At 56.2% G+C, this 212,695-nt stretch overlaps 4 protein-coding genes, 2 long non-coding RNA genes and 1 other non-coding gene across 17 annotated transcripts; 5 read left to right on the top strand and 2 right to left on the bottom strand.

Annotated features, from left to right (window-relative positions):
* The first annotated feature begins 12,281 nt into the window (after window positions 1-12,281).
* On the top strand, window positions 12,282-100,764 carry AP2A2 (adaptor related protein complex 2 subunit alpha 2). Of its 5 annotated transcripts, none has more exons than XM_055260026.2 (22): window positions 12,282-12,534; window positions 47,707-47,775; window positions 58,125-58,267; window positions 60,094-60,287; window positions 65,247-65,376; window positions 68,859-68,960; window positions 72,401-72,509; window positions 73,195-73,342; window positions 74,537-74,705; window positions 76,674-76,811; window positions 80,207-80,389; window positions 80,990-81,087; window positions 81,458-81,689; window positions 81,776-81,949; window positions 89,063-89,229; window positions 92,379-92,461; window positions 95,213-95,302; window positions 96,697-96,820; window positions 97,842-97,958; window positions 98,071-98,140; window positions 98,322-98,456; window positions 99,073-100,764. In XM_055260026.2, the coding sequence occupies exons 1-22, from the start codon at window positions 12,468-12,470 to the stop codon at window positions 99,148-99,150; spliced, it is 2,820 nt and encodes a 939-aa protein (XP_055116001.2). In that variant the 5' UTR covers window positions 12,282-12,467; the 3' UTR covers window positions 99,151-100,764. The 5 variants fall into 5 exon arrangements, with proteins under 5 accessions (XP_055116001.2, XP_055116000.2, XP_055116002.2 ...); XM_055260025.2 differs by having other exon boundaries at window positions 73,192-73,342; XM_055260027.2 differs by having other exon boundaries at window positions 73,192-73,342; window positions 95,213-95,303; window positions 96,698-96,820; window positions 98,322-98,520.
* Window positions 36,100-36,203, top strand: LOC129471727 (U6 spliceosomal RNA). The gene has a single exon (XR_008653696.1). It is a non-coding gene; the product is annotated as a U6 spliceosomal RNA (small nuclear RNA).
* A 1,211-nt stretch (window positions 100,765-101,975) lies between the features above and the next one.
* On the bottom strand, window positions 101,976-136,489 carry MUC6 (mucin 6, oligomeric mucus/gel-forming). 2 transcript variants are annotated; one of them, XM_063630840.1, is made up of 37 exons: window positions 136,165-136,489; window positions 132,748-132,810; window positions 131,548-131,788; window positions 131,342-131,468; window positions 130,912-131,002; window positions 130,618-130,727; window positions 130,246-130,453; window positions 129,805-129,927; window positions 129,168-129,288; window positions 128,901-129,039; window positions 128,719-128,823; window positions 128,562-128,634; window positions 128,319-128,456; window positions 127,899-128,060; window positions 127,637-127,731; window positions 127,357-127,489; window positions 126,940-127,189; window positions 126,814-126,866; window positions 126,614-126,723; window positions 126,000-126,151; window positions 125,672-125,813; window positions 125,477-125,587; window positions 124,855-125,040; window positions 124,517-124,756; window positions 123,620-123,776; window positions 123,188-123,331; window positions 121,206-121,268; window positions 120,675-120,725; window positions 120,075-120,242; window positions 119,260-119,481; window positions 118,528-118,755; window positions 113,563-114,474; window positions 109,605-110,184; window positions 105,644-106,055; window positions 104,257-105,136; window positions 102,430-102,532; window positions 101,976-102,153 (listed from the first exon to the last, which is right to left on the bottom strand). In XM_063630840.1, the coding sequence occupies exons 1-37, from the start codon at window positions 136,214-136,216 to the stop codon at window positions 101,976-101,978; spliced, it is 7,323 nt and encodes a 2,440-aa protein (XP_063486910.1). In that variant the 5' UTR covers window positions 136,217-136,489. The 2 variants fall into 2 exon arrangements, with proteins under 2 accessions (XP_063486910.1, XP_063486909.1); XM_063630839.1 differs by lacking the exons at window positions 120,075-120,242; window positions 120,675-120,725; window positions 121,206-121,268; ... (24 more) ...; window positions 132,748-132,810; window positions 136,165-136,489 and having other exon boundaries at window positions 102,070-102,532; window positions 104,257-119,361.
* On the top strand, window positions 136,490-148,700 carry LOC129471405 (uncharacterized). Of its 4 annotated transcripts, none has more exons than XM_063630850.1 (6): window positions 136,490-137,886; window positions 139,687-139,885; window positions 140,638-140,714; window positions 142,803-142,907; window positions 143,672-143,842; window positions 148,356-148,700. In XM_063630850.1, the coding sequence occupies exons 2-6, from the start codon at window positions 139,786-139,788 to the stop codon at window positions 148,572-148,574; spliced, it is 672 nt and encodes a 223-aa protein (XP_063486920.1). In that variant the 5' UTR covers window positions 136,490-137,886; window positions 139,687-139,785; the 3' UTR covers window positions 148,575-148,700. The 4 variants fall into 4 exon arrangements, 3 of the variants coding, with proteins under 3 accessions (XP_063486920.1, XP_063486919.1, XP_063486921.1); XM_063630849.1 differs by having other exon boundaries at window positions 140,638-142,087; XR_008653578.2 differs by adding an exon at window positions 144,414-144,533 and having other exon boundaries at window positions 139,687-142,907.
* A 2,823-nt stretch (window positions 148,701-151,523) lies between these two features.
* Window positions 151,524-156,775, top strand: LOC129471153 (uncharacterized). Its single transcript, XR_008653500.2, has 2 exons — window positions 151,524-155,772; window positions 155,934-156,775. It is a non-coding gene; the product is annotated as an uncharacterized lncRNA (long non-coding RNA).
* Window positions 156,776-161,885: 5,110 nt separating this feature from the next.
* Window positions 161,886-175,136, bottom strand: LOC134735528 (uncharacterized). 3 transcript variants are annotated; one of them, XR_010118694.1, is made up of 7 exons: window positions 173,826-174,122; window positions 173,004-173,309; window positions 169,873-169,908; window positions 164,001-164,075; window positions 163,860-163,913; window positions 163,186-163,362; window positions 161,886-162,944 (listed from the first exon to the last, which is right to left on the bottom strand). It is a non-coding gene; the product is annotated as an uncharacterized lncRNA (long non-coding RNA). The 3 variants fall into 3 exon arrangements; XR_010118696.1 differs by lacking the exons at window positions 173,004-173,309; window positions 173,826-174,122 and adding an exon at window positions 175,070-175,136; XR_010118695.1 differs by lacking the exons at window positions 169,873-169,908; window positions 173,004-173,309 and having other exon boundaries at window positions 173,963-174,122.
* A 1,536-nt stretch (window positions 175,137-176,672) lies between these two features.
* On the top strand, window positions 176,673-212,112 carry MUC2 (mucin 2, oligomeric mucus/gel-forming). The gene is made up of 49 exons (XM_055259281.2): window positions 176,673-176,748; window positions 177,422-177,692; window positions 179,195-179,309; window positions 179,692-179,782; window positions 179,862-179,971; window positions 180,051-180,261; window positions 180,703-180,828; window positions 181,326-181,443; window positions 181,521-181,659; window positions 181,918-182,028; window positions 182,118-182,187; window positions 182,466-182,603; window positions 182,694-182,858; window positions 183,332-183,423; window positions 183,632-183,758; window positions 184,108-184,363; window positions 184,597-184,649; window positions 184,956-185,056; window positions 185,454-185,605; window positions 185,940-186,078; window positions 187,003-187,113; window positions 187,195-187,374; window positions 187,529-187,768; window positions 188,549-188,705; window positions 188,987-189,118; window positions 189,805-189,952; window positions 191,182-191,225; window positions 191,625-191,834; window positions 192,321-192,338; window positions 192,924-201,482; window positions 202,137-202,334; window positions 202,586-202,809; window positions 203,120-203,294; window positions 203,781-204,028; window positions 204,636-204,819; window positions 205,154-205,382; window positions 206,122-206,300; window positions 206,692-206,761; window positions 206,899-206,999; window positions 207,152-207,183; window positions 208,861-209,038; window positions 209,336-209,440; window positions 209,690-209,730; window positions 209,859-209,981; window positions 210,233-210,331; window positions 210,964-211,092; window positions 211,330-211,369; window positions 211,583-211,709; window positions 211,818-212,112. The coding sequence occupies exons 1-49, from the start codon at window positions 176,673-176,675 to the stop codon at window positions 212,035-212,037; spliced, it is 15,162 nt and encodes a 5,053-aa protein (XP_055115256.2). The 3' UTR covers window positions 212,038-212,112.
* Window positions 212,113-212,695: the final 583 nt, after the last annotated feature.

Raw genomic sequence — 212,695 nt, 5'->3', positions numbered from 1 at the left:
CCAGCACTTTGGGAGGCCAAGGCAGGTGGATCACGAGGTCAGGAGATCAAGACCATCCTGGCTAACACGGTGAAACCCCGTCTCTACTAAAAATACAAAAAATTAGCCGGGCGTGGTGGCGGGCGCCTGTAGTCCCAGCTACTTGGGAGGCTGAGGCAGGAGAATGGCGTGAACCCAGGAGGCAGAGCTTGCGGTGAGCCAAGCCACTGCACTCCAGCCTGGGTGACAGAGTGAGACTCTGCCTCAAAAAAAAAAAAAAAAAAAAGAAAACTGACTTCTTTAGGTGGGCACCCATCTTTTAGCCTCAGGAAGATGTTGAATGAAACATACCAAGATTTAAGAGAATCAGTACCAAAGTGTTAGCATTCCTGTATTAAGTGAAACTTGAACACAGTTCGTATTTTATGTTTTTGGAACATCTAAGATAACTTGCAGTTCACCACATTTAAAATTTGAATCTGTTAAGTTGTATGAGTTTTTAGCCAGGTGCAGTGGCTGACCCCTGTAATCTCAATGCTTTGGGAGGCCAAGGCAGGAAAATCGCCCCTCCCCACCCCCCCAAAAAAAGTATTACAATGAAACAGGGTGTCACTCTGTCACCCAGGCTGGAGTGCAGTGGATCATGGTTCACTGCAGCCTCTACTTCCTGGGCTTAAGCAAATCTCCTGCGTCAGCCTCCCCAAATGCTGGGATCATAGACATGAGCCACTTCACCAGGCCAATGCATGAGTTACTGAAGCACCTGAGATTCTGTTATCAATTCAGACAACCTAAAGCATGCAAAAAGGAGTGAAAAGAGGCTTCATTTATAAATTGTTTGAAATGTTGAAAATTGCTTAATTGAGTTTATAGATGGGACCGAATATTAGGCAGAAGCCCCTTTTAAAGTGACTGCAAGGCCAGGCGCGGTGGCTCATGCCTGTAATCCCAGCAGTTTGAGAGGCTAAGGTGGACGGATTGCCTGAGCTCAGGAGTTCGAGACCAGCCTGAGCAACATGGTGAAACCCCATCTCTACTAAAATACAAAAAAGTAGCTGGGCTTGGTGATATGCACCTATAGTCCCAGCTACTTGGAAGGCTGAGGCGTGAGAATTGCTTGAACCGGGGAGGTGGAGATTGCAGTGAGCCGAGACTGAGCCACTGCACTCCAGCCTGGGCAACAGAGTGAGACTCTGTTAAAAAAAAAAAAAAAAAAAAAAAAAAGGCCAGGCACAGTGGCACACGCCTGTAATCCCAGCACTTTGGGAGGCTGATCACTTGAGCCCAGGACATCAAGGCTGCAGTGAGCTGTGCTTGCACTGCTGCACTCCAGCCTGGGCGACAGATAGGACCCTGTATCAAAAAAAAAAAAATCACTCACACCTGGTTGTTGGAGGTGCCTGGTGGCTGTGGGGCCTTTGGGGCTGGGTTTGTGTCTTGCCCGGGCTGGCCAGTGCTCCCGGGTGGGGTCGCAGCGGCTCTGGGCGACTCCTCATTTGCAGAGTCAGCACAGGCAGGGCCCTTCCCGAAAGTGGCAGCCTCATGACTCTGTCCTGTTCTAACTAGGAGACCTTGGCCTAGGTCACCCAGAGGGCAGGACCTGGGCCACTATTGCTGACCACGTCCTGTCACTCCTAGGCCTTGAAACATTCCAGTTTAGAGGCCGGAAGCCCAGGAAGAGAGGGACACACACCAGCACTCCCTGCTGCCTACCCTCCCCACCTGGGGATGGAGACATCCTCTCTGGTTGCTGGGATAAGCAAATCCAGGGCAAGCAGGAGGGGGAAGTGGCACACTCACGCCCAGCGGAAGCTTCGGGATGCAGTGCCAGAGCCAGCACAGCAGATCTCTGTCTGTGTTCCACGTGTGGGCCCCCGCTGGCCCGGCCGGCCCTGGCCAGTGACAGTTGCGTGTAGGTGTCTGGTTGGCTGCCGGGCTGATGCTGAGCCCCGAGGCGGGCATGTGTGGTGGCACGTGGCCCTAGCTTTGTGTATTTGCCCTTTGCAAAGGGCTGTGTGTGTCACGGCACCATTTTGGGTTTCATACTTCTCACTGTCACACAGCCAACTTAAAGTACTGCAAGCTGGCCGGGTGTGGCGGCTCACGTTTAGGGAGGCTGGGATGGGCAGAATGCTTGAACCTCAGGAGTTTGACAGTTTGACACCAGCCTGGACAACATGGTGAAACTTCATCTCTACAAAAACATTTATAAATTAGTGAGTCCTAGTGGCGCGTATCTATAGTCCCAGCTCCTGGGGAGGCTGTGTGGGAGGGTCATCTGAGCCCAGGGAGGTGGAGGCTGCAGGGAGCTGTGATCACACCACTGCACTCCCGCCCAGGTGACAGAACCAGACCCTGTCTCAAAAAAAAAAAAAATTTAGGCCGGGCGCGGTGGCTCACGCCTGTAATCCCAGCACTTTGGGAGGCTGAGGCTGGTGGATCACGAGGTCAGGAGATGGAGACCATCCTGGCTAACATGGTGAAACCCCATCTCTACTAAAAATACAAAAAATTAGCTGGGCGTCGTGGCAGGTGCCTGTAGTCCCAGCTACTGGGGAGGCTGAGCCAGGAGAATGGCGTGACCCAGGGAGGTAGAGCTTGCAGTGAGCCAAGATCGCGCCACTGCACTCCAGCCTGGGCAACAGAGCGAGACTTCATTTCAAAAAAAAAAAAAATCTGAAAGCAAAGGGGAGGGGCCGGCTGCCTGGCCTTGATGAGGTCAAGAGGTAGTATTTCTCCGTGGTGATGGGTTGAATGGCAGCCCCCGAAAGCTTCTCTGAGTCCTTGCTCCCGTACCCATGAATGCAACCGTGCAACCACATCTAGAAATAGGATCTCAGCCGGGCGCAGCGGCTCATGCCTGTAATCCCAGCACTTTGGGAGGCTGAGGTGAGTGAATCACCTGAGGCCAGGAGTTGGAGACCAAGCCTGGCCAACACGGTGAGAACCCATCTCTACTAAAAATACAAAAATTAGCCTGGCATGGTGGCGTGCACCTGTAGTTCCAGCTACTCCAGAGGCTGAGGCAGGAGAATCCCTTGAACTTGGGAGGTGGAAGCTGCAGTGGGCTGAGATCGCGACACGGCACTCCAGCCCAGGAGGCAGAGTGAGACTCTTGTCTCAAACAACAACAACAACAGCAAATAGAAATAGGGTCTCTGCAGAGGTAACTAGGGTGAGGATCTTGGGATGAGATCATTCTGGATATAGGGTGGGCCCTAAATCCAATGACAGGTGTCCTTGTAAGAAGAGAAGGGAGGTCGGGCACAGTGGCTCATGCCTGTAATCCCAGCACTTTGGGAGGCTGAGGCAGGTGGGTCACTTGAGGTCAGGAGTTCAAGACTGGCCTGGCTAATATGGCGAAACCCCATCTCTACTAAAAATACAAAAATTAGCTGGGTGTGGTGGCACACGCTTGTAGTCCTAGCTACTCAGGAGGCTGAGGCAGGAGAATCGCTTGAACTCGGGAGGCAGAGGTTGCAGTGAGCCAAGGTCTCACCACTGCACTCCAGCCTGGGCAACAGAGTGAGACTGTCTCAAAAAAAAAAAAAAGGGAACAGAAGGGAGAGGCAGCACTGAGGCAAATGCAAGGGGTAGACATCGGGGTGGGGCCTCCAGAAGGAACCAACCCCACTGACACCTGCTCCTGCCTTTCAAACGGCGAGGCCAGAATGCGTTTCTGTTGAGTTGCAGCCTCTGGTTTGTGGCCATTTTTCAGAGAGTCCTAGGAAGCTCATGTGGCCATGTGGAAAGCCTGCAGTGATAATTTTAGTCAGTATGCTTTATTTCCTTTTTTTTTTTGGAGTCTCACTCTGTCGCCTAGGCTGGAATGCAGTGGCACCATCTCGGCTCACTGCAACCTCCACCTCCTGGGTTCAAGCAATTCTCCTGCCTAAGCCTCCCGAGTAGCTGGGATTACAGGCACCCGCCACCATGCCTGGCTAATTTTTGTATTTTTAGTAGAGACAGGGTTTCACCATGTTGGCCAGGCTGGTCTTGAACTCCTGACCTCAGGTGCTCTGCCCACTTCAGCCTCCCAAAGTGCTGGGATTACAGGTGTCAGCCACTGTGCCAGGCTTATTTTCTAACTCTCTTTTTCTCAGATCAACCTTAAAATTGATGAATATTTCACCAGCTCACCTGGCTGGGCCCACAGAGAAGCCTGGGCTGAGGGCCAGGTGGGTGGGTGCTGGCCCGGAGGGAAGTGCTTGCTGCAGAACCCCTTGGCCAGGGAGCCCCTCGGATGCTGGGAAGCTGACTGTGGGCAGGGCTGGTCTGGCCTCAGCTGGTCTGGCCAGTAGAACTGGGGGGCATTGCTCCATGGGGGTCTGAGGGAGCCCAGAGGCTGTAGACTCCTGCTCTGGGGCTAACAGGAGGCCGGGAGTAGCAGCATCTGTGGGTGGGGGAACAAAGGATTTTCATGGCACCTCCCCATCCCTCCCCCAGCTGGTGTCACCTGCTGTATGGCTCCTGTGTGGCTTTGGGCATTTGGGGAGGTGGGGGAGCATTTACTGATGACTGATGGTGCCTGTGGGAATGGACTTGGTGGTACTGATGATGAGACACAGGACAGAACGGGGGACGTCCTGATATGCCCTAGAGCCCCAGAGGCTTCATGACGCCCCCGACGTTGTCCTTGGGGTGCCCCTTACACACTGAGGCCTGGTGATCGTTAGGTGTTCGTTAGGATCTAGGTTTGTCTGGGTGTGGCAGAGCCGCTAGCCACGCTGTTCCAGACAGAGTGCCAGCCATCAAACTGTGTTCCGAGGAGGGGGTGGAAAGGCAGGCAGGAATTCAACATCCTGCCCCAAATAGGCACACGTCACCTCTGTTACGGGGTGAATTTTGTTTCCTAAAAACGCATATATTAAGTCCTAACCCCAGTGCCTCAGGATGTGACCTAATTTGGAGGATTGTGGCAGATGTAATTAGTTCAGATGAGGTCAGTAGGGTGGGCACTAATCCAATAGGACTGGTGTCCTTTTTAGAAGAGGAGATTATGGCCTTACGCGGTGGCTCGCACCTGTCATCCCAGCGCTTTGGGAGGCAGAGGCAGGTGGATCACTTGAGGTCGGGAGTTCGAGACCGGCCTGACCAACATGGAGAAACCCCATCTCTACTAAAAATACAAAAATCATCCAGGCCAGGCACAGTGGCTCACGCCTGTAATCCCAGCACTTTGGGAGGCTGAGGCGGGCAGATCACTTGAGGCCAGGAGTTCGAGACAAGCCTGGACAACACAGTGAAACCACAGCTCTACTAAAAGATAAAAAAAAAAATTAGCTGGATATGGTGGCACATGCCTGTAATCCCAGCTACTCAGGAGGCTGAGGCTGGAGAATCGCTTGAACCCGAGAGGCAGAGGTTACAGTGAGCTGACATCACGCCATTGTCCTCCAGCCTGGGGGATAAGAGCAAAACTTCATCTCAAAAAAAAAAAAAAAAACAGGAGATGAGGACACAGAGGAGTACCTAGGGACAACCCTGTGCAGCCAGGGAAAAGATGGCACCCATAAAGCCAAGGAGAGAGGCCTCAGGAAGAGCATGCCCGGTGGACATCTCCATCTTGGACTTCCAGCCTCCAGGACTGTGGGAAGACAAATTTCTGTTGTTCCAGCTGCCCAGGCTATGGTACATTGCAGGGCAGGCCCAGATACAATCTCCCTGCACGTTCTGCTGTCACCAGGCAATGCCTAGCTGCAAAGGAGGCTGGGAAATGTAGTCTTGATTCTGGGTGGCCACATGCCCACCAAGTCAGGAGATCAGCTACTGTAGAAGGAGGGGAGATTCAGTGGCAGGGGTGGACTCGCAGTATCTGCCGTCGGCACACATGCAGGTCTGCAGGGCACACAGCGTACATGCTGCTTCCTGCTCATTGGGTAGCCAGTGAACCATGTGACAACCAAGTCCCCGGGAATTAAACCAGCAGAGAGCTCTCGCTCAGCTCTGCAGGGAGGTAACAAAGGTGTCCTGCCATCCCTGTTAGGCGGAAGCAATCAGCAGTGCTGACACTCTGTGTATATTTGGAGTGCCAGAGGCTGTGGGTTTTTTCCTTGTTTCTTTTTCTTTCTTTCTTTTTTTTTTTTTTTTTTTGAGACAGAGTCTCACTCATGTCACTGAGGCTGGAGTGCGGTGGTGTGATTTTGGCTCACTGCAACCTCCACCTCCAGGGTTCAAGCAATTCTTGTGCCTCAGCCTACCCAGTAGCTGGGATTACAAGTGCCCGCCACCATGCCTGGCTAATTTTCGTATTTTTAGTAGACACGGGGTTTCACCATGCTGGCCAGGCTGGTCTCAAACTCCTGACCTCAAGTGATCCACCTGCCTTGGCCTCCCAAAGGGCTGGGATCACAGGCATCAGCCACCACGCCTGGGTTTTTTCTTAGTTTACATTCTTTCACTCTTCCTTTTAACGTTAGAATTCCCAGAGCTGGGCCGAGCGCAGTGGTTCACACCTGTAATCCCAGCACTTTGGGAGGCCAAGGCATGGGCCTGGGCTGATGGGATTTGCTGTCGTGGGAGAAATGGCCAGGACAGTGGCTTTTCTTAGCATCGTCCATGAGTGAGGCCACAGAGGTTCGTGACAGTCCCCCAGCCCCACTTTGCTGCCAGGCTGGCTGGGCAGGGGATCAGAATGGGCGTGTGCTGTACATCCACACCGTGTGGTTGGCGTGTGACAGTGTGGAAGTCCAGCGCACGCGAGTCAGGCTGGCAAAATGGATCACACCTCAGAACAGCCTCGTGTGCTCTTAAAAACCGCAGCACTCAGGCTATATACCCTGGCCTGTCCCATCAGACCCTCTGAGGGTGTCACTAGTTGTCAGCTGCTCCACTGATCTACCCCTTGGGTTGGGAAGGGGGCTCCCAGGATTTCCATGTTGCCTTCCAGTTACAGTAGGTAGCCAGTCAGATGTGAGCGGGGTGGGAGAGGGCTCCCCCGCTCCCCACCCCCCAACCAGGAAAGTCAGTCGACCATCAGGTGATGGTCAGAGAGCTGTTTTTTTTTTTTTTTTTTTTGAGACGGAGTCTCGCTCTGTCGCCCAGGCTGGAGTGCAGTGGCGCGATCTCGGCTCACTGCAAGCTCCGCCTCCCGGGTTCACTCCATTCTCCTGCCTCAGCCTCCCGAGTAGCTAGGACTATAGGCGCCTGCCAGCATGCCCAGCTAATTTTTTGTATTTTTAGTAGAGACGGGGTTTCACCATGTTGGCCAGGCTGGTCTGGAACTCCTGACCTCATGATCCACCTGCCTCGGCCTCCCAAAGTGCTGGGATTACAGGTGTGAGCCACTGCGCCCAGCTTTTTTTTTTTTTTTTTTTTTTTTTTTGGCAGAGTCTTGCTCTGTTGCCCAGGCTGGAGTGCAATGGCAGGATCTTGGCTCACTGCAACCTCCAGTTCCCAGGTTCAAGCGATTCTTCTACCTCAGCTTCCCTAGTAGCTGGGACTACAGGTGCCCGCCACCATGCCCAGCTAATTTTTTATATTTTTAGTAGAGACAGGGTTTCACTATGTTGGCCAGGTTGGTCTTGAACTCCCTGCCTCAAGTGATCCACCCGCCTCCGCCTCCTAAGGGAGGGGATCACAGGCATGAGCCACTGCGCCTGGCCTGAAATTTTCTTGACCATATTTTTCTTTTTTTTGAGACGAAGTCTCGCTCTGTCACCAGGCTGGAGTTCCGTGACGTGGTCTCTGCTCACTGCAACCTCTGCCTCCTGGGTTCAAGTGATTCTCCTGCCTCAGCCTCCCGAGTAGCTGGGACTACAGGCACGTGCCACCACGCCTGGCTAATTTTTGTATTTTTAGTAGAGACAGGGTTTCACCATGTTGGCCAGGATGGTCTTGATCTCTTGACCTCATGATCCCCTGATCCCCCCGCCTTGGCCTCCCAAAGTGCTGGGATTAGAGGCATGAGCCACCGTGCCTGGCCTTGACCACACATCTTCTGCAGGAGCTTAGGAGGCTGCCCCTCTGTTGGCCCGAGGGTCCCCTGAGCAGGTAACCCATACTAGGGGCTGCTTGGGACAGACCTCGATGATGTCATCACCCTGTCGCCTAGCGGGGTGTCTGGCCTCCTTGGCCTTGGTCACCCCGAGCTGCCCTTCTCCTTTGAGAGCAGGGGGCCTGCTGATTTGGCTGCACCCCCACAGTCTCAGAGGACGGCCCTGAGAGCCTGTGAAGGTGCTGGCCCTGTGCAAGTTACACATCTCCAAGCCTTTGGCAGGAAGGATCTCCTTAGGAGAGGCTGGGCAGGTTCAGTCCCTGAGTCCTCTGAGCCCCTTTCTCTGCATTATGTCCAGGGATTTCTGTCATTGTAACCATGTTTTAGGGGCTGCCCTGCATGTAGCTTCCAGGAATTTGGCCCAGCAGCAGCCAGAGGGACCCTGGGCTGCCAGGCTGGCTCAGTTGATCCAGACACCGTGGGTGCCGCAAAGGACCCAGCTGTTGTCCGGGGCTTCTGTCTCAAAAGCCATCCTACAAGTGTTCTGCGGGGTTTTATTGACCGAAACTCAGCTTCCCGCCGTTCACAGGTGCCCAGTCATCCCCCTCTGGTGCGATTGTGGGTGTGGATGTGTTGGGGCCTGACTCTCTCAGGATCAAGGGCTGAGCTGGGCGGGGACTCTTGGGAAGTGGGGCTTGGGGTCCCAGGTTATCGAATGTACCCCATGCCAGTTCTCTGGGCCCCGCACAGCACTCCAGCTCTCCCGCCAGACATCTGGGGAGGCTGCACCTCCCACCCTCGTGGCTGCTTTGCTGCTGTCTGGGCCCAGCTGTGAATGGCTTTGCATTCCCCCGGCTTTGCAGTGGTGAGAAAGATGTGCGGTCATGGCGGCTCCCACCCGCCCCATGATGAGCACTCAGGAGCCTAAGCTCATCCTCTCCTTCTTCAGGTGGGCTGGCTATACCTGAAGCACCCGCGCACCACAGAGTTCCAGAATGCACCCCTCATGCCTCCCACCCTTCCATGGCAGGGGACAGTCAGTTCCCACAGCCTTCCCTGAGCATGTCACTCCTGGGGACTGCAGGTGCTCAGATGATCACAGGGGGGCCACAGGGTCTGAGCATGCCACCTCATTGTCCCTGAACTCCCGTGAGTGCACAGGGACCAGCTGTACATGGAACACGCTGCCAGACCCTCTTCTGAAAGGGTCATTGTCTGCGACTTAGGCCAGAGATGATGAGAAGGAAACTGGGTCATTTGTAAAACAGACAGGTTCAGGTCTGGGTAGGACCCAGGGCATGGCCAGCTAACGCTGCAGGGGCTGTCTGTTGGGGAACCCCACTGCAGTGAGACAGCACCTCCACACCACAGCTCCAGGCCCCGGCCCGTTTTCCCTTCATGATGCCCACGTCGGGCTTGCATCTGTGGATTCCGGCTTCCCCACGGCTGTGGATGAAGGAAAGCAACTCGTCCCCACCTCTGCCCTTGGGAATAGTACTGTGAGCTTGCATGGCTAAAGTATGACAAACGTTCAAATAACTTAAGAAATGGCTGAGCGCGGTGGCTCACGCCTGTAATCCCAGCACTTTGGGAGGCCGAGGAGGGCGGACCACATGGTCAGGAGATTGAGACCATCCTGGCCAACATGGTGAAACTCCATCTCTGCTAAAAATACAAAAAATTAGCTGGGCATGATGGCGCATGCCTGTAATCCCAGCTACTGAGAAGGCTGAGGCAGGAGAATCGCTTGAATCCGGGAGGTGGAGGTTGCAGTGAACCGCTGAGATCACGCCATTGCACTCCAGCCTGGGCGACAGAGCAAGACTCCATCTCGAGGAAAAAAAAAAAAAAAAGAAACCAAGGCTGGGCACAGTGGCTTGTAATCTCAGCACTTTGGGAAGCCAAGGCAGGAGGATTGCTTGAGCCCAGGAGTTCAAGACCAGCCTGGGCAACATAGTGAGACTCCATCTCCACAAAAATCAGAAGCTTAGCCAGGTGTGGTGGCGTGCACCTGCAGTCTCAGCACTTTGGGAGCCAAGGCAGGAGGATGGTTTGAGCCCAGAAGGTCGAGGCTGTAGTGATTCATGATTGTACCACTGCACTCCAGCCTGGGAGACAAACAGAGAGACCCTGTCTCTAAAATTAGACATAAATAAATAAATAAATAGGCCAGGCATAGTGGCTTGCACCTGTAATCCCAGCACTTTGGGAGACACAGGCAGGTGGAATACTGGGATTACAGGAGTTCAAGACCGGCCTGGGCACCATGGTGAAATGCCATCACTACAAAAAATAAAATAAAGAAAAAGAAAATTAAAAAAGAAACTGTTTCCTAGGACTGCACACTCCCGAAGCTGGCCTCTCCCTAGCCGAGGAGTGGCAGTGTTCAGGGAGGCCCACACGGACTCAGACCCAGGGCTGGGACTGGAGTGAATAATCTGGAGGGCTTGCGTGTCTGCAAGGGCAACGACGCTGGAAGGAGGTGGGGAGTCTTTTGCACGGCTGCGTGTTGGGCCCTCTGGGACCCCTCAACACTCTTGTGTGGACGGGAGGACATCTGTGGGAATTCCAGAGTTGGCACTGAGGAGGAGTCTTCCGAGTGGGTGGAGGGGGACGCCTGCCAGGCCCAAGCCCTCCTGTGGGCAGCCCCTGCAGCTCCCCCATTGCCCTGCTCTGTGAGTGGCTGCTGGCAGGGGGGCACAGTGGTCTGCTTGTCTCGGTCTTCTGCACTGCCACTGCCAATGGGAGCTTGGATTAGGCATGCCAGCCTCCTGACGCCCAGAGCCCACGCTCTGCCCACGTGTGTTAGTGGACGGTTCTCGTGACTGCTGGGACTGTCCCGGAGAGCAGCCCGGGACCCTTCACATGGCACAAGACGCTCTTTTGTCCAGAATGGCCTTTATTTGTTGTCAGGGACAGGGGAGGGAAGCTTCTTGGTGGAAGGGAGAGGCTGAAGAATGAACAGCCCCGGGACCACTTTCTCTGCCAGGAGGTGGCAATGGCAGGGCATGGGGACTCCGGAGGGGTGTACCCTCCTCCAGGAAGCCCTCTGCTGGGTTGGCTCCGTGCCTCCGTCTTGGAAAGTGATGAACTTGGTTGCCTTATGACGACTGGGGTCTGTCACAGATCTTGGTTTTCCCCAGGAGTTCTGGAGGCCCAGAGCCTGGGTGCGGCACCCGGTTCATTGGGGAGGGGCATGGGTCCTGCCCCCTCCTCCTGGCTGGACTCCACCAGGGCTAAGCTCTCATCTGGGGCTGCAGAAGTGAGCCCGGGTGGGGACAAAGTCCTGGCTGGTGGGTCTGGGCCAGTTCCAGGTACAGGGTCCAGATCCCCCCACTCCAGCAGGAGGGAGCTTCCTCTTCAAAGCCATCTGGCTCTGGGAAGGACAGTGAGGCAGGGCCATCTGCTTCCACACTCCCTGGGGTCTCTTCCTGGCCAAGGCCCGGAGCTGTGCAGCCTGGCCCAGCGGGTCCTCCCTCCCGCTGTGTCCACAGGGGTGGGCCTAGGCCTCCAGCTTGCAGCGGTGCAGAGGGCTGGGGAGCAGAGTGGGCCCTGGCAACAGTGGCAAAAAGTTCTGGCGCCACCGAGGGACTGGATTCCGCAGTGGGCTGCAGCCACCGGCCACTGTCACTGGGGTGGGGTGGGAGGTTGTTTCTCTGCAGGCCCGGGTGATGTGGAGGGGGCACCTGGGCTGCCACACAGACTCTGGGCTGGGTCGGGCACGGGGCCTGCCTCACCCCCAGCTCGGGGACGGCAAGAGATGTGGCCCTGGCCGCTCAGGGCGGCAGGAGGGGCGGGCCAGCCCCACAGTCTCAGGATACGGGGCTGGGGGAGGGTTTCCTCGCCAAAGGCCGTCCCACGGCTGTGACCCCTTTGCCTGGAGCCCCGGCTTCCTCCCGGCGCCGCCTTCCCGCCCCGGCCCACACCGAACAAACAAGGCCCTGGCCGCGGAGCCGCCCCGCTGCCCAGCGCTCACAGGTCGTTTATTCCAAGTAAGAAAAAGGAGACCTGCTCGCGGCAATCTAGCGGGGCCGACGCCCAGGGCGAGGCTGCACGTGTGTGCCTGCGTGGCCGTCTCTTTTGCGGTGACCACCAACAACGAGAGGCGGCCCGCTGCACACGCGAGTTCCCCTCGGACCCACGCCCTTCCCGTGGGGGACGCGGGCGGCATCGCCAGCCTGGCGCGGCCCCGGGACACGAACCCGTGGCTTCAGCGGCTCCGTCCCTGGTGTCCGCCTGCAGGGGGCGCCCCCGCGCCTGCCTCGACCGGCTCGCCCCCGTGCCGCGGACGCGCGCGCGCTGCCTCACGCGACACCCGCTCCGGCCTCCGTCCGTCGCCGCTCGCGTGCGTGCGCGTGCGTGCTGGTGCGGGCGTCGTGCGCGCGCGCGCACGGCGGCCCAGAAAGCGGCGCTGGGACCCTGAGGCGGCGGTGGTTAGGCGGCTCCCTGGCGGCTCCTCCGCGGCGGTGACGGCGACCGCACTGCCAGCTTCCCGCTCCCCGCGCTCCTCCGCCCGGGCCCGCCAGCCGAGGCCGCTCCCGAGCGTCGGAAGATGCCGGCCGTGTCCAAGGGGGACGGGATGCGGGGCCTGGCGGTCTTCATCTCGGATATCCGCAACTGTGAGTGGCGGGGGCGGCGCGGGGCCGGGGCCGGGGCCGCAGGCGGAGACGGGGTCTGGGAGGGGAGGCCCGGGGCGGGGCCTCGAGGCGGGGCCGGGGGTCTGGGGGTGCAGGCTGGGATGCGGGCGGGGCCCGGGGCCTGAGGGTACGGGCGGCGCTCGGCGTCTTGGGGTACCGGGTCTGGGGGTGGGGGCCAGGGTGCGGGGTGGGGGTCCAGGGTTTGCGGGTGCGGGCGGCGCTCAGAGTCTTGGGGTATCGGGTATGGGGATGCGGGCCAGGATGCAGAGCGCGGGGCCCTGGGTCTGCGGGTGCGGGGTGGGGGGTCCAGGGTCTAGGGGTGCGGAGTCTAGGGGTTTAGGGCACGACCGTTCATCCACATCTCCACTCCCGTTTGCTGGTCCGTGCGGGGGGCTGCGGCACCGCTAAGGGGGTTCCGGGCCAAGACGCCCCTCCCCAGCATGATGTCACCTCGGTCTTTCTAGTACTGGAGGGTTTAACCCAGCGTTTTCCAAAACGGCGTGGATTTTAGCTTTGGGAGCAGAAATCTGGAAATCGGTGTCTTCCCAGGAAACAGCTTTGTAACCTGGGTTCTGGCGGCTTATTATCCCCTGATTAGATCTCACCCACGACGATTAAAATGACTCATTCCCGGAGGGAATCTGGACACGAGCAGTCGGGGTGTGGGATGGCCTCGCTGCCTGCTGCTCCAATGACAGACCTCGTTCTCAGCCCCATGCCTGTCCCCTCGGGGTGGGAAAAATCCACACCAAACCGTTAAACAAGCCAGGAAGGCTTGGCCTGTTAGAAGGATGTGCAGGGTGGCTGGATGGGTGCACCGGTCCACCAATTAATTTGACTTTGGTGTGCAGTACCTCCTCTTGGCTTTCAGAGGCCGTACCCTTATTTAATTTGAGGGAGAAACAAAGCCAGTTTCCTGTCTGGTGTGTTGATTTTTTTTTCTTGTTATCCAGCAAATAGTTGACTTCATGATTTTTGTTTTTCTTTTTTTTGAGACAGGGTCTTGCTCTGGCGCACAGGCTGGAGCGCAGTAGTTCCATCGCAGCGCACTCAACCTCCCAGCTCAAGCGATCCTACCACCTCAGCGTCCGGAGTCACTGGGACTGCAAGCATGTACCACCACCCTGCCTGGCTGATTTTCATGTTTTTTATAGAGATAGGGGGTCTCGCCATGTTGCCTAGGCTGGTCTCGAACTCCTGAGCCCAAGTGATCCACCTGTCTTGGCCTCCCAAAGTGCTGGGGTTACTGGTGTGAGCCACGGCACCCTCATAATTTTTAATGTATATTTTGAGGGATTTTTGTGATCTTCCCTTTGAATTCTCGTCTCCTTAGACTGGGTGGAGGATCAGGAGGATTGTGGTTCTCCCACACTCTGTGGAAGGGTGGAGGACCATCTAACCCTTCCCCTACTCTGCAAAAAAAAAAAAAAAAAAAAAAAAGCATAGAGCTGGGTGCGGTGGCTCACACCTATAGTTCCAGCACTTTGGGAGGCTGAGGCAGGTGGGTCTTTTGAGCCCAGAAGTTTGAGACCAGCCTGGGCAATGTGGTAACACCCTGTCTCTACAAAAAAATATGAAAATTAGCTGGGCATATTGGTGTACACATCTATAGTCCCAGCTACTTGGGAGGCTGAGAGAGGAGGATCACTTGAGCCCAGGAGGTCAAGGCTGCAGTGAACTGAGATCGCGCCATACTCCAGCCTGGGTGACAGAGTGAGACCTTTCTCAAAAAAAAAAAAAAAAAAGGCTTAGAAACACCCTCAGATCAGCACTTTTACGAGTAGCATTTTTTCTCTTCCTTTGTTACATAATGAGACCAACATGCATTTTGTAAAACTAAGTGCGTGTATTATTTGTTAAGGGGACCCCTGGGACAAAGGCTGAGCACCCTTAAATGAGCTATGATGTCTGTCCTTCCATTTTTGAAGAAAATTGCGTTAGGCAGGGCAATGAGATTGAAAGCCATTTCCTCAGACAGCAAGTCACCCACTTGTTAGATATGTTGTCTGTGCCAGGGCCTGCGTTTGACAGGATGGCGCCTACCACAGTGAGCGCGCGGTACAGCCGTCCTCCCTTGTTAGATACATGGTTTGTGCCAGGGCCTGCGTTTGACAGGATGGCACCTACCACAGTGAGTGCAGTATAGCCATCCTCCCTTATTTGTGGTTTCACCTTCTGAGGTTTCAGTTACCTCTGGTCAACTGTGATCTGAAAATAGGTGAGCATAGTACAATAAGATATATAAAGAGACCACATTCATATAACTTTTATTACAGTATATCATTACAGTTCTCTTTTATTACTGGCTGCTGTTAATCTCTTACTGTGCCTAATCTGTAAGTTAGACTTTTTCATAGGTATGTGTGGGAAAAAAGCAGCTTGTATAGGATTTAGTATTATCTGAAGTTTCAGGCACCCACTGAGTGCCTTGGAACGTATACCTGTGGATATGGGGAAACTGCTGTGCTCTATAAAATACTTGACTGTATAGACCAGACTTTCTCCAACTCAGCAGAGCTGACATTTGGGGCTGGATCACCCTTTGTTGTGGGGGACTGTTCTGTGCCTTGTAGGATGTTTATAGCAGTACCAGATGTCTCAGTCGTGATAAGGAACAATGTCTCCAGGCATTGACAAATGTGCCCTTAGGGCAAAGTTGCCCTCAATCAAGAACCACTAGTATATCCCATTGAATAAAACAGCCCCTCCCCTGAAGGAGCTAGTAGAAGAAGGGGTGCTTAGTCTTAGCTGGGGGAGCCAGGTCTCTTTAATACGGCCCCTTTCTTGGAATCCTCTTTCCCTCGTTGCTGTTGGATGGCCTCTCATCAGCTGCAGCGCTCACCATTCTCCTTCTGGGCAGTGTCTTCAGCTTGTGGTGCTGTTTTTCACCCGTGTGGCTCCATCTCCCCCACTGCCCTCTAGGGTGGGCTCCACAAGGTGTGCACCCTGTCTTGCTCATCACATCATTCCTGCTGTTCTCCTCATGGCGAGCGTCTGGCACACGAGGTGCACCCAGTGAGTGGACAGATAAGCGAGCCAGAGAAGACCTCACAAGGAAGGTGATTCTTGGGCAATTCAGGCGGAAGACCAAGGTATTTGAGGAACAGCAAATAATTAATGTATATACGTATTGAGTTAATGAATGTTGGCTGGTGCCCGGGGTTGGGATTGGAGAGCTAGCCAGGGTTTGAGCTGATCTGAACTTGACCTCCATGTCACAGGCAGAGGGGTCTCCACTTCCCCTTTCCCTGGCCAGCTCTGATTTTGTGTGCTGTTTTCCTGTCGTGAGGGTGAATGATAGGAGTAGTTGGGCCCTGTGGAAAGAGGACTCTGAGCTGACAGCCAAGGCTCTTGACCTTGACTCTGCCTCTTAGCAGCTGCATGAGTGGAGGCCACTGGCCATGGAGCCTCAGTTTCCACGGCGGACAGTTGAAGGGCTGGATTTTCAGCTGAAATATCATTAAAGCTGCATGAGTGGAGGCCACTAGCCATGGAGCCTCAGTTTCCTCAGCTGACACTTGAAGGGGCGGATTTTGAGCTGAAATGTCATTAAAGCCTGTTTCAGCTCCAAATTTGCGTCTTTCTGACTAGTTTCTTAAGTTTTCCTCCTTTAGCCTGGGCAATATAGTGAGACCCCTATCTTTACAAAAGAGAAAAAAGAGTTAGCCAGGCATGGTGGCACGCACCTGTGGTCCCAGTTACTCAGTGGGCTGAGGTGAGAGCATTGTCTGAGCCCTGGAGGTTGAGGCTGCAGTGAACTAGGATTGCGCCACTGCACTCCAGCCTGGGCAGCCTGAGCGACAGATCGAGACCCTGCCTCAAAAAAAAGTTTTTCCCCTTGAAGACCGTGGTGCCAGCCGGGTGCGGTGGCTCATGCTTGTAATCCCAGCACTTTGGGAGGCTGAGGTGGGTGGATCACCTGAGGTCAGGAGTTCAAGACCAGCCTAGCCAACATAGTGAAACCCTGTTTCCACAAAAATACAAACGTTAGCTGGGTGTGGTGGCATGCTCCTGTAGTCCCAGCTACTCCGGAGGCTGAGGCGGAAGAATTGCTTGAACCCAGGAGGCAGAGCTTGCAGTGAGCTGAGATTGTGCCATTGCACTCCGGCCTGGGTGACAGAGCAAGACTCTGTCTCAAAAAAAAAAAAAAAAAAAGCCCTGTGCCAAGTATCTGAGGTAGTGGACAGGGAGCATGTGGACACTAGGATGCTCTATTTTCACTTCAAGTAACCCACTCCCAGCAGACTGGCTTGGGGCTTTACCCCTCTTAGCATAGGCAGCAATGAATATGCTCCAGGATTTGAAAAGGTGCCTCGTGTCAAGCTCTGCCCCTCAAAGTTGTAGCTTTTGTGGCTCAGGTAGTGAACTAACTTAATGTCTCCTAAAATTAACTTCATCTTTTCTGATTGACGTCAACCCAGCGCCCACTGCATTTGGTCAGTATGAGTTCAGTCTGTGAGAGTTAATAAACTTTCTTTTTTTTTTAAATTGGCATTAAAAAATTCTAGTCCTTTTATTTAGTCCCAGTTTTAGAATTTTTTTTTTTTTTTTTTGAGACGTAGTTGTGCTCTGTCGCCGAGGCTGGAGTGCAGTGGTGCTATCTCGGCTCACTGCAAGCTCTGCCTCCCGGGTTCACGCCATTCTCCTGCCTCAGCCTCTCCGAGTAGCTGGGACTACAGGCGCCCGCCACCACGCCCGGCTAATTTTTTTGTATTTTTAGTAGAGACGGGGTTTCACCGTGGTCTCGATCTCCTGACCTCGTGATCCGCCCGCCTCGGCCTCCCAAAGTGCTGGGATTACAAGCGTGAGCCACTGCGCCCGGCCAGTTCACACCATTCTTCTGCCTCAGCCTCCCGAGTAGCTGGGACTACAGGCACATGCCGCCATGCCCAGCTAATTTTTTGTATTTTTAGTAGAGACGGGGTTTCACCATGTTAGCCAGGATGGTCTCGATCTCCTGACCTTGTGATCCGCCGGTCTCGGCCTCCCAAAGTGCTGGGATTACAGGTGTGAGCCACTGCGCCTGGCGCCCTAGCTTTCTTAATGTGGACATTTTGCATAACTACAGGACATATTCAACACCAGGAAACAGACACTAGTAGACACCACCAGGTGTATTCAGATTTCATTAGATTGACATGCACGTGTGTGTTTGTGGTTCTATGCAGTTTTAGCACCTGTAGCTTTGTGTAACCGGTTCCCTACCTCAGTCAAGATACAGAACTATACATCATCACAAAGCTACCCCTTATAGCCATACTCCTGAAACTAATCTGTTCTCCATCTCTGTAATTTTGTGGTCTCAAGGATGTCATATAAATGGAATCACATCATATGTGATCCTTTGAGATTGGCTTTTTTTTCCCTCAGTACAGTCCCATCGAGGTCCATTCAGGCTGGTGCATTGATTGGCATTGTATTTGAGCAAAAGATACCAAGAAAACAAAATAACTGCTGAAATTGGGAAAACAAGACAATAGTTATTTGCTATTTGTTCAGTTATTTTGGAACTTTCGTTTGTTTTTACACAAATGACATATCTGCAGAGGAGAATCGTATCTAACTTAGTGAATGCATGTCTTTGTGCATTGCTGTTGACATGCCAACACTAGAATATTGTTGGAGAGACACAGCACTGCTGAAAATGTTGTCAGGCTCTGAGAATTGACTGCAAAACAATCAGGACTGCGAGGAAAGGGAAGAAGTGATAAGTCCTTTTGAGACCGGTCAGTTTGCCAGGAAAACAACTTCAGGCAGGAAATGACCGTTTTTATTTCTCTACGTGTGATGCTGGTGTGGTGCAAATGCTTGGAGGCATTTTCTTTAATCCCCCCAGGTCCTCACATGAAGGGGAAACAGATGGAGAGATGTTATTAGCAAGATGGCAAAAATGAATTTCCATTGTCTTGAAGAAAGTGATGCAGTTTTGCTGCAGGTTTCACGATAAATTAGAATAATTATCAGTGCCCTGCTCATTGTGGTTGGCATAAAACTTGGTCCCTTCCATTTCTTGTTTTTTTTTTTTTTTTTTTTGAGACAGAGTCTCGCTCTGTCGCCCAGGCTGGAGTGCAGCGGTGTGATCTTGGGTCACTGCAACTCTGCCTCCTGGATTCAAGTCATTCTTGTGCGTCAGCCTCCCAAGAAGCTGGGACTCCGCCACCACCACGCCCGGCTAATTTTTTGTATTTTTTAGTAGAGACGGGGTTTCATTGTGTTAGCTAGGATGATCTCGATCTCCTGACCTCGTGAGCCACCACGCCTGGCCAGGTTCAAGTGATTCTTGTGCCTCAGTCTCCCGAGTAGCTGGGATTACAGGTGTCTGCCACCACGCCTAGCTAATTTTTGTGGAGACGTGATTTCACCAAGTTGGTCAGGCTGGTCTTGAACTCTTGGCCTCAAGTGATCCGCCTGCCTCAGCCTCCCAAAGTGCTGGAATTACAGGCGTGAGCCACTGTGCCTGGCCATTTCTGTTAACTTTCTTGAAATTTGATACCCTTTGAATTGTGTTTCAGCGGGACTAAAGTTAAAAAAAATTGTATTTGTTCATGAAATTCCAGTTATGGAGTCATAAATTAGATATGGAGAAACTGAATGCTAAATTTTAAACTCTGCTTAAACTTCAGTATAAAAATTAAACATAAAGTTGTAGTGGTTTTCGTGCATAGGAGTGAAGATCAGAATCAGAATTGGTCAGTCTGCTTTTGTATTTCTTAAATAACCTTCACAGTTAAAAGCTCATTTTGTCATTTTGACTGTACATTCCTAAAAAGTGCTGACTTTTAGAAAAGAATGCTCTTCTTGCATGTCTTCTTTTGCATGCTTCTGCATAATTTGTGTTCCTTAGAAACCAGTGTAGGAAATGTGTCATGGTGGCTATGGAGAGGAGGAAGGAAGTCTTTGCTCAGGTTGAATTTTTCTTGCCAAGGTTGGTGGTCACTGCTTCTGGGACACCCTGGTTCTCTTCGCAGTGTTTTCCATCTGGCTCCTCTGAAGGTCAGGATCACTTTCTTTTATGACAAGTTGAAGTGTCCTGGTGGTGAATATATTTTGTGCCAGATACTTACTATTCTCTTTCCTCTTAAAATGAACTGTTACGTTTGGTAACAATCTGTGTCAGGATTTTGTAGTGAAAGAGTTCCTGGAAAGACTGTCATTGAAGGATTAAATGGCATTTCCTTGGCTCTTAAAAAAATCAAATAGGCTGGGTGCTGTGGCTCACGCCTGTAATCCCAGCACTTCGGGAGTCCGAGGCAGGTGGATCACCTGAGGTCGGGAGTTCGAGACCAGCCTGACCAACATGGAAAAACATGTCTCTACTAAAAATACAAAATTAGCCAGGTGTGGTGGCACGTGCCTGTAATCCCAGCTACTTGGGAGGCTGAGGCAGGAGAATCGCTTGAATCTGGGAGGCGGAGGTTGCAGTGAGCCAAGATTGCGCCACTGCACTATAGCCAGGGCGACAAAGTAAGACTCCATCTCAAAAACAAAAAACAAACAAACAAAAAACCCCAGAAATGAACAGTTTTTACCAGGCCACATGATGTCTCAGACTTAGATTATAAAACCACATTTGCTGATTCTGGCAGCATGTTCCTTCTTCAGAACCTTCTGACTTTAGCTTGAACGTTGAGCTGGTTGAAACGTCTTGAAAAGCAGTATGTGCAGTTTTGTCGCAAGAGAATTTCTGGGTGGGTGGGATAGGTTGAGTTTGGTGTTCCCATGTAGAAGTGGAGGCTGAAGCTGTGTGGTAAGATGAGCTCTGTGCTTGGGACAGGGCTGCAAGGGTCTGGCCAAGACACGCAGAAGTAACATGTGAGTAGAAAGCAGCCCTGTTTTAAATAGTGCCCTGGAGACTTGAATTGGGAAGAGGACCAAGAAGAGTGTGAGGCAGTGAGATGCCCAGCACCAGGGTGGGAGAGGCGAGTTCCAGTGACTGGTGGGCACTCAGGAGCGGGGATGACCCGAGAGACACAGGGAGCTTGGAACCACGCTTCTGCATTCAGACATCACTTTCTGCCAGCTTTGCACGCTTTTTCCTGAAATATTGTTGGCAGAGGGGAACTTGTACCTTCTGTTCAGTTGATTCCTGATTTTAAACGTTTGTTGCCTTTTGGAGCCTGCATTTACCTGGTGATCGGAGTGTGGGAATGGTTGGGGGTATCAAGGCTTCTGCAGGCTGGGAAGGTGGCAGGAGCACAGGGTGCAGGGGTGGCCTGAGGGGCTGGTGGGCACTGCGGGATTTTAGGAGGGGTGCTGTGCCCACAGCTGCCTTGTGTCCCCGAGGCTAGGGAAGTGCTGACTCCCGTGCTAGGTTCTTTCTGCCCCATGTAGCTCCCTCAGCGCCCCTACCCCGATACCTCAGGAAACTCCAGGTCGAAACTCCAGGTCGAGTGGCAGACCTCCTGCTGGGTGCGTTCTTAGGAACAACACTTCTAGCCGGGGGTTTGGGTCAGATCCTGATTCTGCTTTCCTTTGTTTTCCACTTTTAAATTTTTTATATTTATATTTATTTTTAAAATTTAGAGACAGGGTCTCACTATGTTGCCCAGGATGGTCTTGAACTCTGTGGCTCAAGTGATCCTCCCCTATCAGCCTCCCAGAGTGCTGAGATTTATAGGCGTGAGCCACTGCGCCCAGCCCTTCCCACCTTTTCAAATTGTAGCCGTGTTGAGAGCCTGGAGTCTTCATCTTTGCCTGAAATTCAGACTCCGAGCTGTGATGGTTTTGCGTTCATCTCTGTGCTTGGCTTCAAGACACTCCCCATTTACCCTTCTTCTCACCCATCCTAAGCTTTGGTGTCTGTCTACGGGTTTGCTTAGAAGTGTAGAGACCAGCAGCCAACATTGGGTGCCTGGCTTTTGTTTTGCGTTGTGGGGTGTTTTTCTTACCTTTAAAATCCCTCTGATGGCAGCACAAGGGTGTCATGAGGATTAGTTATTTAGCGTATCTAAAGAACTTTGAGCTCCTCAGGGCAGGCGGCACTGTATTAGGATTTATGTTTTGCTTTTTCTGTGGACCGCCTTCGTGTTTCATGTAATGTAGCTGAAATAGCAAGTATGTGTTTCTTTTCTTTTTTTTTTTTTGGAGATGGAGTCTCATTCTCTCACCCAGGCTGGAGTGCAGTGGCGTGATCTTGGTTAACTGCAGCCTCTGTCTCCTGGGTTCAAGCGATTCTCCTGCCTCAGCCTCCGGAGTAGCTGGGATTACAGGAGCACACCACCATGCCCAGCTAATTTTTGTATTTTTAGTAGAGATGGGGTTTCATCATGTTGGCCAGGCTGGTCTCGAACTCCTGACCTCAAGTGATCTGCCTGCCTTGGTCTCCCAAAATGCTAGGATTACAGGCGTGAGCCACCGCGCCAGGCCTTTTTTTTTTTTTTTTGAGACGGAGTCTCGCTGTGTCGCCCAGGCTGGAGTGCAATGGCATGATCTTGGCTCACTGCAACCTCTGCCTCCTGGGTTCAAGCAATTCTCCTGGCTCAGCCTCCCTAGTAGATGGGAGTACAAGTGTGCACCACCATGGCCAGCTAATTTTTGTATTTTAGTAGAGATGGGGTTTCATCATGTTGGCCAGGCTGTTCTCGAATTCCTGACCTCAAGCAATCCACCTGCCTCGGCCTCCCAAAGTCCTGGGATTACAGGCGTGAGCTGCTACGAAGGAGTCTCCCTCTGTCCTCCCAGGCTGCAGTGCAGTGGCATGATCTCGGCTCACTGACACTTTCATCTCCTGGGTTCAAGTGATTCTCCTGCCTCAGCCTCCTGAGTAGCTAGGATTACATGTGTGTGCCTCCATGCCCGGCTAATTTTTGTTTTTTTAGTAGAGATGGGGTTTCACCACTTTTTTTTTTTTTTTTTTTTTTGAGACTGAGTCTTGCTCTGTTGCCAGGCTAGAGTGCAGTGGTGCGATCTCTGCTCACTGCAACCTCTGCCTCCCGGGTTCAAGCGGTTCTCCTGCCTCAGCCTGAGCAGCTCGGACTACAGGTGCGCGCACCACCATGCCCGGCTAATTTTTGTATTTTTTTTAGTAGAGACGGACTTTCGCCATGTTGACCAGAATGGTCTTGATCTCTTGACCTCGTGATCCGCTAGCCTCGGCCTCCCAAAATGCTGGGATTACAGGCGTGAGCCACTGCGCCCGGCTGGGGTTTCACCATTTTGGCCAGGCTATTCTCAAACTCCTGACCTCAAGCAATCCACCCACCTCGGCCTCTCAAAGTCCTGGGATTACAGGCATGAGCCACTGTGCCCGGCCAGTTTTGAATTTTTAGTAGAGATGGAGTTTTGCCATGTTGGCCAGGCTGGTCTTGAACTCCTGACCTCAGGTGATGCGCCTGCCTTGGGCCCCCAAAGTGTTGAGATTACAGGTGTGAGCCACCGTGCCTGGCCAGTTTTTTTTTTTTTTTTTTTAGATAGAGTCTCGCTGTGTTGCCCAGGCTAGAGTGCAGTGGGGCAATCTTGGCTTACTGCAACCTCCGCCTTGCGGATTCAAACAATTCTCTGTCTCAGCGTCCCGAGCAGCTGGGATTGCAGGCACTCGGCTAATTTTTTGTATTTTTAGTAGAGACAGGGTTTCACCATCTCGGCCAGGCTGGTCTTGAATTCCCGGCCTCGTGATCCACCCACCTCGGCCTCCCAAAGTGCTGGGAATTACAGGTGTGAGCCACTGTGCCCGGTCTATTCCTTTTTTTTTTTTTTTCCAGGCGGAGTCTTGCTCTGTCTCCCAGGCTGGAGTGCAATGGCGCTATCTCGGCTCACTGCAAGCTCTGCCTCCTGGGTTCACGCCATTCTCCTGCCTCAGCCTCCCGAGTAGCTGGGGCTAGAGGTGCCCGCCACCACACCTGGCTAATTTTTTTTTTGTATTTTTTTTTTTTTTTTTTTTTTTGAGACGGAGTCTCTCTCTGTTGCCCAGGCTGGAGTGCAGTGGCGCAATCTTGGCTCACTGCAAGCTCCGCCTCCCGGGTTCACGCCATTCTCCTGCCTCAGCCTCCCGAGTAGCTGGGACTACAGGTGCCCGCCACCATGCCCGGCTAATTTTTTGTATTTTTAGTAGAGGTGGGGTTTCACTGTGTTAGCCAGGATAGTCTCCATCTCCTGACCTCGCGATCCACCTGCTTCGGCCTCCCAAAGTGCTGGGATTACAGACATGAGCCACCGTGCCCGGCCTTTTTTTGTATTTTTAGTAGAGACGGGGTTTCACTGTGTTAGCCAGGATGGTCTCTATCTCCTGACATCATGATCTGCCTGCCTCAGCCTCCCAAAGTGTTAGGAGTACAGGCGTGAGCCACCACTCCCGGCCTTTTTTTTTTTTTCCTTTTTTTAAGAGATAGGGTCTTGCTGTTGCCCAGGCTGGAGTGCAGTGGTGTGATCATAGCTCACTGCAGCTTCGACCTCCTGAACTCAAGCAGTCCTCCCACCTCAGCCTCTTGAGTAGCTGGGACTACAGGACATGCCACCACACCTGGCTAATTTTTTAAATAAATAAATAAGTTAGTTAGTTATTGACAGGGTCTCATTCGCATTTGCCCAGGCTGGAGTGCAATGGTGCGATCATAGCTTACTTCAGCCTTGACTTCCTGGGCTCAGGTGATCCTCTTGCCTCAGCTTCTTGAGTGGCTGGGACCACAGCCACACCTGGCTAATTTTTAAAAAACTTTTTTGTAGAAATGGGGTCTTGCTTTGTAGCCCAGGCTGATAACGAACTCCTAGGCTTGAGCGATCCACCTGCTTCAGCCTCCCAAAGTGCTAGAATTACAGGTGTGAGCCACCACGCCTGGCCTGGTTTATCATTAGATGCTTGACATTGTGAATTTCACCTTCTTGGAACAGAATATTTTTGTGTTTCTTTTCATATTCTTGAGCTTGGTTCTGGGAGGAAGCTAAGTTCTTTGGGAACAGTGTGATTCCTACAAGGCTTCACCACCGCAGCCTGTAGTCTGGGGCTAGTTTTATCTCACTCGAGGCAGTGTCTTCTCTGAATGCTTCTTGAGGCTGTTGTTTGATGTTGTTTTTCCTCCGGCTGCTGGGCCTGTGCTGCGACAGGGGCTCTTCTCTCCCCTTTCCTGAGACTCTTCCCTCTGCTCCAGGGAGTTTCCTTTGTTTCTATTTAATGTGTTTATATTTGTTTGTTTATTGAGATGGAGTCTCTGTCGCCCGGGCTGGAGTGCAGTGGCGTGATCTCAGCTCACTGCAACCTCTGCCTCTGGGTTCAAGTGATTCTCCTGCCTCAGCCTCCGAAGTAGCTGGGATTACAGGCGCCTGCCACTATGCCTGCCTAATTTTTGGATGTTTAGTAGAGACGGGGTTTCACTATGTTGGCCAGGCTGGTCTCGAACTCCCGACCTTAGGTGATCCGCCCACCTTGGCCTCCCAAAGTGCTGGGATTACAGGTGTGCGCCACCGTGCCCGGCCTATTGTTATTTACCATTGACCATGGCGCAACACCATTGTCAGTCTCCAGAAAGAGGTCTTCATTGCAGTGAGCGCCTGTCAGATCTCTGCTGTCTTCTCAAAGCACACTTTGAACGGTATCTTTTAAAAGTTCACTTCTGGGGCCAGGCAAGGTGGTTCATGCCTGTAATTCCAGCACTTTGGGAGGCTGAGGTGGGAGGATCTCTTGAGCCTAGGAGGTTGAGGCTGCAGTGAGCCATGTTTGTGCCATTGCGCAGCCTGGGCGACAGGATGAGACCCTGTCTCAAAACACCACCACCAAATTCGCATTAGTCTACAGCTGGGCAAAACCATCTAACACAAACCCTGTGTATAAAAAAGTATTGAATGTCTCATGTAATTTATTGAATACTGTACTGAAAGTGGAAAACAAGGTGATTGGGCACTTGACGTACGATTTCTACTGAATGCGTATTGCTTTCGTGCCATTGTAAAGTCAAAAAAATCGTTAAGTTGCACCATCACAGATTGGAGACTGTCTATACTTATTTACAGATAAAGAAACTGTGGCATAGAGAGGTTGTAAGTTAGCCTAAGTCACGGAGCTCCCGAGAGGCAGAGCTAGAGTTTGAACTGTGTCAGTTTGCCCCTGAGATGCCTGCCTGCCACCTTTCTGCCTCTGTTTGCCTTGAGCACCAGGCAGCCAGGTTATGCTTCTGCCTGGAGGGAGCAGTCTCATTTAAAAACAAGAAACAAAACGCGTGCTTATTGGTCTGTCTTTCCTGTGACTTCCCTGTGCCCCTTTGCATTTGATAAGTCACTGGGGTGTCTCTTTATGATGGTGACAGACCGTCTGTTGGGGCCTCTCACCTGAGTCGCCTGTGTGCTGGCTGGTGCTGCACGAAGGCCCGCCTTTCCTTACAGATGCTCCCTGTGGCTTCTCCCATGGCCTGAAGTCCCCACCAAACCACTATACAATACTGAGGTTTTAAAGCTTTTGAAATTATTTTTATCCTGTTAACCCCTTGTAGTTTATTTTCTTGTGAGATGGGTCTCCATCATTCCTCGCATTGATTACCAAATATGTTCCAGAACATTTATGAGGTGATGCTTTTTTCTTCTTGCGATGCATCGTCACTGTATTCTCAAATGTATGTTTTTTGTTGTTGTTGTTGTTGTTTTTTTGAGACGGAGTCTCACTCTGTCGCCCAGGCTGGAGTGCAGTGGCGTGATCTCGGCTCACTGCAACCTCCGCCTCACAGGTTCACGCCATTCTCCTGCCTCAGCCTCACGAGTAGCTGGGACTACAGGCACCCGCCACCACGCCCGGCTAATTTTTGGTATTTTTAGTAGAGACGGGGTTTCACCATGTTAACCAGGATGGTCTCCATCTCCTGACCTCGTGATCTGTCTGCCTTGGCCTCCTGAAGTGCTGGGATTACAGGCGTGAGACACTGCGCCCAGCCCAAATGTTTGTCTGTTTTTACAGGCTCCTTCTGTGCTTTCTAGTCTGTTCTATGAAAATGTTGATATGTTTATTTTTACTTATTAGGAAGTAACTGGGCAGGTCTTCCCAATAGCATTCGTTCTTGTGACTTTCTTTTCTAGGCTTGTCCTTACTTAAATGTTTTAAAAGATTAAAAAAGTTAAAGAATGTAGTTTAAGGCCAGGTGCGGTGGCTCACGCCTGTAATCCTAGCACTTTGGGAGGCTGAGGCGGGTGGATCACGAGGTCAGGAGTTTGAGACCAGCCTGGCCAATATGAAACCTTGTCTCTACTAAAAATATAAAAATTCCCTGAGTGTGGTGGCGGGCACCTCTAATCCCAACTACTGGGGAGGCTGAGGCAGCAGAATTGCTCGAACCTGGGAGGTGGAGGTTGCAGTGAGCCGAGATCGCACCATTGCACTCCAGCCTGGCGACAGAGCAAGACTCTGTCTCAAAAAGAAAAAAAAAGAATATAGTTTAAGAAGTTAATTATAAAACACTGCCCCTGCCTTGCCCACATTTCTAAATCTGAGTCAATTATTTTCATTTTGTAGCTGTTTCTTCTTTAAAATTTAAGAATGATTGCTTGTTAAGTCTGAATTGCGTGTTCCTACTGTTTATGGGTGTTCTTTCCCCCATTTAGTCATTACTTATTGACTTTTTTTGAGATGGGGTTTCGCTCTGTTGCCCAGGCTGGAGTATAGTGGTGGGATCTTGGGTCACTGCAACCTCTGCCTCTCAGGTTCAAGTGATTCTCCTGCCTCAGCCTCCCGAGTAGCTGGGCTTACAGGAGCCTGCCACCACTCCCGGCTAATTTTTTGTATTTTTAGTAGAGACGGGGTTTCACCACGTTGACCAGGCTGGTCTTGAACCCCTGACCTCAACTGATCTGCCCTCCTCGGCCTCCCAAAGTGCTGGGGTTACAGGCGTGAGCCATCGTGCCTGGCCTATTTATTGATGCCTTACTGTAGAAGATGAGTCTTTTAACTCTTACTCAAGTTCCTCTTCTCCTGTACTTGCATATGTGTAATATTTTACCTGATTGTCTGTTTAATGTCTGAAAATAATGTTCTCAGCCAAGAATAACAGTTTAACTTTTGGTTCAGTTTTTAATTTTTTTAAGAGTTAACAATTGCCTTTCATTTTGCTTACTTTTTTTTTTTTTTTTTTTTGAGACAGAGTCTCACTCTGTCACGCAGGCCGTAGTGCAGTGGCGTGATTTTAGCTCACCGTAACCTCTGCCTGCCGGGTTCAAGCGATTCTCCTGCCTCAGCCTCCTGAGTAGCTGGAACTACAGGCGTGTGCCACCTGCCCGGTTAATTTTTGTGTTTTTTTGTAGAGACAGGGTTTCGCTATGTTGGCCAGGCTGGTCCTGAACTCCTGACCTTAAGTGATCCGCCCGCCTCGGCTTCCCAAAGTGCTGGGATTACAGCCGTGAGCCACTGCGCTGGCCAGTGTCTGAAATTTTAAGGCGATGTGCCCAAGTGTGGCATTTGGTGGCCTTATTCAATCTGGAAACTCATGTCTTTTGGGCTAGTGGAAAATATTCTTGTTGTATTTTGTTGCTAACCTCTTCTGTTTCATTTCACTTTCTCTTTTCTCAGTACTTCTCTATGATAGTTGAAATTGTACCTCCTGGTGTAGATTTTCCTGCCTTTCTGTCTTTCGTGTTGTTTCCACGACTCTCAAGTTTGTCCTCTAGCCCTTGTTTTGCATTTTTAATTTCTGCTGTCAGTTTTATAGCTTGAGAGCTTTCTTATGGCCCAAGTGCCCTTTTTATCGTGGCGTCTGTTTCTTCAAGCTGTATTTTATCTCGTCTGTGTAAAGGTGTTTCCTTTGGCGTTTCCTTCTGTGCATTGTCTCATTGCTTTGAATGCCTTTTGTGTAGGTTTGTTTGGTCTCTGGCCCATGCTGTGAGGTTCTGAGATCTCACTTTGTGCTTGGTGGCCGGTGATGTCCACCCATGGTGCCTGCCAACCTGAAGGGCTTTGGCAGGGGCCTTCGCTGCAGGGTGAGGTCTGAGGGGGGCTGAATGCTAGTTCAGTTCTTCCAGAGGACTCTCTACTCTCTTCTCTTGCTTGGTGAGCAGGTGGGCGTTGTGAGCCCGGCTGCCATCATTCTGGGATGGGGCATCTCACCCCTCGGGGAGCCTGTTACTGTGCTGTGCTGCTCTCACAGGGCCCCTTGCTCCACACTTCATGGACTTCGGAGCTTCTGTGTTCTCACTTTTCCAGCTTGTCTTTTTCTGAGATGGGGGCCGAGGGGCCTGCCTGGCTGCAGGGTTTCATGGCAGGATCTGCTGCTCCCTGTATAGACTTGAAGCCCACCCTCCTGACATCGGTCTCCTGAGGTTCCTTCATCCCCAAGCCTTTTCGGGTTCTCTGTTCGAGACGGTTTGCTTCTTACTTGTCTTCCCTCCTGCAGGTAGCTGGGGTGCAGCTTGCTCTCCTTGGCTGAGTTACTGCTTGACCATTGCTTGGCAGTGTCCAGGATTGTGATAACTCTATTGTCCTTGATGACTGATTGTTTCTACACACATGCCTCGGCCCCCATTTATGACTTCTGATATATTGTTGATTTGTCACTGCCTGAGATAAGGCCTTAGGGAGGAATAATTTGACTTTATGTAATTTTTATTTTTTTTAGGGATGGGGTCTTACTATGTTGCCCAGGCTGGTCCTGAACTCCTGGCCTCAAGTGATTGTCTTGCCTCAGCCTCCCAAAGTGCTGGGGTTACAGGCGTGAGCCACTGTGTCTGGCTGCTTTCTTACTTTTTTTTTTTTGAGATGGAGTCTCACTCTGTTGCCCAGGGTGGAGTGCAGTGGCGTGATCTTGGCTCACTGCAATCTCTGCCTCCCGGGTCCAAGCAGTTCTCCCACCTCAGTCTCCCAAGTAGCTGGGACTACAGGTGTGCACCACCACGCCTGGCTAATTTTTGTATTTTTAGTAGACATGGGATTTTGCCACGTGGCTAGGCTGGCATTGAACTCCTGACCTCAAGTGATCTGCCAGCCTTGCCCTCCCAAAGTGGTGGGATTACAAGCATGAACCACCATGCCCGGCGTCTCATGCTTAAATGAAGTAATAATACCTGACCTTTTATTTTTTATTTATTTTTGAGATGGAGTCTCGCTCTGTCGCCCAGGCTGGAGTACAGTAGCGTGATCTCAGCTCACTGCAACCTACGCCTCCCGGGTTCACGCCATTCTCCTGCCTCAGCCTCCTGGGTAGCTGGGACTACAGGCGCCCACCACCAAGCCTGGCAAATTTTTTGTATTTTTAGTAGAGAGGGGCGTTTCACCCTGTTAGCCAGGATGGTCTCGATCTCCTTACCTCGTGATCTGCCTGCCTCAGCCTCCTGAAGTGCTGGGATTACAGGCGTGAGCCACCGCGCTCAGCAGTATCTGACCTTTTAGTAAATCAAATTTAGGCAGGTGGTTCTGAGAGCTTGTGTGGCATATATCTCAGTGGAATTTTAAATAGAATGGTGACTCGGCATTTATTCCTTATCTGAAGTAAGCAAGTAGGAAGGACCTTGTTCCCCATTCAAGGGAATGAACAGTGTGGTATGTACTTTGCAAACCTACGTATGGGATTAGTCTGTAGTGCTCTGAAACCCAGAAATCAAAAGGAAAGGCGTGGGGCCTTTGACCGACTGACCTTTGTTTCTTGCTAGTAATAGAGTATAGTAAATGGAAATTTATCTCAGTAGTTCAGTCAGTAGATTCTGTTATTGATAATGATGGGTCAGTCCAGGGGAGTTTGGATACTTGACTTTTCCAAAGAGATCTGTTTAAACTCTGAACTGAAATGTTTTTTCTCATGTGTTTTTTGATGGCTTTAAAAAATAATTTCAGCCTTTATTTTAGATTCCGGGGGTACACGTGCAGGTTTGTTATGTGGGCATATTGTGTGACGCCAAGGCAGTTTATCATGGTGGATGATAAAGAGAGACTCCCTTAGGTCGGGTGTTCCTGAAAGACCTCTCTGTGGAAGTGACATTTCAGCTGGGTCCTGAAGCTGCCTGGGACCAGCATTGTCACAGCCTGGAGGGGAGAAGGGCCTGAGGTGGTAGAGAGCCAGTTGTATTTCAGGACCTGAGAGGCTGTACTGTCGGAACTCAGTGAGTGAGGAGAGGAGCTGACGTAAGCCGGATTGCTGGGGGAGGCTAGAATGTGCTGGGCCTTGAAGGCTCCGGCATGAGTCTGATTTTATCCTAGGTGCCTTGTAGGAAGCTGCCAAAGGAAAGCGAGTGAGTGACAGGTCTGATGTAATTATGTGAGAATATTACGCTGTAGCAGGACAAGCCACAGACAAAACCCCTCAGACACCGAGTTAAAGAAGGAAGGGTTTTATTTGGCCGGGAGCTTTGGCAAGTCAAATCTTCAACAGCCGAGCTCCCCAAGTGAGCAATTCCTGTCCCTCTTGAGGGCTCACAACTCTAAGGGGGTCTGCGTGAGAGGGTCGTGATTGATTGAGCAAGCAGGGGGTACGTGACTGGGGGCTGCATGCACCGGTAATTAGAACGGAACAGGACAGGACAGGGATTTTCACAATGTCTGGAATCTATAAATAACATAACTGATTAGGTCAGGGGTTGATCTTTAACTACCAGGCCCAGGGTGTGGCACCGGGCTGTCTGCTTGTGGATTTCATTTCTGCCTTTTAGTTTTTACTTCTTCTTTCTTTGGAGGCAGAAATTGGGCATAAGACAATGTGAGGGGTGGTCTCCTCCCTTAATGCCAGCTTCTCTGTGGAAAGTAGGTTGGAGGTAAGTGGAAGGTGAAAGCTGCGAAGAGTCCGACCAGAGATGCAGGTGGCAGCGGAGATGGCGAGAACAGGGGAGTCCGACCAGAGATGCAGGTGGCAGCGGAGATGGCGAGAACAGGGGAGTCCCAACTGGAGATGCAGGTGGCAGCGGAGATGGCGAGAACAGGGGAGTCCGACCAGAGATGCAGGTGGCAGCGGAGATGGCGAGAACAGGGGAGTCCCAACTGGAGATGCAGGTGGCAGCGGAGATGGCGAGAACAGGGGAGTCCGACCGGAGATGCAGGTGGCAGCGGAGATGGCGAGAACAGGGGAGTCCGACCAGAGATGCAGGTGGCAGCGGAGATGGCGAGAACAGGGGAGTCCGACCGGAGATGCAGGTGGCAGCGGAGATGGCGAGAACAGGGGAGTCCGACCGGAGATGCAGGTGGCAGCGGAGATGGCGAGAACAGGGGAGTCCCAACTGGAGATGCAGGTGGCAGCGGAGATGGCGAGAACAGGGGAGTCCCAACTGGAGATGCAGGTGGCAGCGGAGATGGCGAGAACAGGGGAGTCCCAACTGGAGATGCAGGTGGCAGCGGAGATGGCGAGAATAGAGCACTCGTTTGGAGGAAAAGCGGACAGGTTGACAGGATGGATGTGATGGGGGCCCCGAAGGAGAGGATGCTGTAGAGATTGACGTGGCACCTCTGGTGATCCCGTCGCTCAGGAAATGCTTGTTGTTTTCCAGCTCTGTTGCTCAGAAGCTCTTGGGACAGTTTTTGGTGCATTATGAGCACTCAGAGATGTGGTGCTATTGCTGGATACCTGCTGTCTGCAGGGCATTTATTCTTACCAGGTATTTATTGAGAGCCTGCTACAATGCCAGGCACTTCCCAGGATACTGGGACTATGGCAGGGAAAAAACAACTCCGTGTTCACGTGGAGCTTGCATTCTAGTGGATAGAGATTGAAAAGAAAAACAGAGTTCAGTGGGATGTTAGAAGATGATAAACACAACAGAAATATCATTGTAGTGGATCGAGATAAAAAATAAAAACAAAATTTAGTGAGATGTTAGAAGATGATAAACACAACAGAGAGATATTAAGGAGGGAAGGTGATTGGGTAAATGAGGGTATAGGTGTTCAATTTTAGGTAGAATGATCAGGGCCGGCCCTTCTGTAAAGGCAGCAGTTGAGCAAGGACCTGGAGCTAGTGAGGCAGTGGCCACGTAGAAGTTAGGGGGGAGGGCGTCTTGGCAGAGGGAGTGGTAAGTGCAGAGGCTTTTGTGGGGGAGGATGACTGCTGCACGGAAGAAACAGCAGGAGGCGCATGTGGCTTTAGGACAGCAATCCTGGGCGGAAAGGCAGTAGGGGGTTAGGTTGGGGGGAATAAAGATGGGGGACAGGTGGAGTAGGGCCTTTCCTAGAGCTTTATAAAGACTGTGGCATTTACTAGAATGCTAAACACTGACTATCCTTGAGTAGCTCAGGCCTTTGTCATGCAGAGTGGTGAATGATGGGAGGGGTGAACAGCTTAGGAGAGGTCAGGCATGGAATGCAGGGGTGACGCTTGGCTCAGGTCTTGCTAGGCTGACTGGATGTGGGGGATGGTCTGGAAAAGGTGGGCAATCCCGTGTGCCACGCTGCAGAGAGGCATGAGCAGCAGCAGGACACATGTGATACATTGAGGGTGACTCCTAGCATGGGTAGGGCCTAGTGGGGCACGGGAATGTGGCTGGAGACCAAGGCGGGAGAGACAGGCCAAAACCAGATGGTAGGGACCTCCTGTCTAGGATGTGGCCTGTTTAAGTATTTTAAGCAGGGGAATGACACTCAATTTTTAAAAATTTTTTTGGGATGGAATCTCTCTCGTCACCCAGGGTGGAGTGCAGTGGTATGATCTCAGCTCACTGCAACCTCCACCTCCTGGGTTCAAGTGATTCTCCTGCCTCAGCCTCTTGAGTAGCTGGGACTATGAGTGCCTGCCACCACGCCTGGCTAATTTTTGTATTTTTAGTAGAGATGGGGTTTCACCATGTTGGGCAGGCTGGTCTTGAATGCCTGACCTCAGGTGATCGGCCCGCCTCGGCCTCTCAGAGTGCTGGGATTACAGGCATGAGCTAATGCACCCAGCCTCAATTTCTGTTTCACTAGTAGAATAGTCATTTTGAGGCCAGGCATGGTGGCTCAGGTCTGTAATCCCAGCACTTTGGGAGGCCAAAACTGGAGGATCACTTGAGTTCAGGAGTTCAAGACCAGTGTGGGCAACTTAGTGAGACCTTATCTCTACAAAAAATTAGAACAGAAAAGGAAAAGAATGGTCATTTTGGATATAGAGGATGGGTTTTAGGTGAGGCTTAGAGGCAGGAAAGCCAGTTAGGAAAAGATAGATTGCTTTGGTCCAGAGGAGATGGCGAGGATCTGGAGTGGAAAGGTAGGAGTGACATATGGAGGTTTAGAAAACAGAATCAACAGAGGCATGCATGCTGAACATTCGTTATTCGTGACAGCTTTGAGTCTGCATCAGAAATGCCGCTTAGCCGGAATGGTGGAGTGAGGCCTCTGTAATCCAATCCTCCATAAAAGCAGCGAAAACACTGGCAAAAATGGTCAAAATCAACTGTCAGAACGCAAAATTAACCGAAGGTTGCGACACTCTGAGGAGCATTTATCTGTGAACAACTGTGGAACCTCTAACTCAGCCTCCTCCCATTCTCTTCTCCCCAGCTCTCTGGTAACCATGGAAACCAGCTGCCTTATAACCATGGTAGCTGGGAAAGCCAGCAGCCTAGCAGCCACTGGAGGGGACACATCAAGGCTGGAGCTCCTCAGCAAGGCCTGGCTGCAGAGCTTGTCACTCTCGGACCTGTCCCACTTACTGAGCTTGCCATCGTATGAGCTAGCTCAGTGGGAAAACCCTGTTTCTGAAAGAGAGACTGTCAGTTGAGAATTCTGTGTCCAGCAAAACCGTCCTTTGAAAATAGAGAAATTGGCTGGGTGTGGTGGCTCACGCCTGTAATCCCAGCACTTTGGGAGGCCAAGGTGGGTGGATCATCTGAGGTCGGGAGTTCGAGACCAGCCTGGCCAACATGGTGAAACCCCGTCTCTGCTAAAAATACAAAAATTAGCCAGGCGTGTTGGCACACGCCTGTAATTCCAGCTACTCAGGAGGCTGAGTCATGAGAATCGCTTGAACCTGGGAGGCGGAGGTTGCAGTGAGCCAAGATTGTGCCACTGCATTCCAGCCTGGGTGAACAGAGCAAGATCCTGTCTCAAAAAAAAAAAAGAAATTAAGATATTTCCAGGTAGACAATAAACAGAGGACATTTGTTGCTTTAGCCAACCTCCCTTATAATACGTACTGAAAGGAATGCCTCAGGCTGGAATGAAAGGACACTAGGTGGTAGAATACGTGAGGAAATAAAGAACAACGGTGAAGACAGCTACATATGTAAAGTTAAAAGACAATGTAAGTGGACTTTTGTAACTTTTAGTCTCCTGTCTTTTTTTCTTTTTTTTTTGAGACAGAGTCTCCCTCTGTCGCCAAGGCTGGAGTGCAGCGGCTCTGATCTCGGCTCACTGCAGCCCCCACCTTCCGGACTCAGGTGATTCTCCTGCCTTAGCCTTTTGAGTAGCTGGGATTACAGGCTCCCGCCACCAGGCCCAGCTAATTTTTGTATTTTTAGTAGAGACAGGGTTTTGCCATGTTGCTCAGGCTGGTCTTGAATTCCTGACCTCAGGTAATCCACCTGTCTTGGCTTCCCAAAGAGCTGAGATTACAGGCATGAGCCATCACGCTTGGCCCCTATCTGCCTTAAAAGACAGCTGTACAAAGTAATAATTATAAAGCTGTTTTGATAGGCTTATAACATATAAAGGTGTAATTTGTATGACAATTATAGCACAAAAGAGAAGTGAGGGAAGAGCTTTATTGGAGCAACATTTCTCTGTACTATTAGAATTAGGTTTGTATTAATCAAAACTGGATTGTTTTAAGTTAAGGTGCTAATTGGATGGGCACGGTGGCTCACACCTGTAATCCCAGAGCTTTGGGAGGCCAAGGTGGGCGGATCACTTGAGGTCGGGAGTTTGAGACCAGCCTGGTCAACATGGCAAAACCCCGTCTCTACTAAAAATACAAAAATTAGTTGGGCATGGTGGCGTACTTGGATATAGGCCAGATGTAGTGGCTCATGCCACCTGTAATCCCAGCACTTTGGGAGACCAAGGTGGGAGGATTTCTTAAAGCCAGGAGTTAGAGAGCCTGGGCAACAAAGTGAGACCCCGTTTCTACAAAAAAAAAAAAAAATTAGCCAGGCCCAGAGGTATGTCCTTGTAGTCCCAGTTACTTGGGAGACTGAGACAGGAGGATTGTTTAGCCTGGGAGTTTGAGGCGCAATGAACTATGATCACGCCACTGCACTCCAGCCTGGGTGACAGAGCAAGACATTGTCTCTTAAAAAATAACTTGGAGATAAATGCAAATAAAAACACAGCATTCCAAAAATTATACACTGCAGTGAGAGCAGGGCTTGGGGGAAATTTATAACTGTAAATACCTACATTAAAAAACATCTCAAATCATTAACCTATGTTTCACCTTAAGACACCAGAAAAAGCACAAACAAAACCTAAAACAAGAAGGAAGAAAATAACAAAGATGAGAACAAAGATTGGTTATTTGAAAAGATCATCAAAATTGACAAACTTCGTGAGACTGACTGAGATAAAAAGAAGACTCAGATTGCTAAAAGCAAGAATGAGAAGGAAGATTATTATTCACCTTACAGAAATAAAAAGGATTATAAGAGAATTCCATGAATAATTGTGTAACAAAATATTAGATAACTTAGTTGAAATGGACAAATTCCTAGAAAGTCGTGACCGAAGCTAACTCAAGAAGAAATAGAAAATCTGAATAGTTGCTCACTTTGGCAGCACATATACTAAAATTGGAACAATACAGAGATTAGCATGGGCCTTGTGTGAGAATGACACACAAATTTGTGAAGCATTCCATAAAAGAAAACCCGAATAGACTTATAATAAGTAAATAGATTGAATTAATAATTTAAAAACTTGTCATGGCTGGGTGCAGTGGCTCATGCCTGTGATCCCAGCACTTTGGGAGGCTGAGGTACTCGGATCACTTGAGGTCAGGAGTTCTAGACCAGTCTGGCCAATTTGGTGAAACCCCGTCTCTACGAAAAATACAAAAATTACCCGGGTGTGGTGGTGCACACTTGTAATCCCAGCTACTTGGGAGGCTGAGGCAGGAGAATCTCTTGAACTCAGGAGGTGGAGGTTGCAGTGAGCCGAGATCGCACCATTGCATTCAAACCTGGGCAACAAGAGCGAAACTCCATCTCAAAGGAAAACCCAAAAACTGAAAAACAAAAAAAATCTTGTCACAAGAATAAGCTCTAGGCCAGGTGGCTTCTCTAGAAAAGTCACACTTATTGAGCTTGTCATTATTTGAGTTCTACCAAACACTTAAAGAATTAATACCAGTCCTGGCTGGGTGCAGTGGCTTATGCCTATAATCCCAGCACTTTGGGAGGCTGAGGTGGGTGATCATTTGAGGTCAGGAGTTCAAGACCAGCCTGGCCAACATCTCTACTAAAAATGCAAAAATTAGATCTGAGTGTGGTGGCATGCACCTGTAGTCTCAGCCACTTGGGAGGCTGAGGCAGGAGAATTGCTTGAAACCGAGAGGCAGAGGTTGCAGTGAGCCGAGATCACATCACTGCACTCCAGCCTGGGCGACAGAGCGAGACTCTGTCTCAAGAAAAGAATTAATACCAGTCCTTTACAAACTCTTTGGAAAAATAGGAGGGAATACTTAACTCATTCTATAAGGCCAGTATTATGCTGATATCAAAACTAGACAAAGACATGACAAGAAAGGAAAATTACGGGCCATTATAATAAGTATAGAAACAAGAATCTTCAACCAAATTCTAGCCATTGAATCTAGCAACAACATGTAAAAATGATTATACAGGCTGGGCGTAGTGGCTCACACCTGTAATCCCAGCACTTTGGGAGGCCGAGGCGGGTGGATCATGAAGTCAGGAGATGGAGACCAGCCTGGCCAACATGGTGAAACCCGGTCTCTACTAAAAATACAAAAATTAGCCGGGTGTGGTGGCATGTGCCTGTAGTCCCAGCTACCCAAGAGGCTGAGGCAGGAGAAGCTTTTGAACCCGGGAGGCGGTGTTTGCAGTGAGCTGAGATCACGCCACTGCACTCCAGCCTGGGCGACAGAGAGAGACTGTCTCAAAAAGAAAAAAAAAAAAGGTTTATACACCAGATTCAAGTGAGAATTGTCCCAGGAATGCAAGGTTGGTTTAACATCTGAAAATCAATCAATGTAATACTTCATATTAATACCATAAATGACAAAAAAATACCTGGTCATCTCCATAGATGCAAAAAAGAACAGGATTGGAGGATTCACATGCTGATTCCAAAACTTAATACACAAATGATTAAGACAGTATAGTACTAGTATAAGGACAGATACATAGATACTGAGATAATGAGAGTACAGAAGTAAACCTTTACATTTTTGGTGAATTGATTTTCAGCAGGAGCGCCAAGACAATTCAGTGGTGGGGGAAAAGAATAGTCTTTTAAACAAATGGTGCTGGGATGACTGGATCTCCATGTAAAAGTATGTAAATGGACTCCTACCTTACACTATGCACAAGAAATAACTCCATGGATCGTAAACCCAACTGTGAGAGCTAAAACTATGAGACTCCTATCAAAAAAACATAGGAGCAAGTTTTTGTGACTTTGGAATATGTTTTTTTTTTTTTTTTTTTTTTTGACATAGTTTCGCTCTGTCACCAGGCTGGAGTGCAGTGGCATGATCTTGTTTCACTGCAACCTCCGCCTCCCAGGTTCAAGTGATTCTCCTGCCTCAGCCTCCTGAGTAGCTGGGGCCACAGGCCTGTACCACCATGCCCAGCTAATTTTTGTGTTTTTTGTAAAGATAGGGTTTTGCCGTGTTGGCCAAACCCCATTCACTTGCCTCGGCTTCCCAAAGTGCTGGGATTACAGGTGTGAGCCACTGTGCCTGGTCTGGAATATGATTTCCTAGGTGACAACAAATATGCAAATGACAAAAAAAAAGTTAATTTGGACTTCATAATGTGTGCTACAAAATACTATTTAGAAGGTGAAATGGCAACCTGAGAATGAGAGAAAATATTTGAAAACCGTGTACCTGATAAAGGGCTTGTTATCTAGAATATATAAAAAACTTCATGAAGACAACTAAAAAATTGATGAAGTGTTAGAGGCCGCGGGTGTGGTGGCCATACCTGTAATCCTAGCATTTTGGGAGGCTGACGTAGGTGGATCCCCCGAGGTCAGGAGTTCAAGACCAGCCTAGCCAACGTGGTGAAACCCCGTCTGTACTAAAATACAAAAATTAACTGGCTGTGGCGGTGTGCACCTGTAATCCCAGCTTCTTGGGAGGCTGAGGCAAAAGGATCACTTGAACCTGGGAAGCGGATGTTGCAGTGAGCCGAGGTCATGTCACTGTACTCCACCCTGGGCGACAGAGTGAGACTGCATCTCAAAAAAAAAAAAAAAAATTGATGAACTATTAAAATATACATTTCTTCCAAATAGATTTACCAATGTTCAATAAGCATAGAAAAGCTATCAGAAAAATGCATATCAAAATCACAGTGAGATACTGCATCACACTTACCCAGATGGCTGTAATAAAAAAGATGAGGCCAGGCACTCCCAGCTGTAATTTCAGCACTTTGGGAGGCCGAGGTGGGTGGATCACCTGAGGTCAGGAGTTTGAGACCAGCCTGACCAATATGGTGAAACCCCACCTCTACTAAAAATACAAAAATTGGCCGGGCGCGGTGGCTCACGCTTGTAATCCCAGCACTTTGGGAGGCCGAGGCGGGCGGATCACGAGGTCAGGAGATCGAGACCACGGTGAAACCCCGTCTCTACTAAAAATACAAAAAAATTAGCCGGGCGTGGTGGCGGGCGCCTGTAGTCCCAGCTACTCGGAGAGGCTGAGGCAGGAGAATGGCGTGAACCCGGGAGGCGGAGCTTGCAGTGAGCCGAGATTGCGCCACTGCACTCCAGCCTGGGTGACAGAGCGAGACTCCATCTCAAAAAAAAAATAAAAATAAAAATAAAAATACAAAAATTAGCTGGGCGTAGTGGTAGGCGCCTCTAATTCCAGCTACTTGGGAGGCTGAGGCAGGAGAATTGCTTGAACCCGGGAGGTGGAAGTTGCAGTGAGCTGAGATCAAACCACTGCACTCCAGCCTGGGCAACAGGGTGAGACTCAGTCTCAAAAAAAAAAAAAAAAGAGAGAACATGTGAGGTTATCCTTGCTGATGGGTACAGTAGCTTCTCGTGGCTGGACCAGTGCTTTGCTCCTTATTTCACACTTCTCCTCACAGCTCTTTCATTGATGGCACACCCATTTGAAGAAGAGAAACCGAGGCAGATTGCGGTTAAGTTAATAGCCCAGAGTCACGTAGCTAGTAAAACATGGAGTGACATTCCAGTCCAGGCCTGATTTCAGAGTTTGCTTGGCTGACTGCTGTGCTAACCACCTTAATAGTAATTTTAGCAATTATAGCTTCCTTCAAAAATTCTTGGGCTTGGTCAGTTTTGGGCTTTTGGGTTACTCGGCGGAATCACTTTATTTCTTTGAGACAGAGTCTCACCTAGGCTGGAGTACAGTGATGCTATCCTGGTTCACTGGAGTGTTGACTTCCTGGGCTCAGGTGATCCCCCCACCTCAGCCTCCCTGGTAGCTGGGACCACAGGCATGCACCACCACACCTGTCTAATTTTTTAAAACTTATTTATAGAGACCGGGTCTCCCTCTGTTGCCTAGGCTGGTCTTGAGCTCCTGGGCTCAAACAGCTGTCCCACTTCGGCCTCCCAAGGTGCTGGGATTATAGGTGTGAGCCACTGTGCCCAGTCTGAAATCGCTTTATATACAGACTAAAACTCTGTAGACCAAGTTTTGTTGCACATTGCAAGGACAGAAGATTTTGGTAGTTTGGTATTTTATGATCATCTGTCATGGGCTCCTTTACTATTTGTTGGGAACTTGGGCTGTTCCCAGAATACTAATCCTCTCTGTTGATTAGTTCAGCCTGTAAACAAGAAATCATTAACCAGCATGCTGTTCCTGAAGAATGACCAGGGACAATAATTGTAAGAATTCAAGAGCTTTTATCCAAGCCTGCCCCTATAGAGTATTTTCTTTGCTACTTCATGGAGTGCAAATTGTAACTTGCTTTTGCCGGTAGCTGTGGCGTGTCCAGGTTACTCATTAGCCCCCAGAGCTCCTGAGTTCACTGTGAGAATTCCCTGATGTAAGTACAGTACCCTTAGTGCTGATGGGCTGGCTGCAGTTCAGACAGGAACAGTGCAGGATGACTATGGCCAGTGTCTCTTTAACAAAGATCAGACTGTGTGTGGGGCTGGGCTTGTTGCTGTGGGTCAGTTACTCTTGCTCATGCTTTACCCTTTCAGAATTCAGCTCCTCCCCCCTTCTCCTCAAGCTAATTTATCTAAAAAGATAAGATTTTTTGCTAGATCTGTTCCTGGCAAGGTGGGGTGGTTGAAGTCCTCCTGTGAGGCCCTCTGCCTTATGGAGATCAGTGCAGTGTCAGTGGCACGAATTGGCGCCTGGCCAGGAACATGCTCTGCTCCTTTACAGGAGAGCCCCTGACAGGCACTGGAGTGCTCAGATTGTTAACCTGTGTCCATCACAACTGCAGGGGTGCTACGTTGATCATGCAGCTTCTACTAGAGCGTTTTTGGTAAACTTAGGACGTGGTGGTTGACTTGAATGTGTCAGTCTTGCCTGCAGGTCATCATCTGTCATCTCAGCCATGGTTGTGCCGGATTGTCTTTCTTGTTTTTGAGACAGGCTCTCTCTCTGTCACCCAGTTGCCCAGGCTGGAGTGCAGTGGTGTGATCTTGGCTCACTGCAACCTCTGCCTCTCGGGTTCAGGGAATTCTTCCACTTCAGCTTTCCCAGTAGCTGGGATTACAGGCTCACGCCACCATGCCCAGCTAATTTTTGTGTTTTTACTGGAGACGGGATTTCACCAGGGACGGGATTTCACCATGTTGCCCAGGCTGGTCTCAAACTCCTGACTTCAAGTGATCCACCCGCCTCAGTCTCCCAAAGTGCTGGGATTATAGGCGTGAACCACTGCGCCTAGCCTGATGGCGTATTTTTATGTGAAATTAGTCTTCCTGAACTGTCAGAGGAGGCATGGTCTGGGTGGCTTTTCTACCATAAGAGCCCCCCCCTCCATTGTCTTCACACAGTGGCCTGCCTGGCAGCTGCAGTTGGAAGTCCCTGGCTCCTTCCTGGCTCCATCTGCCTGCTGTCCCTGCACCTCCCGTTTTCCCTACTTTTGCGTTGTCTGTGCTCAGTAGGGATGCTGTGTCAGGTCACTCCATCCCTGGTTCTTGCATTATGCTTAGCCCTCTGTGGATACTGGGGCTGCTGGGGCTCTCCTGTCCTCAGGTCTGGCTGAGATGTGACACTACTCTTCTCTCTACCTTCTCTCTCTCTTTTTTTTTTTTTTTTTTTTTTTGAGACGGAGTCTCGCTCTGTTGCCCAGGCTGGAGTGCAATGGTGCGATCTTGGCTCACTGCAACCTCCGCCTCCTGGGTTCAAGCGATTCTCCTGCCTCAGCTTCCTGAGTAGCTGGGATTGCAGGCGCCTGCCACCATACCTGGCTGATTTTTGTATTTTTAGTAGAGACAGAGTTTCACCATGCTGGCCAGGCTGGTTTTGAACTCCCGACCTCAGGTGATCCGCCCACCTCAGCCTCCCAAAGTGCAGGCGTGAGCCACCGCGCCTGGCCTCTCTACCTTCTCTTGCACAGACATGATGCCGTGAGGTTGTGTGGCCCTTGGTGGCTTTCCTTTTGAGGGAGCTGGAGCTCACAGGCACAACAGAATGAGTCAGAGGCTGCGCTTGGATTCCCACCTCGCTTGGATTCCCACCTCATGTGCTGGCCCCAAAGTTCACTCTTGTCACCACCCTCCATGCTTCTCCCCCTCCTCAGGGGCTGGCCTGCCCTCGTTTTAAAGTGTGTGTGTATGTGTGTATGTGTATATTTGTATTTATGCGTGTGTGTGTACATGTGTGTATTTGTGTGTGTATATGTGTATTTGTGTTTATGTGTGTGTATGTATATGTGTATATATGTTGTATTTGTGTTCATATTTGTGTATATATGTTGTATTTGTGTTTGTGTACGTGTGTATTTGTGTATCTGTATTTGTATTTATGTGTGTTTGTAAATGTGTGTATATGTATATTTGTGTGTGGCGTGTACATTTGTGTATTTGTGTGTATTTGGTTTGTGTGTTTGTACGTGTATTTGTATATATGTGTATTTGTGTTTGTATAAATTGTATTCATGTGTGTTTGTAAATATGTGCACGTATGTATTTGATGTGTACGTGTGTGTATTTGTGTGTGTGTGTGTGTGTGTGTTGAAAATTGGGCAAGTGAAAGCAAGCTGCGGATAGGAAGGTGGAACTTGTCTCTGTTTCTATCCCCCAGAGGAGGGGGGTTAACTGCCTGTTTCTCCTGGTGGTTACCTCTGTAACTCTACATTATGTGCTGTTCGTTTTAGTTTGTGGTTTCACAGCCTTACATAAAATCTGTAGATTCCGCTTAGGAAAGTTGATTTAGCTCGTGTAGTAGTATTTCCTCTTTCTCCTGCCCCTAGGTTTTCATTATTTCTGCTTTAGATCTGAGCTCTGTTGATGCTGGACAACATAAGTTCCCCCTCAGAGTGGTTTCTTTCCCTGGTGTTTGGGTGGGTAAAGTAGAGGGCACAAGCCAGGGAGAGAGCGCAAGGTCCCCTGTTGCAGACTTAATAGCACAGATCTGTGTACACCTTTGTGAGAAGCACACATGTACACACACAGTGAGTGGCGCACACACACGTACACACACAGTAGCGTGCACACGTAGGCACACACACACTGGCACACCGCACTCCGTGCCGAGTGCCTCACCCATGCGCAGTCCCAGCCGTGTGAAGCTGCCTGCAGGCTTTGTGTGGCAGAAGCTCCCAAGACACTGTTTTCGTGACTCTTTCAGCCAAGTCCAAAAAACCTGCCATCCTAGGGGGCATCAGGCTGCCAGCATCCTCCTGTACCTGCTGCCCTGCTTTCTTGTGGAGCCGTCCGCTGGTCAGCCATCATACAGAGAGGAGTGGGGATGCTGAGACGCTGGGCAGCCTGCCCAGGGGTCACTGCTGTGAGCAGCTTTCAGAGCTGGGAAGAGAGACTGACTGGGACAGGAGGTTTGGGTGTGTCTGTGTCTTGTTAAAGGTCCCCTGAGGGCAGAAGCTGTTGTGTTCCCAGCACCTGGGGCAGTGCTTGGGTTGGGGAGCCCCCACATAGGCACTTGATTTTCCTGTTCTGACCACCTGTCCATCTGGAGTTTTCTAGGGTAGGACTGGCTCAAAGGACTGTTTGTTCAGTTCAGGAAACATTCAACCTTATTTATTAGCCAATGTGTAGTAAAAGACAAAAGATGTTCTGGAGGAGGGAGTTTGTCCTGTGGGGGAGGCAAGATCAGTTTTGGAAGCAGCAGTGGTGGAGTTAGGCCCTGTGACTGCGTAGGGCAGGGGTGAGCTCTTTGTCCTCTGATCTGTGTGCACCAGGCCTGGCGGGGCCGCTTGTGTCGTGTTCTGATGTGGATGGTTTGCTGCAGAGGCCTTTTACTTCAGCTGGAGATCCTTAAACCAAAGACTCAGTTGAGAAGGTTTTTTAAATAGTCAGCTTTATTATTGCTTTAAAAAGTGACTTAGGGCCAGGGTGCAGTGGCTCACACCTGTAATCCCAGCATTTTAGGAGGCCGAGGTGAGAGGATTGCTTGAGCTCAGGAGATCGAGACCAGCCCAAATACCATAGTGAGAACTTGTCTCTATTTTTTCTTTTTTCTTTTTTCTTTTTTTTTTTTTTGAGACGGAGTCTCTCTCTGTCGCCCAGGCTAGAGTGCAGTGGCGCGATCTCGGCTCACTGCAAGCTCCGCCTCCCGGGTTCACACTATTCTCCTGCCCCAGCCTCCCCAGTAGCTGGGACTACAGGTGCCCGCCACTGTGCCCGGCTAATTTTTTGTATTTTTAGTAGAGACAGGGTTTCACCATGTTAACCAGGATGGTCTTGATCTCCTGACCTTGTGATCCGCCTGCCTCGGCCTCTCAAAGTGTTGGGATTATAGGCATGAGCCACCGTGCCTGGCCTTATTTTTTTTTTTCTTTTCGGGGACGGAATCTTGCTCTGTCACCTTGGCTCACTGCAGCCTTCGCCTCCTGGGTTCAAGTGATTCTACTGTCTCAGCCTCCCAAGTAGCTGGGATTACAGGCATGCCACCATGCCTGGCTAATTTTTGTATTTTTAGTAGAGACGGGGTTTCACCACGTTGGCCAGGCTGGTCTCAAACTCCTGAACTCAGGCGATCCACCTGCCTCTGATGAGGCACCACCATGCCTGGCCATATTTTTAATTTTTTAAAAAATAAAAAAATAAGAATAAAAAGTGACTTAAATGTACACAAACTTGTTTTTGCACACAACTCACCTTACCCTGTGTGATGAATAATTGTATTTTGATAGTACTTGTTAAACGTGTATCCCTATTAATATCACTTGTACTCTTTAAGCCTCAGTTTTCACGGCTGGTCCAGGTAGAGTTAAACTACACATGGTCTCATCTCTCTCCCATGCCGGGCTTGTGACATGCATGCAAGTGTTTGTTGAGCGAGGGCCATTTAGCAGTAGATTTAGCGTGTACTGAAAGTTTGATTGTCACACGTCTAATGTGCATTTTCTCTCTTTTGTACAATGGAGAATTCCCACATTTCATGGGTGTGAGCTGTAAAGACTTGAAGGTAGTATTCCTCTGCTGTCCCACTACAACACAGAAGACTTCTGTGACCCCAGAATATGTGGGGGTTTCTTCCCATCAGCAAACAAGCTATCAGTTCTGCAGCAGGCACCAGCGGGGTGTCCTCCAGCTCGATTCTGACACCATCTACCTGGAGGTAGTGTCAGATCCCGCAGGGCAGTCCCAGGGCTACCCCCTACTTCTCATGTTAGCCTCGAGCCTCAGGTTGTGACCTGTGCTCCTGCATGACAGACTGTGAATGGACATCTCACGACCCCCTCTTTGGATTCAATTAGTTTGCTAGAGAGGCTCACAGAACTCAGGGAAACACATTTATTTGATCACAAAGGCTAGTACAAAGGGTGCAGGTGACGTGATGCGTAGGGCATGGTACTGGGGCATGGCCTCTCCATGTCCCTCCAGGGATCCCCATGTGTTCAGTTATCCAGACATTCCCCAAACCGTGTCCTCCTGGGCCTTTTGTGCAGACTTCATTGGATAGGCATGATTGACAGCCGTGTACAAATGGGACTGGACCAAAAGGGTGTGATCTAAACCCAGCAGGGCCTGTCTGTGCAGATTCTTCCCGGTCTCTCTGTGTGGCATTCCTTCCCCCGGGGAGTGGGGCAGGGCCCCTTCTGAAATGGGGGTCTTGTGACCCACAGTCAGACAAGGTAGGTCAGAGAATTTATGGCCACCTCCAAGACAGAAAGGCGGGGGGTGGTTAGAGTCCCTTGTTAGTCTTATGGTCTGCCTTGGGGAAAAAATAACAAGAGCTATGAGAGTTATGAGCCAGGAACTGTGGATGAAAACCAGTATGTATGTGTAATATCACAATTGGATGTTATGCAAGTGGACTTGTCAGATTTTGTAGGAAACCCTTGTGTGCCTACAAACAACTGTTTGCCCTGCAGCGCAGACCTACTCCCTGTATCGTAATCCCTCTTAGCTTCATCTGCTTTCCTTATACAGCACATAGTGATTAAATAGGTGTGCGACTGCTTGATCAGTAACGGTCTTCTGCCAGACTGTGTCTTCCATGAGGGTAACAGAGACCATGTCTGTTTTTGCTCATCCTTGTGCCTTGGTGCCCAGCACAATGTGTGGACAGTTGTAGGTGCTCAGTGGATATTTATGGAACAAATGCATCAGTCTGTCTTGAAGGTTCCTCTAGCTGTGGACCGAGTTGCCTCCGTGGCTCCACTCCAGTTCATATGCTGAAGCCCCAACCCCAGTGTGACTGGATTTGGAGATAGGGCTTTCAGGAGGCAGTTAAGGTTAAATGAAGTCATAGAGGTGGGGTCCTAATCCTGTAGGATTGGCGGCCTTATAAGAGGAAGAGAGAGTGTGCTCGCTTCATAAGCATGCATGAAAGAAAGGCCACGTCAGCACATAGAAGGTGGCTGTCTGCAAGCCAGGAAGAGAGCCCTCACCAGAAACCACCCTGCTGGCGTGTTGATCACAGACTTCCAGCCTCCAGGACTGTGAGAAGATAAACTGTTTCAGCCACCCAGTCTGGGGTGTTTTGTCATGGCAGCCAGAGCAGACTAAGGGACCTGTAGCCCTGACATTCCATCATTTTATGACTATGAATAATTACAAATCCTGGGCATTGCTTTGAAATAAGAGATATGAAATTGAAATGTGTCAATTCAGATATTTTGATTGCCATTGGGGATGGATAAGCCAAAAAGAAAGACTATTTTAAATGACTAGATTTTACAACAGATAGGTCGTAATGTCTATCAACGGATAGACTGAATAGATCAGTCTTTTCTGCTTTGGACAGAAGCTAGCCTTTGGGCCTGTTGGTGGGAGCACTCCTAATATTATTAATGATATTAGTACCTAACCGTATTTGCTGAGGACTTCTCTTGTAGGAGTGCTAATCCCATCATGAGGGCCCACCTCATGACCTCATCTAAACCCAGTCACCTTCCAAAGGTTCCATCTTCAGATACCATGACATTGGGGTTAGGACTTCAACATGCGAATTTTGGGGGGACAGAAAAATTCAGTCCATATGGCAGGGGAGGCAGGCTGATTTCAACGGGCACATCTGAGCTGAGTCTTGAAGGATGCGTGTTGCAGAGGCTCCATCTGTTTTGTGACTGCAGTTGATCGAGGAAGAAACTGTGGAGGTGAATTTATAAAAGAAAACTGGAAGCCTATAGTAGTAAAACTGTGTGCTTTTGGCAGTGGAAGTTGATTTTAGGAGTGAACCTCTGTGTTATTAGCGGATGATGATTTATCATGGCAGACATCCAGCAGGTATTTGAGTTCTGAGCTTGGTAAAGAGGTAGAGTTAGAAATGGTGCTGTGGAGGGGTGCGCAGCGGCTGGCCTGGGCGGTTCAGGACTTGCTCCTTTGCTTTCCTGACCCAGGCACTCCCCTTCCCCTAGGCTCAGTCCTGGCCCCGGCCCTGCTGCAGCCCCTTCTTGCCGGCTCTGGGTTGGAGGCAGGTGTCTACTTCGGCTTTTCTCCTGCCTTGAAACGGGGCCTCATCCCATTCATGAGTTCTGAGTGTCAGTCTTATCAGAGAAATGGTGTTTCTTTAGAAATCAATTAAAATAAAAATGCCTTTTTGTTCTTAGGTAAAAGTAAAGAAGCAGAAATAAAAAGGATAAACAAGGAACTGGCAAATATCAGATCAAAATTTAAAGGTAAGTATGTTTAACCTTTTCCATGAAATGTCCTGTTGTAAATTTTCTGTAGTAAGAACCCAATCTTTTAATACTGTCTTCTTTTCTCCCACACTAAAGTGAAGTTCTCAGTTTGTACAGTTTCTATCAGGGCTCTGTCAGAATTAGGAAATGGCATGTGTGGAGCTGGTTAGGTGGGGCGGCCCCTCCTGGTGTCCGGTCTTTTCCTGGAGCTGGAACAGCACTGGTCCAGTGCGCGGCTGCATGTCACAGTATTAGCCACCAGGCCGGTGTGCTGGGGGTTCAGAGGACAAACACCAAGTACGGGAAGTGCTCTGTGCAAGGCGTCACCGAACGCCTCCTGCTGATGGTCAACAAGGACCTGACCCGCTCTTGGTGGACTGCCTCTCTCTGAGCCAGTGTGTGGGCTGAGTGCCTTCCCTGAACATCCTTACTTTGAAGAATTGTGAAGTACAGATTTAGTTTTCAGCCCTTAGGACATTTTTGAAACCCCAGTTAATCCTTCAAGCCTTAATTTTTCAGTTAATGTTTACAGATTTGCGACCTGGCTCACCTTCCTGAGCATACCTTAGCCACAGTGTAGCTGAAATTGCCCAGGCACAATGAGTCAGGGAGAGGGCTGAGCCTGAGCCCTGTGGAACTGGAGGGACAGGCAGAACACAGCTTGGGGACTCCTGGAGTTTCATGGGATGGGTGCTTTTGAGGGCTTGAGAATGGATATCTGGTAGTTTCTTTTTCTGTTTTTTTTTTTTTTTTTTTTTTTTTTGAGATGGAGTCTTGCTCTGTTGCCCAATGTGGAGTGCAGTGGCACGATCTTGGCTCACCGCAACCTCTGCCTTCCAGGTTCAAGCGGTTCTCCTGCCTCAGCCTCCCGAGTAGCTGGGATTACAGGTGTGTGCCACCACATGCCTGTAATTTTATTTAGTAGAGACGAGATTTCTCCATGTTGGCCAGGCTGGTCTCAAACTCCCAGCCTCAAGTGATCTGCCTGCCTCGGCCTCCCAAAGTGCTGGGATTACAGGCGTGAGCCACTGTGCCTGGCCTGGATGATTTTTGTATTTTTAGTAGAGACGGGGTTTCTCCATGTTGGTCAGGCTGGTCTTGAACTCCTGACCTCAAGTGATCCACCTGCCTCTGCCTCCCAAAGCGCTGGGATTACAGGCGTGAGCCACTGTACCCCGCACGGCTGGTTTTTGTATTTTTAGTAGAGACGAGGTTTCTCCATGTTGGTCAGGCTGGTCTCAGACTCCCGACCTCAGGTGATCCGCCTGCTTTGGCCTCCCAGAGTGCTGGGATTACAGGCATGAGCCACCGCGCCCGGTGTGCACCTTTGTTCTCAACTGTAGAATGGGGAAACCAGTGATCTCAAGTTGGGTTCTCCAGGATGTGAACTCTGAAATGGGCTGTGTACAGAAGGGTTATTCAGAGTGACACTAGTGAAAAGTAAAGGGCAGAAGCAGATGGAGATGTGGGTCTGACACAGTCGCCACCACCTGCCCATCAGGGAACTCGGGGGCCCAGATTACTGGCCGGACGCGGTGGCACTGGGTTGGAAGGGCTGCGCCCTGGCACCCTCTTGCTCAGCCGTGGCTCTCAACCTGGGGGAGCCTGACCCTGACAAAGCCAGCCTTACTCTTGGCGTCACTGGGCCTTCACTGAACGGGATCTGCGTCTGCTGTGCTCATTGTGAGGAAATGAGGAAATACATAGAAATTGCTTGAAAAGAAACCAGCACCCAGCCAGTGTGAATCCATTTTGTTATTGTGAAAAGAGTTCGTGGCCTTCAGAATGGTAAAGATTAAATTTGAATGGAAGATTTTTATAGGTTTCAGAATAATAATCTAATTTGTTGAGGTGTAACTTTAAAGACTTTGTTAGGCTGTTAAATTTACAAACTCTGACCAGGTGTGGTGGCTCACGCCTATAATCCCAGCACTTTGGGAGGCTGAGGCGAGTGGATCACTTGAGGTCAGGAGTTTGAAACCAGCCTGACCAACATGGTAAAACCCCATCTCTATTAAAAAATACAAAAAAATTTAGCCGGGCATGGTGGCACATGCCTGTAAACCCAGCTACTCGGGAGGCTGAGGCAGGAGAATTGCTCTAATGTGGGAGGTGGAGGTTGCAGTGAGCTGAGATCGTGCCATTGTACTCCAGCCTGGGTGACGAGCAAAACTCCATCTCAAAAAAAAAAAGTGGGGGCCAGGCATGGTGGCTCACGCCTATAATCCCAGCACTTTGGGAGGCCGAGGTGGGCGGATCGCTTGAGGTCGGGAGTTCGAGACCAGCCTGGCCAACATGGTGAAACCCCATCTTTACTAAAAATAGAAAAATTAGCTGGGTGTGGTGGCGCATGCCTATAGTCCCAGCTACTTGGGAGGCTGAGGCAGGAGAATCTCTTGAACTGGGAAGGTGGTGGTTGCAGTGAGCCGAGATCTCGCCATTGCACTCCAGCCTGGGAGAAACAGCAAGACTCCATCTCAAAAAAAAAAACTTTTTAAAATAAACTCTGTATAAATGTTTTGGGACTAAAGGAGACTTCATGCCTGTCTGGCTGTCCTAGATAGGGAAGGTGGCCCTTCCTACACAGTGATCTGTTGGCTTTTGTTGAGCGCGCACGTACCCTGGGTGGCGGCAGCAGACACAGAAGAAAATCTACTCCTTGTCCGTAAGAAATGTGCTGCCTGAGGCCTGCCCTGCCAGCTGTGGGTAGATGAGATGCCTTAGAGCTGTGCTGTCCAATTTAGAAATAGCGTATCAGTCACACTCATAGGTCTAAATGTTCTGGCAGCCTCATTGTAAAAAAGTAAAAAGGAGCAAATGAAATTAATAATATATTTTATTTAGTTCAGTATATCTAAAATTTCGTTGTAATCAATTGAAAAAAAAAATTGGCCAGGACGGTGGCTCACGCCTGTAATCCCAGCCCCTTGGGGAGGCCGAGGTGGCTGGATCACTTGAGGTCAGGAGTTTGAGACCAGCCTGACCAACATGGCGAAACCCCGTATCTATTAAAAATACAAGAATTAGCTGGGCATGGTGGCGGGCGCCTGTAATCCCAGCTACTTGGGAGGCTGAGGCAGGAGAATCGCTTGAACCTAGGAGGTAGAGGTTGCAGTGAGCCGAGATCGTGCCGGTGCACTCCAGCCTGGGCAACAGAGTGAGACTCTGTCTCAGAAAAAAAAAAAAAAAAACTACAAAAACCAAGATACTGAGTTATTTATTTATTTTTTATTGTAAGATACTTCTGAAGTATTTCTTTTTTATTTTATTTATTTTTATTTTATTTTATTATTATACTTTAGGTTTTAGGGTACATGTGCACAATGTGCAGGTTTGTTACATATGTATCCATGTGCCATGTTGGTTTGCTGCACCCATTAACTCGTCATTTAGCATTAGGTATATCTCCTAATGCTGTCCCTCCCCCCTCCCGATACTGAGTTATTTTATACCAGGTCTTTGAAGTCTAGTGTGTGTGTGTCACACTTAAGAGTGAGTCTAACTTTGGACTGGCTGTTTCACTTGCTCACTGACTGCATGTGGCATGAGGCTGCTGTGTGAGCACTGCTGATTTAGACCAACCCTTCTGCTGAAAACAATTGATCGATTGATTGATCTATTGATTTACTGAGACAAGATCTTGCTCTGTTGACCAGGCTGCCCAGTGCAATCACAGCTCACTGCAGCCTCAACCCCCGGGGCTCAAGCCATCCTTCCACCTCAGCCTCCCAAGTAACTGGGACCACAGGCACGCACCACCACGCCCGGCTAACATTTAAAAAAAGTTTTGTAGAGATGGGGTCTTGCCATGTTATCTAGGCTGGTTTCAAATTTATGGGCTCAAGTGATCGGTCTGCCTTGACCTCCCAAAGTGCTGGGATTATAGGCATGAGCCACTGCGCCTGGCCCCTAGGAGTGTGGGTCCACTCATGGGTGGAGGTGGGAGGCTGTTAAACACCTGAAGTGCATAGAGTGGCCCCCACAACAGAGGCCTTGGCCAGGGTGTCAGTGGTGCCAGGGCTGAGGAGCCTTGTCTAGAGGGATGATAGTCAAAGACTGGAGACCCACTTCCACTGTGAACTGAAGGCCTCACCCAGAGGGAATACCCGTAGGGCAGAGGGAACTGTCAGCGAGCCAGCCCTCTTCCAGACTTGCCGCTGGGTGTCTTGACATGGGGGTGCTCTATACAACCTCAAAATGTTGGGAAAGTTACAACCAGGGAAAGAATTGATATCCAACAAAAATGCCTTTTAAGAATGAAGCTAAAAAATACCTGCTGAAGACAGAAATGGAAAGAATTTCCTACCAGAAGGCCTGTGTTAAAGGAAATTCCAATGGAAATAATCCCAGATGGAAGTGTGGAGATGGAAAGCACGGAACGGGCAGGAAATTCCAAATGAAATAATCCCAGATGGAAGCGTGGAGATGGAAAGCACGGAACGAGTGGGAAATTCCAAAGGAAATAATCCCAGATGGAAGCGTGGACATGGAAAGCGAACGAGTGGGAAATTCCAAAGGAAATAATCCCAGATGGAAGCATGGAGATGGAAAGCATGGAACAAGTGGGAAATTCCAGTGGAGATAATCCCAGATGGAAATGTGGAGATGGAAAGCATGAAACGGGCAGGAAATTCCAGTGGAAATAATCCCAGATGGAAGCATGGAGATGGAAAGCATGGAACAAGTGGGAAATTCCGGTGGAAATAATCCCAGATGGAAATGTGGAGATGGAAAGCATGGAACGGGCAGGAAATTCCAGTGGAAATAATCCCAGATGGAAGCATGGAGATGGAAAGCATGGAACGAGTGGGAAATTCCGGTGGAAATAATCCCAGATGGAAATGTGGAGATGGAAAGCACGGAACGGGCGGGAAATTCCAGTGGAAATAATCCCAGATGGAAGCATGGAGATGGAAAGCATGGAACGAGTGGGAAATTCCGGTGGAAATAATCCCAGATGGAAATGTGGAGATGGAAAGCACGGAACGGGCGGGAAATTCCAGTGGAAATAATCCCAGATGGAAGCGTGGAGATGGAAAGCATGGAACGGGCAGGAAATTCCGGTGGAAATAATCCCAGATGGAAGGGTAGAGATGGAAAGCTCGGAACGAGTGGGAAATTCCAGTGGAAATAATCCCAGATGGAAGCGTGGAGATGGAAAGCATGGAACGGGCAGGAAATTCCGGTGGAAATAATCCCAGATGGAAGGGTAGAGATGGAAAGCTCGGAACGAGTGGGAAATTCCAGTGGAAATAATCCCAGATGGAAGCGTGGAGATGGAAAGCATGGAACGGGCAGGAAATTCTGGTGGAAATAATCCCAGATGGAAGGGTAGAGATGGAAAGCTCGGAACAAGTGGGAAATTCCAGTGGAAATAATCCCAGATGGAAGCGTGGAGATGGAAAGCACGGAACGGGTGGGAAATTCCAAAGGAAATAATCCCAGATGGAAGCGTGGAGATGGAAAGCATGGAACGGGCAGGACAGCAGGAGATGTGTAGGTCACGTCAGTGCATTGTGTCTGGTGGTCATGTCTGTCTGTGGAGTTTCTTCAGTTGTGCAGTGAACTTCAAAGAGTTGAATCCATACTTGTTTGCCATCAAGGAAACTGTAGGCCCAAATGGCTTCCCTGTGATCTTTATCCTTTAGTGAGGGTTGTTAGGTGTGACCATCTGATGTGTGGCCTAAGGTGTGTGGACAGAGGTGTTCATGTCAGTCCTAACCTCAGCTTTAAGGGAGTCTCCCCTCTGGGCTCTTCCTACCTCTGCTATGGTAAGAACGTGCTTTGGGTGGCATGGGCCTGGAGCAGAGCCATGCACAGCAGGCCTGTCCAGATCTGACGGTGTCTTGATGGCGGCCCCGGCTGACCTGCAGACGCATGGGCAAGAAATCAGTGCTTATGTGCACCTGCCATGCTTGCGGGAGCCCAGGGGAGTTACTGGGATGTTCACGGGTGTGCCTTCCATCTTTAAGCCTTTAGAAAACAGCTGTTGTGTTCTCATACTCTACAGAGACATGGTAGTTTCTTTCTTTCTTTTTTAAAGAGACAGGGTCTTGTTCTGTTGCCCAGGCTGGAGTGCTGTGGCATGATCCTAACTCACTGCAGCCTTGACTTCCTGGGCTCCGGTGATCCTCCTGCTTCCACCTCCCGAGTGGCTAGGACTACAGGTGTGCACCACCACGCCCAGCAAATTTTAAAACTTGTTGTAGAGATGGGGTCTCGCTGTTTCCCAGGCTGATCACGAATTCATGGCCTCAAGTGAACTCACCCACCTCAAGTGAATCCTCCCAAAAATGGTGGGAATACAGGCATAAGCCACTGCACCTGGCTGGTAATTTCTTATTATTGATCAGCTCCAGGAGTTTCCCAGGTTGTACACATTAATTTGCTAAATAGGCCGGGCGCGGTGGCTCATGCCTATAATCCTAGCACTTTGGGAGGCCAAGGCAGGCAGATCACTTAAGCTCAGGAGTTCAAGACCAGCCTGGGCAACATGGTGAAACCCTAAAAATCTCTACTAAAAGTACAAAAAATTAGCCATGTGTGGTTGCACATGCCTGTGGTCTCAGCTACTTGGGAGGCTGAGGTGGGAGGATCACTTGAGCCTAGGAGGTTGAGGCTGCAGTGAGCCATGGTCATGCCACTGCACTCCAGCCTGGGTGGCAGAGCGAGACCTTGTCTCCAGATAAAACACTTTATTTTTTCTTTCACTTGGGCAGCCTGTTTTTCATTTTGCCGTTTGCTTGATTATTAATTCATTGATGTAAAAGGCAAAAATTGATTGAGCAACTGCCTTGTGCCACACACTGTTGTTGGGGCCGGTGTGTGTTGGTGAGGAAGTGGAAGGAGTCCCCACCCTTCCCCCGAGGGTGTGAGCCTCATGTAGGCTGTGGGGGTTGGAGAGTGTGGAGCCAGCAGTACCTCTGGCTGGTGACCAGATGGCTGCCGACCAGTCAGGGCACTGTCCCTCTTCCCAACTTTCAGGTCAAGAGAAAGCCTGGAGCCTCTGGTTCCTGACTCACTCTCCAGTTTATCTTATTCTACTTGATATTTTGTTATAAAAAAAATACCAGGCTGGGCGTGGTGGCTCACGCCTGTAATCCCAGCACTTTAGGAGGCAGAGATGGGCAGATCACGAGGTCAGGAGTTTGAGACTAGCCTGGCCAACATGGTGAAACCCCGTCTCTACTAAAAATACAAAAATTAGCCCGGTGTGGTGGCACACGCCTATAATCCCAGCTACTCGGGAGGCAGAGAGGCATGAGAATCGCTTGAACCTGGGAGGTGGAGGTTGCAGTGAGCCAAGATTGCACCACTGCACTCCAGCCTGGGCAACAGAGCAAGACTGTCTGGGAAAAACAAAACAAAACAAAACAAAACAAAACAAAAACAAGCAGATTTCAGTCATTCTGAGGTAGACATTTTGTCACATTTTATCGTCTGATGAGTCAGTGAAAGATGGTGCTCATAAACCTGTGTTGTGACCTTACATTGCCTCAGACACGTGATGCTCCTTGGGTGCTGTGCTGTTTCATTTTATTATTTTATTTTATTTATTTTTTTTGAGATGGAGTCTCGCTCTGTCACCCAGGCTGGAGTGCAGTGGCGCGATCTCGGCTCACTGCAACCTCTGTCTCCCAGGTTCACGCCATTCTCCTTCCTCAGCCTCCCGAGTAGCTGGGACTACAGGCGCCCGCTACCACGCCTGGCTTATTTTTGTGTTTTTAGTAGAGACGGGGTTTCACTGTGTTAGCCAGGATGGTCTTGATCTCCTGACCTCGTGATCCGCCCGCCTCGGCCTCCCAAAGTGCTGGGATTACAGGCGTGAGCCACCGCGCCCGGCCCTGTTTCATTTTTATAATAACCTGCTGAGAAAGCTGGGCTCAGAGAGGTTAAGGAATATGTCTGTGACCACAAGACAAGCAAGTGGCTGCATCTTTCAGACTGGAGCCCAAACTTAATCGTGATCCTTTTATGGTTTAGGATGAGGTTTCCCAGCCATTCTCTCCTCTGATCTGCACAAACCAAGGAGACAGGTATTACTGTTATCCTCCGCCTTTTATAGCTCAGAATATTAAAGTTCAACTCAACATTTTGAAATTACTAGAATAAAAAAGTAATTCTAGCCCAGTACTGAAGCTAGCATTTTGAAGACTGTATCAGTCTAGGTCCTTTCAGGAGCGATAAACTTCACAGTGGCACCTGCCAGGGGAGCTGGCGGGCTCACCTGCCACCTGCCCCACCGAGATGGGTGAGGGTGTGGAGCGAGCATTGCTGCTTGTTTCCCGTGGCCCTGGGTTAGGCCAGGAATCCACATGCTGCCACATGAGCAGCGAGACTGAGCACTGTGGCTTTCTCCTCGCGCTGGCGACTTCCGCTGCCCCTCACGATGCTTACGCAACAGGGGTGGTGTGCCCAGGGGAGTGCTCTGTGACATCCCTGGGAGGCCCAGAGGTGATCCTGCATCACCCTCACTGTCCAGTGGGCTCAGCTTCTAAAGGTAGGCCTAAGTTTCCCAGCACCCGGGAGCTCTAGAGCAGCTCTTCGTCTGGGGTCCCGCAGGAGCAGAGGCTGGTCGGCTCCTCTCGGAGAGAGCCTGTCTCTGTCTCCATCCCTGTCTCTGTCTCCGTCCCCATCCCCGTCCCACAAAACTCAGCCCAGTTGGGCCGTTGGTCCTCTCCCCTGTCAGTTATTTTTTCCTTTGAGAGGTGCTCTGAGTAACAGGGAAGTCTCCAGAGGGAGGAGGAGGTCAAGCAGTATTTTTGGCTGTGGTTGTCCAAGGCGGCTTCCAGCGGGTGATGGAATCTGGGCTGGGTAGGAGACACGGTGCTGGGGCTTCCCACTGGAGGATCTCTGCTGCGCAGCCCGTGCTCAGCTGTGTGTGCCCTCCTGCACAAACAGGGCACGGAGAACGTGTCTGCTGGGACCCCTTGGGCACAGCAAGCAGATAACTGGGTCGAGGCTGGGGGAGGGAGGAACCAGGTCGGGTCTGCTTTTATTTATATCATCTGGTCTTTTAAATTATGTTACTTTGCCGCTGACAAGGAGGGGGGTTTCTCATGAGCTCCTCAGAGTGCAGCATCCGGCTGACTGGCCGACTGGTGATGCACCGTTCCCCAGGAAATGTGGCCGGTCTGTATTCTACACAGCCTGAGAGGTTGTCCATGGAGGTGTGAGCGCCCCAGCCCTTCACAAGAAGGGGGCCAGAGTGGCTGGCGTGGCTGAGCTGTCTTCCCAGCCTGCGTTCCTTCACGCTGTGGCAGCAGAGTCTCTGTGAGACTTGGCCTGCACAAGGCCGCCTTTCCTGCTCGCCTCCACAGCCTGCTGGAGGCTGGCTCTGAGGGACACTCCCTCACCTCTCAGGTGGGATAGAAATTCCTGGCAATGCAGAACGGCCCCCTTTTTTTTTTTTTTTTCTTTTCTGAGGTAGGATTTCACTTTTGTTGCCCAGGCTGGAGTGCAATGGCGTGATCTCGGCTCACCGCAACCTCCGCCTCCCAGGTTCAAGCAATTCTCCAGCCTCAGCCTCTCGAGTAGCTGGGATTACAGGCATGAGCCACCATGCCCGGCTAATTTTGTATTTTTACTAGAGACGGGATTTCTCCATGTTGAGGCTGGTCTCGAACTCCTGACCTCAGGTGATCCGCCCGCCTCGGCCTCCCAAAGTGCTGGGATTACAGGTGTGAGCCACCACGCCGGGCCCAGAATGGCCCTTTTTTTAAGGGTTGGTTTTATATTTTGGAATTTTATATTCTGCCAATTACATGTTTTGAACCTGCCCTGCCGTGATCCCTTGTGAGGGGCTCAGACAGACTGCGATGAGGGCAGAGAAACAGAAGCCCTAGGGGCCGTCGCGTGTGGCCCTTGTTTTCATGACCAGCTGATTTGCCCTAGAATGGCTGTGAAGTGGCAGATAGTTTAGACTGTGTTCATCTGCCTAAATTAAACTGATTTCAAAGACAAGCTTGATGGTTGAAGGCAGGGTTTGCAAGTTCCATCACAGCAGGGCCCTCTGTGGGATTTTGGCTGGTTGGAGTGAGGCCCTGTGAGGGCCAGCTGGGCTGCACCTGCCCAGGGTTGTTGTGGGAGGGTAGAACTCTTGTTGCCAGATGTTCTGGTGCCTGTTTTTAAAAGGGAAGTAAAAAACTTGGATTCTCATGAGTACCACGAGTTTAGAAAGGTTATTCATGCTCAGCAGCATCTGCACTGCACCTGCCTGGGCCCGGCCACCCCTCTCTTGGAGGCTTGTCCGTGCTGCCTGCTGTACTGCTGTACTGCCCTCTGCTTTCCCCTCTCCCCTGCCTCTGCCCGCCTGGAATAAAACCTCTTCCCCACCTTTTCTGTAGGTGACAAGGCTCTTGATGGCTATAGTAAAAAAAAGTACGTCTGCAAGTTGCTCTTCATCTTTCTCCTTGGTCATGACATTGACTTTGGACACATGGAGGCTGTGAACCTGCTGAGTTCAAACAGATACACGGAAAAGCAGATCGTGAGTATCGCTGCAGGTGGAGGCGGTGGAGGGTGGCGTGTGCCTGGCAGGACTGAGTCCCCGTGCCCGCGTAGGGCCTCTGCTTCCTTCTCTACCCACAGCTGACATGAGCCACGTGGGTCTGCTGCAGATGGAGACACGTGCCCAGTCCATGTTAGCACCTGCTGCCAACACCCTGAGGGCTCCCTTCCCGCCCAATCTTTGTGTTCTTCAGGAAGCCCCGATGCCCTCACAGGGTTCCTCCCCTTGCATGCGGTTCTCCTGATGAGGTGGCCATGCCTTTCCCTCCTTTCTTCGCAACCTCCCTTTCGGCGAGTTTCAGGACTTCCCGGTTGGTCTGGAGCGTGCTGCACGCGGCCCAGCGTTTGATGTGGTTGGTGCCCTGTGCCCATGAGGTTGGCCTCCAGAGGAGGGGAGGATGTCTCCCTGCCACAGTGCCTTGTTGACACACTGTCCCAAGTAGACCTGTCCTGTGGCCCCTTGGACAGCTTTGTTTCTGCAGTAGGCGTTGGAGGCACATGTCTGGGTCTTGGTGCGGAGGGTGCTCGGCCCACCGTCTCCCCAGCCATGCATGGTGTCCCGTCACTCCGTGGAGGGTGCTCGCCCCACCATCTCCCCAGCCCTTGCCGGGCTGATGCACAGTGTCCTGTCACTCTGCTTTTGAAGCCTTCTTGGGCTCTGCAAGTTGAGCTGTGTAGTCTCTTGTTGTCACATTATTTCTGTGTTTTCCCTGGTGGTATAAAGTAATATTTTCTTCCATTTGTCAAAAAATTTAACTTAGAGAAATTAAGAGAGACTCTAGATGTCTCAGGGGTTTTGATAAGTATTGGTATTTATTCAACAAGCATTTGTGGAGTGCCTGTGGTGCACCATGCAGTGTTAGGGGGGATGGGGGATTAGCCTTGAGGACAGAGGCACAGGGACCAGAACTTGGGCCCTGCCCTTGTCCTGGGGGAGATGGGTGTCACAGGGCTCCACAGACACAGAATTTGAAAGGATTTGAGAGAGGGAGTGGGGGTGGGTGTGTTGAGCTGAGGCTGGAGGGAGGGGAAGTTAACTGCTGGGGGCTGAGAGTGGGAGGAGCAGGGCCAGCAGAGCAGGTGGTGCCTGGCAGTGGCCTGGGCGTGCAAGTGCAGGGCTGAAAGGGCAGCGGTGTTTGGAAGGGCGGGAGCTCCCTCGTGGCATCTTCCTGGGAGCTGTGGGAAGCTGGGCACATCTTTAACCTGGGTGGTCAGTGATGGGTTGGGTCTGGAGAAAACCACTGTTTCCCTTTGGGTGGGGAGGGTGTGACCTTTGAGGATGGCTGGGAAGAAGTGGCAGTGACACAGGACTGGGGTTTGCCCTGGGTCAGTGGGGGTGGCGGGGGGCGGCGTGAGGCTGTGACACAGGCAGATTAAAGAGTGGGAGGGAATAGGCAGCTGGGTTTCTGGAAATCATTGTAGCTAAAATCAGCCTGTCGGTGAAGGTTCCCTCCCATCTTAAGTTGAGGATAGTGTGACGTCCGGAACACTCAGACGCGTGGCCCACAGTGAAGTGAGTGGGACCGGGGGGTCCGGTTCCTGTTGGCGTCTGGCTCATGGCACGCTAGTCAGGTGTGCCCCACAGGAACGCTGCGCCATGAGAGCATCGTAGCGGAGGCGTCCTCGGTTCCACTGGGACAGACGTTTGCTGAGTCCTGAGAGGCGCAGCTCCCACAGCAGTGCCCTGGGTGCGTGGGTGGTGCCCAGGCTGCTTCCGCGTCTGTGTGTCACTGCTTGTTGGGTGACTCAGGGACACAGGCGGACTTGGATTGTCATGAGCTTTCTCTTCTGTCTTTTGGAACGCAGGGCTACCTTTTCATCTCTGTGTTGGTGAACTCGAACAGTGAGCTGATCCGCCTGATCAACAACGCCATCAAGAATGACCTGGCCAGCCGCAACCCCACCTTCATGGGCCTGGCCCTGCACTGCATTGCCAGCGTGGGCAGCCGGGAGATGGCCGAGGCCTTCGCTGGGGAGATCCCTAAGGTCCTCGTAGCTGGGTATGTGCTGGGCTCGTGCCGGGCTCCTGCTGAAGATGTGCTGCTTTCATGCCAAATACATCAAATATGGAGCTGCTTAGCCTAGGAAATGTTTTACTCTCCCCATCTTATGGGAGATGAGATGTAGCCTAAGGTGGGATCCAGAATTACAAGTTTAGGCCGGGTGTGGTGGCTCATGCCTCTAATCCCAGGACTGTAGGAGGCCAAGGTGGGAGAATCGCTTGAGCCCAGGAGTTCAAGACCAGCCTGGGCAACATAGGGAGATCCCATCTCTACAAACAGTTTTACAAAATTAGCCAGGTGTGGTGGCGTGCTCCTGTCATCCCAGCTACGGTAGGCTGAGGCAGGAGGATTGCTTGAGCCCAGGAAGTCAAGGCTGCAGTGAGCCATGTTCATGCCACTGCACTCCAGCCTGGGCGACAGAGCGAGACCCTGTCTCCAAAGCAAAAAGAGAATTACAAGTTTAGATTTCAAGTAAAGTGCAATCTAATACCACTGAGATTCAAAACACAGATCAAAGAAAACGCCCAAACCCTGCCAGCAAAACCAAGGAGGGGCTTCAGCCCCACAGGGCACTGGGTAGAATGATGCATCTTGGGGCAGCTCCTCCTCGCGCCCTTTCCCAAGGGCTTCACTCGGAGAAGCTGAGCACCATGCCGGAGCGCCTTTGGCTATCTGTTCCGTCCCTTGTTAATTTGGAGAGAAGCCTTGTGGGGCTGAGTCATCAGCTCTGGAAGAGCTTAAAGCAACCCTGGGGTGTCTGTGCCACAGGCAGGGCCCCCACCTCTGTGTTCCAGGATATCCTGCGGAGTTGGGAAACTGACCTCTCACCCACATGGTGCCACCCGGCTGAGCTAGGCCTCAGGCCATGGGAGAGTGGGTGGACATCCACCCAGACCACACAGTGAGGACTGGAGAGAAGGTGGTGGGAAGGCATGAGAGAAACAGGCCTAGACTGGTGTCTCAACTGGGCCACGTTGGCTTTGTGAGGGCACTGGGCTGTGTCTTGGGGCATTTTGGTTGTCATAGTGGGTAGAGACCAGGGTGCTGCACCCCACACCGCACAGGATGCTCTACAACAGAGAATGAGGCAGCCTTCTATCCAGCTGTGAGGTGAGGACGTCCCACAATAGAGAATGAGGCAGCCTTCTGTCAGCTGTGAGTCGAGGAGGAGCCCGGCTGGCAGAGAGACCGCAGCACAACCCCGAGAAGACAGATATTCAGAAGCGCAAGAGCTCAGAGATGGGTGACCCCACAGCAGGATGGACAGGAGCAGAACCGCAGAGCTGGGGGAGCAGGTGCAGGGCCTGAAGGCACCATTGCTCCTCAGGTCATTCAGTCATAGGTGGCAGAGCACGTGGTGGGCGCCCCGAAAACAGAGTGCCCAAGATGGGAGGAAGGCTTGAATGATCAGAGGGCGCTGGTGCAGGAGAGGGAGGGTGGGGCTGGGGATCGGAACCAGCCAGAAGGTCCAGTGGATTCTGCCTCAGGGCCACGGCCTCCTGGCCCTCCCTCTCCTCCTGCCCCCAGGGTTGTTGCTTGCCTGTTTATTACCTGTTTCCACCCTTGGGGTGGAAGCTTCCTGGGCTCTGAGGTTTCTCTCCACTGCGGTGGCCGCTTTACAAACCCAGCATCTTGAACAGTACCAGGTCCCTAGTAGGTGCTTGGTGGATGTCTGTGCGTGAGCGGAATGCAAGACAGGGCCACCCCTGAGGCACGTGCAGGTTGATGAAGTGGGGCACTACCTGAACTGAAGACCTGCTGCAGGAGCCAGGGATGGAGGAGGGAGGAGCCAGGGTGAGGAGGGGTCTCCAGGGGCCAGTGCAAGGCGTCTGCGGCTGGAAGGGAGCAGGTGGCCAGTGTGCAGTGTCTGCAGCCAGAAGGGAGCAGGTGGCCCGTGTTCTGGTGACTGAGTGGTCCCATGGGGATGAAGGTCACAGGCAAGGTTCTCCTACCTCAGAGAGCTCAGGTAACATGGTACCCATGGGCCTTCCTTGAAGAAACGGGCCAGTTGTTGAAATCCAGCTAAGTAGTAATTGACTCAAAGTAACATGCTCAGGCTGGGCACAGTGGCTCATGCCTGTAATCCCAGCACTTTGGAAGGCCAAGGTGGGCGGGCCTGAGGTCAGGAGTTTGAGACCAGCCTGGCCAACGTGGCGAAACCCCGTCTCTACTAAAAATACAAAAATTAGCTGGGTGTGGTGGTGCTCACCTGTAGTCCCAGCCTACTCAGAAGGCTTGAGGCAGAATTGCTTGAACCCAGGAGGCGGAGGCTGCAGTAAGCTGAGATTGCACCACTACACGCCAGCCTGGGCAACAGAATAAGACTCTGTCTCAGAAAAAAAAAAAGCCGGGCATGGTGGCTCATGCCTATAATCCCAGCACTTTGGGAGGCTGAGACGGGCGGATTACGAGTTCAAGAGCTCGAGACCAGCCTGGCCAACATGGTGAAACCCTGTCTCTAGTAAAAATACAAAAATTAGCTGGGCGTGGTGGCGCCCTCCTGTAGTCCCAGCTACTTGGGAGGCTGAGGCAGGAGAATCACTTGAACCCGGGAGGCGGAGGGTGCAGTGAGCCGAGATTCCTCCACTGTACTCCAGCCTGGCGAAAGAGCGAGACTCTGTCTTAAAAACAAAAACAAAAACAAAAATCCATGCTCAGGAAGGAGGTGCTGTCATTGGAGGACTGCTGGTGTGTGTGTCACCTAGAAATGGAAGGACAGAGTAGGTGCTGAGGAGGTCAGGTCATTCCTAGGGCCAGAGGTGGGGACGGGGAGCAGCGGCCAAGGCAGAGTAGCCGTGGGGTCCTCGGTCTGCCTCGTGTGAGCCGACATTAGGGAGTAGCTGTGGGGTCCTGGGTCTCCCTCGTATGAGCCGACATTAGGGAGTAGCTGTGGGGTCCTGGGTCTCCCTCGTGTGAGCCGACATTAGGGAGTAGCTGTGGGGTCCTGGGTCTCCCTCGTATGAGCCGACATTAGGGAGTAGCTGTGGGGTCCTGGGTCTCCCTCGTGTGAACCGACATTAGGGAGTAGCTGTGGGGTCCTGGGTCTCCCTCGTATGAGCCGACATTAGGGAGTAGCTGTGGGGTCCTGGGTCTTCCTTGTGTGAGCCGACATTAGCGAGTAGCTGTGGGGTCCTGGATCTCCCTCGTGTGAGCCGACGTTAGCGAGTAGCTTTGGGGTCCTGGGTCTTCCTCGTGTGAGCCGACATTAGGGAGTAGCTGTGGGGTCATCAGTCTTCCTCGTGTGAGCCGACATTAGCGAGTAGCTGTGGGGTCCTGGGTCTCCCTCGTGTGAGCCGACATTAGCGAGTAGCTTTGGGGTCCTGGGTCTTCCTCGTGTGAGCCGACATTAGGGAGTAGCTGTGGGGTCCTGGGTCTCCCTTGTGTGAGCCGACATTAGCGAGTAGCTGTGGGGTCCTGGGTCTCCCTCGTGTGAGCCGACATTAGCGAGTAGCTTTGGGGTCCTGGGTCTTCCTCGTGTGAGCCGACATTAGGGAGTAGCTGTGGGGTCCTCAGTCTCCCTTGTGTGAGCCGACATTAGGGAGTAGCTGTGGGGTCCTTGGTCTTCCTTGTGTGAGCCGACATTAGGGAGTAGCTGTGGGGTCCTGGGTCTTCCTTGTGTGAGCCGACGTCGGCGAGTAGCTGTGGGGTCCTTGGTCTCCCTCGTGTGAGCAGATGCTGGAGAGTAATGGTGGGGTCCTCAGTCTTCCTCGTGTGAGCTGATAATTTAGACCGTGTTCATCTGCCTAAGAGAGGAGGCGGATCCTCCTCCTCTCTGAGGAGTGTGGCCTGCTGGGCGCCCTCCTGTGTCGGCATTTGTAGCCACAAGCATGGAACCTGGTTGGCTCTTCTATGTTGAAGGACTGCTGGGGGCCCAGTCATGGGGTCCTGAAGCCGCCTGGCAAGGACAGTCCTGCTGGCGCCTGGTACACACCCCTGACGTGGCCTGGACCACACATCCACATGGACGCACGGCAGGGTGTGTGTGCGGTTCCGGCTCTGGGCTGATCTGGTGAGGATGGGGTGGGCCAGAAGAGGGATACAATACCTACTCCTCCTTGCGGGGGCATTTGCACCCAGAAGGGGAATTCTTTACTCAAAGTAATTTTTTGGAATAGTATAGGGGGATATTTAGGGATAAAAAAGCCAAAAGGTAAATGGTACAGGTAGTCCCTATACCCTTTTCTTCCTTCCATGTGGTGCAGCAGATTCCAGCTGATTCTGTTAAGCGCTTGGAGAAGAGACTGGCCCTTTTTCAGCTGTGCCTCCACAGCGTCCACCCTAGGCTCCCTGTTGCCTTCCCAGCTGCTTAGCAGAGTCTGGTGGCGGGAGGGTGGAGGGGGATAAGCGGAGCATGGAACACGTCTGTGCCCTGGACAAGCCTGTCGGCAGCAGAGCAGGAGAGCCCATGGCGGGCTGCCTTCCTACCGTGTCTGCAGGGACCCGAAGCCATTTGCTCCGGGGGGCGAGGGCACATGTGGCCCAGCCCACTGTTCAGGGCGGGGTGTGGTGGGGTGAGGGCGGGGCGTGGTGGGGTGAGGGCGGGGTGTGGTGGGGTGAGGGCGGGGCGCGGAGCAGGGGAAGATCATCAAGCAGATGCGGAGCTCCATGGCGGTGCAGGGCCCTCCACGCATTTCTGTTGTGATTGTGGATTATTAAGTTGTAACAACAACAACAAGAAAGCTGTTGTTCAGTGAATGAGCAATGTGAGCTGTATGTGGTCGGCTGGTGGGTTTGCTGGTGAGAAGGTTGGCAGGGAGACCTTTGGAGCAGGGCCCATGTGTGCTGAGAACGCTGCTGCTGCCCCCTAGGTGGCCCTCGGCAGGCCGCCCTGAGTGCTGTCCAGGCCCCTGCGCCAGCCCCACCCCCGCGTCTCCTGCTGGCTCTGAGGGGGGGTGCTCCGTGCAGTTCTGCGCTGTGCTCAGCCTGTTGGGAGTGACTCTGACGTCTGTCTTTCAGAGACACTATGGACAGCGTGAAGCAGAGCGCAGCCCTGTGCTTGCTGCGCCTATACAGGACGTCGCCCGATCTTGTCCCCATGGGCGACTGGACGTCCCGAGTGGTGCACCTGCTCAACGACCAGCACTTGGTAAGCACCCTTGGCTTCGGTTCTCCCCGCTCCCCCAGGTGACCTTGGGATGGCCGTTGTGAAGACACCATGGTGCACCTTCTCGGGATGCCCAGGAGAGGCTGTCACAGGGGCTGCTCTGGCTGAGTGCTCAGGCCAGGGGGGCCCTTCCTGGGGCTGGATGAGTAAGACTCCGCCTCTGCTCATCCTGTGGCCAGGCATTGGCTGAAGCCCTTGGGTAGCATGGAGTCTGCAGAGCCTCCCGCAGCTGAGACACGTGTCTTCTGGAAATACCTATCTAGTACGGGGAGCTCCTGCCTGGTGTCCTGGCTGCCTGTGCCCTCATCTAGGCTCTAACGTGCAGTCTTACTAATCCACATGCCTTCTCCACGGGCCAGGCCCAGCAGTCATCCCCATGGTATAGGCATAGACCAAGGGTGGAGGTTTCGAGCGACTTGGTGATGTGTATTCAGGTGCCCTGAGAGGCAGGTGTGGGGGAGGGGCTGTGCTAGTGTGTGAGCCTCGGGCTTGGGGGTCACAGAGCCGTCCACTGCATCCAGCAGGGGTGGATGTGGGCAGAGTGGGCTTGTCCTGCCTGAACTCTGCTGTATGAATGAGAGGGTCAGAGTTGGCAGGAGTGGAAGTATTTCCTGCTGCGTGGAGAGGCATGTGGGCCGGTCATGCGTTCACAAGGATCCAGGATAGAGGGCTGAGAATGCCACTTTCCCATGTTGCCGTGAGCGCCATCCTGGTGGGGGAGCCTTTCAGACGGTGCTGCTGGAGGCTGTCGTCCACCATCCCGTGGACCCTGGGAGGTCATGGGATTTTCCTGCTTTGCAGTCAAGGAGGCCGAAGCTTGGAAAGAGGAAATGCCCTCTCACAGCCCCAGGCCTGTACCCAGAGTTGGCATGTTGGGGTCTTGGGCATCCGAGAGTGTGCGGGTGAAGCAGCTATGTGGGAGCTGTGAGTTGGCAGGGCCTGGTCAGGGAGGCAGGCCCCGGGCTCCTGCTCCGCATGGCAGCCGGGCACTGGGCTGCTGAGGGGCCGGGGCAGCCTCCTTTCCCCTGGGCCTTCTGCAGACAGGATCTGTGCACGTTCCGTGGGACTGGCTGGGACTGCTGTCATTTCTTCTGCCTTGGAGGGAGGTTTCCATGGCCATGCGGCTGCAGGGTCACCCTGAGTGCTTTTCAGGGTGGCAGGGCCTTGCCCCAGGTGGCCACAAGGGCACCTCTCCTTGGATACTTTATGATTCTGTGACGCCAGCTACTTGGTTTGCTTTTTATATTTTTATGCATGTGGCTTTATTTCACCAGGCACTTGAGTCAGCATATTCTTGGTTATAGGCAACAGAAACTCATCCTGAAGGGGCGCCACAGCCAACCCCAGGGTGGGCTCCCTGCTGCCCAGTAGTTTCCCATCTTAGCTCTCCCAGCTTGCGCACCTGCACCCCCGGCAGCTGTCTTTTGTGTGGCCATGGCTTTTGTCAAGCGCCTTCCACCTCTGACAGCGAAGGCCTGAGGCTTGGTTTCTCTGGTCTCAAGTCAGGAGCCCCCAAGAAAGGTGTCATTTGCTCACCTAGAGTGAGTGAGCTCCCCCATGTGTCCTTCAGGGAGGTCTTGTGGAGTGGGGCAGGAGGTGTGGGCAGGACCAGGTGGGTGAGGGTCAGAAGGTCGGCGGTCAGGCGTGCGTCCGGAGCAGGGTGGTGGGGAGGGAAGTGATGTGGCCTGAGCGCTGCATGGGCATCGTGCTGAGCCTTGGGTCCTGTAGCCCGAGGGTGGCCTGATGGAGCAGACAGGTTGGAGTGGACGAGGGCAGGAGACACCATGGGGAGAAGGGTTGGGGGGCTGGGCCAAGGGCTGGAGGCCACTGAGGAGAGACGGAGGTCGCCTTGGCGCCAGCTGCCACCACCGGGGTGGGGCCACGTGTCGCGGGCCTGAGTGTGCCCCTCGAGAGGCCTCTTACAGTCTCAGTGCAGGGGGAGGACGTCCTAAATGAGAGGCTGACCTCAGTGCCTGTTGCAGGGGGCATTCTAGATGCGTGTTTCCTGGGGGAACACGCCGTGAACATTCAGGAGCCCCGTGGGGAATGACTCTGCCCTCATGGACGTTACAGACCTGCAGTTTCTTACAAAGACCTGCAGTTTCTTTATTGGACATGGCAAAATCCATTACCACTTTGCTCACCGAGAAATACAGGAAGAAGACCAATCAGACCCATTTCTTTCTTAAAGCTTTCACATTTTCCTTGGAAAGCTGAGGGCACAGGCACAGCAGGTCTCTGGGGAGAGTGCTGTGCTGTAGTAGGTGCACCCCAGCCAGGCTGAGGAGCCGTGGTGCAGGGCGGGCGGTGGGGGGACTGCATCAGTCATTCAAGTAGACATTTCCTTTGAGACAGAGGCTCGCTCTGTTCCCAGGCTGGAGTGCAGTGGCGCGATCTCAGCTCACTGCAACCTCTGCCTCCTGGGTTCAGGCGATTCTCCTGCCTCAGCTTCCTGAGTAGCTGGGATTATAGGCGAGTGCCACCACGCCTGGCTAATTTTTGTATTTTTAGTAGAGATGGGGTTTCACCATGTTGGCCAGGCTGGTCTTGAGCTCCTGACCTCAGGGGATCCACCTGCCTCGGCCTCCCAAAGTGCTGGGATTACAGCGTGAGCCACCGTGCCCGCACAAGTAGACACTTCCTGAGCTCACTGTTTACATCTTCAGAGTGAATAGGTATCATTTATTTTATATTTTTAAAAAATATGGGAGAATGTCTTTACATAATTAAAGTCTTTTTTCAAGAGGTCTGAGTGACCAATTCCCTAGTGGCTGTCCTGGAGCAGTAACAGGCTGCCCGGTGCCGTGTCCTGGAGCGGTGACAGGCTGCCCGGTGCTTTGGGGAGGACCGCTTGTGCCCTGGGATCTGAATCTGTTCTCACTGAGGCCAGGAGGAGCGGTGGGGGAGGACTCGCCTGCTGGGCCTGGTGGCCTCATCCAGCCTGTGGTGGTTCAGTGACTGCCAGGGCCACTTTCCGAAAAGGAGAATGGAAAAGGACTTCTCCAGTTGCTCTTTTCTACAGTCTCACTTCTGGGTTGTAAAGATTCAAATCAGTCTAAAGGTAGTGTCTCCCTCTACAATGAACATGCATGATTAAACCAGAGGCAGCAGGTGCAGATGATGGTGGAGGCCAGGCCAGGAGAGGGCAGCAGGCCAGGTGGCGTGTGCAGCCCACATGCTTCACCTGCATGGCTGGACGTGGCCCTCTGGCTCTTCGATGCTGGCAGGGATCTGGGCTAAGCATGACGGAACTTCCCAGTTTTTAAGGAGAAGCTGGAAAAAGAAAACCTGCGTGTGCCATCTTGGAGAACATTGTAGGTTTCTCGGAGTAGGCCTGAAGCCGAAGTGGCTGTGGGCTGCCAGTGTGCTGCTGGTTGGTTTAAGGTTTTCTTTGGAAGATGAGTTAACATAAGTGGTTAGATTCAAGTGTTCTGACTGTCTGTTGTGTGTGCGTTTTCTTTCAGGGTGTGGTAACTGCAGCCACAAGTCTGATCACCACTTTAGCACAGAAGAACCCAGAAGAGTTTAAAACCTCCGTGTCTCTGGCTGTCTCTAGGCTAAGCAGAGTAAGTCTGTTTGTGGGGGAGCAGAAGTCAGGGTGGGTTTTGTCTTAGTTATTTATTTATTAGCTTACTTGTAGAATGCAAGGTATTTGGTCAGTTTATAAATTCAGGGATGAAAACCAACTTGGCTTCTCTGTCAACCTTCTTGTTAATTGAGAACTGTGCCGTCTGTACAGAAGCACAGCTCCCTGTTCCCATTGTGTGAGTGAGCACCCAACACCACGTGGGTGGAGGAGAGGCACCCAGTGGCCCCGTGTCCCCCACTGGGGAAGCGCGGCTGGTGCTTCGTGGACCCACCATCTGGCGTGCACGCTAAAGCCTGCCGTTCAGCTTCCTGTTTTGAGTTTGATGCAGATGGACCTGCAGCACACATTCTTTTGTTTTGCCCAACATGGTGAAATTTTTGTTTTGTGTGTAGCTGTTACACGTTCATGTTTGATGCTTCTTAGAATCGGTTGTGTGAATTGACCCCTGCAGTTTACCCACTGTCCAGTTGAACACTTAGCTCCTTGCCCTCTGAGGCTGCTGTGAATCCCCCAGCATGAGCAGTCTTGGATGTCCCTTGGTTTCCATGTGCATGAGATGCCGCGGGTGTCTGCTGAGACGTGGCATGGCTCAGCTGGGGGCCACGGCTCCTGTTCTGTGTGCACGAGATGCTGCGGTGTCTGCTGAGACGTGGCATGGCTCAGCTGGGGGCCGCGGCTCCTGAACCTGAGGAGACAGGCGTTGCCAGACCAGCTTCCCCTGCGGTGCACCCGGCTCTCACAGCAGCAGCAGGAGGCGCGGGCGCGGCATGCATAGTGTTAGTCTCTTGGGTTTTAGTCATCTGGGTGTATAGTAGGAGCTCTGTGATTTTTTTTTTTTTTTTTTTTTTTTTTGAGACAGAGTCTCACTTTGTTGCCCAGGCTGGAGTGCAGTGGTGCAGTCTCGGCTCACTGCTACCTCTGTCTCCTGGATTCAAGGGATTCTCCTGCCTCAGCCTCCAGAGTAGCTGGGATTAGAGGCACCCACCACCAAGCCTGGCTAGTTTTTGTATTTTTAGCAGAGATGAGGTTTCACCATGTTGGACAGGCTGGTCTCGAACTCCTGACCTCAAGCGATCTACCTGCCTTGGCCTCCCAAACTGCTGGAATTATAGGCGTGAACCACCGCACCCGGCCTCTTTGTGATTTAGATCTACATTTTCCTGATTATCAATGAGGTTGAGCAACTTTGCATGTTGATTGGCTGTCTGGGTGTCTTGTTTTGTGAAGTGCCTAAGTCTTTTACCCATTTTTACCCTGGGTTGTCCGTTTTTTGTGTTGAATATTTCACCATTAAGTATGATGTCTGCTTTAGAATTTTGTTGTTGTTGGTACTCTTCACATTAAAGAAGTTCCTTTCTCTATCTAGTTTGTCAAACAATTTTTATCATTAACTGGTAAAAACATTTGAACTTGGAGTTTTCTTTGTGGAAAACTTCCTTTTTTTTTTTTTGAGTTGGGTTCTCACTCTTGGTTCCCAGGCTGGAGTGCAGTGGTACGATCTTGGCTCACCGCAACCTCTGCCTCCCAGGTTCAAGCGGTTCTCCTGCCTCAGCCTCCCGAGTAGCTGGGATTAACAGGCGCCTGCCAGCACGCCTGGCTAATTTTGTAATTTTAGTAGAGATGGGGTTTTTCCATGTTGGTCAGGCTGGTCTCGAACTCCTGACCTCAGGTGATCTGCCCACCTTGGCCTCCCAAAGTGCTGGGATTACAGGTGTGAGCCCCTGCGCCCAGCCGTGAAACTCTAATTATGAATTCAATTTATTTTATAAGTTGTGGAACTGTGCATATTTTCTTTTTCTTTTCTTTTTTTTTTTTTTTTTGAGTCGGAGTCTCACTCTGTTGCCCAGGTTGGAGTGCAGTGGCACGATCTCGGTTTACCGCAACCTCTGCCTGGGTTCAAGCGATTCTCCTACCTCAGCCTCCCAAGTAGCTGGGACTACAGGCCCTCACCACCACGCCCAGTTAATTTTTGTATATTTTTGATGGAGATGGGGTTTCACTGCAATGGCCTGGCTGGTTGCAAACTCCCGACCTCAAGTGATCCCACCTGCCTGACCTCCCAAAGTACTGGGATTATAGGCATGAGCCACTGTACCTGGACTCCTTTCCTCTACTTTCTTTGGGTTAATTTGCTAGTCTCTTTTTATTATTTATTTATTTATTTATTTTGAGACGGAGTCTCACTCTGTCACCCAGGCTGGAGTGCAGTGGCACAATCTCGGCTCACTGCAAGCTCCGCCTCCCGGGTTCACACCATTCTCCTGCCTCAGCCTCCCCAGTAGCTGGGACTACAGGCACCCGCCACTACTCCTGGCTAATTTTTTGTATTTTTTAGTAGAGATGGGGTTTCACCGTGTTAGCCAGGATGGTCTCGATCTCCTGACCTTGTGATCCGACCGCCTTGGCCTCTCAAAGTGCTGGGATTACAGGCGTGAGCTGCCGCACCCGGCCTAGTCTCTTTTTAAACCCTTGAGATGAATTTTTGTTGCTTTTCTCTTTATATTTGTTTCAAATATGTACAGTTAAGGCTCTACATTTCTCTCTGAGCCTGGCCTTAGCTGCGTACGTGTTTGAGAGACAGCTCATGTTGGCCGTGTCTCTGTGTCACGGAAGTGCTGTGATTCTTGCCTTTCCTGCTTTGTGTTTGTGCCTTTCAGCCTTCTCTTTGACAGACAGCCTAGAGCTTGCCTCCCTGCAGCAGGAGTCCGTGACCCAAGTCTGGGCTGGCATCTTGTAGCTTAGGGCAGGAGTCAGGGTGAACTTTTCTGAATGGGTTCACTTACGGCCTAAAAGTGTCACACATGTGAGCTTTGTAGGAAGGGAGGAGCTACCCTGACCTCCCGGAAGCAGGAGACATCATGCTGTATGTCAGTGGAAATGTGAGGTGGTCGTGACTGTCACTTGTTCAGGAGGTTGACGGAGGATCTGCCAAGCCAAAGGCCGCATTGGACAAAGAGATGGGATGTGACTGAGGCGGGCGCCTCCCTGCCTCCGCGAGCTCACCATCTGGGTTGGCCTGTGGTCGGGGGGCCCTGCGGGGTTGTGGGGTAGGGTCAGAATGCCGGCTTCTGGGGGTGGGGGTGCTTCTTCCTTCTGAGGAGCCTAAAGCTCTCTCTCTCGTTTCATTCATGTGCCGGTTGACAAAGGAAAGACTGTAGTTTCAAATCCAGGTGCTCTGGTGTCTTGTACCGAGCGAGGGCTGCCACTCAGCTGCAGCAGCGTGTTGCCGAGTGACAGTGCAGCCCTCTCACGGCGAACCCAGGGAGTACCAAGCAGTGTCAGACACTCCTGGCACATGAAACAAAACCATTTTTCCAGCTCAGGCATGACCCAAGGAGTGAGTATGGCTTTTCTTTGGGTCCCCGCAGTAGGGGCTCGTGCCCAGCAGCGTGTCTCATTGCCTGTGCTGTCTTACAGATCGTGACGTCCGCATCCACAGATCTCCAGGATTATACTTACTATTTTGTCCCGGCTCCCTGGCTGTCTGTCAAACTGCTGAGGCTGCTGCAGTGCTACCCACCCCCAGGTAATGCACAGGCCACGCGCGGCTCCTGAAGCTGCACCAGTGCCGGTCTGATTCCTTGTCTCGGATTTAAGTGGTTTGTTTATTATTTTAAGAAGTGTGTTACTAGCCCTGTCTCTTGATTCATGGACCTTTCTGCCAGTGCTGCCGTACGCGCTGTCTTTCGTGGAGCAGTTATTACAGAGCCTACAGTTTGGTTAGGGTTTGGGTCTGTGTGTGCTTTTATAGTATCAGATCTGTGCAGGTTTTCTTTTTGAGACGGAGTCTCCCTTTGTTGGCCAGGCTGGAGTGCGGTGACGTGATCTCAGCTCACTGCAACCTCTGCCTCCTGGGTTCAAGCGATTCTCCCACCTCATCGTCCTGAGTACCTGGGATTACATGCATCTGCCATCATACCCGGCTAACTTTTGCGTTTTTGTAGAGACGGGGTTTCACCATGTTGGCCAGTCTGTTCTTGAACTCCTGACCTCAGGTGACTGGCCTGCCTCGGCCTCCCAAAGTGCTGGCATTACAGAAGTGAGCCACCGTGCCCGGCCTGTCTCAGTTTTGTAAATGCTCCCAGCTGGGTACACAAATGTGAATGAACTATATTAAAAATGCTCTCATGATGTAGGGGTGCAGCTGGGAGGGGCAGGGTGGGCTGCGGGCCACTGGAGACTGGTGAGCACCGTTCTGTCTTGCCCAGAAGACCCTGCAGTGCGAGGCCGCCTGACTGAGTGCCTGGAGACCATCCTGAACAAAGCCCAAGAACCGCCCAAGTCGAAGAAGGTCCAGCACTCCAACGCGAAGAACGCCGTGCTCTTCGAGGCCATCAGCTTAATCATTCACCATGACAGGTGTGTCAGCTGCCCGTGGAGAGGCTTCGTCTCGCGCATGCACACACGTTCCTTCTCGTTGGCACGAGACTGGGTGGATCATGTCTGGTTTGTCCACTCCGTGGGCCTCCCCTTCGTCCTGCCTCTGTGCTCCCTGCCGGATGCTTTTCTTCTCTCTGTACAACCTCCTGCTCTGAGCTCACCGTGGATTGCTTTGCTGACTGTGGTCTCATCCCCCACAAGGGCCTTTTCCTCCTTCCCCGAGCATCCCCACTCCTGACTGGCTTCTCGTGTAATGGAACAGAGGAGACGGGTGGGGTGGGGGGCGTGCACACACATGTTCTGTGGCTTTGCTGGGTGTGGAGCCGCACTTGGTGGGTCCAAGGTCCCAGGGCAGTGCTGGAAACGGCTGTTCCCATCCACGCAGCGCAGAGGCGCAGGGTGGGTGGTCACCCCACACAGCCTGGAGGGTCTGCCTCCTCTGCTCGCACGTCTTTTCTGCTCAGCAACTGCGGCGCACCGCATGTGGTCTGGTGTGGGTCTTGCGTGTGGTGCCGTGCTTTAGGGTCCTGTGAGAATGAGATCGCAGCTCCCACCAGGCTCCCAATAATGAGGAAACGTGCCAGGCTGTGGGCAGACGCTCTCTACAGCTAGTGAACACCACCCATTTGCTACTACAGCATTTTTACAAATGATGAAAACTCAGTCTGAGAGTCACACTTCAGAGCTGAGAATTATTGAAACTGAAATTTCCCATTTTAGAGAAAGCTCTGTTGTTATGTGAGGAGAAGCCACATGCTGAGGAGACAGTAGAGTCAGTGGGGCAGCAGCCATGCTCCCGGCCTTCTCAGCCTTCTCCCTGCCCCGGGCTGGTGCCTCTGGCCGAGACCCCATTGCCGGTCACAGCTTGACTGGCCTCCCGCGAGCCTGATGCAGATTGAGCCTCAGGAGGTGCTGGGAAGGCTCCAGTGGATGCACAGGCTGCCGACTCACTGTGGGGATGCACAGAATGGACGAAAAACGGACGTTAGGGGTAGGGGTCGGGCGTCATCTGCATCTGGGGAGGCCCCTGAGTTCCACTTGAGCAGTGCGGTGGCTGTGAGTGCTGTGTGGCTTTGCTGTCTGCCATCTGGACCTGTCGGGGAACGCAGACTCTGTCCAGTTTGTGTGGCACTTGCTGAGGAAACCCCACCCACTTCCCCTCCCTCCACACAGTGAGCCGAACCTGCTTGTCCGCGCCTGCAACCAGCTGGGCCAGTTCCTGCAGCACCGCGAGACCAACCTGCGCTACCTGGCCCTGGAGAGCATGTGCACGCTGGCCAGCTCCGAGTTCTCCCACGAGGCTGTCAAGACACACATCGAGACGGTCATCAACGCCTTGAAGGCAAGTGCCCTGTCCTCAGGGTCTGTTCACTCCCTGCGCGGGTGCCGTGGGCCTTCCTGTGAAGGCTGGGGGGACGCAGTGCTTCCTGACTACCCGCAGAGATGGAGGTGGTGCTGGTGCTGCTGGCCTCTGCCTGTCACCTACTCTTGGGAGGTCACACCACAGTTCAGGGCCATGCTGCCTGGAGATGGCCAGGACGGCCCTGCCGTCCTGGTTAGGCTGAGCACAGGAGTCCCCTGCAGCCCTTTCCCTGCTGGGGGCAGGCCCCCGTTTGCTATCCTGCACGTGCATAGTGCTGACAAGTAGAAATGGTTCTTGGTAGAAAGATGAAATTTTTTTCCCTTATCTCCAAGAAAATCCCCCTTTTACAAAGGAAACTGACTTTGTTCGGGGATTAAAATTTAAGAGTTGGGGCCGGGCGCAGTGGCTCACACCTGTAATCCCAGCACTTTGGGAGGCCGAAGCAGGTGGATCACGAGGTCAGGAGATTATAGGCGTGAGCCACCGCACCTGGCCTTAATGTCCTTCATGGCAAATTTTTTTGAGAATTTTTTTTTTTTTTTTTTTTTTTGAGGCAGAGTCTCACTCTGTCACCCAGGCTGGAGTGCAATGGCTTGGCTCACTGCAAGCTCTGCCTCCTGGGTTCACGCCATTCTCCTGCCTCAGCCTCCCAAGTAGCTGGGACTACAGGCGCCTGCCACCACGCCCGGCTAATTTTTTGTATTTTTAGTAGAGACGGGGTTTCACCGTGTTAGCCAGGATGGTCTTGATCTCCTGACCTTGTGATCCACCTGCCTTGGCCTCCCAAAGTGCTGGGATTACAGGCGTGAGCCACCTCGCCCAGCCGAGAATTTTTTTCATTCAAATAGCATTTGTGAAAAAATGTAGGGTGTCTTAGTGAAATTATGATTGATGTTTGAAGTGCAGTTATCTTTAGGCTGGAGTCTCTACTAAAAATGCAAAAAAAATTAGCTGGGCGTGGTGGCGGGCGCCTGTAGTCCCAGCTACTCGGGAGGCTGAGGCAGGAGAATGGTGTGAACCCAAGAGGTGGAGCTTGCAGTGAGCCGAGATCGTGCCACTGCACTCCAGTCTGGGCGACAGAGCGAGACTCTGTCTCAAAAAAAAAAAAAAAAAAAAAAAATTTCAGAGTTGGAAGAGCCCAGTTGAGGTGGGCCATTGCCAGCCTTTTCGAGTCTCCAGAGCTACCCTGAGGGTTCGTTCCACGTAGGGGAGCCTGCAGCGTGTCCACCATGTCCTTAGTCACCGGTGTGCATGCGTTAGGGAGTGGGAGGCGGGGAGCTCCATGTCCCCTGTCTGGCTCAGCCTCAGGCTGTGGCGGGGCCGCTCCCAGTCCCCCGCACGTCTGCATGCAGCTCACAGATGGCGTGCGAGGGGCTTGTGGTGGGCATTTGATGTTCTGGATTCTTCTTGGTCCTGGTTCGGTGTGTGTTTTAGTCAATCCCTATTGTCAGAAAGGCTGGACACTCATTTGCACACAGCCAGTGCTAGGGCTGGTGGTGCCCACTCACCTGCCTTTGTTGGGAGCAGAGCTCGGGCTTTCTCGTGCTGCAGAGCCTCCTAGGGGCCCATCAGCACGGGCTCTGGGGTGGGGCGTCAGGACCTGCCTTGGGGCAGCTCCGTGGCAGTGCCCGAGGCAGCGGGGTCTTCGGCTGCATGGAAGGGAGTTCTTGATGGCCCGCACCTGGCAGTGTGCTCTGTCCTAGCGAAGCTGGCCCTTGTGGAGGGAGGCGCGGGCGAGCAGGTGGAATCCAGGCAGTGCGCTGGGTCCTAGCGAAGCTAGCCTGTGCGGGAGGGCTGGGCCAGCAGGCGGAACTCTATTCCGGGCCGTCCAGACACATGCGGCCCGAGTGCAGGTTGGCTCCGTGTGAGGGAAGCTCAGAGTGGGTGTTGAGATGCAAGGCCTGTGCCTTGCTCCTGCGGCCTCTTACTCTGTGCCTTGTTCCCCAGACTGAGCGGGACGTGAGCGTGCGGCAGCGGGCCGTGGACCTCCTCTACGCCATGTGCGACCGCAGCAACGCCCCACAGATCGTGGCCGAGATGCTGAGCTACCTGGAGACAGCCGACTACTCCATCCGAGAAGAGATTGTGAGTTCTGGTGGCCTCTGAGTCCTCCCCTGCCACAGGCGCGAATCTCAGTGGCAGGATCTCCGTCGTGCTCTGCGATTCTGTCCAGCAGGGCTTGATTGAGAACCCATGAGGTGCTGAATACAAGGCTCCTCTGCCTCCGTGTTTTAATCCACATTTTCAAGCTGGGTGTGGTGGCACCTGTGGTCCCAGCTACTCCTGAGGCGGAGGCAGGAGGATCACCTGAGACCAGGAGGTTGAGGCTGCAGTGAGTCGAGATCATGTCACTGCACTCTAGCCTGGGCAACACAGTGAGACCCTGTCTTAAAAAAAAAAAATCAGCATTTTTGGTAGAGTCATTTGGTCTTGAAAATAACTATTGGCCGGGTGTGGTGGCTCATGCCTGTGCACTTTGGGAGGCCAAGGCGGGTGGATTACCTGAGGTCGGGAGTTCAAGACCAGCCTGACAAACATGGAGAAACCCCGACCCCGTCTCTACTGAAAATACAAAATTAGCCGGGCATAGTGGCGCATGCCTGTAATGCCAGCTACTCTGGAGGCTGAGGCAGGAGAATCGCTTGAACCTGGGAGGCAGAGGTGGAGGCGGAGGTTGTGGTGAGCCGAGATTGCACCATTGCACTCCAGCCTGAGTAACAAGAGCGAAACTCTGTCTCAAAAAAAAGAAAGAAAATAACTAAAATGCCCGCCCTGCATGGCTTCTGTGGCCTGCCTGTCCTTGCAGTCGTGGCACTGCAGCCCCAGGTCTGAATGGGGCTGCAGCTGTCTATGCTGGGGCTGCACAAATCCAGACTCCTGTGGGCAAAATTCTTTTAATTGTGTTGCATTTTGAGCCCTTGAATTAATCCTTTGTGGCTTGGCTTTTTTGTGGGTGTCCCTCTTGATCTCTGGGAAGGACGGGATCTAGGCCATAGCTTAATTTCCCGTGTTGTTTTTATTCACAAAGTAGGTGTACACACTTGCCAGATTGCTGAAGCTCATCAAACCTGTATGTGTGAAAGACTGAGCATGAACCAAAACCTGAGGGAAGAAACCCTTGTGGAGGCCACATGGTCAGCAGAGAAGAGGGCCTGAGGCCTCCACCATGCTCACAGGCCTCTCAGGCTCACCGTGTCTGTTTATGGTGGGGTTTAAGGGGGAGGCCCGGTGTCCTCGTGTGGGGTTGGCCACTGTGACCAGCCACGACCACAGCCTCTTGTTGAGGCTGAGACAGTGCCTCCATTGTATAGAAAGCGCTTTGTTACTTGTCTTTTTGGGCAAAGTGCGGCTCAAGGTCTCCTTGGGAGCTTTGCCGAGAGCCAGTGTCGGAGCTAGTGGCAGGTGACAGAGTTGCTCTGGGCAGGTGTTGTGTGGTCATGCCCAGGTGAGAGACTCGGGTTTTCAGGGGTCTTTTAGTGAACGGAGGAACCCAGGTGCTGGGGCTTCAATGCTGAGGGGTGAAATTACCATGGACTGAGCTTCAGTGAGGCACTGCAGACCTGCAGAGAGCAGGGGCCAGGAGGCGGCTCTCACGCTGGACTGTCCACCCTCCAGGACAGTGGGCCTGGGAAGTTGAGGGGGACAGGAACAGGGGTGGGCTGACTCCCGGCAGGAGGCCCCAAGGGCAATCGCCGTGGGGAGGATTTGGTGTAGGGCAGGGCTGTCTGTAGAGGGGCCAGGCAGGTGCTTGTTGACTGCAGCCAGTGGGCTGGGGCAGTGTGGCCTGGTCTCAACACTTGTGGTGGGGTGGGGCTGGCTCTGGGGACGGCCGTCACAGGAGCCTTGTTCCTGATCATTGTTCTGGGTGTTCTGAACAGAGACAGAAGCAGTGTGCTTCTGAATGCAGTTGTGCAGATTTTGAGGTCCTGGGCATTCATCAGCCTGGTGTCTGCTCTCGTCCCTCTGCGTGATAGTGGCAATCCTCAGCCGGCTCTTGCTGTGAGGAGTAAGACAGGTGCTGTGTCTCGGTCTGAATGATGCTCCCCCCACCCCGTCCTTTCATCTGGGCATGATGCTCCCCCCACCCCGTCCTTTCATCTGGGCATGATGCTCCCCCTACCCTGTCCTTTCATCTGGGCATGATGCTCCCCTCCGTCCTTTCATCCGAGCATGGTGCTCCCCTCCGTCCTTTCAGCCGGGCATGGTGCTCCCCTCCGTCCTTTCAGTCGAGCATGGCAGAGAGTGTTCTCTGGCTGTGCTAGGTGCTAAGTGTCCAAACTGGACATGGCCCACTCCCTGCCTACTCGGCACCTTGCCATCCATGGAGGAGGACGGATTGAGAGCAGGACCGCGGGTTGCTGTGCTGTGGGTGGGATGGCTGGAGGAAGTGCCCCATGTTCTGGGGGCCTCAGGAGGCATTACACTCCTGGGGGGCTGTGTGGACTTCTGCAGAAGGCGGTAGTGGCCTGGTCTGGAGAGGATGATGGTGCAGAGGCTACTGGGAGGGCAGAGCAGCCGTTCGTGGAGGGGTGGGAGGTAGCTTAGCACAGGGTGGGGAGCAGGGCCAGCGAGGCAGGGGTGGAGGCAGACATGGGGACCCTGCCAGTGAGGCCTGAAGGCCCCTGGTGCACAGCCCCGAGCTGAGGGTAGGGCTCAGAGGCAGTACATTTCGGAATGATGCCCTGGAAGTGTCATGGACTCAGGTTGGGGTTTGGGGGTCCAGGCTCCAGGCAGGGACTCTGGGTGGGTGGGGGGCACAGTCACCAGCACCTGAGAGGCCAGTGGCAGGGTGTGGAGAGGGGGCGGCAGGGTGTGGGGAGGGGTGGCAGGGTATTAGGGGTGCCCTCGGGAGGTGCGCGGTCTTGATGCCTGCTGGCGTTGGTGTTGGCAGCTGGCGCTGTTCGAGGGGGGGCTTGGTTCCAGGCGAGGTGACTCTGGGGAGATGAGTTTGGTGTTGTACAGCCTGGCAGAGCTCCATGTGGGTGGCTGCCACATGGGTGTGGGCTGGGCAGGTGCCTCCGGGGGGCACCCGTGAGAATGAGCCAGGGAGGGGAAGAAGGGGAACCCCCAGGTGAGGCTCACAGGAAAAGACTGGCCAGAGCTGGAGGAAACCAGCAGAGAAGTGGCTGCCGGGAGCCCAGGGTGGCATGGTCAGAGGTCAGTGGTCAGAGGAGTGCTGCCGCCAGGTGCTGGGGCTTTGGGAGAGAAGGGCCCAGGTGGGAGGTGCCCTGGCTGTGGCCGTGGCCTTCTGTGCACTGGTCTCCGCCTCTTCCTGGCTTTCCTTGCCTAAGTCAGGGCATCTTAAACTTTCTGGGCTCGTGGCCTTTTTTGAGAATAGAGTTCAAGCTTCTTGCGTGTTCCAAACTTTTGTAGACACATTGAGGTGCTTCTGAAACTCTCACTTTGACTTTGGATGACAGTTTGGTCTTGGGATTGCCATGGCCTGCAGGTGCCGGCCCTCAGCAGCCCGTCCTCCGCAGGTGCTGAAGGTCGCCATCCTGGCCGAGAAGTACGCGGTAGACTACACCTGGTATGTGGATACCATCTTGAACTTGATCCGAATTGCTGGTGATTACGTGAGCGAAGAGGTGTGGTACCGAGTCATTCAGATCGTCATCAACCGAGACGACGTGCAGGGCTACGCGGCCAAGACTGTGTTCGAGGTACAGCCCACAGGACGGCAGGAAGGATGGGGTGGAGGGCAGTCGCAGAAGGTGAGCAGTGAGTGGTTCCAACCTGCCTGGGTGGAGGTGCCGAGGGCCGTCGCTGACCCCTCTTGCCCCTCAGCTCTTCCCTGAGGCTCTAGCTCCTCCGCTGTTGGTGCCCCTCGCTGAGTCCCAGTTTCTTCTCACCCTAACTCTCAAACTTCTGGCTCTCTGGGGGCCACCTGAGAAAGCCGGCCTCTGTGTGTGTGAGAGCATGCTGGGGCCTGCCGTGGTGGGGCCTGCCCTGTCCATCGGAGAGGATTAGGCCACCGGGAAGGGGTGTGCCATGAGGACGCTGGCAGAACCTCCCCAGCCAGAGCCTGTTGTGGATGCTGCAGCTCCCTCCAGGGCAGGTCAGCGTGTGGCAGCCTTGGGTTCCTTGCTGCTGACACAGGTGCTGAAGGTGCTGAGGAAGGCAGGGATGGGCACTTGGACTGGGGTCTCCAGGAAGCTGAGGGGCTGGTGCTGGTGTAGGGTGCACCGCACCAGGACGTGCCTGCCTCGCCTTAACTCTGGCACCTGGCTGCCACCCCGGCTCATTGTGTTTGTGCTTCTCAGGCTCTTCAGGCTCCCGCATGCCACGAGAACCTGGTCAAAGTGGGCGGCTACATCCTGGGGGAGTTCGGAAACCTGATAGCTGGAGACCCAAGATCCAGGTGAGAGGCCCTTTGCGAATCGGGGCTGTGTGTGTTCCAGTGGGCCTTGGTCGCCGGTGTCAAGGCGAGGCACCAGCTGGCCCTACTGTGAGGCCTCGCAGAGCCGCTTCTGCTCCCAGTAGATGTCTTTTTGTTTTCCTTCAGTTGATAGGAAAAGCAGGGATTCTAGTAGAAAATGGAGACATGGGGTTGATGGCTGACTTTGTGAAAGGGGCATCTTGCAGTGGGATCTGGAGCTGGAAGAGGGTCCTGACCAGCGGCCTCTGGTGCAGGCAAGGGGGTCTCACCGCCGTCCCTCCCTTGCGGGGACGTGCTGGAGCCTGCGAGGGGACGACGGCGTTCCAGTGTTGTGCTCTCCCCGCCCCCCCAGCCCGCTGATCCAGTTCAACCTGCTGCACTCCAAGTTCCACCTATGCAGCGTCCCCACCCGCGCGCTGCTCCTGTCCACCTACATCAAGTTTGTGAACCTCTTTCCGGAGGTGAAGCCCACCATCCAGGACGTACTGCGCAGCGACAGCCAGCTGAGGAACGCAGACGTGGAGCTGCAGCAGCGTGCCGTGGAGTACCTGCGGCTCAGCACCGTGGCCAGCACCGACATTCTGGTAGGAGGCCCCCACCCTTCGGACTGGCTTGACTGAGGGTCGGAGGTCAGGAGCTCTGACCAGTCCCACCCTGTGTTCTTTCCAAGGCAACTGTGCTGGAGGAGATGCCCCCGTTCCCGGAGCGGGAGTCCTCCATCTTGGCAAAGCTCAAGAAGAAGAAGGGCCCCAGCACGGTGACAGACCTGGAGGACACCAAGCGGGAGAGGAGTGTGGATGTGAACGGGGGCCCTGAGCCTGCCCCGGCCAGCACCAGCACCGTGGTGGGTCCCTCACCTGCTGTGCACCCAGACCTGTCAGGGCCTCACCCCCAAGACTTGGGACCAGCAGAGCATTTGCCTGTCAGGGAGGAGCGTGTACTGAGAACCCAGGTGCTGGCTGTGGCTCTGGACACCCTGCTGTCCTGTCCCGGGGGCCACTGTCTCTGCTGCACACCCCGCAGTCCTGTCCCGGGGGCCACTGTCCCTGCTGCACACCCCGCTGTCCTGTCCCGGGGGCCACTGTCCCTGCTGGACACCCCGCTGTCCTGTCCCGGGGGCCACTGTCCCTGCTGGACACCCCGCTGTCCTGTCCCGGGGGCCACTGTCCCTGCTGGGCAAGGCACTTCCTTCAGACCATCATCTTGTCCAGCTCAGCTCCCACATTCTCTGTGGTGACTTGTTTTAGGGGAAGTGGCTGTCCCCTCTCCTACAGGACTGCCTCACCCAAGCAGCTGTCATCGCATGCTTTGTTGATTTAGAGAAGACCTGTCCTGCCCCGCTCTTCGAGGTTTTATGTAGTGAGTTGGGTTAGGTCTGGTTTTCCTTGTGTGTGTGATGTGATGAGAATAATCCCATAACTGAGAACGTGTCCTGTGGTATTTGTCAGGTGAGAAGTGTCGTTTTGAGAGTTGCGTTTTTGCTTGGCTCTGCTTGCCAGCTGTTCCCCTCTGCACTGTCAGGGAGGGCTCCTGTTGGGGTCATGCGGGCTTTCTGTTTGTCCAGTTAGAGGAGCTCTGGAGAGAGTCTTCTCTCCAGGACGCAGGTCCAGTGGTGGCAACCAGTGCTGCTACCCAGTATCGGCAGGCTTTGTGGGGTGAGCTCCTGTGGTGGTGCCTGCCCTGACAGTTTGCTGGTTGGCAGGGTGCTCGTGTCGGAGTCCTGGCACTCCTTGGTGGGGACCTGCTTATGTGTCCCTGCTGACCGTGTGTCCTGCCCCTCTGGCCGACAGTGCAGGGCCTGCCATGGGGCTGGTATCCAGGCTGAGCCTGACATCGCACCCAGTGGCTTCTCCTCCCCCTCTTCCTCCTTCTCCGTCCTCCCTCCCTCTCTTCATCCTCCCTCCTCACCCTCCTCCTCCTTCCCTGTCCTCCTTCCCCACATCCTCCCTCCTCCCCCTCCTCTTCTCCCTCCTCCCCCTTCTCCTCCCTTCCCCTTCCCCCTCTCCTTCTCCCTCCTCTTCCTTCCCCTCCTCATCCTCTTCCTCCCCCTCTTCCTCCTCCTCCCCCTCCTCCTCCCCCTCCTCCCCCTCCTCCTCCTCCCCCGTCTCCCTCCTCCTCTACTCGCCCTCCTCTTCCCCCTCCTCCCCCTTTTCCCCTCCTCCCCCTTTCCCCCTTCTCCCCCTTCTCCCCCTTCTCCCCTTCCTTTCCCCCCTCCTCTCCCCCTACTTTCCCACCTCATCGTCCTCTCCCTCCCCTTTCTCCTCCCTCTCCCCCTCCTCCCTCCCTCTCCTCCCTCCCTCTCCTCCCTCCCTCTCCTCCCTCTCTCTCCTCCCTCTCTCATCCCCCCTCCCTCTCCTCCCTCTTCTCCTCCCCCTCTCCCTCCTCCTCCTCCCCTTCCTCCTTCCCCTCCCCCTCCTCCCCATCCCCTCCTCCCTCTCCTTCCCCTCCCCCTCCTCCACCTCCCTTCCTCCCCCTCCCCTCCTCTCTCTCCTCCTCCCCTCTTCCCCCTCCCCTCCTCCCTCTCCTCCCCTCTTCCCCCTCCCCTCCTCCCTCTCCTCCTCTCTTCTCCCTCCTTTCTTCCCTCTCCTCCTCCTCTCCTCCCTCTCCTCTCCTCCCCCTCCTCTCCTCCCCTTCCTCTCCTCCTCCCCTTCTTCCCCCTCCTCTCCTCCCTCTCTTCCCCTCCTCTCCTCCCTCTCCTCCTCCTCCCTCCCCTCCCTCTCCTCCTCCCTCCCCTCCTCCCTCTCCTCCTCCTCCCCCTCCTTCTTCCTACTCCCCCTCCTCCTCCCCCTCCTTCTCCTCCTCCTTCTCCTCCCTCCTCTTCCTCCTCCCCCTTTCCCTCCTCTTCCTCCTCCCCCTCCTCCTCCCCCTCCTGGCTGAGCCTGACATCTCCCTGAGCAGTCTTCCCTCTCCCTCTTCCTCCCTCTCCCCTCCCCCCACCTGGTGTCCTCCGTGTAGCCCCTGTCCCCCTGTGCCCTCTCTCTATGTTGTTTGTGGCACGCTGCTGTGCCTGCCCTCTGGAGGCTTGAATTGCCTGTGAGCTGATCCTGGAGTGAATGAAGTGAATGAAAGATGTGACTGTTTCTCCCAAGGTGGGCGTCTTCCCTTCACGCCTGAGCACCTTCGTGCTTATGTTTCTCATGTGCTCTGTAGAGCTGGTGACCTGCTTTTGACCCTGTCTCCTCCCGTGGGATGTCACTAGCCAGGCGCCTGGTGCTGCAGGTTTCTGTCACTCCTCTAATCCATCTCTCCCTCTCCTTCGGACATCTTGGCATAGGTTTCTGGAGGCAGAAACTTACTTGTGGAGATTTGTCTGTGAGCTGCCAGTGCAGGGGCCTTCCCGTGGGTGCTGGGCCGGCAGCGGCTTCACCCTGCAGAGAGGAGGCGAGGGCACGAAGACATGATCCAGGGGAGGCTGGTGTGCAGGGATTCCTGGAGGCCGGCTTTCAGCAAGGGCACTGTGAAGCCTTCCACGGAAACCTGGGGTTGCCTGTTTGAAGCTGGGACGGCACCAGGTGCTCTCGCTCCCCTCCAGCTGCTTTGATGTTAAGAGGAACTCGCTGAGGGAGCATGGAAAGGGGCTGTAGGGTTGTCTTCAGTCTCTATTTGGTTCTTATTTGATGTTTCTTTTTCGTGTGGGTCCTGAGAAGTGAGATGTGCTCATACCCCAGGCCTTTGATCACATCCAGGTTTGTCCAGCTAGGCTCAGGGTGGACTTTGGAGGGCCTGGCCTTGACTGTGTGGCTTAGGGATCAGATGGAAGCTTCTTGGACCCTGGGAATGAGAGCAGTGTGCTGCCCTCTGAAAAGGAGGGTGAGGGTCCAGTGAGGTTCAACATTTCTGTAAGATGCCTTCTTGGGGGGGTCCCCTTTCAGGGCTCATTCAGTGGATTTTCTGAGTGTGGCTTCACTCCTGATGGTCAGTGGTGCCTGGCGGGTGGGTTCCTTAGGGAGGTGTCTGTGGCTGAGGCACGCAGCTCCGTTCTGAGCTGAGAGCTGTGGTGTGTGGGCACCTCCGTCCTGACCGAGAGCTGTGGTGTGTGGGCCCCTCTGTTCTGACCGAGAGCTGTGGTGTGTGGGTGTCATTGCTATCCTGTGCTTTCCAGTCTGTTCCCACTGCTCATGGGAGCGCCTGTGAGAGGCCCTTCCCTATGGGGAGACACTTCTGACTTCTGGTGAAGTTCTCTTGCTCAGGGTCTTCTGCACGGGCCGTGAAGGGGCCTCAGGCTGGCATCAGCACATGTGCCTTTCCCACGAGAGACAGTGGCTTTATCTTGGTGTCACATTGGCCAAAATGTCTTTTATTTAACATCGTAGATGAGGCCAGAACATTTTACTTCTTCTGAGCATCCTCTCTCTGCACACAGCTCCTTGGGGGAGGCTGTGGTATGCGTGTCCCCGGGTATGCTGGGGAGCACAGGGGTGTGGGGATCAGAGGCTGCCTGGCCTCACGTGCAGGAGCCTGGAGCCCTTGTAGGCAAAACCTTCACCCCTCAAGTTGTCCTGCTATTGGAGGGAGGAGGTGAACCGGTGTGGCCCAGGAGCCAGGCCTGCTCCCTGAGGAGGGTCTCCCAGGCCTGAGAGGATGAGGAAGATGAAGAACCCGAAGTGGGTGTCAGGACCCTATTGTCCTGGGGCCTCGAATCTGGCCTCGCTATTACAGTCTGTGGTAATGTTTCAGGTACAAATGCCTTTACTAGGGCAAAGGGCTTTCCTACTTTAGAAAGCAGTTAAAAGCCATAGATGGCTGGGCGTGGTGGCTCACACCTGTAATCTCAGCACTTTGGGAGGCCGAGGTGGGCGGATCACTTGAGGTCAGGAGTTCGAGACCAGCCTGGCCAACATGGTGAAACCCCATCTCTTCTAAAAATACAAAAATTAGCCCGGCATGGTGGTGTGTGCCTGTAGTCCCAGCTACTCAGGAAGCTGAGGCAGGAGAATTGCTTGAACCCAGGAGGCGGAGGTTGCAGTGAGCCGAGATTGCACCACTGCACTCCAGCCTGGGCAACAGAGAGAGACTCGGTCTCAAAAAAAAAAAAAAAAGCCATAGATGTATTTGAATCAGTGCAGGAACCAGGGGTAACATCTGTGACTAGATGCAGAGGAGGAATTGTCTCCACTTGGGCTGCAGGTGCATGGCCATGGCCAAGGCCGATGGCTTCCCATGCAGCTCACAGCTTTGTCAGGCTGTGGAGGCTACAGTGTTGGCGGGTGCTGTCCCAGGCGTAGGGAGCAAAGCGCCACCTTCATATGGTCTCATCAAGACACGCCTTGGATATTTTTGGGACTCTTCTCTGCCAGCTCCTCTGTGACCTCCCACCCTTGGAGCACATGAGACCCATGTCGTCTTGTCGTGCAGAGGCGCTCAGTCACAAGAGCAGAGCCTGGGAGCCTGCCCCGTTTCTGACTGCCCCCCCATCCCCATTCTGACTCTCTCCACCCCCATTCAGACTCCCCCACCCCCATTCTGACTCCCCCCGCCCCCATTCTGACTCTCTTCACCCCCATTCTGACTGCCCCCACTCCCATTCTGACTCTCCCCTGCCCCCATTCTGATCCCCCCCATTCTGACTCCACCCCCATTCTGACCCCCCGCCCCCATTCTGAATCTCCCCTCCCCCATTCTGACTCTCCCCCGCCCCCATTCTGACCCGCCCCGTCCCCATTCTGACCTGCACCTTTTTTGCATAACACACTTTGTGATGCCTCATTTATCTTGAAGTAAAATTCATATATCACAAACCCACACATGTAATTTTTTTGAAAGTGTGATACCTTAACTTTGCATTATTGTAAAATGGCATTCAGATGGAGTCTCAGATAATTACAAACTAATTTGTTACCTTCTTAGATGTCCAGTGGAACATTCTAAAGTTACTCAAGACGAGTCTTCAAGGCAGGGTGTCTTGTGTCTCTGGTTTTTGCCGTGAAATGCCAATATCCTTGTGATAGTCAGAACCCTCCACATCTCCAGAACGCTCTTAGCTGGGTGGGGGGTTTCTCCACCAAGAGCCCCTGGTGTATAGTGTCAAAGTATGAGTGTTGCCAGGCTGTAGTTCAGTGGTGCGATCTTGACTCACTGCAATCTCCACCTCCCGGTTTCAATTCTCCTGCCTCCACCTCCCGAGTAGCTGGGATTATAGGCGTGTGCCACCACACCCAGCTAATTTTTGTATTTTTAGTAGAGATGGGGTTTCACCATGTTGGCCAGGATGGTCTCTATCTTCTGACCTTGTGATCTGCCTACCTCGGCCTCCCAAAGTGCTGGGATCACAGGTGTGAGCCGCCGTGCCCGGCCGGGGGTCCTTTTTACAGGGAGCACCTGAGTCCCAAAGTGCTGGGATCACAGGTGTGAGCCGCCGTGCCCGGCCAGGGGTCCTTTTTACAGGGAGCACCTGAGTCCCAAAGTGCTGGGATCACAGGTGTGAGCCGCCGTGCCCGGCCGGGGGTCCTTTTTACAGGGAGCACCTGAGTCCCAAAGTGCTGGGATCACAGGTGTGAGCCGCCGTGCCCGGCCAGGGGTCCTTTTTACAGGGAGCACCTGAGTCCCAAAGTGCACAGGCTACTTCGGGGCAGGACCCATGGAGCCCAGAGCAGGTCTGAGCTCCCGAAGTCAGGCTGCCGGGGCCTTGCTGGGGAGCCTGCTGCCCTGTTGGATGGGTGAGCATGCGATGGACTGAGCTGCTGCTTGTGCCCTGTTGTGAGAGTTTAATCATGAGATCATAGGCTCTCTTTCCTTGTGCCTTTGCCCAGGATCAAAGAGCAATTACTGGGGCTGGGTGCGGTGGCTCATGCCTGTAATCCCAGTACTTTGGGAAGCCAAGGTGGACAGATCACCTGAGGTCAGGAGTTCGAGACCAACCTGGCCAACATGGCGAAACCCTGTCTCCACTAAAAATACAAAAATTAACCGGGCATGATGGCGGCCACCTGTAATCCCAGCTACTTGAGAGGCTGAGGCAGGAGAATCGCTTGAGGTGGAGGTTGCAGTGAGCCCGCACCATTGCACTCCAGCCTGGGCAATAGAGTGAGACTTTCTCAAAAAAAAACAGAAACAGAGACGGTGTCTTGCTATGTTGTCCAGGCTAGTTTTAAACTCCTGGGCTCAAGCAGTCTTTCTGCCTCAACCTTCCAAAGTGCTGGGATTACAGGTGTGGGGCACCATGCCCAGCCAAAAAGCAATTATTTTTTTAAAGTATCTGTTCTGTAGACTTTTAATGATTAATAATGATTTAGTAATAATTTAATGATTAATAATGCACCTGAGTAGGTTACTTGCCTTTTCATCTTCGGAAGCTTACTTTCTTATTGGACAGTTGGCAGTAACATGCATGATCTTTCTTTTTTTTTTTTTTTTGGAGACAGAGTCTTGCTCTGTTGCCTGGGCTGGAGTGCAGCGGCACGATCTCAGCTCACTGCAAGCTCCGCCTCCTGGGTTGACGCCATTCTCCTGCCTCAGCCTCCCCAGTAGCTGGGACTACAGGCGCCCACCACCACACCTGACTAATTTTTTTTTGTATTTTTTAGTAGAGACGGGGTTTCACCATGTTAGCCAGGATGGTCTCGATCTCCTGACCTTGTGATCCGCCCGTCTCGGCCTCCCAAAGTGCTGGGATTACAGGTGTGAGCCACCACACCTGGCCTTAATGTCCTTCATGGCAAATTTTTTTGAGAATTTTTTTCATTCAAATAGCATTTGTGAAAAAATGTAGGGTGTCTTAGTGAAATTGACTGATGTTTTAAGTGCAGTTATCTTTAGGCTGGAGTCTGGGATATACTCAGGAAATGGCTGTAGCCCTCACTCGCTGGTCACTCACTGAGCTGTGTGCCGCCTGCCCCAGCCACTGGGAGTGCATGGATGCCAAGGGGGTGCTATGGGGGAGGACGTGCAGGCGTGAGCTGTCTGGGGTCGGCCAGGCCAGGGAGGCTCTCTGCTGATGCTCTCCTTCCTTCTCTTCCAGTCTACGCCTTCTCCGTCGGCAGACCTGCTGGGTCTCGGGGCCGCCCCCCCTGCCCCCGCGGGCCCCCCACCCTCCTCCGGCGGCGGCGGGCTGCTCGTGGACGTGTTCTCAGACTCGGCCTCTGCGGTTGCGCCTCTCGCTCCTGGCTCCGAAGACAACTTTGCCAGGTAGTCAGGTTTCCTGAGTCCTGCAGACAGGCACGGGGCTGCCGTGCCCCCTGACGTCCGGTGTGGCCGCGGCCAGCTGGACAGAGGTGGGCAGGGGAGTTTACCTCCCAGATTACTGCTTGGGGGAGACAGCGGGAGCTGCTGTGTTGTGGGTGGGTTTGCTGTGTAACTCCCCTCACAACCTTGATTTATATGGACTGCAGTGTTCATTACTCTCAGGAGGAAAAGGAGGACATGGAAGAAGCACATGGTCTGGGTGGTGGTTGTGTCCCGTCTGCACGGTGATGTCTGATCATGTTTCAGCTGCTGTTTGATAAACACTCTTTGTAGCTACACGTCTTCTCTCTTCGCCTCTTTCCTGTCTAGTTGGGCTGCTTTTCACTCTTTGACTTAAGCCGTCTTGTCTGTGTCTGGCCCGGAGGCCGGGTCTCTTGTCCTTGAGTTGCTCACTTGCCAAGTCCTTCCGTGAGGCCCACCCTGCTCACGCCTTCGGCCTCCACCCTGTGGTTCCCCCCCGAGGGCAGCCTGTGTTTGCTGCTTGTCCTGCTCGAATTTCTGTCGGTGCCTGGGCACCTCCCGGCTCCCCATGTGCAGTGGTCTCTGCCTGTGTCTCCGTGGTCTTCACATCGCCGGTGCTGACCACTTTCCCGGCACGTGCTCTCCCCGGCCCTCTCTGCTGGGCTCATCAGCTGTGCATTCCCCTTACTGGCTGCTCTCAGCCGTCTGCTTGTTTTCATGTCTGGCTGGAGGTCTGAGATGCCCCCTTTCCCGGAGTTGACGCCCCTCCCCTGCTGCCCTGTGGGGTGGGAGCGCAGGTGCCGGTTTCTGTCCCAGATGGAGGTTAGAGAGCCTTTGAGGAGTGGCCTTTTGGCCCCCCGTTTTGAAGACTGTAATGGAGTTCTGGTGTTTTTAAATGTTTTTCAGTTCTTTGTATTCACGTTGCATGTGCGTTCTGTTTCCTGTTACGTGTTGGAAAAGGACTTAGGAGAGGCAGGCTGGCGTGGTGTTTGGTGCAGGTCGCCACTTGGGCTGAAAACAGTCTTACTGCTCTTAGAGTCGCTGTGTTTGTGATGGAGAATCCAGGTTGCAGGGCTCTGGTGGTGGCTGCTCCTCAGTGTCTTGGTGGCAGGAAGGGACAAGGGGCTGGGCAGTCCGTGGCAGCCGTGGCCCTTCCCTGCTGGGCGCTGCCTGCCCTGTCTCCATACGGCTGTGCTGGGAGCTGCACATGGCCCTTGTGCACGCCTCACATCGGGTGGCGCTGTCTCCAGCTGGCCGGGCCTCGGGGCTCTTGTGCATGTGGCCGTCTTGGCTTTGATCTGGCTACAGAGGATCATCAGGTGTCTGCGTGTGTTTGGTGTAGGATGGAGGCACAGAGTGCCTCAGGGCGAGCCGGCTGCGGTGGCTGCTGGCACACGGCTCACAGGACGGGGCGGCTGCATTCTCATGGCCTTGCAGAGTGGTTTGCATTTTCCCCAAAGATTCCTCCAGGCCAGGTTGTAGTTGAGATGACCCTTTAAAAAGCAAGAACCAAGCAGAGACACTGACCACAAGGGCCTCTCTGTCACGTCATGGGTGATCAGTCAGAGCCCCTCCCGTGTCCTTGACAGATTTCACTTTAAAGTGGCTTAGTCCAAACCACGAGTGTAAACTCCATGGCCTCTTGTGTGGAGTGCCCGCTGGCTATGGGCGGAGCAGTGAGCCCGGGGCGCAGTGAGCACGTGGACCTCCCCTTTGGCCGGCTCCTCCTGTTAAGTGACCTCTGCTTTGTTAGCCGCCTGCTGTGAGCAGTCCCGGGTGAAGCCCAGTAGACATGTTCCAGGCTGTGTTGTGGATGACTGTCCTGTGTTGTGTGTTGGTTAGACCACACTTGACTTTTTGAAGCTTCACGTGGCTGGAGCCGGACCAGCAGCCTGCCGGGCTGTGCAGGGGGCGGCTGTGGCCTCCAGAGGTGTGTGCAGGGACTGCTGCCTCAGTGGCTCTCGTGGCCACGGCAGGCTGGAGTGGGACACTGTGTGGCAAGCAGCGCCCTCCCGGCCCCAAGAGCGAACCAAGGGCTGCCCATCACTGCCCCTTGCCGTCTGTCGCTGCTTCCTCTGTCTTCCTGGCCTGGTCTTCATAGGGCAGGATGCCAATGAGCTGATCTTCAGGTCGGCAGCACTCAGACCTTCCAGGGTGGCAGCTGTGGTGCAGTTAGTGGAGACTGGGTGAGCGTAGGAGTGGCTGACCTTGATCTCGACGTCAGCGCAGGTGGAAGTGGAGATTTCAGAATTAGGCTGCTGCCATGCAGCATTTGCTTCTTAGGCACTGGGGTGGGTTGGGGGGACGGGGCGGCGCCATGACCTCCTGCCTCCCTACCCTGTGGTCTGAATCAGTGCCACATCCATCTCTGTGCTGGGTTTACCCAGGAGCCCTGTGCCACTGCCCCGCCTCCGTCTCCTCTTTTTTGGATCCAGGTCACTGTGGAGTTACAGTTTCCTAGAGGAGGTCAGAAGACTTGAAGCTCTTCTGAGAGAAACACAAATGAAAGCTAACCAACGCTATTTTATTTTCCCCTAATTCTGTGTAGTGTAGATAGGTGCCCTGTGGTGAGCACAACCCTGGGCTCCCTGTGCAATGTAGACACTAACCATGCATGGGGTGAGAGGAGAGGCCAGAGGGGAGATGGGGGCACCCAGGGCCCTGCAGGGCTGTGCTGCTGGTGGGTGGATGGCTGGGTGCCTGTGCGTGCATGTGCATCAGCGGGGAGCAGCCAGGCTCTGATGGCGAGGCCCTCACTGGGTGGAAGCTCTGCACCCGTGTTGGATGGAGTCTGTGGTGTGGCCAGAAGCTGTGTGCATGCCTTCACGCCCGTGTCCTGTCTGGGGCCGTGAGAGGCCATTACATGTGGACCAGCACGTTCCTGAAAAGCAGCTGCACCAACCAACCTCACAGGTCTCATCGGGGCTGTGTCCGCGTCCCTGCGCCCTGCCCACCATCCTCCTCCAGTGGCTGTTAGGAAAGTCCTTGGAATAGTTTTCCACGTTTTTCTTCCCTTGTGTCCCATAGAGGTTTTTGTGGCCTCCTCGTGCTATGAGTTTTTTTCCACAACAAACCCTTGTGTTTTCTGCAGGTGGCTCTGAGTGACACATATACTGTCCCTTTTCCCCTAGGTTTGTTTGTAAAAACAATGGTGTGTTGTTTGAAAACCAGCTGCTTCAAATTGGACTTAAGTCTGAATTTCGGCAGAATTTAGGTATGTGTTTTAATTACTTAATGAAACCGTCTCTTAGAAATATGGGAAATTAAGAGAAAATATTTGCAAATCATATACTTATAAGGGATAGATATCTGGAATATAAAAAGAACTCCCATAACTCAGTAAGAAAGCAGCTCAATTAAAAAATGGGCAAAAGAACAGCCTGGGCAACACATCAAGACCCCATCTCTACAACCAGAGGGGGTGGCGGGGAGGCGGGGGTGGGGGCAAAGTTGTTGAAAAGACATTCTCCAGGGAAAATACAGGAATGCTCAATAAGCACCTGAAAAGATGGACAAAGTCATGAGGGAAATGCCAATCAAAACCACAGTGAGATACCACCTCACCCCGCCAGGACAGCTGTTCTAAAACAAACAGGTAGCCTGTGCAGTGGCTCACGCTTGTAACCTCAGCATGTTGGGAGGCCGAGGCAGGCGGATCACTTGAGGCCAGGAGTTCAAGACCGGCCTGGCTAACATGGCGAAACCCTGTCTCTAATAAAAATACAAAAATTAGCTAGGTATAGTGGTGCGTGCCTGTAGTTCCAGCTACACGAGAGGCTGAGGCAGGAGAATCACCTGAACCTCGGAGGCGGAGGTTGCAGTGAGCCGAGATCATGCCACTGCACTCCAGCCTGGGCAACAGAAAGAGACTCTGTAAATAAATAAATAAACAGACTGGCCTGGTGGCCTGGTGACTTAGGCTTGTAATTCCAGCACTTTGGGAGGCCGAGGTGGGAGGATCACTTGAGCCCAGGTGTTTGAGACCAGCCTGCACAACATTGTGAGACCCCATCTCTACAAAAAATACAAAAATCAGCTAGATGTGGTGGTGTACACCTGTGGTCCCAGCTACTTGGGAGGCAGAGGTGGGAGGATCGCTTGAGCCCAGGTATTTGAGGCTGTAGTGAGCTGAGATCTTGCCACTGCACTGCAGCCTGGGCAACAGAGCGAGACCCTGTCGTTTGTTCATTCATTCATTCATAAATAATGCATACATCAAAACCAAAAAGGAAAAGGAGTGTCTGCAGGGCGTGGTGACGTTGGAGCCTCGTGCGCCACTGGTGGGAATGTACAGTAGTGCAGGTACTGTGGGAAGTTCCTCAAAACACAAAAGAAGATGGAATTATTCTGTGACCCAGCAGTTCCACATCTGGGTACAGACCCCAGAGAATTGAAAGCTGGGTCTTAAAGAGGTACCTGTCCACCCATGTCCATAGTAGCATTATTCACAATCACCGAAAGTTGGAAACAGCCCAGATGTTCATCGGTGGATGACTTGATAAACAAAATGTGGTCTGTCGATGCAGTGGAATATTATTTAGCCATCAAACAGCAGAAAGGAATGAAATTCTGATGCATAAAGCAGCACGGATGCACCTCGAGGACATGGTGCTCAGTGACATGGGCCAGACACATGGACAAATCCTGTGTGGCTCCACTCATGCGGTCCCTAGAGCAGTGACTCCGTAGAGACAGAACGTAGCTGGGGGATGCCAGGGCCTAGGCCACGGGGATGGGGAGTTGGTGTTTAATGGGGACAGAGTTCCGTTTGGGAAGATGAGAACGTTCTGGAGATGGTGGTGGCAGCAGCTGCACAGTGTGGATATACTTCCTGTGCCCTTGTGTACACCTAAATATGGCTAGGAAGGTGAATGTTAGTGTATTTTACCACAATTTAGAAGAAGGACATAAAAACGCCTTTGAGTGTAAAAAAATGCTGTGCACAGAACCCTGTGGCTGCAGGGGCCCTGGCTGTGGACCTGCCTCCTCTCGGCGCCTGCCTTGAGCCTCCTGAGGACTGCTCTGTCTCTCGTCTGTGAAAAACACGGAAAGAGTGTGAAAAAAGAGAATTAGTCCCCTGCCTGCCAGGGATCTGTTAGAAAAGTGAGGGTTGTCAGAGTCATTCTTGTGGGAAATGCTGCATTGAAAACAGATGGTGCTTTTAGTCCTGGTTTAAGTTTTTAAGCTCTGGGCCATGATGGCTTCACTAGGTGTTGGGGCATGATTGCTTCACTAGGTGTTGGGCCATGATGGCTTCACTAGGTGTTGGTTTTGGGTTTTTAAATTGTGGGAGGAGTGATGCTAAACTGTTTACTCTTCAAAACATTTGAGATTTCCTTTCTGAATTCAAGGGGTATACAAATGTTCACAAAGATTTTTTATTGTGATATAAATAAAAACAGCGACACATCCTAAATGTGCACCTGTGCCGTGGATGAGCCGCTGCAGTGAGGGCTAGTGTGCAACACCGGTGCTGTGCCGGACGGATGCCCAGCTGGGTCCCCTGACAGGAGGCAGCCGGGGCCGGTGCGTGTGTTTGCGTGTTGCAGTCATGGGGCGGGGCCGGCAGAGGCTTGTGTGATTGTGGCGTCCCTGGAAAAGATGCTTGGCAGGCCCCTCCAGCTGGAGCCCAGCTTGCAGACGGGGCGTTCTGTGGGCCCTTCCCGGTGCGTACGCGTGTGATCTCATCCATCCTGTGTGGGTGCACAGGAGGGGCTGAGGGAGGAGGGTGCTGGAGGGCGGAAGTTACCTCTGCGTGGAGGAGATACCCGGCCCCCGTTTCCAACACTGGTGTGCTCGTTCTAAAACTGGAAAAAATGTGTTCTTAATTTTAACAACAGTCATACATCACAACAGTGAACTTAAATTCAGCTGAAGATTGTGGGGGGCTCTTGTTTTTCAGGGTAAATATTCAGGGTAAGTGTGAAATGATGTGTGTGAAAAAATTGTTTTTGTTTCCTTTTAGGTCGGATGTTTATCTTTTATGGTAATAAGACCTCCACGCAGTTCCTAAACTTCACCCCAACACTAATCTGTTCAGACGACCTTCAGCCTAATATCCTTGGCTTTATTGCCCCATGCTCACAGACAGCATAATGTGGGGCTTAGAGGAGGCCTTTGAGGAAGTTTTTTGGTTTTCTTATTTTGTTAAAATAGCAAGATAATTCCAGATGCTGTATGAAAATCAGGCACTCATAATCTGCCTATGGTGCTGGGCAGCAAGAAGAAAACAGGCAATCTTCCATATTGGAGGGTCAACTTTTGAGAATGCATCTAAAAATACTATGCGTATGCCTCCTCCCCTTTCATTTGGCTAGTTTGAGTCCCTTTGTTTTTCAGCTGGTCTTACTCTCCTGTGACATTATCTTTAAATCCCTCCTCTCCGAAGCCTCACAGAGCTGCTGCTTGCAGAGTGTGGGAGGCGCTGGTGGGGACTGGAGCACGGTGTGCACCCCAGCCGAACTTGTGTGTGCTTCTGGCAGAGCTTTTAGACTGAAGATTTTCCCTTCGTAATGCCAGAAGTGTTACTAGAACTTCCCCAGCTAAAAGAGGGAGACGCTAACGTCTCTTCCTCTAAGGATAGGCCCGCCAAATAGAGTTAGCGTGAAGACCTCAGCTTGATCAGAGACGGTGACACCTGGGGATTTATGGTCAGTGACCTTTGTGAAGCAACTTCCTCCTTGCCACTGGCTGGTCTGTGTTCATTTTAACATGAACGTGTTTTAATGCAGACTGTTTAAGCTAACTGTTTCAAAGCAGTCATTAAAAATACACATGTAGGATCATGTGTATTAAAGACTTTGTTCGGAATCCGGAGTGGAAGCTCTGACTCCTGCTGCGCCCCTTTAGGGTTCCCTCCCTTGGGGTCCACTTGGCTCGAGGCAGCAGCGAGCCCAGCAGCTGAGTGGCCGGTGGCACACGACCCAGAGGGAAGGAGAGGCCTGCACCCTGCTGCCTCCTGGACCCAGCTTTGCTGCTGTCACTGTTTCTTCAGGAGAGGCTGTAGGCAAACTCTTGTTTTCCAGCATGAAAACAACCCTGGTCACAGCAGGGCAGGCTCTTTTCTGCGTCTCGCTGTTTCAGGAGCCTGCTATTCCCGGGATTCTTAAAAGTTTTCCTGCCCTACTAAGCACCAGCTTCTGCTAACGGTGACAAAAATTGTGTGTGTAAGAACCAGAGCCGAGGCTCAGAGTGAAAACAGACAAGTAGTATATAATCTAAGTGACTTTTTAAAATGGAGGAGCCATTTTGGAAGCGTGAGAAGCAGACAGTGTTTTGAGGATTGTCCGGGTGGAGGGGCAGGGCCGGGTGGTGTGGCTGCCCCTTGACCCGTAACTGGTGGTCCTGGAGCGTGGTGAGTGTGCTTGCCTCCACGGGTCCTGCTGGGGCTCTAGCCTGGCCTGCTTCTGCCACTGGGGCTTGCTCAGCTGGATTCCTTAACGCACGCACACCTGAACCTGCAGACCAAGCCCGTGGACCCGACTGTGGAGGGGGGCGCGCAGGTGCAGCAGGTGGTCAACATAGAGTGCGTGTCCGACTTCATGGAGGCGCCAGTCCTCAACATTCAGTTCAGGTAGGAGCCATCTGTGCGCCCCAGGCCAAGGAGTGTGTGGGCGCCTGAGCTGTGTGCCTGGGCTCCTGGGCCCCATGACTGTGCCTCCATGTCCTTCCTGAGGGGACCCAGGGCATGCGGGTGCTCACAGTGCAAGGGTGCGGCCTGAGCTGTTGCTGCCCCCAGCTCTGCAGAGCTCAGGAAACAAGGGGAGGCGAAGCCCTGGGCTCCCGGATGGCAGGTGGCAGCTCCCACATGGGGCCTTGCTAGGGTCTTTCTGAGCACCGTGAGGCCCACCTCATGGGGTGGCAGACAGCCAGGGCCCCCGCGCCACCTGCCCGGCTTGGTACCAGACGACAGCTGCGGGGTGAAGGTGGCTGGTTTCCTTCGGACCCTGGCCTGGGGGGTGCGTTTTTTGCTCAGTTGAGCTCAGATCATACCACTTTGCTTATTTTTTTAAAAGCGTAGGATTTTCCTGCTGCGACTGTTCATTACTCTCACTTTTCAGTGACTACAAATAGCGTGTACACAGTCAGCCCGTCCCCTGCTGGGTGTCTGCAAGGTTAGGAATGTTGAGAAAAAACACACTTTCTAACATTAAAAATATAGAGAACTTAAGATTGTGTACTGTAGAATTCGGGGACGTAGATGGGCAAATTTTTGTTTCATTCTTTGTGCAAATGCCTTTGCCTTTTTAAAGAGAAAACATCACACTATTTGCACAGACTTGGAGTTCTGGGAAACAGATGAATGGGGAGAAGTGAGGCACAGGGACATCCTGCCTGTGTGTGCGGCCCTGGCCTGTCCTCCTGTCTGTGGGTGACACTGGACACTGAGCCACACATGATCCGTGGGGACTCAAGGCTCGGCCCCCCCGCCCCGCTCTGGTGGGTGGCAGTAGGTGGGGACGCTTCTCACTCCCGGCTCTTTCCCGGTCCCTGGGGCCCTCAGAGGAGGAGCTGACTGTCCCTCAGCTCTTTCCTGGCCCCGGGGGCTCTCGAAGGAGGAGCTGACTGTCTCTTTCTGCTGCTGCTGCTGGCAGGTATGGGGGCACCTTCCAGAACGTGTCTGTGCAGCTGCCCATCACTCTCAACAAATTCTTCCAGCCGACAGAAATGGCGTCTCAGGATTTCTTTCAACGTTGGAAGCAGTTGAGCAAGTGAGAAACCTGTTGTCCTGTAGGGGTGGGGGGTGGGGACGGGGCTTATTTGAAAAGGTGGGCTTTGGTCTCTGGCCTGGCTGAGAACACTCGCCTTTGCTGTTTCTCACAGTCCACAGCAGGAAGTGCAGAACATCTTCAAAGCAAAGCACCCAATGGACACAGAAGTCACCAAAGCCAAGGTAGCACGTCTGGAGGGACGGCCCCGGGGGACATGCTGCCCGCGACCCAGCGCAGGGTCTGGAGGGACGGCCCCGGGGGACACGCTGCCCGCGACCCCGCGCAGGGTCTGGAGGGACGGCCCCGGGGACACGCTGCCCGCGACCCCGAGCAGGGTCCTCATTGTCCTGTGTCTTTGGACAGATCATTGGGTTTGGTTCTGCTCTTCTTGAAGAAGTTGATCCTAATCCTGCAAATTTTGTGGGAGCTGGAATCATCCACACGAAAACCACCCAGATCGGATGCCTGCTGCGCCTGGAGCCGAACCTGCAAGCCCAGGTCAGGCCCTCAGGAAATGGCTGAACACACTTGAGTTGCTTTTTATTCTGGCACAATGTACATGGTGAGATGTGTAGCTCTTCAGTGCAGTTCAGTCAGTTTTGACCGATGTCGTGTGCCCGTTTAACCACCACCCTGTCAATACGTGGTTGCATCCCAGCCTCCCCACAGCTGGCCACTGTGGAGCATCGTCCCACCGTGGAGCAGCCTGGCCCTGGGCGGTGGCTCTCCCAGCTGTTCCTCTCTGTCACCGCGTTGTTCCTTCTCACCACGTCCCGTTCTGTCGATGGACACCTGTCTCCGTTTCACTCAGGCGGCACCCAGGAGTGCTGCTGCCGCCCAGGGCCTGTGCGTGGTTAGTGCTGCAAGAAGCTGTCCCACAGCCTCTCCAGGTGGCCGTGCCACTTCGCACTCCCGCCGGCTACATACGAGGCACCAGGCGCTCCCATGCCAGCCCTGTTTTCATGCTGACCGTGTGTGTGGTGCTCAGGCCTCTGCCGAGCTGTGGATGCCTCCTCCCTGGGCGTGGCCCACAGGGTTCTGCATGGCGGGTCCTGGGCCCAAGGGCTGTGTGGGCCTCGGCATACCCGCTGACCCGCTGTGCCCTCTGTTTCAGATGTACCGGCTCACGCTGCGGACGAGTAAGGAAGCCGTTTCTCAGAGATTATGTGAATTGCTCTCAGCGCAGTTTTAGTCATGAGGATGGAAGACCAGGCTCGTGTGTCTTGCGTTGTCTTCGTCTGTGCAGTTTGTCTTCGTGGCCATCCTGCAGATGAGCACCCTGTGTCCAGTGCCACAGCACAAGGCGCCTCCCCGCCCCGCTGCCCCAGACCTCTCCCTTTGGGCTGGACAGGAACACACGTGTGTGGCTCAGGAGGAAAAGCTCAGCCTGGACTGCGGCAGCCACGGTAGAAGGTGGATCTTGGGATCAGTTTTTATAAAAATCGAGACAGTTCTGCGGTTAAATCTACAAATTAAAGGGAAATTAGAAGTTGGCGTGAACGTGGCATTTGTGGGAGTGTCACTGAGATGGCCTGTGCTGCCGCCCACCCCGCCTCGGAGCCTCTGGGAGCAGCAGTGCTGCCGCGCGTGGTGTGGGCTGAGCCTCGGTGTGTGGCCGTCCTGGTAGCCGCACACCTGGCATCGTAGTGGGCCCTTGGGAGGAGCACAGCTGCCCCTGGTTTTGCTGCAGTCCCAGATGGACAGTTTTCCCAGGCAGGATTTTAATCTAGAATTTAGAAACATTTGTATTTGTAATGACTTCTGGCAAAATCACATGTCCTGGCTGGATGTAATTGTTTTCCTTTCCCAGCTCCTGTTTGTGAAGGGCGTCTATTATGCTCCTGCAGTCGCCGAGGCCTTAGATGTGTAGCCAGGGGAGGAGCGTCCTGCCAGCCCCACGGGGCCCCCAGGACTCCAGGGTAAAGCGTGGGCTGGTGGCGCAAGACTCAGAGGTGTGCTTCTCTTTCCTGTCAGAGTGGGCATCCCCAGGCCACGGTGCAGGCCTGAGTCCTTCCACCGGCCCCGTCCAGTCGTCCCTGGAGGGGCTGTGGAGGAGGGAAGCCTCTGTGTGGTCAGGAAGTGAGGGGGCCATTGGCCGCATGCTGTGTGTCACCTGTGGCTTGTGTCTCACCTGTCATCTGGACTCAGCACCCAGGCTGCACGTCTGACACCTGAGAGGCGAGAGAGTGGGGCTGGCCTAGGAGCCAAGGCTGGGGCCTTGCGCTCTGTCCCCAGGATGGTGGCCTTGTTTGTCCTAAACACACCCAGCACGGGTTCTGGCTTCCTGACATGCTGTGCAGGCAGGGAGGGTGGGTGGCCACACGTGCTTGAGGGTTTTCACCCTGGCCCTCAGCTGCCTGCTGTGCGGGTCCCTGGGGCAGCTGCAGGGGCTCACGGACCCATCAGGGTCTCCACAGCTCCCCTGCAGTGTGTGCATCCCACGTTGTCTGTGGCTCTCCTTCCGGCGTGTCGGGCTTTGATCACAGGATAGCCATGTCAGTGGCGTGCGCCTCTCGCACTGGCCGTTCTGGGTCTGGTGGTGCCAGGTGTCGTGACATGCCGTGCTGGGCTTGTTCTGCAGCTGGGTGGTGTGGCCCTCATTCTCATGTTCCAGCTGCTGGGCAGTGCTCTGCCCGTGTGCTGCACCTGCAGGCCGCGTGTGCTGCCGTGGATCTCCTGCATCCCTTGACCCCTCCCGCCATCAGAGGAAAGGCTGCTCCCCGAGGCACCGCTTCCCTGTGCGGCACTGCAGAGGGGCCCTCAGTGTGGCACTCCTCGTCAAAGAAAAATAAAGGCTAGAACAGTACCCTGGATCATGCGCTTTCTTTGGGGGGAAAGCATCCCACCTAACACTCATAGCTCCCCGGGGGCCGTGTGAGGCACAGACCCCAAGGTCCCTGGCCTGTCCTTCCGCACGTGGGCTCACGGGCAGCAGGCATCAGAAAGTGACCTGCCCTTTGCTCTGCCAGTTTGATTCTGGGTGTGTGGTGGAGCTTTTTGGGACTCAGGTCATGTGGGAACTCCTCCAGCCTGGCCTCAGGGCTCCCCGCTGTACAGTATGTTGAGGTGCAGCCCAGGGCTCCTTCCTGGGGAACGGGAGGCCCCGTGGGGATCCTCCAGTTGATCCGACCACAGATGGTGCAGAAGGGGCTCTCGGGCAGATGGGGGTGGCCCCTGAAAGATGGTGGGCTTTGCCAGAGACGGAACAGTCCTAGTGGAGGGAGGCAGGGGCCCAATGCCAGAGGCAGCTTCTCTTACCAGCCCAGACCCTGCTGGGGGCAGCCCTGCCCCACTGCAGATCCCAGGGGCCCACAGGGTGCCGGTGTGGGTCGGGTGCCTAAGGGGCTGGGGAGAGGCAAAAGCAGTGCTCAGGGACCAGCCTCTGTGCCTTGACAAGAACCAGTTTATTTGGAGTCTCTGGCCGGGTGACGCCCTCTCCCAAGGACAAGCTGCTGGGGATGGGTGTGGTGCTGGCAGGGGCCTTCTGCCTGGCTTGGAGCGGGGGCGGCTGTCCTGCCCTCGCTGCCACCCTCTGCCCTCCCTGACTGGGGAGCTCCTCTTCTCTGTGCCGGTGGCTGCCTGGGCTTCTTGCCCCCATCTCGGCACAGGTTTCTGTGCCTTCCTCGCCCCTGATGGGTGTGGTCGAGCGCCTGCTCTGTGGCCTATCTGCAGGGTTCTGGGCCCAGCAGGGCTGGGGCCAAGTTCAGGGGCTGGGAGGTGTTGGACGGTGAGCAGGGGTGGTTGGGAGTGCCCTGTGTGCCTGGGAGAGTCCGTGGCCACTGCCTGCCTCAGTCCCTCTCTGCTGGCTCAGGGTCTGCAGGAGTGTGGTGGTCTGAGCCTCTGCTTGGCAGCCTCTCTCCCACTGGTGCCCCAGGTGAGCCACGGCCCAGGGCACTTGGGGGCCAGGCCTGGTGACCAGGAAAGCAGCTGCTGGCACAGGCGGGAAGGGGGCTGGTGGGTGTTTTCCTGTCTCTCATCTGCAGTCCTTCAGCCTCAGGAGAGCAGGCAGCGACCCTGCTAGTCTCCACAGGCCACAGAGCTGCACACGCAGTGGCTGAACACCTCCAGGGTGAGTACGAGCCGCCGGCCAGGCGTGCTGGGGTCTGGGCAGGGCAGCTCCAGCTGCTGCTCATAGGAGTGGAGGGGGCGGCAGCAGCTGCAGCGGGCGTCCACCTGCTGGGTGATGACGTTGAAGCTGCCGAGAAGTCAAGACAGAGCAGGGTCATGGCTGCTGCAGGGACATACGGCTCCTCCCTCCCCAGGGCAGCTGCTCTACAGAGGCCTGGACCTCCCCGCTGAGCTCCCGGCTCACATGCGCCAGGGCGGTGTTAGGCAGATGGAGCGCAGAGTGGCTCACCTGATGGGGCAGCAGGTGCCTGGGTGGGGCGCGTGAACCTGCCCTGGCGTCTCTCTGGGTGGGATTGTGAGCACCTTGCTGGACGTGGGGCAGGCCTCCCACCTGTGGACTCACCTGGCGGCGGAAATGCAGGTGCCCTCACAGCGGGTTACCGTCACGTTCGCCACGCACCCCTTGAACGTGATCTCCTGCTGCTGCTCCCGCACACTGCAGACCCCTGGTGGCCAAGTGGACGGTCAGCAACGCCCAGGGTGGGCATGGAGCGAGGAGGGAGGGAAGCCCTGGCTAGAGACCGGGGTCCCCATCTATCTCTGGACTCTACTGCCCAAGGTGTGGTCTCCCCTTGTGGAGCCCCACAGAGTTCAGACCTCAGCCATACACAAAGGCAAAGGCCAGCAACATCCTAGTTTGTTTTTTCCCCTCTAAGTCGCTCTGCTGGAGTCCATCAAGGTAGAGAATTTTCTCAGCGGACTCAGCACATACTGAGTCCTGGGCCTGTGTGAGCCACCCTTGGGCCCCAGCTTCCCTGATGCCCAACCCCAGGCCTCAACACCGACCTGTGGGCATGGGCTTCTCTGGTTGGCCGGACCCAGGACCTGCAGGGGGGCCGGGGACACCGTGTCAGTGACCCCAGAGGGGGACAGATGGTGTTGCGGGAGCTCTGTGTGCCCCAGCTGGGGAGGAGGGAAGTGGAGCAGGCCCCGTGGTCTGGGCTCCTGGAAGGGGCCGGGTGGGGGCCCGCATGGAAGGCCCAGGCAGACAGCCTCAGCGAGAGGCCTGGGCACGTGGCAGGCAGCACGGAGCAGGGTGGACCGATGCAGGCAGTGGCAGCGTCGGCATTAGAAAATGCCACTGGGGAGCGTGGGTTTAAAAGTAGAAAAGGAGTCCTGGGGTAAAGGCTGGACTCTGCTGCCCGTGTGCCCTCCCCTGGCTGCGCCCAGCTTCGTTTTCTGGCTGCAGAGAAGACAGGTCGCCTGGAGCCTAGCTGCCCACTGCAGAGGGCTTTCTCTGGGAGGGTCAGGACTCTGGGTGCTTCCATAGGCCCTGCCGTCCCCAGCTGTCCTCCCCTCCCAGCTGGTTCCTGCTCCCTCACCTCTGCTTCTTGGGGTCACTTCCCTGGCTACAGTTTGCACCCAAGTCCTGGTCTCAGGGAGGGACCCAAATCAAGATTCCCTCAGCCTGCAGCAACGAGCTGCCACCCACGTGAGAGACTGTGAAGCCATCTGTGGCGTTGCCGCCTGGTGGAGGTCGATGCATGCGAGGGACCCAGTCCCTGGGTGGTTGCCGTGAGAGGAACACCCAGGAGGGAAGGGAGGGACATCCCTGGAACGCGAGGTGAGGTGGGCATGGACAAGGCCTGAGGTGTGCTCTGTCCCCAGGCATCCCATGGCCTGGGGAGCAGTGGACTCGCTCACAGGAATTGTCACGAGCACCAAGGAGCAGGTGCCCTGGTTGCCAGGTCCAGCTCCACCTTCAACAGGTCCTTCGGGGCGAGGCAGGGGCTGTGCCAGACTTTTGTGTCTCTCTCTGCACTTGGAGGAAGGGCTGTGCTGCTTGAACCCTGGGGTCTGGCCAGCCCTGACATCGTCTGAGCACCCAAAGGGGCAGCCGGGGAAGGCTTTTGGCAGGTATCACTCTGAGGGGAGGCCAGGAGTGCAGCAGTGACCGGGCATGAGTGAGCCAGTGCAGGGAAAGGTCAAGGTTAGCTGGGGAAGAAGGCCCAACGGGGAGGCCAGGCACTTGCTTGGCCAGGACAGCGTTGGCATAGAGGGTGGCCAGGAGAGGAGAGGGGAAAGGCCTGGCAGGCGTGTAGGGAAGGCGGGGAACAGGTGTGTGGTCCTGGGATCACAGGACCATGAGGGGTAAGCTGAGGCAGGGGCTGCCTGGGAGTCACGAGCACAGAAGTGAGGCCAGGAGGAGGGCCACAGAGATGTCACTTACCGGGTGAGGTGGGCGTAGATGTCCCGAGAGAAGATACTGGGGCAGAAGCAGGGGTGCTTCCATGTGCAGTGAGGGAGCTGGTCAGGAACCGCGTGGTAGGCAATGAGGTGGGACCAGGGTGCCTGGTGGTAAGGTTGGTGACTGCAGAGCTGGGGATACCCGTCACCCCCGAGGTGAGTGACACAAAGCCTGACGTGGGAACTCGGGTGGTGAGAGAAGTGGACCGCGAGGTGGTGGACTGAGAGGAGAAGGCAGGGGCGGTGTGGGTGCTGGCCGTGGTCCTGGGCGTGGACGGAAATGCAATGGTGCTGGAGGCTATGTGGCTGGATGGGGTGGGAGACACGGTAAGAGTGGATATGGGGAGTAGGGCAGAGAGAGTGAAAGGAGAGGAGATACTGTGGGGGAGAGTGGCCCTAATGGTAGTAGAGGCAGCTGGAGAAGAAGGAAAAAGAGGAGATGCAGACACGGATGCAGTTGTGGGATGAGTGAACAATGAGGAGTGTGAGCCCGAGCTCAGGGTTGTGGCGTGCACGGGGGTGGACACGACAGAGGAAGACGTGCCAGCAGAAGAAGATGAAGTCTGGGGAGAGGAGTGGGAGGAGGGCACATGAGAAGAAACGGAAGAGGGGGCAGAAGGACTGGGAGAATATGAGGAGGACAGCTGATTAGTTGTGGAAACAAGAGTGGTTGCAGAACTCAAGTGGGGGAGTCCTGTGGTGATAGGTGATGACGGTGGCCTTGAGCTAGAGTTCTGAGGCAGCCGAGACGAGGAGGATATGAAGGAAGAAGAGGCTGTGGCTGTGTTGAATGAGCTGTGGGCTTGGCTGGTCCCACTGGTGGTCACTGTCATTGGTGGGGCTGTGTGGGTGGATCCTGTGGCCTTGAATGTTGTCAGCGGAGGAATGGTGCCTGTTGCCATTGAAGGGATGGAGGAGAAAGTGGACATCTGTGCGTGGGTGGGGGTGATGACTGTGTGAGTACTTGGAGTCACCAAGGAGGTGGAGAAAGGTGGAACGTGAGTGGGAAGAGTGGTCTGAGGGTGTGATGCTGTTGGATAGGTAGTGGTGGTCTGGAAGGGTGTTGCAGTCATAGGACCTGTGGAAGAGAAGGGACTGCTCCCTGTAGGTGGGGAGAGTGTGGTGAAGGGTGTGGGTGGCCTGCTGCTGGTGGCCGAGGTGGTGTGGGCCACGGGTGTGCCGGTTCCTGTACTGGTGGGGTTGGGGGTGATGTTGGTGGTAGAAGTTGGGGTGACTTCAGGATGGTGTGTGGAGGAAGTGTGTGAATGTAGGGATGTAGAGGTTTTGGCTGTGCTGAATGAGCTCGGGGCTTGGCTGGTCACACTGGTGGTCAGCGTCGTTGGTGGGGCTGTGTGGGTGGACCCTGTGGCCTTTAGCGTTGTCGGTGGAGGAATGGTGCCTGTTGGCGTTGAGTGGATGGAGGCAGAAGTGGCCATCTGTGCGTGGGTAGGGGTGATGACTGTGTGAGAACTTGGAGTCACCAAGGAGGTGGAGAAAGGTGGAACGTGAGTGGGAAGAGTGGTCTGAGGGTGTGATGGTGTTGGATAGGTAGTGGTGGTCTGGAAGGATGTTGCAGTCACAGGACCTGTGGAAGAGAAGGGACTGCTCCCTGTAGGTGGGTAGTGTGTGGTGAAGGGTGTGGGTAGCCTGCTGCTGGTGGCTGAGGTGGTGTGGGCTACAGGGGTTCTGGTGCCTGTACTGGTGGGGTTGGGGGTGATGTTGGTGGTAGAAGTTGGGGTGACTTCAGGATGGTGTGTGGAGGAAGTGTGTGAATGTAGGGATGTAGAGGTTTTGGCTGTGCTGAATGAGCTCGGGGCTTGGCTGGTCACACTGGTGGTCGGTGTCATTGGTGGGGCTGTGTGGGTGGACCCTGTGGCCTTGAGCGTTGTCAGTGGAGGTATTGTGCCTGTTGGAATTGAGTGGATGGAGGCAGAAGTGGTCATCTGTGCGTGGGTAGGGGTGATGACTGTGTGAGTACTTGGAGTCACCAAAGAGGTGGAGAAAGGTGGAATGTGAGTGGGAAGAGTGGTCTGAGGGTGTGATGGTGTTGGATAGGTAGTGGTGGTCTGGAAGGGTGTTGCAGTCACAGGACCTGTGGAAGAGAAGGGACTGCTCCGTGTAGGTGCGGAGTGTGTGGTGAAGAGTGTGGGTAGCCTGCTGCTGGTGGCCGAGGTGGTGTGGGCCACAGGGGTGCCAGTTCCTGTACTGGTGGGGTTGGGGGTGATGTTGGTGGTAGAAGTTGGGGTGACTTCAGGATGGTGTGTGGAAGAAGTGTGTGAATGTAGGGATGTAGAGGTTTTGGCTGTGCTGAATGAGCTCGGGACTTGGCTGGTCACACTGGTGGTCGGTGTCATTGGTGGGGCTGTATGGGTGGACCCTGTGGCCTTGAGCGTTGTTGGTGGAGGAACAGTGCCCGTTGGTGTTGAGTGGATGGAGGCAGAAGTGGACATCTGTGAGTGGGTAGGGGTGATGACTGTGTGAGTAATTGGAGTCACGAAGGCCGTGGAGAAAGGTGGAATGTGAGTGCGAAGTGTGGTCTGACGGTGTGATGGGGTTGGATAGGTGGTGGTGGTCTTGACGGATGTTGCAGTCATAGGACCTGTGGAAGAGACGGGACTGCTCCGTGTAGGTGGGGAGTGTGTGGTGAAGGGTGTGGGTAGCCTGCTGCTGGTGGCCGAGGTGGTGTGGGCCACGGGTGTGCCAGTTCCTGTACTGCTGGGGTTGGGGGTGATGTTGGTGGTAGAAGTTGGGGTGACTTCAGGATGGTGTGTGGAGGAAGTGTGTGAATGTAGGGATGTAGAGGTTTTGGCTGTGCTGAATGAGCTCGGGGCTTGGCTGGTCACACTGGTGGTCGGTGTCATTGGTGAGGCTGTGTGGGTGGACCCTGTGGCTTTGAGCGTTGTCGGTGGAGGAATTGTACCTGTTGGCGTTGAGTGGATGGAGGCAGAAGTGGCCATCTGTGCGTGGGTAGGGGTGATGACTGTGTGAGTACTTGGAGTCACCAAGGAGGTGGAGAAAGGTGGAATGTGAGTGGGAAGAGTGGTCTGAGGGTGTGATGGTGTTGGATAGGTAGTGCTGGTCTGGAAGGGTGTTGCAGTCACAGGACCTGTGGAAGAGAAGGGACTGCTCCCTGTAGGTGCGGAGCGTGTAGTGAAGGGTGTGGGTAGCCTGCTGCTGGTGGCCGAGATGGTGTGGGCCACAGGGGTGCCAGTTCCTGTACTGGTGGGGTTGGGGGTGATGGTGGTGGTAGAAGTTGGAGTGACTTCAGCATGGTGTGTGGAGGAAGTGTGTGAATGTAGGGATGTAGAGGTTTTGGCTGTGCTGAATGAGCTTGGGGCTTGGCTGGTCCCACTGGTGGTCGGCGTCATTGGTGGGGCTGTACGGGTGGACCCTGTGGCATTGAGCGTTGTTGGTGGAGGAACAGTGCCCGTTGGTGTTGAGTGGATGGAGGCAGAAGTGGCCATCTGTGCGTGGGTAGGGGTGATGACTGTGTGAGAACTTGGAGTCACCAAGGAGGTGGAGAAAGGTGGAATGTGAGTGGGAAGTGTGGTCTGAGGGTGTGATGGTGTTGGATAGGTAGTGGTGGTCTCGAAGGATGTTGCAGTCACAGGACCTGTGGAAGAGAAGGGACTGCTCCCTGTAGGTGGGTAGTGTGTGGTGAAGGGTGTGGGTAGCCTGCTGCTGGTGGCTGAGGTGGTGTGGGCTACAGGGGTTCTGGTGCCTGTACTGGTGGGGTTGGGGGTGATGTTGGTGGTAGAAGTTGGGGTGACTTCAGGATGGTGTGTGGAGGAAGTGTGTGAATGTAGGGATGTAGAGGTTTTGGCTGTGCTGAATGAGCTCGGGACTTGGCTGGTCACACTGGTGGTCGGTGTCATTGGTGGGGCTGTATGGGTGGACCCTGTGGCCTTGAGTGTTGTCGGTGGAGGTATTGTGCCTGTTGGCGTTGAGTGGATGGAGGAGAAAGTGGACATCTGTGCGTGGGTAGGGGTGATGACTGTGTGAGTACTTGGAGTCACCAAGGAGGTGGAGAAAGGTGGAATGTGAGTGGGAAGAGTGGTCTGAGGGTGTGATGGTGTTGGATAGGTAGTGGTGGTCTGGAAGGGTGTTGCAGTCACAGGACCTGTGGAAGAGAAGGGACTGCTCCATGTAGGTGGGGAGTGTGTGGTGAAGGGTGTGGGTAGCCTGCTGCTGGTGGCCGAGGTGGTGTGGGCCACGGGTGTGCCGGTTCCTGTACTGCTGGGGTTGGGGGTGATGTTGGTGGTAGAAGTTGGGGTGACTTCAGGATGGTATGTGGAGGAAGTGTGTGAATGTAGGGATGTAGAGGTTTTGGCTGTGCTGAATGAGCTTGGGGCTTGGCTGGTCCCCCTGGTGGTCAGCGTCGTTGGTGGGGCTGTGTGGGTGGACCCTGTGGCCTTTAGCGTTGTCGGTGCAGGAATGGTGCCTGTTGGCGTTGAGTGGATGGAGGCAGAAGTGGCCATCTGTGCGTGGGTAGGGGTGATGACTGTGTGAGAACTTGGAGTCACCAAGGAGGTGGAGAAAGGTGTAATGTGAGTGGGAAGTGTGGTCTGAGGGTGTGATGGTGTTGGATAGGTAGTGGTGGTCTGGAAGGATGTTGCAGTCACAGGACCTGTGGAAGAGAAGGGACTGCTCCCTGTAGGTGGGTAGTGTGTGGTGAAGGGTGTGGGTAGCCTGCTGCTGGTGGCCGAGGTGGTGTGGGCCACAGGGGTGCCAGTTCCTGTACTGGTGGGGTTGGGGGTGATGTTGGTGGTAGAAGTTGGGGTGACTTCAGGATGGTGTGTGAAGGAAGTGTGTGAATGTAGGGATGTAGAGGTTTTGGCTGTGCTGAATGAGCTCGGGGCTTGGCTGGTCACACTGGTGGTCGGTGTCATTGGTGAGGCTGTGTGGGTGGACCCTGTGGCTTTGAGCGTTGTCGGTGGAGGAATGGTGCCTGTTGGCGTTGAGTGGATGGAGGCAGAAGTGGCCATCTGTGCGTGGGTAGGGGTGATGACTGTGTGAGTACTTGGAGTCACCAAGGAGGTGGAGAAAGGTGGAATGTGAGTGGGAAGAGTGGTCTGAGGGTGTGATGGTGTTGGATAGGTAGTGCTGGTCTGGAAGGGTGTTGCAGTCACAGGACCTGTGGAAGAGAAGGGACTGCTCCCTGTAGGTGCGGAGCGTGTAGTGAAGGGTGTGGGTAGCCTGCTGCTGGTGGCCGAGATGGTGTGGGCCACAGGGGTGCCAGTTCCTGTACTGGTGGGGTTGGGGGTGATGGTGGTGGTAGAAGTTGGAGTGACTTCAGCATGGTGTGTGGAGGAAGTGTGTGAATGTAGGGATGTAGAGGTTTTGGCTGTGCTGAATGAGCTTGGGGCTTGGCTGGTCCCACTGGTGGTCGGCGTCATTGGTGGGGCTGTATGGGTGGACCCTGTGGCATTGAGCGTTGTTGGTGGAGGAACAGTGCCCGTTGGTGTTGAGTGGATGGAGGCAGAAGTGGCCATCTGTGCGTGGGTAGGGGTGATGACTGTGTGAGAACTTGGAGTCACCAAGGAGGTGGAGAAAGGTGGAATGTGAGTGGGAAGTGTGGTCTGAGGGTGTGATGGTGTTGGATAGGTAGTGGTGGTCTCGAAGGATGTTGCAGTCACAGGACCTGTGGAAGAGAAGGGACTGCTCCCTGTAGGTGGGTAGTGTGTGGTGAAGGGTGTGGGTAGCCTGCTGCTGGTGGCCGAGGTGGTGTGGGCTACAGGGGTTCTGGTGCCTGTACTGGTGGGGTTGGGGGTGATGTTGGTGGTAGAAGTTGGGGTGACTTCAGGATGGTGTGTGGAGGAAGTGTGTGAATGTAGGGATGTAGAGGTTTTGGCTGTGCTGAATGAGCTCGGGGCTTGGCTGGTCACACTGGTGGTCGGTGTCATTGGTGGGGCTGTGTGGGTGGACCCTGTGGCCTTGAGCGTTGTCAGTGGAGGTATTGTGCCTGTTGGAATTGAGTGGATGGAGGCAGAAGTGGTCATCTGTGCGTGGGTAGGGGTGATGACTGTGTGAGTACTTGGAGTCACCAAAGAGGTGGAGAAAGGTGGAATGTGAGTGGGAAGAGTGGTCTGAGGGTGTGATGGTGTTGGATAGGTAGTGGTGGTCTGGAAGGGTGTTGCAGTCACAGGACCTGTGGAAGAGAAGGGACTGCTCCGTGTAGGTGCGGAGTGTGTGGTGAAGGGTGTGGGTAGCCTGCTGCTGGTGGCCGAGGTGGTGTGGGCCACAGGGGTGCCAGTTCCTGTACTGGTGGGGTTGGGGGTGATGTTGGTGGTAGAAGTTGGGGTGACTTCAGGATGGTGTGTGGAAGAAGTGTGTGAATGTAGGGATGTAGAGGTTTTGGCTGTGCTGAATGAGCTCGGGACTTGGCTGGTCACACTGGTGGTCGGTGTCATTGGTGGGGCTGTGTGGGTGGACCCTGTGGCCTTGAGTGTTGTCGGTGGAGGAATTGTGCCTGTTGGCATTGAGTGGATGGAGGCAGAAGTGGCCATCTGTGCGTGGGTAGGGGTGATGACTGTGTGAGTACTTGGAGTCACCAAGGAGGTGGAGAAAGGTGGAATGTGAGTGGGAAGAGTGGTCTGAGGGTGTGATGGTGTTGGATAGGTAGTGGTGGTCTGGAAGGGTGTTGCAGTCACAGGACCTGTGGAAGAGAAGGGACTGCTCCGTGTAGGTGGGGAGTGTGTGGTGAAGGGTGTGGGTAGCCTGCTGCTGGTGGCCGAGGTGGTGTGGGCCACGGGTGTGCCGGTTCCTGTACTGCTGGGGTTGGGGGTGATGTTGGTGGTAGAAGTTGGGGTGACTTCAGGATGGTATGTGGAGGAAGTGTGTGAATGTAGGGATGTAGAGGTTTTGGCTGTGCTGAATGAGCTTGGGGCTTGGCTGGTCCCCCTGGTGGTCAGCGTCGTTGGTGGGGCTGTGTGGGTGGACCCTGTGGCCTTTAGCGTTGTCGGTGGAGGAATGGTGCCTGTTGGCGTTGAGTGGATGGAGGCAGAAGTGGCCATCTGTGCGTGGGTAGGGGTGATGACTGTGTGAGAACTTGGAGTCACCAAGGAGGTGGAGAAAGGTGTAATGTGAGTGGGAAGTGTGGTCTGAGGGTGTGATGGTGTTGGATAGGTAGTGGTGGTCGGGAAGGATGTTGCAGTCACAGGACCTGTGGAAGAGAAGGGACTGCTCCCTGTAGGTGGGTAGTGTGTGGTGAAGGGTGTGGGTAGCCTGCTGCTGGTGGCCGAGGTGGTGTGGGCCACAGGGGTGCCAGTTCCTGTACTGGTGGGGTTGGGGGTGATGTTGGTGGTAGAAGTTGGGGTGACTTCAGGATGGTGTGTGGAGGAAGTGTGTGAATGTAGGGATGTAGAGGTTTTGGCTGTGCTGAATGAGCTCGGGACTTGGCTGGTCACACTGGTGGTCGGTGTCATTGGTGAGGCTGTGTGGGTGGACCCTGTGGCTTTGAGCGTTGTCGGTGGAGGAATTGTACCTGTTGGCGTTGAGTGGATGGAGGCAGAAGTGGCCATCTGTGCGTGGGTAGGGGTGATGACTGTGTGAGTACTTGGAGTCACCAAGGAGGTGGAGAAAGGTGGAATGTGAGTGGGAAGAGTGGTCTGAGGGTGTGATGGTGTTGGATAGGTAGTGCTGGTCTGGAAGGGTGTTGCAGTCACAGGACCTGTGGAAGAGAAGGGACTGCTCCCTGTAGGTGCGGAGCGTGTAGTGAAGGGTGTGGGTAGCCTGCTGCTGGTGGCCGAGATGGTGTGGGCCACAGGGGTGCCAGTTCCTGTACTGGTGGGGTTGGGGGTGATGGTGGTGGTAGAAGTTGGAGTGACTTCAGCATGGTGTGTGGAGGAAGTGTGTGAATGTAGGGATGTAGAGGTTTTGGCTGTGCTGAATGAGCTTGGGGCTTGGCTGGTCCCACTGGTGGTCGGCGTCATTGGTGGGGCTGTATGGGTGGACCCTGTGGCATTGAGCGTTGTTGGTGGAGGAACAGTGCCCGTTGGTGTTGAGTGGATGGAGGCAGAAGTGGCCATCTGTGCGTGGGTAGGGGTGATGACTGTGTGAGAACTTGGAGTCACCAAGGAGGTGGAGAAAGGTGGAATGTGAGTGGGAAGTGTGGTCTGAGGGTGTGATGGTGTTGGATAGGTAGTGGTGGTCTCGAAGGATGTTGCAGTCACAGGACCTGTGGAAGAGAAGGGACTGCTCCCTGTAGGTGGGTAGTGTGTGGTGAAGGGTGTGGGTAGCCTGCTGCTGGTGGCCGAGGTGGTGTGGGCTACAGGGGTTCTGGTGCCTGTACTGGTGGGGTTGGGGGTGATGGTGGTAGAAGTTGGGGTGACTTCAGGATGGTGTGTGGAGGAAGTGTGTGAATGTAGGGATGTAGAGGTTTTGGCTGTGCTGAATGAGCTCGGGGCTTGGCTGGTCACACTGGTGGTCGGTGTCATTGGTGGGGCTGTGTGGGTGGACCCTGTGGCCTTGAGCGTTGTCGGTGGAGGTATTGTGCCTGTTGGAATTGAGTGGATGGAGGCAGAAGTGGCCATCTGTGCGTGGGTAGGGGTGATGACTGTGTGAGTACTTGGAGTCACCAAGGAGGTGGAGAAAGGTGGAATGTGAGTGGGAAGAGTGGACTGAGGGTGTGATGGTGTTGGATAGGTAGTGGTGGTCTGGAAGGGTGTTGCAGTCACAGGACCTGTGGAAGAGAAGGGACTGCTCCCTGTAGGTGCGGAGTGTGTGGTGAAGAGTGTGGGTAGCCTGCTGCTGGTGGCCGAGGTGGTGTGGCCCACAGGGGTGCCAGTTCCTGTACTGGTGGGGTTGGGGGTGATGTTGGTGGTAGAAGTTGGGGTGACTTCAGGATGGTGTGTGGAGGAAGTGTGTGAATGTAGGGATGTAGAGGTTTTGGCTGTGCTGAATGAGCTCGGGGCTTGGCTGGTCACACTGGTGGTCGGTGTCATTGGTGAGGCTGTGTGGGTGGACCCTGTGGCCTTGAGCGTTGTCGGTGGAGGTATTGTGCCTGTTGGAATTGAGTGGATGGAGGCAGAAGTGGCCATCTGTGCGTGGGTAGGGGTGATGACTGTGTGAGTACTTGGAGTCACCAAGGAGGTGGAGAAAGGTGGAATATGAGTGGGAAGAGTGGACTGAGGGTGTGATGGTGTTGGATAGGTAGTGGTGGTCTGGAAGGGTGTTGCAGTCACAGGACCTGTGGAAGAGAAGGGACTGCTCCCTGTAGGTGCGGAGTGTGTGGTGAAGAGTGTGGGTAGCCTGCTGCTGGTGGCCGAGGTGGTTTGGGCCACAGGGGTGCCAGTTCCTGTACTGGTGGGGTTCGGGGTGATGTTGGTGGTAGAAGTTCGGGTGACTTCAGGATGGTATGTGGAAGAAGTGTGTGAATGTAAGGATGTAGAGGTTTTGGCCGTGCTGAATGAGCTTGGGGCTTGGCTGGTCCCCCTGGTGGTCAGCGTCGTTGGTGGGGCTGTGTGGGTGGACCCTGTGGCCTTTAGCGTTGTCGGTGGAGGAATGGTGCCTGTTGGCGTTGAGTGGATGGAGGCAGAAGTGGCCATCTGTGCGTGGGTAGGGGTGATGACTGTGTGAGAACTTGGAGTCACCAAGGAGGTGGAGAAAGGTGGAACGTGAGTGGGAAGAGTGGTCTGAGGGTGTGATGATGTTGGATAGGTAGTGGTGGTCTGGAAGGATGTTGCAGTCACAGGACCTGTGGAAGAGAAGGGACTGCTCCCTGTAGGTGGGTAGTGTGTGGTGAAGGGTGTGGGTAGCCTGCTGCTGGTGGCCGAGGTGGTGTGGGCTACAGGGGTTCTGGTGCCTGTACTGGTGGGGTTGGGGGTGATGTTGGTGGTAGAAGTTGGGGTGACTTCAGGATGGTGTGTGGAGGAAGTGTGTGAATGTAGGGATGTAGAGGTTTTGGCTGTGCTGAATGAGCTCGGGGCTTGACTGGTCACACTGGTGGTCGGTGTCGTTGGTGGGGCTGTGTGGGTGGACCCTGTGGCCTTGAGCGTTGTCGGTGGAGGAATGGTGCCTGTTGGCGTTGAGTGGATGGAGGCAGAAGTGGCCATCTGTGCGTGGGTAGGGGTGATGACTGTGTGAGTACTTGGCGTCACCAAGGAGGTGGAGAAAGGTGGAACGTGAGTGGGAAGAGTGGTCTGAGGGTGTGATGGTGTTGGATAGGTAGTGGTGGTCTGGAAGGGTGTTGCAGTCACAGGACCTGTGGAAGAGAAGGGACTGCTCCCTGTAAGTGCGGAGTGTGTGGTGAAGGGTGTAGGTAGCCTGCTGCTGGTGGCCGAGGTGGTGTGGGCCACAGGGGTGCCAGTTCCTGTACTGGTGGGGTTGGTGGTGATGTTGGTGGTAGAAGTTGGAGTGACTTCAGCATGGTGTGTGGAGGAAGTTTGTGAATGTAAGGATGTAGAGGTTTTGGGTGTGCTGAATGAGCTCGGGGCTTGGCTGGTCACACTGGTGGTCGGTGTCATTGGTGGGGCTGTATGGGTGGACCCTGTGGCCTTGAGCGTTGTTGGTGGAGGAACAGTGCCCGTTGGTGTTGAGTGGATGGAGGCAGAAGTGGACATCTGTGCGTGGGTAGGGGTGATGACTGTGTGAGTAATTGGAGTCACGAAGGCCGTGGAGAAAGGTGTAATGTGAGTGGGAAGTGTGGTCTGAGGGTGTGATGGGGTTGGATAGGTGGTGGTGGTCTTGACGGATGTTGCAGTCATAGGACCTGTGGACGAGAAGGGACTGCTCCCTGTAGGTGGGTAGTGTGTGGTGAAGGGTGTGGGTAGTCTGCTGCTGGTGGCCGAGGTGGTGTGGGCTACAGGGGTTCTGTTGCCTGTACTGGTGGGGTTGGGGGTGATGGTGGTGGTAGAAGTTGGGGTGACTTCAGGATGGTGTGTGGAGGAAGTGTGTGAATGTAGGGATGTAGAGGTTTTGGCTGTGCTGAATGAGCTCGGGGCTTGGCTGGTCACACTGGTGGTCGGTGTCATTGGTGGGGCTGTGTGGGTGGACCCTGTGGCCTTGAGCGTTGTCGGTGGAGGAATTGTGCCTGTTGGAATTGAGTGGATGGAGGCAGAAGTGGCCATCTGTGCGTGGGTAGGGGTGATGACTGTGTGAGTACTTGGAGTCACCAAGGAGGTGGAGAAAGTTGGAATGTGAGTGGGAAGAGTTGTCTGTGGGTGTGATGGTGTTGGATAGGTAGTGGTGGTCTGGAAGGGTGTTGCAGTCACAGGACCTGTGGAAGAGAAGGGACTGCTCCCTGTAGGTGCGGAGTGTGTGGTGAAGGGTGTAGGTAGCCTGCTGCTGGTGGCCGAGGTGGTGTGGGCCACAGGGGTGCCAGTTCCTGTACTGGTGGGGTTGGGGGTGATGTTGGTGGTAGAAGTTGGGGTGACTTCAGGATGGTGTGTGGAGGAAGTGTGTGAATGTAGGGATGTAGAGGTTTTGGCTGTGCTGAATGTGCTTGGGGCTTGGCTGGTCCCCCTGGTGGTCCGCGTCGTTGGTGGGGCTGTGTGGGTGGACCCTGTGGCGTTTAGCGTTGTCGGTGGAGGAATGGTGCCTGTTGGTGTTGAGTGGATGGAGGCAGAAGTGGCCATCTCTGTGTGGGTAGGGGTGATGACTGTGTGAGAATTTGGAGTCACCAAGGAGGTGGAGAAAGGTGGAATGTGAGTGGGAAGTGTGGTCTGAGGGTGTGATGGTGTTGGATACGTAGTGGTGGTCTGGAAGGGTGTTGCAGTCACAGGACCTGTGGAAGAGAAGGGACTGCTCCCTGTAGGTGCGGAGTGTGTGGTGAAGGGTGTGGGTAGCCTGCTGCTGGTGGCCGAGGTGGTGTGGGCCACAGGGGTGCCAGTTCCTATACTGGTGGGGTTGGGGGTGATGTTGATGGTAGAAGTTGGGGTGACTTCAGGATGGTGTGTGGCAGAAGTGTGTGAATGTAGGGATGTAGAAGTTTTGGCTGTGCTGAATGAGCTTGGGGCTTGGCTGGTCACACTGGTGGTCGGTGGCATTGGTGGGGCTGTGTGGGTGGACCCTGTGGCCTTGAGCGTTGTCAGTGGAGGAATTGTGCCTGTTGGCGTTGAGTGGATGGAGGCAGAAGTGGCCATCTGTGCGTGGGTAGGGGTGATGACTGTGTGAGTACTTGGAGTCACCAAGGAAGTGGAGAAAGGTGGAACATGAGTGGGAAGAGTGGTCTGAGGGTGTGATGGTGTTGGATAGGTAGTGGTGGTCTGGAAGGATGTTGCAGTCACAGGACCTGTGGAAGGGATGGGACTGCTCCCTGTAGATGGGGAGTGTGTGGTGAAGGGTGTGGGTAGCCTGCTGCTGGTGGCCGAGGTGGTGTGGGCCACGGGTGTGCCGGTTCCTGTACTGGTGGGGTTGGAGGTGATGGTGGTAGTAGTTGGGGTGACTTCAGGATGGTGTGTGGAGGAAGTGTGGGAAGGTAGGGATGTAGAGGTTTTGGCTGTGCTGAATGAGCTTGGGGCTTGGCTGGTCCCCCTGGTGGTCAGCGTCGTTGGTGGGGCTGTGTGGGTGGACCCTGTGGCCTTTAGCGTTGTCGGTGGAGGAATGGTGCCTGTTGGCATTGAGTGGATGGAGGCAGAAGTGGCCAACTGTGCGTGGGTAGGGGTGATGATTGTGGGAGTAGTTGGAGTCACCAAGGTGGTGGAGAAAGGTGGAGCATGAGTGGGAAGAGTGGTCTGAGGGTGTGATGGTGTTGGATAGGTAGTGGTGGTCTGGAAGGGTGTTGCAGTCGTAGGACCTGTGGAAGAGAAGGGACTGCTCCCTGTAGGTGCGGAGTGTGTGGTGAAGGGTGTGGGTAGCCTGCTGCTGGTGGCCGAGGTGGTGTGGGCCACGGGTGTGCCGGTTCCTGTACTGCTGGGGTTGGGGGTGATGTTCGTGGTAGAAGTTGCGGTGACTTCAGGATGGTGTGTGGAGGAAGTGTGTGAATGTAGGGATGTAGAGGTTTTGGCTGTGCTGAATGAGCTCGGGGCTTGGCTGGTCACACTGGTGGTCGGTGTCATTGGTGAGCCTGTGTGGGTGGACCCTGTGGCCTTGAGCGTTGTCGGTGGAGGAATTGTACCTGTTGGTGTTGAGTGGATGGAGGCAGAAGTGGCCATCTGTGCGTGGGTAGGGGTGATGACTGTGTGAGTACTTGGAGTCACTGATGAGCTGGAGAAAGGTGGAACGTGAGTGGGAACTGTGGTCTGAGGATGTGATGGGTTTGGATAGGTGGTGGTGGTCTTGAAGGATGTTGGAGTCATAGGACCTGTGGAAGAGAGGGGACTACTCCCTGTAGGTGGGGAGTGTGTGGTGAAGGGTGGTGGTGGCCTGCTGCTGGTGGCCGAGGTGGTGTGGGCCACAGGGGTTCCGGTGCCTGTACTAGTGGGGTTGGGAGTAATGGTGGTAGTAGAAGTTGCGGTGGTTTCTGGATGATGTGTGGAGAAAGCATGTGAGAGGAGGGATGTAGAGGTTTTGGCTGTGCTGAAGGAGCTGTGGACTTGGCTGGTCCCACTGGTGGTCACTGTCATCGTTGGGGCTGTGTGTGTGGACCCTGTGGTTGTGAGCGTTGTCGGTGGAGAAGTGGTGCTTGTTGACATTGAGTGGATGGAGGCAGAAGTGGACATCTGTGGGTGGGTTGGGGTGTTGACTGTGTGAGTACTTAGAGTCACCAGCGAGGTAGAGAAAGGTGGAACGTGAGTGGGAAGTGTGGTCTGAGGTTGTGGTGGTGTTGGATAGGTAGTGGTGGTCTTGAAGGATGTTGCAGTCATAGGACCTGTGGAAGTGGTGGGATTGCTCCCTGTAGGTGCGGAGTGTGTGGTGAAGGGTGTGGGTAGCCTGCTGCTGGTGGCTGAGGTGGTGTGGGCCACAGGGATTCCAGTGCCTGTAGTAGTGGGGTTGGGAGTAATTGTGGTGGTAGAAGTTGGGGTGATTTCTGGAGGGTGTGTGGAGGAAGCATGTGAGTGGAGGGATGTAGAGGTTTTGGCTGTGCTCAATGAGCTGTGGACTTGGCTGGTCCCACTGGTGATCCCCGTCATCGTTGGGGCTGTGTGTGTGGACCCTGTGGCCTTGACCATTGTTGATGAAGGAATGATGCCTGTTGGTTTTGACTGGATGGAGGTGGAAGTGGACATCTGTGGGCGTGTATGGGTGATGACTGTGTGAGTACTTGGAGTCACCGAGGAGGTGGAGAAAGGTGGAACGTGAGTGGGAAGTGTAGTCTGAGGGTGTGATGGGGTTGGATAGGTAGTGGTGGTCTGGAAGGATGTTGCAGTCATAGGACCTGTGGAAGCGATGGGACTCCCCGCCGTAGGTGGGGAGTGTGTGGTGTGTGGGGTTTGGGGCGTTGTGTATTCAGTTGTCGTTCTTGTTTGAGTGGTCTCTGTGGCTGTGGGCCTCGTGGGTTGTCCTGGCTGTGGGGTGGTTGGGCCTGTGGTGCTTGCTGGGGTTGGACGTGCTCCTGTCGTCTGGGTGGCCGTTGTTCCTGGCAGTTCCTGATTGGTGGATTTTGCTGTGGGAATTGGTGAAGTTGTCATCGTTATTGTTTTTGTTTCTTTACCCTGACCTCCGCTGGCCTCTTCTTTTGCCCACGTGACGTTTTTCTTGCCCGTCTCTGTCTCTGGTCCTGTGACATGGCCCCTCCTGGGCACTCCAGCCTGCCCCAGTGTCTCCATCTCACCTGGACCTGCTCCGCATCCTGCCCTGAGCTGAGTGCTGACTCCTTCAGTGCAGCTGCCGCTCTGTGACTGGAAACCAGGCCCTACTTTATCCCCTTCTGGTTCCCTGTGGCCCTGGTGGTGGCCCCCGTCCTCCTGCACCTCTGCTCCCCAGGCCTGCCTCTGTGGGTGCCTGGAGGCCCTCTTCGCCTCCAGCTCCAGCCTGCACTGTTGGGCTGCCTTCCCGCTTGCCCTCTGGGAAATACGGGGTCACCTTTGTGGCTGAATCACTGAATGTGAGCTGGAGGTGGGACCGGGTGCCTTCGGGATTGCTGGCATCCTATAGCGCCGTGACTTACGCAGCGTGGGGCTTGTCCCTGATGTGGCTGGGGTTGGTAGTGTCACCGTGGTCCGTGTTGTGGACTGAGCTGTGGACGTCGTGGCTGGGCTGGCGGTTGATGCCGTGGCCCTGGTTGTGGCCTGGGTCACTGTGGGTTTTGTGGCTGTCGATCTCAGTGTGGCTGTGGGAGGCAGTCCTGATGTGGCTTGTGGGGTGACGGCCGTGGTTGGTCTAGGTGGTTCTGCGGAGGACAGCCGCCCGGAACATCCCCTTGCTGTGGGCCTGCGTCTCGAAGGCTTGTGTCCCAGCCCCCTGCCCTGCTCCTGGGATCCCTGGCCTGCTGTCCGGGACTCAGCCTCCTTGGAGGGGCTCTTCCTCTTGCCTTTGTTAGGTCCTCCCGCCGTACTCCTGGCTGTGGTGGCCAGAGCTGGGGCAGTGACCACATGCTCATGGGGCTGCGGCTGCTCCTGCGCCCACCCTTGCTTAGCTGAGCGGACTGTCATCCTGTCCCCTCCAGGGTCCCTGGGCAGCAGATAGGGCCCTGCCCGGTGTGGGGTGGGGGCAGGCTGCCTGGCAGAGGCCCTGCAGGTCCCACACGGTTTCTAGTGACAGCAGCCAGCAGCAAGGAATGCCCCATGCCGTGACCAGCTTGTCTTTAAAAGTTTTTCCTAAAAATCCCCAGTTTGGCTCCCAAGCATAGGAAATTCTATGCTGAGAATCTGCTTAGTGGCAGATCTGAGCCAGGAAGCAGGGCCATCCCTGAGCCCACCCCAGAGGTGTACCTAGGACCCCCTGCAGCTGCCATCTCCATGGGCTCAGCTGGAGGCTCCTTACCTCCCGAGGAGGCCGTGGGCTTGATGGATGTGAGCGTGGCTGGAAGGAGGGGTGTCTGGGTGGGGCTGGCAGGGGTGCGATTAGAGCTGGGTGTGGGTCCGGTGGAGCTGAGAAGCCCGATGGTGGTGGAGGTTCCCGTCATGGGCCAGACTTGTGTGGGCCGTGAGCCTGGGTGGGCGGACATGCCATCAGGGCTGCAGGGCACCGGCACATCCTTGGGGAGCACCCTCCCCTCTGCCTGCTTGACCCTGAAGCCGGGCAGCCCTGCATGGGCCAATATGCTGGTCACACAGTTGAGGGCTGGCCCATGGCCCTCTGAGTGCAGCCTGGCTCCTGGCTGGGCCTTCTGCATGGCGGGGGTCACCTGTTGAGGCCCCACTCTGTGCTCATCTGTGGGTCCAGCCAGGGCCACGGGGACCGGGCTGCTTCCTGGCTGTGGGCTGAGCTCCTCCCCGACTCTGATTGCCAGGTTAGACCTGGGAAGGGCACAGATACTGCCTGCCCCCTCCCTGCTTCCCACCTGACAGAACTGTCCAGGGAGCCAAGGGGAGCCCAGGAAAGGGCCTGCGTCACCTTGGCACCTAGTGTGTGTGCATTCACCTGTGGTGGGTGGCTGCGGTGTGGTGGGCGGCTGCGGCGTGGTGGGCGGCACTGCAAGAAGACGGGGTCAGCTCCCTGTGGTTCTCGAAGCCTCCCCACCCCGTGGGGCCTCCGGGAGCTCCGAGGGCCTGAGTCAGAGACGCTCACCAAGGCTGGGGTGGAGGGGACTGGAGGGGCTGGGAGCCCACCCTCCCCTCTCTCCCTTTCTCCTTCCCAGGATGATTCCCACTCTCTACCCCAGACACCCTGGCAGGCCTGGTGAGGGTAGGGGGAGCTGGGGGCTGGTGGCAGAGGGGACGGGAAGGCCCAGCGGGGTTCAGTGCTGTGTGTTTTCCTCTCGGCTGCCATGGGCTGGAGGCTGCCTGAGTCTCTGGAGACCCAAGGGGCCAGGGTCCCGGAGAGTGTAGTCCCAGAGCTCACGTAAGGGCTCACAGCCCCCGAGGGCTCTCTCCCTTGTTTGTGGGATGAGGATGTGCTTTCTGCCTGCATGCAGGCAGGGGCAGGGTTCTCAGGGCAGCCGACTGGACTTACTGCAGGGCACGCACACCCCCTCCTCGTGGTCGAAGTACTCATCCTGAGAGCAGTTGTAGCAGCCTAGGGTGGAGAACAGCCAGGCTCTGTCTGACCGGTGGCCAGCCAGGCCCACCTGTGTGTTTCCTGCCCTGGAGGCCTCCTTCCTCTCTGCCTTTTTTTTTTTTTTTTGAGACAGAGTCTTGCTCTGTCGCCCAGGCTGGAGTGCAGCAGCGCAATCTTAGCTCACTGCAACCTCTGCCTCCTGGATTCAAGTGATTCTCCTGCCTCAGCCTCCCAAGTAGCTGCAATTACAGGCGCATGCCATGATGCCTGGCTAATTTTTGTATTTTTAGTAATGATGGGGCTTTGCCATGTTGGCCAGGCTGGTCTCAAACTCTTGACCTCAGGTGATCTTCCTGCCTCGGCCTCCCAGAGTGCTGGGATTACACTTTCACCCACGCACCTTGCTCTAAGCCCCTCCTTTCCTGCCATGCCTTCCTCAGGCCTTGGTCTCTCATCCCTTGCTTATCACCCGGGGCTGGGGCTTCAATGCCATCTTCCAGTCCTCACCTCCCCCGGACCTCAGACACCGGCTCCTCTTCTGTGCTGTCCGATGCAGGTGCCCTGCATTGCCCTCCTGAGCCCCAACACATCTGTCCCCTGTGTGTCCGGATGGCTCCAGACACCACCCTTCTCTACCGCTTGGGCCAGGACCTTTTAGTCCCAGGACCCTCTGCATTCAGACCTCTGTCTTGGGGCAGCCACAGGCCTCACAAAGACCCCTGCCTCCCAGCCACACCCCACCCCACATGTCTATGTACCCCACACCCCTCTGCAGCCCTGCGCCCCTCACTCGCTCCCTCTGCCCTCTGCAGCCCCGCGCCCCTCACTCGCTCCCTCTGCCCTCTGCAGCCCCGCGCCCCTCACTCGCTCCCTCTGCCCTCTGCAGCCCCGTGCCCCTCACTCGCTCCCTCTGCCCTCTGTAGCCCTGCACCCCTCACCCGCTCGCTCTGCCCACTGCCCTGGCTTTCTCAAGGGTTCTGGGCATGAGGCTGCTCCTGGCTGCTCCTCTGGACACTTTCCTGGCTCCCCTCCTCACTTTTCCCATCCTCGCCCTCACATCTGCCTCCCACCAAGGGCCCCAACCACTCTGTGTGGCACAGAAGCCTGTGGCTCTCCCACCCCAGCCTGCCTTTCTCCCCTCCGTGGTGGGCGCCTCGGCCGACACTGGGTCTGCCTCCTTAAGCACCTCTCCCTGGCTGGGAGGGAAACTTCAGGGTGCAGGACTGTTTGTTTTGTGTAAGGCCAGGTCCCCTGACCTGGAACCGGCCTGGAGGACAGAGGTGCTCAGGATGCATCTGCTGAGTGACTGTGTGTGTGAAAGAATGAATGTGCAAATGAATGCATGAATGTGCGTGTGTGTGTATGAGCGAGTGTGCATGAATAAGCAAGCATGAATGAATGAATATGTGTGAATGAGTGTGCGTGAATGTTGAATGTGCATGAATGTGCATGAGTGAATGTGCGTGAGTGAATGAACAAATGTGCGTAAATGCATGAATCTGCGTGAGTGTGCATGAATGTGCGTGAATGTGTGAATGAGCATGAATGAATGTGTGTGAATGTTGAGTGAATGCGTGAATGAATGAATGTGAATGAGCGTGAATATGTTGAATGAGTGTGCGTGAGTGAATGAGTGTGAATGGATGAATGTGTGTGGAGTGAACGTGAATGAATGTGCATGAGTGTGTGTGAGTGGATGAACAAATGTGCGTGAATGAATGAATATGGGTGAATGAATGTGCATGAATCTGCATGAATGAATGTGAATGTGCGTGACTGAATGAATGTGTGAATGAATGTGCGCAAATTAATGTGTGAATTAATGAGCATGTATGAATGAATGTGTGAATGCATGAATGTGTGTGAATGAATGAATGTGCATGAATGAGTGAATGGGTCCCCCTGTGTATCTGCATTGCCTCCCCACCACCTGGCACCTTCGATGTTGCTGCCTGGGACGCTCTGTGGCTGGCTGGGGCAGAGGCAGGGCTGGTAGTGCCACGTGCAGTTGGTCTCCTGTGTGTACTGGTACTCGCCATGGCTGTCCTGAGTGTGCGTGTTGTAGAAGCCGCAGTAGATGGCTGGGAGGAAGAGAGCCGTCAGCGGGTGGGGTTCCTGGCCCTGGCCCTGGCCCGGTGGTTCCCCTGGGCATGCGTGGAACCTGAGCGTGGGCGGGGAGGGTCTGGGCCCTCTTGGTGAAGCCTCCCCTGGGCAGCTGGGGGCTGCGGGAGGGCCAGGGTGGCCCTGCAGGGCACAGCCCGGCGCCTGTCCAGGGAGAGGGGCCTGTGGGCAAGGGCAGCTCTGCGCCGGCCCTTAGTGGTGCTGGGTGGCAGGGGCTGGAGCAACCTGTGGGTGGGGTGGTCACTCACGGCAGAAGTCCGGGGTCCTCCAGTCCACGCACACACCCTTGTCCAGACAGGCTTGGGCGTAGGCAGCCACGGCATCGCACAGACACTCACAGTCCCCGCCACTGTCACACCCACATGCGTCGCGCACGCAGGCCTCGTAGTAGGGCAGGTGGTATACCTGCAGGGGCGTGTGCCAATCAGTGTCTGGCCGCCGAGGGATGGCGGCGCACCAGGCTTTGCCACCTGCAGGGCCTTCAGTGTGGTCAGGCCGGAGTGTGGCAGTAAGGGCGCTGGGACTCGGTGAGCGGCACCACGTGGACCTCAGCCCTGACCGCCAGCCACGCTCCCGGAGCCGATGCTGCCACGGAGGCCTGACCCGAGCTCGCGCCTTGAGAACTGCCATCGGGATCAAGGTGCCACTGCTGCTAACCATGGCCACTGCAGCCCTGCCCAGGGTCTCCGCTCCCCCCACGTCACGCTCACATTCAGCAGGCCAGTGCCATGCTGTTCCACCACGGGGTGCCCCCGTCCTCTCAGTTCTTACTGCGCCATGATGTCCGGATCACACCCTGGGCTGGGAAGTGCACGCCCTGCATCCTGGCAGTCTCCCTGACCACCGGCTCCTGAGCAGGGGGCCCACCAGGTGATGCTGCCCCAGGGGACTCATGGCACTGTCTGGGGGTGCTGTTGGCATCTGGTGGGCGGAGGCCAGGGGGCTGCTAAACAGCCACAGTGCACGAGTCGGCCCCACATCAGGGCCCTGCACTCAGGCAGAGGGTCTGAACCTCTCTGCAACCTGACCTGGCTGGTCTGGGATCCCATGGAGGGAGAACCGTGCCTGGCTTCCCCACCCCCTCCCCCGCCCCCACCGGACATTTGTGGAGGGACAGGCGCACAGCCCTCGTGCCCGGTGCCCACCTTGCTGTGGCAGGCGGCAAAGGTCTGGCTGTTGATAATGCTGCACTTGCGCTCGGCCCAGGAGCGCCGGAAGGCGTTGAGACTGCAGGGGTCCGCCACGAAGCTCACGTCCCCGCACAGCGGGCTCTCCTTCCACGAGTTCACAAACTCCAGCTCGCTGGACGCCACATACTTGCTGCGCGTCTCGAAGTCATCCTTCATGTTCCCATTGAAGTTGCCACACAAGCCGCAGAGGGGATCCTGCAGGCAGCGGCATCAGGCCGGGCCCAGGGGCCATGCCATCTGTCTCCACCCCTGTGTCAGGGAGGGCCTGGGAGGACGCAGAGGGCGTGTGGTACCTGGGAGGCACGGGCGATCCTGATGAGGACGGTCATGTGCCTGTTCCAGATGAGCGTCAGGTTGTACCTCCCGGGGACGCTGATGTCCACGACAAGGCTCAGCGCACCTGGCGTCACCCCGAGCTGCACGTGGGGTTCCTCCCCGGTGACCGTGTAGTTTCTGTCTGCCAGCACCACGGACAGGCCCTGTGGGGTGGGGTTGGCATAGGACTGCCTGTCTGTCTCCCCTGGCCCCTGGCACGGCCGTGCTGGACCGAGCTCTTGGAGGCAGAGCTGCCCAGGTCTGTTAAGGCCATGCACAGGAGTGCCTGCTGAGAGCCAGCTTGGGGCAGAAGGGCCTGGCATGCCTGGCACAGGGCTGAGGGCTGAAGCTCGGGCTTCCTGGAGAGTCCCTCCCCTCTGCCTGGGAGACATTCCGCAGCCCCTGAAGCCTTGTTGGGGACAAGCACCCCTGGTCCTGAGCGTCTGGCCCGGGAGGGGCAGCAGGCACCCCTCAAGGAGAGGCAGGCGGGGAGGGCTGCACCTCGGGGCAGGACCTGGAGGCTCCAGTGGGCAGGATCCAGATGTGTGGCAGGGGCCCTACCGCCCATCCTGCCCTGCCAGAGTCTGCCTGGCTGCTCACCCCTAGGAAGATCTTGATGGCCCGTGAGCATGTGACCCCGGAGTTCCCACAGATGACATTCTCTGTCAGGATCTTGAAGGTGGGCTGTGAGTCGTTGACACTACAGCCGTCCTGCAGGGAGAGGGCACTGAGGAGGAGCCCTGGGGGCCGTGCCTCTGGGTCCCTGGCCCCTGCGGCCCTGTGCCGGGTGGTTACCGTGGCCAGGATGTACTCGCAGTTGCCGTCGAATACAAAGCGCTGGCCGTCGAAGGTGATGACGTGGCCCTCCCCGTAGAGGGTGCAGGTGGATGGGCAGTGGGTGCCCTGCTGGCAGGCCCACCTCCCCCTCGAGCAGGTGCTGTGGAGACAGCAGGGTGTGGATGGCGGGCCCGAGGCCCTCCTGCCATACTGGGTGTGGTCCCTGGAGAGGCCAGGCTGCACCTCTGGACACCCCCGCCTCCAGGACAGCCCCACCCCAGGCAGCCCCCGCCTGCCCCAGAAGGCCCCAGGAGCCCAGGGCGTCTGAAGCGAGGCTTTGTCTCACCAGGTCCTGCAGTCAGTGTGGAGCTCAGCTCCTCCAGGGTAGGAGACCCCCGAGAACTCACACGGGCAGTCCTCGGGGGGCACACACTGCCCGTCGGCATTCTCGTAGAGGCCCTCGGCGCAGACACAGCCAGGCTCACACTTGGTGGGCACCTGGAGGGAGGCAGGTCAGTGGCTCCTGGGAGGGTGGCCTCAGCCAGCTGCTGCCCAGCCGTGGGCGCCTCTGAGACCGCCCGGCATGTCTCCCAGGCCCTCTCCCTGAATACAGCCCTGCTCTGTGGCCTTTGTGGGCAGCTGGGCTTACTGCCTTAGCAAAGTTTCCCCCACCTCGTGGAAGGTCCTGGGACCCAGTGCACATGGCTGGGCTGCTGTCCTCACCGCCACACGTGGGCAGCCCACCCTCCCCAAGCTAGTGCCCACTGTCCTCAGGGAGCCCTGCAGACGAGCCCCCGGGGCATCCAGCTGCCCAGCCACAGGGCCGCTCCCACCTGGTGGCCAGCCCCAGGCACCCGCCGCAGGGCAGAATGTGGCCGGGTCTCCTGGAGTTCTATGGAAACCCCCTCATGGTTCAGCTGGGGCCTGGGCGTTATCCCCGCTCCTCGCACGCCCCCTTACGCAGGCAACACCGGTGGCCAGCATCTGGCATGTGGGGGCACAGGCCGCCCCAAACTTGTTCTCGGAGGACTGGCTGCAGGACTCGAAGGTCTTAGGGGCCTGGCAGGAGGCTGCAGGAAAGAGGGGTGTGCAGTCAGGACACTCAGAGGAAGCTGGGGCCCCTCACAGTCCCAGCCTGCGGCCGGCGCTGCTGTACGTACCCAGGAACATCTGTGACCGCTGCGGGCAACTCAGCCGCCCGTTGATGCAGTGGCTGCAAGAGAGAGGCTGCGTGAGCCCCCGGGGCCTGTCAGGGACCCCCGCCCGGCCCCTGCCTGGTCCCTCACCAGGTGACGCCGTTGATGACGGTGGACTGCTCGGCCAGGATGAACTTGTAACCCTCCAGTGTGCACGGGCACTGGGCCTTGCGCACACACTCGCCCTTGTGGTTCAGGTAGGTGCCATTGGGGCAGTTGCAACCGTCCACGGGCACGGCGCTGGGGTGGCACTCGGCGGCACGGTCCGACAGCGACAGGCAGGTGCGCTCACAGGCTTGGCTGTTGTAGCTGAAGGTGGTGTTGCCCGTGCAGGGGACGGCTGTGGGGGACACAGGCATCAGACCCCCTGGGAGGGGGCGGCTGGGAGGTCGAGCTTGGGTTCCGCTGCCTGCAGGGCACTGCAGAGCCTCAGAGCTTGGGGCCCCAGGACACCCCCTCGTGAGCCCAGCCTGCCGTGACCCTGCTTAAGCCCCATCGGGCACTCACTGCAGTTGTCCACACTGCTTCTCCAGCCCCAGAGCAGGACGCCCCGAGAGGAGCAGGCGTGTACGTAGTCTCCCAGGGCGGCGCAGATGTGGGGAAAGGTCTCCTCGTAGTTGCAGGCCTGGTACACGCACCTCTGCGGGCAGAGAGCCAGCATGCGCTGGTGGCAGGCACCCTGCCCTGGGGACGTGGGGGTCCCAAACCTATGCCCTTGGGTGCCTGAGACCTTGTCAGCCACCACGGCCTCCTCTGCAGCCCTCCCAAGACACCCTCGGGCCCTCACCTTGTAGAAGGGTGCAGGGTTCACTGTGGCGTGGCACCTCTCGAACACCGTGCCTGTCCTCAGCAGCACAGAGCAGTGGGTCTCCGCACACACCTCTGGGGACGACAGGCCCAGGCGTGAGTCCCGGCCCCTCCCCATTCCAGCCACGGCTCCTCCCAGGGACCCCCCACCCTGGCAGCTAGGCCTGTGGTCGAGTCCAGGGGTCTGTCAGAACTGTGTGCGCTGCGGGGGCAGCCGGGGGAGTGGGGGGCCAGACACTCACTGTTGAGCTGGCTCATGGAGCAGGGGTCAGTCTCACGCTCCAGAGCGGCCGGACAGTTCCCCGCCCGCCAGGAGTCCACAAACAGTGTGGCGGTGCCCTCGGCGATACCCACGCTGGTGGTGAAGTCATCCGTCGTGTCCCCATTGAAGTTGCCACAGAGCCCTGAGCCGGCGGGGCGTCAGCTCGACTTGAGCCCATCCCTCCCGCACCCATTCCTGCCCACACGCCCCGGAGCTCCTGTCGTTCCTCTAACAGTGCCCTGGGTGAGAGGCTGCGGGGGCCACACATGCCTGTTACCCCCGGGGGCTCCCCAGACACAGAGGGTTGTGTGAACCTCTCTTGGACCTTTCTCCTCCCCTGGTCATGGCCAGATCCTGTAGGGATGAGGCAACAGGGCCACCTGGAGGGGCAGGGACTCACCTCTGGTCTGACCTCTGAACTGGGGCCCAACAGTGACATAGGCCTGGAAGACGGGGCGCAGCTGGACCACGAGCTCCAGCCCGAAGCTGGTGGCCATCTGGAGGTGAGTAGACGTCTGCCTGAAGACCGTGATGTTGCCTGCAGGACGCAGTGCTCAATGGGCCGTCTGGGCCCCCTCCCCGCCCACTGCAGCCCACCCCGAAGGCACAGCTCTTGGGGGTCACGGACTGGGCCAGGACGTACGAGTCTTGTACGGCAGCCACTTGGCTTCTCCGTTGTTGGTGACCACCTCGTCCTGAGAGATCACAATTTTGTCCTGGAGAGAGGGTGGCCTCAGTCAGGGCGCAGGCACCAGGGAGCGGAGCCCTGCTGGCAGGGACGGGCGCAGGAAAGGCCTTACCTGCCCGGAGAGGTAGACCACAGCCACCAGGGAGGTCTCGGAGTGTGAGAAGCCGGACTTGTCATACACAGCCATGAGGGCACCGTCCTCGGGAAGCTGGGGGCTCTGCGAGGGAGTGGGGCTCAGACACGGGTGGGGTCACCGGGAGTGCCCCTCCCCATGGGCCACAGGGCTCGTCCTACCTGGAGGAGGATGTAGGTGCAGGTGCCGTGGAAGCGGTAGGGCCTGGCATCGAACGTGGTGACAAAGGAGCCACCTTCCAGGGAGCAGTGGCCGGGGCATGGCCGCTCCGTGCACGCCCAGCGGCCCAGGGTGCACTGGCTGTGGGTGGGCGTGGGAGCAGTGGCATGGTGGGCAGGGCCGCTGGAGCCGGACAGCACACCCCTGCCCACCCTAGGCCAGCGGAACCCCTGCTGGCCGGCCAGAGCCCCCTCCAACGCCTCACTCACCAGGTTTGGCAGGCGGCTACTGTGACCTCCCCGGGGGCATACATGGCACCGTTGAGCACACAGGGGCACTGGGTGACGGGCACGCAGGTGTGGTTATTGGAGAGGTCATTGAGGACCGTACCTGCAGGAGAGGGTCTTCTTGGGGCTTGGGTGGGACTGACAGTCTCCCACTCTCCCCTCCCTGGCTCCAGGGAGATGCCCCATGCAGCCTGGGCCGTGACTTCTCACTCCAGCTGCACTTGCATTCACAGCTCCATGCCAGGCCCCGGGCATGCACAGCCCCTTGTGCCAATGTGCCCAGGCCAGGTTCTTGGTGAGTGGTGGCCTCCAGCAGGCAGGTACATGTAACTGTCCCTTGGGCCCAGCTCAAACTCTGCCTTCTCTGGGCAGCTCCTAGATCGCAGTGAGCAGCCCTCACCACCTGTGGGTTTGCAGGGGTGGCCATGGCTGGGGGACCTGCAGGCGGTAAGCGTCCGGGCGGGAAAAGCCTGTCCCAGGGCAAGAGGCGCCGGAGCTGGGACTCAGACGCAGGAATGTTGGGGTGAGCCGGGTCAGGGTGGGTGGGGTCTAACGTCCCCTTGTCCCTGTACTCTCTCCAGGGGTCCCAGGGAGAGTGAGTGCCTGCGACTGCTCTCACCTTCCGGGCAGAAGCACCCGAAGGTGCAGGAGCTGGAGCAGCTGTGCTGCGGGTTGGAGCAGGTCTTCACACAGGCTGAGCCGCACTCCTGGTACACCTGGTTGGCCGGGCACTGACCCACGGCTGTGGGCACACGCGGCTCCGGTGAGAGGGTCCCAGCCCCCCACCCCTCCCTGCCCCACCCCCCCACCCCTCCCTGCCCCACCCCCCCACCACTCCCTGCCCCACCCCCCCACCACTCCCTGCCCCACCCCCCACCCCTCCTTGCCCCACCCCAGCTTGGTGGAGGACTTAGCCCAGCCCCTCCTCCATCTAGAAGCAGCAGCGAGGACCTCAGACAAGGAGGGATGCAGGCGTCACGTCAGGCAGTCCAGAGGCTGGGAGAGCTGGGTCTGGAGCCCTCGGCCTCCCCACCCCTCCCCCTCCCTTCCCTGGACTCACAGCACAGGCTGGGGCCCCGCCAGCGGCGGACGGGCTGGCCCACCATGCTGCATTGGCGGGAGTACTCCGACAGGGTGGCGCAGCTGCTGTTCTGAGGGCCTGGCTGGGTGGCTGCGGCCACGTCCACCTGGCAGCTTAGCACGAAGGGCTCCTTGGACACGCTGCACTCAGGGGCCACCAGGGTCAGCAGCTGGGTGCAGATCCAGGCCTGGGAGGGCCACTCAGGGTCATGGGGGCAAAGGCCACACCCCATGCCACCACGACTGGGGAGGTCGGGTAGGGCGTATGTGATGGGGCTGCTTGTGGGGGCCCTTGGTGGTCTCGGCGACCGTCAGACCTGGGGTCAGCCCCACCTGGAGCCCCCTTGCTTACATGCTGGGCCTGCCGGATGTGGGTGCTGGGGATGTCCTCCAAGGTGCAGATCTCGCCGGGGTCGTCCAGCTTCTGGAGGGCAGCGAACTTGTGGGGTTCCAGGAACTTGCCTGGGGGTGCAGAACGGGGGTCAGCACCGTGGGGGCTGGGCCTCAGAGGCCCCCCTATCCTGCCCCCCACCTGGAGGCCCCCAGCCCTGCCCCCCACCTACCCTCCTTGCTCAGAACAGAGGCCCCCCAGCCCTGGCCCCACCTAGAGGCCCCCCAGAGGCCCCCCAGAGGCCCCTCCACCTACCCTCCTCACTGACAAACTCGTTGGTCACCTTCCCATCAAAGTTCCCGCAGAGCCCGCACATCTGACCCATGTACTTCTGCTCCACCAGAACCTGCGGGAGACAGCTCTGCTGGGGGCCAGGGGGCCTCTCATCCGCTGTGGAGGGCTCTCAGTTCCTGCTCCTGGACTCAGAGCCCGCACCATCCCCCCACTTGCTCGTCTGCCTCTTCTTGTGGGAGCCTAATTTTCCAGCGGAGAAGCTGAGTCACCTACAAAACCTAGTCCTGGCTCATGTTGCTGGCCAGGGGTCAGCACTGCTTGGCACGAAGGGCCTGGCTGCATGGCAGCCTGAGGGCTGGCCGGGACCCCCAAGGAGGGCAGCCCTTCCCTAGTCCCACCTGCCCCCCAGTGCTGCGGGTCTCCAGGCCCACCCTGGCCCCTCTCTCCTCACCATGAGGTGGCTGTCAGGACCCCACACGACTTCCAGCTCCAGCTCCAGCTGCTTGGCCACCAGCCGCACGCTCTGGCCGAAGGGTGTGATCTGGAGCCCATTACTGGTGTAGGGCAGGCTGACGACCCTGTGGGGTGAGGGCAGTCGGTGGTCGCCCCTCAGTCCTCCGGCCCCCGAGCCCCCGGGCCCCAGCCCGCCTGACCTACCCGATGTCCTTGACTGAGATGGTGGCTTCGCTCACGGTGACGACAGAGGCCCCCAGCTCCACGATGATCCGCGAGATGCTCCCGTCTGGGCCTCGCCGCAGCTGGACACTGAAGGTAGGGAAGGCGTCCTTGCAGGTGGCCGCGAAGATGTAGTTGCACGTCCCCGAGAAGTAGTACACATGGTGGTCGAAGGTGGAGAAGTGACCGGCCCCCCACGTGGAGCACTGGCCTTTGTCCGGGGCTGCAGAGAGAGCAGACACAGCCCTGTGTCCCCACCATCCTGGCCAGGCAGGGCTAGGGCAGGGAGGGAGGTCGCTTGTCTCCCTGGGCCAGGGTTTTTGAGTTGGGGCCAGGCTGTGGAAACCCCAGGCATCCAATGAACCTGAGTGCTATGGTATATGCCTGGCCAGGAGTCAGCACTGCTGTGGGCATATGTACACACGTGTGTGGGGGTACACGTATGTGGTGTGTGTGTGTGCACATATGTGCGTGTCTCGGGGTGTGTGCATACATGTGTGTCAGGTGTGTCCATGTGTGTTGGAGGGCTGTGTAGGTGTGTGATACATACCTGCATGTGTGTTGGGTGTGATTGTGTTGCATGCATGTGTGTGTTTGTGTGAGCTGGGCATGTGTGTTGAGTGCATGTGTGTGCATGCTGGGTGTGTGCATGTGTGTGTTGGGTGCGTGTCTCAGGTGTGTAGAGTGTGTACATAGGGTGCATGTGCATGTGTGTGTAGGGTGTGTGTGTTGGGTGCATGCACATATGTAAGTCATGTGCGTGTTGTATGTGTGCACGTTTGCATGTCTGGGATGTGTGTGCATGGGTGTTGGGTGTGTGTGCACATGTGTGTCGGGTGTGTGTGTGTAGGTTATGTGTGTTGGGTGCATGTGCATGTGTGTTGGGTTGTGTGTCTGTGTGTAGTGTTGAGTGTGTGTGTGATGTGTGCTCATGCATCTGTGTCATGTACATGTGTATGCATGTATCAAGTGTGTATGCATGTGTGTATTGGGTTTGTGTGCATGTGCGTGTGTTGGGTGCATGTGCATGTGTGTTCATGTTGGTGCATGTATGTGTGTGTATGTATGTTGGATGTGTGTGTCTTGGGGGTGACCTGGGCTCTGGGCCCCTCTCTCCTGCACATTGGGCCTGGGTGGTCTGGGTGGTCTGGGCGGCAGGATCAGTGGCCGCCATGTTCTTACCTGTCTGTGGAGAGTCCTTCAGCCTCTGGAGGCCTGGGCTGGTGGAGGAGGTGTTGGCCAGACCTGTGTGGACGGGACCCGCAGTCAGTGTGGGGCTGCCCCGTTGTCCCTGAGGGCGCCGCTCACCTCTGCTCAGGGCTGCTCCGCCCGTTTCCCTGCACACACTCGGCGTGCAAGAAGTGTCCGTGGCCTGTGGGGCTCGAGGCCTCAACAGCAAGCCAAGCGCTTGGCCTCCCGTGCTGTCCTTCAGAAGCCCCAGCTTCCTCCCTGCTCTCGTTCACTTCTTCGTTCGTACACTCAGTCCCAGTTCAGCCGTCAGCCCCTTGGGGTTCGGGAGATGACGGGCACCCTGTGTGCAGGGTACTCATCCCTGGGGCTTCTGGGCAGGGTGAGGAGGGGCTGGTGTGGGTGGCAGGGGCTTGACAGCAGAGCCGACAGAGCAGGCTGTGCCCACCTCCCCAGCTTGGCTGCCTGGTTTCCCTGAGGGGTCTGCGCCAAGGCCCCACAGCCGGTTTTCCCTGCTCTCAGTGGCTCCGGGGCTCTAAACATGGCCGCTTTCCTGCACGTCAGCCTTGAGACAGCCTCGATGTCAGGCCTGGCACTGAGGCCACTGTTGTCAGAGAAACGTCCAGATAGCCCAGTCATGGTGACTCCAGGGCAGGGCAGCGGGGGACGTCCCACCCTGACTCCCAGAGGCTGGGGTGGGGCTGACACCCCCCAGGTCCCACCCCCTTTACCCAGAGGGAGACTTCTCCCACCTCTGGGTCATTCCCCAGACCCTGCCTCTGGGGCTATGGCCCTTCTTGTGGCTCCCATGAGCCCCCAATGTCTGAGTGCTGGTGGGGCACCTGAGCAGGACCTGTGACCACTCCAGACCCCTCCTGGGGCCGGGACCCTCCTTGCCCCTGCCCATTGGTTAGCAGGGCACTCACAGCATCTCCCTCCAGATGTAGCTCAGAGATCCCGTTCCTGCCACTCCCCACCTGTGCTCCCACCCCAGGCTCTGCCCACTTCCTGGGACTTACTTGTTGCTGACCCCATTACTGCTGGACACCCGTGTCTCCTGTGACTCTGGGGCAGGGGCCTGTCAGCTGGGGGATGGTGTTGCCTGTGGTCCAGGGAGGAGCCAGGCTGCCTGTCCCCCGGTCGCCTGGGTGAGTCCTCTCTGGCACAGGCAGGAGGTCGGGTATTTGAGTGACTGGATTTAAGGAGAATGCCAGCCTTGGCTATGTGGGACACATATTTGGCTGTGGTCCCCTTTGGCCTTGAGATTGTTTTCTGATGGGCTGCACCTGGCTTATCCCCAGTGTAAGCTGAGTTTACTCCAGACTAGGGTGGGCATGGCACCCAGTAGGTGTCGTGGTCCTCAGCACCCCCACCATTCCTTCCAGGGATGATCTACAGGGCTCAGAAGCACCTGCTGTAGGAGCGTGCAGCACATGGAACCCTCAGCCGTGGAACTCAGTGGTTCCTGGGACGGGGCCCTCGCTGGCCTCTGGTCGGGGAGGGGTGGGAGAGCTCTGAGCGGGAGGAGGAGTCGGCTGCCCGCTGCTAGGCCAGCACCTCTGGAGGCTGCAGAGCTGTGATCGGTCTCCCCTGGGCAATGCCCCCTGCAACTCAGTCTCTCCACCTTTCAGATGGGGAATGGCACTTGGGAGCCGTCCCCGCTGCAGCACAGACACCTCAGACCCGTGCTTCGGTGCCCTCGGCCCTGCCAGGCTGGCTCCACTGCCCCGGATGGGTGCCTCATTGCTGCATCCCCTGTGCCCCCCACCGCCCTCGCCCTGCTCCACCCGCAGGAGGCTCCCCGAGTCCACTGGCTCCAAGTCGGCTGCCTCCAGCTCTGTCTGAAGCCCAGCGGGAGGCTCCTGTGTTCCTGCCCAGACTGGCTGTGCTTCCCCTCGGCTGATCCCTTGGCCAGGCCCAGGGGTATCTGGGCGGATTGGTCTGCCACCCCCGGCCTCTCAGCCCCTGGACGAGCAAGAGGCGGCAGGTGCTCGCTGTTCCTTCTGCACGCTTGGCGGCCGCCCACCCCTGCCTCCCGGCCCACCTTGGCCCAGGCCTGCAGCCCGGCTGTCCGACCCCACACTCTGCCGGCTGAGGCCCCTCCCATGCTGGCAGAGACAGCGCTTAGAGATTATTTGCTGGGGTGACGGATGGACACCCCCACTTGGCCCTCCACCCTCTGCACTGCCCACAGCCGAGACCTCCAGCCTCCCTGGGCCTCACCACACCTCCCTCCCTGGCTCCAGAGTGGTGGCCCGAGGGACTAGGGGTCGCGCTCTGCTGCAAGTTCAGCCCCACTTCCTGGCACTTGTCCCCAAGCTGTGCCAGGTGTGCAGGTGGGGGCCGGGGTCCCAAGCAGACGGCACCACTGGGAGGGTTCAGAGACCCCCACATCTCCCACGGTTGAAGGGTGGTGCCTAGTGTGGTGGGGAAGGGGCTTCAAGGGAGAGAAGGGGTGGGGCGGGCTTGGGGCACCCTACAGTGGGGCACCCCTGGGGGGGTCCCACTGTGCTCTGAGCCCGAGGCGCCCAGGTTGGCAGCAGCTCCAAGGGCGAGCTCTGTCCCGCCAGCATCCACCCCGGGGGGCTCCCGGCTGTGGAGGAGGGTCAGGGGCCAGCTTGGAGAGGAAGGAGGCGCAGGGAACACAGAGGCCCTCGGGCTGGTGCCTTGGTTGGCAAGAGGGGTCTCCCCAGGCCTCAGGCTGTAGCCACAGAGGGACCCCTTGGGGCTGGTTCCTTCTGGGGGCCTGGGGCGGGACTGGTGGCCACCTGCAGCAGCCGCAGGGCAGGTGGTTGGCACAGGATCCAGGATGTCAGTCCCTCCTGGATCCTGCCTGAGCTGGGTAGGAGAGCGGGGGGAGAGGGCAGGCTGCCTGCGGCGGTTCTGAGCCCAGGATGGGCGTACACCTTCCCCTCCCTTCCCCCGATGGTGGCCACACCAGGGGAGGCAGCGTCCCCCACTTCTGTAGACTAGGAAACCGAGGCCCAGGGCAGCAGAGACTGTGCCTCTGTCCCCCACACTCCAGAGACCTCTCAGGACTCAGGAGCCCACTCGGGGAGGGAGATCGCCAGGCCTGGGCACCAGCACAGCAGCCCACTGTTCCTGCGGTACCTCCGGACCCCACTCCAGCTGAGCGTCCTCCCCCGCTGGCCGCTGTGCCAGCTCACAGGAGGGCATCCCTGCCCAGGCCCCATGGGGTCCCTGACCCCAACTGGCAGAGCCCAGCGCTGTGGCTGCTGGGGGTACCCGGGCCTGGCAGCGGGGGCTGGTCACGGAGCCGAGGTGGGGCCTCCCGTCCATCAGCGTCCATGTGGGCCGGCTGAGTTGGGGAGGCAAGAAGGCCCAGAGACCCCTGCACACAGGGCCCCTCTGAGGGCACCGCGGTGTCCGGCGCCCCTCGACCTCACTCACCAGCGCTGAGCAGGGCTCCGCAACAGGACAGCAGCAGCCACGGCCGGAGCATGGTGCACAGGGGAGAGGAGCTCGCGCTGGGCCCGGCAGGCCTGCTGCTGCCACCTGTGTGGCTCCAACAGCCAGTCCTGGGTGCCTTATATAGGGTGGTGGGCCCTCCCTCGCCACACCTGCCTGCGCCCCACGGTCCAGCCCCTTAATCACCACTGCCAGCGGGTGCAGCGGTGGCCAAACAGGATCTGGGCCTGCTTTATCAGGACTCGGCTTTCTTTGGAAAATCCTGCAGGCAGCGGCCCCATTATCACCCACTCCCAGTGGGGGGCTGACGCATGCACACCCCCAAAGGTCTTGCAAACACCCCCTGCATGGGGCCATCCCGGCCCAGGCCCTCCCCGCTGCTGGGTCAACGTGGGCACTGTCAGCCACATGCCTGGTGGCCAGGATGGGCCTGCTGCGGGAGGTCGGGGGCCCTGGGGCACCTTCTCTGCCCCTTCCGGGGATCCCAGTGCTGACCCAGCTTGGGGGGAACCCTGCTGCACCTGAATCCCAGGACCCCCTGAAGGGCGCTGGGCCCACCCCTCACCCTGAGTTCCCTGCCCAGCAGGAAAGATCACCCAGTGGGAGGGACCTTGCCGGGGGTGTTGGGGAGCAGGGGCTCCGCCGTCTGGGACAGGCAGCAGCCTTGGGGCTCAGACGGGCTGCCCTGGAGGCCTGAGGAGCTACCGTGTCTTTGCAGCCTGCCAGGTCCCAGGCTCGCTCCTGAAGACCCCTCCACAGCTGTTTTCTTCCCCCTCCGAGCGCTGTCGGCAGCCGTCTTGGGCACAGGAACTCGGGGGCCGCTCGTCTGCTGGGGCATCTCTGCGGGGCTGTGGGGTTGCCGGTACGCTCCTGACCCCTTCAGGCAGAGGGGCAGGGACTGGGATGACCAGGGGGCCTTGCCTGTGGAGGCACATGCCACGCCTGAGGGGCCGGGGCCAGGACAAGGTCTGGTGACATCGGGGTGGTGCTGGTGGCTGGCAGTGGGGGAGGGAGGTGGAGGTCTGAGCGGTCGCCAGGATTGCCCCAGCCTCGTTTGGGAGTCCAGGGACCCCTCCCGAAGGGGATTTTGGCCCCCGACCCCGACAGCAGCCCTTGCTGGCCTCGGGGCTGTTCCCACCACATGTCAGCATCCTGGCCTAACCGGGAGGGACCCCGAGGCCGCCTGGTCCCCCTGGACCGGGCTCCCCACATGGGGCTGCACCCCCGTCCCACAGGTGAGCTGAGCCCGCTGGCTGGGACCCGAGCCTGCCACCTCTGTCCCACCTGTGCCCACATGCCTTGGAGCCGCCCCACCTGCCCCCGGAAGAGGCCCCAGGGCCACGCATGCCACATGCAGTAGGCGTTGTGTGTTTCACTTAAATCAGCTTCAGTTTTGCAGAACGCAGAACGTTGCTTGAAGTTACAATAAATTGTTTTCGTAGGAAACTGCTGTACGTGTGCTGCCCCCCACCAGGAGCCCCACGCCAGGCATTCTGGGTGTTCCTGCTCTCATCTGTTCTTCTTTTTAATTTTTTAGTTTTGTAGAGACGAGGTCTCACTTTGTTGTTCAGGCTGGTCTTGAACTCCTGGACTCAAGAGATCCTCCTGCCTCAGCCTCCCAGAGTGCTGAGATGACAGGCGTGAGCCACCGTGTCCGGCCTTGGCTGTCCCTTCTTAACACGCTCAGTGGTCCCTGTGGTTCAGGTGAGAAACTGAGGCACAGGAGTGAGGCCCCTGCCCTGTCATGCTGAGAGGCTGGATGGACGCAGGGCTCACAGCTGGCCCTTGTTCTGAGCTGGGGCCTCTCAGCCCGGGCTCGAGGTGGGGACGACGAGGGGCAGAGATCTTAGGGCCTCCTTCCCTGGGTGGGTCACTGCACCAGGGCAGCCGGTGCCAAAAGGGACCTCATGGGCAGGTGGCATGGCTGGGAGCCCTGTGGCTGCGTCAGCCCAGCAGTTGTACTTGTCTGACCACCTGTCTGGGCTCCTGAGAACCGAACTCAGGTTCTCAGAGGGATCCTATGAAGCTTTGAATGTAGGGGCAGGGATGGGTTGGGGGTGAGAGCCAGTGGACACTGGTTCCCCGGCCAGGCCTGTAGGGCTTTGGGTCCTGGCCACTGAGGCTCCCATTTCCCAGCTGTAAAGTGGCAGAGACCCCTGACCTTAAAGGGCAGTTATGGCCGTGACGTTCAGCATGTGAGTCCCCAGCGTCCCCCAGAATTGGGGGATCCCTGCAGCTTGCACCGGTGTGGGGTGGGTGGGGGCTGGATGCCACCAGCCTGCAATGGGGCTGCCCACTGGGCCTGTGGTGAAGATGCCTGCTTGCAGATGTGTGATTTGTGTGTGTGCATATGCATGTGTGTGCATGCACATGTGTACCTGTGTGTGAGCATGTGTGCATTTGTGTGCATACGTGTGTGTGCATGTGTATATGTGTGTGCCTGTGTGCACGTGTGTGCCTGTGTGCATGTGTGTGCGCACGTGTGAGTGCCTGTGTGTGCATGTGTGCCTGTGTACCTGTGTGTGCGTGTGCACACGTGTGCCTGTGTGTGCACGTGTGTGGCTGTGTGTGTGCCTGTGTACCTGTGTGTGCACCTGTGTACCTGTGTGTGCCTGTGTGTGCACATGTGTGGCTGTGTGTGTGCGTGTGTGTGCCTGTGTACCTGTGTGTGCCTGTGTGTGCCTGTGTGCCTGTGTACCTGTGTGTGCCTGTGTGTGTGCGCGTGTGTACCTGTGTGTGCCTGTGTGTGCACGTGTGTACCTGTGTGTGCACCTGTGTACCTGTGTGTGCCTGTGTGTGCACGTGTGTACCTGTGTGTGCCTGTGTGTGCCTGTGTGCCTGTGTACCTGTGTGTGCGCGTGTGTACCTGTGTGTACCTGTGTGTGTCTATGCATGCCTGTGTGTGCCTGTGTGTGTGCCTGTGTGTGTATATGTTGAATTTCTGGTGGAAGCTTTGCATCCCAGAATTTATTGTCCCCAAGATCTCAGGGCCACTCAGGGGTGTGTAGAAGGCCCTGGCCCCGAGCCCTGGTCGGGGCTCCGTCGTGGCACCATGGGGCCTCTGGAGCCTGGGGATCCCTCTCTCTCAACGCACTCGCTTGGTGGCAAATGGCTGGGAGCGGCGTTTCTGTCCTGGCCGGGGAACGCTTGAATGTGCTGAGCGATGGGGGAGATAAGCGTGCGAGGTGTTGTTCTGGAGCAACCTGGTGATAGGAGCCATGTCCCGTGGGCCTGGCTGGAGAACAGGGCCTGGGACTGGACAAGTGGGTGATTGTCCCCTCTCATGCCCAGCGCTGGCCCCACCCTGTACGTCCTTCTGAGTGGCCTGGCCCTGAACAGCGGTCACTCCGGGCCTGGTGTGGCTGTGAAGCAGGAGTCAGGGTGGGCCCTGGCCCCAGCTTCCCGGCTGAACCGTGAGGGTAGGCACTGGCTCCTATACCCACGGGGCTCCCTGGACAGGTGTGAGCAGACCTTCGCTTGGACTTGAGGCCTTCACCCCTGCAGGTGTCTCCAGAAGGATCTGGAACGGACTCGGGCCTGGCTCCCTTCACAGGAGGCTGAGACCCTGGGTCTGCTGGGACTCGTGTTCAGAGAGTCGCTGGGATGGACCTGCTGGTGGCCCCCCGCCCCTCGGCCAGCCCCTTCCCCGCCCCCGCCCCGCTGGGCCCTGTGGTCAGGTGTGACGTCCCCTGGAGGAGAACAGGTGGGGCTTCACCCCCTGAGGCTTGGCAGCTGGTCTCCATCAGATCAAAGGACTGAAAACTGTGGGTTTGGGGAGTGTTTGGGAAAGATTTCAACCCCGGGAGCGGGAATGCACCCGGGCTTGGATCGCTGCCATTTCCCATCTGAGGCACGGGCCCAGTGGGGGCCGGGAGAGCTCAGCATGACCAGCCAGTGCCCAGGTGCATGCCCGAGGGGGCGCGTCACGGCTTCCTGTTGATCCGGATGCCCCATGTCTTGGGAGGCACTGACCCTATGCCAGGTCCTGGAGCCCATTGCTTGGGGAGGCGGTGGGAACCCCAAGACCCTGAGACAGAGCGGCTGGATGCAGGGTCCCCCAAGGGGCAGGGGGATGGCAGGGAAGGGGCGTCAGGCCTGGGGGGAGGCCACCTGCCCCACCCTCCCTCCAAGGCCCTTGTGTGGCTGGGTGGGGCTGGCCCTGGGTCTTCTCCCTCTCCCGTCCCTGAGCGTCACTGGTGACCTCCCTATGGGCTTGTCCAGCTTGCCAGTACCCTGCGGTTTTGCCTCCTGAGCATGTTGAAACGCTCCTAGTCCAGCTCTTGCCTGCAGCCACCCCCATCGAATCTGGCCTGTTGTGGCCCTCACCCTACAGCCATGAGTGTGTGGTGCCCCCTCATTCTCCCCAGCACCTCAGAGGAGGCCCTGCCTGGCTCTAACATTCCCTGACCTCTGGCCTCTATACCCCTTCCTGGCCAACTCCTGCTTCTCCAACAGCCCTGCAGACCCCCCCTACCCCAGCTGCTGGGGTCCACCCTGCCGGAGGTAGGAACAGAGCCAGCTGCATGCCACAGGTGAGGGCTCTCCCCAGGGCCTGGGGAGGGGCAGCATGACCCCGGGAGGGCAGCTGCAAGGGCCGGGCAGCGCAGCTCACCTGGGCGACCACCAGCCCACCCTCAGTGAGACCCCGCAGCCCCTGTCCAGTGATGTTCAGAGGGCCAGGGCTCACTGGGCACCCACCGGTCTGCACTTTCAGACTTGACTGCTTGGTGCCTGGGCTGGGATTTGGGGGCATTGCCCTTTCTCCGTATCCCCAGCACCCCGTTCGGGAGCCAGACACTCAGGTGCGCACAGCCGCCACCCCCAGCTCAGCCCCAGCCCTGTGCTGTCCGCTGCGCACAGCCCACTGTGTGGCCTCGAGTGGACTGAAGGTCATGTCTGGCTGTGAGAGGGGCCCTGGTAGCTGCTGGGCCTCGAGGTGGCTGGGATGCTGGGCCTCGAGGTGGCTGGGATGCTGGGCCTCGAGGTGGCTGGGATGCTGGGCCTCGAGGTGGCTGGGATGCTGGGCTGGCCCTCCCATCCAGGGTGGGTTGAGGAGTGGCCAGCAGGAACCACTGCCTGAGGCTGGGCTCAGCCCAGGCTGGTAGACTCATGTTCCAGATGGGGAGCTCTCCACCTGCCCTCCTCCAGAGAGGAGCCCTTGTCCTTTCTGTCCACTTATGCCCCGTGCAGGAAGCAGGTCAGGGTAGGCTGGGGCCCTCAGGAGCGGGCGCGTTTCAGCCTGGGGCGGGGGTAGGATACGGGCCGCCGGGGCCATTGAGGTAGCACCACAGGAGGGGTCCTGGCCAGGCCACTCCTCCCTCCAGGTGGGAGCTTAGCTGGGGCGGGACCCCCACCTCCCCGGGTGAGCACTGCCGGCCGGTAGCCTTGGGCAGGCACCCAGGAGAGGTCCCTGGCCTGAGTTCCTCTCACACCTGACTCTGGTACCTCTGAGCCCCAGGGTAGGTGGCTGACTCATCTCCCCAGCTGGCACCCCAAATACCTTCTCCCCTTTTCCCATCCCACGGGTGGTGGCTGTGTGCCACAGGTGAGGGTGCAGAGCCCCCAGCTGTTCCTTGCCCCAAGAGTTTCACCCCCTGACATGGGGTCCTGGGCAGGCCCTCTAGGGACAGAGCCTTCCTTGCAGGCCGGCCCTGCCAGGCCCTCAGAGTGGGGGTGGCTGTGCCCCACCAGCCCCGAGGGGAAGACCAGGATCCTGAGGGCTGGGGTGCACCTCCGACGTCCTGGGGGAGATGTCCCTGCGTTGCCAACTCCAGGCCTGAACCCAAGGCGCCCTCATCTGAGCATAGGGAGAGGCTGCCAGGACGGCTGGGTGTCCGGCCGACTGCCCCGCCCGGGCTCTGGAGCTGATAACCAGCGGATGCAGAGTGAAATGCAAACAGATAAGGTTGTTGGGAACTAGGCCCCTGGACTGCTCCTGGCTGGCAGCCGTGAGGCACCACACTGCCCGGAGCCAGGGGTTATCGGGGCGCCTTTTGCCCTCAGTGAGTGCAGCTGGATGGGGAGTTAGTAAGGGCTTGCTCTCCGAGGGTGGCTGGTGAGGGGCTTTGAGGAGGGTAGGGGGACCCTGGGCTGCCGACTCTGAGACTCTGGAGGCTGCTGGTCAAGTGGGGGGTGGAGGTCAAGCTGAAGCTGAGGCTCATGAGACCACCTCTCTCCCAGGAATCCTCATCCCTTTCATGGGGGTGACGTTTAGGAGTCCCTTTGGGGAGCGTGGCAGGGCCCCAAAAGCACAAGTCAAATGGCCTCTGAGGGCAGGTGCAGCTCACAGCAAGGGGGCCCTGGGCAGCCCAGGGCGAGACGAAGGGCTTCCAGGGCCCCAGATGAGGAGCAGGACTGGATGGGGGGTGGGGCCAGGTCACCAGGAGGTGTCGGAGACCAGGCTGGAAGGTGTCCTGGCCTAGAGTGAGCTGGGAGAGGTGGGTAAACTGAGGACCAGAGCTGGGGGTGGGGAAGGGACCCTGAGCCAGCCTTGGGGGCGGTGGTGCTGTGTGCTGGCGCAGAGTCTGGGCAGGTGCCCCGGCAGAGGTGCCTCTGCCAGCAATGGCGTTGGGGCCACAGATCCTGCAGAGAATTTGAAGAATTGTTTTTTTTTTCCCCAGAAAAGCTCCAGGTGTTGCAGCCAGACCCGAGTCTCTCTCAGGAATCACATCCAGGGCCCGTCCCAGGCAGTGGGACATGCAGTGGGGGCAGCCACTGAGGCCCAGGTAAGCAGGGGTGACGGGGCAGGTCCTGGTCCAGAGGGTCGTGGGGGACGCTGGCATGGCCGGCGTGGCCTGCAGAGTCGAGGAGCGCCCAGGCTCCCCACAGCTGGTTCTTCGGGTGTTGTTCAGGGGAAACACAGTGGAGGCCAGACGGGAACAGGTGGGTTTCCCGGCCACTCACACCAGGTGCCGGCCCAAGGGAGCCTTGGGCCTGATCTGCTGCCCAGCGGCCGTGAGTGCTGTGTGGCCCGTGGGAGGCCCCGTGCATATGGCCCGCAGAGTCAGGTGTGGGGGGCCCAGAACACGTAGGCCTGGCAGAAGCCCAGATGGCACAGACGTGGCCCTACAGCCGGGCTCGGGGCCCTGGGAAGCCAGAGGCTCAGGCCCTCCCAGCTGGCATCAGGGCTGATCGGGGGGCTGAGACCGGTCATCACAGCAGCCCATGTTCACTGTCCACTGTCTCAGCAGCTCCCCGGGGGTCCCAAAAACCTCAACCCTCCCCCAGATGGGAGCACAAGCAGGGCGGCCGAGGAGCACTCCCAGCTTACCCACGGAGCCTGGCTCAAAACTGGTGGCCAAGGTGCACCCTCGCTGTAGTGGGCAGCTGCCTGCAGTCCTGATGCCACCGACTCTTGGGGGCATGGCCAGTGCTCGAGGCGGATGCCTGCGCACACATGCTCCCAGGAGCTGTTTGTAACAACTCCGAACTGGAAATGACCCAGATGTGGTGGGTGAATGTAGCGCAGCCTGTTCATCTGCTCATCCAGTTTCAGCAACTACAAACAAAACAGAACACGTGTGTCTGCGTCTCAGAGGAGCATGTGCTGCCACTTCTCCCGGCGTGGACTGGCTGGGTCACGTGGTCGGCGTCTGAATTTTTCAGAAACTGCCAAACCGTTTTCCGGCATGGCTGTGCCATCGTGCCTCCCACCCATGATGTGAGTTCCAGCCCCTCCTCACCCTCCTGTATGCTTGGCGTCGTCTGTTTTTAATATTTTAGCCGTTCTAACAGTCGTGCAGCGCTATCTGACTGTGGTTTTAATTTGAATTTTCCTAACAACTAACGACATTGAGCATCTTTTCATGTGTTTATTTGCCCTCCGTGTATCTTCTTTGGTGAAGTGTCTGTTCTAACGTTTTGTCCATCCATTTTAAAATTGGGTTGCTTCAGTTCTGAGAGTTCTTTATATATTCTGCACTCAAGTCCTTCACTAAAAATACATACTTGGCAAAGATTTTTCTCCCAGTCAGGGCTTGTCTTTTTATTCTCTTAATTGTGTCAGAAGATACTATTAAGTGTCAAAACTTCTGTTCAAAAGAGCAAAAGTTCGTTCTTTCCCTCCCTCCCTCCTTTCTTGCTTTCTTCCTCTCCCTCCCTGCCTCCCTGCCTGCTTCCCTCCCTCCCTCCCTCCCTCCCTCCCTCCCTCCCTCCCTCCCTTCCTTCCTTCCTTCCTTCCTTCCTTCCTTCCTTCCTTCCTTCCTTCCTTCTCTCTCTCTCTCTCTCGACAGAGTCTCGTGCTCTGTCGCCCAGGCTGGAGTGCAGTGGTGCAATCTTGGCTCACTGCAACCTCTGCCTCTCTGGTTCTGGCAATTCTCCTGCCTCAGCCTCTGGAGTAGTTGGGACTACAGGTGCCCACCACCACACCCAGCTGATTTTTGTATTTTTGGTAGAGATGGGGTTTCACCATGATGGTCAGGCTGGTTTCAAGCTCCTCACCTCAGATGATCCAACCACCTCTGCCTCCCAAATTGCTGGGATTACAGGCGTGTGCCACCTAGACTGGCCAAAGTTCTTAATTTTGGCAAAGTCCAATGTATTAATGTTTACTTTACACATCATGCTTTTAGTGTTGTGTCTAAGAAGTCTTTGCCTAATCCAAAGTCAGCATTTTATCATTATGAAATGACCTTCTTTATTGCCAGTTCCTTGCTCTAACGTCTACCTTGGTATTAATATTGCCACTTGATCTTTCTTTCTGTGTTAGCACGGTGTGTTTTTTCCTCTTCCTTTACTTTCAATAACTGATGTGTGTCTTTTACTTACAGTGAGATTCTCTGGGCAGCTTATAGAGTGATCTTGCTTTTTATTCTAGTCTTACAATCCACATCTTTTTATTGGGGGTGTTTAGACTATTACATTTAATGTAATTAGTGATGTGGCCAGGTTAAAAGCTACCATCTTGCTACTTGTTTTCTGTTCCTTCCATCTGTTCTTTGTCTTTATTTTCTGCCTTCTTTTGGATTGACTATTTTTCCACAGTTCAATTTTATCTCCTTGTTTGCTTGTCTGCCATAACTTTTTATTATTTTAGTAGTTGCCTTAGAGTTTATAGTATGTCTACAACTTACTATAGTCTACCTTCCAAAGATATTATCACATTCCATATATAGAATAAGAACCTTCCAGTCTGGGCACAGTGGCTCGCACCTGTAATTCCAACACTATGGGAGGCTGAGGCGGGAGGATCACCTGAGGTCAGGAGTTCGAGACCAGCCTGGCCAACGTGGTGAAACCCTGTATCTACTAAAAATACAAAAATTAGCCAGGCATGGTGGCGGGCGCCTGTAATCCCAGCTACTCGGGAGGCTCAGGCAGGAGAATCGCTTGAACCCGGGAGGCAGAGGCTGCAGTGAGACAAGATCGTGCCACTGCATTCCAGCCTGGGTGACAGAGCAAGACTCCATCTCAAAAAAAAAAAAAAAAAGGTGCCTCATAGCTCCCTTCTCCCGGGTTGTGCAATTCTTGTCACCCATTTTACCTCTACACACGATTCACATCACACTGCATTGTTGGTATTTTCATTTAATTAATTATTTTTTGAAGGGACTTAAATAGTAAAAAAACTTCTATATTTACCCATACAATTACTATTTCAAATGCCTTATTCCATCGTGTAGATCCATATTTCTTTCTCTTTTTGTTTTTTTTTTTGAGATCGAGTCTCGCTGTGTCACCCAGGCTGGAATGCAGTGGCGCGATCTCGGCTCCCTGCAACCTCCACCTCCTGGGTTCAAGTGATTCTCCTGCCTCAGCCTCCCGAGTAGCTGCGACCTCAGGCACCCACTACAACGCCTGGCTAATTTTTGTGTTTTTAGTAGAGATGGGGTTTTACCATGTTGGTCAGGCTGGTCTTGAACTCCTGACCTCAAGTGATCTGCCTGCCTCTGCCTCCCAAAGTACTGGGATGACAGGCCTGAGCCACCACGCCCGGCCATGGAGCCGCATTTCTATCTGATTTCCTTTTCCACCCGCCTGAAGGGCTTTCTTTAACATTTCTTAATGGACACTGCAATGGTTATTTGTCTGAAAATACTTCCTTTTGCCTTTGTTTTTGAAAGATGTTTTTCTAGGATGACAGCTTCTTCCATTTGTACTGTAAAGGCGCTGCTCTAGTTTTCTTACTGGCACAAGTTCCCCCGCCAAAAAAATCTGTTGTTATTTTAATATGTTTCCTCTCTGTAACACGCCCCCACCCCACAACTTAAGATTTTCTCTTTTACACTGATTCTGTTTGATTAGGATTTGGTGTCATTTCCTTCATGTTTCTTGTACTTTCTACTCACTGAGCTTCTTGTATCTCTGGGTTTTAGTTTTCATTAATTTTTTTTTTTTTGGAAACAGAGTCTTGCTCTGTTGCCCAGGCTGGAGTACAATGGCGCGATCTCGGCTCGCTGCAACCCCACACTCTGGGGCTCAAGCAGTCCTTCCACCTCAGCCTCCCGAGTAGCTGGGATTATGGGCACCCGCTACCACGCCCAGCTAATTTTCGTATTTTTAGTAGAGATGGGGTTTCACCACGTTGGCCAGGCTGGTTTCAAGCTCCTGACTTCAGGTGATCCACCCGCTTCGACCTCCCAAATTGCTGGGATTACAGGCGTGAGCCACCGCGCCCAGCCAAGTTTTCATCAGATTTGAACGAATTTTGGCCATGATTTCTTCAGTTTTTCCTGTCCTGCTCTCCATTCGTGGGCTCCATTTACAGACGTGTCAGGCTGCGCGAAGCTTTTCCACCTACTGCTCGCTAAGGAGCTGTTTATTTTTTGGATTCTTTTGTCTTTCTGTGTCTCTGTTACGTCTTCGAGTTCACCGCTCCCCTCTTCTGCGGTGTCCCATCCGCTGTTAATCCTGTCCAGTGTGTTTCATCTCACACATAGTCATTTTCATCTTTAGATGTTTAATTTGGATCCTTTTTTATGTTTCATGTTTTTTACTAAATACGTTCAATTTTTAGCATAGCATTTTGATGACATGGAATACTGTCGTAACGCCTGTTTTAATGTCTTTGTCGGCTAATTCCAACATCTGTGTTGGTTTTGTGATTTGGATTAGTTGAATTTTCTCCTGATTATGGGTGGAATTATCCCCTTTCTTTAGCTGCCTGGTGCTCTTTGAATGGAGGTCGGACTTCGTGAATTTTACCTTGTGGGCTGCTGGATACTTTTGCGTCCCGGAGCTTTGTTCTGGGGCATAATTAAGGGATTGGAGAGAGTTTGGGCCTCCTGGGCCTCGTGTGGCTTGTAGGTGGGGTCAGAGCAGTGCTGAGTCCAGGGCAAACTACTCCTCACCATTGAGGCAAGACGCTGAGGGGGCCACTCTGCCCACTGCACCGTGAACTTTGAGTGGCGAGGCTTCTCGGTGGCGCTGGCGGGAGCAGTGCTTTTCCCAGCCTGTGTGAGCTCCACTGCTCTTCCTTCGAATCCTTCGGGTCGTCGCTCGCCAGCCTTAGTCTCCTCCCAGGCACATGCTGAGCGGGTTCTCTGCCAAACACTCAAGACGGACCTTCTGCAGGTCTCTAGACGTTGCTCTGGGTAGCTCTCTCCTTGCCAGTGTCCTGTGCACTCCAGCTGCCGTGGTCTCCCTGGCCTCTCAGCTGAGCTCTTCCTGAGTTCCCCTTCCTGGCCCCTTGTCCTGGAAACCCTCAGGCGGTGAGCTGGGCAGATTAGGGCTCCCGCTGTGTTTCCTGTGTGCCATGGACTGAACGTTTGTGTCTTCCCCACCCTCCAGTTCCTATGTTGAAATCCTAGTGCCCAAGGTGACAGTAGTAGGAGGTGGGGACTTGGGGAGGTGGCAGAGCCCTCAAGAATGGGGTTAGTGTCCTTACAGGAGAGACCCCAGAGCCGGGTGCAGTGGCTCACGCCTGTAATTCTAGCACTTTGGGAGGCCGAGGCAGGTGGATCACCTGAGATCAGGAGTTCAAGATGAGCCTGGCCAGCATGGTGAAACCCTGTCTCTACTAAAAATACAAAAATTAGCTGGGCGTGGTGGTGGGCACCTGTAAGCTCGGCTACTCAGGAGGCTGAGGCGGAGAATCACTTGAACCCGGGAAGCGAGCTTGCAATGAGCCGAGATCCCACCACTGCACTCCAGCCTGGGCGACAGAGTGAGACCCCTTCAAAAAAAAAAAAAAAAAAAGGAGAGACCTCAGAGAGCTCTCCCACCCCTTCTACCAGAGGCAAAGGGGACCCAGCGAGAAGGTGCCGTCCATGAACCAAGGAGTGGCCTCACCAGACATCGAATCTGCCAGAGCGTCAATCTTGAACTTCCCGTCCTCCGCAGCCGTGGGGATGTGTGTCTGTTGCTTTTACACCACTCAGGCCACGGCATTTCCGGATAGCAGCCGGGGTGGAGAGAGCCGCTGTCTCTGTGGGACCACTCTCTTCGTCGCCTGATGTCCACCATCTTGACAGCTGTTGTTTCCCATATTTCCTGGAGTCCTTTGGTTGCTAAATCTGGCCTCTGCTACTCCCTTTGCTAAAAATGCTAGTCCTTGATTAAATGGAATCTTGATACTTTAATACAGAGTGAGACATAGTCACTAAATAAAACCTGGAAAAATGTAGAAGAGTAGCAGGAAGAGAACACACCCCAGCCCTGTGGTCCACCCACCTGCAGCCCCCAGCGCCACCTCCTGGCCCTGGTTTCCCTGCCTGTGGGGCTGGGCAGCATTGCTCCAACTCTTGAATCGCTTTCCTGGGGCCACCATAACCAAGCAGCACAGCCCAGGAGATGGCTCAGAGTCTCTCTGCGTCCTGGGAGCCTGAGATCCAGGAGTGGGTAGGACGGAGAATGGTTCTCCCTGGGTCACTCTGGAGGACCCTCTTAAGGTGGACCTCTTAAGGGAGCCCCGGCTCCCACCTTGCCAAAGAGCCTCTGAGCCACACCTGCCTCCCCCAGGCCTCCAGTTGGTGCCCGTGTGCAGCCCCCACCGTGGGGTCACCCTGGGGTAAGGGTCTCTCCTCCCCTGCTAACTTCTGCTGGGTCTCGGCATCCCTGGGATGAACCCTCCTGGCCTGGGCCTTGCTGGCCCACATCAGCCCCCAGCCCTCTGCTCCTTGGCCTCACCCACAGCCTGCAGAATGTAGGTGGGTTTCCTGGTGATAATATAATAATAGCAATGATGATGATGATGGCAATAACAATTATGACAGTCAACACTGCCACGTGCCGGGCTCTGGCCCTTTGCATGTCCGGGCCGGCTGTGCAAGGCACTGCTGGGGCTCCTGGGCTGGGAGCCAGGGACAGGCACCGTCACAGCAGCCAAGGGGCCCCCCCTACCACCCCAGCACCTGCTGGCCCTGAACCAGCTGCTCCTTGAGAGCTTTTACTGACTCTTCCGCTTGGCAGCATTTTAATCTGCTGGTGCAAGAGCCTTGTCGCTTCCTCAAAGCCTGTGCCCATGGCTGTGGGCAGCTGCCTGTCCCCGTGTAGGCAGAGCTGCGTCATGCCCTGTGGCCCCAGGTCCGGCTCTGGGGTTCTGGCTGGGCAGGGCCTGGAACCTTCTTGGAGTCACCACTGACTGGCTGCAGCCACCGGCTTCCCAGCAAGGACGTCCCCTTCTACAGGAAAATGGGGACGTCGGGAGCATTCTCTGGACAGCAGGAGATGCACGTCGACAGGCTGACCCTGCATCTTCCCACCCCAGAGTGGTGAGTGGGGATTCTGGGGACTTCCCCGGCCCCCATGGGCTTCGCGTGTCCTGGTGCCCATGTGTCTCCAGTCCGAGGGTTGGCCACGGTGTGGACCCCTCCACTTTCCTCCAGGCCTGAGGTGGGGCCCGGGCAGCCTGTCAAAGAAGAGCCTAGCCCAGACCCTCCCCCGACCCCTGGGGGAAGGAGGCCACCAGGCACCCTGCCTTGCTGCTGCCTCAGGGTGAATCTCAGGGGACCCTGGTGCAGGAGGGGCTGGCTCCGAGCTGGACAGGCCTCTGGGGTTGCCCTGGTGGCCTTCCCTCTCGCTGGGTCAGAGGTGCCCAGGCAGGGAGGGTCCAGGCCATGACAGAGCCGGGCCAGCTGGGGACAGGGCATCCCCCAGTGCAATCCTTGCAGCAAAGGGGTCCTAGAGTGCGGCTGGCGGGACACTCCTGCCATCACTGGATTTACTGCAGGTAGAGATCCTTTCTGTGCCCACGTAGATGAGGAAACAGGCATAAAGAGGGGGCGGCCTGCCCAAGGTTGCCAGGGAGGGAGTGGAGAGGCTGGATGCCCTTGGGCCCAGACTGCAGCCTCCCCACCCCGATGTGCCGCAGCCCCCAGTGTCCTGGGCCCCACGTGGTGCTTGAGCCCACAGGTGTCACCAAAGGTCTGAGTTGCCGGGACAAAGGCGGGGACGGGCCCGAGGTGCGGGGACAAAGGCGGGGACAGGCAACCCCTGCTGTTTGAGGGGTAGGAGGCCACAGATCAGTCCCCGGGAGGGCCAGGCAGGAGGTGGGCCCAGCGGGGCTGGCAAATGAGGAGCCGGTGCCCCCATGCTCACTGCAGGGGATGTGAGAGGGCGAGTGGTCACTCAGCCACACCCACACCTGTGTGTACAGGACCCATGCCCGCCCGCCTCGCTGTCGCGCCCGTGCACGGTTCACACTCGGGCTCACACCGCTTCTCCCGTTATTCAGGTGCTGCTGGGCCCTGCAGGGCTCAGATCGTCCCTGTGCCACTTGGCGGGGTCACCCTCACGCCTGCCCGGTGGCCCCACCTGCCCCACCTGCCCCACCTGCCCCACCTGCCCAGCTTCTCTCCCCTCTCAGTGCTGTCTGTCCCAGAACCTCCCATCAATGGGGCCAGAGGGCTCCGGCCCGGCTGCGGGCTGACTGTTCTCCCCAAGATGCCTGAGAGCCACCCGGGCACTGGACTCGCCAACATGCAGGCACACGCAGGCACACGCAGGCACACACCTGGGCCACACGGCCCTGAGCACACGCCTTGCCCAGCCCGCCTCCGGGCTGTGGTGTGGGCGACAGGTGCCACCTGCTGGCGGGCTACAGCATCACGGCTCTCGCCCTCCGGAACCTTCCATGGTGCCACTCCAGCCTCTGGTCTGGCTGCAGACGGCTTGGGCTGGGCAGGGAAGCTTCCGCTGTCAGGGAGCCTGGGACTGCAGACTTTGCTCCGAGTGCCCGGGGCAGGTAGAGGCCAGTCTGAGGAGCCCTGGCTCCCTGAGGTAGACGGAGCCAGGCAGACGTGGAGGAGACATGGGGGCTGCAGCCCTGGCCCCACTGCCCGACTCTCTCTCTGCATTTCGGGAGCCGGCAAGACCCAAGGGGGTCCCCAAGGCCCTGAGCTGCACCGAGCGCCCGTTTCCTGATCATTTTCAGATGCAGCAGTGTCCTGGACCCCTGGGGAGAGGTGACCCCCACCCCCAGCAGGAAGCTGGGCCTGGTTTCTGTCCCTCTGCAGCCACAAGGCCTGGCCAGGACGCTGGGAGCACCACGCCCTGGAGACTCAGCTCACCAAGGACTCAGGGGCAGGGGCTCCCCTGGCACCTGGGAAGCTGGGCCTCCCGGACCCCTGAACTCCCACCCAGACACCATCTCAACCCAGGTCTGTCTGCATCTCCCTGTCACTGCCCTGGGTTCTCCACTCCTGGACCCGACCCTGGTCCTGGGGCAGTGTCCCAGCTGCTGTGTCTCAGGCCCCGCATCCACTGCCCTTGGCCCACCTTCTATGTGGCCCATTAGAGGGGTGTGGGGGCTGCAACCTGCTTCTGTTGAACCCCCAGGCCTGCTAGGGGGCATCAGGATTCTGCACAGAGAGGCAGGGGACCCGGCCAGACATGCGGGTCTCCAGGTACCTAATTCAGGGCCTTGGGCCGAGGACAGTATATTTATCCTGGCCCAGGGGAGTCTGGGGGTGTCTGAGGGTCGGTGAGACGTCTGGGCAGATTGTCCCTGCCCTGCTGTGCTCTGCCCCACCCTGGCCGGCCCTCCTGGCTTCTCAAGGTGCTCCCGGCCACAATGGCACAGTCCCCCAGGCCCAAAATGTGCCCCCATGCTGCCCGAGGGCCGGTGCGGGGGCTGGTAGCACCCAAGGCCACACCCTCCCCTCCTTTTCCTGGGGCACCTGCCCCCACGCTGTGGCCACGGCTCCCTGGCCCCAACAGCTTCTTGTGACCCCTGAGGCTCCCCAGCCCCTGGCCCCCCATGGGGAGTTCCCTCCCCATAAGGGGGGGCAGACACTCCCCTGTGCCCACTCCTTGGGAGACTGGCACTAGATCCTGGCTGTGGGACAGGGTGGGCCACTCTGGGGGGTGAGACCAGGCTTCTCCCACCTGGGGGACCCATCCCAGCTCCGGCCCTGGGTGGGTGACAGCCTGGCTTTCCTGTGTCCTCACCGCCCACTCATCAGCAAGATGGGGATGTGGATGACAGGCGTGCTGGCCACGGAGGGCCTGGTATGGGCAGCTGTCGGGACAAGGGTAGTGTGGGCGGCCACAGCAGTTGGTGCTACTGCTGGGAAGGGCCGAAGGTGAGGCCCTCCTGGGCTGTGGGTCCCTGTAAACCACTGCCCCCGTGGGGTGTGCAGTCACCGAGCTGACCCGCTGCCAGGGTTCTGCCCCCTCCCTGTCCCTGCTGCTCCCCCAGCACCTGTGTCCCAAGCCTGAAGCCCTGTCCGTGTCAGAGATGGCACCTCCCTGGGCACAGGCACTTGGATGCTGGTGCCTCCCCTGCTGCGGACCCCTTTGCTGTGGTCAAGGCCTCCTCCCTGCACTGGCCCCGCCTGTGACCGCAGGCCTGGAGGGGCCCTCGATGGCCACAGAGGGCACAGGCTGGGGCCAGGAGGGCACCGTCTCCTGGGGCACAGATATGCTGGAGTGAGCCATGGAATTGTCCATCAGCAGCGGCAAGCTTTGCTGAGCGCCAGCTGTATGCAGAGCAAAGGCGGGCCAGCCGGGAAGGGCCAGTGAGGACCCGGGGTCCCCAGCGTCCCCTGGAGCCTGCACCCCTATGCGGGGGACGCCTGGGCAGCTCCTCCCTCCTCCACTCCCTGCCCTCTCCTCCCATCCTTCCTGCAGTTCCCACAGCTGTTTGGGGGCCTCCCCTGGTGCCTGGTTGAGCTGCAGGGGGAGATGTGTGTGGACACTGTAACCCTCCCGAAGCTGGGCCTGGAAGAAATGACTTCCCCAGAACCTTATCTGGGCCGGAGAGGGGCATTGGCAGGGGAGGTCTTGCTACCCTCCCGTCCTCTGCATGCCAAGCACCACCTGGGGCAGGGCCAGGGCAGGCTGCCTGGACACCGTGGACCTACCCGAGGCCCAGGCCTGTGTGGCTGAGAGGACTGAGGACGGCCGACCCCCTTGGTGACTGCCTGGGCCCAGAGGGTAGTGGGGGGAGAGGTCCGCTGGGTGTGGCCAGTCCTGGGGGAACTGTGTCCACTTAGGGATAGGGGACAGCTAGCAGAGCCCTCCCAGCTGACCAGGGGAGGCCCTGTGGGCACAGGAGGGGCCCCAGGTGTAGGCACAGGTGCAGGGCTGTGCGGCTCTGTGTCACCCAGGTGGAGCGTCTTGCCCCGTTTGATGGCTGACAAAGTCCCCTTGAATGCGTCAGACCCAGCATGGTCCCAGGGTCCTGACCCTAACATATCACCCCAAATTACCCTCACCCCAGCCTACCCCTGCCCTAAATTCACCCCAAGCCGCCACCCAAACCCCTTGGCCCCAACACCTTAACCTTAGACCCAGCCCTACACCCCAAGCCCTAATCCCTAACCGCTAGCCTCACCCTAACCTTCCTACCGGATGCCACCTGGCAAACATCCTCCTGGCCCCTGTCCACCCCTCCCCCGGGGATCCGGGAGGCAGTGGGGTCCCCGGGAGGCTGCTCCCTGCAGAACGCAGTGGATGGATGCGTGCGCACCGAGCCCCGGCCCCCTCTGGCTTCCTTCATCCTCCCCAGGCACTTCCCCCTGGGCCAGAGGGCAGCCTGGCAGCCCTGGACTCCAGGAGGGCCGAGTCTGGGGAGCTGGAGGACGTCACATTCCACTCTTGATGATGCCGCCCCAGTCCTACAATCTGGACAGCGGACAGGCTGCCCATTTCCTCCATCTCCGGTAACGAGAAGCAAATGCTGATCCTGGCCTGTCTCCTGGCTCCCGGGTCCCTAGGTTCCTGCTGCCCCTGCTAGTTCCTGGAAGATGCCAGCAGGAGGGAGGGCGGTGGAGCTGGACTTGCGCCTACAACAGGATCTGGCCATAAACGCAGTCAGGGCGAGGCTGCGGGGTGGGCGGCTGAGACTCCTGGTGGACTCTCTCCCCTCCCCCCAGCCCTGGCACGCAGCTGTCGGCTCTTCCCGGGAAGCCACAGCCTTTGTTTGTTCCTTGAAGGAGCTGGTGCGTTGCCTGCGAGCTTCTCTGCAGGCTTGGGGGTCGTGCCTGCTGTCCACCTCCCCGAAACCAGCTCCTTCCAGCAGCAGGCTGCAAGCCTGGAGAGGCCACCGGGGACCAGGCAGGGAAACTGAGGCCCCAAAAAGGCAGGGAACAGGTGCAGGGGGGCCTGTCTGACCTGCGCTGGGACTGGGCCAGGCGAGTCTCCTCCAGGGTCCAGCCCCATCTTGGACAGAGGAAGTTGATAGGAAAGGCAGGAGTGGCCTCTTCTAACAATTTCAGCTCTGAAGGGGCCGAGAGTGGCGATGCTGACAGCATTTCCTCCAGCTCCCACCTGCCTGCTCCGGGGAAGTCCCCACCTAGGCAGTGATATTCACCTGGTGATACTAATAATTGTCTCAGGTGATAAATTGTCTCAGCTGCTCTCCCACATGGCCCACGGGTCCCTGGAGGTTCCCTGGATCCTTTCAGGGGAGACCATGGGCCCTAAACGATCTTCATAACAAAACTGAGAAGTGGCCTGGCTTCTTCACTGCGCTCCTATGGGCTGGGATCCAGCATGGCCCGACTGGGCAGCTCCTTTCCTTCCCTGACGCTGCTCCAGGGGAAAGAAGGGCCAGGGTCTATCCAGGGTGCCCCAGGTGGATCAGTGAATGCCCCTGAAGCCACGTGCCAGTTGCGTCCCCGTCAGATGCCCCCATCCCAGTCTCCTGAGCCTCATTAGTCACCCCTCATGTTCCTCTGGGGACCCCAGGCCCCAGCTCCTGTCTGGTTAGAGGCTGAAGGGGTCTGAGCTACACCTGCCCTAGGGGACCTCGGGAGGGGTCTTGGTGTCCTCCGACTTCTATCCCCAGAAGGGAGCTTAGAATGCAGCTGAGGCTTCCCCCGGGGCCCAGGGTGTCTGTGTCCGAGCCACAGCCAGAGTGTGCCCTGGAGAGCCGCTGGGACGCATGGTGAGCTCTCGTCATCCTGTCCCCACTCCAGGCTCAGGCTGGAGCCGTGATGCCACCACTGCACTCCAACCTGGGCAACAGAGTGAGACCCTGTCTCTATAAAATAGAAACAAAAATAAGAGCATGTGGTTTCTGCGGTTTCCTGGCCAAAAATGCATAACCCCAATCTCAATCATAAGAAAACATCCAACGTCCCCAACAAGGGGAGGTTCTACACACACCTGCCCAGCGCCCCTCAAAAGTGTCAAGGGCGTGAAAGACATGGAGGGATGTAGAAGACGGGAGAGCCAGTGTTGCCTGCGGTGTGTTCACAACGGTCACAGGTCAGTGCCCACGGTCACTCAGCAGCCATGCCAGGCAGGCCCCAGGGGCCCAAGAGGAAGGTGGGATGTGGCGGGATGGGGGCTCTGCACGGCCCCGCAGCACAAGCACCCTACCGACTCCAGGGGCAGCAATCTGGCCCCCTCATGGTGCCATTCCCCAGGGACGGATCCTCGCCTGCCTTGCCGGCCCTCCACAGACAGGACAGGGACAGGTCGTCAGCTGTCATGGAGGCCCTCGCAGTTTTCTGAATGTGGACTTGCTGTTCCTGCCCATGGCTTCATCCACGGACTCGACAGCACCCCACTGTCCATCATACCCCCAGCAATGCTGTTCCCGCAGCAGGACGCATCCCATGCTCAGGCAGTGCTCCCAGGAGCAGCGGGTTAATAGAGCGTAGGACGGCCCCTGAAGACCAGTTACGTGGCCCTCCGAAGACCAGGAGGCCCTCCGAAAGGACAGGCGCAACCCCGCAGAACAGACTGGGTGCTCGCCATCCGTGTCCGGTGCTGCTTCTCTGTGGCGATGGTATCCAGGAATCATGGGTGGGAGTCACGGCCACTGTCCCTGTCGCACCAGCCGCCTGCTCACACAGCCACCGTTCACTCCAGCTCGAAGGTCCTGCTTCTTCAGGGAGGAGCGCTCCCACCAGGGTCGAGGCGCTGGCCGTGTGGAGTTCGACGTCGGGAGTGTCCCCAGGGGCCCCTCTTCCCGCTGAATCCACAGAGAGAATGTGAGCTCGCTGTCCGGCGGGCGGGGCTGGGCATCCCGTCCGCCGAGGGGACACCGGATCGCTGCGGAGAGAGGACTGGAGCCAGAGGCCAGCCCAGACCAGAACTGAGACCAGGCGACCAGCAGAGCCTGCACAATAATAATGCTTCATTTTGCAAATGTATTTTGTTCTTTTATTGTGTATATTTATCATGTCCAATGTGATGTTTTGAAACGTGTTTACACTGTGGTTAAATCAAGCGGCATAACACACACGACTTCACATACTTCCCATTTTTTGTGGTGAGAACACTCAATCTACTCGCGATGATTTTTTTCCTTTTTTTCTCTCTTAATGGTTTTCAAGGATGCAATATGCTGTTATTAACTGTAGTCACCATGCTGTGCAGTACATCTCTTGAATTTATTCCTCTTGTCTAACGGAACTTTTTTTTTTGAGATGGAGTTTCGCTCTGTCGCCAGGCTGGAGTGCAGTGGCGCGATCTCGGCTCACTGTAACCTCCATCTCCCAGGTTCAAGCAATTCTCGTGCCTCAGCCTCCTGAGTAGCTGGGATTACAGGCGCCTGCCACCACGCCCAGCTAATTTTTTTTTTTTTTTTTTTTGCTTGCTTGTTTTTTTTTTTTGAGCCGGAGTCTCACTCTGTTGCCAGGCTGGAGTGCAGTGGTGCCATCTCGGCTCACTGCAACCTCCGCCTCCTGGGTTCAAGCGATTCTCCTGCCTCAGCCTCCTGAGTAGCTGGGATTACAGGCACCTGCCACCACGCCTAGCTAATTGTTGTATTTTTAATAGAGATGGGGTTTCACCATGTTGGCCAGGATGATCTTGAACTCCTGACCTCAGGTGATCTGACCTCCTCAGCATCCCAAAGTGCTGGGATTACAGGCATGAGCCACCGCGCCCGGCCTAATTTTTGTACTTTTAGTAGAGACGGGGTCTCATCATGTTGGCCAGGCTGGTCTCGAACTCCTAACCTCAGGTGATCCGCCTGCCTCGGCCTCCCAAAGTGCTGGGATTCCAGGCGTGAGCCGCCGCGCCTGGTCTGTAACAGAAACTTTGTACTCTTGGACCAACCCCCCAATTCCCAGCCCCTATGTCCCTGGGTCCTCTCTCTGCTTCTGTGAGTTCAACTTTTCTAGGCTCCACTTATGAGTGAGATCACTCAGTGTCTTCTTTCTGGGCCTGGCACCCTTCATTCATCATAAAGTCCTGCAGTTCATCCATGTCGGAACCAATGATGCATTCCCTCTTCTGTGGAGGAGCAGTTGTCTGACGTGGATGCACCCTTCCTTGGCTGCTGGATGCTGAGACTGGTTCCGTGTCTGGACGTAGTGGACAGTGCTGCGGCGAACATGGGGTGCGGGTGTCCCTTCCGTGTACTGATGCGGCTTCCACGCATTGCGCCCGGGAGTGGGACGGCCGGATTACATGGTAGTTGTGTTTTCAGTTTTTTGGGAACCTCCATGCTGTTTTCCATAACGGCCATCGTCACAGACTTCTTATCATGTAATCATTTTAGACTCGTAGAATCCTGGTAAAAATAGTATAGAGAATGGCGATCTGTCATCTCTGGGCAGGGCAAAGGGAGCTGGGGTGACCAGGCAGGAGCGAGGTTTACTTTCACGATTTATTCTTTACCTATTCAAAAACAATTAAAGGCCAAGGCAGGTGGATCACTTGAGGCCAGGAGTTTGAGACCAGCCTGGCCAACGTGGTGAAACCCTGTCTCTACTAAAAATACAAAAATTAGCCGGGTGTAGTGGGGCACACCTGTAATCCCAGCTACATGGGAGGCTGAGGCAGGAGAATCGCTTGAACCTGGGAGGCGGAGGTTGCAGTGAGCCGAGATCGCGCCACTGCACTCCAGCCTGGGTGAAAGAGTGAGACTATATCACAAAAAAAAAAAAAAAAAAAAAAAGAAAAGAAAAGAAAAGAAAAACCAGAAAAAAAAACACAAAAAATGCACCATTGCACTCTAGCCTGTGTGACAGAGTGAGACTCCATCACACACACACACACACAAAAAGGCCAGGTGCGGTGGCTCACGCCTGTAATTCCAGCACTTTGGGAGGCCAAGGCGGGTGGATCATGAGGTCAGGAGATCGAGACCATCCTGGCTAACACGGTGAAACCCCATCTCTACTAAAAATACAAAAACTTAGCCGGGCGTGGTGGCGGGCGCCTATAGTCCCAGCTACTCAGGAGGCTGAGGCAGGAGAATGGCCTGAACCCGGGAGGTGGAGCTTGCAGTGAGCTGAGATCGTGCCACTGCACTCCAGCCTGGGTGGCAGAGACAAACAAACAAACAAACAAACAAAAAAACCCAGAAAAAACCACAAAAAGCCCCACAAAAAAACCATTAAAATAATTTAAAAATTTAAAATAATGTTTAGTAAAATAATGTTTAGTGAAAAATAATGTTTAATGTTTAACATGAGAAATGCTTATATGGTAAAAAATAAGGAAAAAGGAGGATTATTTAAAAAAGAGTGAGAAGAAAATAGAGTCAGATATTTATCTGATCTTTAGGGAAGAGCACTTTTCTAAGCATACAAACAAAGGAAGAAATAATAAAGAAAAAAAGTGACGAATGTGTTACCTCCCTAAAAACACGTGCATAAGAACAAGGGTTTGATCGTCACTGATGGGGTCCCAGGTGCTGACTCAAGCGCAGCAGGCCTCGGAGCCGGAGGCTGAGTGTGAGTCACGGAGGTGACCTCCATGGCAAGAGCAGCGTGGCGTGTCCGTCCTGCACAGACAGAAATGCGGTCAAGGGGCGTGGGAGGACCATGAAGGGGTCACGCTGAACGTGCCGCAGGTGCCCACCAAGCAGAGAGTCTGCCTTTTGAGGTGTGGTTTAGGGAGTTAGCAGGGAGCTAACTGCAGGCTGCTCCGTTGGGTGCAACATAGACAGAAAAGGGGTCACATTAAACTGGAAGTGCCAGACCTGGCTTGGTTTACTGTGGAGGAAGGAATGCAAAGGCCTAGGGAGATTGGAAGGCTAGGGTGGGTTTGTGACTTAAGACCTCCTCACCCACCAGAAGGTCCAGAAGACAGACCCTTCCCCACACTGGGAACTAGATTAGTGAGGGGGATAGAAATGGGGACAGATCCCTGGGCTGCTCTTCTCTGAGGGCCGCAGACCTCACAGTGGGAGCCACAGCCACTCATTTGGAAAAGAGGCACAATGGGAAGAATGGACCTGGGACTGCCGAGCGGTGGCTCTCAGCCGTCAGAGGCGAGGGGGATGCGGGCGCCATCATGAGCAGCAGAGGCAGAACGACAGTCAGGCCGGGCTGACGCCTTAACCACAGCTCTCCTAGGAGGAAAACAGAAAGCCTGGGAAGATGGTACTGGATCTGCAGGAGGCCAAGGTGGGGGTGTCACCTGAGACCAGGAGTTCAAGACCAGTCTGGGCAATATAGTGAGAACCCCATCTCTAAAAACTAAAAAATTAGCTGGGCTTGGTGGTGCACACCTGTGGTCCCAGCTACTCAGGAGGCTGAGGCAGGAGGATGGCTTAAGCCCAGGAGTTCAAGGCTGCAGTGAGCCAAGATTGCATCACTGCACTCCTGCCTGGGCAACAGAGCGAGACCCTGCCTCAAAATAAATAAATAAATAAATAAATAAATAAATAAATAAATAAATAAATAATCATGTTCTCAGCAAATATTTAATTTCCCCAATATATTGTGGGGGAAAAGAGGCTATAAAACAATCTGTGATAATAACCAGGAGAACTTAGGAGCACCCATGGGTGCCCATGACCGGCAGAGATTCACAAACACTGTTCACCTCCATAACCAGCAAGGGTGCTGCCATCCAGAGCCCATCGCAGACGAGCAACTGTGCCTGCCCAGGCCAGGCCATGGCACCCAGCAGCCGGGACCCTTCCCCACCTGAAACGATACTGCCGCCTGGGGACCCCGGGCCGCTGACATGGGGCGCGCTAGAGCTTTCGAACACGTCTCTGCATCTGGACATTCCCTCAGTGCACATGTATTGCTTTATGTTCAGAGACGTCAAATGTCATTTAATGAAAAGACTCCGGCTACAGAATTGTCCCCAGGAATGCCCAGGACAATGTCAGGAATCTCCCAGAACTGCACAGAAGGTGGGAAAGACTTTAAATGATTAAGAGGCTTCTTGTGGGAGGGGGAGAGGGACAGTTTTCTTCCACCCACAGATGGTTCTGTGTTTTCTGATTTCTGTAACGAGTGCCACAGCTCTGTATGGAAAACAGGACTGCCTTTGACGTCCCCTCCCAATTCTTGGCACATGAGTCAAGGGTTCCCCTAGCGTCACCGTTGAGGGCAGGGCAGCCCCGGGCTCACAAAGTAAAGATGGAAAGGGCCAGGCCTCGCTGCAGGGTCACCCTGAGGCCATAAAATCCTGCACCTTACGCCTTGGGCACCATTTAATACAATTAAACAGTGCAATAAAGGAAGGGAGTAATAAAGAAAGCAAATGTCAGCCAGCGACGACATCCGGCACAGGCCACACCCGGGGTCCGGCCCCACTGGGAACCCCAGAGTCTATGCACTGCTGTGCCCAGCTAATTTTTTAACATTTCTGCAGAGACAAGATCTCCCTAGGTTGCCCAGGCTGGTCTCGAACTCCTGGCCTCAAGCAGTTTTCCCAACGTGGCCTCCCCAAATGCTGGGATTATAGGTGTGAGCCAGTGGGCCCGGCCATGTGCTGTTATGTAGCTTATTAGAGTGTATGATGTTGCCTGTCCCATTGCAGGGGATGTTAACCTTGACCCCTTGGTTCAGGTGGCGTCTGCCAGGTCTCTGCACTGCAAAGTTACTATTTTGCAACTTTGTAATTAATAAATATCTTAGGGAAGATACTTTGCTTTTTTTTTTTTTTGAGACGGAGTCTTGCTCTGTCACCCAGGCTGGAGTGCAGTGGCGCAATCTCGGCTCACTGCAAGCTCCGCCTCCCAGGTTCACGCCATTCTCCTGCCTCAGCCTCTCTGAGTAGCTGGGACTACAGGCGCCTGCCACCACACCCGGCTAATTTTTTGTATTTTTAGTAAAGACAGGGTTTCACCGTGGTTTCGATCTCCTGACCCCGTGATCCGCCTGCCTCGGCCTCCCAAAGTGCTGTGATTACAAGCGTGAGCCACCATGCCCAGCCGGGAAGATACTTTGAATTCACGTAAATAACTTGTTTCTCTTCTAACCTCTGCCTATTGACTTTAGCATACCTCTGTAGACAGCTATTAATCCTGTGGTGTCTGATGGTGATTTTCTATTTACTTCATTTCTTCTGCATTAATTAACTGGCATTCTATTAAAATAAGCCGTTTCTTCTTATTTGTTTGTGTAATTATTTACTTCACTATGGGTTTGTAGATACTTATTTTATTATTTGGGTTATAATCCAACATTATCTTTATTTTGTTGCTCAAATTGTTCCAGTGTTGGCCATGGCAGCCCCTTCACAGTGGCTCCTGTGTGCGTTCACCCCATCTGTTTTTGAGTGCTTCCTCATTTTCTGGCACCACAAAATGCTCCAGGTTTATCTTGTAATTTCCTTCCCCAGAGACCCAGCTACTTCTCTAAGGATCCCTGATTCTTTTCATTGGAAAATGGTATTTAGAAACCAAGATCTGGGCATTGGGTGTGGTAGTTACTACTGGAGTGTCATTTTTTTTTATAGACCTTCTCAGGGGAGAATACTAGAAAACACATGTATATACCCTAATCCATGCACACACACATTCACACACACACACACACACACGCACACATGCGCACACACATTTCTACCTATCTCTTCTATCTCTCTATCTGTCTATCATCCATCAAACACTTACTGTTTTAAGCCCTTGGTTTTTGGGTGCTTTGTTACATAGCAATAGCTGACTGACACATGTGGCTGGGATTGTGCACACTGTATTTTCAGGCTCTTTGGCCAGATGGCTTCCTGGAAGGCACTGGTGGGAGGTGAGGAGAGGAGATTTCTGTTCCTTCACCAGCTTCTTTCAGGGCCCTCCAGCCACAGAGGTGGGTGGCTACTCCAGCCCACCACTTCTTTTGGCACTCCCAATACTGTCTCTGCCACTCCCTCCTTTCTCTGTGCTTCCGGGTTCTGGCAGCCCAACCTCTTTCATTTGATCCCCCAGCCCTGGGAGTGGAAGCTGCTTCCTGCTGTTCACAACGTCAGGTGCCTCGGTGCCCGTCTTCTCTTCCAGCCTCCAGCACCCGTGTAACCAGTTCTCTGTATTAACTTCCTTCTGTTTGAAATAACGAGCATGGCTTCCTTTTCCTGACTGACTGTGCAGTGATGGATGCCAAGTGGACTTTCAAGGTGAGTCCGAGGTACAGAAGCTGGAGGTGCACTAGCGGGTGGATGAGGAGACAGACCCTCAGGAGGGAGGGGAACGTGCGGTTTAGCCAAAGCCGCATGTAGGGAAAATCCACCACATTCCACTCCTACACGGGAAAAGAAGGAAAGCCTCGAATCAATGATCTCTCTACCATAAGAAATTAGGAAAGAAAGAGAAGAGCAAATTAAGCCCAAAGTGAGCAGAAAAAGCAAAATCATCGATAAAACAACAAAATGAAATGCTAGAGAAAAGTCAACAAAACAAAAAGCTGGTTCTTTGAGAAGATCAGTAACACGGATAAACCCCTAGCCAGGCTGGTAGAATAAAAGAGAAAACAGACGAATTACCAATGTTAGGAACAAGAGAGGTGATGCCACTGCGGATTCTACAGATATTACAAAGATAATAGGGGGACATCATGAACTACTTCACGTCGAAACATTTGGCAGCCTGGACGAAATGGACAAACTCCTTGGAGACAGGATGAATCGAAGATCACTTGGGCAGAAATAACTTGAATGGCCCTATATGTTAAAGAAATTGAATTGTAAATAAAACACAACAAAACCTTCCCACAAAGAAAACCCCAGGCCCAGATGGTTTCACTGGTGAATTCTACCAAAGATTTAAGAAAGAAGTATGTCAACTCTGCACAAACCCTTCCAACAATAACTGAAAAGAGAAGAATACCTTCAACTCTTCCTCTGAGGCCAGTATTACCCCGATTTCAAAGCCACATAAAAACATTGTAAGAAGACTATGAACCTTTCCTTTAAAGCAATCTTTAGATACAAGCTTTATCTGACACACTAACATGTTAGACTGCTTTCAAATGAAAGACTGTGTATCAAATGAAAGAAGGGGCTTATGAAGGTATTGGAAATGAGATCATCAGGAAAAGAGTGTGGGAAGGGGCTTTCCTATCACTCTTATTTACAACCCAACTTAATAAACACACAGTATACTACTTCCTGCTATTCTTTGTCCTGTGTTTCCCGGTTATTTTGATAATGTACTTTACCACTGTGGCCAGTTCTTCTCCTGATTCTTTCACATAAATAAAGTGTCCATATTTCTGGAAAAAAAAAAGAGGACTATGAACCAACATCCCTCATAAACACAGATGTAAAAATTCTAAACAAATTTAAAAAAATTATTTTACTTTAAGTCCTGGGAAACGTGTAGAACGTGCAGGTTTGTTACATAGGTAGACGTGTGTCATGGTGGTTTGCTGCACCTGTCAACAAATCAGCTAGGTGTTAAGCCCCACATGCATTACCTATTTGTCCTGATGCTCTCCCTTCCCTCACCCCCTACCCCCCACCAGGCCCCGGTGTGTGTTGTTCCCCTCCCTGTATCCACGTGCTCTCATTCTAAACAAGATTTTTTCAAATCGAATCAAACAATTTATTAAAATTATAACCACAGGGGATTTATTCCAAGAATCCAGAGTTGGTCTAACGTTCATAATCAATGTAATTCATCATATGAACAGACTAAAGATGACAAATCATACGATCATCTCAGTCAATGCAGAAGAACGCACTTGACCAGATTCAACACCCACTCCTGAAAAGAACTCTCCTAAAAATAGAATATCACTTCCTCATCCTCATAATGGCATTTACACAAAGCCTGCAGATGACATCATACTTAAACACTAATGCTTTCCCCTGAAATCAGGAACAAGACCAAGATAACTGCTCTCACCCCTTCTAATCAACATGGTGCTGGAAAGCATAGCCAGGCAATCGGGAAGGTGGATACACTTAAAAGATCTAGATTGGAAGGGGGATGTGAAACTGTGACAGATGATGTGATCGTCTGTGAATAATCGAGAATCTATAAAAGGCAACGGCAGTTGTTGGTTGATATCCATGGGGCATTGGTGCCAGCACTCCTAGGACACAAAATGTGTGCATGTGCTAATCCTCTACATAAAATGGCGTAGCCTTTGCATATAATCCACATACATCTTCCCATGTACTTTATTTATTTATTTTTTAAGACAGAGTGTCTTTCTATCACCCAGGCTGGACTGCAGTGCTGTGATCTAGGCTCACTGCAACCTCTGCCTCCCGGGTTCAAGCTATTCTCCTGCCTCAGCCTCCCGAATAGCTGGCATTACAGGTGTATGCCACCACCCCTGGCTAATTTTTGTATTTTTAGTAGAGACGGGGTTTCACCATGTTGGCTAGACTGTTCTCGAACTCCTGACCTCAGGTGATCCACCCGCCTCGGCCTCCCAAAGTGCTGGGATTACAGGCATGAGCCACCATGCCTGACCACATCCTCCCGTATACTTTAAATCATCTTTATATCATGTTAAAATTTCTATTAGGTGCCAGGCTCAGTGGCTTACGCCTGTAATCCCAGCACTTTGGGAGGCCGAGGCAGGTGGATCATTTGAGGTTGGGAGTTTGAGATCAGCCTGGCCAACATAGCAAACCCCTGTCTCTATTAAAAATACAAAAAAAATTTAGCCAGGCATGGTGGTGTGTGCCTGTAATACCACCTAGTCTTGTGGCTGAGGCAGGAGAATCACTTGAACCTGGGAGGCGGAGGTTGCAGTGAGCGGAGATCGTACCACTGCTCTCCAGCCTGGGTGACAGAGTGAGACTCTGTCTTAAAAAATGAATAAAATAAAATATTAAAATAAAATAAAATTAGGCATTATAAGTTTACTATGTATATGATTTCTTATAATACCTAATATAATGTAAATGCTATGTAAATAGTTATCCTGTATTCTTATTTGTATTATTTTTAATTATTGTATTTTAAACTTTTCTTCCTCAAGTATTTTCCAACTGAGGTTGAATTTGAGGACGCAGAACCCTGGGAGAGAGAGGGCCCACTGTGTAATTAATGGGTGTGTTTATCAAGGTTAGAGGTACCAGAAGATGAATAATGGGTGGGTTTATCAAGGTTAGACATACCAGAAGATCAATATACAAAAAACAATTGTTCAAGAATAGACAAAGGACTTAAACAGACATTTCCGCAATGAAGTTATATGAATGGCCAATAAGCACATGAAAAGATGCTCAACGACACTAATCACTAGGGAAATGGAAATCAAGACTGCAAGGAGATACCACCTCACACCATCGAAACACAGAAAATAGCAAGTGTTGTTGAAGATGTGGAGAAATTCGAACCTTTGTCCACTGTTGGTGAGAGTGTAAAATGGTAAAACTGCTGTGGAAAACAGTATGGTAGTTTCTCAGAAATTTAAGCATATAATTACCATATGCTCCAGCAATTCCATTTTTGGGTATAGAGTCAAAATAATTGAGGCCGGGTGCAGTGGCTCATGCCTGTAATCCCAGCACTTTGGGAGGCTGAGGTGGGCGGATCACCTGAGGTCAGGAATTCAAGACCAGCCTGGCCAACACAGCAAAACCCTGTCTCTACTAAAAATACAAAAATTAGCTGGGTGTGGCAGTGGGCACCTGTAATCCCAGCTACTTGGGAGGCTGAGGCAGGAGAATCACTTGAACCTGGGAGGTGGAGGTTGCAGTGAGCCAAGATTGCGCCATTGCACTCCAGCCTGGGTGATAGAGCAAGACTCCATCTCAAAAAACAAAAAAATTAAAAGCAGGTCTTGAAAAGATATTTGCACATTCATGTTCATAGCAATATTATTCACAACAGCTAAAGCATTGAAGCCACCCAAGTGCCCCTTGACAGATGAAGGGATAAACAGAATGTGGTCTATCCTTACAGTGGAATATTATTCAGCCTTGAAAAGGAAGAAATTCTGACACAGGCTACAATACATAGACAACATGAGGCTGAGTGAAATAAGCCAGACACAAAAAGACCAACACTGTATCATTCCACTTATTTGAGGTATCTCAAGTTGTCAGATTCATAGCAACAGAAAGCAGAATGGTGGCTACGTGGGGCTGGGGGAGAGAGGAGGGTGTGTTTAGTGGGAACAGAGCTTCAGTTTAAGAAAAATGAAGGCGTCGGCCGCCCCATCTGGGAAGTGAGGAGCGCCTCTGCCCGGCCGCTCTGTCTGGGATGTGGGGATTGCCTCTGCCCGGCCGCCCCGTCTAGGAGGTCTACCATGGAGGCCAGAGGCAATGTGGGGGCTGGACGTGGTGGCTCACGCCTATAGTCCCGGCGCTCTGGGAGGCTGAGGCGGGTTGATCACTTGAGGCTAGGAGTTCGAGACCAGCCTGGCCAACATGGCGAAACATATGAAAAATACAACAGACAAACCAACCAACCAACCCAGTGACAACAAAACAGGTCTACCCTGGAGTCATACTCTAATTTTTTCTATTTTCCTCCCTTTCTGATCCTTTATCCCACTTTCATTTTCTTCCTCTTCCTTCTCCTTCTTCTTTGTCAAATAGAGGATTGAGTTATTATCGTTGATCCATACAAAGTCCCTCTCTCATTTATTTTCTTTAATTCCCACCCCCCGTTTCTATTCCCCGTCTTCTCATGTGCAACCTTCCTAATATGTTTGATATGCATCTTTTTGTTTGTATGTATCTTTAGAAAATGTTTATTGTTTTGTGTGCAAAAAAAATTAAAAAAAAAAAAGAAAAAAGAAAAATGACGGCGTTCTGGAGCTGAATGCTGGTGATGGCTGCACAGCATGGTGACATAATCAATACCACTGAGCCACCCACTTAAGACTGGGTAAGATGAGAAATTCTGTTATGTGTATCTTTCCATAATAAAAAGTCCCAAAAAATCAGTTGTATCTCTCTATATTAGCAATAAATAATTGGAAATGGGAACAAACAATATCATTATAATAGTACAAAAATATGAAATACTTAGGGAAAAATCTGACAAAGGATGTGAAAGATGAGTACACTGAAAACTGTAAACCGCTGGGAGGGAAATTAGAGACCTGCAGAAACAGGTATGTACACCTTGTCCATGGGCTGGAAGACTCCATATTGCTAAGATGTAAGTTCTTTCTCAACTAATAAATATATTTAATGCAATTTCAGTCAAAATCTCTGCAGGCTTTTTTTTTTTTTTTTGGTAGAAACTGACAAATTGAGACTAAATTCAGAGGGAAGTGCAGAGGACATAGAAGAGCCAAAGCAGTCCCGAAAAAGGGGCAAAGTTGGAGGAAACTGAAACACTGGCTGGGATTGAGAACTGTTACAAAGCTACAATAATCAAAACAGTGCAGCATTAGCATAATGACAGACAAATAGGTCAATGAACAGAATAAAGTCCAGAAACAAATTCATGTGTATATAAACAATAATTATTTTTTCTTTAAAAAAATTTTTTTTGAGACAGGGTCTGACTCTGTCGCCCAGGCTGGAGTGCAATGGCATGATCTCAGCTCACTGCAACCTCCACACCCTGGGCTCAAGTGATCCTCCCATCTCAGCCTCCCCAGTAGCCATATAGGCACATGACACTCCACCTGGCTAATTGAATTTTCAACAAAGGAGCAGAAGTACTACAATGAAGAAAGAATAGCCTTGTCAATAAATGGAGCTAGAACAATTGGATATCCATACATAATAAGACAAACTTCAAGCCATACCTCACAGTGTATATAAAAAATTAACTCAAAATGCACCATGTAAAACCCCAAACTGTAAAATTTCTAAAAGAAAACATAGGGGAAAATATTTGTGTGATCTTGGGTTAGGCAAAGCTTTCCTACACGTAATACCAAAGGCAAAATTTATAAAAAAGTAAATTGATCAATTGGACTTTATCAAAATTTCAAAACTCCTACTTTAAAAAACACTATTGAGAGAATGAAAAGACAAGCCACAGGCTGGGAGAAATATATCTACAAAGGATCTCTCCAATAAAGGACTCGTATCTAGAATACATAAATAATGTTTAGATCTTAAAAAGAAACCCACCCCAATAACCCAATAAATAATGGGCAAAAGATTCGAGTAGGCATTTCACTAAAGAAGACATATGAGCTGGGCGCGGTGGCTCACGCCTGTAATCCCAGCACTTTGGGAGGCCGAGGTGGGCGGATCATGAGGTCAGGAGATGGAAACCATCCTGGTTAACACAGTGAAACCCCGTCTCTACTAAAAATATAAAAAATTAGCTGGGCGCGGCGGCGGGCGCCTGCAGTCCCAGCTACTCAGGAGGCTGAGACAGGAGAATGGCGTGAACCTGGGAGGCGGAGCTTGCAGTGAGCCGAGATCGTGCCACTGCACTCCAGCCTGGGTGACGGAGTGAGACTCTGTCTCAAAAAAAAAAAAAAAAAAAAAGAAGACATATGGGGCTTATAAGCCCAGGAGTAAACTGACTTTTCTTTTGTAAGAAATTAGATATCCTAAGTTAAACAGTCACACAAGGATGTGAGGAGAAAGTGCTTTGACAGGAATTGCTATACTAGTCACAAGTACATTACCAAAGATTTCTCTATAATGAATTTAATATTTAAACACAGCACCCAGGATTTGTTGAAACAGCAAAACTATATAATAGGGGTTTTTAAAATAATTTTTTATTGAGACAGAGTCTCACTCTGTTGCCCAGGCTTGAATGCAGCAGCATGATCTTGGCTCACTGCAACCTCTGCCTCCTGGGTTCCACCGATTCTCCTGCCTCAGCCTCCCCAGTAGCTGGGATTACAAGTGTGCCTGGCTAATTTTTGTATTTTTAGTAGGGATGGGGTTTCATCATGTTGGCCAGGTTGGCCTCTTAACTCCTGACCTCAGGTGATCCGCCTGCCTCGGCCTCCCAAAGTGCTGGGATTACAGGTATGAGCCACCGTGCCTGGTCTAAAATAAAGTTTTTAAAAAGTGGAAAAAAAAGACATATGGACAGCAGATAAGTGTATAAAAAAATTCTTAACATCATTAGTCATTAGGGAAATACAATTTCAAGTAATAATGAGGCAACATCACACACTTACTGGAGTGGCTAAAATTAAAAAGACCGACCATCCCAAGTGTTGGCAAGGCTGTGGGGTAACGGATGTCTCATACACTGCCGGTGGGAATGTAGAAAGGTACAACCATTTTGGAAAGCAGTTTAGCGATTTCTCAAAAAGTTGAACATAGACCTACCTGTCTGATCCAGATACTCCACTCCTAGGTATTTACCTGGCGGAAAAGAAAGTGTATGTCCACACAAAGATTACGCAAATGTTCGAAGCAGTTTTGTTCGTAGTGGCCTCAAATGGACAATGAGCCCAGTGTCCATTAGCAGGGAATGAATGAGCCCAGGAAGGAATGAGCTATTTACACAGCAATGCTGGATGCAATCTCAACATAATTATGCTTAGTGAAAGAGGCCGAAGAATGCATACCGTATAGTTCCATTTACACAGAATCCTAGAAAATGCAAACAAATCTACAAAGTCCTAGAAAATGCAAACAAATGCCACAGAAAAGAAACCCTGGGTAGCTCCCGAGTGGGGAAGGGTGGGAGGGAGAGATTCCAAAGAGGTGTAAGGAGTCCTGTGTGGGTGATGGGCGTGGACATATTCATACTGATTTGGGTGGTGGCTTTCCAAGTTCAACCTATTTATGTTAAAACTGACCCAATCATACACGTAAACATGTGTGGTTTATTGTATGTCAATCCCACCTCAGTTAAGCTGTTTTAGCCTGTCTCAATGCACTTTCCTGACCAGTAAATCCTAAGTGTTTTCCTTGTTGCCACATAAAATCCTAGTCATAATTTATAGTGGCTGCATGTTATTCTAGAGTTGTTTGGCTCTTAGAGATTTAAAATTAATCAGAAAAATATATTAGAGCCCAAACTATAGTGACAGTAAAAAATGACCAGTGGTTGCCAGGGATTTGCGGGGAAAGATGGAATAGCTGAGACACAGGGCATGTGTTAGGGTGGTACAACCATTCTGCATGCTACTGTCCTGGTGGATATTTGACACTCTACATTTGCAAAACCCAGAAAACTTAATAGTGCAAAGAGTGAACCTTGATGTGCACAAATATAAAAATATTCATGAGGTTGAGGGATGCCACAGATGAAATGCAGAATGTGGCAAAACAATCTAACTGTATTTCAAATGCATGAAACAAACTCACAGAAGGGGGCGGGGGTGGGGGGATGTTGAAGGGCCCTGACCTTCGGGCACCTCGGCAAGGAGCAACGGGGCACTGAGATTCCTGCCCTGGGGCTGTGACACCACCCAGGAACCTTAGATCTTTCTGTTACTTATGATTGGGGTTTCTCCAAAAAGCAACAGTCTCCTTTGCAAAAAGTGGCAACACCATTATCAAGCGGTGGACAGTGTAAGTTTGGGGCTGGGAAGATTCTCTGGGACCACATTGCAGCTCTGCCATTCTTGGGCTGGGTGAGCCAAAGGAGTGCTTTCACCCTCTCTGAGTCTCAGTTTCCTTGTCTATAGGATGGAGTGAGGTGAGTGCCTTCCTCCCAGGGTTGAGGGCTCCAGTGAGGTGGGGCTATAGAGCAGTTGGCCCGTACCTGCACATCATGAGCCCTTGTGAGGTGGAGCCCTGTGGAGCTGCCACAGAAGGTGAACTCCAGTACCAGGGAGATTTCATTTGTCCATCCATGTAGCCACCCACCCATTAATCCATCATCTACCCACCCACCCATCCATCCACCCACCCACTCATCCATCTATCTGTCCATTTGTCTATCCATCCATCCATCCATCCATCCATCCATCCACCCACCCACCTACCCATCCACTCACTCATCCTTCCCTCCCTCTGTCCATTCATCCAGCCATCCCTTCATCCATCCATCCACCCATCTACCCATCCACTCATCCATCTCTCCATTCATCCATCCACCTATCCATTCACTCACTCACCTATCCATCTATCCATCCATCCTTTCATCCATCCATTCTTTGACCCATCCACACATCCATCCCTCCATTCATCCATGCCTCCATCCATCCACCTATCCGTTCACTAACCCATCTATCCATCCATCCATCCATCCATCCATCCATCCATCCATCCATCCATCCTTCCATTCACCCATCCTTCCATCCATCCATCCATTCACCCACCCATTCATCTATCCATCCATTCACCCACCCATTCATCCATCCCTCCCTCCCATCCATCCCTCCCTGACCCATTCATCCATCCCTCCCTCCCATCCATCCCTCCATCCATCCATCCATCCATCCATCCATCCATCCATCCATCCACTCACTCATCCACCCATCCATCCATCCCATCCATCTACCCACCCACTGACCCATTCATCCATCCTTCTCTCCCTGCTTCCCATCCATCCATCCTTTCATTCACCCATTCATCCATCCATCCAACCACCCACCCATTCCTCCATCCATCTAACCATCTGTCCCTCCCTCCCTCCATTCATCCACTCATTCACCCAGCCAACCACCCATTCATCCATCCATCCACTCATTTACCCACTCATTTGTTGATCTATCTATCTATCTATCTATCTATCTATCTATCTATCTATCTATCCATCCATCCATCCATCCATCCATCCATCCATCCATCCATCCCATCCATCTACCCACCGACCCATTCATTTCCCCTCCCTGCCTCTCATCCATCCATCCATCCATCCATCCATCCATCCATCCATCCACCTGCTGACTCATTCATTCCCCTTCCCTGCCTCCCATCCATCCATCCACCCGCCCACCCACCCAGAAGCAAAGTTATTGAGTGCATCTGCTGTGAGGGTGGCCATGGGGGACCCACATGGGCTGCTGCCCTTGAGGCATTTGGAGCAGGATGGCCAGCAAGGGTCACACAGTGTGGCCAGGGTGGTGAGAACAGTGTTCAGTGTGAGGATGTGACACCTGGACCAAGTCTTGAGGGGCAAGTGCCCCAAGGTGTCTGGACTCCTGAAACACAGCTATCCACCTGATGGCCCTGGCCCTGGGCTGCCCTTTCCTCAATGGAGCCTGCCCAGTGCCTGCCTGCCCAGCGGAGGCCTGGACTGGTTGAGGCCTCTCTCGATCCCTCACCTGAGAACAAACGCCTCTGTGTGCTCACTTGCTCACCCTCCACACCTCACAGAGCAGTGGCACCAACATCCCGCCTTTCACCTCTGCAGTCCTTGAGAGGTGACGTGCACACCTCCAGGTGTCTCAGAACCTTTGGAGGCCCAGAAAGTGGACATGCTTGGGATGTCTGAGTCTGCCCTGGAGAGTTGGGCATGACTGGTGTTTTATTTGCCCTCCCTTGAATCCTCAGATGCTCACCTTCCAGGGTGTAGGTCTGGGCCTTGCCACTGTGTCCCTGTGTGGGGCTGGGGTTAGAGCTGGGGTCCTCCTTGGTGTCCAGAGGGCTGAGAACCACGGCTTTTCTGGGTGTGCTCTCCACCTGCCCACCAAGGCAGGGCCAGAGCTGTGGCGCTGGGGTTGGGTGCCAGCCCCCACCACCCTGGTTAAGCCCAGTTGGCTGGGGGCTGGGCAGCCTGGTTCTGGCAGGGTTGGCTGCGGCAGGATGGCTCTGGCCCGCAGAATGGGTGTGGGCCAGCCTGGCCTCTTGTGTTCTGAGGTGCTGGCCTTGCGATGGAGACATGAGATACTCAGTGACTCAGTTTCCCCTTCTGTAACATGGGCTAATAATCAGACCAACCACATAGGGTCATGGAAAAATGGCCCCAGATGACACATGTGGCTGACGTGTGGGCAGCCTGCACTTGCTGGAGGCCGACATTTCAGTAATCAGCAATGGGGGCCACGTTTGGACCAACACAGGATGTAGGGAGAGACGGGCTGCCACTCGGGGATGCCTGGAGCTGCGATGTGGGCAGGTGGAACGCTCTCCAGGAAAGCAGCTCTGTTACTGGTCTCCCGCCCCCGTAGGAGGGGTTTTGGCCACATAGGGAGTGCTTGGGGGAGTGGGTGGGGGTCCTCCAGGGAACAACCAGCGGGGTGTGGGCCATTACTTTAGGCAGCCTAGGGTGGGCCGCAGGCTAGAGACCCCCGGAGGCCATCAGGAGTCAGCACGTCCTGCTCCTTGGAGGACTGACGTCTTTTCTTTCAAGGCTCTGCACTGATTGTGTCAGGCTCACCTACCTTGCCAGGGTCACATTTGAGAAATCCCTTCACAGCAGCATCAAGCCCAGTGCCATGCCAAAGACTAGAGCCACGGCCAGACAGGCCGACTCACACAGCCACCGTTCGAGCGACTGGGACGGGTGCAGGGGACACACCTGCTGTCTTCAGCTCCCTCAGCAGCATAGGGGTTCTCTCTTCTTGCCCCATCCCCAGCCTCCTCTTCCTCTTCCCCTTCCTCCTTCTTCTTTCCCTTCTCCCCCTTCCTCCGGTGGCTCTGACCCCTGCATGCCCCTCACCCGGGCTTCCTGGTGAGTCAGGTTTGTGGTTACACAGTAGTGGGGCCGTCACTTCAGGTGCCATGTGACGTTGGTGCTGCCTCCTTCCTGCAGTCACTACTGGAAATTCCATGCAGCCCTTGGCAACAGTGTCTTGTCACGGTAAACACGTTGGGTGTGGGCAGGGTGGGGAGAGGCTGGCGGGGCCAGGATGCTGTCTGCGTGGGAGGCTGTACTCCATGCAGCCTCGCTCTGAGTCCCAGCCGGGGCCTGAGGTTGGGGCAGCCTGACACGGGGCTGGGGCTGTGGGCTCCTGGCTCAACCGCGTCCGGCCCGCCATTGGGTGGGTGGTCATTCCCACCACTGCCGTCAAGTCCTTGTCACAGAAAGCAGAACCAACAAGCATTTTCCTCGGAGTGGTCAAAGCCCCCACTCTCTCCCTCCACCAGGGCCCCTCAAGCCCCATGGGAAAGCCACAGAGTGGCGATGGGGTCCCAGGGCAGTACGGCTGCCCACTCTCCCGCTCTGCACTTGCTGGAGGCTGACATTTCGGTAACCAGCAATGGGGGCCACATCTGGACCAACACAGGACTTGGGGAGAGAGGGGATGCAGCGCTGCTGACCTGCCCGGCCCCCATCGCCTCCAAGACCCCGGTAGATGCTACGATTCTGGTAGTGGGGACCGGCTGAGGCTTGGAGGCAAAGAGGCTGGGGACACTCTCGCTTTGGGGGTGCCAGTGACTCCATAGTCAGCCTGGCCTGATGGAGCCCTCACTGTCCTCTTCCCCAGAACAGCTCCCTTTTGCCGTTAGGAATGGGGTTCAGCTCTCTGCACCCTGCCACATGCAGGGCTGCCTGTGAGCTCAGACAGGGCTCCTACCTGGGACCTTGCCATGGGCCAAGAGGGGTGTTAGGGTCAGACCCCTGAGCCTGGGCACCACCACTGCCCGTCCAGAGGGGACACAAGGTCAGATCCAGGGGACCTACCTCAGGCTTCAGGGCCGGAGGGGCTGTGCTGGGCAGCTTGTGCTCTGCTGGGATTCCTCCAATGCCCCCAGGGCAGGGGGAGCTTGGCCTGGAAAATCTCTGTCCTGAGGCCTGCCTGGGGCATGTCAGGGTCAGGGGACTGCAGTTGGGGCCGTCCTTGGGTTTCCCCAGGGCTCAGTGCCAGTGTGTGGAGGCCCACACCGGGAAGTGAACAATGATCTCCTCTGGCCTTGCCCAGCTGGCTCCGGTTTCCTAATCCCTGGTCCTCCTGGCGGGGGCCACACACTCAGCTTCCTCCACCTGCCCAGGTCCTGGCAGGGAGCTCAGGAGGGCAGGAGGGGCTTCGTCCCAGGCCCTGGGTCTGGGCAGCAGGTCAGCCAGGGAAAGAGGCTTGGTGCTTCGGGCCCCAAGTCTCCATAACTGTCGGGATGAGTCCCTCCCCACTGCCATCATGCTGCCGGCATGTCCCCAGCATGTTCAGGCCAAAGCCAGGAACTCAACTCAGGGCCCCTCTCTATTTTCAGGAGGAGAAAATTGTAGAGAGAGGGGAGGGCCCCCAGACCTCAGTTTACCCACTGGCGACACCGGGGTGCCTGCCTGTGCCCTCCCGGGCCAGGGCAGGCAGCGGTGGGCCCAGTGGTCTCGCAGTCTGGAGTCAGTGTGAGTTCCGGTTCTCCAGGCTTTTCCAGACAACTGCTGGGATTGGTGGGCGAGACTGAGGCTCATCAGAGGCACAGCCTTGGGGGCAAGACCCCCACCCTGAGTGAGAGGTGGTTCTGGGGAGCCTGGGCAGGCTGTCACCTCCTCAGCTCTCAGGCCCGAGGTCCTCATGTGGTCCCCAGGAGAAGGGGCAGATGGCCACTTCCGGCCACCAGCCAGCTCCCCGTGTGCCTGATTCCGTAACACGTCCCCTGGCTGGGCAGGTACTCCCCAAGTTCTAATTACATGTAATTCCAGAGAAGGGCTCAGCCTGGGAAAAGGATGGGCATAGAGGCTGGTTGGGGGCTGGGGCCTCTGACAGCTCCATGAGCCCGGCCAAGAGCCCCAGGCAAGTCAGTGGCCTCCCCGGACCCCGAAGGATCCCACATCCTCTCTGCCCTCGGGGAGGCCCAATTTTGGGGTCAGGCCTGGAAGCTGCCCCAGAGCTTGGGCCCCGGGAATGGGTTGGTCCTCCCAGGGTAACGTAAGCCTCATCAGGCCTGGGGACCTGCTCAGCGGGTGTCTGGGGGCCCGTGGGGGGGCTAAGGAGCCTGACCGGACTTGCTTCTGGCAGGACGCCCCCCGCCCCGGCCACCCTGGGCTCATCCCGCTAGTAGCTGCACGTGTTCCCCGGGTGTGTGCTGGCACTCAGGCTACAGGGCTGCCTCATCCTGAAGAAGGCTGCGTTTACCCAGGGAGCCATAAAGAGATGACCTCCGATAACCTGAATCAATATTTCCCCACTGGGGCTTGGGCCCCCGCAGCTGTCTTCTTGATCATCTGGCCAATGCCACACCCACACTTGGCCCTCCCCTGCCTTCCCGCCCTCCTACCCTCCTGCCAGGACATATAAGGAACAGACCCCTGCCCCCGGGTGCAACCCACACCGCCCCTGCCAGCCACCATGGGGCTGCCACTAGCCCGCCTGGCGGCTGTGTGCCTGGCCCTGTCTTTGGCAGGGGGCTCGGAGCTCCAGACAGGTGAGAGAGCAGACACAGGGGTCTGGGGCCTGGCAGAGTGTCCTGGGGGCAGGGCTGGGCGGGCAGGCAAGTCGCATCTGGGAGGAGGAGGTGGTCCCAGAGTGCAGCCTGGGTGGCTCCGCTGAGGCTCCTGGCCCAGGTTGGTCCCTGGCAGCCCCTGGCCCTGCTGACTTTCAAGAGGCTGGAAGGACGGGGTTCCCCTGCTATTCCTTTGGGGTTGACTGCCCGACGACAGTGTGGGTCTTGGGGCCAGCACCAGGTGGAAACAGCAGGCCAGGCCCCAGTGAACTGGGTCATTGTCCATAGGGGAGGAAGGGGTGGCCAGGACCCCACCAGAAGGCCCCAATCTCAGGTGGCAGAGACCCTTGAAGAGTTGGGGCAGCACAGCCCTTGCTGGGGAGAGGGGTGCCCAGAACCCCCTCTCCTACATCCCGCTTGGCACCCGGCCGCACTCCTCACCAGGCCGGGGGTAGAAGCCCTGAGGCCCCTGTGGTGGGGTGATCAAGGCCCGGCAGAGGGCCTGCGGATAGGGAGGAACCTTTCCCGGCCAGGGGCCCTGCGCGGGGCTCGAAGCTGCCTCCAGGTGCTCCCGCAGGGGCCTCCTCTCGAGGGTAGCTTGGGCAGCCTTCCCCTTCCAGGGCCACTCACCCCTCATTCCCCGCTGCTCCCTCAGAGGGCAGAACCCGAAACCATGGCCACAACGTCTGCAGCACCTGGGGCGACTTCCACTACAAGACCTTCGACGGGGACGTCTTCCGCTTCCCCGGCCTCTGCGACTACAACTTCGCCTCTGACTGCCGAGGCTCCTACAAGGAATTTGCTGTGCACCTGAAGCGGGGCCAGGGCCAGGCTGAGGCCGCCGCCGGGGTGGAGTCCATCCTGCTGACCATCAAGGATGACACCATCTACCTCACCCGCCACCTGGCTGTGCTGAACGGGGCCATGTGAGTGTGGTCGATGGCGCCCCTCCCACATCCTAGCAATGGGAGCTGATGGTTCCCGAAGGGATATTCCTCGTAGCCCTAGAAGACCCCTTCTGCCCCGGCGCACAGCTCAGGAGAACAGCCTTGAGGTTTGGGTTCAGAGGTCACTAATTCATTCAACAAACACTGATGAGTCCCCACCATTCCCCCCACAGGCAAGGGGTTTCAGTTATCCCTTTGCCTGTGTGTGCCTGACAGCCCCTCTCCCCCGAGCCCACCAGGCTTGGGACAGCCTTGGCACTGCTGGAGGCTGCCTGTCTCTGCACCTGTGCATGGGGTGGCCGTGTGCGCCCTCCCCAGGCTAGAGTTATAGAAGCCGGTGCAAGGGGGCTGTGGGAGCCCCTTCCCCACCCTGTAAGTGCATTCCCGTCCAGCGGGTTCCCCACCTGCAGGACCTGCCCCTCTTCTGCCTGGGGATTTAGTTTCCTGCAAGGGGCTCCAGCATAGGCATGGGCAGGCGGGTAGAGGCCCTCAGGCGTGGGCACGGGTGGGGGGGTGGGTGGGTTGAGGCCCTCAGGCGTGGGCGCGGGTGGGTGGGTTGAGGCCCTCAGGCGTGGGCGCGGGTGGGTGGGTTGAGGCCCTCAGGCGTGGGCGCGGGTGGGTGGGTTGAGGCCCTCAGGCGTGGGCGCGGGTGGGGGGGTAGAGGCCCTCAGGCATGGGCGCGGGTGGGTGGGTAGAGGCCCTCAGGAATGGGCAGGTGGGTGGGTAGGGGCCCTCAGGCGTGGGCACAGGTGGGTGGGTGGGTTGAGGCCTTCAGGCGTGGGTGGGCAGGTGGGGGGGTAGAAGCCCTCAAGCGTGGGCGCAGGTGGGTGGGTAGAGGCCCTCAGGCGTGGGCACGGGTGGGTGGGTAGAGGCCCTCAGGCGTGGGTGTGGGCAGGTGGTTGGGTAGAGGCCTTCAGGCATGGGGGGGCAGGTAGAGGCCCTTGAGGACCGAGGCACAGAGGCTGGGGTGAGTGCCTCTACCTGGACCGGCAAGGGGCACTGGCAGGAGGTGGGGTAGGGCCCCTGATAGTCTCAAGAGCAGCCTGGGGGACTCTGGGGGGATTCGGGACCCCATGGGGGGATGTTCCACCAAGCAGGGGGCCTGGAATGGGGCTGGGCAGCCTGGCCCTCCCTCCTCTCCCAACCTGGTGCCCTCAGGGCCTCTGAGAGGGGACCCTGTCCGGGACCCTGCCCCGAGGAGGGAGTGGAGAGGAGGGGCACGCAGGCAGGAGGTGGCTCTGCCGGGGAAGCCCGGCCAGCGGAGATGGACAGGTGCTCTTTGGCTACTACCTATGTCCCTCCACCCCAGAGGCCGGCCAAGTTGGTAGCCCCAGGGCAGGAGCTGGGCCTGGCAGAGCCATCTCCACCACCCCAGGCGCCCAGCTTCAGTCCCTGCTGGGTGGCGGGGTCCCAGGAGGACAAGCTGGGGTGGGGGGGCCTGGGTGGTGGACCCAAGAGTGACCCCGATGTGCCCCCGCCAGGGTCAGCACCCCGCACTACAGCCCCGGGCTGCTCATTGAGAAGAGCGACGCCTACACCAAAGTCTACTCCCGCGCCGGCCTCACCCTCATGTGGAACCGGGAGGATGCGCTCTTGGTGCTCAGGGTCCCCGGGCTCGTGGGGCTGGTGGGGGCTCTGTCAGGCCTCTGGGCGGACCCCAAGGGAGGGCAGGGAGGGCAGTGCTCTGACCCCTCACCGAGAGGGCATGGGTGGGGCAGGGCCTAGGCAGCGCGGGGCGTCGGTGCTGGACTTGGGGGGCAGCAGCAGAAGCCGGCCTGGCCCTGATCCCCCCAGGCCTCACCCTTCCCCCAAAGCACTCGGCGTTTCGGGGACCTGCCCTGCCAGGCCGCTCCCTGGCTGCTGACCCCAGCCGTCCTGCCCCACCTTCCTCCGGCTCAAACAAGCCGCGAGTCTTAGGGGTTCCTGGCGGCTGTGGGCCGGGTGGGGGGGCCAGCTCACCGGCTCCCTCCCACAACAGCTGGAGCTGGACAGCAAGTTCCGGAACCACACCTGTGGCCTCTGCGGGGACTACAACGGCCTGCAGAGCTATTCAGAATTCCTCTCTGACGGTGAGGCCCGGAGGGCTTGGTGGGGCAGGGTGGGCTACGGGCCCCCAGGAGCCTCAGCTGAAGGGCCGTGCATCCCCAGGCGTGCTCTTCAGTCCCCTGGAGTTTGGGAACATGCAGAAGATCAACCAGCCCGATGTGGTGTGCGAGGATCCCGAGGAGGAGGCAGCCCCCGCGTCCTGCTCCGAGCACGTGAGTCCCCTCGGTCCGGGGTGGGGGTCCTGGCGGAGCTGGCCTCTGAGCAGCATGCCCACCCCGCGTCTGTCCCCAGCGCGCCGAGTGTGAGAGTCTGCTGACCGCCGAGGCCTTCGCGGACTGCCAGGACCTGGTGCCGCTGGAGCCGTATCTGCGTGCCTGCCAGCAGGACCGCTGCCGGTGCTCGGGTGGTGACACCTGCGTCTGCAGCACCGTGGCCGAGTTCTCCCGCCAATGCTCCCACGCCGGCGGCCGGCCCGGGAACTGGAGGACCGCCACGCTCTGCCGTAAGCCCCGGCGCCCTGCGGGCAGGGGACCCCGGGGGGACCCTGCGCTGGTGCTTTCCCCAAGCCCGGGTGGGAGCTGTGTCTGCGCCGGGCACCGGGAGCCAGGGGGGACACTCACCGCACCAGGCACCTTGAGCTGGGGGGACACTCACCGCACCGGGCACCTTGAGCTGGGGGAACACTCACCATGCCGGGCACCTTGAGCTGGGGGGACATTCACCGCGCCGGGCACCGGGAGCCTGGAGGACACTCACCACGGGCACCTTGAGCTGGGGGGACACTCACCACGGGCACCTTGAGCTGGGGGGACACTCACCGTGCCGGGCACCAGGAGCTGGGGGGACACTCACCGCGGACTGAGAGCCCTTCTCGGTGCACTTTGGGGTGGAGCAGCTGCTGTGCCCCAGCCTCACCCTCACTGTGTGGCCTCTGTGGTTCCAGCCAAGACCTGCCCCGGGAACCTGGTGTACCTGGAGAGCGGCTCGCCCTGCATGGACACCTGCTCACACCTGGAGGTGAGCAGCCTGTGCGAGGAGCACCGCATAGACGGCTGTTTCTGCCCAGAAGGTGAGTGTGGAGGACGGCCCCACACGGGCACTGCCCGCCAGACGAGAGGCAGCCCTGGCCTGGGGTTCTTGCCCGCGCTGAGGGGACAGCTCCACTGGGTGGTGGGGGCAGCGGTGGCACAGAAGTGCCTCTCCCTCCACCCGATACCAGGGGAGAAGGGGCCTCGGTGTGAGGCCCTTCCCAAAGGGTGGCTTCAGGGAGGCCGAGAAGGGGGCTGCCTTCCTGGTCATCACCCTGGGGACAGACCTCCTCCTGCCCTGCCCCTGGCCTGGAGCCTGAGGCCTTCGGGAGGAGCTCGATTGTCAGGGGCAAGAAGATGGCCTGGAGAATGGACCCCCATGGCCAGACCCCAACCCAGGGACCAGGTGGGGACCGCAGGCTTCAGCGCAGGGGACCAGTGGTGCCTGCGGGTGGGAGGCCTGACTGGCAGCCCCTCGGTGGGGATTCTGGCTCTTTCTGAGCCAGCCGGGGTGACATCGCCTCCCTGGCTGTCCCAGGCACCGTGTATGACGACATCGGGGACAGTGGCTGCGTTCCTGTGAGCCAGTGCCACTGCAGGCTGCACGGACACCTGTATACACCGGGCCAGGAGATCACCAATGACTGCGAGCAGTGGTGAGTTCCGGGGCCAGGGCTGGGTGCGGAGAGGCTGGGGCGGCTGAGCCCTGACCCTGTGCCCCACTGCCCAACAGTGTCTGTAATGCTGGCCGCTGGGTGTGCAAGGACCTGCCCTGCCCTGGCACCTGCGCCCTGGAAGGCGGCTCCCACATCACCACCTTTGATGGGAAGACATACACCTTCCACGGGGACTGCTACTATGTCCTGGCCAAGGTAGGCTGCCCAGGGTCTGGGGCATGGGGCAGAGCTGGGGCTGGCATCCAGGCCCTTGGCCATCTGGGGGTGGGTGGGCTGGCTGTCCCTGAAGCAGAGGGTGCCCGTGGGCTGTCCTGGGGCAGGTGACCGTGCTTCTGCTCTCTGGCTGGAGGATAAGAAGCAGGGCTTCCTTTCTAAGCCACTGCCGGGTCCTAGGGTGCAGGGCGCTGCCCGTCCCAGCCCTCAGCGGCTGCACGGCCTCTTGCCCCATCACAGGGCGACCACAACGATTCCTACGCTCTCCTGGGCGAGCTGGCCCCCTGCGGCTCCACGGACAAGCAGACCTGCCTGAAGACGGTGGTGTTGCTGGCTGACAAGAAGAAGAATGTGAGTGGTCCTGCCCCCCTCCTTCTGGAGCCTCAGGTCCCCTGAGGGGGCCCCTTCTCAGCCCTGAGCAACCTCGGCCTTTCCTGCAGGTGGTGGTCTTCAAGTCTGATGGCAGTGTGCTGCTCAACGAGCTGCAGGTGAACCTGCCCCACGTGACCGGTGAGTTGTGCCCCAGGGAGGGGCCCGGGCCCTAAGAGCTCCGCTGGGCCTGCAGTGATTCGCACAGTCCAGCTGCCTCGGACCCAGGAGGCCGGGTGGGAAGGTTCCACAGGTGGAGGGTCCCTGCGGCACCTGGCAGGCTCTGTCCTGGGTCCTCTGCTGGAGGGGGCTGTGGGAGGGTGACACCCTCTTGCTGCTCACCTGGGCCGGGCAGGTCCCGGGAGCCCTGCCTCTCACCGTGCCCCTTACCGTGTCCCTCATCGTGCCCGTGCCCTCAGCGAGCTTCTCTGTCTTCCGCCCGTCTTCCTACCACATCATCGTGAGCATGGCCATTGGCGTCCGGCTGCAGGTGCAGCTGGCCCCAGTCATGCAACTCTTCGTGACGCTGGACCAGGCCTCCCAGGGGCAGGTGCAGGGTAAGTGGCCCCACCGGGATTGCCCCAACAAAGGCCCACAGCGGGGCCTGCTAGCCCCAGACTCTTCCCAACTCTGTCCTGGCCCCTCAGGCCTCTGCGGGAACTTCAACGGCCTGGAAGGTGACGACTTCAAGACGGCCAGCGGGCTGGTGGAGGCCACGGGGGCGGGCTTTGCCAACACCTGGAAGGCACAGTCAAGCTGCCATGACAAGCTGGACTGGCTGGATGATCCCTGCTCCCTGAACATCGAGAGCGGTGAGGCTCGGCAACACGGGCGCCCCCACCCAGCCTGCCTGGGGTACCCGGCCCATGGCCTGGAAGGGCAGATGGGGCTCCCAGCAGCACACATGGGTGGTGAGGGGCAGAAGTTAAGTGGCTCTACTCCAGGGGCAGCCGGGCACCTGCTGCTTCCTGCTGTGGCTAGTTTATGGCGGCCATGGTGGCAGCCTGCCAGGTGACCCGGAAGAGGGCCTGGGCTGGTTCCTACCTGCCCCGTCACGTCTGGGATGCTGGGCCCTTGGGGGTGAGAGACGGGAGGTGGTGCGTGCCCTGCAGGGGTCTCTATCCAGCCTGGAGCTGCCTGGAAATTTGACTCACGGGGAGGAAGGTGCCTGGGCATGGGTGCACAAAGGGAACCATATCTGGGGCCTAGGCAGCTGGGCAGCAGGGCCCAGGGGATCTTGTGGGGGTCCCGGGCCCCACTGAAGTTCCGATCCCCCACTCCCCAGCCAACTACGCTGAGCACTGGTGCTCCCTCCTGAAGACAGAGACCCCCTTTGACAGGTGCCACTCGGCCGTGGACCCCGCTGAGTATTACAAGGTGGGTGGGACCCACACCCCCAGGCCCCCACGCCATCGAGGTGGACTCAGGGCACCCCCAGCCTCCCATGCCACCCGTGAGGTGAACTCAGGGCACCTGGCCGGGCCCACTGGTTGCTGTGTGTGTGTGTGTGAGCTTGCGTCTGTGAGCGCCAGGCCACACTCTGCCTCCCTGCCTCACTGCCCGCCCACCTTGCTCTGTTGTCCAGAGGTGCAAATATGACACGTGCAACTGTCAGAACAATGAGGACTGCCTGTGTGCCGCTCTGTCCTCCTACGCGCGCGCCTGCGCTGCCAAGGGCGTCGTGCTGTGGGGCTGGCGGGAGCGTGTCTGCAGTGAGTGCCATCCCTGTGGGCTGCATCCTGGGGATGGGGTCCAGGCTTTGAGCTCCTGGGATGGGGCTGGGGGCCCTGAGCATGGGTGGTCCAGGGAGGGGAGTCGGCCCCCTGCGGCCATGGACCAGGCTCCAGCTTCGTAGGCCGGCGGTCGTGGGATACCAGCTCCTCCTACAGCAAGGGGCGGCCACATAGCAGGGGCAGAACCTGGGGCGGGCCTGGAGCTGTGGCGGCCGAGTGTGGGAGTGGGTCCCAGAGTGTGCACTCCCTGGCCCCCTGGCCACCCTGGGGATGGCAGCTGGGCGTCTGGCTCCTCCCATCCCTCATGCCACCCCGTGGTCCTCTGCAGACGAGGATGTGGGCTCCTGCCCCAACTCGCAGGTCTTCCTGTACAACCTGACCACCTGCCAGCAGACCTGCCGCTCCCTCTCTGAGGCTGACAGCCACTGTCTTGAGGGCTTTGTGCCTGTGGATGGCTGCGGCTGCCCTGACCACACCTTCCTGGACGAGAAGGGCCGCTGCGTGCCCCTGGCCAAGTGCTCCTGTTACCACCGAGGCCTCTACCTGGAGGCGGGGGACGTGGTCGTCAGGCAGGAAGAACGATGGTGGGTACCTGCTCGGGGGTCAGGTGTGGCGTGGGGGTGGGGGAGCTCCTTCTGAACCTGCCCCAAGTGGAGACCTGGGAGGCTCTACCTGGGGAAGCCGAGACACCCAAGGCTGAGGGGTGACTAGGGTGCGGGGCACTGAGAGGCATCAGGCTCACATCTGTCCCAGGGAAGCTGCGGGCTGTCTGTGGCTGTCCTGTGTGGGCCCCGCTCATCCCTGGCCTTTTCCACAGTGTGTGCCGGGATGGGAGGCTGCACTGCAGGCAGATCCAGCTGCTCGGCCAAAGTAAGTGGCACTGCCCTGGCCACCCCTCCCCGCCTGCCCTGGCCACCCTCCCTGGCCACCCCACCCCACCTGCCCTGGCCACCCTCCCTGGCCACCCTCCCTGGCCACCCTCCCCGGCCACCCTCCCTGGCCACCCCTCCCCACCTACCCTGGCCACCCTCCCTGGCCACCCCTCCCCACCTGCCCTGGCCACCCTCCCTGGCTACCCCTCCCCACCTGCCCTGGCCACCCTCCCTGGCCACCCCTCCCCACCTGCCTGAGAGCCCCAGCTTCTGCTGGAGCTGAGGTGGCCCCTCCATCCCACAGGCTGCACGACCCCAAAGATCCACATGGACTGCAGCAACCTGACCGCACTGGCCACCTCGAAGCCCCAAGCCCTCAGCTGCCAGACGCTGGCCGCTGGCTATGTGCGTGCTGGGGGCGCTGCTGTGGGTGGGCAGTGATTCCTGGCTGGCTGAGCCCGGCTTCTGTGCTGTGCCCCCGCTAGGGTCTGGGTGCCGAGTCCTGAGGGCGCAGGCCCTGTTGATGCTGTCCCTGGCCCTGGGAGGGAAGTGGCAGTCTGTGAGCCACCGGGGCCCAGGGGCCAGTGTAGGGCCCTCAGCCAGCAGCCCTCACCAGTCTCCCTGCTCTGTGGCGGGCCCGAGGGGAGGGAGGCTGAGCCCAGGCCAGGGGGAGTGGTGGGAGGTCTGGGACGTGACAGACTGCATGGTCAGGACTTTCCTGGCTGCGCATCCAATCCTGACCCCAGGGAGGGCTGCAGCGTCACCTGTCCACCCCTGAACCCCACTCTCTGGCTGTCCCCAGTACCACACCGAGTGTGTCAGTGGCTGTGTGTGCCCCGACGGGCTGATGGATGACGGCCGGGGCGGCTGCGTGGTGGAGAAGGAATGCCCTTGCGTCCATAACAAGGACCTGTATTCCTCCGGAGCCAAGATCAAGGTGGACTGTAATACCTGGTAAGCTGGCCCGGCCTGTCCTGGCTGCCACCCAGGCCCCACGTGCTCCGCCGAGCTGGCCACTGGAGAGCGGGCCAAGGGGCAGGTGCCTCTCCTGGGGGGTCCACCTGGGTCTTGTGAGATCCTGTGGCGGCCCCTGTCCCACGGGCAGGGTGGTCTCTCATGTCAGTCGCCGGTCTTGAAGCCATGGGGGAAGGGACATTTGGAGCCACTTTTGGGGCCTGCAGGTGTCCTGTGTGGGAGGCATAGAGAGCTGTCTGCATGGTGCCCAGGGTCTCCTCCAGGCACTCATGAGCGGGCCCTGGGTCCCTTCAGCCTCCTTTCCTGTCCTCAGCACCTGCGAGAGAGGACGATGGGCGTGCACCCAAGCTGTGTGCCACGGCACCTGCTCCATTTACGGGAGCGGCCACTACATCACCTTTGACGGGAAGTACTACGACTTTGACGGACACTGCTCCTACGTGGCTGTTCAGGTGCGGTCACGGGCACTGCCTGGCCGAGCTGCTTGTGGCCAGGGACCCTCTGCCTGCCCCAAGTGCAGTGCTTAGCTCCCTGAGAAACCCTGAGGTTTGGGAAGGCCGGCCTTTCCTCAGCCCCAGACCCACACCCACACCCGCACCTGCATCCGCAGGATTCGTTCTTCTAGCCAGGGCTGGGCAGGGGTGGTAAAACCCCTCTGCACTGCCCACTTTTGTGGTTCTCCTCTGGGTCCTCCTCCGGGTCCTCCTCTGGGTCCTCCTCCGGGTTCTCCTCTGTGGTTCTCATTCGGGTCCTCCTCTGGGTCCTCCTCCGGGTCCTCCTCCAGCTCCTCCTCTGTGGTTCTCATTCGGGTCCTCCTCTGGGTCCTCCTCCGGGTCCTCCTCCAGCTCCTCCTCTGTGGTTCTCATTCGGGTCCTCCTCCAGGTCCTCCTCTGTGGTCTTCCTCTGTGGTTCTCATTCGGGTCCTCCTCCGGATCCTCCTCCGGGTTCTCCTCTGGGTCCTCCCTCCTCTGGGACCTCGTCTGGGTCCTCCTCCTGGTCCTCCTCTGGGTCCTCCTCTGTTGTCCTCATTCGGGTCCTCCTCTGGGTCCTCTTCTGGGTCTTCCTCTGGGTGCACGGGGTGGGTGGGGTTGACCGCCCAGCCATGGGGACTGAGGGCACCTCTGTGGGGAGCTGAGTAAGGGCCAGGGCTAGGCCACTGCTCACGCGGCTCCCCAGATCCACATCCCACAGCCCTTTGAGGCACCGTGATCCCCAGGGACAGGGGACGGGCCTGCAGCAGGGTCAGGTCCTCGCATGGACAGGGCCAGGGCCTGGTTTGTCTGCTCAGTGGCTGTGGCGCCGCCAGCTGGGGCGGGTGTGCCCTGGAACACCTGGGGCCCAGCTGTCCTGGCTGACCTTGTCCTCCTGGCCCCCAGGACTACTGCGGCCAGAACTCCTCACTGGGCTCATTCAGCATCATCACCGAGAATGTCCCCTGTGGCACCACGGGCGTCACCTGCTCCAAGGCCATCAAGATCTTCATGGGGGTGAGTGCTGCTGGCCTTGGGGACGCGTGAGCCCTGCGGGACCCTCAGACCAGCCAGTGACTGGGCCTCTCCTCCGGGCAGAGGACGGAGCTGAAGTTGGAAGACAAGCACCGTGTGGTGATCCAGCGTGACGAGGGTCACCACGTGGCCTACACCACGCGGGAGGTGGGCCAGTACCTGGTGGTGGAGTCCAGCACCGGCATCATCGTCATCTGGGACAAGAGGACCACTGTGTTCATCAAGCTGGCTCCCTCCTACAAGGTGGGCTGCCTCCCTGCCTGCCCTGCCCTGCCTTCTCCTGTCCTCTCCTGGCCAGCCCCCCACCCCCCCATCCCCTGCCCTGGTGTTTGCAGGACAAGCCCCTGCCCTCCCTCCAGCCCCTTTTTGGAGCCCCTGGGGTGCTTGTCTCTTGCAGGGCACCGTGTGTGGCCTGTGTGGGAACTTTGACGACCGCTCCAACAACGACTTCACCACGCGGGACCACATGGTGGTGAGCAGTGAGCTGGACTTCGGGAACAGCTGGAAGGAAGCCCCCACCTGCCCGGACGTGAGCACCAACCCTGAGCCCTGCAACCTGAACCCGCACCGCCGCTCCTGGGCAGAGAAGCAGTGCAGCATCCTCAAAAGCAGCGTGTTCAGCATCTGCCACAGCAAGGTGGGCTGGCTGGGCCATGGTGGGGCAGGTAGGCAGAGGAGGGCCGTAGGTGGGCTGTGACTGTGGGCGGGGCCATGGGCGGGGCCGACTGTAGGCAGAGCAGGGCTGTAGGTGGGCTATAGCTGTGGGTGGGGCCATGGGCGGGGCCGACTAGTCAGAGTGGGGCTATGGGCTGACTGTGGACATGGTTAGGGTGCCGTAGAGCATGCTAATGATCAGGGCGTGGTCACAGCAGAGTAGGGTCTTGGGTGCTCCTGGGGCTGGGGGGCTTCTCCGCATGCTCCTCCACACCTTCAGGAGTCGCCCTGCTGCGTCACTCACCACACAGCACTTGTCCTCCAGCTTTGGCTCTGGCCACTGCATCCTTTGGTCACATGACCATACAATCAGCCTCCCCTCTGAGACCCTGGGCTGGACCCCTGGACTGCCTCTGCCTCCCCAGGCTCAGATACTCACCCGGAGGAAGAAAAGACATGTGCCCCCCATGCCCACACATCCCCAGCTACAGGCAGCTGGGGAGGGCGGGTTCTAGGATGGCCATGTTACAGCTGAGGATGCAGAGGGGCTGGGCGATGGGTCTGCACAGCCACAGTGGGACAGGCATCTCTGGACCCTCTCCCCAAGGTTGGCCCTGCTGGGGCCCTGGCTGGCTGGTGCTGGGTAACATGCCCCGCACCAGGAGCAGGGCTGGCCTCAGGGTCCTGAACTCCAGGGCACTGGGGAAGCCCTGGCCCCATGAGAGCAGCACGGGCCCAGGACAGACCAGGGTGTTCTCCCCAGGTGGACCCCAAGCCCTTCTATGAGGCCTGCGTGCACGACTCTTGCTCCTGTGACACGGGTGGGGACTGTGAGTGCTTCTGCTCTGCCGTGGCCTCCTATGCCCAGGAGTGTACCAAAGAGGGGGCCTGCGTGTTCTGGAGGACGCCGGACCTGTGCCGTAAGAACCCGCCTGAACTGCACCCAGGGCCGGGAGGGGGGCTGGGAGGTGCTGTATTGCGGGCCGCAGCGGCACTCCTTGCCCATCCAGGTGATGGGTGTGCATCACCCATCATTTCCCCGACTTCTCCAGTGTCCTTCTTTGGGACCCTATGGGACCTGGGTTGGCAGAGCAAGCTTGATGCATCTGTGCCCCAGCCCCCCACCCCAGATTCGCCCTCACCCCGGCCCACGCCTGAGCCCTCCTGTGTCTGACCCTGGCCTGGCCCTGTCTCCCCCAAGCCATATTCTGCGACTACTACAACCCTCCACATGAGTGTGAGTGGCACTATGAGCCATGTGGGAACCGGAGCTTCGAGACCTGCAGGACCATCAACGGCATCCACTCCAACATCTCGGTGTCCTACCTGGAGGGTGAGCAGGGTGGGGCGGGCCTCAGCGGGGATGACAGCCGAGGGAGCTGGAGGGTGAGTGGGGCAGCCTTCAGGAGAGGCAACAGCCCATTGGCCAGGGTGAGCCAGGCGGCCCTCGGGGGAGGCCACGGCCTGGCCATGTGGGGCTGAAGGCTGATGTTTTCTGGAGACCCATGGGGACACCTGGAGGGAGGCCTGACCCTCAGGGCACCAACAGCCCAGGGCAGCCAGTCTCCCCTTGCTGCAGGGTCAGGAGGGAAGCAGCAGGCTAGCGTGGAAACTGGGAGTGGCAGGGGTGGGAGGTGCTGAGGTTTATGCAGAGCAGGGCGGGTTGGGGAGCATTTCAGACACAGGTCAGGGGAGGCCCCTGCCGGGTGCTGGTGTCTGAGCTGAGAACCAGTGACGTGAAGGAGGGACTGATGGGAAGTTTGGGAGGCAGTATCCCGCCATGGGAGACGAACGTGGGTCTTGGGACTCAGGGCTGCTCAGGGGGCCTGATGAGACTGGGCAGGGCTTCTCAGCAGGCAGCGTTCAGGGCCCAGTGGGGTGGGGAGATCCAGGCCCTGTCTTTCCAATCCCTGGCCTTCCCAGAGGGGCATCCGGCAGAGAAGGGCCTGCCAGGGTAGGGACGTTGGGTGGGGTGTGGTGGACTGCGGTGGTCCCAACCCCATGCCCTGTGTCCACCAGGCTGCTACCCCCGGTGCCCCAAGGACAGGCCCATCTATGATGAGGACCTGAAGAAGTGTGTCACCGCAGACAAGTGTGGCTGCTACATTGAGGACACCCACTACCCACCTGGAGCGTCGGTTCCCACCGAGGAGATCTGCAAGTCTTGGTACCTAAGCTCACGTGGCAGGGGGCCTGGGGGAGCTGCACATATGGGCACATGAGTACACACACACGTGTGAGCACACAGTGCACACAGTACACAGACACACAACCATTCCATGTGGGTGCACATGCACACGAATTCACACAGCATACCACGTGCACACACACAGTCACATGCACACACAGCACACACATGCACACATGAATGGACGCTGACACGCAGGCACACACAGTCACACATGCACACAGTGCACACATGTACACATGCCTAGACACAGATACCCAGGCACACACAGTTACACAGTCACACATGCATGGGCACAGAGTCACATGTGTACACATACACACATGCGTGGACAGACATGCGGGCATAGTTACGTGCATACATGCACACATGCACTCACACTGTCACACATGAACACATGCTTACATGCATGGACACTGACACAGAGACACACACAGTCACACATGCACACAGTGCACACATGCACACATGCACAGACACATACACCCAGGCACACACTCACAGTTACACAGTCACACATGCACACATGCATGGACGCAGACATACAGGCACACATAGTCACACAGTCACACATGCATGGTCAGACACACAGGCATACACAGTCATGTGCACACATGCACTCACACTCAGTCACACATGAACAAATGCTCACATGCACAGACACTGACATGCAGGCACACACAGTCACACATGTACACGTGTCTAGACACAGATACCCAGACACACGGTTACACAGTCACACAGTCACACATGCATGGATGTAGACACACAGGTACACAAGGTCACACAGTCATATAATGCACCACATGCACACATGCACACATGCACACATGCATAGACACAGACACCCAGGCACACACTCAGTTACACAGTCAGTCACACATGCACACATGCATGAACGCAGACACACAAGCACACACAGTCACACATGCACACAGGAGCCAGGCCACAGAGGTACCAGTCCCTCACTGGGGCGGGGGGTCTTCTGTTCTCATCCCATCCTCTGGGTCTGGCTTTTTCCTTCCTCTCCTCGCCCCTGCTCTGTTCCCACAGTTAGAACCCAATGAGGGGGCTCTTCCGGAGCTGGCTTTGGGGCAGTGCCCGGGGGCTTTGGGCTCGGTACCAGCCACACGGGGAAGCTGGGGGTCTGAGCAGGGTGGGCTCAGTGTCAGTGGAGTGGGACTTGTAGCCGTGTGCTTGCTTTGCAGCGTGTGCACCAACTCCTCCCAAGTCATCTGCAGGCTGGAGGAAGGTGAGCTGCCCTCTGCTGCCAGCCCTGCAGTGGCCGGGCCCATCCTGGGGAAGCCTGTGGGGCCTTGGATGGGTGGGGTGTGCTGATCTCCTCCTGGGCTCTGCCCGTTTGGTCCTCCCTCAGCTCAGACCCACCTCTAATGTGTATCAGCCCTGGGGGCTGCCGTGACCCATTTTGTTTCTTCTGGGGTGCCGGTATCCTGTGGGGAATTTCCATCACCCTCTTCTGTGATCCAGCTTCTGCGTTCTGATGAGATTCCCTTTATTCAAAGAGAGGGGCTCCGGGACGGGTGCAGTCTCACTGGAGCATTTCTTAGCTGGTCGTGGGGGCTTGGGCACACCTGGCCTTCCTCCTGTCTTGCTCCTGATGAGGTGATTTTTGCCTCACCCTCACCCCCAGGAAAGATTCTCAACCAGACCCAGGATGGCGCCTTCTGCTACTGGGAGATCTGTGGCCCCAACGGGACGATGGAGAAGCACTTCAACATCTGTTCCACTACACCACACCCGTCCACCCTGACCACCTTCACCACCATCACCCTCCCCACCACCCCCACCACCTTCACCACCACCACCACCACCACCACCACCACCTCGACCCCCAGCACACGTAAGGCCCCCTGGTTCCCTCCATGCTTCCTCGGGCTCTCACCTTCCCCTGCATCCAGCATCCAGCACAGAGGGCTCTTTCAGGGGCAGGCTCTGGCCTGGTGCAGCCAGGCTCTGACCTCTGCACACCAGCTGCAGAGTGAGGTGACAGTGACATTCCTCTGCACTGAGGAGTGAGGGAGCCTGCCCTGGCTCCCCTGGCCTGGTGCATTGAGATAGTAGCATCCTGACCACATCCCCAAGCCCAGACCACAGTGGAGGATCACTTGGGGAGATTTCTGAAAACCATCAGGAAACTATCCCTAAGGGTTAGAGAAATTTTCTCATGTTCCCCTGCGTTTGTTCTGGTTGAAATCCTAGCTACCACCGAACAAGCCACCAGGGGTATGATAGCCACAGAAAAAAGAAACTTAAAAAAAAAAAGACAAGATTTTAAAAGATCTTGAACTATGTAGTGATACCCTCTTTTCTTCCTGCTTTATTGCAGTTTCATCAACAACTCCGAGTAAGTGACGGTGATGATATTCACGATGACAAGCAGGGTGGGAGGAGCGAAGTCTTATAAAATCACCTTCAGGATGCTTCCTTCAGGGCCCAGATGTGAGGCTGGCGGGGCTGGACTCTGCTTACGGACCAAAGATGGGTGTATTTTGGCCACTTCATTCACGGTTTGCTGAGGCCAGGGGCTAAAGTGAGACCTGACTGGCCGTCAGTGACAATATTGCTGGTTAAGACTGGAGACAAAGCCCCTTCCAGCACACTTCCTTACTGGAGTGGGCAGCTGTCTTTTTATTGATTCTTTGAGAAAAGTATTGAAAATAGCTGAGGAAAGGGTCCATCACACCCAGGTGTGGCCCTGGGTGGCCCTGTCTCCTGGGCCTCAGGTTTTCAGTTGCAAAACGAGGATGGAAGCGGTGTCCAGCCCTGAGCTCTCTGGCCCTGCACTCTGTTTTTTTGGCAATGACAGGGAAAAGAGAGATTGCAGCTGGGGGACGGTCATGGAGGTCCCTGGGTCCTCTAAATCCTGGCGGCCTCCTGGAGGTGCCTCTCCCCAGGTGCGAGAGACAAGAGCTTGGTTTTGCTTCCCTAGAGCTGTGCTGCTTCTGGTCTGACTGGATCAATGAGGACCACCCCAGCAGTGGCAGCGACGGCGGCGACCGAGAAACATTTGATGGGGTCTGCAGGGCCCCTGAGGACATCGAGTGCAGGTCGGTCAAGGAGCCCCACCTCAGCTTGGAGGAGCTAGGCCAGAAGGTGCAGTGCGACGTCTCTGTCGGGTTCATTTGCAAGAATGAAGACCAGTTTGGAAATGGACCATTTGGGCTGTGTTACGACTACAAGATACGTGTCAATTGTTGCCTGCCCATGGATACGTGTATCACCACTCCCAGCCCTCCAACAACCACCACAACCACCCCTTCACCAACCACCACTGCCAGCCCTCCAACAACCATCACAACCACCTCTTCCTCAACTACCACTCCCAGCCCTCCAACTACCACTCCCAGCCCTCCACAAACCAGCACGACCACCCCTTCACCAACCACCACTGCCAGCCCTCCAACAACCATCACAACCACCTCTTCCTCAACTACCACTCCCAGCCCTCCAACTACCACTCCCAGCCCTCCACAAACCAGCACGACCACCCCTTCACCAACCACCACTGCCAGCCCTCCAATAACCATCACAACCACCTCTTCCTCAACTACCACTCCCAGCCCTCCAACTACCACTCCCAGCCCTCCACAAACCAGCACGACCACCCCTTCACCAACCACCACTGCCAGCCCTCCAATAACCATCACAACCACCTCTTCCTCAACTACCACTCCCAGCCCTCCAACTACCACTCCCAGCCCTCCACAAACCAGCACGACCACCCCTTCACCAACCACCACTGCCAGCCCTCCAATAACCATCACAACCACCTCTTCCTCAACTACCACTCCCAGCCCTCCAACTACCACTCCCAGCCCTCCACAAACCAGCACGACCACCCCTTCACCAACCACCACTGCCAGCCCTCCAATAAACATCACAACCACCTCTTCCTCAACTACCACTCCCAGCCCTCCACAAACCAGCACGACCACCCTTCCACCAACCACCACTCCCAGCCCTCCAATAACCACCACAACCACCCCTTCCTCAACTACCACTCCCAGCCCTCCAACAACCAGCACGACCACCCTTCCACCAACCACCACTCCCACCCCTCCAACAACTACTCCTCTCCCTCCATCAACAACTCCTCCTACATTTTCACCATTCTCAACGACAACCCCTACTACCCCATGCGTGCCTGTCTGCAATTGGACTGGCTGGCTGGATTCTGGAAAACCCAACTTTAACAAACCAGGTGGAGATACGGAATTGATTGGAGACATCTGTGGACCAGGCTGGGCAGCTAACATCTCTTGCAGAGCCACCATGTATCCTGATGTTCCCATTGGACAGCTTGGACAAACAGTGATGTGTAACGTCTCTGTGGGGCTGGTATGCAAAAATGAAGACCAAAAGCCAGGTGGAGTCATCCCTATGCCCTTCTGCCTCAACTACGAGATCAACGTTCAGTGCTGTGAGTGTGTCACCCAACCCACCACCATGACAACCACCACCACAGAGACCCCAACACCCACCACAACCACCACCACCACAGAGACCCCAACTCTGACACCCATCACCACAGAGACTCTGACCCCAACACCCATCACCATCACCACTACAGTGACCACAACCACAACACCCACCAGCACACAGACCCCAACCCCAACACGTACCACCACAGAGACCCCAACCCCGACACCCACCACCACCACTACAGTGACCCCAACCCCGACACCTACCACCACAGAGACCCCAACCCCGGCACCCACTAGTACACAGACCCAAACCCCTCCACCAACACCTATCACCACCACCACAGAGACCCCAACTCCAACACCCACCACCACCACTACAGTGACCCCAACCCAAACACCCACCGGCACACAGACCCCAACTCCTCCACCAACACCTATCACCACCACCACTGCCGTGACCTCAACCCCAATATCTACCACAAAAGAGACCCCAACCCCAACAGCCACCACCACAGAGACCCCAACCCCAACACCCACCACCACAACTACAGTAACCCCAACCCCAACGCCCACCACCACCACTACAGTGACCCCAACCCAAACACCCACCGGCACACAGACCTCAACCCCGACACCCATCACCACCACCACTACCGTGACCCCAACCCCAACACCCACTGGCACACAGACCTCAACCCCGACACCCATCACCACCACCACTACCGTGACCCCAACCCCAACACCCACCGGCACACAGACCCCAACCCCGACACCCGTCACCACCACCACTACGGTGACCCCAACCCCAACACCCACCGGCACACAGACCTCAACCCCCACACCCATCACCACCACTACTACGGTGACGCCAACCCCAACACCCACCAGCACACAGACCCTAACCCCGACACCCCTCACCACCACCACTACGGTGACCCCAACCCCAACACCCACTGGCACACAGACTCCAACCCCAACACCCATCACCACCACCACTACGGTGACATCAACCCCAACACCCACCGGCACACAGACCCCAACCATGACACCCATCACCACCACCACTACGGTGACCCAAACCCCAACACCCACCGGCACACAGACCCCAACCCCCACACCCATCACCACCACCACTACGGTGACACCAACCCCAACACCCACTGGCACACACAGTCCAACACCAACACCAATCACCACCACCACTATGGTCACGTCAACCCCAACACCCACCGGTACACAGACCCTAACCCCGACACCCATGACCACCACCACTACTGTGACCCCAACCCCAACACCCACTGGCACACAGAGTCCAACCCCAACACCCATCACCACCACCACTACAGTGACTCCAACCCCAACACCCAACAGCACGCAGAGTCCAACCCCAACACCCATCACCACCACCACTACTGTGACCCCAACCCCAACACCCACTGGCACACAGAGTCCAACCCCGACACCCATCACCACCACCACTACGGTGACCCCAACCCCAACACCCACCAGCACGCAGAGTCCAACCCCAACACCCATCACCACCACCACTACAGTGACCCCAACCCCAACACCCACTGGCACACAGAGTCCAACCCCAACACCCATCACCACCACTGCGGTGACCCCAACCGCAACACCCACTGGCACACAGAGTCCAACCCCGACACCCATCACCACCACCACTACGGTGACATCAACCCCAACACCCACCGGCACACAGACCCCAACCCCAACACCAATCACCACCACCACTACCGTGACCCCAACCCCAACACCCACTGGCACACAGACGCCAACCCCGACACCCATCATCACCACCAGTACGGGGACTCCAACCCCAACCCCAACAACCACTGGCACACAGAGTCCAACCCCGACACCCATCACCACCACCACTACAGTGACTCCAACACCAACACCCACCAGCACGCAGAGTCCAACCCCAACACCCATCACCACCACCACTACGGTGACCCCAACCCCAACACCCACTGGCACACAGAGTCCAACCCCAACACCCATCACCACCACTGCGGTGACCCCAACCGCAACACCCACTGGCACACAGAGTCCAACCCCGACACCCATCACCACCACCACCACTACGGTGACATCAACCCCAACACCCACCGGCACACAGACCCCAACCCCGACACCAATCACCACCACCATTACCGTGACCCCAACCCCAACACCCACTGGCACACAGACCCCAACCCCGACACCCATCATCACCACCAGTACGGGGACTCCAACCCCAACCCCAACACCCATCGGCACACAAAGTCCAACCCCGACACCCATCACCACCACCAGTACGGTGACCCCAACCCCAACACCCACCAGCACGCAGAGTCCAACCCCGACACCCATCACCACCACCACTACAGTGACTCCAACCCCAACACCCACCAGCACACAGACCCCAACCCTGACACCCCTCACCACCACCACTACGGTGACCCAAACCCCAACACCCACCGGCACACAGACCTCAACCCCGACACCCATCACCACCACCACTACCGTGACCCCAACCCCAACACCCACCGGCACACAGACCTCAACCCCGACACCCATCACCACCACCACTACCGTGACCCCAACCCCAACACCCACCGGCACACAGACCCCAACCCCGACACCCATCATCACCACCAGTACGGGGACTACAACCCGAACCCCAACAACCACCGGCACACAGAGTCCAACCCCGACACCCCTCACCACCACCACTACAGTGACCCCAACCCCAACACCCACCGGCACACAAAGTCCAACCCCGACACCCATCACCACCACCACTACGGTGACCCCAACCCCAACACCCACCGGCACACAGACCCCAACCCCCACACCCATCACCACCACCACTACGGTGACATCAACCCCAACACCCACCAGCACACAGACCCCAACCCCGACACCCCTCACCACCACCACTACGGTGACCCCAACCCCAACACCCACCAGCACACAGACCTCAACCCCGACACCCATCACCACCACCACTACCGTGACCCCAACCCCAACACCCACCGGCACACAGAGTCCAACACCAACACCAATCACCACCACCACTATGGTCACATCAACCCCAACACCCACCGGTACACAGACCCTAACCCCGACACCCATGACCACCACCACTACTGTGACCCCAACCCCAACACCCACTGGCACACAGAGTCCAACCCCAACACCCATCACCACCACCACTACAGTGACTCCAACCCCAACACCCACGAGCAAACAGACCCCAACCGTGACAACCCTCACCACCACCACTACAGTGACCCCAACCCCAACACCCACCGGCACACAAAGTCCAACCCCGACACCCATCACCACCACCACTACGGTGACCCCAACCCCAACACCCACCAGCACACAGAGTCCAACCCCAACACCCATCACCACCACCACTACGGTGACACCAACCCCAACACCTACTGGCACACACAGTCCAACACCAACACCGATCACCACCACCACTATGGTCACGTCAACCCCAACACCCACCGGTACACAGACCCTAACCGCAACACCCATCACCACCACCACTACCGTGACCCCAACCCCAACACCCACTGGCACACAGAGTCCAACCCCAACACCCATCACCACCACTACGGTGACCCCAACCGCAACACCCACTGGCACACAGAGTCCAACCCCGACACCCATCACCACCACCACTACAGTGACCCCAACCGCAACATCCACCGGCACAGAGACCCCAACCCCGACACCCATCACCACCACAACTACGGTGTCCCCAACCCCAACACCCACTGGCACAGAGACCCCAACCCCGACACCCATCACCACCACCACCACTACGGTGACCCCAACCCCAACACCCACTGGCACACAGAGTCCAACCCCGACACCCATCACCACCACCACTACGGTGACCCCAACCCCAACACCCACTGGCACACAGACCCCAACCCCGACATCCATCACCACCACCAGTACGGGGACTCCAACCCCAACCCCAACAACCACTGGCACACAGACCCCAACCCCCACACCCATCACCACCACCACTACGGTGACCCCAACCCCAACACCCACTGGCACACAGACCCCAACCCCGATACCCATCATCACCACCACTCTGGGGACTCCAACCCCAACCCCAACACCCACTGGCACACAGAGCCCAACCACGACACCCATCACCACCACCACTACAGTGATCCCAACCCCAACACCCACTGGCACACAGAGTCCAACCCCAACACCCATCACCACCACCACTACAGTGACTCCAACCCCAACACCCACCAGCACACAGACCGCAACCCCCACACCCATCACCACCACCACTACGGTGACCCCAAACCCAACACCCACTGGCACACAGACCCCAACCCCGACACCCATCACCACCACCACTACGGTGACCCCAACCCCAACACCCACTGGCACACAGACGCCAACCCCGACACCCATCACCACCACCAGTACGGGGCCTCCAACCCCAACCCCCACAACCACTGGCACACAGAGTCCAACCCCGACACCCATCACCACCACCACTACAGTGACCCCAACCGCAACATCCACCGGCACAGAGACCCCAACCCCGACACCCATCACCACCACAACTACGGTGACCCCAACCCCAACACCCACTGGCACACAGAGTCCAACCCCGACACCCATCACCACCACCACTACAGTGACTCCAACCCCAACACCCACCAGCACACAGACCCCAACCCCGACACCCATCACCACCACCACTATGGTGACCCCAACCCCAACACCCACTGGCACACAGACCCCAACCCCAACACCCATCACCACCACCAGTACGGGGACTCCAACCCCAACCCCAACAACCACTGGCACACAGACCCCAACTCCCACACCCATCACCACCACAACTACGGTGACCCCAACCCCAACACCCACCAGTACACAGACCCCAACCCCAACACCCATCACCACCACTACGGTGACCCCAACCGCAACACCCACTGGCACACAGAGTCCAACCCCGACACCCATCACCACCACCACTACAGTGACCCCAACCGCAACATCCACCGGCACAGAGACCCCAACCCTGACACCCATCACCACCACAACTACGGTGTCCCCAACCCCAACACCCACTGGCACAGAGACCCCAACGCCGACACACATCACCACCACAACTACGGTGACCCCAACCCCAACACCCACTGGCACACAGAGTCCAACCCCGACACCCATCACCACCACCACTACAGTGACTCCAACCCCAACACCCACCAGCACGCAGAGTCCAACCCTGACACCCATCACCACCACCACTACGGTGACCCCAACCCCAACACCCACTGGCACACAGACCCCAACCCCAACACCCATCACCACCACCAGTACGGGGACTCCAACCCCAACCCCAACAACCACTGGCACACAGACCCCAACCCCGACACCTGTCACCACCACCACTACGGTGACTCCAACTCCAACACCCACCCGCACACAGACCCCAACCCCGACACCCATCACCACCACCACCACTACGGTGACCCCAACCCCAACACCCACCGGCACACAGAGTCCAACCCCGATACCCATCGCCACCACCACTACGGTGTCCCCGACGCCAACACCCACTGGCGCAGAGACCCCAACCCCGACACCCATCACCACCACCACCATTACAGTAACTCCAACCCCAACACCCACTGGCACGCAGAGTCCAACCCCAACACCCATCACCACCACCACTACAGTGACTCCAACCCCAACACTCACCAGCACACAGACCCCAACCCCGACACCCATCACCACGACCACTACGGTGACGTCAACCCCAACACCCACAGGCACACAGACCCCAACCCTGACACCCATCACCACCACCACTACGGTGACCCCAACCCCAACACCCACCAGCACACAGACCACAACCCCGACACCCATCACCACCACCACTACGGTGACGTCAACTCCAACACCCACCAGCACACAGACCCAAACCCCAACATCCATCACCACCACCAGTACGGTGACTCCAACCCCAACACCCACCGGCACACAGACCCCAACCCCGACACCCATCACCACCACCACTACGGTGACCCCAACCCCAACACCCACCAGCACACAGACCCCAACCCTGACACCCATCACCACCACCACTACGGTGACCCCAACCCCAACACCCACCAGCACACAGACCCCAACCCCGACACCCATCACCACCACCACTACGGTGACTCCAACCCCAACACCCACAGGCACACAGACCCCAAGCCTGACACCCATCACCACCACCACTACGGTGACCCCAACCCCAACACCCACCAGCACACAGACCCCAACCCCGACACCCATCACCACCACCACTACGGTGACGTCAACTCCAACACCCACCAGCACACAGACCCAAACCCCAACATCCATCACCACCACCAGTACGGTGACTCCAACCCCAACACCCACCGGCACACAGACCCCAACCCCGACACCCATCACCACCACCACTACGGTGACCCCAACCCCAACACCCACCAGCACACAGACCCCAACCCTGACACCCATCACCACCACCACTACGGTGATCCCAACCCCAACACCCACCAGCACACAGACCCCAACCCCGACACCCATCACCACCACCACTACGGTGACTCCAACCCCAACACCCACGGGCACACAGACCCCAACCCCAACACCCATCACCACCACCACTACGGTGACCCCAACCCCAACACCCACCAGCACACAGACCCCAACCCCGACACCCATCACCACCACCACTATGGTGACATCAACCCCAACACCTACCACTACAAGCATGGAGCCTTCCACCCCCAGAAGCACAGCACCCATTGTTGAGTCGACGACATCCAAACCTCTGCCTGAGTCCTCAACCCCTCAGACCTCTCGGTCCACCTCTTCCCCTCCCATGGAGTCAACCACCCTTCTGAGTACCCTACCACCTGCCATTGAGACAACCAGCACGGCCCCACCCTCCACACCCACGGCACCCACGACCACGACAGGAGGCCAGACACCATCTCCACTGCCCAGCACCACCACATCCCCTCCAGGTAAGCAGAGACGCTCGGTTCCTCTGGCCTGGGATGATTCTTCCTCCCCTTGTGCCAGGCAGGACTGTCCCAGGAAGGCTCAAGGCATGTTCTCGGTGCCTCCCTGCCCACCAAGCTTGGTTACTGTGTGGGCAGAAGCCGCTGACACTGGCCAGTGCGGGGCAGTGGAGCCTAGGCCATCCCACTCGCCCATAAGACGGCCTTCTTCAGGGGCCCACTGCTGTGTGATGTGGTGCTGTGGGAGCCCACCAAGGCTGGGGGCAGAGAGAGGCTGCCAGTCAGGTGCCTGCGGGTCCTCCTGCTTCTGGCTGCACCCCCTCCTCGGGGCCTTTCCGTGGTGGACGGCGTGCCGCAGCCAGTGCCTTCTGGACGCCTCTTGCTGGCAGTCGGCTTGGCCAGCAAGCTGTGTTGCTGCCGGAGCGCCAGGTCACCTGCAGGCTCTCGTGACACTTGGCTGTGGTGATACTGGCCTTGCCGCTCCACCCTGCCCGGTGACTCTGAGAGCCTGGGAGGTGGGTGCGAGGCCTTGGTCCTCCAGTTCTGCCACCCGGTCGGCTGTCTGGCTCCCTTGCAGCTGGGGAATGGCAGTTGGGACCCTGTGGCATCTGAGATGAGCAACATCTCAGCCCTCACTGGTGTCTCCTGCTCTCACAGGCACCCCCACACGCGGTACCACGACCGGGTCATCTTCAGCCCCCACCCCCAGCACTGTGCAGGCGACCACCACCAGTGCCTGGACCCCCACGCTGACCCCAATCTCCACACCCAGCATCATCACGACCACAGGCCTGAGGATCAGCCCCTCCTCTGTGCTTGTCTGCTGTGTCCTGAACGACACCTACTATGCACCAGGTACTCAGGCTGTTCACATCCTGTGCTCGGGTGGCCGAGGCTGGCCCTGGCATGTACCGATGGGTCAGGCGCCAGGGCTGAGATTGCAGTGGGAGCGTCTCAGGAGGCGGCAGCCGTTGAGGGTGGCTGTGTCCAGGGCATGGCTTCCCTTGGTGGCCTCTGTGGGGACCTCTGCTGTGGGGACCTCCGTGCGGTCCAGCGGCTAGCCCTGCCTCTGGATGGTGTGGTTATGAGTCTGTCTCCGTTCGCAGGTGAGGAGGTGTACAACGGCACACACGGGGACACCTGCTATTTCGTCAACTGCTCACTGAGCTGTACCTTGGAGTTCTACAACTGGTCCTGCCCATCCACGCCCTCCCCAACGCCCACGCCCTCCAAGTCGACGCCCACGCCCTCCAAGCCATCGCCCACGCCCTCCAAGCCGACGCCCAGCACCAAGCCCCCCGCGTGCCCAGACTTTGATCCTCCCAGACAGGTCAGTGGGCTGCAGGCGGCTTTGTCCCCACAGCATTGAGCGCAGCATGTCTGGGCAGCCGAGGCCCCAGGCACCACTTCCTGCTGGTCATCTGAGGGCTGAGGCCTCCTGCAACCCTTGGGTGTGGGGTCTGCCGAGCCTTCCACATTTTTACCGTGCCCTGCCGTGCCTGGCGAGGTGGCTGGCTGCAGTGAGGTCCATGGAAGCCACCTCGGCCTCCAGCCTCCCGACTCAGCACCCGCCCTTCCCGAGCGCAGACCACCCCATCCTGTGCCAGTCCCCCTGACCATCCCTTGCCTCCCGCCCCCAGGAGAACGAGACGTGGTGGCTGTGCGACTGCTTCATGGCCACGTGCAAGTACAACAACACGGTGGAGATCGTGAAGGTGGAGTGTGAGCCGCCGCCCATGCCCACCTGCTCCAACGGCCTCAACCCCGTGCGCGTCGAGGACCCCGACGGCTGCTGCTGGCACTGGGAGTGCGACTGTGAGTCTGGGGCCCCCGGGCCCTCCCCGCATCTCCTGCCCTCTCCGTGGGTGGGGGCTGCAGGGCCCGTCTCCTGGGGGTGGAAGGGCTGAGTCTCCTTGGGCACAGACCCCACTGTGGTGTTCGCTGAGGCTGGGTGACTTCTGAGGGTCTTCTCACAGCCCTGCTTTTGCCTCATTGGGTGGGGAGGGCCTGGGCAGGTGGAGGGCTTGCCTGGTGGAGTTAGTGCCCCTCCCTGGAACAAGGGTGCTTCTGAGTCAAGAGGGGGCTGAGTTGAGGTTTGAACCCTGGTCCATCCTGCAGAATGGGCTGCTGTGGGTGTGCCAGGGCCAGTGCAGCTCAGACGTCCCCATGCCCACGCACAGGAGTGGGGTTTTCAGGCCCCAGCTTCCTGCTGACTCTTCCTGACTGTGCCCCAGCCCAGCCCTTGCACCCGACTCTGGCCGAGGGGCACAGGCGGCACGGCTTACTCTGGCTCCCTCGCAGGCTACTGCACAGGCTGGGGGGACCCGCACTATGTCACCTTCGACGGACTCTACTACAGCTACCAGGGCAACTGCACCTACGTGCTGGTGGAGGAGATCAGCCCCTCCGTGGACAACTTCGGAGTTTACATCGACAACTACCACTGTGATCCCAACGACAAGGTGTCCTGCCCCCGCACCCTCATCGTGCGCCACGAGACCCAGGAGGTGCTCATCAAGACCGTGCATATGATGCCCATGCAGGTGCAGGTAGGCACAGCGTGGCCGCGGGAGGCTGGCACGGAGGCGGGTGCTGACATGGGCCCCAATGCACCCCGGTTCCCCAGGGGCCAGAGGACTGGGCTGCGGGGGTGCCCAGGCATAACCTCTCCTAGAGCCGGGCTGGAAGGTGGGGTGGGGTGGGCGACTGGCTCCGGGACACATCAGCTCTTCCCGCAGGCCCTCCAGGTGCGTCCTGGGCCCCTCGAGCCCTGGCACGCATGCCACCATGCCATGCTGGGCACAGTCTCTGCAGCAGAAGCTGCCTCCTGAGGACAGAGTCAGGGACAGGGCTCTGCACACCCTTGGCTGAGACGCCCCTACTTGCAAGGGAGTCATTGGTTCTGAGGCTCAGGAGGCCCCGGGAGCCTACGTGGGGCTCCACAGTCCCCAGGTGCTCCCAGGAGAGCTCCTTCACTGGCTCACCCATGGGACCAGGGTCTGGTTGGGAGCAGTGGAGTGGAAGCAAGAAAGGGGGGGTAGGCAGGGCCCTCTCCCTACATGTGTAGGTCGGAGAGCAGGCGGGGCGGGGCAGCCCCGGAGCTCTGCCAAGGAGAGGACCGAGGCAGCTGCAGCTCCCATGGCGTGTCGGCCGCAGGTGCAGGTGAACGGGCAGGCGGTGGCGCTGCCCTACAAGAAGTACGGGCTGGAGGTGTACCAGTCTGGCATCAACTACGTGGTGGACATCCCCGAGCTGGGCGTCCTCGTCTCCTACAATGGCCTGTCCTTCTCTGTCAGGCTGCCCTACCACCGGTTCGGCAACAACACCAAGGGCCAGTGTGGTGAGTTCCGTGACCCCCATGGCACCTGAGGCCCACCGAGGCCCCCACGGCTCCCACTGTCCCCTGTGCCCCCATGTCCTGCCCCAGGGCGGGTGGCCAGGCCAGGCTGAGGCTGAGGCTGCATGTAAACACCCATGAGCCCGGCTGTGGGCCTCTTGCCCCGCTGCTTGGGGCTGCTGTGGCCATCATCCCGGGTTCAGTCCCTGTGAGGAGCCAACAGGAGGGGGCCTGGCCTGGTCTCTGCCCTCGGCCCTGGCTGGCCGGTCCCGGGCGTCTGGGCTGGAGAAGGGCAGGGCTTACCCTGTCTGCAACGTGGCCTCTCTCACTGATACAGGCACCTGCACCAACACCACCTCCGACGACTGCATTCTGCCCAGCGGGGAGATCGTCTCCAACTGTGAGGCTGCGGCCGACCAGTGGGTGGTGAATGACCCCTCCAAGCCACACTGCCCCCACAGCAGCTCCACGACCAAGCGCCCGGCCGTCAGCGTGCTGGGGGGCGGCAAAACGACCCCACACGAGGACTGCACCCCATCTCCCCTCTGCCAGCTCATCAAGGACAGGTGACCCCGCCCGGGCCTGCCTGTGGCCACGACACCAACAAGCTGAGGGCCTCTGTGCCCCAGCCCCCAGCTCTTGCAAAGACGAAGGAGGCAGCGTGTGGGGCCTGGCGCTGGGGCTGGGAAGGCACGATGCCGCGGAGCCAGGATCAGGCGCTAGGTCGCCGTGGGGTCCAGGACCCAGGCCCTTGGGTTGCACAGGGTTGAGCTGCCACATCTGGCATGCCTGTGCCTTTATTGAACTCCACAGTCTCTCCTGGCTCCTGGGAAGGTGCAGGGCTGGCCGAGTGTGAGGTCCGGAGGAGACCAGTCAACCCAGGACAGAGCTCAGGGCTGATGTTGGGAGGGCAGATTTGGGCTTTGACAGAGAGGGGTTGCTCCTAACGCTGGCAGTCACTGGGAGTCAGCATCCTTCCAGGCCCCTGTCCCTGGAAGTATAGGGGCCACGTACAGGCTGGGTGTCCATCTGCCAGGGTTGCTGGAGGGGGTCCTGAAGTTGGTCACCACATAGACGTGGCTTCTATCTCTGGGAGCCGGGCTGCAGAGCCACCTTGCTCACCCATCCCTTGGTCTGTCCCTGAGCTGTCCCCTGTCTGGCCTGTCCCTTGACCCTCCATCAGCCACAGGCACCTCTCTGGCAGGTGCTGGACTCCAGGAGGACAGTCTGGGCAGAGATGCTGGGGTAGGGAGTGGGGGAGAGGCAGGTGCCACCTGAGTGTGACCTGTGCCTCTCCCTGCGCAGCCTGTTTGCACAGTGCCATGCGCTGGTGCCCCCGCAGCACTACTACGATGCCTGCGTGTTCGACAGCTGCTTCGTGCCGGGCTCGAGCCTGGAGTGCGCCAGTCTGCAGGCCTACGCAGCCCTCTGCGCCCAGCAGCACATCTGCCTTGACTGGCGGAACCACACGCATGGGGCCTGCTGTAAGTGCCCATCTGCCCCTGCCCTGGAGCTGGGGGCCTGCAGGCCAGACGTGGTCTCTAGGCTCTGCCGGGTGCTGTGCCGAGCCTGAAGCTAGACCTAGGTGGGCTGCGGCCAGGGACACAGAGATGGTGGGTGTGAGACCAGGGCTGGGGCCATGGGGTGGGGAAGGCCAGGCTGGAGGGGCTGAGGTGCTGGGGCTTCTGCCAGTGTTGCTAAACGCAACTGGGGGCCCACCACCCGGCTCGGGACAACCGCGAGGGCAGAGGTTGATGCCCAGGCAGCTGGCCGCCCTCCTCCGTGTGTGGGGCACTGGGCAGCTGTCACTCAAGGGGGTCGAGGCTCCTCCATCTGACATGAGGCAGCCCTCTGACCCCTGCCCCTGTCCCACAGTGGTGGAGTGCCCATCTCACAGGGAGTACCAGGCCTGTGGCCCTGCAGAAGAGCCCACGTGCAAATCCAGGTATGTTGTTTGAGGTCCACCAGGACCGTGGGCTCGCCCTCTGCAGTGCGGAGGGTGCCATCATCTGGGCATAGCAGTCCCACCTGCCAGCTCCCCAGACCCACCTCACCTGTCTGACGATGCCCTCCCGCCTCCAGCTCCTCCCAGCAGAACAACACAGTCCTGGTGGAAGGCTGCTTCTGTCCTGAGGGCACCATGAACTACGCCCCTGGCTTTGATGTCTGCGTGAAGACCTGCGGTAGGCCACTCACTCAAACTGTCCCCTCCTGCCTCCCTCCCGCCTCCTCCTGGGTGTCCATGGAGGCTGCGACCAGGAGGCTGACACCCCCACCCCTGCTCCCTGCTGCACAAGGACTCTGCTAACACAACTGGTTTCTTCCCTCTTCCTAGGCTGTGTGGGACCTGACAACGTGCCCAGAGAGGTAGGCCTCACCGTGTTGCTGGGGGATCCTCCCACAAATTCTGAATTCTGGGGAGTGAGGGATGGACATGAAAACCTGGAGCCTCAAAGATTGAGGAATGAGGTCACCTAAGTCCTGGATGGCTGAGTTGGCAGGGACACCACCCACTCACCCACCCATCCTTCCACCCACCCACTCATCCACCTATGCACCCATCTACCCACTCACTTACCCCTCCATCCATCCTTCCACCTACCTAGTCATCACCCACTCATCTATGCACCCACCCACCCACCCACTCATCTATCCACCTACCCATCCATCCACCCATCCATCCACCATCCCTCTACCATCCACCATCCACCCAACCATCCACCATCCATCCATCCACCCATCATCCACCATCCACCCACCCACCTATCCATCCATCCATCCATCCATCCACCATCTGTCTACCATCCACCCACCCACCTATCCACCCATCCGCCCACCCATCCATCCACCCAACCATCCACCATCCATCCATCCATCCATCCACCATCTGTCTACCATCCACCCACCCACCTATACACCCATCCGCCCACCCATCCATCCACCCAACCATCCACCATCCATCCATCCATCCATCCACCATCTGTCTACCATCCACCCACCCACCTATACACCCATCTGCCCACCCATCCATCTACCCATCATCCACCTACCATCCACCCACCTATCCACCCATCCACCCACCCATCAATCCACCCAACCATCCACCATCCATCCATCCATCCATCCACCCACCATCTGTCTACCATCCACCCACCCACCTATCCACCCATCCGCCCACCCATCCATCCGTCCATCCATCCACCATCTGTCTACCATACACACACCCACCTATCCACCCATCCGCCCACCCATCCATCCACCCAACCATCCACCATCCATCCATCCATCCATCCACCATCTGTCTACCATACACCCACCCACCTATCCACCCATCCACCCACCCATCAATCCACCCAACCATCCACCATCCATCCATCCATCCATCCATCCATCCATCCATCCACCATCTGTCTACCATCCACCCACCCACCTATCCACCCATCCACCCACCCATCCATCCACCCAACCATCCACCATCCATCCATCAATCCATCCATCCATCCATCCATCCACCCACCCACCATCCATCTACCATCCACCCTCCCATCCATCCACCCATCCACCCACCCATCCATCCACCCACCATCCACCCATTTATCCATCCATTCTCCCTCCCTCCATTCACCACCCATTGGTCATATGATACTCTGTCTAGAAGCTCTGACATGACATCTTGGCCACCTCTGTGCTGCCCATGCCTCCTACCTGTGGTAGCAGCCATGTGGCTGATTCCTTAGCTAAATTCTGCACAAACCTGAGAGGCCTGAGTGGAGAATTTGCCACGTGCCAAGCCCCTGCTGGCAGATGCTGGTGAGCAGGTCATGGCTTTGTGATATCAGTGAATGAGCAGCTACTGTCCTATCCCAGAACCTGCCTGGTGTGCTCAGAAGTGAGGAGGGACATGGTTTTCCCCCAGGATCCCTCAGCACTCTGCTCAGGGTAGCTGTTTCTCCCCGCTGACCACAGCTGCAGCTCCGGGGCTGTGGTGAGGAGGGGCCTGCCTGGTGCCTCCTGTCCTCTCTACTCACCCGTCTTTCCCTGCAGTTTGGGGAGCACTTTGAGTTTGACTGCAAGAACTGTGTCTGCCTGGAGGGTGGAAGTGGCATCGTCTGCCAGCCCAAGAGGTGCAGCCAGAAGCCTGTTACCCACTGCGCGGAAGACGGCACCTACCTCGTCACGGAGGTCAACCCCGCCGACACCTGCTGCAACATTGCCGTCTGCAGTAAGGCCATCCCCTGGGGCCCACACCACCTCTCGGGGTGCACACATCCCTGTAGGCTGGGCTGCCTGCTGTCCCCTCCTTGGCAAGTGAGGAAACAGCTGGCTTGGGGGCCTCTGCTGTGCCCCTTGAGAGGGCTTGGAGGGGGCCACTGGGCCCAGTCCAGGCATCCCAGCTGCAGGGCCTGACCTGGGTGGGGAAGGGACCCTTGGAGGTGCTGGAGGCCCGACCCTGTGCAGTGGCCCCGGGGGCTTTGCCTGGGAGGAGCCACCCTTACGGCCGCGTGCGCACCGTCTTCAGAGTGTAACACCAGCCTGTGCAAAGAGAAGCCTCCCATGTGCCCGCTGGGATTCGAAGTGAAGAGCAAGACGGTGCCTGGAAGGTGCTGTCCCTTCTACTGGTGTGGTAAGCAGGGCTGGTGGACAGGGCAGGGAGGAGGCTGCCGCCCGGGGTGGGGTGGCTGTAAGGGGATCAGCTCCCTCCTGGTGGTCTCAGATTCTGGGGACACAGATGGCTGCATGCTTGGCTGATGCACCCACCCCAGCCCTGAGCGCTCGCTCCATCCACTGGGTGTGCACCGGGAGTGGGGGTCTGGCCAGGTGGCCACCCCGGGGCAATCTCCAACGAACGGCCTTCTCCGTTCTTTCTCCCAAGAGTCCAAGGGGGTGTGCGTTCACGGGAATGCTGAGTACCAGGTGAGCCCTGGGCTGGGTGAGGGGGAGGAGGGGAGGAGGTCGGCTGCAGTGTGGGGGTCCTGGCAGGCTCTTGGGCTGGCTGGGGTGCTGGAGAGGCCCCTGCCTCACGTCTCTCTCTGTGCCCAAAGCCCGGTTCTCCAGTTTATTCCTCCAAGTGCCAGGACTGCGTGTGCACGGACAAGGTGGACAACAGTACCCTGCTCAATGTCATCGCCTGCACCCACGTGCCCTGCAACACCTCCTGCAGCCTTGTAAGTGGCCGCCCTCCTCCTTCAGCCTGCCCTCTTCCCTCCTCCCAGACAAGCACCCGGGCCCATGTCTGCGTCGTGAGCCTTTCTTTCCTCCTTTCAACGCCAACCTGTCCCTGTCCCCACCTCTCCATCCTGACACCTGGCCAGCCTGGGGCCTCCTCCAGGTGGGGGGTCTCGGCAGCCCTGCAGGCTTTGTGTGGTGTGGGGTACAGCCTGGGAGTTCAGCTGCAGTGGCGTGTCTGTGTGCGCAGGGCTTCGAACTCGTGGAGGCCCCCGGGGAGTGCTGTAAGAAGTGTGAACAGACGCACTGTATCATCAAACAGCCCGACAACCAGCATGTCATCCTGAAGGTAGGTGTGCGCTGCTGGCCCCGACACGGCTGGGTTGCTTGAGCCCAGGGCAAGGCGCGGGCTACTCAGGATCCCCCAGCTGAGTCCTCCCAGTCCTGGGCTCAGCTGTGATGGGCGTCCTGGGGCTGCCATGACAAATGAACAGGCGTCTTCGGGCAGAAAGGGATTCTCCTGGTTCTGTGGCCCAGAAATCCAAGAGCAAAGGGCCTCAGGGCTGTGCTCCCTCGGAGGCTCTGGGCAAGGACCCTTCCCAGCCTTTGGTCACTCCAGGTGCCCCTTGGCTGTGACCACGAGGTTTCCTTCCCTGTGTCTGCCTCTCCTCTCCCTTTTAAGGATTTAGGGCCCCCCAGGCAGGATGATCTCATCTTAGGATCCTTCATTTAATGACACCTTCAAAGACCCCCTTTCCAAGCAGGTCACGTTCATAGATTCAGAGTTAGAACACGGACAGACCTTTGAGGGTTGTGTGGGCTCCAGGCTGGCACCTGATGTGGGGCCCCACCCGTGTCACTTGTGCTGTGGCCCTAGGCCCCGCCAGGAGGCCTCCCCGGCCAGGTGTCTCCAGGGTGTCTTCCTGGCTGGGCTGGGGCTGGGCCTGCTGCCCTCCCTCACCAGAGCTCCCTGCCCCACAGCCTGGGGACTTCAAGAGCGACCCGAAGAACAACTGCACATTCTTCAGCTGTGTGAAGATCCACAACCAGCTCATCTCGTCCATCTCCAACATCACCTGCCCCGACTTCGACGCCAGCGTTTGTGTCCCGGTGAGTTGGCCACCTGGGGCCTGGCTGTGTGTGCTCTGCTGGGAGTGGGGGTGCCTGGTGTTCTGGGGGGCTGGGGCCCCAATGCTGTGACAGTGGCCTCGGGCCTGGTCTGAGCTGCCGCAGGAGGCTTTGCCTGGGGCTTTCTGCAGCAGCTACCTCCGCCCACGGCATGGTGGGAAGGTGCTGTCACCCCCAGGAATGTCTGGGGGTCCTGGGCTCATTCTCCTTTCCCTCCAGGGCTCCATCACACTCATGCCCAATGGATGCTGCAAGACCTGTGAGTACAGGGCACAGCCTGGGGGGTAGGCAGGGTGGGGCACAAGGGCTGGTGCCCTCAGCCCCGCCTGGGGTGGCTGGAGGCTGGACAATGGCCTCCGGGTGGGCAGTGAGGGCTGGGGGCTGAGGCCGAGCCTGGGGAGGGGACGCAGCGAGGGAGAGCCACCTCGAAGATGTGGAGGCCCTGCCCTGAGCCGCTGCCCCCTCTCCCCAGGCACCCCTCGCAATGAGACCAGGGTGCCCTGCTCCACCGTCCCCGTCACCACGGAGGTTTCGTACGCTGGCTGCACCAAGACTGTCCTCATGAATCATTGCTCCGGGTCCTGTGGGACATTTGTCATGTGAGTCCCAGGCTGGGAGTGTGCCTGGAGGGGGTGGTGGAGGCCCCAGGGAGGTGAGAGGCCAGCGCTGGCCCTGGGAGGTCACCCCTCACTCCGCCCTCCCCCCAGGTACTCGGCCGAGGCCCAGACCCTGGACCATAGGTGCTCCTGCTGCAAAGAGGAGAAAACCAGCCAGCGTGAGGTGGTCCTGAGCTGCCCCAATGGCGGCTCGCTGACACACACCTACACCCACATCGAGAGCTGCCAGTGCCAGGACACCGTCTGCGGGCTCCCCACCGGCACCTCCCGCCGGGCCCGGCGCTCCCCCAGGCATCTGGGGAGCGGGTGAACGGGGTGGGCACAGCCCCCTTCACTGCCCTCCACAGCTTTGCCTCCTCCGGACCCTCTGAGCCTCCTAAGCTCGGCTTCCTCTCTTCAGATATTTATTGTCTGAGTCTTTGTTCAATCCTTGCTTTCCAATAATAAACTCAGGGAGACATGCTGCACTGTGTGGTTTAGGTTGGTGCTGCAGGGGTGCGGCTTGGCCACTGTGCATGGCGGAGGCCACCAGGCTCTGCATGCAGGACACGGGGACAGCATACACACGTCACGTGGTTGGCAAATCCATTGTACCAAATGCAGAGGGGACATGGGGGCTGCCTGCCCTCCGCTCCCCATTCTTACCCTGGGCAAAACCCCCATGGGGCTGTCGAAATGTGGTCAGATTCCCTTGTAGGAATCCCCCGGCCCTGAATCTGTGAAAAGAGCCCTGGGTTCCTTCACAGCCATCTCCCAGGCTTTCCACGGTTGGTGGGGCCTTTGTGTAGCCCCGAGGGTCAGGTGGCCCTGGGGAGGGGATTTGTGTGTGTGTGTGTAGCCCCGAGGGTCAGGTGTCCCTGGGGAGGGTGTCTCTGTGTGTGTGTGTGTGTGTGTGTGTGTGTGTGTGTAACCCCGAGGGTCAGGTGGCCCTGGGGAGAGGGTGTGTGTGTGTTAGTGTGTAGCCCCGG

Source organism: Symphalangus syndactylus, chromosome 21 (genome assembly GCF_028878055.3).
Source record: "Symphalangus syndactylus isolate Jambi chromosome 21, NHGRI_mSymSyn1-v2.1_pri, whole genome shotgun sequence".
Lineage (NCBI taxonomy): Eukaryota > Metazoa > Chordata > Mammalia > Primates > Hylobatidae > Symphalangus > Symphalangus syndactylus.
The sequence above is the reverse complement of the archived record's forward strand: the minus strand, read 5'-3'. Positions and strand labels throughout refer to the sequence as shown.

Bases quoted from the DNA above. Each gene is read 5' to 3' on its own strand.
- MUC6 (XM_063630839.1), bottom strand. From the start codon at position 118,918: ATGGAGACACTGGGGCAGGCTGGAGTGCCCAGGAGGGGCCATGTCACA. The intron at 102,533-104,256 runs GTAAGTGACATC...CTTGGCCACCAG, and splicing joins ATCTACGCCCACCTCACCCG to GGGTCTGCAGTGTGCGGGAG.
- MUC2 (XM_055259281.2), top strand. From the start codon at position 176,673: ATGGGGCTGCCACTAGCCCGCCTGGCGGCTGTGTGCCTGGCCCTGTCT. The intron at 180,262-180,702 runs GTAAGCCCCGGC...CTGTGGTTCCAG, and splicing joins GAGGACCGCCACGCTCTGCC to CCAAGACCTGCCCCGGGAAC. The intron at 183,424-183,631 runs GTGGGTGGGACC...TCTGTTGTCCAG, and splicing joins ACCCCGCTGAGTATTACAAG to AGGTGCAAATATGACACGTG.
- AP2A2 (XM_055260025.2), top strand. From the start codon at position 12,468: ATGCCGGCCGTGTCCAAGGGGGACGGGATGCGGGGCCTGGCGGTCTTC. The intron at 80,390-80,989 runs GTACAGCCCACA...TGTGCTTCTCAG, and splicing joins CGGCCAAGACTGTGTTCGAG to GCTCTTCAGGCTCCCGCATG. The intron at 89,230-92,378 runs GTAGTCAGGTTT...CTTTTCCCCTAG, and splicing joins TCCGAAGACAACTTTGCCAG to GTTTGTTTGTAAAAACAATG.
- LOC129471405 (XM_063630849.1), top strand. From the start codon at position 141,782: ATGGGGTCCTGGGCAGGCCCTCTAGGGACAGAGCCTTCCTTGCAGGCC. The intron at 142,088-142,802 runs GTTGTTGGGAAC...TTTTTTCCCCAG, and splicing joins GTGAAATGCAAACAGATAAG to AAAAGCTCCAGGTGTTGCAG. The intron at 143,843-148,355 runs GTGAGTTCCAGC...CCCTTCTACCAG, and splicing joins TCGTGCCTCCCACCCATGAT to AGGCAAAGGGGACCCAGCGA.